This window comes from Salmo salar, chromosome ssa10, assembly GCF_905237065.1.
Source record: "Salmo salar chromosome ssa10, Ssal_v3.1, whole genome shotgun sequence".
NCBI classification, from domain to species: Eukaryota; Metazoa; Chordata; class Actinopteri; order Salmoniformes; family Salmonidae; genus Salmo; species Salmo salar.
This window is the reverse complement of record NC_059451.1, coordinates 49645609-49933966: the sequence shown is the minus strand read 5'-3', so window position 1 is coordinate 49933966 and position 288358 is coordinate 49645609. Positions and strand designations below refer to the sequence as shown.

The following is a 288358-nucleotide window of genomic DNA, read 5'->3' as shown; positions in this document are numbered from 1 at the left end:
CGAACGTTACACACCTCTGAGATGCATTTCAAAACATTGCATATGGTATGGATCTCTTGCAATGTGGATAGTGTACATGTTAATATTGCATATGGTATGGATCTCTTGCAATGTGGATAGTGTACATGTTAATATTGCATATGGTATGGATCTCTTGCAATGTGGATAGTGTACATGTTAATATTGCATATGGATCTCTTGCAATGTGGATAGTGTACATGTTAATATTGCAATATCAATGTGAATTTGATTTTACTGTGCAGCTCTAGGTTCCAGATTATAGGCCTAACTAGATGCTTGTAGAACATTCTAGATGAAGAGTCTGTGCTCGGTGAGCATTCCACCTCAGGTCTGGGTGAAAAAGATGCACTGGAACAGATATACTTCAGGTAATCACACATTTCTCCCCATATGGTGCAACCATCTGCCTCAGTTTAAAAACAGTGCCTGTGAAAAACTAAAATACACATAAAGACATGAGGATTAGCCTACCACAGATAACCTGCTTAGAGGGGGAGTAGGTACAAGCTGTACCTAACCACTGACCTAGGGTCAGATACAGGTCACTGCCTTAATGGTTAAGGTTAGGGCGTTTGGGGGGAGATGGGTAGATTAGGGGGAAAAGTCTACCTTGAGCCTTGAATTTTCTAGCCGTTTTGACAGCCCTCTATTCTCCCATCCATGGTGTGTAAAGGATGTATCTCCCTCCGTGACATGTAGGGTAATCACAGCCTAGAGTACTGTACATATGGCGCCCAGAGGCTGCTAGCTGCTGATGATGACAGAGTAAAGCTTTGCCTTTGGCGTCTACACGCTGGTGCCGTCATACTGTAGCAGGGATCTGACGTTCACACGAGAAGCATGTCAGACAGCTATCAATCTCTACTGGAAAGACACCACCACCGCTGCTGCCGCTGCTGCAAGGGTTGAATGCAGGCACTAGGCAACATGATACTGTTGCTATGGAGAGGAGATGGACAAACCTGCAGTGTTTCTCTTTCTAATACCTTCTCTCGTAGATAGATGGACTTCACTATTTAGCTTCAGTTGCACCACACCTCACTATTTTTTCAGTTCAAGTGAAAATGTTTCTCAGCTCTGGTTGTTAGTGTAGGCTACTTCATGGAAAACACTAAACCTGGATGTATTTTGCAGCTTTTTTTGTCATTAAAAGGTATCCGTTTTCACTGAGGCTAGTCAGGCTACACTGAGCAGCACACACTCATTCTTTAGTTATCCTGCCTCAGTCAGCATCAACAACATTGATTCATGTAAACAAAACTATGAGTAAGAGATGACTTGGTCCTACCATGACACAAGGACCTTAGGGAGAGATGACTTGGTATAACACGACACAAGGACCTTAGGGAGAGATGACTTGGTATAACACGACACAAGGACCTTAGGGAGAGATGACTTGGTATAACACGACACAAGGACCTTAGGGAGAGATGACTTGGCCTACCATGACACACGGACCTTAGGGAGAGATGAATTGGTCCTACCATGACACAAGGACCTTAGGGAAAGATGACTTGGTATAACACGACACAAGGACTTTAGAGAGAGATGACTTGGCCAAGGTTGAATGCAGCCAACCAGTGTATTCACTAGCCTATTGTCGTGTTGCGGTCATCACAGCAATCCTCTCTACTAGCCAGTGACTGAGAAAATACATAATAGTTTTCTTCCCTTACCTTGAAAACTAGACAGGAACTAGATCAATGTCTTGAGGGATTATGACAATGAAGGAAGAGGAAAATGGGGAGGTGGATCTGAACACACTAGCATACTTAAACAATGACAACACTGCATATATGCTAATTCCCTATGATACTCAGAGAAACAGAACACCCCTGAACCAATCAGTTGAGAGAATGACGCAGCATGTGTGATCACAAATTAGTCACATGATGAGTGATGACAAATAGCACGGCTCGTCCCTCATAATGACAACCATTGGCTGTGACCTACATTCTGTGGTGAAAAATGGGCTGCATCCCAAATAAGGGGCGATAGTCCCCATCTAAACGACAGCATATTCCCAGTAAGCATATGTACCCAGGACGTCAGTGTAAAAGGGAGGGTTGCTGGCTGGCAGAGGAACAGTACAGTCCCCAGAGGAGATACTGTATGGAGTGGTTAAAGAGATGCCAGACAGGAAAGGCTACAGGTTTATTTCTCATGGCATGGTTTTGATTCAAATATTTATGATGGGGGGGGGAACTGGTTCGGGAACAAACAGAACAGAAAACCAGATTTCTTTTTTAGAGGAACAGAATTAGAACCGAGAATGAAAGTGATCTATACTGTTCCGTAACAGAACCATTATTTTTAAAAGCCCTCACTGTCACTCAGAAACGTATTCCAGTGTCTGCCCGCCTGCATTCTGTCCGCCTGTCTGCCTGCGTGCCTGCTTGTCTGCCTGCCTGCCTGTCTGCCTGCCTGCTAAAAATATTTGCTACTGTGTGTGTAGGCTACCTGCCCCTCCTCCTCCCTCTGAAGCATAGTCCTCCTGACGTTGCTTCAGAAATTAGGGAGAGAGATTTCTTATTCGAGAAGAATGAATTAACTTTTTCAATGCTAGTTAAGGATACTATAATTATCACATTTCACATTGGATTTATTAACTACAAAAAAGGTATTTTTTATTCTGGTGCCGCTATGCACACACAAGCTTGTTAGCTAGCTAGCTATGGTCCAACGTTAAGCCAACTCTCTGAACTCCAAGGACATTCAAAGTTCATTCATAAAATCTGCTCCTCCATACGTATAATTCTGTGGGCCTAATTCAGAAAATGCCTAACAACAAGGTGCCAAGTGCTTCAAGCCAAGACTCTTCCTCCTCCACCCACTCTCGCTCTCTCCCCACCCACAAATTTCAGTCAAATCTCACGCCCTACACTTGCCTGTCCAATGCATGTAAACAGCTTGCCCACTCCATAACAAGTTGGCCCGGTTTCCCGAAAGCAACTTAAGGCTAAGTTCATTGTTAGAACCTTCGTAGGAGCATCGTTAAATCTCTGAGCTGTTCGCCAAAACCCTCGTTATTACCGTTGCAATTGAAAACTGCCTCAGACCACTCGTTAGATGCATTTTTGCCCTCCCGCATCACTTTCGACACAGGAGATCTCTGCTAAACAAAGAAAAACATGGTTTATCCTTCTGTGACCGCCGATAACTTCAGAACAAAGTTGCAAATGTCTGTGCAATTGATACAAACAAGCGACGTATAAAAAGATGCTTCAAATGAAAACCGACATGACTGCATTAAGATCAACAGTAGGCTATAGGCCCATTTCAATCATATTGAAATACATTTCATGTCAATAAATGTTGCTACTTGTAGGCTACTGTCTGTAATTTGTCTCAATATATTTCATGATGTGTAGCCTAACATGTGCGCAATGATGTGCCATATTGGTGGTTTTGTGCATTTTTATTGGGTAAGCATTAGAATAAGCATACCTTAATATTTGCAGCCGTAGGTGGTAATCTATCTCTAGGAGCTGATCTGTCATCAGTAAAGTGAAATAATTCTAAGGAAAGATTAGAATGGAGAAAACTGACCTGAGAGCAGCACCCCCTTTCTTTCCATCCTATCAACATCAACACATGCCTCAACGACATTTTGGGAAACGCATGTTAAAATAATTTTGGTTCCAACCCCTGAAAATAATAATGCCACTTAACAGACGCTCATTAAAAAGTTTTTTTTTTTTTTGGGGGGGGGACTGAAAAACAGCTTCTATCTTAAGGCCATCAGACTGTTAAATATCCATCACTAGCCGGCTTCCACCCGGTTACCCAACCCTGCACCTTAGAGGCTGCTGCCCTATATACATGGACATGGAATCACTGGTCACTTTAATAAGGGAACACTAGTCATTTTAATAATGTTTAAATAATGTTTACATACTGCTTTACTCATCTCATATGTATTTTAGTCAATGCCACTCCAACATTGCTCAATCTAATATTTATATATTTCTTAATTCCATACTTTTAGATGTGTGTGTATTGTAGTGAATCGTTGTTAGATACTACTGCAATGTTGGAGCTGCAGTAAGAACACAAGCATTTCGCTACACCAGCAATAACATCTGCTACATATGTGTATGTGAACAAAGAATTTGATTTGTCCCATGCGACTTACAGTCATGCGTGCCTATATTTTACGTATTGGTGACCCCGGGAATCGAACCCACTATCCTGCTGCTGCAATTGTCAAAGTGCTACCAACTGAACCATACAGAATCACAATACATGACCAGAATTTCTTAGACACTAATAATGCAAATGCACAAGAGGATAAAGATTCTTGGCTGTGTTTACACAGGTACCCCAATTCTGATTTTTTTCTTCCACTTATTGGTCTTTTGACCAATCAGATCCACTCTGAAAAATATCTGATGTGAAAAGATCTGATGTGATTGGTCAAAAGAGCAATTAGTGGAAAAAAGAGGGGAAGGATTCTAACATGCTAAGTAGTTGCAAAGCTGTTAAGGGGCAGTATTTGCACGGCTGGATAAAAAACGTACCCGATTTAATCTGGTTACTACTCCTGCCCAGTAACTAGAATATGCATATAATTATTGGCTTTGGATAGAAAACACCCTAAAGTTTCTAAAACTGTTTGAATGGTGTCTGTGAGTATAACAGAACTCCTATGGCAGGCCAAAACTTGAGAAGATTTCAAGCAGGAAGTGGCCTGTCTGAGAAGTAGTGTTTCATCTTGGCTCTTTTTATTGAAGACTCAGGATCTGTGCAATAACGTGACACTTCCTACGTCTTCCATAGGGTCTCAGAGCCCGGGAAAACGTTGAACGATATCGAGGCAGGCTCTGGCTGAAACACTTTATCGCTTTTGGCAAGTGGTCACTCAGAGTACTATGGGCTTAGGCGCGTGCCCGCTTCGACCAAATGGTTTCTTTTCCTTTGTCTGTTTATCTAAACGCAGATTCCCGGTCGGAATATTATCGCTTTTTTATGAGAAAAATGGCATAAAAATAGATTTTAAACAGCGGTTGACATGCTTTGAAGTACGGTAATGGAATATTTAGAATTCTTTTGTCACGAATTGCGCCATGCTCGTCACCCTTATTTAGCCTTTAAGATAGTGTCTAGAACGCACGAACAAAACGCCGCTGTTTGGATATAACGATGGATTATTTTGGACCAAACCAACATTTGTTATTGAAGTAGAAGTCCTGGGAGTGCATTCTGACGAAGACAACAAAGGTAAGAACATTTTTCTTATAGTAAATCTGACTTTGATGAGTGCTAAGCCTGCTGGGTGTCTAAATAGCTAGCCCTGTGATGCCGGGCTATCTACTGAGAATATTGCAAAATGTGCTTTCACCGAAAAGCTATTTTAAAATCGGACATAGCGAGTGCATAGAGGAGTTCTGTATCTATAATTCTTAAAATAATTGTTATGCTTTTTGTGAACGTTTATCGTGAGTAATTTAGTAAATTCACCGGCAGTGTTCGGTGGGAATGCTAGTCACATGCTAGTCACATGCTAATGTAAAAAGCTGGTTTTTGATATAAATATGAACTTGATTGAACAAAACATGCATGTATTGTATAACATATGTCCTAGGGTTGTCATCTGATGAAGATCATCAAAGGTTAGTGCTGCATTTAGCTGTGGTTTGGGTTTATGTGACATTATATGCTAGCTTGAAAAATGGGTGTCTGATTATTTCTGTCTGGGTACTCTGCTGACATAATCTAATGTTTTGCTTTCGTTGTAAAGCCTTTTTGAAATCGGACAGTGTGGTTAGATTAACGAGAGTCTTATCTTTAAAATGGTGTAAAATAGTCATATTTTTGAAAAATTGAAGTAATAGCATATCTAAGGATTTGAATAACGCGCCACAGGATTCAACTGGCTGTTGAGTAGGTGGGACGCAAGCGTCCCACCTAGCCCATAGAGGTTAATTAGCTAAAATGCTAAAGTTGTCCGTGATGAGATTTGAACGCACAACCTTTGAGTTGCAAGACGTTCGCGTTATACGCCCACCCAACTTTTGTTTTGCTTTAAGTAACCTTGTGTTTTATGTAACCATAGCAAACATAACACATCATACTAATTTGAGTGTCCCGGATATACATTTACTTTGTTACGTCTAGTCTATGAGACCAGGCTGGTACAGACATTGGCTTCGCCGAGCCGAGTTCTGCTAGGAGCAAACCCAACCTAGTGTGCAGCAGCCTTTAGGCTGTTTCAAGTTGCTGAAGATGTTCAAGTTTCAATATGACAAGTAGTAGTCATAGGTCTAGCCCCTAGCAGCAGACTCAACACAAAACCCTGTCAAAACCCTGTCAGTTAACTGAAAAAAATGTTTGATATGGAGAAAGAACAATATTCTCCAACACTACATTTACACATTACATTCTGTTCACTGGTAAAGTAGACCACATCAGTACTACCTTTATAACAGCCAACCAGTCATTGTTCTTTAGACAGGAAGGATTATAGGTGGCGGAAACCCTGGTTTAAAAACAGCCATCTGCTGCCGACCAGTTACACATACTTCCTGGTTATCGATTCTCCACCAACACAACATGTCAACAAAGAGCTTTTCAAATCATTGCATATTCAACTGGTCTTGTACCAGCAAACGGAATGAAATAAAGCAACGCAATGGAAATGCATTGGAGTTGTCGTAATTATTAGTCTAGGCCTAATAAAGAAACACCTTTTATTTCCATTTTCACTACAAGAAAACTTCCACTTCCCCTAACCCCCAAATTCATGTGTTAGTTGGTTTTAAGGTGAGAAATGATGTGCACATAATCACTGTGCTGATTGACAGGATAAAATGAGGATGAGAGAGAGAGGGATGAGGCAGTGTGAATCTCCATCCATCAAAATCATCATATTAATTATTGATCAGGTCCCTACGCAACCCTCTTTCAGAAAAGGGATGAAGAACCACTATTTCTAGCTGCCGACCAGACCAGACAAGACAAGACAAGACAAGACAAGACCAAGACCAGACGCAGACAAGACAGAGACAGACAAGACAGACAAGACAGACAAGACAGTTTCCAGTAATTCATCAGTGGAAGGAAAAACACAGCCATGACTACCACAGTATGCCACTTCTCAGAATGACATACCACTGCCATCAGCAAATCCCTGTTCCTCTCTTCTCCCTACCACTCTCTGTCACTAGCCCTACCACTGTGTCCCTCTCTTAGGGAAGGGCAGAGCAGGCTAGTCCACTGCTGTCCTGAGGCAGGTGGACGAGGGTCATACCACCTGAACGTCCCAGTGACCTCTCTATCTACCCCTGTAGGGGCTGTCTGTCCCCTTCACTACAATTAATCTTCAGAGAGAGAGAGAGAGAGAGAGAGAGAGCGCACGCAAGAGAGAGAGAGAGAGCGCAAGAGAGAGAGAGAGAGAGAGCGCGCAAGAGAGCGCGCAAGAGAGAGAGCAAGAGAGCGAGAGAGAGAGAGAGAGAGAGAGAGAGAGAGAGAGAGAGAGAGAGAGTAAGCAGAGGATAACCAGAGACTAGTTTCTCTTCAGTTGCCAGACAGACAGATTGGCAAGACAGACAGCTACAGGGCTGCCAAGCAGCCAGGGGCCTATCCCTCAGTGCCCAGTAATGTCCACCCTGCGGTCTGTCTCTCTACAGTCCAAAATAGCAGGACCCAGGACTCTACCAAGTCTCAAAGTCTGAGTGACAGATCGGAGGGAGCTACAAATTAGCTGAACAACGCAGACAAAGAGCAAGGCAAACAGAATGAGATGCAGACGACTGCTCAGAGTTGGACACTCAGTGATAACATAACGTGCAGTCATACAGGGTGTAGAAGGGGACTTCTCATGAGGTCATTACATTTCATAGCAGGGAAGTTATGAAGTTCTGATCAGACTTCCTCAGTTCAACATGAAAAAAAAACAAGCTAGATTATATTTTGCCCTCTACATGGAAGATAATTTAACAGAAAGGAGAGTGTGAGAGGAAAAGAGAGTCAGAAAGAGAAAGAACAAGAGAGAGAGAAAGAAACAGGTGTGAGATCCAGGGGTTCTCCAGGAGTGTGAGAGAGAGTGTGTGTGTGTGTGTGTGAGAGAGAGAAGTGTGGCCTCTTTAATAACCAATCAACACCCTCCTTGTTACCGTGGCATCTGCTGCTCCTCCAATGGCCTCCTGCCTGGGTGTGAGCCTGCTGCAACCTCACCACGCGGCCAACAGCCAATCAAAATGCAGAACCACCACGCGGGAGGTCAAGGACCAAAAGTGTCATTTTTGCAGAATGTCACCGTTCAACCTTTTCTAAAAGTTCTACCATGCGGGCGTTTTGCAGGGTGAATACGCCGGAAGAGCGGAGGAGGGCGGAGAAAAGAGAAAGATGCATATTATCTGTGGAGAGTAATAATATCACAGCAGTGTTTGAGGGTGTGATACAGTAGGAGGGAGGAGGAGAGCAGGGAGGAAGGAGGATGGGGAGAAGGGAGGCAGCAGGATGAGGGAGAAGGGTGGAGGGAGCAGAGGGAGGGGGGAGGGGAGCAGTGAGCAGGGAGGAGGGGGAAAAGGGAGGGAAGAGGAAAGAGGTGAAGAAGGGATGGAGGAAGGAGTAGGGCAGGAGGCAGGGAGGTGGGAGAAAGGGAGGCAGGGAAGAGGGAGGCAGGTAGGCAGGAAGCTACGTAGCCAGCTAACTAGCTGGCAGGAGGTGATCTTCTGAGACCTCGGGGTCGCGCTGAGAGAATGTTCTGTGGAATAAGAACAAAAGCTGTGACTCATAATTGGTGCATGGTACGAGTGAAGTTAGGAGGGCATCTGAAACAAACGCCACACTGTTATTACGGCTGTCTGGTTCCTCAGCTCAAGTCTACGGAGGATAGAAAGAGCGCATCAATATCAATCCAGCCACCAATCTAATCACCACAAGTAGCGCAATTCAGTGTTAACTTCAGTATTACCAGTGAAGGACCATCTGAGGTACATGAATTTTGGTCAATAATTCATTGGAACAAGACACATTACTTGATGGGACACGACTGTTTCAGTTCCACCGCCTCACACAGAAACCAACAATCCATAAATGGAATCCATGACTGATAAAGCCATTGACTGGTGTTGTGTTTTTGTCACAACAGCAAAGTGTTCAGCTAATTGCAGCATGAGTGCAGTTGCAAAATTGATATGCTGATCTACTAACTTTATAGCTTTGTTAGCGGGAGCGAGCGGCTGGAGCGAGCGGCAAGGACAGGTAGCATCTGTCCCCACCTACTGCCGTTAGTTGGCACCGCTCCGCTAGCAACATCTGCTAGCTTGGCTGGGCCCTGCAAAACGCATCAATATGGCTTTATGTAGCAGAGCGCTAGCTAGCATGCCAGTCACGCTCTCTGGGAGCCGACGGTAGCTAGCTCAGCTCACTGCCTGCCTGCTTGGCCATGGGCATCCACGGTGCTCTGAGCCAAGAGAACTGAGCAGGGCAGAGAGGGTAGCTCTCTGTAGGCCTGCTGGGGAAAGCAAAGGAATCATCAACAACGTCATAGAAAGAATTTGGCCAGGTTTGGCTAACTTCTATAGCTAAGGCTTGACCCAAAGTCTCTGCTTCAATCTGAGCATAAAGTTCTTCTGTCCATAATGACACATTTGAGTTGTAGGCTAATTCAAATTCTGTTGCATGCCCAAGTTGCCCACCTTTTAATTTACATGAATGTTGAGCCCTGATGATAACTCTACGGAATCACAAACAACATTTCTGTCTCCACAGTTGAAATCACTATAAAGAATGGGTTACTGAATCCTTGTAAATAATGGCCTGAGCTAATGACTCTAGGATAGTCCATGAGCAATCAACAGGATGTCACTATCCTAAAAGCTGTTGATGACATGCTCAGACGCGTTTCAGTGTCATGCTCATTGTTCAATTAAATCTCTACAGGACAAAACTTTTTCAGAGGATATCGCATTCATTCTTACAATGTTTACATTAATTTTACATAAATTCTTGCATCGTAAGAATGAAACCAGTCAACACTGTGCCATTGCTCCCCTAAATGTTATGTTACATTGTATAATGCTAAAATTATATAACATTACATTGTATAACCCTAAATGTTATAACTCCAAATCCATATTGAAGAAAGTACAGCATCCAGAGTTAAGAGCTGACTGTTAAGTTGATCGAGAAGGCTGTACTGCAGAAGACTGCTCTCAGGCCTCTAATGAAACCCTGATAGCTGTGCTGTGCTCTACCACTGGGAGGTGGATGGTGTGAGTTAGACTAATACAGTACAATACAGCACTTGTGAAAAGAGTTCGAATTCCAATCCTTTATTATTCTCACTTGTGTGTAAATAGGCTACTCTGTGTACATATTGTAGGCTACTCTGTGTACATATTGTAGGCTACTCTGTGTACATATTGTAGGTTGGCTGTGTGTTTTTGTGTCTCCATGTCATACAGAGCTGTGCACATGTTTAGGGCTGTGGCGGTCACGAAATTTCGTCAGCCGGTGATCGTCAAGCAAATAACTGTCGGTCTCACGGTAATTGACTGTTAATTAACATAAAAACATTTAGCATCTCCTGGCTTCCACGCACAGCCTACAAGCCACTGATGCAGACCTTTGGAACATCTACAGTCTAATAAACCCATGTAATATAGCCTACACCTTCACAATAAATCCATTATTTATTTTTAGACAAGTCTAAAGGAACATAATATGAAGAAAATGTAGTCTATTTCAGAGGAATAGCATTCTCTGAGTTGTCCTTATGTTAGGTCCTGATCTGGCTATGCCATTTGACTAAGGGCTCCACTAGTTCATTTAGCAGACAAGATCTGCGTAGAATTCTGTGGCATTATTTTAGAGTATGAAGAATACAATTGAACAAAGCTGAATTAAACAGAAATTATAATTTCGCCAAACGATTTGAGGGAGTGGCTATTCTGTGTTGAGCGGTTAACAAAGAAATAGGTACTCCTATATTCTTAATTTAGAGTAATTAATGTAACTTTAGTTGTTCTACAAACGTTGGGCTATATGTTTAGATTTGTATTACATTGTAAGGTTGCATGATGCGACTCTAATGATGATTTGAAAAAAGTAACTTGAAAGTCAGGAGCTCTGTTTTGTTTTTTGTGCAGGCTGTACACACTTCATCGGTCTCTCATTCACAATTTGACAAGCACTTGATAATGCCTCAAATTTCACGGTGGCATCCCCTTTGTGTGGCCATAATGCACCCTAAAAACATCCATGCCTTTTACGGCCCGTGGCCGTTGTACCCTTGGCCTGGAGTGCTGCGTTGTGCCTTTCTCCCGGAGTGCTGCACGCTCCTAAGCACCTCTCAATCACATGGCTCTTCAACACATGATTGTGTCTTTCTCACAGGCTACAAGTGAAGACCGACACATCGGGGACGCAAATGCGCGCGTCCTTATCCAATTCTGAGGTGCATACTGAGGTGAAGATATTGGAAGAACTGTCCACATTTACTTTCAGCCAACAAATCAAATCAAATTTGTCACATGCGCCAAATATAACAGGCGTAGCCCTTACAGTGAAATGCTTACTTACAAGCCCCTAACCAACAATGCTTTAAGAAGTTAAGAAAAATGTGTTAATAAGTTTTTAGTAAAAAATTGAAAATAAAAGTAACAAATAATTAAACAACAGCAGTAAAATAACAAGCGAGGCTATATACAGCGGGTACCGGTACAGAGTCAATGTGCGGGGGCACCGGTTTGTCGAGGTAATTGAGGTAATATGAACATGTAGGTAGAGTTAAAGTGACTGCACATAGATTACAAACAGAGAGTAGCAGCAGCATAAAAGAGGGGTCTGGGTAGCCCTTTGAATAGCTGATGAGTAGGCCTAACGAACAGCAAAAGCATTAGCCTATGTCAATCTACTATCCCCAATAGTACAAAAGTTGACCCCTTATATTCTGTGGGAAAAATAAATATTCCAACATATAGTCTTGGCCAAAAGTTTTGAGAATGACACAAATATTAATTTTCACCAAGTCTGCTGCTTCAGTGTCTTCAGATATTTTTGTCAGATGTTACTATGGAATACTGAAGTATAATTACAAGCATTTCATAAGTGTCAAAGGCTTATATTGACAATTACATGAAGTTGATGCAAGGAGTCAATATTTGCAGTGTTGACCCTTCTTTTTCAAGACCTTTGCAATCCGCCCTGGCATGCTGTCAATTAACTTCTGGGCCACATCCTGACTGATGGCAGCCCATTCTTGCATAATCAATGCTTGGAGTTTGTCAGAATTTGTGGGTTTTTGTTTGTCCACGCGCCTCTTGAGGATTGACCACAAGTTCTCAATGGGATTAAGGTCTGGGGAGTTTCCTGGCCATGGACCCAAAATATCGATGTTTTGTTCCCTGAGCCACTTAGTTATCACATTTGCCTTATGGCAAGGTGCTCCATCATGCTGGAAAAGGCATTGTTCGTCACCAAACTGTTCCTGGATGGTTGGGAGAAGTTGCTCTCGGAGGATGTGTTGGTACCATTCCTTATTCATGGCTGTGTTCTTTGGCAAAATTGTGAGGGAGCCCACTCCCTTGGCTGAGAAGCAACCCCACACATGAATGGTCTCAGGATGCTTTACTTTTGGCATGACACAGGACTGATGGTAGCGCTCACCTTGTCTTCTCTGGACAAGCTTTTTTTCCGGATGCCCCAAACAATCAGAAAGGGGAATCGTCAGAGAAAATGACTTTACCCCAGTCCTCAGCAGTCCAATCCCTGTACCTTCTGCAGAATATCAGTCTGTCCCTGATGTTTTCCTGGAGAGAAGTGGCTTCTTTGCTGCCCTTCTTGACACCAGGCCATCCTCCAAAAGTCTTCACCTCACTGTGCGTGCAGATGCACTCACACCTGCCTGCTTCCATTCCTGAGCAAGCTCTGTACTGGTGGTGCCCCGATCCCGCAGCTGAATCAACTTTAGGAGACGGTCCTGGCGCTTGCTGGACTTTCTTGGGTGCCCTGAAGCCTTCTTCACAACAATTGAACCACTCTCCTTGATGATGCGATAAATTGTTGATTTAGGTGCAATCTTACTGGCAGCAATATCCTTGCCTGTGAAGCCCTTTTTGTGCAAAGTGATGATGACGGCATGTGTTTCCTTGCAGGTAACCATGGTTGACAGAGGAAGAACAATGATTCCAAGCACCACCCTCCTTTTGAAGCTTCCAGTCTGTCATTCGAACTCAATCAGCATGATAGAGTGATCTCCAGCCTTGTCCTCATCAACACTCACACCTGTGTTAACGAGAGAATCATGATGTCAGGTGGTCCTTTTGTGGCAGGGCTGAAATGCAGTGGAAATGTTTTTTGGGGGATTCAGTTCATTTGCATGGTAAAGAGGGACTTTGCAATTAATTGCAATTCAACTGATCACTCTTCATAACATTGTGGAGTATTTGCAAATTGCCATCATACAAACTGAGGCAGCAGACTTTGTGAAAATTAATATTTGTGTCATTCTCAAAACTTTTGGCCACGACTGTAGTCTGGGACAGTTGTGGGATGCCAGAGATCCGAAATTAATACAACCACTAGCATACTTTTTTTTTTTTTAAATGTACGCAATGTGGCTGATGCAACAGATCAGAACGTTGAGCTTAAAATGTTGATGAACTATTAGGTTATTTCTTCACATTATACGCACAGAAGCGCGCAAACTGCAGCAGGCTATAAGCTGAATGTTCCATTAGCTGGAAAACACCATTATCAAAAGTGACCACAAATGCAATGATGTATGTAATGCTTTTATTATAAAGGTGCATTTTTATGGTGAAAATAATTTTCCCCAATCTTCCCTAAAACTCACGCGCTGCTTCTAAATGCCAGTTAGGCTCTACACCCCTTGTAAAGCGGATTAATGTGCTTAATTTGAAGAAGTTATTTGGCTACATGAGGTGTGATACTAACCTTATAGGCCTATCTGCTTTGATAGGCTAAGCTACATGAGGTGTGATACTAACCTTATCAAAACAGATAGGCCTATAGGCTAAGCTACATGAGGTGTGCAACCATGATTTGAAAAAGTGGTGAGAGAAAAAAAAGGCATTGTTTCTTATGCTGGGCATCATTCACAAGTGATAGGCTAATATTGTCAGCCATCAGACTATTCTTCATTTAATCTTGTCTTTACGTATACTAAATAACATGTGTGAAATTTGTTTGGATTTAAAATGGACCATTATCACGCACCTGTCTCAAAAAAAATACATGTCATCTATGCACTTAAATAGAAAATGGAAGACACTTTCCCCCGTGGTTAATTTTCATGCCAGCCAGGTAAGCAATACTCCTGTTGTAAATATAAGCTATGTGCTAAATATTCTGAAAGCTGGGAAATAAATATATACTGCTCAAAAAAATAAAGGGAACACTTAAAACAACACTTCCTAGATCTGAATGAAAGAAATAATCTTATTAAATACTTTTGTCTTTACATAGTTGAATATGCTGACAACAAAATCACACAAAAATAATCAATGGAAATCCAATTTATCAACCCATGGAGGTCTGGATTTAGAGTCACACTCAAAATTAAAGTGGAAAACCACACTACAGGCTGATCCAACTTTGATGTAATGTCCTTAAAACAAGTCAAAATGAGGCTCAGTAGTGTGTGTGGCCTCCATCCGCCAACTCCTGGACAGTCGGTGGTGCAACGTGGCGTTGGTGGATGGAGCGAGACATGATGTCCCAGATGTGCTCAATTGGATTCAGGTCTGGGGAACGGGCGGGCCAGTCCATAGCATCAATGCCTTCCTCTTGCAGGAACTGCTGACACACTCCAGCCACATGAGGTCTAGCATTGTTTTGCATTAGGAGGAACCCAGGGCCAACCGCACCAGCATATGGTCTCACAAGGGGTCTGAGGATCTCATCTCGGTACCTAATGGCAGTCAGGCTACCTCTGGCGAGCACATGGAGGGCTGTGCGGCCCCCCAAAGAAATGCCACCCCACACCATGACTGACCCACCGCCAAACCGGTCATGCTGGAGGATGTTGCAGGCAGCAGAACGTTCTCCACGGCGTCTCCAGACTCTGTCACGTCTGTCACATGTGCTCAGTGTGAACCTGCTTTCATCTGTGAAGAGCACAGGGCGCCAGTAGCGAATTTGCCAATCTTGGTGTTCTCTGGCAAATGCCAAACGTCCTGCACGGTGTTGGGCTGTAAGCACAACCCCCACCTGTGGACGTCGGGCCCTCATACCACCCTCATGGAGTCTGTTTCTGACCGTTTGAGCAGACACATGCACATTTGTGGCCTGTTGGAGGTCAATTTGCAGGGCTCTGGCAGTGCTTCTCCTGCTCCTCCTTGCACAAAGGCGGAGGTAGCGGTCCTGCTGCTGGGTTGTTGCCCTCCTACGGCCTCCTCCACGTCTCCTGATGTACTGGCCTGTCTCCTGGTAGCGCCTCCATGCTCTGGACACTACGCTGACAGACACAGCAAACCTTCTTGCCACAGCTCGCATTGATGTGCCATCCTGGATGAGCTGCACTACCTGAGCCACTTGTGTGGGTTGTAGACTCCGTCTCATGCTACCACTAGAGTGAAAGCACCGCCAGCATTCAAAAGTGACCAAAACATCAGCCAGGAAGCATAGGAACTGAGAAGTGGTCTGTGGTCCCCACCTGCAGAACCACTCCTTTATTGGGGGTGTCTTGCTAATTGCCTATAATTTCCACCTGTTGTCTATTCCATTTGCACAACAGCATGTGAAATGTATTGTCAATCAGTGTTGCTTCCTAAGTGGACAGTTTGATTTCACAGAAGTGTGATTGACTTGGAGTTACATTGTGTTGTTTAATGTTCCCTTTATTTTTTTGAGCAGTGTAGTTGGCCTAGCCTATAGAAAGCTGATGGAATCCTTCTCTTCTTAAGAGAGAGGCCAATTTTGTTTTCGCGCAACTGCACAGCCTATAGAAATGTTGCACAACATGAGCTCTCATGAAGTGTTTGATTTGATTTTCTATTGTATTTATGTCAGAGTGGTTAGAGGGACAATAGAGCCCTGACTACCAGACCAATAGGACCTGATGGAGGGACAATAGAGCCTTGAGTACCAGGCCTTTAGGACCTGATGGAGGGACAATAGAGCCCTGACTACCAGACCATTAGGACCTGATGGAGGGACAATAGAGCCTTGAGTACCAGGCCTTTAGGACCTGATGGAGGGACAATAGAGCCCTGACTACCACACCATTAGGATCTGATGGAGGGACAATAGAGGCCAGAGTACCAGGCCATTAGGACCTGATGGAGGGATAATAGAGTGCTGAGTACCAGGCAGTTATCAAGTTTGGTAGGCTACTAATGACCATCAGCAGCATCAGAGCTTGGAGAAGTCTAATTACCGTGACTAAACGATTACGTGGAATTTGACTGCCATCATGACTCATGACCGCCAGTGTGGCGGTAATAACCCTACTCGTGTTCAGACTAGACCAACAGCAACATACACTGTGTGTTTAGTGATGGTTAGGCTATAGCCTCATCAACACTTGAATTCCCCCCCCCCCACACACACACACACACACACACACACACACACCCTTTTGGCCAAAATGTCAGCTCAATCAATGTGAAACCTGCATCAGATCAAACCCACTGTCCTGAAGTTGGCCGCCTCCCACTCTGGCCTAGTGATGCTACTATAAATGGAAGGTGTTAAGGGATGGTGTTGACACATGAGCCTACAACAGAGAACAGACATAGTTGTAGGAAGGTGTGAAATATCTAGTCTGCTTAAACAGGCTGGTACCACTGTGATGATATACTGTATCTGACTTCAAAGACTACTTCAGAACAATCGTTCTCCTCTCCCTGCCATAGAAAGAGGCCAAGGCAGGGAACTCCCCTGTGTTAACAGACTTGCAGAGTAGGCAGTGGTAGGCAGCAGTGCGAGTAAGTAGCCTACTCTGTCAGGATGTGGTGAGGGTAACCGCTGTTGAGAGAAAATGGTACACACCTCGGCCTACCTATAGACAACCTCCTGTCAATCTTTAAGGGTAAGGCTATTATATAGGCCTGTGGCAAAGATGCACTCACTGGGCAAGTCTCTCAACTAGAGGTCGACCGATTATGATTTTTCAACGCCAATACAGATTATTGGAGGACCAAAAAAGTCGATACCGATTAATATTATGATTGATTGAGATATATATATATATATATATATATATATATACACAGCTCTGAAGTGACAACGATACTGAAGAGTCTGCTTAGGAGACAAATACTCTCAACTGTTTGAATAATAAAAATAGAGTTTAAGTTACCTGTGATGAATGCTGAAAACAAAAACTGTAATTTCTATATGCAGGAAATCCTATTTTAATAATGGGCATGGTAAGAATTGACTACCAAAGTGCGAGTCATAATTCCCATGACACCTTCTAGCAAAATCTGAAAAGCGGTTCCTTCATTTATTCCATAGGATATTTTTAGATTAACTTAAAATAAGGTCTGTGTTTGGTTTAGGCTTACACCACCTTGCCAATTGTATAACTGTGTAGATATCCATAGGATATAACTCTGATCAATATAAGCGAAGATAAAAAAAATTTGTAGAGTGGATTTATGAAAATATGTTGACAAACGTTACCTAGTGAGATTTACACGGGTCTCAAAACGCCGAGGCGGTTTAAGCACAAAACACAGACCTTTTTTGAAGTAGATCAAGACATTCTCTATGGAAGACATGAACGGTAAAATAACGAAGGAACCCCTTTCAAGTTCAGCCGCAAGTTATTACAGGAATTATGACGCGTCAACTATTTCTCTCTAAACCATATACTTTTGACTATTACGAGCCTGCTGCTGCCTAGCACCACTCAGTCAGACTGCTCTATCAAATATCAAATCATAGACTTAACTATAATATAATAAACCTTAGGTCATTAATATGGTCAAATCCGGAAACTATCATCTCGAAAACATTATTCTTTCAGTGACATACGGAACCGTTCCGTATTTTATCTAACGGGTGGCATCCATAAGTCTAAATATTCCTGTTACATCGCACAACCTACAATGTTATTTCATAGTTCCGTAAAATTCTGGCAAATTAGTTTGCAACGAGCCAGATTCTGTATACCCCGATTCTGCGCGCAACGAACGCAAGAGAACTGACACAATTTCACCTGGTTAATATTGCCTGCTAACCTGGATTTCTTTTAGCTAAATATGCAGGTTTAAAAATACATACTTCTGTGTATTGATTTTAAGAAAGGCATTGATGTTTATGGTTAGGTACAGTCGTGCAACGATTGTGCTTTTTTTTGCAAATGCGCTTTTGTTAAATCATCCCCCGTTTGGCGAAGTCAGCTGTCTTTGTTAGGAAGAAATAGTCTTCTCAGTTCGCAACGAGCCAGGCGGCCCAAACTGCTGCATATACCCTGTCTCTGTTTGCAAGAGAAGTGACACATTTTCCCTAGTTAAAAGAAATTCATGTTAACAGGCAATATTAACTAAATATGCAGGTTTAAAAATATATACTTGTGTATTGATTTTAAGAAAGACATTGATGTTTATGGTTAGGTACACGTCGGAGCAAAGACAGTCCTTTTTCGCGAATGCGCACCACATCAATTATATGCAAAGCAGGACAGGCTAGATAAACTAGTAATATCATCAACCATGTGTAGTTAACTAGTGTTTATGATTGATTGATTGTTTTTTTATAAGATAAGTTTAATGCTAGCTAGCAACTTACCTTGGCAACGTAAAGCAGGTGGTTAGAGCGTTGGGCTAGTTAACGTAAGGTTGCATCCCCAAGCTGACAAGGTAAAAATCTGTCGTTCTGCCCCTGAACAAGGCAGTTAACCCACCGTTCCTAGGCCGTCATTGAAAATAAGAATGTGTTTTTTAACTGACATGCCTAGTTAAATAGAGGTTTAAAAAAATAATAATAATAAATACAAAATAAATAAATAAAAATTATTTAACGGCAAATCGATTACCGATTGTTATGAAAACTTGAAATCGGCCCTAATTAATCGGCCATTCCGATTAATCGGTCGACCTCTACTCTCAACTAGGGCGCTTTCTAAACTCCAGCCATTTGACTGCTTTTTTTTTTAGCATTATAAATGTTTGTTCGTTTTTCATCAAGATATTGAAGATAAACTAGATTTCTGTTCAATCTATATTCCATATTCTAAATCGCTAGTGTCACACCACTTCATTCCCTTAATGTTTATTCTAACATTGTAGAGACATTTCAGTTTCATTTTTGTACGATACATTGTTGCATTTCATTTACCATTTCCTTCCCTCTGAGTGGGCGAGATGTTCATTTTACTCACAAGATCATTTTATTTCCCACAAAAGTGTTTGTTTGCTGTTTTGTCCTTGGAGCTCCTCGGTGTCAAATGGTGGTTACCTCTTCAAGTTATGAGCGCATGGGCGTTCCACTAGTTTATACACAGCCTTCCTGTCAGGACACCAATAACCTACTATAATAAATGAGTTGACTTTGAATTAATGAACGGGTCCTTTCTGAATGGGTTCTGATTATGACTACTATTATACAACGTAATTAAAGATTTAGTAATATGCCTTTTACATTGAATACCAGTTATGTGGTTTAATTATAATTTTGACAGTGGTATGTCCCAGGGGGGGCTAAAATAATATAAGCCTTAAAAAAAGGTCCAATGCAACCATTTTTATCTGAATATCAAATAATTTCTGGGTAACAATTAAGTACCTTACTGTGATTGTTTTCAGAGGGGAAAACTGAAAACTAGCTGTTATGGTCAGAGAGATTTTGAACTCTTTCTTGTCTATTAACCAATGTACCACCTGGTGATGTCAACAAGCAGGCCAAAACTTCATCACACCTTAAACAGGATGAAATGTCAGGCGGTCTTTTCAAACAGCTCCTTCACAAAAAGGGCATGATCATATTTTCCACAATTTCACAGTATTATTCCAACCTCATAGCGTGGAAATATGTATAAAAACACAGGAAAATCACATTTGACTGTACCAGGACTTTAAGCGCCCGTTTCATGTTTCATTGGTAGGTTGATCTTGGTAATTTTGAGGGGGGGCTGAAATGAGGCTGCAACAAGAGTCTTGATTGAATACAGAGGTTTGCTGCATCCTGAACCTTCCCTGAATCCTACATCCTGAAGCTCCCTATAACCTGAACCTGCCAGCTAACTGAACCAGCCTGCATCCTGAAACATTTCAGCCCTTATAACTGCTACAAGGTTCCTAATTTACCGGGCCCAAGAGAAACACCTCAACATATTTAAGGTAGGCGGTTGATGTGGACGATGAAGAGTACAAAAGTACCGACAGTTAGTCTGTTTAATGTAGGGTAAAGGTCTATCAATTGTAAGGGGAAAATGTTAGGCCCACAAATAACATTCTATTTTAATGTTCGTCATTTTCACAGCTCACACCAAGGCATGCATGACTGTAAATAATAATCCCCACTCAAACCTTCCATGATATAGTTAACACACTTAAGTGAATCTTCTATCATTCTGAACTATGGAAAGGTGAAACTAGAACGAAAATTGGAAAGGTGAAACTAGACCCACTTCTCTATTTAGTCTATTAGTTCAAACATTTCCCTTTATGATAAACTCATTGGAAATCAAATCTATATCCCTAAAAATGTACTTAGCCATGTGAAGGCTGTGTGCAAGGTGCTTTTGGCAGCGTACCGAATGTATGTTCCCGCTCAGCCCAGTCAAAACTGTTCGCCCCCACCCCAAAAATGTAATAAATAAATAAATAAAAAGATATAGGTGTACTATTGTAAAGTGATTGTTCTACTGGATATCATAAGTTGAATGCACCAATTTGTAAGTCGCTCTGGATAAGAGCGTCTGCTAAATGACGTAAATGTAAATATGTACTGTAGAGCTACAGGAATGGGAGCTACATGGCTAAAGGGTACATAATGCTACAGGGATGGGAGTATACCTAATGGGAGCGGGCTGGGAGCGTACCTAATGGGAGCGGGCTGGGAGCGTACCTAATGCCACAGGGCCGGGAGCGTACCTAATGCCACAGGGCCGGGAGCGTACCTAATGCCACAGGGCCGGGAGCGTACCTAATGCCACAGGGCCGGGAGCGTACCTAATGCCACAGGGCCGGGAGCGTACCTAATGCCACAGGGCCGGGAGCGTACCTAATGCCACAGGGCCGGGAGCGTACCTAATGCCACAGGGCCGGGAGCGTACCTAATGCCACACGGCCGGGAGCGTACCTAATGCCACAGGGCCGGGAGCGTACCTAATGGGAGCGGGCTGGGAGCGTACCTAATGCCACAGGGCCGGGAGCGTACCTAATGCCACAGGGCCGGGAGCGTACCTAATGCCACAGGGCCGGGAGCGTACCTAATGCCACAGGGCCGGGAGCGTACCTAATGCCACAGGGCCGGGAGCGTACCTAATGCCACAGGGCCGGGAGCGTACCTAATGCCACACGGCCGGGAGCGTACCTAATGCCACAGGGCCGGGAGCGTACCTAATGCCACAGGGGCGGGAGCATTCCTAATGCCACAGGGCCGGGAGCATACCTAATGCCACACGGCCGGGAGCATACCTAATGCCACAGGGTTGGGAGCATACCTAATGCCACAGAGCTGGGAGCATACCTAATGCTTGTACTGTAGAGCTTAAGGGCTGGGTTGTGGTGAGTGATAGAGGAGGTTTCACAGGGCTAGGCCAAAGCCTGTCCAATATGACTCAGAAAGAACACTATCTGATACCACACGCACCCCCCCCCCACATCCTCCCACCCACACACACACACAACAAGACAAACATCATCAGGAACCGAGTCAACAGCACACAGTGGAGTTTAGCATTACCATAGGAACGTAGTGAATCTATTCAGGCCAACTGTAAGTACACATCACAAGTTCCCACATGATCCATCAACCTGAATTATATCTTAACACAAGACAATCTACCTTACCAATTTCATTCTTAACCAGCAGGGTATAAGAAACATATCCCTCCACACACCCCATAGACTAGAACCTAGGCCAATTTTAAAGGAAAAGGGAAATGGATAAAAATTGCACAGAGTGGTTGATTCCCTGTTTCGATATCTGAAACCCATTTCTCTAAAACAACCTGTCAAAAACCACAAGATTCAATTTGCAACAAATAATGATCTCTCTGGGTCTCCTGTGAGCATAACAACCTCTCCCAATGGCCATCCATCTACGTCATAACCCACTTCCTGTACCCAACAACTATCCTATACAATAAGGAGACAGTATTCAGTTGTAGCAGTACACTTATCCAATGAGGTACCGGCATTTGGTTGTTCCATGGGAGCTGAGGGCACTGTAATGAAGCAGTGAGCTCCTGGGAACCTAGCTCCGGATATGAGTCTGACCCTGGATCAATGAGAGGGAAGCCAGTTATTACACTACAGGCCCAAGGTTTATGAGTTTGGTTTTAAATCTAATATCAGCGTTACGTCCAAGGATAATTTCCCCTCCTTATTCTGGTCAGTTCAGCAGCTGCACTATTGAATCATCCACATAACACCTATTTAATTCACGTCAGGACTGAGGGGGAAAACGACAAAGCTGGCGTAATATGTACAACAACACTTTTGACATGATATTCAACTTAAGGGTGGACATTGGATATCAATGTGAAATATAGGTTGTTGTGTTTCCCATAGGCTACTACACTGAAAATGTGGAACCTTTCTTCGGTGGCCGGAACCATTTCCTGGGTTATTCTAAGCACGTTGTGTTCTACTGGTGAAACGTTTCACCGTCACATATAGACGGACAGCTGATGCCGGCTGGTCATGTCCTGAACTCAGCGTTTCCCCACAAAACTCTCCCTGTTGGGATTTGCTGCTGGACCGTGGACTGTTGTAAAAAAATATATATGGTGGTTTGAGCTATTTGGTGAGTAACAAGAACATGAAAAAGGGTGCATCTGGATCCTAATGTCAAAACGTTTGATTTATTTAACATTCCAACCTTTAACCTAGCCTTAGATATTCATCAGTTCTCAGTCTGTTGACTGCTGTAAGTGATGTTATATCCTGTTATACTGGTGAAACAGCCCTGGAGTCCAGGGCTAAGCCTAATAACACCACAGACATACCATAATCACCACCTCCACTGTCGCCTACTTTACCAACGTGGACATGCTGACTCATGGCATGTCTGGTGAGCATGGAAATTATGTTTAAATCTCACTAATGTCTGCAGTCTCTAAGACTTTGCTAGTATACGACCTAAATTTACATGTTATGCACAGTGTTTATAAAGGCAACATTTTGTACTGTGTCTTGGTAGTAGTGTGGCACTGTGTAAGATACACTAACCAGGCCAAGTAACTGACAGGATATTCAGATCTGTCTATTGCTCTCTCCATCCAGGGAAACCTACTAAGGATGTGTTGTTTATCACATCAACATGCTCATGTTATGTTACCCACCTTCATTTTCAGATGTTGGGCATGCAACCTGTAGTACCAAATCAAACGTCCTCTCGGGAAACTCGCTGTAATAAAGGAGAGAGATGATGACTTTAGCAGGGAGCAAAATAAACATCTGTGTACAAACATAACTTATGGTATGCAACAATTGCAAACTACCTACATCAACAGCATATTATGCAACATAGTTTGACACAGTTATAAATAGTGATGAAGCAACTCATATATAGCGGAATCACCGGTCAAGCTCGGTCTATGTGCTGGCCATACGTCAAACAATTCAATTCTCGCGTGATTCATTTGATGGTCGAGAAATAAAATTGTTATAGTTGCTGTTACTGTTGACAAATCAGCAAACATTCGGGGGGAAATGTCTTGTACCTAAAAGTCTATATTGACACCAGATTATATTGTTTACTTTAGGACCGTTAAATACTAAAATATAGGAGGTTAGCAGGCTAATTCATTTAGCTTACTTGATGAAAATTAATTTAGCAACTTGACAGCATTACACTGACCCAAATGCTAACTCAGCATGCCAGACAGCCAGCGAAATAAATTACAATTCACACTTTTAATAACGGTCTATAAAACAATGTTATGTATAGTCTAGAAGTAAATAAACCCGTGTCTTACTTTATTCTGCTGTCCATGGTTTACAACATCGCGACAGCTCACGCCACCGGCTTTGCTGTTCTAGACCAAGCTTGCGTTCCGGAGCAACGAGAGGTCTGTAACTACTTCCACCTTTCAGCCTGTTACCTACCGCTGATACCGCATGCTTCAAACATTTATTCTAGCTAGTAGCGATGTGTCTTCCTTGTTCCTGATCTGTACAGTTGGCTGTTTCAGTTCCACGTATTTCCACAACAAACAGCACCAGGAAGTGGCTGTGAAAGATTTAGTGACGTCACCTCATTTGATAAACATTTTGGAGTGTCCCCTCCTCCCCCTAAATCCTCAGAACAGCGGTGATTTCATGTCCCTCTCCTTGATCTGAGCTGATGGTGTTATCATGTTGTTCCATAGTTAATGCTTAGTAATTGAGTTTATTTCATAAAAAAAAAATGTATTACACATGTGCAATAGGGACTGCTCCTTCACAAGTAAGAGTAGTGATGGCTATAGGAAGTGGCAAATGCACCATTGGTTGTTCTTTTTTAGATTATTCATCTTCACTTACCTGTCTGGATCTGACGTCATGAACAACAACAACAAACATGACCAGAGCTTTTTGATTGTTGTAAAGCAGAGGATATTCCTGTGGGCATATATTTCGGCCTTATGCATGCGTTCCACATTTGTTGCGTTAAATAGGCTATAATTCACACACAACTCTTAGCAGTCCAGCCTATGATGCTGAGTCATTGAGCCCGTGTTAGCCTATATGTGTCCCGGGGTAAATTGAAACCAGTGGCTGTGCCTGCCTGTGTGTGTGTGTGTGTGATGTGTGTCTCTCCTAGCCCTCCTGAGAGTAGACCTGGCTGGGAGCCAGTTTCCTGCAGGCAGACTGAAGGTAATTAAGTGGCAGCAGACTGGGACATGCTGTTGCAGGTTTCTCCTATGAAATGATAATGGCAGGGTCCTGCTGGTGCTGTCTCACCATTCACAAAAGCATTACCTACGCACAATACGCACCGGGCTGGAGTCAGGAGGGAATAGCCTACTGTGGATTAAATACACCACTTTATGTGGTTCAATGTTTATTTTATTTCAGTGTGTGTGTGTGTGTGTGTGTGTGTGTGTGTGTGTGTGTGTGTGTGTGTGTGTGTGTATAACAGAGATGGTTTGGTAAACCCTGTTCAAATGATGATGAGTGACCTTGCATGAGACCTGAAGATCAGACTTTTAGCTCATCGAGCGAACACCGTCCTGTGGCAAGCAGCAGACGACTTAAAGTCAGTCAATCACATAGGTTCAGTGTATTCTATTTCAATGCACAGTTAAAGCCTACACAGTGCAATGGCAGTTGCCCATTAAAAATGATTTGAGAGGCAAATAGCTCTCTATTAGGATAAAACCTCACATTAGCGAAGGTTCTAAATGTATACAGTAACAGTTCTGTCTAAAGGAAATGTACAAAATTACACATTAGCACTCGGGCTCCCGAGTGGCGCAGCGGTCTAAGGCACTGCGTCTTAGTGCAAGAGGCGTCACTGCAGTCCCTGGTTTGAATCCGGGCTATATCACATCAGGCCGTGATTGGGAGTCCCATAGGGCGGTGCACAAATGGCCCAGCGTCGTCCGGGTTTGGCCGGTGTAGGCCGTCATTGTAAATAAGAATTTGTTCTTAACTGACTTGCCTAGATAAATACAGGTTAAATTAAAACGCACACACACATACATATATATATATATAAAAGAAAATAGCATAAATGTTGGAATCAGGATCAAAATAAATAACACTAGAAAAATAATCTCATGTATCCATTTACAGACAGGTAATGTTGTGATTCAAGAAACAATAAAATACATCTTCCATACTGTACATTTCTAATTAAAACATCAAACATAGGCAATGGATAACTGTACAAAATGTAATAAATATGGTATGAAATACAAATCATCATCCCAATGTTGACATGAAACCATTTCAGTGAAGTACTCACATCCTCTGCACTTTCCGACCACATACAACCTTTATTTTTAATACACATGTGTTATTATTGCTTTGAGGATAGCACAGTGCCACCGACGCGGCCCGCTACCAAGGACTGTGGGCTCTCCTTCTCTGTGGCCGACGTGAGTAAGACATTTAAGCGTGTTAACCCTCGCGAGGCTGCCGGGCCAAGACAGCATCCCTGGACACGTCCTCAGTGCATGCGCAGACCAGCTGGCTGGAGTGTTTACAGATGCAATCGCCATCACCCTGCACACTGCCCTATCCCATCTGGACAAGAGGAATACCTATGTAAGAATGCTGTTCATTGACTATAGCTCACCATTCAACACCATAGTACCCTCCAAGCTCATCATTAAGCTCGGGGCTCTGGGTCTGAACCGCACCCTGTGCAACTGGGTCCTGGACTTCCTGAAGGGCCGCCCCCAGGTGGTGCAGGTAGGAAACAACACCTCCACTTTGCTGATCCTCAACACAGGTGCCCCACAAGGGTGCGTGCTCAGCCCCCTCCTGTACTCCCTGTTCACCCATGACTGTGTGGTCACGCATGCCTCCAACTCAATCATCAAGTTTGCAGACAACACAACATTAGTAGGCCTGATTACCAACAATGACGAGACGGCCTACAGGGAGGAGGTGAGGAGCCTGGGAGAGTGGTGCCAGGAAAATAACCTCTCACTCAATGTCAACAAAACAAAGGAGCTGATCGTGGACTTCAGGAAACAGCAGACGGAGCACGCCCCCTATCCACATCGACGGGCCCGCAGTGGAGAAGGTGGAAAGCTTCAAGTTCCTCGGCGTACACATCACTGACGATCTGAAATGGTCCACCCACACAGACAATGTGGTGAAGAAGGCGCAACAGCACCTCTTCAACCTTATGAGGCAGAAATAATTTGGCTTGGCCCCTAAAACCCTCACAAACTTTTACAGATGCACAATTGAAAGCATCCTGTCGGGCTGCATCACCGCCTGGTATGGCAACTGCTCCGCCCGCAACCGCAGGGTTCTCCAGAGGGTGGTGCGGTCTGCCCAACGCATCACCGGGGACAAACTACCCGCCCTCAAGGACACCTACACCATCCGATGTCACAGGAAGGACAAAAAGTTTGTCAAGGACATCAACCACCCGAGCCACTGCCTGTTCATCCCGCTAACATCCAGAAGGCGAGGTCAGTACAGATACATCAAAGCTGGGACAGAGAGACTGAAAAACAGCTTCTATCTTAAGGCCATCAGACTGTTAAATATCCATCACTAGCCGGCTTCCACCCGGTTACCCAACCCTGCACCTTAGAGGCTGCTGCCCTATATACATGGACATGGAATCACTGGTCACTTTAATAAGGGAACACTAGTCATTTTAATAATGTTTAAATAATGTTTACATACTGCTTTACTCATCTCATATGTATATACTGTATTCTATTCTACTATATTTTAGTCAATACCACTCTGACATTGCCCGATCTAATATTTATAATATTTCTTAATTCCATTCTTTTACTTTTAGATTTACTGATTTTGAGTAACAGTGGTGGGTTAATTTTGCCCCAGACTAAATCAAATTAAATCAAATTTGATTGGTCACATACACATATTTAGCAGATGTTATTGCAGGTGTAGCGAAATGCTTGTGTTCCAAGCTCCAACAGTGCAGTAGTATCTAACAGTGCAGTAGTATCTAACAGTGCAGTAGTGTCTAACAGTGCAGTAGTGTCTAACAGTGCAGTAGTGTCTAACAGTGCAGTAGTGTCTAACAGTGCAGTAGTGTCTAACAGTGCAGTAGTATCTAACAGTGCAGTAGTATCTAACAGTGCAGTAGTGTCTAACAGTGCAGTAGTGTATAACAGTGCAGTAGTGTCTAACAGTGCAGTAGTGTCTAACAGTGCAGTAGTATCTAACAGTGCAGTAGTATCTAACAGTGCAGTAGTATCTAACAGTGCAGTAGTGTATAACAGTGCAGTAGTGTATAACAGTGCAGTAGTATCTAACAGTGCAGTAGTATCTAACAGTGCAGTAGTATCTAACAGTGCAGTAGTGTCTAACAGTGCAGTAGTATCTAACAGTGCAGTAGTATCTAACAGTGCAGTAGTGTCTAACAGTGCAGTAGTATCTAACAGTGCAGTAGTGTCTAACAGTGCAGTAGTATCTAACAGTGCAGTAGTATCTAACAGTGCAGTAGTGTCTAACAGTGCAGTAGTGTATAACAGTGCAGTAGTGTCTAACAGTGCAGTAGTATCTAACAGTGCAGTTGTGTCTAACAGTGCAGTAGTGTCTAACAGTGCAGTAGTGTCTAACAGTGCAGTAGTATCTAACAGTGCAGTTGTATCTAACAGTGCAGTAGTGTCTAACAGTGCAGTAGTATCTAACAGTGCAGTAGTGTCTAACAGTGCAGTAGTTTATAACAGTGCAGTAGTGTCTAACAGTGCAGTAGTATCTAACAGTGCAGTACTGTATAACAGTGCAGTAGTGTCTAACAGTGCAGTAGTATCTAACAGTGCAGTAGTGTCTAACAGTGCAGTAGTGTCTAACAGTGCAGTAGTATCTAACAGTGCAGTAGTGTCTAACAGTGCAGTAGTATCTAACAGTGCAGTAGTGTCTAACAGTGCAGTAGTATCTAACAGTGCAGTAGTTTTTAACAGTGCAGTAGTGTCTAACAGTGCAGTAGTATCTAACAGTGCAGTAGTGTCTAACAGTGCAGTAGTGTATAACAGTGCAGTAGTGTATAACAGTGCAGTAGTATCTAACAGTGCAGTAGTTTATAACAGTGCAGTAGTGTCTAACAGTGCAGTAGTATCTAACAGTGCAGTAGTGTCTAACAGTGCAGTAGTGTCTAACAGTGCAGTGGTATCTAACAGTGCAGTAGTATCTAACAGTGCAGTAGTGTCTAACAGTGCAGTAGTATCTAACAGTGCAGTAGTGTCTAACAGTGCAGTAGTATCTAACAGTGCAGTAGTGTCTAACAGTGCAGTAGTGTCTAACAGTGCAGTAGTATCTAACAGTGCAGTTGTGTCTAACAGTGCAGTAGTGTCTAACAGTGCAGTAGTATCTAACAGTGCAGTAGTATCTAACAGTGCAGTAGTGTCTAACAGTGCAGTAGTGTCTAACAGTGCAGTAGTTTATAACAGTGCAGTAGTATCTAACAGTGCAGTAGTGTATAACAGTGCAGTAGTGTCTAACAGTGCAGTAGTGTATAACAGTGCAGTAGTGTCTAACAGTGCAGTAGTATCTAACAGTGCAGTTGTGTCTAACAGTGCAGTAGTGTCTAACAGTGCAGTAGTGTCTAACAGTGCAGTAGTATCTAACAGTGCAGTTGTATCTAACAGTGCAGTAGTGTCTAACAGTGCAGTAGTATCTAACAGTGCAGTAGTGTCTAACAGTGCAGTAGTTTATAACAGTGCAGTAGTGTCTAACAGTGCAGTAGTATCTAACAGTGCAGTACTGTATAACAGTGCAGTAGTGTCTAACAGTGCAGTAGTATCTAACAGTGCAGTAGTGTCTAACAGTGCAGTAGTGTCTAACAGTGCAGTAGTATCTAACAGTGCAGTAGTGTCTAACAGTGCAGTAGTATCTAACAGTGCAGTAGTGTCTAACAGTGCAGTAGTATCTAACAGTGCAGTAGTTTATAACAGTGCAGTAGTGTCTAACAGTGCAGTAGTATCTAACAGTGCAGTAGTGTCTAACAGTGCAGTAGTGTATAACAGTGCAGTAGTGTATAACAGTGCAGTAGTATCTAACAGTGCAGTAGTTTATAACAGTGCAGTAGTGTCTAACAGTGCAGTAGTATCTAACAGTGCAGTAGTGTCTAACAGTGCAGTAGTATCTAACAGTGCAGTAGTGTCTAACAGTGCAGTTGTGTCTAACAGTGCAGTAGTGTCTAACAGTGCAGTAGTATCTAACAGTGCAGTAGTATCTAACAGTGCAGTAGTGTCTAACAGTGCAGTAGTATCTAACAGTGCAGTAGTGTCTAACAGTGCAGTAGTGTCTAACAGTGCAGTAGTATCTAACAGTGCAGTAGTGTATAACAGTGCAGTAGTGTCTAACAGTGCAGTAGTGTCTAACAGTGCAGTAGTATCTAACAGTGCAGTAGTGTCTAACAGTGCAGTAGTATCTAACAGTGCAGTAGTGTCTAACAGTGCAGTAGTGTCTAACAGTGCAGTAGTATCTAACAGTGCAGTAGTGTCTAACAGTGCAGTAGTGTCTAACAGTGCAGTAGTATCTAACAGTGCAGTTGTGTCTAACAGTGCAGTAGTATCTAACAGTGCAGTAGTATCTAACAGTGCAGTAGTGTCTAACAGTGCAGTAGTGTCTAACAGTGCAGTAGTATCTAACAGTGCAGTAGTATCTAACAGTGCAGTAGTGTCTAACAGTGCAGTAGTATCTAACAGTGCAGTAGTGTCTAACAGTGCAGTAGTGTCTAACAGTGCAGTAGTATCTAACAGTGCAGTAGTGTCTAACAGTGCAGTTGTGTCTAACAGTGCAGTAGTGTCTAACAGTGCAGTAGTGTCTAACAGTGCAGTAGTATCTAACAGTGCAGTAGTGTCTAACAGTGCAGTAGTGTCTAACAGTGCAGTAGTGTCTAACAGTGCAGTAGTATCTAACAGTGCAGTTGTATCTAACAGTGCAGTAGTGTCTAACAGTGCAGTAGTATCTAACAGTGCAGTAGTGTCTAACAGTGCAGTAGTTTATAACAGTGCAGTAGTGTCTAACAGTGCAGTAGTATCTAACAGTGCAGTACTGTATAACAGTGCAGTAGTGTCTAACAGTGCAGTAGTATCTAACAGTGCAGTAGTGTCTAACAGTGCAGTAGTGTCTAACAGTGCAGTAGTATCTAACAGTGCAGTAGTGTCTAACAGTGCAGTAGTATCTAACAGTGCAGTAGTGTCTAACAGTGCAGTAGTATCTAACAGTGCAGTAGTTTATAACAGTGCAGTAGTGTCTAACAGTGCAGTAGTATCTAACAGTGCAGTAGTGTCTAACAGTGCAGTAGTGTATAACAGTGCAGTAGTGTATAACAGTGCAGTAGTATTTAACAGTGCAGTAGTTTATAACAGTGCAGTAGTGTCTAACAGTGCAGTAGTATCTAACAGTGCAGTAGTGTCTAACAGTGCAGTAGTGTCTAACAGTGCAGTAGTATCTAACAGTGCAGTAGTATCTAACAGTGCAGTAGTGTCTAACAGTGCAGTAGTATCTAACAGTGCAGTAGTGTCTAACAGTGCAGTAGTGTCTAACAGTGCAGTAGTGTCTAACAGTGCAGTAGTGTCTAACAGTGCAGTAGTATCTAACAGTGCAGTTGTGTCTAACAGTGCAGTAGTGTCTAACAGTGCAGTAGTGTCTAACAGTGCAGTAGTGTCTAACAGTGCAGTAGTATCTAACAGTGCAGTAGTGTCTAACAGTGCAGTTGTGTCTAACAGTGCAGTAGTGTCTAACAGTGCAGTAGTGTCTAACAGTGCAGTAGTATCTAACAGTGCAGTAGTGTCTAACAGTGCAGTAGTGTCTAACAGTGCAGTAGTATCTAACAGTGCAGTTGTATCTAACAGTGCAGTAGTGTCTAACAGTGCAGTAGTATCTAACAGTGCAGTAGTGTCTAACAGTGCAGTAGTTTATAACAGTGCAGTAGTGTCTAACAGTGCAGTAGTATCTAACAGTGCAGTACTGTATAACAGTGCAGTAGTGTCTAACAGTGCAGTAGTATCTAACAGTGCAGTAGTGTCTAACAGTGCAGTAGTGTCTAACAGTGCAGTAGTATCTAACAGTGCAGTAGTGTCTAACAGTGCAGTAGTATCTAACAGTGCAGTAGTGTCTAACAGTGCAGTAGTATCTAACAGTGCAGTAGTTTATAACAGTGCAGTAGTGTCTAACAGTGCAGTAGTATCTAACAGTGCAGTAGTGTCTAACAGTGCAGTAGTGTATAACAGTGCAGTAGTGTATAACAGTGCAGTAGTATCTAACAGTGCAGTAGTTTATAACAGTGCAGTAGTGTCTAACAGTGCAGTAGTATCTAACAGTGCAGTAGTGTCTAACAGTGCAGTAGTGTCTAACAGTGCAGTAGTATCTAACAGTGCAGTAGTATCTAACAGTGCAGTAGTGTCTAACAGTGCAGTAGTATCTAACAGTGCAGTAGTGTCTAACAGTGCAGTAGTGTCTAACAGTGCAGTAGTGTCTAACAGTGCAGTAGTATCTAACAGTGCAGTTGTGTCTAACAGTGCAGTAGTGTCTAACAGTGCAGTAGTATCTAACAGTGCAGTAGTATCTAACAGTGCAGTAGTGTCTAACAGTGCAGTAGTGTCTAACAGTGCAGTAGTATCTAACAGTGCAGTAGTATCTAACAGTGCAGTAGTGTCTAACAGTGCAGTAGTATCTAACAGTGCAGTAGTGTCTAACAGTGCAGTAGTGTCTAACAGTGCAGTAGTGTCTAACAGTGCAGTAGTATCTAACAGTGCAGTAGTGTCTAACAGTGCAGTTGTGTCTAACAGTGCAGTAGTGTCTAACAGTGCAGTAGTGTCTAACAGTGCAGTAGTATCTAACAGTGCAGTAGTGTCTAACAGTGCAGTAGTGTATAACAGTGCAGTAGTATCTAACAGTGCAGTAGTGTCTAACAGTGCAGTAGTGTCTAACAGTGCAGTAGTATCTAACAGTGCAGTAGTGTCTAACAGTGCAGTAGTATCTAACAGTGCAGTAGTGTCTAACAGTGCAGTAGTATCTAACAGTGCAGTAGTTTATAACAGTGCAGTAGTGTCTAACAGTGCAGTAGTATCTAACAGTGCAGTAGTGTCTAACAGTGCAGTAGTATCTAACAGTGCAGTAGTATCTAACAGTGCAGTAGTTTATAACAGTGCAGTAGTGTCTAACAGTGCAGTAGTATCTAACAGTGCAGTAGTGTATAACAGTGCAGTAGTGTATAACAGTGCAGTAGTATCTAACAGTGCAGTAGTGTCTAACAGTGCAGTAGTGTCTAACAGTGCAGTAGTGTCTAACAGTGCAGTAGTGTCTAACAGTGCAGTAGTATCTAACAGTGCAGTAGTATCTAACAGTGCAGTAGTATCTAACAGTGCAGTAGTGTCTAACAGTGCAGTAGTGTCTAACAGTGCAGTAGTGTCTAACAGTGCAGTAGTATCTAACAATGCAGTAGTATCTAACAGTGCAGTAGTGTCTAACAGTGCAGTAGTGTCTAACAGTGCAGTAGTATCTAACAGTGCAGTAGTATCTAACAGTGCAGTTGTATCTAACAGTGCAGTAGTGTCTAACAGTGCAGTAGTATCTAACAGTGCAGTAGTGTCTAACAGTGCAGTAGTGTCTAACAGTGCAGTAGTATCTAACAGTGCAGTAGTGTCTAACAGTGCAGTTGTGTCTAACAGTGCAGTAGTGTCTAACAGTGCAGTAGTGTCTAACAGTGCAGTAGTGTCTAACAGTGCAGTAGTGTCTAACAGTGCAGTAGTATCTAACAGTGCAGTAGTATCTAACAGTGCAGTAGTGTCTAACAGTGCAGTAGTATCTAAAAACAATTATACTACAGCACTGTTGGAGTTAGGAACACAAGCATTTTCCTACACCTGCAATAACATCTGCTAAGTATGTGTATGACCAATAAAAATGTGATTTGATTTGATTTGAATCAGTCTTGGGCAAAATTAACCCACCACTGTCACTCAAAAGCAGTTGTCACATTACATTAGCTGGATATACAGTAGACAGATAGCAAACAGCCATGGCTTAAAGCAGTACATAACCTTGAAAGGACCAATAATTGTCCACTCATCAACTTCATGTTTTAAATGTGTTAGTGCAGAATGCATGTACGCTACAGTAAGACTGGCTAGATTGTTGGTTTCTATATGCCGGTCTCAAGTTTTTTGAAATCCTTGATTTTGTGAGAAATAATATAGGTCCTAGAACAATCTTTATGGAGAATTCCAGTTTGCTACAATAGCTTTTATTCCCATGTTGAATTTCTATAAATCTCATAGCAATACAACTTCAATACGATAGGGGCGCAGTGAAGCTGGGACTGCTGCATGGTCACATGCCAAGAGGCGACAAGGAAAGAGGAAACTTATGATACAATGTATCGATAATAGATTTGTTTTGGTTACATTCTAGCCTACAAGTTTGCTGTAGGTTGTAACTGTTTCATACTTTTTTGGTGTAATAAGCGTGTGCTTGTATTTTGGATGGCAACATTGTCGTATGACGTTACCACTGCAACATAGCCTTGTAGTAGATAGGCTAGTCCTTATAAAATCGAAAGTCGAAGAAGTAAACATCATAAATGTTAGTAGCCTATTTTCTTTAGCAATATTATGTTGTTTTGCCAATGTTTTCCGCGTGCAACATTACTCTGCGGGTTGATCTTGCAACGTGCTAAACGAGCAGTTAAAATCATGTCAATACAGGACGCCTCACAACACGATTTTAACCAGAAGCGATTGATAGCCAACAATAGCGGATCATTACAGATTCATACAACTAAAGCAGACCATGAAGACTCGGATACCGGTGTCAAGACATGCAACGACATGCAAGAAACAAACAGAAAAACGGAAAAACAGTTCACAGAGGACGAACTTGCCATACATAAATTACACAGAGAAGCATGTGAGGTAAGCTTCAGACATCTTGCTGGTGTTACACTCTTATGAGCCCGTACTTTGTCACCACAGTGACTGACCGGCCTGGCCGCCTACCTCCTGTCCCCGAGTTGTATACAAGCTATGTCCCATGTCCCGCAAGGATAGGAATCAGAGGGTGTTGGCTCTACTGCTGTCATTGACACAAAACTGGGTCACTCCTTTTCCTACTGGGGCAAAAAACAGTTAAATATAGTACAATCATTTATGTAAGCAGTATCTCACTATATAACATGTTAGGTTACGTTTTTTGATTGAATATATTTTGTTTTTACTTATAAGATATTTATACAAAATATGACATTGTTATATGCTGTAATAATGTTAACACTGTGACAAGATGGGCAATAGCTAGACAGGACCAGAGAGGGGCCAACTTTTAGAATTTTGAAATGTGTTCTAATTCTGGACATTCGGTTACATTGCATTGTTTAAGTATTCCCCATGTAATGTTAATGGAGAGCTAACATGGCTGCCATAGACTGTTGTAGTGTAATGTAAATGCATCATAATGCATAAACCTTGTAGATCTACCTCTCTAAATAAATGGCTCTGGACAGGATATGTAAGTGTGTGCACTGTTCTACCATCCAAGGTGTCTTCACTTAACCAAACGCTTATACCATTCTTATAGACCTAGTTATCTAAACATTGCCTCATAATGTGTGAGTGTCAAGCCGGCCGGCGATGTTTACCACCAAACCATTGACAGACGCAGACCTCTCTCTATCCTTAACCCACTCCCAGCCTACTCCACGTCAGCAGCAGTAGGTGTCACTCCCCAATGTCAGCGGGCTTCCCAGTTGTAAAATATTTACCATGGCTCCTGAGTCTGGCCGGAGTAAAGCATGTTGGGCGAGAGAGACGTGAGCGTAGCAGGGCCAGGGCCTCGGTGGGAAAAGCACAATGCAGGGAGAGCAATGGCAGTGCCAGTTCCTCTCTGGGGTCGTGCGATGCCATGTGAAATGACAGGCGGTGTCACCAGAGAGCCCCAGGCCTTTCTCCCATCGTGGCCTGGCTGGCTGGCTGCATGGCTGGCTGGCTGCATGGCTGGCTGGCTGCATGGCTGGCTGGCTGCATGGCTGGCTGGCTGCATGGCTGGCTGGCTGCATGGCTGGCTGGCTGCATGGCTGGCTGGCTGCATGGCTGGCTGGCTGCATGGCTGGCTGGCTGCATGGCTGGCTGGCTGCATGGCTGGCTGGCTGCATGGCTACCTGTCAAAGCTGAAACTAGTGGGCTCTGCTTTTTGAAACAGACTGAGAGGTGATGTTTTGGAACTTCACATTAGAATGAAGGGGTTTGGTTAGTTTGTTTCTCATGTACAGTAAGGTGTGTATTGATATAACACAAACTACAGGGGTAGGGCACGTCACCGTTTATTAAACACAAACTACAGGGGTAGGGCACGTCACCGTTTATTAAACACAAACTACAGGGGTAGGGCACGTCACCGTTTATTAAACCCCTATCTAATCCCCTTGTCAAGCTCTTCATTGAAATGTGCTTAGTTGTGTGTGTCCACTGTAATATCTCAGGCAAGAGTTGTCCTAATCAGCTCAGCTGTGTGTGTAAGCGTTTGGTTTTGTTCCTGGCATGGTGTGCCCTCTGTGTGCCGTGCTACCTGGTAGCTACCAGCAGTGAAAAAACCTAACATCACAAGATCCAGACTGCTTTTTACATCTGTTTCCACGCTTAGGGTCGCGTCTTCACTCCTCTCTGACCTAACGCAATCTGTTTGTGTGTGTTTTGCAGGCTAAGAGGCAGATGTACACGGACCCAGGCAGCGGGTACAAGGTGTTCACAGAGTTTGCCCACCGCCAGAGAGGAAAGTGCTGCGGCACTGCCTGTAGACATGTGAGTTCTGGCTTCATGGTCTTAACACACACACACCACACACACACACACACAGCCCTGCTGTTATTGTCAAACTCAACCCTGACCCCTCACCCTTCAACCCAAACCTCTGTCTCCTCTTTGTGTAGTTCAAATAACTCATTTCATTTTTTTTCCACTCTTCCCACAGTGTCCGTTTGGCCAAGTCAACGTGAAAGACCCAGCCAACAAGAAACATTTTAATTCTATGTATTATGTATAATACACCAAGTACACTCTGGTTCAGTGTGCAAGGCATGATATAGTTTGTGTACTGTGTTGTTATTTTGGACTGTTTCAATGGTGTGTGTGTTTTTTTTCAGCACCACGTTAAATTATGACATTTAGACTGGTGTGTGTGTGTGTGTGTGTGTGTGTGTGTGTGTGTGTGTGTGTGTGTGTGTGTGTGTGTGTGTGTGTGTGTGTGTGTGTGTGTGTGTGTGTGTGTGTGTGTGTGTGTGTGTGTGTGTGTGTGTGTAATTTCCTGCTATGAATTCTCTGTGTGATTTTAGTCTCTACAGTAGGACACTGGAAAGGGGGTAGGTCTCTGGAGTCTAAATTCGGTTTTGGTTTTTGAATTTTACCCTGTCAATGATTTTTATGCATTTTTCCTCAATGATACAATGAAAATATATCTATATTTTTTAACCCTGATTGATGATGACTTGACATGTATTATTGTTATTTGATTGAATGTCTGAGATGGTGATGTTACTATACAGATTTTTGGAGGGAGTGTATGAGATGAACATCCATCTCTCCACTGTCCCTTCCAAATGTACACATATGCACATTTAAAACACAGAACACTGAGTTGTCTGCCTCCAACTGAAAGGGACGTGCATTTTAAATAGTCACCAGGTCAAGGTTCATCTCTCAGCCTGGCTCGCTGGTTGAACGTCAGCTGATGGAGTCAACCTGTTCACATACAAACGGTGGACATCAACAGGCTCGCTCCCTGCTGTATTTACCAAGGAGCCTTCTGGCAACGCAGGGCTTCTCCATGTCTCCCTGCAGCTGCTCCCCCGACACACAGCCCTAATGAACGCTGGGTCTCTCACTAGCCCTGCAACACTGGGTGGCAGACCACCCCACACCAACACACACACACACACACAGGCATGGGGACACACGGGCACGCATGCATGCATGCACACACAAATACACAGACATAGACAGACACACAAAATGGCAATGAAGGTTGCCTCTAAAAGCTGACTAGGTATTGTACAAGACACTGCACAGAGTCGTCCTAAAGCCAGAGTGAGCTGAGGATAACCTTACTGTGTGTGTTAAACCAGAGTAGTTTTAATCTGTGTGACTTCTCACTGGGCACAGAAGTCAATTCAATGTCTATTCAACGTTGGTTCAACGTCATTTCCTTAAAATGACTTGGAAACAATGTTGATTCAACCAGTGTGTGCCCAGTGGGTTGTGGGTAGGGGCACTGGCTCCAAACCTGCCACACACTCTCCTGTATCCATTTGATCGGGCAAACGGTGTCAGGATGAGTGAGTGTGTCTGCCGCGGAATCCTTTCGCAGCCGTCTACTGGCCCGGACAGGTGGGTCCCAAAGGCAAAGTGCTTAGTGATCAGGAGCAAACCCCAGCGAGCGGCTACAAGGAAATTCATGATCCCAACAGTGCTGAGCAGGACAGGTTCACCGCGACGCGTCGTCAGCCTGGATGAGAGGCAAATTTATTTGGGCGACGGTTGTGAAGCGAGGCAGCAGAGCGTAGTGGCAACAACACTTCTACCCGGAATGGCGAACGAAGGTGTCACAGTCATCAAGTACCTGGGCCCGCCTGCCTGCCTGCCGCAGGTCTGGGAGTTTTGCCTAGGGACTTGTCTGTCACATTACGCTAGATGCATTGCCATTCCAGGGCCTGCGCACTCCTGCAGCCTGACCATGAAATAGGCCAACTTTCATGTCTGCCTCATCTCTCTCCGTCGCCTCACTCCACTGATGACACAGTTGGAAAGGTATTTCTTCTTCTGTGCTACTGAGACACAGCAGTACAGCTCTCAGTCAGTCCCTCCGCAGCGCTAGCTAGACATATATCTGGGAAACTCATGGTAGCCAGAAGCAGGAAACTGGAAATGTCCCCCGCTCTCTCCAGGCTTGTCAGGTTGTCAGGCCCTTTTCATGACATACAGGGCTATATTCTATTCTGGATTTTCTATTTCTTTACCTTTGATATTGAATACTGCCTTGTTGAGGGAAAGCATTTCCCTCTACTGTTTATAACTGTTGTAGCCTGTGCATGTGACAAATAACCTTTGTTTTTGATATATTTGTTCATTCTGGAATTCTTGAGAATATCTCAGGGAATGTTTTAAATATTTTAACCTGTATTTAATGTTATTATCCTGTGCAGTAATTATTAGTATTGCATGTATGTGTAAACATAGAAAAGAGTGTGATTGAACTATTTTGTAATTGAATAAATGATTGCTATATTTAAGTAGTATCGATAGTTATGTGGTGTCGAGCGTGATCCAAATTGACTGGGGTTTAATTATGCTGAATTTATATCCATGAAATATATAAATAATTTAAATCCGCCTGTACATTGTTTCTGGTTAAATCAGCCTGTACATTGTTTCTGGTTAAATCAGCCTGTACAGTGTTTCTGGTTAAATCAGCCTGTACATTGTTTCCGGTTAAATCAGCCTGTACAGTGTTTCTGGTTAAATCAGCCTGTACAGTGTTTCTGGTTAAATCAGCCTGTACAGTGTTTCCGGTTAAATCAGCCTGTACAGTGTTTCTGGTTAAATCAGCCTGTACATTGTTTCCGGTTAAATCAGCCTGTACAGTGTTTCCGGTTAAATCAGCCTGTACAGTGTTTCCGGTTAAATCAGCCTGTACAGTGTTTCCGGTTAAATCAGCCTGTACAGTGTTTCCGGTTAAATCAGCCTGTACATTGTTTCCGGTTAAATCAGCCTGTACAGTGTTTCTGGTTAAATCAGCCTGTACAGTGTTTCCGGTTAAATCAGCCTGTACAGTGTTTCTGGTTAAATCAGCCTGTACATTGTTTCTGGTTAAATCAGCCTGTACAGTGTTTCCGGTTAAATCAGCCTGTACAGTGTTTCTGGTTAAATCAGCCTGTACAGTGTTTCCGGTTAAATCAGCCTGTACAGTGTTTCTGGTTAAATCAGCCTGTACAGTGTTTCCGGTTAAATCAGCCTGTACAGTGTTTCTGGTTAAATCCGCCTGTACAGTGTTTCTGGTTGAATCAGCCTGTACAGTGTTTCTGGTTAAATCAGCCTGTACAGTGTTTCTGATTAAATCCGCCTGTACAGTGTTTCTGGTTAAATCAGCCTGTACAGTGTTTCCGGTTAAATCAGCCTGTACATTGTTTCTGGTTAAATCAGCCTGTACAGTGTTTCCGGTTAAATCAGCCTGTACATTGTTTCTGGGCTTTTCTTTGTTGGGGTATTTAATCTCAGACAAAAGAAAATGCAGTGGAGCCCAATTGCACTGTCTGCTATTGTCTTGGCAGAGCAGTCCATTCCAGACTGTGAATTGAGTGGCGGTCTGCCTGGGTAGTTGCTAGTAGTGTATTTATGTCAAGCTCTTCGGACTGAGACACTCTGACTGACCTTCAGCGGAAGCATATGTTGTTCTGGAGCAGCTAGATCCTGCTGTTGTCATGCTGTATGCCTGATAGAGGATCCAGTATGGCAGACACACAGGCAGGGACCTGTCCAGTTTGGAGCCCTGGCTGGCCAGACACACAGGCAGGGACCTGTCCAGTTTGGAGCCCTGGCTGGCCAGACACGCAGGCAGGGACCTGTCCAGTTTGGAGCCCTGGCTGGCCAGACAGGCAGGCAGGGACAGTCCAGTTTGGAGCCCTGGCTGGCCAGATGCGCAGGCAGGGACGAGTCCAGTTTGGAGCCCTGGCTGGCCAGACACGCAGGCAGGGACAGTCCAGTTTGGAGCCCTGGCTGGCCAGACACGCAGGCAGGGACGAGTCCAGTTTGGAGCCCTGGCTGGCCAGACACGCAGGCAGGGACAGTCCAGTTTGGAGCCCTGGCTGGCCAGACACGCAGGCAGGGACAGTCCAGTTTGGAGCCCTGGCTGGCCAGACACGCAGGCAGGGACGAGTCCAGTTTGGAGCCCTGGCTGGCCAGACACGCAGGCAGGGACGAGTCCAGTTTGGAGCCCTGGCTCGCCAAACAGGCTTCTATCGTCCCCAGCTGACAGGCCAAGCTCTCTCTCTCTCTTTTGCTCACACACAAACACACACACACAGCCCCGCGGCCGTAGGCCCAGACACAGTCACTCTCCGCCTCCATCACTGCTGTCCAGCAAGGGTTTGACACGGAGTTGGCGGGAAAAACTGGAGTGTCAGCCACCTCGTGACGCCTGAAAGGTACATCAGTCTCAGCATCTGGCCGAGAAGTGTGTGTGTGTGTGTGTGTGTTTGTGTGTGACAAAGAGAAATCACAGTGGGAGGGTGGTTTCTTTGCACTTTGTGTGTACGTGTGTGTGTGTGTGTGTGTGTGTGTGTGTGTGTGTGTGTGTGTGTGTGTGTGTGTGTGTGTGTGTGTGTGTGTGTGTGTGTGTGTGTGTGTGTGTGTGTGTTGATCCAAGCAGCAGCTGAGCAGCCTCTCCAAACATCAACGTCTGGTTGTGCAACAGAGACAATGTCATCTGGCCTCGGGGCAGGAGCTTCACCACTGGTCAGATGGACAAGCAGCTCCCTGTGGTAGAATTACAGCCTGACAAAAACATCATGCACCTCTGAGTGACAGTCAGCACGCCAGATTCCTTTGGACAGACTGGCCTGCGAATAGCACTGAGCAGCAGTAGGCTTTTCAGCCATGTCTCAACTGGTGGTCAAGCCGGCTGTGCCAGGCCAGAGCCCTGCCACCGCCAGATGAGACCGGACAAGGGGAGGGAGGGAGGGAGGGAGGGAGGGGAGGGAGGGAGGGAGGGAGGGAGGGAGGGAGGGAGGGAGGGGGAGCTGTAGCCTTGAGATACGGCAGAGTTTGGGACTGCACTTTTGGGTGCATCTCAGTCTGTAGTGGTGGTGGAGGAGGAGAAGGGGGGAGGGGAGGCAGCCTGGATTTGTTGTGGAGAAACAGACAGGCAGGGAGGCAGCAGTTGGTGTTCATAGGCTCAAGCTGGCTAGTTAAGAGCTAGCTCTCCTATTCTCCATCTGGCAGGGAACTGTACAGGGGGCTGTGATATGGGCTCCAGCAGAGCAGGGAGAGGGGGAAGAGAGGGAGGGAGAGAGGAGGGGAGAGGGGGAAGAGAGGGAGGGAGAGAGGAGGGGAGGGGGGAAAGACAGGGAGGGAGGGGAGAGGGGGAAGAGTGGGAGGGAGAGAGGAGGGGAGAGGGGGAAAAGAGGGAGAGAAGGAAAGGAGAGAGAATAAAGGAGAGAAGGAAAGGAGAGAGAATAAAGGAGAGAAGGAAAGGTGAGAGAAGGAAAGGGAGAGAGAGAAATAGGGGGTAGAGATGGGGAGGAAGAACCCTTCAAATGATGCTACACTCTTAGAAAAAAAGGAGCTATCTAGAACCTTAAAGGGTTCTTCGGTCAGGCAGATCACTCAAGAGTGTGTTTGAAATTGGACATCTATCCATGTCCTGAGGATGTTGGAAAATGCCTTCGAAAACAGTGAGTGCTATTACCATCAAGAAGGCTTGGGTTTTGCTAGGGCATGGTGGACAGGGTGGTGGCGGTGGATGGGTATAATCCCATGACTCTGGATTGATCCCAGTGGTGGACACTCATAAAAATCTAAATAAATAATGACCCTTTCCTGAACCTTAACCCTAAATTAGACTTTTGGAGAAACGGAACAATACTGAGCAGGAGGAGTCAACCCAAGGCTCAAAAACACTTTGAAATTTGAGGTTTGGAGCAACTTCAACATTTGACTTCTGGAGAAATGTCTAAATCTGCATTGAGGCTGTGAGAGCTCGTTGTCTTTGACTGTCCCCATAGGAGAACCTTTTGAATTCTTTTTTTTGTTGGTTCCAGGTAGAACCAGGTAGAAACTTCTATTCAGTCTGAAGATGTATGAGATGTCCCACCCTTTTTTCAAATCATATGATGAAATACGTTTTCTAACATGCATTATAATAGGCTGTGGCAGTTCAATGCATTTGGTATTATGCCAATAGCCTATTCCAAATCACGCACAATATTTCTCAAAATTTAAAAAGACAAATTTTGCACACTTCCTCATCACATTGAAATAAACAAATCTAAAGTAAACCAACCAACCCACCATACACATTCATTCATAAGCAGTCACGATTGTGTTGCATTTCTAAACTAGAGAAAATATTGGCTCCATTGAAATAATTTCAATTTTTTTGCGAACTTGTGATCTCTGGTGGACAGATAACTAAACATAAGAGATGACCGATTAGGCTACGCAAGACTTTAGTTCTGGGTTAACCGAGATGACCGATTTTGTGAAGGCTATGTTTCGTTTAGATTTAATATTTACAAATATTCACTTTAACGGATTTCTGTGAAACGAAGCAGTAATAGTCTGCTATGTGGAATTGCGACAGCCGTGGAGCAGTTTGCCTCCGGGCAGCGCGACATACCTAATATGACACTCTATAATTGGGATTCTCGAGGTGACACGCGCTCCTGTTGACGTTCCCCGGTAACCTAAAGATTTACGCAGACCCAACCGTTTCACTATAGCATAGTTCTAACGACCATCTCCATTGTTCATTGTAAGGCCTACCAGTATGCCTATATCTTGTTGACTGGAAGGGAGACGGGGATTGATTCAAATGGGAGTGGAACCATTCAAAGACCTAGAGAGTTGTAATTTAAGATATTTTTTCATGTGATTAGAAAAAAAAACGTGGATGTCAAGCCCAGCCCATTTCAGAGGAGAAAGTGAATGTGACTATTTAATTTCTGTCTTCAACATCACAAGATTTCGTTCCAAGCGTTTTTAATATTCTCCCTGATTTGGGCAATAAAGCCTATTAGTATAAAATGTGCCTGCTAGGTTACGTAATGTGTCACGTGGATTAATGTTACATTTAATAATAATCTACTCAATTGAATAACTTTTCATTTCTATGCACTGTGATGTTTTTAGGCGTGGTGTATCTTAACGTTCATATTCTCCAGATAGCCTATTGTTAATACAGTTTGACTGCAACACCAAATGATTTATTAAAACGGACCCATCAGAAACCACTGTAATCTGGGGTGTAAAACACACTTGACTAGATTTTAATTCATATGGGCATTGACATGCTGATATTTTCGACAAACCCGTGATGTGTGTGTGTATGTGTGTTCGTGCACTTGCGTGCGTGCGCGTGTGTCTCAGCATTGTCTCGTGAGCTCTCATTATCAGTGCGTTTGAGAGGGTTTGGTGAAGGGAGAGGAATATGTATAATTGTCTTCTCGCCAAGCGATGGGTTTGTTTTAATTGACACTCGCTGGGACTACAAGAAACAAGGAACAACCCCCATCTACCGGCAGAATCTCCGCCACCCTCTCCTCCTTCTCCTCCTCCTGTTCTCTCTTCTGTACAGCCCCGCCACCCTCTTCTCCTTCTCCTCCTCCTCTTCTCTCTTCTGTACAGCCCCGCCACCCTCTCCACGCACGGTTGGCTTCTATAACAGGACAACGCTTTCTCAGCTGAAGGTAACCTCAACTTTCACATGAAATACAAATGTTCACGCAATTAATCAGTATATGTGCCATAGGCCTACATTATATCCACATGGCTGATATTTTTCGAGGTGCGAAAAAATGGCATTGAAATAGAATACAGCCTGATGCATGGAGTGGAAAAGATTGTGCGTGTGCAAGCTATAAGATTTTGCATTAATGACAGATATAGTGAGACGTGTTACTGCCTGGTTACTGAGCTTTGAGATGTGGAAGGATTGGCGATATACGGCTTATTTCTTTCATTCACAAGGAAACCAAAGTCAACATTGAGTCACCCGTGGTATAGTTGAAATATGGTTATCTTATCTGTCATTGTTTTTGAATAGATGTTCATGGTCAACATTTTATAAGAAAAAATAACAAGGTTGAAATTGAGAAGACACTGCACAGTACACTGAACTGCAGCGGTTAGAGGTGATTCTCAGCAAAGTCTCAGCAGAAAAGTGGAAAAAAGGGGGAAAACGGAGAAAAATAAGTAATAATAGCCTAAATGTGTTGCCAGTTCTAAAATGTTATGAGCCACCCAAATAATAGTAAAATAACGATGAATTCTGAATTCTAACCGGAATGGAAATACTTTAGTTGGACGCTATATTTCATTTTATTTATTTTATTATTCAGGAGACAAAAGCCTGGCATGGTTACGAACAATGCAGGTATGAATTCACCCCAAAAAACAAAAGCCAACGCGTTTAGAGACTAATAAGTTACTTTCCTTAGAAGATACTAATGTGTGTCCGCCATCCTTATTGGCGTTACTGTAAGATGCATCATCAGTAGTCATTTGTTTTATTTTCATTTTTTATCATATAGCAGATAATTACACATTTATAACCAGTAACCTGCTATGGGACCCTGGACCTCTAAAGTAGACCTAGCTATAAACTAAATCCGAGAAAGAGGGAATAAGGCTAGATTTCGATTTTGTTAAGTAAAAAAAAAAAGAAATAGGTTGATTTCCATTTCAGAGAGATGGACACTGGGAGAACTCATGCATACACTGACGCATTTTAATCCTTTTTCACTCGGATGAAATGTCATTGCTGGAGGCAAGGGAGACACGCATCAAGGGGATCTATAGCACATTTCATATTCCTTATGAAGATGCACAATGAAATAATAATAATACTAATAATAGTAAGGATGATTTTAGTTTATGAAATAAATAACAACAGCTATCTATACATTTAGCAGGATATACTTTTTTTTTTTTAAATAAGGTGGGCCACTTGCGTTTTCTATCCTCTCCTGGGAACGCGTAATAAACACTGCAATTAAATGTCACACTGAACTAACATAATTTTAAGATTTCTTTGTCCGAGTGAAATGAATCCTCAGTATTTTTCTATTAAATGTTTTACCTCAGCGGTATGAAACTGACAGAGCGCGAATTAACTCCGCTGCTGCTAGCACATTCACCTCCTCTAAAGCTTGGACATTTCTGCGCCGTGTTGTCTAGAGGGGCCCAATTAAACACCCGACTTCTGATCCCGGGGACAAAATGGAAATGTAACACTTCTTAAAATGATTGGTGTTGGCGAGAGGAAGCGCACCTGCAACTCCATCGAGCTTTGGGGAGTCTATTAATGGTCCGGACTGTAAGCAGAGTTATCTTTTGTCCTCTGACACAAAACCTTTAATTCTCCCAGACGTGTTTTATTGTCTGTCAGGCCTCGGCCAGGGCCTTGGGGACAGAATAATACAAACATTCGTTATATAGATAATATCAATTACCTCTTCGACAACATGGTATCCGTGCAATAAATATATTTAATGGAATTCAATATCTTGGATTAAAGTACAAAATGGCAAAAACAAGCAGATTTAGCCAATATCATGGGTGCGTGTTGTCACACATTTGAGAGAGAAATCTGTTTGTCAGTGTATCGCGATAGTTTGAGTGTACAGAGGGGTTAATTGGAGAGACGATGGGCATGCTAATGAAGAGTTAGTGGCGGATAATTAGTTTCCATTGAGTGTAGGTTACCGTTTAATTGAGAGAGCATTGATTGGGCTTTAAAATCTGTAATTCCGTTACTTACACAGAATGGAAGCTTGACACTGCCACTTCAGCGCATGCAGCCTTAGGATAACTAGAAAATGCATATAGGCTCATATATAGGCTTCTATATAGGCTTCTTAATTAGGCTAACTTATTATGTTGGTTAGAAAAGGGTCTGGCATTTGGCATCTGCTCGTTTTAGAATCGGCCTATCTGTTTTTGCCATGCTTCAGGCTATTTGTGGCATATTTATCGTAGTCCATATTGTATTATTTTGCAGGCCTACATCGTGTTTTGTAGGCTAAATTTGACATATGTTGGCTATGATAATCTTTTACCATTCTCTCTACGGAGTTACTGTAGCTGCCTTCTCCCTATAACATATCACTGCCCCGCCCCACACACACACACACACACACACACACACACACACACACACACACACACACACACACACACACACACACACACACACACACACACACACACACACACACACACACACACACAGCATGTCATCTTTAACATGAATTAATCAGGGTCCTGTTAAATTAGGCCTATTATAATCTCGGGCTAAAGTAAAAAATATCCAATCCAAAATATACCGGACAATAGTAAAAAATATCGCTTCACACGACTGTTTCACATAAGACGTGTCACATAAACGTATCGAATCAAATTCAACAAATGAGAATTCTGAAACTCCATAATACATTTCAAACATATTAAAATTAGTTCAAATTACAATTCAATATCCAATGCTTATCCTTCTAATTCAATCACACCAAGAGCTTATGTAAATATCACTAAACCGTATCGTGTTTTTAAGCTGCGATTTAGTCTGCACTAATGTGTCTGGTAACTAAAACCTATAGAAAAGAAAAGTAATGAAAATGTCAATACCCGAAGTGTCTCTCTCCACGCTCTCGCAGCCAGCATGCACGGCGGGTTTGAGAGGAGAGTGACAGCTCTTTGTTGGTGAATAGAAATCAGTGGCATAGAGAGAAGGGGCGACTCCTCCTACCAAATTATCCAAACTGGGCAGGCTTTTGCTCTCTTCACAAATAGAACACGGCTCTCCAACTCAGGCAGTCCCAATCTGACCTTCAAGCACACGGAACCCTGTAACGGGAGATCGGTGGGGGACTGTCGAGAGAAAAATACCCAATCTAAACTTCTGCCATTTTAACCTTTCATCACCATCATCATCAGTGCGTGTACTGGCACCCGCAGGATCAGCTGGACTATACTTTTTCTTTTTTGGTAACAAGACATTCAGGGGAGAGGAAAACAATTTATTCCTGCCTTGACTTCTCCCCGTTCCCCATCTCTACACCGAGTTGTATTCGTTTTCCCCCAGTTTGCTTTGCACACTTGCAGAGGAGGTAAGCTGAGCTGAGTGTGCCTCTTGTGTGTGTATGCCTGTCTCGCAGCAGAACCTGTCGGATGCTCTGAGCCTACCGGACGCAGAGCTGTATATGGAAGTTGTGGGCTATAAGGCAGAAGCGAGCTGTTGCACATTGCGTCGTTCAAGAGCGGGAGCCATGCTGTTCCACGGGATCTCCGGTGACCACATCCAGGGCATCATGGAGGAGATGGAGAGGAGATCCAAAACCGACTCGCGCCTGGCCAAGGGCGTGCGGCTCAACGGAAGGGAAGCGGTGAGGAAAATGAACACAATGCAATGTTGTTGTTTTTTCCTGTCATCTATGACACCTACATCCGAATGGGAATAACTGCTTATGCGCAAGAAGGTAGGCCTATAGTTGGGCTAATATAAAGAATCACTCGAAAGTCCTAATGTTGTGGTTAATATTGAGTTTACAGATTCCTCTGGCCAACACAACAAGCAATAACATGCAGCCTAAATTGTATGCTCGTCTGGGGAAGTTTTCGTATGTAATACAAATATATTCACTTATAAACCTGTTAAGTGAAAGTGCATAAAGTAAATGTGACAATTATTACGCACAATTTTCCAATTTGTTACACAATTTATATTTTGAGTAAATAGCAAATTGCTGTTGTTAATATTTATTTATATAATATAGGCTATAATTAAACAATAATTACAGATATAGCCTAATAGAGTTATCTGTGCTTGGTTATTATTATCATTTACATAATTTATTATAGGCCTACATAATTTGTGTTATTATTATAATTATTATTCCTGGGTCATTGTTGTAATTTATGGTTAAGTTATAGGCGTGTAAAAGTAGGAGGTTATAGGGCCTTCTTAGCTGTCGATACAGCTTATTTTAAATGTGCAAGGAAGCGTCATTAATTATTCTTTGTCATTGTAATATCATTATGTAGCTCCATTTGTTAGATAAGTTGAACGCAGTTACTCCCTAAACACAATGGGTCCTGCATGTTTATACACTTCCAGCTCCGCAGGAATTTCCTGGGATTCATTTAGCTTTTAAACCGAACTGTCATGAGCCTAAAATCTAACTAAAGTGCTACTTGCTATTTTATTTATTTTCAAGAAAATCGTGTAATGCTGATTTCAGTGTAATATGTCATTTTCATATATGTTACAGTTTTATCACACACAAGCCAAACCCTCACATGAGAAGTATAGGCCTAACTACAGGCGCAGAATGTGAGCCATGCATTTCCAACGTTAATATCGCCCTCCTTTCCTTCTCCTTCCAGACCATGCCTTCAATGGGCCCTGAGAAACCCGCGTTGTGTGCCGGCTGTGGAGGCAAAATATCGGATAGATATTATCTGCTCGCTGTGGACAAACAATGGCACCTACGGTGCCTCAAATGCTGTGAATGTAAACAGCATTTGGAGTCAGAGCTCACGTGTTTCGCCAAGGATGGCAGCATCTACTGCAAGGAGGATTACTACAGGTAAGAAACATCTAAGGTTATGAATTGTTTTTCTACAGGCTTAGTGAAATTATGTATTTTATTATTCGATAATTGAACACACACTCTCTCTCCCTCTCTCTCTCTGTTTGGTATTAGGCCTGTCATACAAACGATTGTCAGTGACTGAATCCATAGGCGTAAAACACAAACATAGGCCACGGAAAAAGGCAAATAGGCTATAAATCTAGGTTAAATGTATAATGTATGCAGAGAAGGCTTATTGGTTCGATCGGCTATAGCTTTATTCAACAGGGCATACAAGACCTCATATAATGAATCGACAACATGGAAATAGACACAGCTGTAGCCATGTAACCTATAGATATCAGAGGCAATCTGACATTTCCACCGCAAAGCCGAGATGTTACTATACAAAAACTGCGGATGGAGGTTATAACATTATAAGCAAACTGCTGGGGGGGAAAAAACAGTAACGACATGGAGGTGTCTTTTATGTAGCCCCCCCTCTCCTCGCAGTGTGTGAGTGTGTTCCATATTTTTCAACCCTGTTCGGAATGTTTTAGAAGTGTCATGTCTGCGCGTCCTTGTTCTAGAAGGTTCTCGGTGCAGAGGTGCGCTCGCTGCCACCTCGGGATCTCAGCATCTGAGATGGTGATGCGCGCGAGGGACTCCGTGTACCACCTGAGTTGCTTCACGTGCACCACGTGCAACAAGACCCTGACCACAGGCGACCACTTCGGCATGAAGGACAGCCTGGTGTACTGCCGGGTCCACTTCGAGACCATATCCCAGGGAGAGTACCCCCACCCTGGCCTCAACTATGCCGAGATGGCGGCTAAAGGTGGAGGTCTGGCGCTGCCATACTTCAATGGGACCGGAACGGCCCAGAAGGGAAGGCCTCGGAAGAGGAAGAGCCCCGCCATGGGCATAGACATCACCAGCTACAACTCAGGTGAGGAGACAGAGAAGATGAGAGGACTGGCTCTCGGGGAGTTGTGTCGGGGAATTGATGCTGTTGCACTCATAGAAAATAACGTTTCGATGGGGATGTAATGGTTAGGGCTAATATAATGTTATTACATTCTAACGAAGGTAGCCTAGTGGTTAGAGCATTGGGCCGGTAACCGAAAAGTTGCTAGGTCGAATCCCCGAGCTGACAAGGTACAAATCTGTTGTTCTGAACAAGGCAGTTAACACACTGTTCCTAGGCCGTCATTGTAAATAAGAGTTTGTTCTTAACTGACTTGTCTAGTTAAATAAAAAATGTAAAAAACCCACGACGTGCGCTGGTGAACTGACGAATATAGAGCTGGCTGCTGGGAGTTTTTGGCTTGCTCGGTGTTAAAGTCCGTAGGCCTACTCCGAAAGCAATTTTAACCAAAAAGGGAAGGGGGACACAAGAAAGAGAACAATTGGCTATTCAACAAAATTGAAGAGGCCTGCTATGAATGTGTGCTCTGTTCATGAAGTAGGCCAAGCCTATTTGCATTTACCATCATTATGCTACATTTCTTGTTGTCAAAATGATCAAAAATTGACCCCCAGTTAAACATTCTATTACATTTTCTAATTAAGAATCGTTTTAGGTTATCGAATGTCTAACATTGGCACACATGAACTTGAACCATATGCACGTGCAGGGGGGTAACGGGTGACCTATACGCACGTGCAGAGGGTACGGTAATTCAGTACGGTAATTCACTTGTTTAAAATGTGCCGCAGCTAATGCCCTTTTTTTTTCGCCTTTAGTCTTACTTCGGGGATCATTGCCTCCTCGGTTAGGCTATAGCCTACAGTAGGCATAAAGTTAGCCTCATTTTACTTTTAAAATCTGGAATTGAAAACGCTGAACGTTATAATGCAGCCAACCCCGCATATTCTCTTTTGTTGTTGCTTTTTAGAATTAGTATCCGGTTGATAAAGTTGTTAATTGTGTGCCAAGTTTCCTCTGTTCACCATGAATCAAAGGAATAAAGGTCATCTGCGTGTTAACTGTTCTGCGTTAATTGAATGTACTTTAGGAATCCCTGGTTTTCAACCACTTCTGAATCCTTCTCGGGAAGGTCAGCACAGTTCTCAGACACAGAAAAAGTCAAAGATGGAGCGGGAACACAATAGAATAGGCATACCAATAATAATAAATTAATAACGACAAGGATAATAATCGAGATTTTCTAAAGACTGTTTCATTTCCATAAATAATAGCAATATGCCTCCTTAATTTATTTGGTTTCATTTTTTTTTTTAAATGTATGTTTAGCTATAGATGTTGTGCATTTTTAAAGCACTTTTTGGTTGCACTGCAAAGACATACGTACGCTTGTAGTTAACTCAGAATGAAGTCCTGCTTTTGTATGTAGCGTTCCAAAATCAGAAATTGCATGTCTTTCACAGTCAGGTGCGGGAAAAACGTTTATATCGTCTAGATCCGGTTTATAATGTTTTGGATCTATCTCCTCTGTGTGCCTATACGTCTTTTAGAGGATTCTTCATTGCAGTCCCATTGTCGACTTTGCAGTTGGTAGGCTATACTTTGCTGCTCAGCCTGTTTTCATAGCGACCCCTGCTGGGTAGTTATAGAACGAAAGGCACTGGACGAAAATAGGATACCCAAGATTTAAAGATTTAGGTCTTATTTATTGCAGTGCTTTTAAGATACGTGTCTAACATGAATTAAGATGAACATCTGATATCTGAAAATAAGTGTTTTAAGTTACAAGTTAATGATGAACCATCTAGTAGTAGTCCTGGCCCGAGATTCATTTGAAAAATAAATGGAGTGTGTAGGTCAGAGATATTTAATCCTAGATTCATCTGCGTTCATGATTAGTTCTGGATTCACTAAAACTAGAATTAAGCCTACTGGAGCAATGCATTTTGAGTCTTTGAAACCCGCACTAAAGTCTGTCATTTAAACTAGTGATTTGCATTTCCGGGGGACATAAATAACAAGATAGGTGTGTTGAATAAAATGAATGGTCTGCTATATTGTTCCAGTTTATTAGACAGAGATTTAGAGACGACCACCTGATGTGATAGAGTAGAAAGCGTCTGTCATAGGGAGCTATGCTATAAAAATGTCTGCTGGATGTGTTGACTTTTAAAATAATTGTCTTTTGATCATGGAATGTCAATCAATTATTGTAAATATTTTCCCATAAACAGTTAAGGACCTAATATTATGGTGCATGTTGGAAGTAGGGATTACATTTTAATGACAAGACAGTATTACTTTCTTTAAACACAGAGGATTAGAAATGCTGGACCAAATCAACTAACTCTTACTGTTGATTTGTTTTATTTAAAAAAAATAAAAATAATGTATAATACTTTCTAAGGGTTTCGGGTCATTTCAATTTGGAATAATTATGAATCAATGAAAGATTTAAATCTTAACTGAAAATGATGGCCAGTTTCCGGACATTTTGTGTCTTGAATTTCAGTTCAATGGAATGCGTGGCCATGTTAAACTATTCCAACCCTGCTCCGGTTGTGTTTTATCTTTCTATACTCAACCATCTGGGGGACTGCTGTCCATCTCATCTTCTAGGGATTATATTTACAAGTATCCAGCAGCACCCCACTTAAAAATATTTATATATTATTCTACAATGCACGTAATGCATTCTCCAATGTGGTTGTATTTGTGTTCTAACCTGACGCCACTTCCTCTTGGTCAGGTTGTAATGAGAATGATGGGGAACACCTGGACCGTGACCAGGCCTACCCTCCAGCCCAGAAGAACAAGCGCATGCGAACCTCCTTCAAGCACCACCAGCTCCGCACCATGAAGTCCTACTTTGCTATCAACCACAACCCCGACGCCAAGGACCTCAAACAGCTGGCCCAGAAGACAGGCCTCACCAAAAGAGTTCTACAGGTAAGCAGAAGCCATCGACCTCCTCCTTGACCTCTGACCTAGTATGACATCATCACTATATCCTCCATTCCACCGTTTGTTCGTTTTTTTGACCATCAGTTCCATTCAAGTCCAATTAATTCATCTTTTTTTTGGTTTGTTTGGTTTTAATAAAATGTTTAATTTGTTTTCTACCAATGTTGAGTTGTATGGTATGTTGTTAGGCACTAGGTTCCTTGATGTACTGTATGAAGTAGATGTAGTGTATTTGTAGTGTTCAGGGTTTTATAGACATATCATTTATCCACTAATCACTCCCAGTCTCCCTGGGTCAGTGGTGGCAAGAGTAACTTAAACTAACGTTCACAGAGCGAGAAACTTAAACTAACGTACACAGAGAGAGAGAGAGTGCACAAGTCTTGTAAGGATCTTTTACAAAAGAAAAACTCTTTCAGCTGGTCATTTCTCATGTGGTTTCTACTCCCTGAGTCCAAAATAATGGCGTCAAAATCAGCAGTTTGTAGTTATTGCACTTTGTACTCTACCAGGAGAGTCAGCTAGTGGACAACACTGTGATGTCAAACAGAACAATTTTATGAGAAAGAAAGAAAAGAAAGTAAATAAGTTGCTAATATATATATTTTTAATATACATAAACATAAAGTAAAAGCCATTGGATTGGATTGGTTTACAGGTATGGTTCCAAAACGCAAGAGCCAAATTCAGAAGGAACGTTTTGCGACAGGAGAATGGTGTTGACAAGGCCGACGGCACGTCACTCCCTCCGCCCTCGTCCGACAGCGGCGCTCTGACGCCCCCCTCCAGCGCGGCCACACTAACAGACCTGACCAATCCCTCTATCACTGTAGTGACCTCCGTCACGTCTAGTTTGGACAGCCATGATTCGGGGAGCCCCTCACAGACTACCTTGACAAACCTTTTCTAGCAAGCTCTATGACTCCTAGCTCTTAACTCATTTTGTTTTTTTCCCCCCAATTTGCAATTCTATAATTTTAAACAACATCTTTAAAGAAAACAGAGCCAGTTCCATGGATACATAAAGTACGGTACTGTACTGTACACACAACAGGAAGCAGCAAGAACAACGACAACAGCAGCAACATTTAATCAGGAGCAGATTATTTTCATGTGTAGCATTTGCAACCGCTTGGCAGCTGAGTTTGTAGTCAACCTATTTAGTGATTGGTTTTGTGTCGAGGACGTTTTGAATCTGGAAGGCATTGACAAATTATTATAGAGGGTTCAACAATCTGGGTCAGAGCCCAAATGAAATTATTTAAATGGTAATAGTATATTATGTTTGACTTTATTTTCTTTTATTTGTTCATTTGATTTGATTTAGTCTAAATTGATCCCGCCTGATAATTCATTTTAAATCATTAATACTATGTTAGTACTATCCTATTTAAGGCATATTTTGATATTTCTTTTTTTACATTTTTTTTATCTTTGAAACATGAATTTTCAGAATGTTGTGTAAAAGATCATTCAGAGTTATCCTGGATGTTCCAAGATATTAGAGCATTATAGAGATGAGTCATTTCTCGTCTCTAAATTAACGTTGTATACATTACAACAAAGCAAACATTACAACTCAAATGCCAGGTTGCTGCAGTGACGTCAACATGCATTTTGTCTTAACATGATACACCTCAACTGTGATAGAAAATAATAAGACCAGAACAAATCTCTAGATCTGTACAGTGGGAACTGTCCAACATGTAATGCAGTCACGTTGATATTAGAAGGAGTTCAACAATATAAATCAGTGAGTGAAATTCTGATTGAGACAGAGTTCATGGGCACTGTTTGAAATGATTGTTTCCATGATACTTTTACAAATATTTTGGCCTCATTTTACATACCAACACAAACTGGAAAAACAATTCTGTTGGCTTCATTTTACATACCAACACACAAATGGAAAAACAGTAGTTTATCTGGATTCAGCGAGCCCGTAGAATTACTGTTAAATACAATTGCACAGTGACAATATACTGCCCAATGAAAAGTGCATTATTGTTATTATTATTATTATCATCATCATGTTTCTCAGGGTAAAGAAGGGTTGATTCTGAAAAAGGTAAGAAGGTCGGAGAGGAAGATAATAAAGTGAGGGATGACGATATGGCTGGTTAGAAGTGTAGAGCTGACAGAAACATTACAATGACCTCAGAAAAGCTGGAGATATTAGACAGCCAGTGGGACAAAGAAATCATCTTCCACGTTTTCTCCTTGGCCATATTTAAACTTTACCGACACTTGCTACTGGACAGACCAAATTATAAATTTTTCCCTCTGGCTGATTTCGGCGAAAGAGAGACAAAAGAAATAGAAGGATTCCTTTCTGCGGGGTTAAACATTTTTTCTGTTGTCTCCTGGGCCAGCTGTTTAAGGTCGTTGGCGTCGGGTTGTGGTTGATAGCAAAGCAGGACTACATGGTGCGAATTAGGAGAAAGAAAAAGAGAGTCCTGGCTGCGGGGTTCAAACATTTTATTGTAATTGTCACAATTTGTTCTATTGTAGAACATAGCGTTACTCTCAATCTACTTGATGAAGTAGATGCTTAACTCAATTCTACTATGTGCCTTATGCTATAACTTGGAAGAAAGTTTGTAAACTTCAGGATTATATGTGTTGTTTGTTGACTGATTCACATCCTTTTGACGCCTCACTAGTTTTGTACTGTTTTGCATCTTATTTCTGAAGATCTTTTTATGGTGTATCCTGTTAGAAAGGGGGCAGCGATGTCTTAGAAAGCATTTGTGCACTCTTTCAGATATAGTTGGTTAATCCAATAATCTTTGTGTTAATAGTTGAGTACAGTAAGTGTTCTATCAAGATTGTCCATGTTTCCCTGTTTCTTGACAAAGATGGTGTATAGAAACTATTTCTTCTTAAATATTTATGGACCAAACGGTTGTTATATATCTTATTAAATTTGTGTGAATAAAAAATACTTTGTTTTAAATGAGTTTTATTTTTCATTACACTTGCCATTTTTTTGTGTTATCCCTTAGATACTAGGTTTTATTATTTTACTCACATCAACAAATGAAAAAAGCATTCAATGATTGATTGACCAATTAAAAAACGTTCCACATTTTTTTCTTTCATTTCAATTTTTTATTTCCTATTTTATGGTGTTTACAGCTTCAAAGTAATGCCCCATGAATTTGCACCTAAACCCTGTAGTCAACAATTATGAAAATTGCTTTTTAATGCATGAATATGGCTATTTAACTTTTTTTTAATGGAAGAAGGAACGCTGCAAAGCATACATTGACTGATATACCTGTATATTATATAAGTAGTGCTAAGGTGGCGTAAGAGTAAATGCAGACCTATAAAGCCAGGTTGCTCTGTAGTTAATATATTGTTACTCTATGATTTCTTACAGGGAGAACAAATCTTGGGGCATTACAGCCAAACTTCCCGACGTTTGAAAATTCCCTAAAGTATTAAAAGAAGGGGAAAACTTTGGTCGGAATTCCTCACCATTGAAGACAAAGACAATATTAGGATAAGATGATAGAATATTGAGAGAGAAAAAAATAACAAGAACATGTTTCAGTCCCAAAAAAATGTACAACAACCAAAAAATATTGAAAACGTTTTTCCTGAATGTTTGAATCGAACTACGGAGAAGAATACAGTGTGTGATTACTGATATCATTGTGAAAAAATACTTGACTTTGCTCATATTGGAATGCCATTCACACACAGTGGAAAAAGTTGTATAGTAACATAGCTGTATATAGCAGAACAGCATGGCAGCACAGGGGGTTACAGTAGGATTAAGAGACTGCAGACATTCAACAACACTACAGGACACTCACTCACGCACACACACACACACACACACACCCTTCCCTTACCCCACACACTCTAACCTCTACCCTCTATAGAATCAGCTTGCTATATAAAAAAAAACTTTCTTTTGTCACAAATGTCATTTTGTAAACACATGGCCTCCTTGAAACTCGGCAGCAGGACGCCCATCAAACGGGCTGATGAAGAGGACTGCAGAGTTGGCGCTTTGCCATCTGGCTGCACTGAGGAAAAAGAGGATGTAACACAAAAACAAAGATGAAGAGGATTCCCATTTTGCATGCACCTCATCATGTTGTTAACATTTTGATTGAGCTGTCTATTATTACTTCGTTTGATGCATTGTATTGGTATCATTCGTTGTCAGCTGTAAAAATAAACCCTATGAAAATCTTTCCCTGATGATGCTCATATACCTTACGGTGGAAAATTAAATGTCATTGTGAGGACATAGATGGATTTTAATGCTTGAAGCTTATTTATACATGACATTCAGCTAACTAAGGACAATATTAACAATCCGATTATTACTGGCTGATTTCAATATTGTAGTTATTCTTATGTTCTTGTTTACTATGCAGCTTTTAAAATACACAACCAGCTCATGGAATTAACGGTGTGATTGCAAATAATAGATGGCATTAATTAGATGCGGAATTGAAGCTATTTACAATATGTTTTGTGTTCAGTTACAGTTTATAGGAACTGGATAGAGGCCATTCAGACTCCTGACAAATGTGGGCACCACGTTTCATTCCTGGGGTAAAACTACACCACATAATTCTTATTGACTAACCGCGTCTCCTAGTCTCACAAATCACAATGCCTGTAACCTAATCCCACTGGCTTGGTTCCTCAGTGCTGTGTGATTACTGCTCTACGATGAACACTGCATATCCATGTTGGGAAGAAGGGAGACGGAAGGGAGCAGAGGGCCAGGATGGGGGAGGAGGGAGGGAGGAGGGAACGGTGGTGCCGCATGGGGCCTAGTAAACAGCTTGCTGTTGAATTCCAACAACGTGGGAAACAGCAAACACTACAGACAAGTCCAAGCCTAAACCTCACTCACTGGGGTGCTGGTCGTGCTGTTTTTCCTGGCCCGGGCGGTGGGCGGTTTACACTAGCGAGCAGCAGGAAGTGGGATTGCAACATAACACAAACAAACAGTGTCGGCCATCTTGGATTCAGGAGATTCTGGACATCATCACAGCATCCTGCTGACTGACAAGAATGTGAAGGGATGGAGGTTTGTGACTGGAATGCTTGTTATCGGAATCATTAGTGTGTGTTACAGTAGTCTGCTGAGGGGAGGACAGCTCATAATAATCATCGGAACGGAGCAGATGGAACGGCATCAAGCATGTGTTTGATGTATTTGATACCGTTCCACTGATTCCGCTCCAGTCATTACCACGAGCCCGGTCTCCCCAGTTAAGGTGCCACCAATCAATCAATCAATCAATCAATCAAATGTATTTATAAAACCGTTTTTACATAAGCAGATGTCACCAAGTGCTATACAGAAACCAGCCTAAACCCCTAAACAGCAAGCAATGCAGATGTAGAAGCATGGTGGCTAGGAGAAACTCCCTAGAAAGGCAGGAACCTAGGAAGAAACCTAGAGAGGAACCAGGCTCTGAGGGGTGGCCAGTCCTCTTCTGGCTGTGCCAGGTGGAGATTATAAGAGCACATGGCCGTTAAGACCAGATTGTTCTTCAAGAGGTTCAGACGCTCATAGACGACCAGCAGGATCAAATAATAATCACAGTGGTTGTAGAGGGAGCAACAGGTCAGCACCTCAGGAGTCGATGTCAATTGGCTTTTCATAGCCGAGCATTCAGAGGTCGAGACAGCAGGTGCGGTAGAGAGAGAGAGAGTCGAAAACAGAAGGTCCGAGACATCTTTCATTAGTGCCAATTGCAGTTGCTTAATGGACTCAACAATTTTACAATATTTCACAATACCGTTCAGCTGCTATGTCACTTCCTTTCATAATGGTAATCACTATTAAAGGAAGTGATCATGACTTCCTTACTTTAGATATTTGATTGTGAGAGAGAGCAGCAGAGGGAGGTTTTGTTCATGTTATTGGAACACTGCCACGTGATGTAACTGAAGTTCACACCAGGAGCAGAGAGGATGTCAGGTGACCACATCTCTCAGGTAGTACAGTACAGGACATGGAGCAGAGAGGATGTCAGGTGACCACATCTCTCAGGTAGTACAGTACAGGACATGGAGCAGAGAGGATGTCAGGTGACCACATCTCTCAGGTAGTACAGTACAGGACATGGAGCAGAGAGGATGTCAGGTGACCACATCTCTCAGGTAGTACAGTACAGGACATGGAGCAGAGAGGATGTCAGGTGACCACATCTCTCAGGTAGTACAGTACAGGACATGGAGCAGAGAGGATGTCAGGTGACCACATCTCTCAGGTAGTACAGTACAGGACATGGAGCAGAGAGGATGTCAGGTGACCACATCTCTCAGGTAGTACAGTACAGGACATGGAGATGGGAATGGATCCCTGTGGGCAATCACACATGAACGCAAGCAATCACGCACACACACGTGACATGTTGCTCTAACAGGGTGCCAGTTCAATGTGACTAGATGTTGCTCTAACAGGGTGCCAGTTCAATGTGACTAGATGTTGCTCTAACAGGGTGCCAGTTCAATGTGACTAGATGTTGCTCTAACAGGGTGCCAGTTCAATGTGACTAGATGTTGCTCTAACAGGGTGCCAGTTCAATGTGTTTTCTAGTTCTGCCCCAGTGCTCGCCAGGTGTGCATTTCACCCACACACACACACACACACACACACACACACACACACACACACACACACACACACACACACACACACACACACACACACACACACACACACACACACACACACACACACACACGTGGATGTCAGGGGGATGACGATCTTGACAAGACATGACTGAACCCAATGCCCTGTAGGCTGCAGCAGTGACGGGGGAGAGGAGAGTGTGTTGGGGGAGGAACGCGGGAGAGGGGAGACGGGTCTGCCCTGTGTGGGGTGATGCAGAACAGGTGGACAGATACGGGTTGACACTAAAAGGAGTGACACAAACACCTACAAAACGTTCTGCTGTGGGTTACGAGGATAAGTCCATGCACACGTCTTGTCCTTCACATCGTTATGAGGCATCTCTCCTGTGCCTCAATTATACAGAGGTTTCCCTGCAGCTCAAATGAAACTTTATCTCTCTCTGTTTCTAACAGTGTATTATTCAGTATTTACATTCAGTTGGTCTGTGAAGCCTTACATCTAAACCTTGAACACACAATGATCAGGGATACCGACTGTGTTGCAATTATACTTTGAAGATGAGCACAGTGCAAACATCACACACATTGCCTGCCAGTTCATCTTGCTCTCAATAAACAACACAACGTACATACTTTCCTGTGGCTTTGAGCTGGTGTAGGGAAACAGATGCCCTGACTGGCTGCATGGATACAGCAGGCCTCACTCACACTCTCTCTTCTTCTCCCCTCCTCCCCTCTTCTTTCCTCCTCCCCTCCCCTCCTCCCCTCCCTTCATCTCTTCTCCCCTCCTCTCCTCTCCACTTCTCCCCTCTATTCATACCCCTTGACCTATTCCACATTTGGTTATGTTACAGCCTGAATTCAAAATGTATTAAATTGTTTTTTAGTTTTTTACCCATTTACACACAATACCCCATAATGACAAAGTGAGAACATGTTTTTAGAAATGTTTACAAATGTATTGAAAATGAAATATTATCTAATTTACATAAGTATTCACACCCCTGAGTCAATACATGTTAGAATCATCTCTAAGAGCTTTGCACACCTGGACTGTAGAATATTTGCACATTATTCTTTTTTTTATTATTCAAGCTCTGTTAAATTGGTTGTTGATCATTGCTAGACCGTCTTGACATTGTTTTTAAAGCCAATTTAAGTAAAAACTTACTAGGCCACTCAGGAACATTCAGTGCAGTCTTGGTAAGCAACTCCAGCATATATTTGGCCTTGTGTTTTAGGTTATTGTCCTGCTGAAAGGTAAATTTGTCTCCCAGTGTCTGTTGGAAAGCAGACAACCAGGTTTTCCTCTCGGATTGTGCCTGTGCATTTATTTTTATCCTAAAAAACTCCCTAGTCGTTGCCGATGACAAGCATACCCATAACATGATGCAGCCACCAACATGCTAGAAAATATGAAGAGTGGTACTCAGTGATGTGTTGTGTTGGATTTGCCTTAAACATAACACTTTTTATTCAGGACATAAAGTACATGTCTTTGCCAATTTTTTTGCAGTTTTACTTTAGTGCCTTATTGCAAACAGGATGCATGTTTTGGAATATTTGTATTCTGTACAGGCTTCCTTCTTTTCACTGTCATTTAGGTTAGTATTGTGGAGTAACTACAATGTTGTTGATCCATCCTCAGTTTTCCCATATTGCAGCCTTAAACTCTAACTGCTTTAATGTCACCATTGTCCTCATGGTGAAATCCCTGAGAGGTTTCCTTCCTCTCCGGCAACTGAGATAGGAATTTTGTATTGACTGGGTGTATCGATACACCATCCAAAGTGCAATTAATAACTTCACCATGCTCAAAGGGATATTCAATGTCTGCTTTTTTTTGGAAAACCTTCCTGTCTTCGTGGTTGAGTCTGTTTGAAATTCTCTGCTCAACTGATGGGTACAGAGATTAGGTATTCATTCAAAAATCATGTTCAACACTATTATTGCACATGCAACTTATGTGACTTGTTAAGCAAATATTTACTTCTGAACTTATTTAGGCTTGCCATAACAAAGGGGTCAAATACTTATTGACTCAAAGACATTTCAGCTTAATTTTTATTAATTAGTACAAATTTCTAAAACATAATTCCACTTTAACATTATGGGGTGTTGTGTTTATGCCAGTGACACCAAATCTCAATTTAATCAATATAAAATTCAGGCTGTAACACAAAATGTGGAAAACGTCAAGGGGTGTTAATACCTTCTGAAGGCACTGTAATGTAATAAACAGATGATTTATAGTGTTTTATTCTTAATACTCTGTAAAAACACTGTCACGTTCACTAGCTTCAAACTCCCGATCATAAATAAACCAAGGCGCAGCGTGCATGGAATCCCACATCTTTTAACAAAGATGAAACTCACCAAACAGGTGAAAACCAAAACATGCCGTTCTGCGCTGCTCACAGGTAACTACACAAAAACAAGATCCCACAATCACAGGTGGGAAAAGGCTGCCTAAGTATGATTCCCAATCAGAGACAACGATAGACAGCTGCCTCTGATTAGGAACCATACTGGCCAAAAAACAAAGAAACAGACAACATAGAATGCCCACCCCACATCACACCCTGACCTAACCAAATAGAGAAATAAAACAGCTCTCTAAGGTCAGGGCGTGACAAACACATTGTGAATAGATTTGAAAATGTGTTAAAAATAAACTGGTAATTTAACATAACAAAACAAATCAACACAAAATGTTGTCAAAAAAATGTATCATTTCAAAAGTACGTTTAAGTAGTGATAATGTTTAAGGATTTTATATCATATTAAACATTGTACAATTTTATGAAATATTTGTTTTAATGCAATATATTTGACATTTGTGTATGTGTTCAGATTTTATTGTGCATAGATGACAATGTAAATTATTTATTGTTTTAATTATGAATTTGACCACATCTAGAACCCTTCCGATGGCTAGTTACCTTTGTGTGATTTACAATTTAAAATGGCAAAGACTTAAAAATGATGACAATCTGTGGTAAATTCATATGGTACCACATACAACAACATGCGTGGATAATAATGTGAAATATTTATTTGTATTCATTGTTTTTATCAGACAATAATGTACTGTAATTAGACAAATAAATCACACCTACATCATCTGCCCAAAGATCAATGCAACTAATGTATTTTCCCAAACCCAAAGCCAATCAACAAACAGTATGATGTGTCAGATGATCATTACATTTAGTAGATTTTCCAACCAGAAATTGTTCCAATATTGCATATACAGTGTACTGTCTATACCAAATTGTTCTGCTTTTTTCTTTGAAAAAAAGGCGAGACTAGAATATATCTGAAAATTACTGATTATATCAAAAATCTTTAGTTAGAAACCAAATATAGCCACCAAATGTAAGAAATAAACAGCAATAAAAACATTTGACCATGTCTGTCACGCCCTGACCATAGAGAGCCATTGTTTCTCTATGGTGAAGTAGGTCAGGGCGTGACTGGGTGGTATTCTAGTTTATTATTTCTATGTAGGGTTCTAGGTTATTATTTCTATGTTGGTGATTTGTATGATTCCCAATTAGAGGCAGCTGGTAATCGTTGTCTCTAATTGGGGATCATATTTATGTAGCTGTTTTTCCCACCTGTGTTTGTGGGATATTGTTTTGTGCATGTGCATCACTTAGTCACGTTTCGTTTATTGTTTTGTGCTGTTCACTTAAATAAAATATGTGGAACCCAGCTCACGCTGCACGTTGGTCCGAGTATGCTTCCAGTTTGTACGACTAGCGTGACTATGTCACCTTTAAATCTGAGTAATTTTGTTTTCATGAATTAAGGAAATACTCCATTTCTTTATCAAATGTTTGTCAGTCAGCCTACCTCAGTTACCCCTCCAGCTACAGTATACCCTCCACCCCCCCTTAGACAGAGCCAAAAACATCATCCTCCTCAGCAGGAGAAGACAGAAAGTGAAAGTCTACCTATACATAAACAAATAAGAATAATCCTCAAATTAAAGATCTTGGCTGAATAAACAATACCAGTGAGTGAAAGATTACGTTTGCCATTGGTTTAATGCAGATCAATGGTGTGCACCACTTTTAGAACAATGGAAATTCAACACCATTATTAAACATATTTCGCCATAGAAACAGCCAGGCGTAGTGCGGTGTGTGTGCGGTGTGTGTGTTGAACCATGAGGATCTCTTGTTGCAACTCCCCTCGCTGCCTGATGCATTACGTTTCATCCAGCCATCTAATTATTCCCTCAGAAACCTGAAATTTGAAGATACAAAAGAGCGTCCCTATCTGTCACTGAGTGCCATTGATCTTATTGAAACAAAATGTGGGTGTAGAGGAAACCCAATATAACTCCATGCCATTGAATTCCACACAGCATTATTCACCAACAGAATTGACAGGTTTCCCTGAGACGTTCCTTTTAATCTTCAACTGTTGTTCAAGAAGAGAAAAAAACGACACTCCAGGCTTTTCTCCTTTTTCCATATTTGCAAGGAGGTTAACAACAAGGCTATTGAAGTAGGGAGAAAAAAATACCATTCCATATAACTTGATTATTAACATTGAGAAGGGGAAGACAGGTGTATGCTGTGTATTACAGGTGTATGTGTTGTATTACAGGTGTATGCTGTGTATTACAGGTGTATGTGTTGTATTACAGGTGTATGCTGTGTACTACAGGTGTATGTGGTGTATTACAGGTGTATGTGGTGTATTACAGGTGTTGTATTACAGGTGTATGTGTTGTATTACAGGTGTATGCTGTGTATTACAGGCGTATGTGGTGTATTACAGGCGTATGTGGTGTATTACAGGTGTATGCTGTGCATTACAGGTGTATGTGGTGTATTACAGGTGTATGCTGTGTATTACAGGTGTATGTGGTGTATTACAGGTGTATGTGGTGTATTACAGGTGTATGTGGTGTATTACAGGTGTATGCTGTGCATTACAGGTGTATGTGGTGTATTACAGGTGTATGCTGTGCATTACAGGTGTATGTGGTGTATTACAGGTGTATGCTCTGTATTACAGGTGTGTGAATTAATAACTGTCGGGCTGTCTTATTCAATGTAAAAAATAGACCTTAAGGTCATAATTGTAATACACATTTTCATGATATTGTGTGTGTGTGTGTGTGTGTGTGTGTGTGTGTGTGTATGTGTGTGTGTGAGAGAGAGAGAACGAGAGAGAGCAAGAAGAGAGATGGAGCGCAAGAGAGAGCATGTGTGTATGTCTCCGGTGATGGATGTGGGCAGCTCAACCAGTTATTTCTGTAATGATCAGAGTATAGTAAACATTAGGATAACATATAGGCTAGGTAGAGCTGTATTAAGAGCAAATGTATAATATGAGCTCTAAACAGTTTTAGTAGGCCTATGACCCACAGAGACTCTCGAATGACCTGGATCTAATCTAGGAATAGAAGCAGGGCATCTTTGTGATGAGGGAGTTATAGTTACACTGCCCAGGCTCAGATCAACTTTCAACTCTCTAAAGCCTAAATGACTGTTACATTTGATTTCGCTTTTTACTAGTCTACCTTTGAAAGATGCCCCTGAAGAGCCCTTCCAAAAAAAAAAAAAGATGTATATATTCCCGCAACCCGCGGTATTTGACAGTTCCCCTCTATTTTATGACATTTACCCCGCCCCTTCGCTCCGGGAATCCTGGGTTGTTTACATGACCGCCACGGGTCAGGAATGGTAAGGAGCTGACGGACTCTTTCTCAACACATAACTAGCTAGCTACCTATTCAACGATTAGAGATCTTCTGTTTTAGCGCACAGGGAAACGCGACTGCAGCACGACTTTGGATTGGAAAAGTAAGCCCCAAAGCAAAGACAACCGCCATCACCACCAGAAGAAGACCGAAGGGATAGTGAGGCTCCCACTTCCTGGTAAGAATGCAGAAGTAAAGATAGCAAACTTCTGCCAAAGACAGAACTAACTAGCCAGCTATTGTTAGCTACTTTCCAGCGTCCATACCTCTGCCACATGTGCAAGTTAGCTAGCTAGGAAGAGAAGCTAATTTATGACTAACTTGAAAATACGCTCCGGAAAGTTTTAGCAAACAAGACGAAAGCAGTGCTACTTGTTTCCATCGTGCTGTAGTTAGCTAACGTTAGCCCGCTAGCAATCCAGCTGTTTTCTAAAGTTTATCTTGCGAATTAGCGCGTTGCTATATTCTCCACTGTGAACAGTGTTATTTTAGCTAGTTAGGTATGTTGTTTAATAATGTGCACAGCCAGCTAATAGTTAACGTTTTGTCGTCAGTTTAGCAAAAGTCGTACAAATATTGTTGATTTTTCCAAACTTTTTGTCAGCCTGTCCTGGATCAGTTTCGTTTCTCCAGTCTGAAATGAGAATGGAAATGTGGGCTGATTTCAGAACAGTGAACGTCAATATGCTGCTATGAATGAGCTGATTTGTAGCTAGCTAATGTATTTTGAATGCTAGCTATGTCAAGTCTTGTTCTTGATACCTACAATTCCGTACTGAGAAGAGGTACTGGAATAGCTGCTCTCTGCTGCCTTGTTTCACAAATTGTTGAGTAGTTTATGGTGTGAGATCACAACTGTGAAGATTCTGTAAAGATTAACACATTATCTGTTTAACTCTGACACTCAAGATGACACGCATGCTTTGTCTACTCTAGACCCATATGGTAGAGGTTGAACTTGAGTTAATGTGGGCCTATTGCCACAGAACAAACACCATATTGTGTCTTGTACTAGATTGAGAACGATGCTCTCACCTCACAGCTCACGCTGCCATTGTTTTCACAGCCCAATATCTCTCAGCTCTGTACCATCAGTTGCCCAGAACAGAACACAGCCACAGATGATTCAGGAGTGACTGAGTTGACCTAATTATTACTCAACCTCCTGTTGCCACATCCCCTCTCCATCAAAAACAACAGAGAGAGTAGTTACTCTCACTCAGCTAGGTGATGGAGATGAGATCAGTGCCTGTCTCTCTGAAGTACAGTATCAAGGATCTAGTCAGGAACCTGATGGATGATCAGTCAATGGCAGCCAAAAGCTGGCTGCATCAAACAGGGCTGAGCGTCAACGGGTTGTAGCGTTTAGGCAGGGCCGCCTGCCAGTAACCTTGTTTTTGATTGCTGATGAGACGTGAATTGTTTTTGACAGCCTTTGGCGAAATGTCATGATTTGTTGCATTGTAAACTAGGTTATGCTTTTGTTGTTGTGGCATCTAGGCTATGAATCTGTCTGGCAGAGGCCTATCTCAGTATGTCTCATATTTGACATTGTAACAGTTTACTTCATTGGAGTTATGCTCTTACATTGTATCTGCTTTATCTAAATATGTGAAATTGAAATCTTATTTATATACATGTATAATATTTAACAAAATGAAATGGCTACACTACAGCCATCTTTGTGGCGAATTCTGTGAATCCATGCGCGTCGCCTCTAGTGTGGAAATGCCTTAGTTATTCGGCACATTGGAATTTACAAAATATCTCAGTCCTTTGACAGTTTCCTGTTTGTAGCCGAGCAGCCAGGCTCCCGTATCGTATTCAAGATGGGATGTGACATTTGTCATCTGACCACTTTTACAGTCATCATGCCCCTGGGGATTTTACAAAGAACAAAAAAAAAAAAAAGTGTTTTCTCTATCTTAAAGCACGTTTGATGAGGAAGTCTCCCCAGGCTATTTTTTGAGCTACATTAAATTCTTCCTTTTTGCATAATGTCAGAGTTTACCCCCCGGCTCAACAGAAAGGATACATACTATGCCTAGGCTACAAGTGAAATGTTTGCTTCCTTTCTTGAACAGAATGTTATTTTTTATTTTTTTTTAAATTGACCAATCTTATTTTGTGCCAAAATTGGCCCCTCCAAAATTGCTCTTCTATCTTATGAAGACCTTTTGGTGGGGTGCTGAGAGCAGGCTGTTTTTACCCCATCAAACAACTAGACTGTCAATATTTCACCTATCTGAGGAACAGGCTTGACTATCATTTCCATTCTATATCTTATGAAGGTCACTGATGTTCACAGATTCAAATATCCTTCGAGGATGCCTTACGGCTCCTGGTTTGATATGAAAGTTCTTCATTTTCTGAAACATTGATCTCTTTCTCATCAAGGTCTGCTGTGCTCTGAGGGAAACTGACTACAAAGACATACAAACAGTAAATTACTGACCTGCGACCCTGTGTAAAGTCTGAGCAGCAGTTGGTGGGCTCCTGGGTTAGCCCAGGCCATGACAACAAGGGCATGGCGATATCGCCTAAAAATCATACCTCTATTTTTTTCCCCAACTTATGGGAAATTTATATATTTATATATTTATTTATTAAAGGTCAAATACACTGCATTTCAAACAGTCAGGAATAATCTACTGAAATCATGGTTTGTGAAATTATACCTAGGCTAAATATAAGCCTCCCACCATTAGACCCACTAATCAGTTACTTATTTTATAAAAATAGCTTAACCTGCTTTTTTTGGCCGTAATCACTGATCTGGTGTTCAGGTCTGTCTATGAAAAATACCCTTTTTGTTTACATTTTAACCAGCACAATACACATCCACTAATAATGACTAACTTCTTTAGTGTCAGGCATTCTAGAACATTAACACAGGTCTCATTAACAATCTCTCAAGCACAAGCCCACGTGCTAGTGAGTAGCCAGCTAATCTTTATATTTAAAGTATAGCCAACTTGGATATATTTGCTTGCTATCAAGGTAGAACAGTTAAACTGTTATGAACACACCCTCCTGTCTGTCTCCAACAGTTTGAACAGCATAGCCCATTCACATTTTTTTTAGATGTTGAAATCAAGTGGCCTACGTGGATAAGATGATACTTATTTCTCAGAATGAGAACGAGTTCCCAATTCCTGATATAAATGTGTATTTTTATGCTCATTGCTCATTTTATAAAACACAGATTAAACAGCTAGCTCATAACTGTCTGTTGCTAAAATACTGCTAGTGGTATTTTGAGGATACATTTTACAATCATGTTCATTGATAAAACTACTGTTTTTAGTATTGACTGCTCTGTTCTACATTTTGGGAGTTTTGAGACATAAAAAGGACATTGTTAGAAACATTAAGTTATGAAAGTAAAAGGAATCTCTCAATGTGTTTCGGTGTCCATATGACCGATTTGTGTTGGACCAATCCTCAAATGCAAATTGCGAGTTGAAACTGCTTGTTGTCAGAGAGGAAGATGTGATCTTTCCTCTTTGTTGTTGTGAGTGGAAGGGGGAGGGGCTTGGCGTCTGCGAGTGGGAAGGTGCACAGAAGGAGACGAGACCAAAAAGACAGAACTCTCATAAAAAAAAATAAAAAATACAAACCTCAATTCTTGCAATACAGGCACTAAAACATAATTTCATCGAATTAATTCGATATATCGCCCAGCCCTAATGACAACACAATATCCGCTCTTTACATCACTCCGAAGGGACTCGCACATTGTCACACTGACTGTTATTTAGTATTTTTCAGATAATAGCCCATCTACTTCTGTGTGAAGATATTACAGTATTTTAAAAGATACGTTTATTTTAGCCTATTATATGATTACCAATATTGCCCCAAAGTAGGCCTAATGAGGCTTTGTTGAATGTTAATTAAGATACAGGATATTAGTACAACAGGGTTTTCCTAAATGATTAAGAACGTCTGGTTTTCTGACATTCTAAAATGTAACATAATCCTGGACAGCAGACTAAGCCGTACAGTTTAGACAGGGAAGAGCACCTCATAAATGTCTCTATGCTCAGGCTCATATGATTTCAGTATTTGAACTCTCTTTCTGTATTAGCTTTTATTGCTCACACACGAGCCAGTCCATAGACATATTGTGTATTTCTGTTCTGATCCAGGGCAGCCCTGTGAGCGTGGCCTAGCCCTGTCGTCTGAGTGGCAGCTAAAGCAGAGTTGGCAGATTGTGAACTGTGCTGGAACAGATCGCTCAAAAGCACAAAGTTCCTTTATTGGTTGTTGTGTAGTCCCCCTTCCCTCCACATCTCTTTAGATTATACCAAACACACAAACTACAACTCCCCCAGGATACAGATTCACTTTCATGGAATAATTACAAGATGCTATGTGCCACTGTAAACAGTAGAGCAATGACAGAAACAGTATGCATTTATCATGAGACGAGACAAAAGCAGAATGAATTTGCGCTCTGCATTGCAGAAAAAGAGTGCAGTACATCATTTCAAATGGAGGAGTGTTAACTGTGTCGCTATGGGCGTTTGTTCCAACATCACCGCAAATTAGTCTTGAAGCTCTCACACAGGATTTACAGCAGGAAAGAGCATGTTGACTACAGCGTGTACATTTGTGTGACTGTGTGTGTGTGTGTGACAGACTGTCTGTCTCTGTTTCACTTCCGGCATTTGTGACCAGCCTCGGAGCAGCCTTCGCTGGGTCTCAGGTCCTATGTCTCAGGTCCTGGGGTTCTGGAACCCTTGTCGAGGCATGGAGTTAAGGATTCATAGGAACCCGACTGTTCTGCCCTGCTGCCCTTAAACACCCCCTTTGGTCCTGGGGCTTTCCACTAGCTGGGGCCCCCCTCTGGTTTTGGGGCTCTCCGCTAGCTGGGGCCCCCTTCTGGTTTTGGGGCTCTCCGCTAGCTGGGGCCCCCTTCTGGTTTTGGGGCTCTCCGCTAGCCGGAGCCCCCCTCTGGTCTTGGGGCTCTCCGCTAGCCAGGGCCCCCCTCTGGTCCTGGGGCTCTACGCTAGCCAGGGCCCCCCTCTGGTCCTGGGGCTCTACGCTAGCCAGGGCCCCCCTCTGGTCCTGGGGCTCTACGCTAGCCAGGGCCCCCCTCTGGTCCTGGGGCTCTACGCTAGCCAGGGCCCCCCTCTGGTCTTGGGGCTCTCCGCTAGCCAGGGCCCCCTCTGGGTCTTTTTTTTAATGCACATCCAACTTGGCACAGGAGCTGGACCAAAATATATATTAAAAAATAAAATAAAAAGAGAGTAATATCCACTCTGTTGGCTGCTCCCAGAGGAAACATTATGCATCACATGTAGGCTAAGCTTTTATTAAAGATCCCTTGTGGGCTCTGACAGTAAACACTGAATGCCTGGACATGACTTTTATTCCCCCCCTGCAGTGGGAGAGGAGAAGCTCAGGCGGCCGTGTCCTGCCCTGCAGTGGGAGAGGAGAAGCTCAGGCGGCCGTGTCCTGCCCTGCAGTGGGAGAGGCGAAGCTCAGGCGGCCGTGTCCTGCCCTGCAGTGGGAGAGGAGAAGCTCAGGCGGCCGTGTCCTGCAGTGGGAGAGGAGCTGCTGGGAGCTACAGGCTGGGAGGGAGGGAGGGTGGGCTGTGGAAGCAGCCATGAGGCTGAGGAGCTGGCTCTGGCTCCTTCAGATGTCCTGCCAAGCTGCGGCTGGGAGACGGGAGGCCTCTGCCAGTGTGCTGCGGTCGTGGGGCAGCAAATCAAAATATTTGACAGATGTCTGAAGGCAGGCCCGGGAGCCAGCGGGGTATTTAGCTCTTCTTGAAGGTCTTGGGGTGTTTGTGTGTGTAAAAGCATTATGTGAATGGTGGGGCTACAGTGAACAGGAGCACACATTGGTCAGTACTCAGGACTGTTTGGAGAGCAATTGGTGGGTAAGTCTGGGGGAATGGTGTAGGGCCTAGTGGAGGTGAGTCTGGGGGGGATGGTGTAGGGCCTAGTGGAGGTGAGTCTGGGGGGGGATGGTGTCGGGCCTAGTGGAGGTGAGTCTGGGGGGATGGTGTAGGGCCTAGTGGAGGTGAGTCTGGGGGGGATGGTGTAGGGCCTAGTGGAGGTGAGTCTGGGGGGGATGGTGTAGGGCCTAGTGGAGGTGAGTCTGGGGGGGATGGTGTAGGGCCTAGTGGAGGTGAGTCTGGGGGGGATGGTGTAGGGCCTAGTGGAGGTGAGTCTGGGGGGGATGGTGTCGGGCCTAGTGGAGGTGAGTCTGGGGGGGATGGTGTAGGGCCTAGTGGAGGTGAGTCTGGGGGGGATGGTGTAGGGCCTAGTGGAGGTGAGTCTGGGGGGGTGGTGTAGGGCCTAGTGGAGGTGAGTCTGGGGGGGATGGTGTCGGGCCTAGTGGAGGTGAGTCTGGGGGGGATGGTGTAGGGCCTAGTGGAGGTGAGTCTGGGGGGGATGGTGTAGGGCCTAGTGGAGGTGAGTCTGGGGGGGATGGTGTCGGGCCTAGTGGAGGTGAGTCTGGGGGGGATGGTGTAGGGCCTAGTGGAGGTGAGTCTGGGGGGGATGGTGTCGGGCCTAGTGGAGGTGAGTCTGGGGGGGATGGTGTAGGGCCTAGTGGAGGTGAGTCTGGGGGGGATGGTGTCGGGCCTAGTGGAGGTGAGTCTGGGGGGGGATGGTGTAGGGCCTAGTGGAGGTAGTGTATACCTCTCAAGCCTAGTACAGGGGGTGGAGTTATTGGGTTGGGCTACTGTGGAGCCTCAGCCTGGCTTCTACCACCATACTTTCTCTAGGCTAGCGGACACGTCCTGGTGGACAGTTTAGTGAATATTATTTAACTGGAGTGGTAACAGGCTAGCAGCACACGGTCCGGGGCAGCAGTCTGGAAACGGGCGAGCCTCAGCCCAGTTACTAAAGCATGTTTATCACAATGTCTGGGACGATACCAGTATCTTGATACTCGTTAGTATGATGGCAAGGAAACAAAACATCATTATGTTGTCATCGAGTCACATGTATTTATTTTCCAAGCTATAGCACACAATATTTTACAGAACCAAAGAGTTAGGTCTGCTTCGTGTTTTTCACATTTTTGCCATGAAGAAAATATCTCAATACTGATATCATCCCAGCCCTATGACAGCCCTCTAAAGCCTCCTAAAACAAACAGCTTCGCTCTGCAGCACAGCCCAACGCAGCGCAGCCCAATGCAGCGCGCGTCTTGAAGTTAGCGTTTCGTCAAAAGAAGCCAGATGGCATGGGCTGGCAGTGTTGCGGCAGAGAAAGCATCCCCTGATGAAAGGAGTCCCTGTCTTTGAAAAGGAAGTCTGGCGCGGCTGCGCGGTCTGTGATTCCATCGGGGCTACGGGTCAAACTGTTGCCACTACTCCTGGAATTGATGCTTTTTAGGCTTTTTCATGTTCCTATCGGATAAAACAAGAAGGCAGGAAGTCTCATTAATATTAATGACCTAATGTGGGAAGAAGGGAGGGAAGGCCTTTGTAGTTGGTATCAGGACTGCATGCTCTGGAACCTTCCCTGTTGTGGAGAGAACCTGTCTTTCTTGTGCTCTCTCTCTCTCTCTCTCTCTCTGTGTGTGTCTCTCTCTCTCTCTCTCTCTCTCTCTCTCTCTCTCTCTCTCTCGTCTCTCTCTCTCTCTCTCTGCGTCTCTCTCTCTCTCTCTCTCTGCGTCTCTCAATTCAATTCACTTTATTGGCATGGCGTAACAATGTACTAGAGGTCGACCGATTATGATTTTTCAACGCCGATACCGAATATTGGAGGACCAAAAAAAGCCAATACCGATTAATCGGCCAATTTTTTTTATTTACTGAATGAACACTTTAACTTAATATAATACATCAATAAAATCAATTTAGCTTCAAATAAATAATGAAACATATTAAATTTGGTTTAAATAATGCAAAAACAAAGTGTTGGAGAAGAAAGTAAAAGTGCAATATGTGCCATGTAAAAAAGCTAACGTTTAAGTTCCTTGCTCAGAACATGAGAACATATGAAAGCTAGTGGTTCCTTTTAACATGAGTCTTCAATATTCCCAGGTAAGAAGTTTTAGGTTGTAGTTATTATAGGAATTATAGGACTATTTCTCTCTATACGATTTGTATTTCATATACCTTTTGACTATTGGATGTTCTTATAGGCACTTTAGTATTGCCAGTGTAACAGTATAGCTTCCGTCCCTCTCCTCGCTCCTACCTGGGCTCGAACCAGGAACACATCGACAAAAGCCACCCTCGAAGCAGCGTTACCCATGTAGAGGAAGGGAAAAAACTACTCCAAGTCTCAGAGCGAGTGACGTTTGAAACGCTATTAGCGCTCACCCGGCTAACTAGCTAGCCATTTCACATCGGTTACACCAGCCTAATCTTGGGAGCTGACAGGCTTGAAGTCATAAACAGCGCAATGCATTGCGAAGGGCTGCTGGCAAAACGCACGAAAGTGCTATTTTGAATGAATGCTTACGGGCCTGCTGCTGCCTACCATCGCTCAGTCAGACTGCTCTATCAAATCATAGACTTAATTATAACACACAGAAATACGAGCCTTAGGTCATTAATATGGTCGAATCCGGAAACTATCATCTCGAAAACAAAACGTTATTCCTGTTACATTGCACAACCTTCAGTGTTATGTCATAATTACGTACAATTCTGACAAATTACCCAAAGTGTTGCATATACCCTGACTGCGTGCAATGAATGCAAAATGACACAATTTCACCTGGTTAATATTGCCTGCTAACCTGGATTTCTTTTAGCTAAATATGCAGGTTTAAAAATTATATACTTCTGTGTATTGATTTTAAGAAAGGTATTGATGTTTATGGTTACGTACATTCATGCAACGATTGTGCTTTTTTCACAAATGCGCTTTTGTTAAATCATCCCCGTTTGGCGAAGTCGGCTGTCTTTGTAAGGAAGAAATAGTCTTCACAGTTTGCAACGAGCCAGGCGGCCCAAACTGCTGCATATACCCTGACTCTGTTTGCAAGACAAGTGACACATTTTCCCTAGTTAAAAGAAATTCATGTTAGCAGGCAATATTAACTAAATATGCAGGTTTAAAAATATATACTTGTGTATTGATTTTAAGAAAGGCATTGATGTTTATGGTTGGAGCAACGTGTACCTAAGCGATTATATGCAATGCAGGACAGGCTAGATAAACTAGTAATATCATCAACCATGTGTAGTTAACTAGTGATTATGATTGATTGATTTTTATAAGATAAGTTTAATGCTAGCTAGCAACTTACCTTGGCTTCTTACTGCATTTGCGTAACAGGCAGGCTCCTCGTGGAGTGCAATGTAAAGCAGGTGATTAGAGCGTTGGACTAGTTAACCGTAAGGTTGCAAGATTGAATCCCTGAGCTGACAAGGTAAAAATCTGTCGTTCTGCCCCTGAACAAGGCAATTAACCCACCGTTCCTAGGCCATCATTGAAAATAAGAATATGTTCTTAACTGACTTGCCTAGTTAAATAAAGGTAAAAAAAATAAATAAATTCGGCCAAATCGGCATCCAAAAATACCGATTTCCGATTGTTGTAAATACTTGAAATCGGCCCTAATTAATCGGCCATTCCGATTAAATCGGTCGTCCTCTACAATGTACATATTGCCAAAGCTTATTTTGGATATATCACCTCCTTACAACACCTGGGCATGCTCCTGATGAGGTGGCGGATGGTCTCCTGAGGGATCTCCACCCAGACCTGGACTAAAGCATCCGCCAACTCCTGGACAGTCTGTGGTGCAACGTGGCGTTGGTGGAGGGAGCGAGACATGATGTCCCAGATGTGCTCAATTGGATTCAGGTCTGGGGAACGGGCGGGCCAGTCCATAGCATCAATGCCTTCCTCTTGCAGGAACTGCTGACACACTCCAGCCACATAAGGTCTAGCATTGTCTTGCATTAGGAGGAACCCAGGGCCAACCGCACCAGCATATGGTCTCACAAGGGGTCTGAGGATCTCATCTCGTTACCTAATGGCAGTCAGGCTACCTCTGGCGAGCACATGGAGGGCTGTGCGGCCCCCCAAAGAAATGCCACCCCACACCATGACTGACCCACCGCCAAACCGGTCATGCTGGAGGATGTTGCAGGCAGCAGAACGTTCTCCACGGCGTCTCCAGACTCTGTCACGTCTGTCACATGTGCTCAGTGTGAACCTGCTTTCATCTGTGAAAAGCACAGGGCGCCAGTGGCGAATTTGCCAATCTTGGTGTTCTCTGGCAAATGCCAAACGTCCTGCACGGTGTTGGGCTGTAAGCACAACCCTCACCTGTGGACGTCGGGCCCTCATACCACACTCATGGAGTCTGTTTCTGACCGTTTGAGCAGACACATGCACATTTGTGGCCTGCTGGAGGTCATTTTGCAGGGCTCCTGCAGTGCTCCTCCTGCTCCTCCTTGCACAAAGGCGGAGGTAGCGGTCCTGCTGCTGGGTTGTTGCCCTCCTACGGCCTCCTCCACGTCTCCTGATGTACTGGCCTGTCTCCTGGTAGCGCCTCCATGCTCTGGACACTACGCTGACAGACACAGCAAACCTTCTTGCCACAGCTCGCATTGATGTGCCATCCTGGATGAGCTGCACTACCTGAGCCACTTGTGTGGGTTGTAGACTCCGTCTCATGCTACCACTAGAGTGAAAGCACCGCCAGCATTCAAAAGTGACCAAAACATCAGCCAGGAAGCATAGGAACTGAGAAGTGGTCTCTGCAGAACCACTCCTTTATTGGGGGTGTCTTGCTAATTGCCTATAATTTCCACCTGTTGTCTATTCCATTTGCACAACAGCATGTGACATTTATTGTCAATCAGTGTTGCTTCCTAAGTGGACAGTTTGATTTCACAGAAGTGTGATTGACTTGGAGTGACATTGTGTTGTTTAAGTGTTCCCTTTATTTTTTTGAGCTATATATATACTTTCAATAACTTTGTAGAACGGTCCTGTATGCCAAATAGAATCAAAAGCTTTTTGGAAGTCGATAAAGGAAGCGTATATTTTGGTATTATTTTGGTGGACATGTTTATCTATCAGGGTGTGTAGGGTGTAAATATGATCAGTCATGCAATGTTTTGGTATAAATCCAATTTGGCTTTTACTCAAGACATGGTGCTTATTAAGGAAGTTTAGAAATCTTACATTTATAATACTACAGAAAACCTTCCCCAGGTTACTGTTCACACAAATACCTCTGTAATTGTTAGGGTCAAATTTGTCTCTGTTATTAAAGATTGGGGTTATGAGTCCTTGATTCCAGATGTCAGGGAAATAACCTACACTCAGGATCAAATTAAACAGTTTTAATATAGCCAATTGAAATTTTGCACTAGTGAGTTTGAGCATCTCATTTAGGATGCCATCAGGTCCACATGCTTTTTTAAATCTGAGGGCCTGAAGTTTCTTATAGAGCGCCTGGTCAGTAATTGGGAAGTCCAATGGATTTTGATTGTCCTTTATAGCTTTTTCTAATCCATTCAACTTCTCATGAATTTGGCGTTCTGCGTTTGTGTCAATTTTAACTGTGCAGTAGAGTGTTTTAAAATGGGTTGTCCATATGTCACCATTTTGTATCGCTAATTCCTCTTGTTTAGATTTTTTTAGTTTTTTCCAATTTTGCCAGAAGTTGCTTGTGTTTATGGACTCCTCAATTAGTGTCAGCTGCTTGCTGTCGTACTGTGTTTTTTTTGGTTCTGAGTGTACGTTTATAGAGTTTTAAAGTCTCACAGTAATGAAGGAGTAATTCACCATTATTTGGGTCTCTGTGCTTTTGGTTGGATCATGTTCTAAGTTTTTCCTTATAATTTTACAATCTGTGATCTTTTTTGTTTTTGTCAATTTCAATTGTGCTTCTTTTGCCGTTGGCCTGAATATATAGTTGATGTTTTTTACTGCTAGATTGATGCCTTATTTACTGTGAGTGAATGTGGTATCCAGAAAGTTATCTAAGGGTGTTTGGATATTTTGGTTAAAGGTTGCTTTTTGGTATTCTTCTGTGCTGTTTTGGGCCCATCTGTATGAATTTCTGATGTTGTATAGCTTACTGGGCTGTGAATGTGTGGTTGTTTCCATGTCTGTTCTTTTGAGGAACAACGTAACTTGGCTGTGATCAGACAGAAGTGTTAGTGGCTTGACAGTGAATGAGCTGAGAGAGACTGTGTCCAAGAGGTGAGCAATAGGTGAATCTCCCCAAAGAGTCCCTCCATAACCTACCATTGACAAAGTACAGACCCAGGCTTCAACAGATCCCTTCTGTTTTTGTTGATGGTGCTGTCACTGTTGTTTCTATGGGGGAGATGAAGACAGTTAGAAAAGTAAGGCCTGTAATAAAGCTGTCCCCTCATGTGGTCGTTAGATCAGGTAGTGTTCCTGTGCACGCATTTGTATCCCCACAGATGAGCACATTTCCCTGGGCCTGGAAATGGCACGTCTCTTCCTCAAGGGTGGGGAAGATCTCCTCTGAGTAATATGGGGATTCTGAGGGGGGATATATATTGCGCAAAGGAACACGTCTTTACACATGGATTATTTTGAACCAAACCAACATTTGTTATTGAAGTAGAAGTCCTGGGAGTGCATTCTGACGAAGAACAGCAAAGGTAATCCAATTTTTCTTATAGTAAATCTGACTTTGGTCAGGGCTAAACTTGGTGGGTGTCTAAATAGCCCGGCATCACAGGGCTAGCTATCTACTCAGAATATTGCAAAATGTGCTTTCACCGAAAAGCTATTTTAAAATCGGACATAGCGAGTGCATAGAGGAGTTCTGTATCTATAATTCTTAAAATAATTGTTATGTTTTTTGTGAAGGTTTATCGTGAGTAATTTAGTAAATTCACCGGAAGTTTGCGGGGGTATGCTAGTTCTGAACATCACATGCTAATGTAAAAAGCTGGTTTTTGATATAAATATGAACTTGATTGAACAAAACATGCATGTATTGTATAACATAATGTCCTAGGTGTGTCATCTGATGAAGATCATCAAAGGTTAGTGCTGCATTTAGCTGTGGTTTGGGTTTATGTGACATTATATGCTAGCTTGAAAAATGGGTGTCTGATTATTTCTGGCTGGGTACTCTGCTGACATAATCTAATGTTTTGCTTTTGTTGTAAAGCCTTTTTGAAATCGGACAGTGTGGTTAGATTAACGAGAGTCTTGTCTTTAAAATGGTGTAAAATAGTCATATGTTTGAGAAATTGAAGTTATAGCATTTCTAAGGTATTTGAATAACGCGCCACGGGATTCAACTGGCTGTTGAGTAGGTGGGACGACTTCGTCCCGCCGACCCTAGAGGTTAAGGCGGGTTTCGGAGCTCTGCGAGATTTCTGTGATTTTTCTGAAACAACACACACTCGTTCAACCCTCTGTAAATAAGTCAGTTCTTAACCTGTTTAGGATAGGGGGCAGTATTTTCACGGCCGGATAAAAAACGTACCCGATTTAATCTGGTTACTACTCCTGCCCAGAAACTAGAATATGCATATAATTATTTGATTTGGATAGAAAACACCCTAAAGTTTCTAAAACTGTTTGAATGGTGTCTGTGAGTATAACAGAACTCATATGGCAGGCCAAAACCTGAGAAGATTCCATACAGGAAGTGCCCTCTCTGACCATTTCTTGGCCTTCTATAGCCTCTTTATCGAAAATAGAGGATCTCTGCTGTAACGTGACATTTTCTAAGGCTCCCATAGGCTCTCAGAAGGCGCCAGAACGGGGAATGATGGCTTTTGGAAAGTGATCATTCTGAGAACAATGACACGGGGCGCGCGCGCATGTGAAGAGTCCATTTTCTATTTTCAGTGTTTGAACGAAAACAAGGTCTCCCGGTCGGAATATTATCGCTATTTTACGAGAAAAATCGCATAAAATTGATTTTAAACAGCGTTTGACATGCTTCGAAGTATGGTAATGGAATATTTTGACATTTTTTGTCACGATACGCGCCGGCGCGTCACCCTTCGGGTAGTGTCTTGAACGCAAGAACAAAACGCAGCTATTTGGATATAACTATGGATTATTTGGAACCAAAACAACATTGGGTGTTGAAGTAGAAGTCCTGGGAGTGCATTCTGACGAAGAACAGCAAAGGTAATCCAATTTTTCTTATAGTAAATCTGAGTTTGGTGAGTGCCAAACTTGGTGGGTGTCAAAATAGCTAGCCATGATATCTACTCAGAATATTGCAAAATGTGCTTTCACCGAAAAGCTATTTTAAAATAGGACACCGCGATTGCATAAAGGAGTTCTGTATCTATAATTCTTAAAATAATTATGTTTTTTGTGAACGGTTATCGTGAGTAATTTAGTAAATTCACCGGAAGTTTTCGGTGGATATGCTAGTTCTGAACGTCACATGCTAATGTAAAAAGCTGTTTTTTTTTATATAAATATGAACTTGATTGAACAAAACATGCATGTATTGTATAACATAATGTCCAAGGAGTGTCATCTGATGAAGATCATCAAAGGTTAGTGCTGCATTTAGCTGTGATTTTGGTTTTTGTGACATTAAATGCTAGCTTGAAAAATGGGTGTGTGATTATTTCTGGTTGGGTACTCTCCTGACATAATCTAATGTTTTGCTTTCGTTGTAAAGCCTTTTTGAAATTGGACAATGTGGTTAGATAAAGGAGAGTCTTGTCTTTAAAATGGTGTAAAATAGTCATATGTTTGAAAAATGGAAGTTTGGGGATTTCTGAGGTGTTTGTAATTCGCGCCACGCTCTATCATTGGATATTGGCGAGGCGTTCCGCTAGCGGCACATCTAGATGTAAGAGGTTCATGTAAAGACTTAAAACTCAATATTCTATAAGAGCCTAACCCAAGGAGGATATGTGTTCACTTTCACCTTCCTGTGTCAACCAGAAGTGCCTTAAAATGGTGTCATAGGGGCTGTTTCGAAGGGTTAAAAAGGTCAGATCTTTCCACAACTTCATATGTGTGATTAGGCAACCCTCATGAACTGTAAATCAATCATTTCTCCAAACAGATGTCAAAGAAAAGCTCTCACACACTCACACACACACACACACACACACACACACACACACACACACACACACACACACAGCAAGCATGGAGTGACAGAGTGAGGTGCTTAAAGACACACAGGCTGTGCCGAGTTCAACGAGACGCCCCGCTTGACCGTAGCTCGCTCGGTCTGAGTGCAGCGACCTTGAAAAAAAGTAGGCCCAAAATGAAGCCTGGCCCTACATTTCAATTGCTTTTGGGTGACAGCGAGAGAACCGTTAGGGTTAGAAGCACAATTCGACCTCAGGAACATTCCTGAGGTCCTCCCGATCTGTGCAAGCCTAACCTTGACCGTGTGGCATTAACCCTTAACAGTGAAAAGGTGTTTACATCAAACAGTTTGCAATGACTTCTCTCCCCATAGGAATACATTGCCTATTCCCCTTAATTCAACCTGAAGCCTATGTGGGTTATGAATGCCTTATGAACCTGTCTTCGATAACAATCCATCAGGCTACTGTGAGGTCTACCTGTGTCGATTCTAAGCTTCCTGGAAGAGCCGGAAGTTGTTAAAAACACCCTAAAGGTGTTTTGATATAACCAACTGACAGATTGTGAAAATCACTCAATCCAACCCTGTGTAAATCAGTCAATTCTTAATGTAAAGACTTAAAACTCAGGATTCTGTGAAAGCCTACCCTAATGACAACATGTGTCGATTCGAGAGAGAGAGAGGTATTTTATTAGGATCCGATTAGCTGTTGTAAAAGCAGCAGCTACTCTTCCTGGGGTCCACATGAAACATGACATAATATAGAACATTAATTGACAAGGCCAGAACTATATCATTTTTTAAAAAGGCACACGTAGCCTACGTACCAGTGCATACACACAAACTATCTAGGTCAAATAGATAGTTTGTGGGGGAGAGGAGAGGGAGAGCGGGTGAGGAGAGAGTCATACAGATGGGAGGGGGGTGACCCCTTAGGGGCAGTGTGATTCTCTGATCGTTGACTTTACACACACACAGGCACACACACACACACACACTCTTCAGGAACGCTGGGTGATGTGTGTGTGAATCTCTCTTCATGATTCACATCCGTAAATGATCACAGAGGAGACTGGCACAGACAGCATGCTCTCTGTAGTCTGTTCATACCTCAGAGCACCTCCTCAGACATCGGGGTCAGAGCACCTCCTCAGACATCGGGGTCAGAGCACCTCCTCAGACATCGGGGTCAGAGCTCCTCCTCAGACATCGGGGTCAGAGCTCCTCCTCAGACATCGGGGTCAGAGCTCCACTTTGACTGGTTCACTCTGTAGCCTTGACACTAAGAATCAACTCAAACGTTGATCTTTACATATTGACATGGTTTTCATCCAAATACAGAGACACTGTACTTGACCCTTGATTGTGCTGCTCAGTGCTGGATCTGGTTAAGTGTGTGTGTGTGTTAGAGGCAGCCAGCGAGGCCCACCACAGAACCCACAGCAGGCTCAGCTAGAACCAGAGAACCCAACCACATACAGACACACAGACCCTGGACTGATTTCTGTCCAGCCCTCTCTTGTTCCCAGAGGTTGTGTGTGTGTCTCTTACTGTGTGTGTGTGTGTGTGTGTGTGTGTGTGTGTGTGTGTGTGTGTGTGTGACGTGTTTCTTGGTCCCAGAGGAGTTCTGTTGCGTCTGGGTCCATCAGTGTATTGTTCCACCAGCGGTCGTTATGGCAACACACATGTACATGGACACACAGGCCCGGTAATCCCCGACATGAGCCCAACATGAGCGGTCCGCCTCACGTTTGCACTCAGCTATGTAACTACACATGCCTGGGAACCGCTCTTCTCACGTTACTAATGGTTCCGACATCTTGCTCTTTTCTGTTATCCCTACTGGAGCACTGATGCAGGATAACTGCTGCTAACTATCAGGGGAAGAAAAAAAACCTGCATGGAGGGAATATGATAGAAACCATTGCATTTTGTCAGGGGAAAATGACCCCAAACGCCAGATGTTTTTGAGAGTGAGCGGGGGAGAGAGAGAGCGAGGGGGGGGGGTAGAGAGAGCGAGGGGGGAGAGAGGGAGAGCGAGCGAGGGGGGGAAGAGAGAGAGAGGGGGAGAGAGAGAGAGAGTTGGAGGGGGGAGAGAGCAAAGAGAGAGAGAGAGAGAGAGAGAGAGAGAGAGAGAGAGAGAGAGAGAGAGAGAGAGAGAGAGAGAGAGAGAGAGAGAGAGAGAGAGAGAGAGAGAGAGAGAGAGAGAGAGAGAGAGAGAGAGAGAGAGAGAGAGAGAGAGAGAGAGAGAGAGAGAGAGAGAGAGAGAGAGAGAGAGAGAGAGGAGAGGGGAGAGCGAGAGGGAGAGAGAGCGAGGGGAGAGCGGAGAGAGAGAGAGAGCGAGAGCGAGGGGGAGGGAGAGCGAGAGGAGAGAGAGAGAGAGAGAGAGAGAGAGAGAGAGAGAGAGAGGGGAGAGCGAGAGCGAGAGAGAGAGAGAGGGGAGAGCGAGAGAGAGAGAGAGCGCGAGGGGAGGGAGAGAGAGCGAGAGCGAGGGGGGAGGGAGAGCGAGGGAGAACGAGCGAGAGAGAGAGAGAGAGCAAGGGTGGGAGAGCGAGCGAGGGGGGGAGAGCGAGCGAGGGGGGAGAGCGAGAGAGGGGGGAGAGAGAGAGAGAGCGAGGGGGAGGGGAGAGAGTGAGGGGGAGAGAGAGCGAGCGAGGGGGGAGAGAGGGAGGGAGAGCGAGCGAGCGAGGGAGAGAGAGAGAGGGAGAGCGAGTTGGGGGGAGAGAGAGAGTTGGAGGGGGGAGGGAGGGAGGGGGAGAGAGCGAGGGGGAAGAGAGAGCGAGGGGGGAGAGGGAGAGCGAGCGAGGGGGAGAGAGAGAGGGAGAGCGAGTTGGGGGAGAGAGAGAGTTGGAGGGGGGAGAGAGCAAGGAGAGAGCGAGGGGGGAAGAGGGGGGAGAGCGAGGGAGAACGAACGAGCGAGAGAGAGAGAGGGAGTGCGAGCGAGGGGGAGAGAGAGAGAGAGAGAGAGGGGGGGAGAGAGAGAGAGGGGGAGAAAGAGCGAGGGGGGAGAGAGAGGGAGGGGGGGAGAGAGAGCGAGAGAGCGAGGGGGGAGAGAGAGCGAGGGGGGAGAGAGAGAGACAGAGACAGATAGATAGATAGATAGATAATTGAGGAGAGTGATGGCGAGAGAGAGGAGGGATAGAAAGGATGCTCTTTTCCAGCCTGTGGGCTTGTGTATGCATGATCACTCAGCGTACGTGGGCCTAGCCCTCCACCCCAGTCTAACACAGCGACCTAGCCTGCTAGCGTAGCCTAGCCCTCCAGCACAGTCTAACACAGCGACCTAGCCTGCTAGCGTAGCCTAGCCCTCCAGCACAGTCTAACACAGCGACCTAGCCTGCTAGCGTAGCCTAGCCCTCCAGCCCAGTCTAACACAGTGACCTAGCAGTGTGTGCGCAGCGTGTGCGTGAGCAGTGTGTTCTGGGGGGTGTTGTGTGAGTAGTGGTCCCGACCTTCCCTTCCAGGGTCCGATACTGTGACCAAAACAGTCGCATTTGTGACCTTTTGACTTAGCAGTGCGACACACTTTTTTTAATATGTCGCCAATGAAAATGTTTTACTTGGTCACGTTAGTATTTGGTTGACAATTAAATTTTTATTTTTTTTAATCATCATGATTTATTCAAACAGTAATGTGCATTTAACCAAAAACCCACCAACCTTCTAGACAGGAACAAGAGCATGGGAAAGCCTCGTCTGAGTGTGCCAGGGCTCCAAATACAGCCAATCATCCCTGTCAGTGGCCCGCTTGGGCCAGTGAACAAAAAATATTGTAATAATGCAATTTTTGTATATATTTTTGGGGGCTTTATAATTTATTTAAAAAAACAGGTGGATTCCCGAAGCTGTTTATTTATCACACGCACGCTGCACACATATAGCCTATAGATAGTCAGTTGGGCAGAGAGAGCGTGCAGCTCTCAAACAGCTGGTTGTTATGTGAAGCAGCTCACCGACAGCAGTAGGAAAACGGTAGGAAAGATGTTCCAAGGTTATGGTATCTAACAGTAAAATGCTCAGGCAAAAATGGGTATGCAAACTAGGTATTTCAAGTTCAATTTAGTCATCATGGAATAGTCTACCTTGAACATCATACATTTCCTCCAGGCTATTTGGTCCTTGAAAAGTCATTGAAGTTATGATAGCCGATTTTAGAAGTTCTACTGCTCAAACATAATTATTCTGTGATTTCATTTCTGATCAGTTTTTATGAGAGATGTAGCCGCTTTCGTTTGTTTCCTGCAATTTCTATTGAACGTTGTTGCGCCTTGTCTGTTGTGCTCGTTGCTGTTTAAATCATGAGTGGTTATTATGAGACATTGAATGGTTTTTCATACAAACCGTTCTATTACAAAGTGAACCCTGTTTTAAAACATGATACCATAATCCCTCAGTTACTCTTCAACATCTGAAATGGACAGACTGACTACTACCACATGGACAGACTGACTACTACCACATGGACAGACTGACTACTACCACATGGACAGACTGACTACTACCACATGGACAGACTGACTACTACCACATGGACAGACTGACTACTACCACATGGACAGACTGACTAGCTACCACACGGACAAACTGACTACTACCACACGGACAGACTCACTTCTACCACACGGACAGACTGACTACTATCACATGGACAGACTGACTACTATCACATGGACAGACTGACTACTATCACATGGACAGACTGACTACTACCACATGGACAGACTAACTAGCTACCACATGGACAGACTGACTAGCTACCACATGGACAGACTGACTACTACCACATGGACAGACTAACTAGCTACCACATGGACAGACTGACTATTACCACATGGACAGACTGACTACTACCACATGGACAGACTGACTACTACCACATGGACAGACTGACTACTACCACATGGACAGACTGACTACTACCACACGGACAGACTGACTACTATCACACGGACAGACTGACTACTATCACACGGACAGACTGACTACTACCACACGGACAGACTGACTACTACCACACGGACAGACTGACTACTACCACACGGACAGACTGACTACTACCACACGGACAGACTGACTACTACCACACGGACAGACTGACTACTACCACATGGACAGACTTCATTAGTGTGTTTGTGCCAGACTGACTACTACCACATGGACAGACTGACTACTACCACATGGACAGACTTCATTAGTGTGTTTGTGTGGGGAACGTGCTGTCTGATTAGTCAGACAATCCCCACATTATTCAGACATATTTTAGAATGTGAAAATAATGTGAATGTCAAGGCATAAATCCATTGGGGGTAGGCCTATAAATAAATCCTGATTCTTTAAGTTGTAATGCTTACTTCTGTACATACATTTTGGGGGGATTTTTTTTTTTTTAATACGCTATTTAAAAAATGTAGGACCTAGAAAATGACAATTAAGTGGTTGAACAAGTCTATGAACCCTGTATAGGCTACTTGCTCAACCCACAGATGAAAGATAAAATCAACTGCTATTGAAATCATGCACTCATCATTCGCTTTCCTGTCAGATCTATTTATTTTCTCATTCGGGCATGTAGTTTTCAGTTGCATGACACTGGCCCTGTGTACTACTGGCAAATGTACCTGAGTGTGGAGCCCTGCTGTGTGCGATGCGCCGTCCTATATGTCTGCCATGTTGTGCAGCCGTTAGCGATGCTAGTGATAGCTTAATTTCCTTTCCATCTACCTAACTACAAAGTAGCCTACCTGGCAGAATCAGGATTATTTGCATTAATCCAGTGACTATTTGTTTTGAGAACTCCATCAGAAGTGCGCAACAGAAACACTGGTACACTGAAACGCCAAACACAACTGTCTGGCTGGTGTTTACCTGAATTAAATGGTAACTGCACAAGAAAAATATAAATAATCGGATTTCCCCCCCCAGACCTAAGAAAATGGCAGCCTTGCTGACACAGACCCACGTGACTACACAGTGAGCTGTGACTCACTGGTCTGGTAACACAGGCTTGTAAAACGGGAGGTTAGCTAAAAAATACTTTTTGATTGGTTCTCAAATGTATGCTATTTTCTTGCTCAATGCCCCCCACGCTTCCTCATCAGTTTGCTAAGCCCCCACTAGAGAGAGAAACATCGACATTGAGGTGTTCGTTTTGTGTCATTTTCCCAGTGCCAACGAATGCTGCTGTTGGTAAAGGATGCCTTCTTAGTAGGTGTGTAATGGTACACATATTCATACCAAACCGTTTGGTATGGGGACCTTGGTTCGGTCCGTGCTGTGAACCCGAATGAGAACATAAAAAAAAGATTGACTAAATAAAACCGCCATGCCTCAGAGCTGTAGGACTATGCCTCTTGAATAAATCTGGGCTGAAAAATATGTCAGGCTATTCCGTTAAAACAACGAGATCCTATGCGCATGTTGTAATCAAAATTCACATCTTAATTGGTGCATTTCAAACTGTCCTTTTTGTGAGGCGCAGCTGGGAACTAGTTCTGTACCATGGTAAATGTTGGGGTCTATAAACCAGAATTGGAGGATCCTCCATCGTTGTTTAAATCTCCAGTTTGGAAGCATTTGGGCTTCCAAGTAGATTACCACAGCGATGGACAGAGAGTTGTGGATAAAACGTTAACTATATTGACACATTTACGCAAACATCACCCCAGAATACCAGAGCAAGACGGAAACGCAACAACAAAAAACCTGACACATCGTCTTCCATATGCATTCAAGCAGCTGATTGTAACTGGGCCAAATAAATTACAAGAGCGATAGGTAGGCTATGTTTATATTTTACTGTCTTTGGTTTAAGGCCACTCCTATGCCCCCATTCTCGGGGGTTGAGGGGTTCAGCACCTCGTGATATTGCTCGAGCCACGTTACAAACTTCCCTCTTGTACCCATTTCAGCAAACAGTTAGTACCCGCTCTACAGTGCATTCGGAAAGTATTCAGACCCCTTGACTTTTTCTACAATTTGTTACATTACAGAGTTATTCTAAAATTGATTCAATATTTTTTCCGCTCATCAATCTGCACACAATACCCCATAATGACAAAGCGAAAACAACAGGTTTTTAGTTATTTTTTAATAATCTATAAAAAATGATTTAGGCAATCCTAAATAATTGACATATGTTTTCAGACCCTTTGCTATGAGACTCGAAATTGATCTCAGGTGCATCCTGTTTCCATCGCTCATCCTTGAGATGTTTCTACAACTTGATTAGAGTCCACCTGTGGTAAATTCAATTGATTGGACATGATTTGGAAAGGCACACACCTTTCTATATAAGGTCCCACAGTTAATAGTACATGTCAGAGCAAAAACCTAGTCATGAGGTTGAAGGTGTTGTCCATAGAGCGCCGAGACAGGATTGTGTCGAGGCACAGATCTGGGGAAGGGTACCAAAACATTTCTGCAGCATTGAAAGTCCCCAAGAATGGCCTCCATCATTCTTAAATGGAAGAAGTTTGGAACCACCAAGACTCTTACTATACCTGGCCACCCGGCCAAACTGAGCAGTCGGAGGAGAAGGGCCTGGGTCAGGGTGGTGACCAAGAACCCAACGGTCACTCTGATAGAGCTCTAGAGGTCCTCTTTGGAGATGGGAGAACTTTCCAGAAGGACAACCTTCTGCTGCACCCCTCAATCAGGCCTTTATGATAGAGTGGCCAGATGGAAGCCACTCCTCAGTAAAAGGCACATGACAGCCCGCACATGACACCTCTAAAGGACTCTCAGACCATGAGAAACAAGATTCTCTGGTCTGATGAAACCAAGATTGAATTCTTTGGCCTGAATGACAAGAGTCACATCTGGAGGAAACCTGGCACCATCCCTACGGTGATGCATGGTGGTGGCAGCATCATGCTGTGGGGTTGTTTTTCAGCATCAAGGACTGGGAGATTAGTCAGGATTGAGGCAAAGATGAACGGACAAAAGTACAGAGAGATCAGTGATGAAAACCTGCTCCAGATCGGACTAGTCAGGACCTCAGACTGGAGGGAATGTTCACCTTCCAACAGGACAACGACCCTAAGCACACATCCAAGACAACGCAGGAATTGCTTTGGGACAAATCTGTGAATGTCTTTGAGTTGTCCAGCCAGAGCCCGGACTTGAACCTGATCGAACATCTCTGGAGAAACCTTAAAATAGCTGTGCGGAGATGCTCCTCATCCAACCTGACAGAGTTTTAGAGGATCTGCAGAGAAGAATACAGAATACCCAAATACAGGTGTGCCAAGCTTGTAGCGTTATACCCAAGAAGACGAGAGGCTGTAATCGCTGCCAAAGGTGCTTCAACAAATACCGAGTAAAGGGTCTGAATACTGAGAAAAGGGTACAGTACCAGTCAGAAGTTTTGACACAATGTGCAATGTGGAATATTGTGTGAATATTGAAGAGGGGAAAAAACGAACAATTGAATCCATTTTAGAAAAAGGCTAACGTAACAAATGTGGAAGAAGTCAAGGGGTTTGAATACTTTCCAAATGCTCTGTATATAAGCAAACCTCACTGTATATAGACTTTTTGTTTTCTTTTGTTGTACTGTATTATTGACTGTATGTTTGTTTTACTCCATGTGTAACTCTGTGTTGTTGTATGTGTCGAATTGCTATGCTTTATCTTGGCCAGGTCTCAGTTGTAAATGAGAACTTGTTCTGAACTAGCCTACCTGGTTAAATAAAGGTGAAATAAAATAAAAAGCCAAAGCAGAAGATTTAAATGGGCTGTCACTTAAGTAAGCACAACACAGGCTTGCATTAGCCAATTCATCACGTTTCCCCAGAGTGGGAGATGTTCCATGCTACAGACACGCACCTTTTATAAGAGTCACGCGTTTGCATCTGGCAATGAAGGAGGCACTGTCATGGTGCATTCGTAACCAAGTGGGAATTTACCACATACGACTGGGAATATTACACTTGAACGGCCCTCAAACTTTTTAATTACTAGTCAGAAACTCATCTATCATCCTGGGCACCCACTTTCCCACATGGTGACCTCTGATGTCACCTACAGTGCCTTCAGAATGTATTCACACCACTTGACTTTTCCCACGTTTTTTGGTGGAATTGTATTTTAGAAATCTTTACAAGTTAATTAAACGTTTATAGCTGAAATGTCTTGAGTCAATAAGTGTTCAACCCCTTTCTTTTGGCAAGCCTAAATAAGTTCAGGAGTAAAAATGTGCTCAACAAGTCATAATAAGTTGCATGGACTCACTCTGTGTGCAATAATAGTGTTTTAACATGCTTTGATTTTTTATGACTACCTCATCTCTGTACCCCACACATACAATTATCTGTCGAGCAGTGAATTTCAACCAAAAAAGACCAGGGAGGTTTTTCCATTGCCTTGCAAAGAAGATAATCTATTGGTAGATGGGTCTAAATGTAAAAGCAGACATTGAATATCCCTTTGAGCATGGTGAAGTTATCAATTACACTTTGGATGGTGTATCAATACACCAAGTCACTATAAATATACAGGCGTCCTTCCTAAAAACACTTAAACACAAAAAATGTCTAAACATAATTCCACTTTGGAATTATGGGATGCTGTGTGTAGGCCAGTGACAACAAATACCAATGTAATCCGTTTTAAATTCAGGCTGTAACGCAACAAAATGTGGAAAAAGTAAAGGGGTGTGAATACTTTATAAAATCAAACTTTTTTTGTCACATGCTCCGAATACAACAAGTGTAGACTTTACCGTGAAATGCTGACTTACAAGCCCTTAACCAACACTGCAGTTGAAGAAGAGTTAAGAAAATATTTACCAAATAAACTAAAGTAAAAAATAATAAAAAGTAACATCATACAATAACAAAGCTATATACAGGGGGTACCGGTACCGAGTCAATGTGTGGGGGTGCAGGTTAGTCCAGGTAAATTGTACATGTAGGTAGGGGCGAAGTGACCATGCATAGATAATAAACAGCGAGTAGCAGCACTGCCCTCCCAAGCAAAAAGGCAGTAACTGCTCATAGCATGGAAAAATGGCTTCAAAGTTTTTTAATTATCCAGTCAAATGAATTCTAGGTAGATCATTGGAACCGAATATTGATGTCACTCGGGAGGTAGAGGCGATGTGGGGCATGCGCTCGTCTGTAGTGGCTTATTTGGGGATGGAAGGCCTCAATGTGTTGCAGGATTGGATTCATGTTCAATTTGCTCACTGAAGATATCTTTCCCCTCTGATCCTTTGGTGGAATCAGTTTGGTCGGGATTGTCATGATGATGGGCAAGTCAATCAGCTTGTCATTTTTGGGGTGGTAGCCCAATGTTGTCAGAAAAAACACTTTGCCCACCTGTTGTGCATAACCGTTCTGGTTTGAAAGATGGTACAGAAACGACTTGCTGCGTCCACTGTCAGCGCCAACAGTGATATTTTTCTTAGATTGCTGTGCCACCATGTGGAAGATCCATGTCCTCTTCATCTCCCAATACTTTTCCCATATTTCCTTATGCCTACCCTCTGAAATATTCTGAGTACATTGCCTTTTGCATTTGGGACCACATGGCTTACCCATTGGTGGAATCTTGGATATGTTGTTTGGTAGTACGTCTGGTTGTGTCCACGGGCTCAGCTGCCACTTGTGATGGAACATCCAACTCTGAAGCTGGATGATAATTTTCATCATCATCGGCAATGGTTTTCTCATCTGATAGGCTGATGTCTAAGGAGTCAGAGACCACCCACTGGTTCTCTATTTATTCAAATAGTGTTGACACTGTGACTTCAGTTAAAGGGGGTAGATCAGGAATCTTTGTTGGAATGTGGCCCTCAAACTCAACTGTAATAAACAGAGCAAATAATCAGGGACATGCATCCTAATGACTCTATTCTGTCATGGATGATAATAATTAATACTGACATTTTGTGGTGTGCAAACATATGATCATAATCCTTTTCAGTTATTCTATAATGTAGGATATAATTCATGTTGATTTTATCTTGTGCAAACATCATAATAATTTTCACTGTCATACCTGCTCCCAAAAAGGCTCTGAAATGTTATTTTTTATTTACAAATACAGAACAATTGCATGGATGGACATTGGCAGGAATTAAACCTAGTATTGACGTGGTTGTACTGTCCTATTGCACCCTCACATGGCGACTTTGATCCGCATAGATACTGATCATCTAGACCACAGGGATTGGTGGAAGTCATTTTGGCAAAACTGTCTTTCCTGCGTTCATGTAATGATGGCCCCGACGCAGACACATTGAGCACACATTTGGAATGTAACGGCCAGGTTGAAACCAAGGTAAAACGCAGTAACTACAGCCAAGGGAAGGTTGAAACCAAGGTAAAACGCAGTAACTACAGCCAAGGGCAGGTTGAAACCAAGGTAAAACGCAGTAACTACAGCCAAGGGCAGGTTGAAACCAAGGTAAAACGCAGTAACTACAGCCAAGGGCAGGTTGAAACCAAGGTAAAACGCAGTAACTACAGCCAAGGGAAGGTTGAAACCAAGGTAAAACGCAGTAACTACAGCCAAGGGCAGGTTGAAACCAAGGTAAAACGCAGTAACTACAGCCAAGGGCAGGTTGAAACCAAGGTAAAACGCAGTAACTACAGCCAAGGGCAGGTTGAAACCAAGGTAAAACGCAGTAACTACAGCCAAGGGCAGGTTGAAACCAAGGTAAAACGCAGTAACTACAGCCAAGGGCAGGTTGAAACCAAGGTAAAACGCAGTAACTACAGCCAAGGGCAGGTTGAAACCAAGGTAAAACGCAGTAACTACAGCCAAGGGCAGGTTGAAACCAAGGTAAAACGCAGTAACTACAGCCAAGGGCAGGTTGAAACCAAGGTAAAACGCAGTAACTACAGCCAAGGGCAGGTTGAAACCAAGGTAAAACGCAGTAACTACAGCCAAGGGCAGGTTGAAACCAAGGTAAAACGCAGTAACTACAGCCAAGGGCAGGTTGAAACCAAGGTAAAACGCAGTAACTACAGCCAAGGGCAGGTTGAAACCAAGGTAAAACGCAGTAACTACAGCCAAGGGCAGGTTGAAACCAAGGTAAAACGCAGTAACTACAGCCAAGGGCAGGTTGAAACCAAGGTAAAACGCAGTAACTACAGCCAAGGGCAGGTTGAAACCAAGGTAAAACGCAGTAACTACAGCCAAGGGAAGGTTGAAACCAAGGTAAAACGCAGTAACTACAGCCAAGGGCAGGTTGAAACCAAGGTAAAAAGCAGTAAGTTCAGTTACTGCTATTTACCTTGGTTTCACAGTAACCTTTTGCAGTTACTGCTAATATGACCCCCATTTTCTCCAAAACAAAAATTACATTAACTAATTTTCAACCAAATGAACAGTTAATGCCGTTTTGCTTGGGAGGGCAGAGCAGTGTACAAAACAAATTGGGGGGGGGGGGTAAATGTAATAGTCCGGTGGCCATTTGATTAATTGTTCAGCCGTCTTATAGCTTGGGGGTAGAAGCTGTTAAGGAGCCTTTTGGTCCTAGACTTGGTGCTCCGGTACCACGTGACGTGAGGTAGCAGAGAAAACAGTCTATGACTTGGATGACTGGATTCTCTGACAATTTTTTGGGCCTTCCTCTGACACCGCCTATTATATCGGTCCTGGATGTCAGGAAGCTTGCCCCAGTGATGTACTGGGCCGTACGCACTACCCTCTGTTGCGTCTTATGGTCAGATGCTGAGCAGTTGCCATACCAGGCGGTGATGCAACCAGTCAGGATGCTCTCGATGGTGCAGCTGTAGAACTTTTGGAGGATCTGTGGATACATGTGTTCAACACCATAGTGTGTTGATTTATGCAGCCTATTCATGGTGTTAGTGGCAAACGATGTCCGAACTTCAAAGGTTTGTGCTAGCAAGCTAGCTACTGTGTGTGTTTTGCTTATTCCAGAAGGGCTGGGGTCATCCTATGTAAAACAATAGATCATGATTCGTTCAATTTGAAACGGGGATATCCAACCAGCGTAGGGTGCCGACTTGAAGTCTGAGGGCACCGCCCCGTCATTATCGATGCTTCGTGCTGATACATCAAAGCAGCCGTTCCAGAATCTCAAGTCAGGAAGACTTCGGGAGCTGGTATTAGCCAGACTAAAACAATTGTCCCTTATGTGGTTTAAGCATTGTTGTTGACATAAACATCAACATTGGATGTTCTATCTATTAAAAAGGGGGATTTTGAGGGCAAAAACCTGAAAAAATAGGGGATTGTTTTGGTATCAAGTATCTTTTTTTGTTCTTCAAATGTTTCTCTCCAGAGGATGTCGCATAAAAGAACATATGGCACTTTAAAATTTGCAAGAAATACATTTTGCACTATATTTTAGGTTTGTTACAGTAAATCTATCCAAATCAATGTTAGAACATGCTAATTTAGAAGATGACTAGTCATTATTAGCCTGGTTCTGTATGGAATGCAGACACATTATGGAACACAGGTCATTATCAATTATTATCAATTATTTAATGTGCTGGTGCCACAAACTAAAACATTTAGTGTAGAATCCTGCAGTCCTAAAGCTTGAGGTTGGTGGGTGCTCCTAGTGAGAAACAGTTTGGCAACCACAGTCTTTCAGGACTTGGCCATTTAGGATAGCTATAGAACTGTAGATTGACTCAGCCCTTCATACCAACGTCTGGTGGTGTCATTCAAAGATCTATGAAAGAGTGTAAGACATTGAGTGCACAGTCAGTTGAAAGTATAAGTGTCAGGCTAGCCAACGTAGCGACCTCCGATTATTATTGGCTGTGTCTTGTATCTCCTGGTCTTAACTACACAATCACAGGCAGCCATTTTACATGTGTCATTGGGGGAGATGGAAAAATATAGATTTTCTCAGTTTATGTACATGTCAAAATGAATTGTTAAGCTATATTGTTTGTTTCATGTCATTTAATTGAAACAAAACTGACAGTCTCCAGTCGGCTGGTATGAGCCAGGCCTAGCTAGCTGGGATCCTTTTATGATTGTGAGCGGAGATGTTCTTTACAAATACAAGTGGACTGTGTTTGTTTGTCAAGTGATCATTAGCATCCTCCTTGGCAGTCCATCTGCAGACATCAAACAGACACTGTCACTCTGTGGTAATGAAGAGCCTTGTACCTTCCGCTGTAAAGCCACCTGCAGGACTGACGGCAGCGGAAACAAAAGGCTTCCCACCAAATAAGTCCTTGTTGCTGGTCTGGAGAGGACAGGACAATAGGCTGAGAGGTGGCCTGGGCCTTTACACCCGTGCCAACTAGTCTGAACAACACGGAGAGGAGGAGGAGGAGGAGGAAGCCTGACACCTGCATGCACTCGAGGCCCGGCAGACATTTGTGCTGTATATGGATGGTGGGGGGCGAGGATCACACATGCACAGTTTTCACACACACACACACACACACACACACACACACACACACACACACACACACACACACACACACACACACACACAGACACAGACACAGACACAGACACAGACACACACAGACACAGACAGAGCGGCAGGTAGCCTAGCCATTAGAGCATTGAGCCAGGAACCGAAAGGTCGCTAGTTCGAATCCCGAGTCGACAGGGTGGAAAAAAAGATGTCTATGTCCTTGAGCAAGACACTTAACCCTAATTGTTCCAGGGGCTCTGTTGATAATGTCTGACCCTGGGCGTGACCCCCGTCTCTGTTGATAATGTCTGACCCTGGGCGTGACCCCCGTCTCTGTTGATAATGGCTGACCCTGGGCGTGACCCCCGTCTCTGTTGATAATGGCTGACCCTGGGCGTGACCCCCGTCTCTGTTGATAATGGCTGACCCTGGGCGTGACCCCCGTCTCTGTTGATAATGGCTGACCCTGGGCGTGACCCCCGTCTCTGTTGATAATGTCTGACCCTGGGCGTGACCCCCGTCTCTGTTGATAATGTCTGACCCTGGGCGTGACCCCCGTCTCTGTTGATAATGTCTGACCCTGGGCGTGACCCCCGTCTCTGTTGATAATGTCTGACCCTGGGCGTGACCCCCGTCTCTGTTGATAATGTCTGACCCTGGGCGTGACCCCCGTCTCTGTTGATAATGTCTGACCCTGGGCGTGACCCCCGTCTCTTTTGATAATGGCTGACCCTGGGCGTGACCCCCGTCTCTGTTGATAATGGCTGACCCTGGGCATGACCCCCGTCTCTGTTGATAATGGCTGACCCTGGGCGTGACCCCCGTCTCTGTTGATAATGGCTGACCCTGGGCGTGACCCCCGTCTCTGTTGATAATGGCTGACCCTGGGCGTGACCCCCGTCTCTGTTGATAATGGCTGACCCTTGGCGTGACCCCAGTCTCTGTTGATAATGGCTGACCCAATGGAAGAACGGGGTTGTGAGTTTTGATAGCTAGATCTTTTCAAGTAAACAAAAACATTTGGAAGATGGAGAATGGCGAAGCTTCTGCTGTGGTGTTCAAATGTAAGTAGTTTTTGTTCTCCTTTAAAATGAACACGACTATTTCATCTTACATCTTTGAAAACTGATTTTCAGCCTACAGCCTGCCGTGCCTTTAGCTAGCTACGTGCTTTAGTAGGACTAGTTAGAACTGTTCGAACAGTAAGGTTAGCTACATGCTCACTTGCGGTTGAGCGACAACTACATATTTAATGTTAGCCTAGTTAGATCGCTAGCTCGTTTCCTTGCACATAAGGGTGTAATCATTACTCCAAACATTTTGCAACGAAAACTAGTGTTTCTATTGGACAGATTCATGTAGGTTCACGCCCTGTTTGCTGAAACTGCCTAATACAAACGCTAGATTTTAATTTGCAAGTGTTTGGTGTAATGTTTACACTACTCTAATTGTGAAAGTACTGATAAGCTGCACTCATTACTGTTTCACCTTGTGCTCTGGTTTGATAAAGTACAGTGCTTTATGTATTCCTACCCCTTGACTTACTCCACATTGTGTTGTTAAAGCCTGAATTCAAAATGGTTAAAATGTTTTTTTCTTACTCATCTACACACAATACCCCACAATGATGAAGTTAATTTTTTTAGTTGAAATTATTGCTAATTTCTTAAATACAGAAATATCTCCTTTACATAAGTATTCACACCTCTGAGTCAATACTTTGTCAGTGATTTCAACTGTGAGTCTTTCTGGGTAAGTATGTAAGAGCTTTGCATATCTGGATTGTACAATATTTGCACATTATTCTTATTCTTCATGATCTGTCAAGTTGGTTGTTGATCATTGCTAGACAACCCTTTTTCAAACCTTACCACAGATTTTCAAGTAGATTTAAGTCAAAACTGTAACTCAGCCACTCAGGAACATTCACTGTCGTCTTGGTAAGCAACTCCAGTGTATAGGCTTTGTTTGTTTTAGGTTATTGTCCAGCTGAAAGGTGAATTCATCTCCCAGTGTCTGGTGCAAAGGAGACTGAACCAGGTTTTCCTCTAGGATTTTGTCTGTGCTTAGCTCCATTCCGTTTCTTCTTTATCCTGAAAAACTCCATAGATCTTTAACTATTACATTTTTACATTTACATTTTAGTCATTTTAGCAGACGCTCTTATCCAGAGCGACTTACAGTAGTGAATGCATACATTTCATTTCATGCATTTAAAAAAAATATATAATTATTATTTTTTTGTACTGGCCTCCCGTGAGAATCGAACCCACAACCCTGGCTTTGCACACACCATGCTGGCGTTGCAAACACCATGCTCTACCAACTGAGCCACAGGGAAGACGTGCTTGAAATATGGAGAGTGGTACTCAGTAATGTGTTGTGGTGGATTTGTTCCAAACATAACACAATAATAACACACCATTGTTTTTGCAGTTTTACTTTAGTGTCTTGTTGCAAACAGGATTCGTGTTTTGGAATATTTTATTCTGTATGTGCTTCCTTTTCACTGTCAATTAGGTTAGTATTGTGGAGTAACTACAATGTTGTTGATCGTTCCTCACAGCCATTAAACTCTGTAACTAGGGATGCACGATATATCGGCAGGTAGCCTAGTGATTAGAGCGTTGGGTCAGTAACCGAAGGTTGCTGGATCGAATCCCCGAGCTGACAAGGTAAAAATCAGTCATTCTGCCCCTGAACAAGGCAGTTAATCCACTGTTCCCTGGTAGTCCGTCATTGTAAATATTGGTCAACACATCGGAATCGGGCGATATTAGCTAAAAATGGCAACATCGGTATCGGCCCGATGTCTAGTTTAACGCCGATGTTAAAAACAGATGTCAAAGATGACGTGCATACCTATATAACGTAGGTACATGACATAATGACGCAAAAATCCAGCGCTACACGTAAAATTCAGCATTACATGCGCAACACAGCATTCCTAACCTAGTCCACAATGTCTGCTGTGTGGATCGAGCAGTCGAGCAGTCATTTGAAAGAGTAAGAACATTTCAGCGAGACTAAAAGGTGAAATCCATCAACGCTAAAATAAAGGAATTCATTACCCTTGACAATCGACCGTTCTCTGTCGTGGGTGATGTTGGCTTTCGCCGGCTGGTCGAGCACCGGTACACATGTTTCCCTACTGGAGTTACACAGTAATAGCTGCTATTAGCTTCATGACGTACTATGGAACGCCGTTTGGGTCTTTGCATGTCAAAAAAGATACGTGAAATAACACTATTAGACGAGTCAAATAACACTATTTGACGCGTTAAATAAGCTTTTAATTTGACATGTCAAATAAAACAGTTCTATTATAGAATGCATTGTGTTCGGAATTTGCACGTGCAAGCCAGGCGCCACCACTACTATCAGTAGCACTGTCAAAGCTGTACAAAAAAAGTCTGCAAACACCGGCCACGAACGATGTGTTTACAATACCGCGTTGGTAATAAAGCAACATTTGTTCGCTTTAGCTTGATACCTAGCTAGCACCAATACAACCAGCCTGAAAACAATGACCAGTAGAAACTGCAGTCATTTTCATTTTTCTTAGCAATGATTTAGGAATCCTTGTGAGTAAGTATTAGCTAGGTTGCCACTTGTTGTTTGCCTATTGAAATTGAACATCAGTTCATGAAAATAAATAGCTAGCCAGCTACTTAACCCTGTTGCCCAAAGCTAACGTTATAAGCAGCCAGCTAGCTTCAGCTGGCTAGTGAGGCTCGACCGCACCGGATTATGTGTTGCAGAAGGTTCCAATTAGTGGAATCATGCCATATGTAGACTAGATAATGTTAAACTAGGTTGGAATGTGAAGCAATGAAATGGGGTATCAGTCTACTTGGTTACACCCACAAAACACAACTGTGAAGAGTTTACCTAAATATATATACGTTGTATCTCTTATCGCGGGACTGTGATGGTGTGAAATCCCCTCCCCAGTCAGCCTATTGTGTGTATTGACATTCATATTGCACTGTACTGCTTTACCTAAAGATTGGGGATCAATGAAATGGGGTATCAGTCTACTCAATCCCCAAGATATCCTCCTCTGAGTTATCAGACTCCAAAACATCCACACTATTGTTTTCCCCAAGGATAGTCTTCAATACACAGGTTGACAATAAATGTGGCTCAATTCACAGTTGTTTCAGAGTCCCACAATAAGAGCTACGATGCTGATGTCCTCTGGGTGTCACTGAGTAGACTGATACCCCATGTCATTGATCCACAATAAGAGCTACGATGCTAAAGTTCTCTGGGTGTCACTGAGTAGACTGATACCCCATGTCATTGATCCACAATAAGAGCTACGATGCTAAAGTTCTCTGGGTGTCACTGAGTAGACTGATACCCCATGTCATTGATCCACAATAAGAGCTACGATGCTAAAGTTCTCTGGGTGTCACTGAGTAGACTGATACCCCATGTCATTGATCCACAATAAGAGCTACGATGCTAATGTTTTCTGTGTGTCACTGAGTAGTCTGATACTCCATGTCATTGATCCACAATCCATAGGTAAGGCTCTACAGTGAAATAAGGATGCCCCCAATGCAATACTAAAGTATAATACATCCAGTGTGATTTCAACAGATTTTTGTCAAATTAAGAAATGGTCTTTTGCTGATTTTATATAACATTCCAACCTCATTTAGCATGATCTTTTTAATTATGGCATAATTCTACTATTTGTATTCATTTGCATCACTGTCAATGACATACTTTTATTTTGAAGGCTAACCGCAAAGTCCACTATTGTGGCTAATCCTTATTGTGGCTAGCTTCACATAGATGGGTCTGACCACCATTAATCAAAAAAGAACTGTCTTATAAATGAGGGTTATTTTAGATGATAACACCTAGTTAGCTAGCTAACTATAGCTACTGAAACAGATTGTTGTTTTGCTATGTTTTTGGGAAGAACATTGTTTTCATCCATGAGCTAGCTAGCTTTTTTTAATGACCAGCACTGTAGGTGCGCGAGACAACTTTATCAGCATCATAGCATACGTATCGATGAATCGTTGTGACGTGAAATGAGTCATAGTGTAATCAATGTGTAATAACTACGTAAAAAATGTATGAACGCGTTAAATGATTAAGGTCCTGATTGGTCAACAATCTTATTTGACATGTCAAATAGTGTTATTTGACACACACAGACCCAAACGGCGTTCCATACAAATCCTGGTTGAGAATGAAACGACTGAACAAATGAACAACGAAACAGCAAGTAAGTGAAAGAAATAGGTTTTGATTGTGTTTTACTGGTAATGGGGACATACGTAAATGCCAGCAGAATAACTTTTTGTGTGTGTGTGTGTGTGCGTAACCTTTTATTTAACTAGGCATTAACTAACAGTATGGGGTATTATGGGTAGATCAGTGACACAGCTACATGTGGAAAAAGTCAAGCGGTGGGAATACTTTCTATTACTCTTTCCAAAGTCAAGTCAGAACTGAATTTATTGTTAAGACAGAGCAGAGTTAGATTCAGCCATTTATTTCCATGGTCACCGTCCGTGTTCTACTGGCCAGCAAGCTACTCAGCAGTGATCAATTAGCTGATATAGCAACTGTTGAGTCTGAAGCAGGGGAATTACTATCAGAAACCAAATGAATCACATCAAAGATTCTCCCACTTCTATAAAGAACTGTACATCGCTCATTGAAAATCCACACCAAGACAGAAAAAGTCCTTTGTGACATAATTAAGAAATCGTCTTCTCTCAACAAAGGAAGCCACCTCACTGAGAGCCCAAATCTCTCTGAATGAACTCAAACCTGCATTGGACAACATGAATAAAGGCAAATCACCTGGGATGGGTGGTTACTCCTCCTGAGGCCTATTTAACATTTTGGAATCAATTAGGTCCACTATTGCTCTAAATGATTAATACAGCCGTTCAGAGGTTCATTTGGAAGAGATGTGATTAATGTCTGATTAACATCCGTTGTTGAATTCTGATTGGAAACTTTTGAAAGTGGAAAGTGTTTGACTGTGTTGCTAACTGTTCTGTGAAGCCAGTTTCAAAGTCTCCTCGCCACCCAGAGAGACAATGAGGTTACTCCATTTCTATTACCATTAGATCCTAAAAGACCAACTCAAAGACCACTAGTGGTGACACACGCACGCACGCACGCACGCACACACACACACACACACACTTCCGTCCAGAGTAATGATTTTAATAGTGATTAAAATAAACGGGAGAATGTTAAATATGCTTCTCTTCTTTAATATCTTGAGACTGCTATCATTAGCCTCTGTGTCTTCAGTCAAAGCCGAGCAGAGCCATCATCAGATCAGATGAGGCCTGGGCCTATGGCTTTCATCAAGACAAATTCAAAGGTTTCCTTGCTTCTTGTAATCATGGACACCACTTCCACTGTCTTCTGCTGCTCAAAGGGGCCTTTGATTCACACAGATCCTGTACCCAGAGCACTGCTACAGTCACATCTCTCTCTCTGTACTCCTTCTCTTTATTTGTCTCTATCCCTCTATACCTTTCTCTCTCTCTCTTTCTGTACTCTCTTTCTTTCTCTCTCTCGAATTGCTCTGTATTTCTCTCACTCTTTCGCTCACTCTATCTCCCCCTCCTTCCTCTGTTTCTCTCTCTATCTCTCTTTCTCTGTTCCTCCCTATCTCTCTCTGTTCCTCTCTCTCGCTCTCTGTTCCTCTCTCGCTCTCTGTTCCTCTCTCGCTCTCTGTTCCTCTCTCGCTCTCTGTTCCTCTCTCTCGCTCTCTGTTCCTCTCTCTCGCTCTCTGTTTCTCGCTCTCTGTTTCTCGCTCTCTTTTGTTCCTCTCTCGCTCTTTTGTTCCTTTCTCTCGCTCTCTTTTGTTCCTTTCTCTCGCTCTCTTTTGTTCCTTTCTCTCGCTCTCTCTGTTCCTCTCTCTCTCTGCAGTCCCTGGTTCGAATCCAGGCTGCGTCACATCCGGCCGTGATCAGAAAACAAATTGTAGACCTCCACAAGTCTGGTTCGTCCTTGGGAGCAATTTCCAAATGCCTGAAGGTACCACGTTCATCTGTACAAACAATAGTATGCTAGTATAAACACCATTGGACCACGCAGCCGTCATACCGCTCTGGAGGGAGCCGCGTTCTGTCTCCTAGAGATGAACGTACTTTGGTGCGAAAAGTGCAAATCAATCCCAGAACAACAGCAAAGGACGATGCTGGAGGAAACAGGTACAAAAGTATCTATATCCCAGTAAAACGAGTCCTATATCGACATAACCTGGAAGGCCGCTCAGCAAGGAAGAAGCCACTGCTCCAAAACCGCCATAAAAAAGCCAGACTATGGTTTGCAACTGCACATTGGGACAAAGATTGTACTTTTTGGAGAAATGTCCTCTGGCCTGATGAAACAAAAATAGAACTGTTTGGCCATAATGACCATCGTTATGTTTGGAGGAAAAAGCGGGGAGGCTTGCAAGCCGAAGAACACCATCCCAACCGTGAAGCACGGGGGTGGCAGCATCATGTTGTGGGGGTGCTTTGCTGCAGGAGGGACTGGTGCACTTCACAAAATAGATGGCATCATGAGTAGAGAAATGATGTGGATATATTGAAGCAACATCTCAAGACATCAGTCAGGAAGTTAAAGCTTGGTCGCAAATGGGTCTTCCAAATGGACAATGACCCTAAGCATACTTCCAAAGTTGTGGCAAAATGGCTTAAGGAAAACAAAGTCAAGGTATTGGAATGGCCATCACAAAGCCCTCACCTCAATCCTATAGACTTGCCAAAACTATAGTTTGTTAACAAGAAATTTGTGGAGTGGTTGAAAAACAAGTTTTAATGTCTCCAACCTAAGTGTATGTAAGCTTCCGACTTCAACTCTATATACAGTGTTTAAACGATGTATATCGGGTTTGTTTTTTAATTCTTTGGGGGTTTGTGTAATCTGAAGGTAATATGTGTCTCTAATATGGTCATTTTGTGGGCAGTGTGCATTTAGCTGGTCTTCTCTTGAGAGCCAGGTCCGCCTACTGCGACCTTTCTCAATAGCAAGGCTATGCTCACTGAGTCTGTCCATAGTCATAGCTTTCCTTAAGTTTGGGTCAGTCACAGTGGTCAGGTATTCTGACACTGTGTACTCTCTGTTTAGTGCCAAATAGCATTCTAGTTTGCTCAGTTTTTTTGTAAATTTTTTCCAATGTGTCTAGTAATTATCTTTTACTTTTCTCATGATTTGGTTGGGTCTAATTGTGTTGCTGTCCTGGAGCTCTGTGGGGTCTGTTTGTGTTTGTGAACAGAGCCCCAGGGCCAGCTTGCTTAGGGGACTCTTCTCCAGGTTCATCTTTCTGTAGGTGATGGCTTTGTTATGGAAGATTTGGGAATCGCTTCCTTTTAGGATGGTTGTGGAATTTAACGTCTCTTTTCTGGATTTTGATAATTAGCGGGTATCGCCTTAATTCTGCTCTGCATGCATTATCATAACCATAAAGGGCAATGGGTTCTATAACTGATTCAAGTATCTTTCTCTGTGCTCTCTGTCTCTGTCTCTATCTCTGTCTCTCTCTCTCTCTCTCTCTCTCTCTCTCTCTCTGTCTCTCTGTCTCTGTCTTTGTTTTCCTTCTCTGTTACATGAATAATGGAGAGAGGTGGAAGTGGTGGTGAAAGTGGAGCTACAGCTTTTCCTCTCCTGCCGCTGCGCTCCGTCACACTCTGAACCAGCTCATCAGGCTAACGAGGAGAGAGGCTGGGGAATGAGGGAGAGTGGAGGGGGTAGTGGTGTAGGTGACAGGGTTTGGATGGGAGATTGGGGGGTGAAATGATTCATACTAGTCAGTGGTCCGTCTTTGTAGGCAGAATTCTGAAAACCAGGCTCAGAGATCATTTGCAATCAAAGATGGGATTAAACAGGTCGGATTGAAATACACTTATTGACCTTAAGAACAAGATGACAGTATCTAGACCTATCTTTTATCTTCTATCTTTTCTTTGTCAGAATCCTTTTTTTCTTTTCTTTTTTAAGACCGTTGCTTTATTTTGTTGCCCCAGAAACTGATTTTGACTGAATTGGACTGTGTGTTTATGTTTGAGTGATACATTGCGTACATCATTTGCGCCTCCAGAATGAGTGAGTGCTGGCCGTTAATTGTTCTTTCCTCGTTAGTGCATCTCCCCTGCTCTGATGTAAACTGGCAGTCTTAACTGATCCTGTTAACGAGAGTGTGGGATGGAGAGATGCAGAACCCAGATGCCTCGTGGGTATTTTGACACGGAGCCGGATCAGTGAGAAGAGAGGGGTGCTAGCGTCAGCCCCCATCTGAAACCTCCACAGGAGAGGAGACTGGACTGTTAATAACCACTAGTGAGGGTAACTCGTGGCCCAAACAACACTCCAGCTCAGCCAAATGTCAGGCTGGAGCACAGCAGGCACTCACTGCATCCTCACTGGCTTATGGACCACAGCAAGTGGTCCAGCTAGAGAAAAAACATCTACAAGACACAATCTTTGCAGTTACGTCCATAGATTGTTAAGTGAGATTTTTTTGTGTGCCAGGCTACGTCACTTAGCCAGCTGTTTGTTTTATGAATGTAGGCTATTTCGTGAAAGATTATGTAGGATTTCCATCAAGGATTTGACAAAGGATGAGCTGTCAGGGTGTGTGTCATTTATTCCTTGATGACTTTATTCATATATTTAAAAGCAGATCATGTTGTATGTGAGTCAGACGTTGAACTGAGCTGATGATATTTTAGTCTCCCTCGCCAGCTTTGGGTATTTTTAATTCTGCTAATGACATTTGTTTTTGCATTTGAATGCTGATTAATTATTTGAAAAAAGGATTTTAATGTACATTTCAGAAGAGGGGAAATAAAGGCTCCCAACACAATCCCAGGAGAGATCGTGTTGTGCAAACACTTTTTAAGTTCTTCAAAGCCCGGCACTTGAAGGCAAATGAACCCGGAATACCAGAAACTAAAGCCTAACTAAACCAACAACAATAGTGTTGATGGCGGACATCCCTGGCGTGTGCCACACTGCAACTCAACGACATGTCGGCAGATTTACAGCTAATTAACCTGATTAACCTTTACTAAATCACCCGGATTCTATCGCCACGGCGACGGTGTTTCACTCTGCAACTCCTGAACGCGGCATTTTAATTGGCTACATGGGGGAATGCTCTAGCTCCCTCTGTCTCCTGTCCTGACAACCAGACAGAGACAGACAGTCTCGCAGGGTGTGTGTGTGTGTGTGTGTGTGTGTGTGTGTGTGTGTGTGTGTGTGTGTGTGTGTGTGTGTGTGTGTGTGTGTGTGTGTGTGTGTGTGTGTGTGTGTGTGTGTGTGTGTGTGTGTGTGTGTGTGTGTGTGTGTGTGTGTGTGTCATGGTCGTGTGACGGAGCCGATGCTGACAGATAGTGAGAGTCATCCTAATTGTGAAGCCTGTATCTATCTACTGTGTAGAGTCAGACCAGGCAGGACTCACTCACTCACTCACTCACTCACTCACTCACTCACTCACTCACTCACTCACTCATCTGGCTGAGGGGAGAAAAGATGACCTGGATCCTCTATTTTCTTTTTGTCACACGTCAACTGATTTACTCTCACTGCATAGAGTCACTTTGTCTTCCCTCAAAGTAGCCACCCTTTGCCTTGATGACAGCTTTGCACACTCTTGGCATTCTCTCAACCAGCTTCATGAGGTAGTCACCTGGAATGCATTTCAATTAACAGGTGTGCTTTGTTAAGTTAATTTGTGGAATTTCTTTCCTTTGTAATTTGTTTGAGCCAGTCAGTTGTGTTGTGACAAGGTAGGGGTGGTATACAGAAGATAGCCCTATTTGGTGAATGACCAAGTCCATATTATGTCAAGAACAGCTCAAATAAGCAAAGAGAAATGACAGTTCATCATTACTTTAAGACATATTAAGGTCAGTCGGTCCTTAAAATGTCAAGAACTTTTAAAGTTTCTTCAGGTGCAGTCGCAAAAACCGTGAAGTACTATGATGAAACTGGCTCTCATGAGGACCGCAACAGGAAAGGAAGACCCAGAGTTCCCTCTGCTGCAGATGATAAGTTCATTAGAGTTACCAGCCTCAGAAATTGCAGCCCAAATAAAAGCTTCACAGAGTTGAAGTAACAGACACATCTCAACATCAACTGTTCAGAGGAGACTGCATGAATCAGGCCTTCATGGTTGAATTTCTGCAAGGAAACCACTGCTAAAGGACACCAATATGTAGAAGAGACTTGCTTGGACCAAGAAACACGAGCAATGGACATTAGACGGGTGGATCTCTGTCCTTTTGGTCTGATGAGTCCAAATTTTAACAACTTTTAACAAACTACTGACATTTTGACAAGTTTCGCAGCACTTTAGATGCAAACTTATAATGTATGACATCTTGGTGTACTTCTCTGCTATTCAAATCTGGACATGGAACATAATGATCTCCTACCAATCAAAAGTTACAGCTGTTAGTTGGAGTTTAGAGTGACGAAAGTAGCAAGCTAATATCAGCTAACAGCTCTCTCATGTCTCGTCATTGAGCAACCCAAACGGAGACCTTGCTAGGGATACCAATGCATTTCAATTGCAAAAAGGGCCATATATTAGAATGGTTAAAAATATTGCTAATTCTAGACCCATCCTCTCACCGATTTTTTTAAATTTTTTATTTTTTTATTTTTTTAGCTATCAACTCGATTTTAAGCTATCAACTCCAAACAAACTTTGAGATGTTCAGACTGACCCTATATATTGGCCTTAGCCAATTAAGCTACAAGACCAACTTTAAAACATTCAGGCTATCCTAACTTAAAATTCTTTAAAATCTTTATCAACTATACTGAACAAAAATATAAATGCAACAATTTCAAGTTACAGTTCATATAAGGAAATCAGTCAATTGAAATAAATGCTTCAGGCCCTAATCTATGGATTTCACATGACTGGGTGGGCCATGGGAGGGCATCAGCCCACCCACTTAGGAGCCAGGCAGGCCCAGCCAATCAGAATGAGTTTTTTTTTTCCCTGCAAAAGGGCTTTATTACAGCCAGAAATACTGTTTGATCAGCGGTCTGGGTGGCGGGTCTCGGACGATCTCGCAGGGAAAGAAGCCGGATGTTGAGGTTCAGGGTTGGCGTGATTACACGTGGTCTGCGCTTCGGATCTTTTATTTCAGCTCATGAAACAGTTTGCATGTTGCTTTTATATTTTTGTTCAATATATAACTATAAATGTGCATACATTTGCTTAAAATAACCCACCAACAGTAACTATTGAACTAGATACACCAAACCAACTTTATTTTTTAAATGTACCTTTATTTAACTAGGCACTTCAGTTAAGAACAAATTCTTATTTTCAATGACAGCCTAGGAACGGTGGGTTAACTGCCTTGTTCAGGGGCAGAAAGACAGATTTTTACCTTGTCAGCTCGGGGATTCGATCTAGCAACCTTTCGGTTACTGGCCCAACGCTCTAACCACTAGGCTACCTGCCACCCCAAGTACAGTAATACTTTCTCAAAATGCTTTCCACACTTGATCCAGGAGGGGATTGTTTGTCTCTGCTGTAACCAAGAAGCTTGCTTTTTCAAGCTAGCCACATATAGCTAGCAAGTTAGCAAACTAAATGCATAGCTGGAGCCCTGAGCTGGAGAAAATATATTTGGTAAATTTTTAGCTGGCAGTTAGTAGTGAATTTCAAGTGTAAGTTGATCACCTCTCTTGTGCTGTTTAACAGTGGCTCATGTCACGTTTGCTCCACGTGCTCTTTGTAAACAAGCATTCCATGTGACTGGCTACAACTGAATTATAATTCATTATTTTTCTCTTGTGGACAATATTGAAAGTCATACCGTGGCTATTTCAAAATACCCTGTATAAGGTATATACAGTATACCGCCCAGGACGACTAGCCAGCATACATTACTGAATAGGTAGATGTTTGGGTTAGATTCCAGAGTGTATGTTGACCCCTGGGAGTGTGCTCATCCTATGGGTACACATGGAGAGGTAGCCCTGGAATCATCAACAAGTTGCACGTCTGAAGAGGATTTTTGCATCATGTTTTTATTTATTTATTTATTTTTTAAACATGAATTTTAAAACATTCTTCTTGGCAACACTTTAAAGTGCGTTACACAGACCTGGGGCTTTTCAGTAGAAACTAACAGTGGAATGCGCTGTGGTAAGTAATTACACTGTAACAAGCTAGAACAAGCAATTAGTACACTGTACACACTACTTTAGATATCACCGTTTTGAATATCATTGGCAAACAGAGTTGACTACATTAAGGACCTGTACACTTTTGCTACAAACTGATTTATATGTCATTCCCATACAGTTATTGTGGAACTTAGTGGATGGCATGTGTGTGGTCTTCTGTTGTCAATCCCACATTGAATCTCTGCCAAAACCAGTGTAACCTGAGCTGTGCTGGAGATATATAAGAGCAGGTCAGACTGTGTGTGTGTGTATGCGTGCTCTCTCTCTAACACAAAGGCTTCCAGGTCCATAGAGACCCAGACAGTACCCAGGCAACCGTCACCTCAGCAACACACTATTGTCTCAGGCTCTGTAATGCTCAGGCGGTCTCCAAGAGTGTGGTGTTTCTAGTCTGTGAGTGTTTGGACTGTTAGATGGTGGAGTGAGGAGTTCTTCTCGAGAGGTAATGTTGAGGTAACAGGATGTTCTACTTCCTGGTATGTTTCTACCTGGCTGTGAGGGATAGGAGAGGTGTTTTTATTGGGCTAACCTTGATTGGAGCTTGTGACTATAATGTTAAAGGTGCAGTAGGTAGCTTTTTGGGCAACCTGATCAAATTAATGTTGTAACGTGAGTTATAGATCTGTCTTTCTCATTGATAGCAAGTCAAATAAGTGGTATATCTGTTCTATGTGTGCTGTTTCTATGCTTCCCGCTCTTATGTTTTGTTTTTTACAACAGCTTCAAACAGCTGAAAAAAATATATTTTTGGTTTGTGAAAATCTATTTCACAGTGTTTTAGATGGTAGAATTGTTCTCTACGCTATACATTGCTTGTTTTGTCACATAAACTGAAATTGTCTGAACCATTAGAATTTTAGCATCCAGGAAATGGTGGAGTGATTTCTGACTATTGGAGAGGACTGGCCACCCCTCAGAGCCTGGTTCCTCTCTAGGTTTCTTCCTAGGTTCTGGCCTTTCTAGGGAGTTTTTCCTAGCCACCGTACTTCTACACCTGCATTGCTCACTGTTTGGGGTTTTAGGCTGGGTTTCTGTACGACACTTTGAGATATGATGCGCTGATGTAAGAAGGGCTTTATAAATACATTTGATTGATTGATATTGTACTTTTAACTGTAGGTTATGTTTGTGTTTCTTCAGAGGTGTGAGAGACTGATCTTCTGACACCATGGACATGGACTCCCAATCACAAGGCCAGCAGGCAGCAGTACCCTCGTTCCAGCCACAGGTAGGATCCCTTAACTCTCACCCAACCACAAGGCCAGCAGGCAGCAGTACCCTCGTTCCAGCCACAGGTAGGATCCCTTAACTCTCACCCAACCACAAGGCCAGCAGGCAGCAGTACCCTCGTTCCAGCCACAGGTAGGATCCCTTAACTCTCACCCAACCACAAGGCCAGCAGGCAGCAGTACCCTCGTTCCAGCCACAGGTAGGATCCCTTAACTCTCACCCAACCACAAGGCCAGCAGGCAGCAGTACCCTCGTTCCAGCCACAGGTAGGATCCCTTAACTCTCACCCAACCACAAGGCCAGCAGACAGCAGTACCCTCGTTCCAGCCACAGGTAGGATCCCTTAACTCTCACCCAACCACAAGGCCAGCAGGCAGCAGTACCCTCGTTCCAGCCACAGGTAGGATCCCTTAACTCTCACCCAACCACAAGGCCAGCAGGCAGCAGTACCCTCGTTCCAGCCACAGGTAGGATCCCTTCACCCTAACCTTTCACCCTTAACTCTCACCCAATCACAAGGCCAGCAGGCAGCAGTACCCTCATTCCAGCTACAGGTAGGGTGCCTTTACATTTGTGTTAACTCTCTATCATTCAGATTTACGCAAGACCTATACTTTGAATTAAAAGTTTGTTCATTCATGTAAATAAAGTAGAGTACAAATTAGGCTATAGTCGATTCCAAGTAAAGTTCAGAACAAAATGCATGTAAAAAATTACTGTATTTGTAACAGTATTATAAATACTACAGATGTGTAAATTGGCTAAGGCCTGAATCATATAGTATAGGCATATATGAAAGGCTAGATGAATGGTGGAGAGAGAGTTAGTATTGACTGAAACTCTCGAGGCTGGTGGAGATTTGGGTTTCATAACATTCAGGTTGTTACGGTGCAAATAGCAGAATCGTACATCATCATCCTCATCGATCTCCTTCATGCACAAGGATGTTTCTGAGTCCACAATATATTGAATGGATTCACCCAGACAATCCATATCCATACACTGGGGACGAAACGGGAAAACAACCGCTTTTTCTAACGCAAAAAAATAGTCCTGTTGTTTTTCTGGTGTATGCAAAGCCAGTGCAATATTAACTGTGAAATAGCCAGGGGGAACATTTTTTAGAAGATGTTTGATATCTAATTTAAGGATAATTGGGTTGTGCACAGAAAAGGAAAGAACGAGAGAAGATTTCATAATTTATAAAAAAATTTCCCCTTTCTAATGAGATATCATATTCCATAACCGAGGTTGTGCTAATAATGATTTCCTCTGTCTGTTTTTCACTATTTAGCCTAATTTCAGTTCATTATCTTTTTTCATGATTGTCTTAAAATATAAGAAATATATTTAGAAGTAGGTCTAATAACATGCATATTATTAGTTTATGCAAGATCAGATTTTACAGTTGGGATGTAAAACACAGCAGGCCTATCAGATCCAAATCCAGGCATTCTACTTCCTGTTAGAGTCACAGTATGGAGCTAGATGCCTATCAGCCACAGGAGGCTGGTGAGGGGAGGACGGCTCATAATAATGACTGTAATGAAGTGAATGGAGTGGTATCGAACACAAGGAACCCATGTTTTTGATGTGTCAATACCATTCCATTCCAGCCATTACTGAGAGCCCTTCCTCCCCAAATGAAGGTTTCACCAGCTGCCTGTGCTATCAGCAGAAAGGTGCTTCTCTTTCAACAAGTCCTCTGTCTATTTCCCACTTTCTCTGTTTAATCTGCGGAAAGAGAAAAGAAGAACAAAAATCTCCCCTCCTGAAAATGTGAGATGTATAGTATGTGTGTGGTGAATGACTCTATCGCTGGAGATATCATGTCGCTTAGTCCCGGAGGTTTTATGCATATGCATTAGGTAAAGTGGATGAACTGGTACCATATGCGTTTTTAGTGGTGTGTTTGCTCTTTGAGTGAGTGGGAGGGAGAGATTCTCAAAACGGGTTTTGATCGTCACTGCAGGTTGTGACAGGCTCAGATCTGTGTGTGTGTGTGTGTGTGTGTGTGTGTGTGTGTGTGTGTGTGTGTGTGTGTGTGTGTGTGTGTGTGTGTGTTAAACTGTGAGACAAGGCAGAGGGTTTTAAGTGAGCAAACGTGGTGTGGTACAGGAACAGATTGAAGAGGAGCAGAGAGAGAAACACCGGCGGGGGGGAGAAGAAGGAAGGAAGGAAGGAAGGAAGGATTGATGAATATTGTATGGCGGTGCTGAGCTGGCTGAGGATGGGAGAGGAGACGGGGAGAGAGGGAGGCTGGTGATGAGTAGAGGGGGGTCAGGGAGGCTGGTGATGAGTAGAGGGGGGGTCAGGGAGGCTGGTGATGGGGAGAGGGGGGGGTCAGGGAGGCTAGTGATGGGGAGAGGGGGGGTCAGGGAGGCTAGTGATGGGGAGATGGGGGGTCAGGGAGGCTAGTGATGGGGAGAGGGGGGGGTCAGGGAGGCTAGTGATGGGGAGAGGGGGGGTCAGGGAGGCTAGTGATGGGGAGAGGGGGGGGTCAGGGAGGCTGGTGATGAGTAGAGGGTGGGTCAGGGAGGCTAGTGATGGGGAGAGGGGGAGGGTCAGGGAGGCTAGTGATGGGGAGAGGGGGGGGTCAGGGAGGCTGGTGATGAGTAGAGGGGGGGTCAGGGAGGCTAGTGATGAGTAGAGGGGGGGTCAGGGAGGCTAGTGATGGGGAGAGGGGGGGTCAGGGAGGCTGGTGATGAGTAGAGGGGGGGTCAGGGAGGCTAGTGATGAGTAGAGGGGGGGTCAGGGAGGCTAGTGATGGGGAGAGGGGGGGGTCAGGGAGGCTAGTGATGGGGAGAGGGGGGGGTCAGGGAGGCTAGTGATGGGGAGAGGGGGGGTCAGGGAGGCTGGTGATGAGTAGAGGGGGGTCAGGGAGGCTAGTGATGGGGAGAGGGGGGGGTCAGGGAGGCTAGTGATGGGGAGAGGGGGGGTCAGGGAGGCTGGTGATGAGTAGAGGGGGGTCAGGGAGGCTAGTGATGAGTAGAGGGGGGGTCAGGGAGGCTAGTGATGGGGAGAGGGGGGGGTCAGGGAGGCTAGTGATGGGGAGAGGGGGGGTCAGGGAGGCTGGTGATGAGTAGAGGGGGGTCAGGGAGGCTAGTGATGAGTAGAGGGGGGGGTCAGGGAGGCTAGTGATGGGGAGAGGGGGGGGTCAGGGAGGCTAGTGATGGGGAGAGGGGGGGTCAGGGAGGCTAGTGATGGGGAGAGGGGGGGTCAGGGAGGCTGGTGATGAGTAGAGGGGGGGATCAGGGAGGCTAGTGATGGGGAGAGGGGGGGTCAGGGAGGCTAGTGATGGGGAGAGGGGGGGTCAGGGAGGCTGGTGATGAGTAGAGGGGGGTCAGGGAGGCAAGTGATGGGGAGAGGGGGGTCAGGGAGGCTGGTGATGAGTAGAGGGGGGCAGGGAGGCTAGTGTTGAGTAGAGGGGGGTCAGGGAGGCTAGTGATGGGGAGAGGGGGGGTCAGGGAGGCTAGTGATGGGGAGAGGGGGGGGTCAGGGAGGCTAGTGATGGGGAGAGGGGGGGGTCAGGGAGGCTAGTGATGAGTAGAGGGGGGTCAGGGAGGCTAGTGATGGGGAGAGGGGGGGTCAGGGAGGCTAGTGATGGGGAGAGGGGGGGTCAGGGAGGCTAGTGATGGGGAGAGGGGGGGTTCAGGGAGGCTAGTGATGGGGAGAGGGGGGGTTCAGGGAGGCTAGTGATGGGGAGAGGGGGGGTCAGGGAGGCTGGTGATGAGTAGAGGGGGGTCAGGGAGGCTGGTGATGAGTAGAGGGGGGGTCAGGGAGGCTAGTGATGAGTAGAGGGGGGGGTCAGGGAGGCTAGTGATGGGGAGAGGGGGGGTCAGGGAGGCTAGTGATGGGGAGAGGGGGGATCAGGGAGGCTAGTGATGGGGAGAGGGGGGGTCAGGGAGGCTAGTGATGGGGAGAGGGGGGGTCAGGGAGGCTGGTGATGAGTAGAGGGGGGGTCAGGGAGGCTAGTGATGGGGAGAGGGGGGGTCAGGGAGGCTAGTGATGGGGAGAGGGGGGGGTCAGGGAGGCTAGTGAGGGGGGGGGTCAGGGAGGCTAGTGATGGGGAGAGGGGGGGTCAGGGAGGCTAGTGATGGGGAGAGGGGGGGGTCAGGGAGGCCAGTGATGGGGAGAGGGGGGGGTCAGGGAGGCTAGTGATGGGGAGAGGGGGGGGTCAGGGAGGCTAGTGATGGGGAGAGGGGGGGTCAGGGAGGCTAGTGATGGGGAGAGGGGGGGTCAGGGAGGCTAGTGATGGGGAGAGGGGGGGTCAGGGAGGCCAGTGATGGGGAGAGGGGGGTTCAGGGAGGCTAGTGATGGGGAGAGGGGGGTCAGGGAGGCTAGTGATGGGGAGAGGGGGGGGTCAGGGAGGCTAGTGATGGGGAGAGGGGGGGGGTCAGGGAGGCTAGTGATGGGGAGAGGGGGGGTCAGGGAGGCTAGTGATGGGGAGAGGGGGGGTCAGGGAGGCTAGTGATAGGGAGAGGGGGGGTCAGGGAGGCTGGTGATGGGGAGAGGGGGGGTTCAGGGAGGCTAGTGATGGGGAGAGGGGGGGTCAGGGAGGCTAGTGATGGGGAGAGGGGGGGGGGTCAGGGAGGCTAGTGATGGGGAGAGGGGGGGTCAGGGAGGCTAGTGATGGGGAGAGGGGGGGTCAGGGAGGCTGGTGATGGGGAGAGGGGGGGGTCAGGGAGGCTAGTGATGGGGAGAGGGGGGGTCAGGGAGGCCAGTGATGGGGAGAGGGGGGGTCAGGGAGGCTAGTGATGGGGAGAGGGGGTGGGGGGTTGGTGCTCTGTGGGAGATGGAACCTCTATCGCTGTTTAATGGTGTTTTACCGGAATTAAAGTAAGCTACTGGAGACACTACTCTCATCTGACTATACCTGCTGAACAGGGTTTACAATAGATTGTATTTTCATTGTTCAGGTTCATCCTCAGAAATAGTTTTGATCATTTTGCTTTAAACAATCAGTGTATATGGTCATTTTTATATATACAAGGTCAATTTGGTAATTTCATAATGGGGACAGCAATCGTTTTGCGAGGTGCACTGCATGGCCAAAGAGACGAGATCACTTGGTGAAAACTTCCCAACGGTCAAAATCATTCCATTTTGGGATGGGGTGAAATCCTAAGTTTTTTTGGCTATGTCATAGTTGATTTATAAACCATAAATGTTGATACATTACTAGCTAAAACACTTAATCTGCATAAATTACAAGTTAAATAGTTAGTGATGGTGATTTCAGAACCAAAGTGGGGGGGACAAAAAACATAGGCGAAAGATCCACTCCCTCCCGGGATGACTTGGAGTTGAGACAGCATTGGGCTCAGTTCCACTCCCACCCGGGATGACTTGGAGTTGAGACAGCATTGGGCTCAGTTCCACTCCCACCCGGGATGACTTGGAGTTGAGACAACATTGGGCTCAGTTCCACTCCCACCCGGGATGACTTGGAGTTGAGACAGCATTGGTCTCAGTTCCACTCCCTCCCGTGATGACTTGGAGTTGAGACAGCATTGGTCTCAGTTACTTGGATTTGTTGAGTTGAGAGACAGCAACACAATTAGACCCAACCAAATCATGAGAAAACAAAAAGATAATTACTTGACACATTGGAAAGAATTAACCAAAAACACAGAGCAAACTAGAATGCTATTTGGCCCTAAACAGAGAGGACACAGTGGCAGAATACCTGACCACTGTGACTGACCCAAACTTAAGGAAAGCTTTGACTATGTACAGACTCAGTGAGCATAGCCTTGCTATTGAGAAAGGCCGCCGTAGGCAGACCTGGCTCTCAAGAGAAGACAGGCTATGTGCACACTGCCCACAAAATGAGATGGAAACTGAGCTGCATTTTCTAACATCCTGCCAAATGTATGACCATATCAGAGACACATATTTCCCTCAGATTACACACAACCACAAAGAATTCGAAAACAAACCCAATTTTGATAATCTCCCATATCTACTGGGTGAAATACCACAGTGTGTCATCACAGCAGCAAGATTTGTGACCTGTTGCCACAAGAAAATGGCAACTAGTGAAGAACAAACACCATTGTAAATACAACCTATATTTATGTTTATTTATTTCCCCTTTTGTACTTTAACTATTTGCACATCATTACAACACTGTGTATATCTATCTATCTATCTATCTATCTATCTATCTATCTATCTATCTATCTATCTATCTATCTATCTATCTATCTATCTATCTATCTATCTATCTATCTATCTATCTATCTATCTATCTATCTATCTATCTATCTATCTATCTATCTATCTATCTATCTATCTATCATGACATTTGAAATGTCTTTATTCTTTTGGAACTTTTGTGAGTGTAATGTTTACTGTTAATTTTATTGTTTATTTCACTTTTGTTTATTATTTACTTCACTTGCTTTGGCAATGTAAACATATGTTTCACACATGCTGCAATCTGTACACACCTCTCCTCTCTGTGCCTCTCCTTCTCTCCTCTCTGTGCCTCTCCTTCTCTCCTCTCTGTGCCTCTCCTTCTCTCCTCTCTGTGCCTCTCCTTCTCTCCACTCTGTGCCTCTCCTTCTCTCCTCTCTGTGCCTCTCCTTCTGTCCACTCTGTGCCTCTCCTTCTGTCCACTCTGTGCCTCTCCTTCTCTATTCTCTGTGCCTCTCCTTCTCTCCTCTCTGTGCATCTCCTTCGCTCCTCTCTGTGCATCTCCTTCGCTCCTCTCTGTGCATCTCCTTCGCTCCTCTCTGTGCATCTCCTTCGCTCCTCTCTGTGCCTCTCCTTCGCTCCTCTCTGTGCCTCTCCTTCGCTCCTCTCTGTGCCTCCCCTTCGCTCCTCTCTGTGCCTCTCCTTCTCTCCTCTCTGTGCCTCTCCTTCTCTCCACTCTGTGCCTCTCCTTCTCTCCACTCTGTGCCTCTCCTTCTCTCCACTCTGTGCCTCTCCTTCTCTCCACTCTGTGCCTCTCATTCGCTCCTCTCTGTGCCTCTCCTTCGCTCCTCTCTGTGCATCTCCTTCGCTCCTCTCTGTGCATCTCCTTCGCTTTTCTCTGTGCCTCTCCTTCGCTCCTCTCTGTGCCTCTCCTTCGCTCCTCTCTGTGCCTCTCCTCTCCTCTGTGTGCCTCTCCTCTCCTCTGTGTGCCTCTCCTTCTCTCCTCTGTGTGCCTCTCCTCTCCTCTCTGTGCCTCTCCTTCGCTCCTCTCTGTGCCTCTCCTTCTCTCCTCTGTGTGCCTCTCCTCCTCTCCTCTGTGTGCCTCTCCTCCTCTCCTCTGTGTGCCTCTCCTTCTCTCCTCTGTGTGCCTCTCCTCCTCTCCTCTGTTGTTAGGGGTCGAGGTGCTGCGCCTCGCCCACATATGTGTCAGTGAGTGTGTGCCAGTGTGTGTGTGTGTGTGTGTGTGTGTGTGTGTGTGTGTGTGTGTGTGTGTGTGTGTGTCAGCTGGGAGCAGCTGTGTGTGTGACAGGCCAGTACGATGAGACGGCCTGTCATTCAGGACGGCCCGGCTGCCCTTTGAAGGCCAGGCCAGGGGGCGACGAGGTGCCGCAAATGGCCTGTGAAGTTTACATACACTGCCCACTGCTAAACAGATTAGCTCTAATGAAGTGTCTAATGCCGGGGCCCCCGCCTGACATAATCCTGCCTGGCAGCCCGGCCCCTCGGCAAACAAAAAAATGACCCCCTCCGGCCCTCTGCTCTCCCCCTCCCCTTTCCTAACCCTCCCCGTTTTTGGCTCACCCCTCGCCTGCCCTTCTCTTCCCTCTCCTAGCCTCTTACCCACCACCCAAGGCGACTCCACGCAGGGAGGTGCCCGTTGTTAATCACGCCGGACAGTGTGCGATCTGACATGCAAATATAGGTCATTGCATATGTAAATGTATGATTAGGGGGCCAGCCTGCCAGAACACATTAATGAGACTGAACTCTCAGCAGGAGGCTGTCACAGCGCTTTACGGCCTCATGCTAACATTTGTCAAGCTACCATGCAGCGAGTGAAAGCCTGCCCTCGCTAGGGACCTATAAAATCTATTGTATTTTTTGCCAAATTCCATGTAGTTTTTTCCCCCTCCCAAATTCTGTTGTCTCCGTTTTTAGTTTTTCAGAATCTTCGCTCTCAAAATCAAACTTCAAAATAAAAAACTGACTAAATTGGAAGTACACAACAATGCTTAAACCACATCAGGAGACTACTTTTGAGGTCTGTGAAAAATCTAAGAAATCAAACATTTGTGGTGTGGATACTCTGGACATAGGCTACAGTTAATTGAGAAGGTTTTTGGGAAAGCCTTTCCATTTGCTCCCAGGTTGCCATTAGCATCATCACTAACGGCTATACAAAATGGCAGACATATGACAGACAGTAGCATTCCCACACTGTTGGCTCTTCAGAAAGTTGAAGAAAAATACAAATCACTTATGCATTTAGTTCATGTCTTATCTGAATCTTGGGGAAATTATTTCATTTTCTAATCCTTCACCCAATTCCAGATAGCAGGTGTTCTGAAAGAGCTGCAAAACCTGGCCCCGTACAAATCAGCTGGGCTAGACAATCTTGACCCTCTCTTTCTAAAATTATCCGCTGCCATTGTTGTAACCCCTATTACCAGTTTGTTCAACCTCTTTCGTATCGTCCGAGATCCCTAAAGATTGGAAAGCTGCCGCGGTCATCCCGCCCTGCCTATCTAAAGTCTTCAAAAGCCAAGTTAACAAACAGAACACAGACCATTTCGAATCCCACCGCACCTTCTCCACTGTGCAATCCGGTTTCCGAGTTGGTCATGGGTGCACCTCAGCCACGCTCAAGGTACTAAACAATATTATAACCGCCATCGATAAAAGACAGTACTGTGCAGCCGTCTTCATCGACCTGGCCAAGGCTTTCGACTCTGTCAATCACCGCATTCTTATCGGCAGACTCAACAGCCTTGGTTTCTCAAATGACTGCCTCGCCTGGTTCACCAACTACTTCGCAGACAGAGTTCAGTGTGTCAAATCGGAGGGCCTGTTGTCCGGACCACTGGCAGTCTCTATGGGGGTACCACAGGGTTCAATTCTCGGGCCGACTTTTCTCTGTATATATCAACAATGTCGCTCTTGCTGCGGGTGATTCCCTGATCCACCTCTACGCAGACGACACCATACTGTATACATCTGGCCCTTCTTTGGACACTGTGTTAACAAATCTCCAAACGAGCTTCAATGCCATACAACACTCCTACCGTGGCCTCCAACGGCTCTTACACGCTAGTAAAACTAAATGCATGCTCTTCAACCGATCGCTGCCCGCACCCACCTGCCCGAATAGCATCTCTACTCTGGATGGTTCTGACCTAGAATATGTGGACAACTACAAATACCTAGGTGTCTGGCTAGACTGTAAACTCTCCTTCCAGACTCAAATTAAACATTGCCAATCCAAAATTAAATCTAGAATTGGCTTCCTATTTCACAACAAAGCCTCCTTCACTCACACTGCCAAACATGCCCTCGTAAAAAACTGACTATCCTACCGATCCTCGACTTTGGCGATGTCATTTACAAAATAGCCTCCAATACTCTACTCAGCAAACTGGATGTAGTCTATCACAGTGCCATCCGTTTTGTCACCAAAGCCCCATATACCACCCACCCGCTCTAGTCGGCTGGCCCTCGCTACTTATTCGTCACCAAACCCACTGGTTCCAGGTCATCTATAAGTCTATGCTAGATAAAGCTCCACCTTATCTCAGCTCACTGGTCACGATAACAACACCCACCCGTAGCACACGTTCCAGCAGGTATATCTCACTGGTCATCCCCAAAGCCAACACCTCCTTTGGCCGCCTTTCCTTCCAGTTCTCTGCTGCCAATGACTGGAATGAATTGCAAAAATCACTGAAGCTGGAGACTTATATTTCCCTCACTAACTTTAAACATCAGTTATCTGAGCACCTAACTGATCACTGCAGCTGTATGCAGCCCATCTGTAAATAGCCCATCCAATCTACCTACCTCATCCCCATACTGTTTTTATTTACTTTTCTGCTGTTTTGCACACCAGTATTTCTACTTGCACTTCATCATCTGCTCATCTATCACTCCAGTGTTAATTTGCTAAACAGTAATTACTTCGCTACTATGGCCTATTTATTGCCTTACCTCCATTTGCACACACTGTATATAAACTTGCTTTTTTCTATTGTGTTATTGACTGTACGCTTGTTTATTCCATGTGTAACTCTGTGTTGTTGTTTGTGTCGCACTGCTTTGGTTTATCTTGGCCAGGTCGCAGTTGTAAATGAGAACTTGTTCTCAACTGGCCTACCTGGTTAAATAAAGGTGAAATAAAAAATAAAAATAATAATATTAAGTTTAATACATTTAGGTCAGTGGTTCCCAAACTTTTTTTTGTCCCGTACCCCTTCAAATATTCAACCTCCAGCTGCGTACCCCCTCTAGCGCCAGGGTCAGCGCACTCTCAAATGTTGTTTTTTGCCTTCATTGTAAGCCTGCCACAAACACACTATACGATACATTTATTGAAAATACGATTGAGTGAGTTTTTGTCACAACCTGGCTCGTAGGAAGTAACAAAGAGCTCTTATAGGACCAGGGCACAAATAATGACATACTAATAATCAATAATTTTGCTTTTTAGTTTAACCATCTTACATATAAAACCTTATTTGTTCATCAAAAATGGTAATAACTCACCACAGGTTAACTCACCACAATGTTTTATTGGAGAGAGTCTGTCTTAAATCATTTTCCACACAGTCTGTGCCTGTATTTAGTTTTCGTGCTAGTGAGGGCCGAGAAACTACTCTCACATAGGTACGTGGTTGCAAAGGGCATCAGTGTCTTAACAGCGTGATGTGCCAAGGCAGGATACTCTGAGCGCAGCCCAATCCAGAAATCTGGCAGTGGCTTCTGATTTAAATGACATTTTCACAGAACTGCTTGTTGCCATTTCAATGAGGCTCTCCTGTTCAGATATCGTTAAGTGGACTGGAGGCAGGGCATGAACGGGATAACAAATCCAGTTGTTTGTGTCATCTGTTTTGGGAAAGTACCTGTGTAATTACGCACCCAGCTCACTCAGGTGCTTCGCTATATCACATATGACATATGTCTGTAAGATTGAGTTAATTTGCACACAAAAAATCATACAATGATGGAAAGACCTGTGTGTTGTCCTTGTTAATGCAGACAGAGAAGAGCTCCAACTTCTTAATCAAAGCCTCAATTTTGTCCCGCACATTGAATATAGTTGCGGAGAGTCCCTGTAATCCTAGATTCAGATCATTCAGGCGAGAAAAAACATCACCCAGATAGGCCAGTCATCTGAGAAACTCATCATCATGCAAGTGCTCATCTCTCAATTAAAAAGAACATGTCAATACTTTGCCCCTTGATAACCAGTGCACTTCTGTATGTTGTAAAAGCGTTACATAGCCCATATCATTGCATAGTGCAGAAAATACACGAGAGTTCAGGGGCCTTGCTTTAACAAAGTTAACCATTTTCACTGTAGTGTCCAAAACGTCTTTCAAGCTGTCAGGCATTCCCTTGGCAGTAAGAGCCTCGGTGGATGCTGCAGTGTACCCAAGGGGCGTCGGGAGAAACTGGTTACACACGCATTACCACTCCACTATGTCTCCCTGTCATGGCTTTTGCGCCATCAGTACAGATACCAACACATCTTGACCACCAAAGTCCATTTGCTATCACAAAGCTGTCCAGTACTTTAAAAATATCCTCTCCTGTTGTCCTGGTTTCCAGTGGTTCGCAGAAGAGGATGTCTTCCTTAATTGACCCCCCATAAACGTAACGGACATATACCAGGAGCTGTGACAGACCTGCCACATCTGTTGACTCATCCAGCTGTAATGCATATAATTCACTGGCTTGTAAGCGAAGCAGTTATTGTTTCATAACATCTCCTGCCATGTCACTGATGCGCCGTGAAACAGTGTTGTTTGATGAAGACATTGTCTGTATAGTTTTTTTTGCCTTTTCCCCCAGCATTGTCCCAGCCATATCCGCGGAAGCAGGAAGAATCCTCCACAATAGTATGGTGCTTGCCTGTCCTAGCCACTCGGTAGCTCACCATATAAGATGCTTCTAGCCCCTTCTTATTAATGGTATCTGTTGCTTTTAGTCATGTCTTACTACTCGAAAGTCATCTTTATTCTTTCTCAAAAAACTCCTGTGGCTTATTTTTCAAATTGTCATGTTTCGTTTCTAAATGTCTGCACAGGAGTGAAGGTTTCCTGCGAGAGAGTAAGGGTTCCTGTGATTGGATGTTAATTATTTGACTAAGCTACCTGTATTTGACATTGTATTGTTATTTCGCTGAACACTAGATGGTTACATTTAATTTTTGGCAGTGAAACGAGGCTACTCAGGCGAGAGAAAAACCTCACCCAAATGTATAGCCCCGTTGGAAAATATAAATGTCCTGTTTGAAAATGAAGGTACAGGCAATTTAGTTTGTTTAGGGTTACGTTACGGGTCTGTGCAGTCATGGCTGCACCAATCAAATCAATCATTTATTTTGTTCATTAAAGAGACAAGACACCTACAGAATCAGTAACACACCCTAAGTGTACAAAACATTAAGAACACCTGCTCTTTCCATGACATGACCAGGTGAATCCAAGTGAAAGCTATGATCCCTTATTGATGTCACTCGTTAAATCCACTTCAATCAGTGTATCTGAAGGGGAGGAGACATGTTAAATAAGGATGTTTAAGTCTTGAGACAATTGAGACATGGATTGTGTATGTGTGCCATTCAGAGGGTGAATGGGCAAGACAAACTATTAAAGTGCCTTTGAACGGGGTATGGTAGTAGGTGCCAGGTACACTGGTTTGTGTCAAGAACTGCAACGCGGCTGGGTTTTCCACACTCACACAGTTTCCCGTGTGTATCAAGAATGGTCCACCAGCCAAAGGACATCCAGCCAACTTGATACCACTGTGGGAAGCATTGGAGTCAACATGGCCCAGCATCCCTGTGGAACGCTTTCAACACCTTGTAGAGTCCATGACCTGACGAATTGAGGCTGTTCTGAGGGTGAAAGAGGGTGCAACTCAATATTAGGAATGTGTTCTTAATGTTTTGTACACTGTGTATCTTTTATAGTAAGAATATTATGGAATTTAACAGAATAAAACACATTTGTCCTACACAACTTTTGTCAAGGGAACGTGTGGGACAGCTGTCATATAAAAAAGTGATATTTTGAAACAGAGCCCAAGAACATGATTTTTAGATCCACGTCTCATCTCTTTCCTACCCTCACTCCACTTTGTTAGGGTCTGATCTTTAGCATGATACCCATAGAAAACAATAGCAATCCTATTTTCAGTCTCGTGTTCATATTTCACAAACTCTGCATGTTTTTGGATTTGCTTGTATGCGATCAAGCAAAAATAATCAAATAGATTTTATGCTACATTATAGCAAGCTAAATGTTTCGGATCAGTGATAGTTGAACTATACCACCTCCACTTATCTGCCCAGCCAGAGAATTAACCAAAAATACATATGGAGATTCAGTTAAACAAAGTCACATTGATTGATTGTTAGTGTTTCTCAAACTTGTCATTCAGTGATAATTATTCCCACTGTAGTTATTTATGGATCCAGCTGTGGTTAAGGAAACCGTGCATGCTTAGTGGTGGACTGTATAAAGAGATGGGTCGAAGTGACATGCCTTGCAAGGTTTAGAACTGCCGGGGGAATGGTAACCGGGCGTTGCCTAGCAACCACCTAAAGTACGTTACCGTTACATTTCATACTAAGCCATAGGCAGAACTTTACCGAAGTGATTACTAGGTCATTAGACTGAAATAATAGTTTGAGGTTTGATACCGGCAATACCTTTTCAGATATAAAGAAAAGTTGTGTTGCACGGTACACTGGTACCGTGGTAATATCATGGTACCAAAACGTCATGATACCAACGTTTTTGAATACCGTATTACCGTTTCATATCATACTACCATATTTTCCGTCCCTACCCATCTAAATAACCCGCTGGCGCCTGTTATAAAATGTTTAGAAATTCTGTTTTGTTTATAAATTCAGCTGAATTGAAGCAACAGCCACTAACTAGTCTCTTGTATGTTCAGGTCCAATATTATCCACGTCACTTTCGTCTCACGTTTGGCAGCTGTAATCAGCCAGCAGTATTCCCTACCAGCCCTCACCTGGTTCTCTCCGTCTGCTCTTCATACACCTCTATTACACCGGTACTTTAACATGCCATTTAGCTGTGATGGTGAGCAGACACTGGATTGGTGACTGGCCTGGCGGCTGGAGCTGGCTTGGTGGCTGTTGCTGGCTTGGTGCCTGGCGCTGGCTTGGTGGCTGTTGCTGGCTTGGTGGCTGTTGCTGACTTGGTGGCTGTTGCTGGCTTGGTGCCTGGCGCTGGCTTGGTGGCTGTTGCTGGCTTGGTGGCTGGCTCTGGCTTGGTGGCTGTTGCTGGCTTGGTGCCTGGCTCTGGCTTGGTGGCTGGCTCTGGCTTGGTGCCTGGCTCTGGCTTGGTGCCTGGCTCTGGCTTGGTGGCTGGCGCAGGCCTTGGTGCTGGCTTGGTGGCTGGCGCAGGCCTTGGCGCTGGCTTGGTGCCTGGCGCAGGCCTTGGCGCTGGCTTGGTGGCTGGCGCAGGCCTTGGCGCTGGCTTGGTGCCTGGCGCTGGCTTGGTGCCTGGAAATGCCCACCTCCCAAATGTCTTGTTAATTGGAAGGGGCATCTTGTTTTCTCAAGCCTCTTCTCCAGGCTGTCAACTTTTAAAAAAACAATGAAATGCTAAAATTGGCTGCCCCTTGATCTGCATTCCCGTCCTCCCCCATCACCTCAGTCCTGCTGCTATAGATCCTAGCTATAGGGTTAGTTACTGTATAGGGATACACCTTCTTGTCCGAGCAGTCATTCCTCATTGAAGACAAAGTGCCTTGAATTTACTGGTGCCTTGAATTTACTGGTGCCTTGAATTTACTGGTGCCTTGAATTTACCGGTGCCTTGAATTTACCGGTGCCTTGAATTTACCGGTGCCTTGAATTTACCGGTGCCTTGAATTTACCGGTGCCTTGAATTTACCAGTGCCTTGAATTTACCAGTGCCTTGAATTTACCGGTGCCTTGAATTTACCGGTGCCTTGAATTTACCAGTGCCTTGAATTTACCGGTGCCTTGAATTTACCAGTGCCTTGATTCATCATTTCAATTATGAATATCCTGAATTGTCTGGAATGGACCCCACCTTGCTGCAGTGTGTAGGTCTAAATAATGGACCCCACCTTGCTGCAGTGTGTAGGTCTAAATAATGGACCCCACCTTGCTGCAGTGTGTAGGTCTAAATAATGGACCCCACCTTGCTGCAGTGTGTAGGTCTAAATAATGGACCCCACCTTGCTGCAGTGTGTAGGTCTAAATAATGGACCCCACCTTGCTGCAGTGTGTAGGTCTAAATAATGGACCCCACCTTGCTGCAGTGTGTAGGCCTAAATAATGAACCCCACCTTGCTGCAGTGTGTAGGTCTAAATAATGGACCCCACCTTGCTGCAGTGTGTAGGTCTAAATAATGGACCCCACCTTGCTGCAGTGTGTAGGTCTAAATAATGGACCCCACCTTGCTGCAGTGTGTAGGTCTAAATAATGGACCCCACCTTGCTGCAGTGTGTAGGTCTAAATAATGGACCCCACCTTGCTGCAGTGTGTAGGTCTAAATAATGGACCCCACCTTGCTGCAGTGTGTAGGTCTAAATAATGGACCCCACCTTGCTGCAGTGTGTAGGTCTAAATAATGGACCCCACCTTGCTGCAGTGTGTAGGCCTAAATAATGAACCCCACCTTGCTGCAGTGTGTAGGTCTAAATAATGGACCCCACCTTGCTGCAGTGTGTAGGTCTAAATAATGGACCCCACCTTGCTGCAGTGTGTAGGTCTAAATAATGGACCCCACCTTGCTGCAGTGTGTAGGTCTAAATAATGGACCCCACCTTGCTGCAGTGTGTAGGCCTAAATAATGAACCCCACCTTGCTGCAGTGTGTAGGTCTAAATAATGGACCCCACCTTGCTGCAGTGTGTAGGCCTAAATAATGAACCCCACCTTGCTGCAGTGTGTAGGTCTAAATAATGGACCCCACCTTGCTGCAGTGTGTAGGTCTAAATAATGGACCCCACCTTGCTGCAGTGTGTAGGCCTAAATAATGGACCCCACCTTGCTGCAGTGTGTAGGCCTAAATAATGAACCCCACCTTGCTGCAGTGTGTAGGCCTAAATAAAAGATGACTGTTATTGTAGATAGATGGGTAAAGTTCTCCAGAGATGGTACCACTGGGCTCCATACTTGTGTGTGTGTGTGTGTGTGTGTGTGTGTGTGTGTGTGTGTGTGTGTGTGTGTGTGTGTGTGTGTGTGTGTGTGTGTGTGTGTGTTGTTGTAGGAACCTCTCCTGTCATTGCCCCAGGTCTGTGTTCTGTTCATGCTGACTCTGTTTAACGGTGAAACGGATCCGAAGTGAACACATCTAATGCTGCCCCTCCCCTCCGTCTTGATGACACCGTGCTCTCACCCTCCTCTTTCCCAGAGTCCTCTCTGCTTGCCTGCAAGGGCATCCCCCGGCCGTGGTCGGGGCCAGGCACCGGTGACATGTGGCAATGTGATATCTGTCGCCTCCTCTCTCCTTCCACCACACCGACAGACACGCTTATAAAATGGCTGCAAAGGTCACACTGTTCTCTGTGTGTTTTCACTCATCACAGCCCCAAGGCTCATTCCAGCCTGTTTTCTTAGTTTTTTAAATTTAGATGCTCGCTAGCGAGCCGAGTGTCAGGGCGCAACATACATCCCGTGGAAGAGGAGAGGAGAGCGCTGTTGGAGTTTTGTCACTAGCTGACTGGTCCAACATATGTCACTTCAGCTGCAGCAACGTCAGGCTAACCGTGATGTGCCTTGGCAGACTACAGCTAACCCTGATGTGCCATGGCAGGCTACAGCTAACCCTGATGTGCCATGGCAGGCTACAGCTAACCCTGATGTGCCATGGCAGGCTACAGCTAACCCTGATGTGCCATGGCAGGCTACAGCTAACCCTGATGTGCCATGGCAGGCTACAGCTAACTCTGATGTGCCATGGCAGGCTACAGCTAACCCTGATGTGCCATGGCAGGCTACAGCTAACTCTGATGTGCCATGGCAGGCTACAGCTAACCCTGATGTGCCTTGGCAGGCTACAGCTAACCCTGATGTGCCTTGGCAGGCTACAGCTAACCCTGATGTTCCTTGGCAGGCTACAGCTAACCCTGATGTTCCTTGGCAGGCTACAGCTAACCCTGATGTTCCTTGGCAGGCTACAGCTAACCCTGATGTGCCTTGGCAGGCTACAGCTAACCCTGATGTGCCTTGGCAGGCTACAGCTAACCCTGATGTTCCTTGGCAGACTACAGCTAACCCTGATGTGCCTTGGCAGGCTACAGCTAACCCTGATGTTCCTTGGCAGGCTACAGCTAACCCTGATGTTCCTTGGCAGACTACAGCTAACCCTGATGTTCCTTGGCAGACTACAGCTAACCCTGATGTTCCTTGGCAGACTACAGCTAACCCTGATGTTCCTTGGCAGGCTACAGCTAACCCTGATGTTCCTTGGCAGGCTACAGCTAACCCTGATGTTCCTTGGCAGGCTACAGCTAACCCTGATGTTCCTTGGCAGACTACAGCTAACCCTGATGTTCCTTGGCAGGCTACAGCTAACTGTGATCAGGGTGGGAAATTAACTTTTTGGTCCACCAGACACTGTGGCAGGTAGATTTTAATATATACCAGCCACTCAGAATTTTTACTCGCCAAAATGTTTTTCTCCAGAATTACTCAAAAAAATATATCTATACAATGGGGGAAAAATTATTTGATCCCCTGCTGATTTTGTACGTTTGCCCACTGACAAAGAAAGGATCAGTCTATAATTTTAATGGTAGGTTTATTTGAACAGTGAGAGACAGAATAACAACAAAAATATCCAGAAAAACGCATGTCAAAAATGTTATAAATTGATTTGCATTTTAATGAGGGAAATAAGTATTTGACCCCCTCTCAATCAGAAAGATTTCTGTCTCACAGGTGTCTTTTATACTTTTTTTTTAAGGTATCTGTGACCAACAGATGCATATTTGTATTCCCAGTAATGTGAAATCCATAGATTAGGGCCTAATGAAGTTATTTCAATTGACTGATTTCCTTATATGAACTGTAACTCAGTAATATCTTTGAAATTGTTGCATTTACATTTTTGTACATTTGTGCTTTGGGTTAAAAAAATAACTGTTCCCAAATGCTCTGTGTGACCACCCGCCAACGTGGCTGGAGAAAGAGACATTCTTACCCGCATTTGGCAGGTGTTCATTTCCAACCCTGACTGTGATACGCCATGGCAGACTACAGCTAACCCTGATGTGCCATGGCAGACTACAGCTAACCGCGATGTCCCATGGCAGACTACAGCTAACCGCGATGCGCCTTGGCAGACTACAGCTAACCGCGATGTGCCTTGGCAGACTACAGCTAACCGCGATGTGCCTTGGCAGACTACAGCTAACCGCGATGCGCCTTGGCAGACTACAGCTAACCGCGATGCCCCTTGGCAGACTACAGCTAACCGCGATGCCCCTTGGCAGACTACAGCTAACCGCGATGCCCCTTGGCAGACTACAGCTAACCGCGATGTGCCTTGGCAGACTACAGCTAACCGCGATGCCCCTTGGCAGACTACAGCTAACCGCGATGCACCTTGGCAGACTACAGCTAACCGTGATGCGCCATGGCAGACTAGTGGGGCACAGACGCACTCTAATTAATGTATGGGCCATGTTGGAGTTAATAATGACCTAATAATAACTTGTAGAGGAGGGATGAACCATCCAAGCAAAGTCTAATTTAATACCTGCTTTAGTGCAAGGCTTCCACTCTGTAAATCTGCATATATAATGACTAAGTTCAATGCTGTTTTTGTGGACAGGAAACGTTCTTGAGATGGATACTGCTTCATCACACAAACGAGTGTCACCATCTACCTGTTCCACATGCTGATGTCTACTGCTGCGTAAAAACTCAATCATTACTGAAAGGGTAATCTGTCATGGACAGACACACGTAACATAGGATGGTACCCCTCATAGCCTGGTTCCTCTCTAGGTTTCTTCCTAGGTTCTGACCTTTCTAGGGAGTTTTTCCTAGCCACCGTACTTCTACACCTGCATTGCTCACTGTTTGGGGTTTTAGGCTGGGTTTCTGTACGACACTTTGAGATATGATGCGCTGATGTAAGAAGGGCTTTATAAATACATTTGATTTGATTTGATATCATAGCGCCTGTCAATAGATTGTGGGATGCTACGACTAAAGCCCAAATCACACGGAGAGACGCCATCGACGGCGTCAAAATTTCCATGCGAGAGTTGAGCGCCTCAATTCACATACACTGTGTAGCGTATACCAACTTAATTGTCATGAGAATTCATAATAAACATTTGTATTTGTTAAGGTTGCTATGTAGCTCTTGGGAATTATTGTTGTGTGTTCCTTTTGACTCACCTTATGGGAGCCACTGTACCTGCCTGCCTGCACTAAACAGTTATGTTAGCTCACGAACATGAGGAGAGTTGTAGATACAGTGGCTTGCGAAAGTATTCACACCCTGGCATTTTTCCTATTTTGTTACTTTACAACCTAGAATTAAAATGGATTTTTGGGGAGTTTGTATCATTTGATTTACACAACATGGCTACCGCTTTGAAGATGCAAAATTCTTGTTTTGTGAAACAAACAGGTAATAAGACAAAAAACTGAAAACTTGAGCGTGCATAACTATTCACCCCCCCAAAGTCAATACTTTATAGAGCAACCTTTTACAGCAATTACAGCTGCAAGTCTCTTGGGGGTATGTCTCTATAAGCTTGGCACATCTAGCCACTGGGATTTTTGCCCATTCTTCAAGGCAAAACTGCTCCAGCTCCTTCAAGGTGGATGGGTTTTGCTGGTGTACAGCAATCTTTAAGTCATACCACATATTCTCAATTGGATTGAGGTCTGGGCTTTGACTAGGCCAGTCCTTGACATTTAAATGTTTCCCTTTAAACACTTGAGTGTTGCTTTAGCTGTATGCTTAGGGTCATTGTCCTGCTGGAAGGTAAAACTCTGTCCCAGTCTCAAATCTCTGGAAGGTTTCCCTCAAGAATTTCGCTGTATTTAGCACCATCCATCATTCCTTCAATTCTGGCCAGTTTTCCCAAGTCCCTGCCAATGGGAAAAACATCCCCACAGCATGATGCTGCCATCACCATGCTTCACTGTGGGGATGGTGTTCTCGGGGTGATGCGAGGTGTTGTGTTTGCGCCAGACATAGCGCTTTCCTTGATGGCCAAAAAGCAACATTTTAGTCTCATTTGACCAGAGTACCTTCTTCCATATGTTTGGAGAGTCTCCCACATGCCTTTTGGCGAACACCAAACATGTTTGCTTATTTTTTTCTTTAAGCAATGTCTTTTTTCTTCCCACTCTTCCGTAAAGCCCAGCTCTGTGGAGTGTATGGCTTAAAGTAGTTCTATGGACAGATACTCCAATCTCCGCTGTGGAGCTTTGCATCTCCTTCAGTGTTATCATTGGTCTCTTTGTTGCCTCTGATTAATACCCTCCTTTCCTGCTCTGTGAGTTTGGTGGGCGGCCCTCTCTTGGCAGATTTGTTGTGGTGCCATATTCTTTAAATGTTTTAGTAATGGATTTAATGGTGCTCTGTGGGATGTTCAAAGTTTTGGATATTACTACAAGAAACGTCTGACCTCTGATTGCCAACAAGGGTTTTGCCACCAAGTACTAAGTCATGTTTTGCAGAGGAGTCAAATACTTATTTCCCTCATTAAAATGCTAATCAATTTATTTATAACATTTTTGACATGGGTTTGTCTGGATTTTGTTGTTGTTCTGTCTCTGTCACGGTTGTTGTCGGTGAAGGAGGACCAGTACGCAGCAGGTACGTGTATGCTCATCTTGATAATTTATTAACTTCAAAAAATGAACGTACAAAATCACAAAACAAAAAGAACGAACGAACAACTACAAACAGTCTGGCTAACATAGGCTCAACACAGAACAATTAACTTTATATATACTGACCAGGACGTGACAGTCTCTCACTGTTCAAATAAACCTACCATTAAAATTATAGACTGATCATTTCTTTGTCAGTGGACAAACGTACAAAATCAGCAGGGGATCAAATACTTTTTTTCCCTCACTGTAATGAAAATCATCCAATTACCTGGGATCGGCTGTTTTCGGTCCTCCAATAATCGGTTTCAGTTTCGGCGTTGAAAAATCATAATCGGTCGACCTCTAGTCTTAACGAGGAACTTTGATCCCATACGCAGATTTTTTCGTCACTGATCATTTGGATAAATCATGGGATTGCAGGTGTTTTGCAACGTTGAATTTTGGAAGGGGAAGGGACATTTAGCCCATGCTTTGGCTAAAAGTTTCCGTTTAGGGGGGTGGAGACTTCACTAGTCTGGTTAGTATCTTATCTCATACATCTCTCCCCAGAAACTAATCCAGTGTTTGATGCAATTGTACACAATTTCTGTTCTGGGTTTCTGAGATTACTGCAAGGGAAAACATAATTGTGGCACTTGTGACTGTGTTCTCTGTGTTGGCTTTCAGAAGCCGCTCCAGCCGGACATGGGGCACAACTCTCTGGCTAACTTCCTGATTGAGAAGAAGATTGGGCGGGGCCAGTTCAGTGAGGTGTACCGGGCCAGGTACCTGATGGACAACACCTCCATGGCCCTTAAGAAGGTTCAGGTGAGATATGCATGCATGCACACACACACACACACACACACACACACACACACACACACACACACACACACACACACACACACACCAAATAGTGCTGATTAACTGCCATTAAACAACTAATTGACTAACCTTGGTCCAATTACTTGAATTCCCTTTAGTTCGTCTTTTTTTCTTTTTTTCTCTAGAGAGAAATCTAAACATTCACGAGAGAAATCAACTCAAAAACTATGTGGGACGCTGGGCTGAAGGGAATTGTTCAGTGCGGAAATGTGGTAATTAACGAAAATGGCTATAATCCATTGCGGCAGTTTTTTCCAGATCAGGCAGAGAGAGAATCTTTTACTCCTGTTATGTTAGGTCAGATACACACAGACCACATAGACCGCATGAGAGAGGAATGTACACAAAATAACGATGAGAGATAAACTATGCCTTATCTTCTTTGAAAAACTAGTAAAAGGTTTTTGTCAGACAGCTCCTACTGGTTAGAGCGTTGAGCCAGTAACCGAAAGGTTGCTGGATCGAATCTCCGAGCTGACCCCGAGCAAGGCAGTTAACCCACTGAGCCGAAGACGTGGATGTGGATTAAGGCAGCCCCCCACACCTCTCTGATTCAGAGGGGTTGGGTTAAATGTGGAAGAAACATTTCAGTTGAATGCGTTCAGTTGTACAACTGACTAGGTATCTCCCTTCCCAGACTTAGGCAGCCTAGCTCAATAGGAGGACTAAACACAGTACAGTATGAGGAGGACAGAGACAACGTTGTCTGGCTGCTAGTGCCTGAGCAGAAATGTGATGAGGACTTTCAGGAATATAAAATAAAAAAAGTCATCAAATCAAAAGTAATATAAACAACTAAAATATGATATTATTTCATAGTAATTTCTACTCAGTGTGGTCCTGAGACAATGGACTATTTTCAATGTTTTGGCACTATTTTTGGCTTTGGAATTTCCATTCAAAAGCTCAAATTATTTTAATGTCATTATTTCATAATGCATTTAATGTTTCTTTTTTTTAATTATCAAAAACCGTGATCATTTTTTAAATAATCGAACTGAAACCGAACCAACGTAGAAAAGCACTAGTCGCTCAGCACTACCAAACGCAAACCAAACACACATGTATTTGGGTTCTGGAGGTGACTGTCTGTGTTGTTACAGTCTTCCTTACAGATACCCTCTCTCTCTATATACACTGCAGAAAGTTGTCTCAGAAACTAACCTGGTGGTGCCTGCCACACTCATCATTTCCACCGTCATGGCAACTGTTAAACACACATTTCTATGTTAATTCCACCATATGCTGATTCTTATGTTGATTCACACCGTTTATGTGTTGTCTGGCAGACAGACAGACAGACAGACAGACAGACAGACAGAGCTCTTTCTTTAGCCAGTGAGTCAAGCCACCACACTTTGCCGCCCCGTCTCAGGAACACCACGAGATCGGAGGGTCATTGAGTTCAGTCTACTGACAACCAGTGGTGGAAAAAGTACCCAGTTGTCATACTTGAGTAAAAGTAAAGATACCTTAATAGAAAATTACTAAAGTAAAAGTGAAAGTTACCCAGTAAAATACTACTTGAGTAAAAGTCTAAAAGTTTTGGGATTTAAATATACTTAAATATCGAAAGTAAAAGTACAAGTATAAATAATTTCTAATTCCTTATATTAAGCAAAGCAGACCACATTTTTCTAGTTTTTATTTATTTACCGATAGCCAGGGGCATGCTCCAACTCTGAGACATAATTAAAAAACGAAGCATGTGTTTAGTGAGATCAGAGGCAGTAGGGATGACCAGGGATGTTCTCTTGATAAGTGTGTGGATTAGACCATTTTCCTGTCCTGTTAATCATTCGAAATGTAACGAGTACTTTTGGGTGTCAGGGAAAATGTATGGAGTAAAAAGTACATCATTTTCTTTAGGACTGTAGTGAAGTAAAAGTAGTCAAAAATATTAATAGTAAAGTACAGATACCCCAAAAAACAGCTTAAGTAGTACTTTCAAGTATTTTTACTTAAGTACTTTACACCACTGACGACAACCTAGTTCGCAATTCTCCAGATCGGAGGGTCATTGAGTTCAGTCTAGTGACAACCTAGTTTGTAATTCTCCCTACATCTAGCCCTCCCATTCCACACTATCACATGTCGTTGTCTCATCAACCACTGATGAAGTCACACGTTGTTATATTTGAAGGACATTGGAGGATATTATGTCTTGTAGACTTTAAGATGATACTGTAAACACCAGACACAGAGAGGGAGAAAGAATGATTTATTTACATCCAAGGATTATTTTCTTTCAACTTTTTTTACTCACTTATCTCTCTCGTGTGTGTGTGTGTGTGTGTGTGTGTGTGTGTGTGTGTGTGTGTGTGTGTGTGTGTGTGAGGACAGCAGGTAGCAGTATCAGGGGTAGTTCACAGCAGGTGCTCAGGCAGGTGTCTCTAGCTCAGCAGGCCAACTGGCTCTCCCACGCACTAGCGCCGGGGCGATGCCAGTATTGCAATACTCGTTTAGTATCGTGGCAAGGAAACAAAACACGAAGCTGATTTAACTTCTTCAGGAAAACAGCCCTAATGTTGGAAACAAACATTGTTGTAATCCAGAGTCATATTCATTTATTTTCAAAGCTATAGCACACAATATGTTACATACAGCAGGTTTATAACGAACCAAAGAGTTTAGGCTGCTTCCTTTTCATTTCAAAATATTCCAATACTGGTATCACCACAGCACACACACACACACACACACACACACACACACACACACACGCACGGAAGAGAGGGGGAAGACTGGAGGCAGGCGTCAAAGAGAGAGAGAGGTTCAAGGCAACCCCATGTTAGCCTGTGATACTAGAGAAGAGAGAGGTTCAACCCCATGTTAGCCTGTGATACTAGAGAAGAGAGAGGTTCAACCCCATGTTAGCCTGTGACACTAGAGAAGAGAGAGGTTCAACCCCATGTTAGCCTGTGACACTAGAGAAGAGAGAGGTTCAACCCCATGTTAGCCTGTGATACTAGAGAAGAGAGAGGTTCAACCCCATGTTAGCCTGTGATACTAGAGAAGAGAGAGGTTCAACCCCATGTTAGCCTGTGACACTAGAGAAGAGAGAGTTTCAACCCCATGTTAGCCTGTGACACTAGAGAAGAGAGAGGTTCAACCCCATGTTAGCCTGTGATACTAGAGAAGAGAGAGGTTCAACCCCATGTTAGCCTGTGACACTAGAGAAGAGAGAGTTTCAACCCCATGTTAGCCTGTGACACTAGAGAAGAGAGAGTTTCAACCCCATGTTAGCCTGTGATACTAGAGAAGAGAGAGGTTCAACCCCATGTTAGCCTGTGACACTAGAGAAGAGAGAGGTTCAACCCCATGTTAGCCTGTGACACTAGAGAAGAGAGAGGTTCAACCCCATGTTAGCCTGTGACACTAGAGAAGAGAGAGGTTCAACCCCATGTTAGCCTGCGACACTAGAGAAGAGAGAGTTTCAACCCCATGTTAGCCTGTGATACTAGAGAAGAGAGAGGTTCAACCCCATATTAGCCTGTGACACTAGAGAAGAGAGAGGTTCCACCCCATGTTAGCCTGTGACACTAGAGAAGAGAGAGGTTCAACCCCATGTTAGCCTGTGACACTAGAGAAGAGAGAGGTTCAACCCCATGTTAGCCTGTGACACTAGAGAAGAGAGAGGTTCAACCCCATGTTAGCCTGTGACACTAGAGAAGAGAGAGGTTCAACCCCATGTTAGCCTGTGACACTAGAGAAGAGAGAGTTTCAACCCCATGTTAGCCTGTGACACTAGAGAAGAGAGAGGTTCAACCCCATGTTAGCCTGTGACACTAGAGAAGAGAGAGGTTCAACCCCATGTTAGCCTGTGACACTAGAGAAGAGAGAGGTTCAACCCCATGTTAGCCTGTGATACTAGAGAAGAGAGAGTTTCAACCCCATGTTAGCCTGTGATACTAGAGAAGAGAGAGGTTCAACCCCATGTTAGCCTGTGACACTAGAGAAGAGAGAGGTTCAACCCCATGTTAGCCTGTGATACTAGAGAAGAGAGAGGTTCAACCCCATGTTAGCCTGTGACACTAGAGAAGAGAGAGGTTCAACCCCATGTTAGCCTGTGACACTAGAGAAGAGAGAGGTTCAACCCCATGTTAGCCTGTGATACTAGAGAAGAGAGAGGTTCAACCCCATGTTAGCCTGTGACACTAGAGAAGAGAGAGGTTCAACCCCATGTTAGCCTGTGACACTAGAGAAGAGAGAGGTTCAACCCCATGTTAGCCTGTGACACTAGAGAAGAGAGAGGTTCAACCCCATGTTAGCCTGTGACACTAGAGAAGAGAGAGGTTCAACCCCATGTTAGCCTGTGATACTAGAGAAGAGAGAGGTTCAACCCCATGTTAGCCTGTGATACTAGAGAAGAGAGAGGTTCAACCCCATGTTAGCCTGTGACACTAGAGAAGAGAGAGGTTCAACCCCATGTTAGCCTGTGACACTAGAGAAGAGAGAGGTTCAACCCCATGTTAGCCTGTGACACTAGAGAAGAGAGAGGTTCAACCCCATGTTAGCCTGTGACACTAGAGAAGAGAGAGGTTCAACCCCATGTTAGCCTGTGATACTAGAGAAGAGAGAGGTTCAACCCCATGTTAGCCTGTGACACTAGAGAAGAGAGAGTTTCAACCCCATGTTAGCCTGTGACACTAGAGAAGAGAGAGTTTCAACCCCATGTTAGCCTGTGATACTAGAGAAGAGAGAGGTTCAACCCCATGTTAGCCTGTGACACTAGAGAAGAGAGAGGTTCAACCCCATGTTAGCCTGTGACACTAGAGAAGAGAGAGGTTCAACCCCATGTTAGCCTGTGACACTAGAGAAGAGAGAGGTTCAACCCCATGTTAGCCTGTGACACTAGAGAAGAGAGAGGTTCAACCCCATGTTAGCCTGTGATACTAGAGAAGAGAGAGGTTCAACCCCATGTTAGCCTGTGATACTAGAGAAGAGAGAGGTTCAACCCCATGTTAGCCTGTGACACTAGTTAAGAGAGAGGTTCAACCCCATGTTAGCCTGTGATACTAGAGAAGAGAGAGGTTCAACCCCATGTTAGCCTGTGACACTAGAGAAGAGAGAGGTTCAACCCCATGTTAGCCTGTGATACTAGAGAAGAGAGCGTTTCAACCCCATGTTAGCCTGTGATACTAGAGAAGAGAGAGGTTCAACCCCATGTTAGCCTGTGACACTAGAGAAGAGAGAGGTTCAACCCCATGTTAGCCTGTGACACTAGAGAAGAGAGAGGTTCAACCCCATGTTAGCCTGTGACACTAGAGAAGAGAGAGGTTCAACCCCATGTTAGCCTGTGACACTAGAGAAGAGAGAGGTTCAACCCCATGTTAGCCTGTGACACTAGAGAAGAGAGAGGTTCAACCCCATGTTAGCCTGTGATACTAGAGAAGAGAGAGGTTCAACCCCATGTTAGCCTGTGACACTAGAGAAGAGAGAGGTTCAACCCCATGTTAGCCTGTGACACTAGAGAAGAGAGAGGTTCAACCCCATGTTAGCCTGTGACACTAGAGAAGAGAGAGTTTCAACCCCATGTTAGCCTGTGATACTAGAGAAGAGAGAGGTTCAACCCCATGTTAGCCTGTGATACTAGAGAACAGAGAGGTTCAACCCCATGTTAGCCTGTGACACTAGAGAAGAGAGAGTTTCAACCCCATGTTAGCCTGTGATACTAGAGAAGAGAGAGGTTCAACCCCATGTTAGCCTGTGACACTAGAGAAGAGAGAGGTTCAACCCCATGTTAGCCTGTGACACTAGAGAAGAGAGAGTTTCAACCCCATGTTAGCCTGTGATACTAGAGAAGAGAGAGTTTCAACCCCATGTTAGCCTGTGACACTAGAGAAGAGAGAGTTTCAACCCCATGTTAGCCTGTGACACTAGAGAAGAGAGAGGTTCAACCCCATGTTAGCCTGTGACACTAGAGAAGAGAGAGGTTCAACCCCATGTTAGCCTGTGACACTAGAGAAGAGAGAGGTTCAACCCCATGTTAGCCTGTGACACTAGAGAAGAGAGAGGTTCAACCCCATGTTAGCCTGTGACACTAGAGAAGAGAGAGTTTCAACCCCATGTTAGCCTGTGACACTAGAGAAGAGAGAGGTTCAACCCCATGTTAGCCTGTGACACTAGAGAAGAGAGAGGTTCAACCCCATGTTAGCCTGTGACACTAGAGAAGAGAGAGGTTCAACCCCATGTTAGCCTGTGACACTAGAGAAGAGAGAGGTTCAACCCCATGTTAGCCTGTGACACTAGAGAAGAGAGAGGTTCAACCCCATGTTAGCCTGTGATACTAGAGAAGAGAGAGGTTCAACCCCATGTTAGCCTGTGATACTAGAGAAGAGAGAGGTTCAACCCCATGTTAGCCTGTGACACTAGAGAAGAGAGAGGTTCAACCCCATGTTAGCCTGTGATACTAGAGAAGAGAGAGGTTCAACCCCATGTTAGCCTGTGATACTAGAGAAGAGAGAGGTTCAACCCCATGTTAGCCTGTGACACTAGAGAAGAGAGAGGTTCAACCCCATGTTAGCCTGTGACACTAGAGAAGAGAGAGGTTCAACCCCATGTTAGCCTGTGACACTAGAGAAGAGAGAGTTTCAACCCCATGTTAGCCTGTGATACTAGAGAAGAGAGAGGTTCAACCCCATGTTAGCCTGTGATACTAGAGAAGAGAGAGGTTCAACCCCATGTTAGCCTGTGACACTAGAGAAGAGAGAGGTTCAACCCCATGTTAGCCTGTGACACTAGAGAAGAGAGAGGTTCAACCCCATGTTAGCCTGTGACACTAGAGAAGAGAGAGGTTCAACCCCATGTTAGCCTGTGACACTAGAGAAGAGAGAGGTTCAACCCCATGTTAGCCTGTGACACTAGAGAAGAGAGAGGTTCAACCCCATGTTAGCCTGTGACACTAGAGAAGAGAGAGGTTCAACCCCATGTTAGCCTGTGACACTAGAGAAGAGAGAGGTTCAACCCCATGTTAGCCTGTGACACTAGAGAAGAGAGAGGTTCAACCCCATGTTAGCCTGTGATACTAGAGAAGAGAGAGGTTCAACCCCATGTTAGCCTGTGACACTAGAGAAGAGAGAGTTTCAACCCCATGTTAGCCTGTGATACTAGAGAAGAGAGAGTTTCAACCCCATGTTAGCCTGTGATACTAGAGAAGAGAGAGGTTCAACCCCATGTTAGCCTGTGACACTAGAGAAGAGAGAGGTTCAACCCCATGTTAGCCTGTGACACTAGAGAAGAGAGAGGTTCAACCCCATGTTAGCCTGTGACACTAGAGAAGAGAGAGGTTCAACCCCATGTTAGCCTGTGACACTAGAGAAGAGAGAGGTTCAACCCCATGTTAGCCTGTGATACTAGAGAAGAGAGAGGTTCAACCCCATGTTAGCCTGTGATACTAGAGAAGAGAGAGGTTCAACCCCATGTTAGCCTGTGACACTAGAGAAGAGAGAGGTTCAACCCCATGTTAGCCTGTGATACTAGAGAAGAGAGAGGTTCAACCCCATGTTAGCCTGTGATACTAGAGAACAGAGAGGTTCAACCCCATGTTAGCCTGTGATACTAGAGAAGAGAGAGTTTCAACCCCATGTTAGCCTGTGATACTAGAGAAGAGAGAGGTTCAACCCCATGTTAGCCTGTGACACTAGAGAAGAGAGAGGTTCAACCCCATGTTAGCCTGTGACACTAGAGAAGAGAGAGTTTCAACCCCATGTTAGCCTGTGACACTAGAGAAGAGAGAGTTTCAACCCCATGTTAGCCTGTGACACTAGAGAAGAGAGAGGTTCAACCCCATATTAGCCTGTGACACTAGAGAAGAGAGAGGTTCAACCCCATGTTAGCCTGTGACACTAGAGAAGAGAGAGGTTCAACCCCATGTTAGCCTGTGACACTAGAGAAGAGAGAGGTTCAACCCCATGTTAGCCTGTGACACTAGAGAAGAGAGAGTTTCAACCCCATGTTAGCCTGTGATACTAGAGAAGAGAGAGGTTCAACCCCATGTTAGCCTGTGACACTAGAGAAGAGAGAGGTTCAACCCCATGTTAGCCTGTGACACTAGAGAAGAGAGAGGTTCAACCCCATGTTAGCCTGTGACACTAGAGAAGAGAGAGGTTCAACCCCATGTTAGCCTGTGACACTAGAGAAGAGAGAGGTTCAACCCCATGTTAGCCTGTGATACTAGAGAAGAGAGAGGTTCAACCCCATGTTAGCCTGTGATACTAGAGAAGAGAGAGGTTCAACCCCATGTTAGCCTGTGACACTAGAGAAGAGAGAGGTTCAACCCCATGTTAGCCTGTGATACTAGAGAAGAGAGAGGTTCAACCCCATGTTAGCCTGTGATACTAGAGAAGAGAGAGGTTCAACCCCATGTTAGCCTGTGACACTAGAGAAGAGAGAGGTTCAACCCCATGTTAGCCTGTGACACTAGAGAAGAGAGAGGTTCAACCCCATGTTAGCCTGTGACACTAGAGAAGAGAGAGGTTCAACCCCATGTTAGCCTGTGATACTAGAGAAGAGAGAGGTTCAACCCCATGTTAGCCTGTGATACTAGAGAAGAGAGAGGTTCAACCCCATGTTAGCCTGTGACACTAGAGAAGAGAGAGGTTCAACCCCATGTTAGCCTGTGACACTAGAGAAGAGAGAGGTTCAACCCCATGTTAGCCTGTGACACTAGAGAAGAGAGAGGTTCAACCCCATGTTAGCCTGTGATACTAGAGAAGAGAGAGGTTCAACCCCATGTTAGCCTGTGACACTAGAGAAGAGAGAGGTTCAACCCCATGTTAGCCTGTGACACTAGAGAAGAGAGAGGTTCAACCCCATGTTAGCCTGTGACACTAGAGAAGAGAGAGGTTCAACCCCATGTTAGCCTGTGACACTAGAGAAGAGAGAGGTTCAACCCCATGTTAGCCTGTGACACTAGAGAAGAGAGAGTTTCAACCCCATGTTAGCCTGTGACACTAGAGAAGAGAGAGTTTCAACCCCATGTTAGCCTGTGATACTAGAGAAGAGAGAGGTTCAACCCCATGTTAGCCTGTGATACTAGAGAAGAGAGAGGTTCAACCCCATGTTAGCCTGTGACACTAGAGAAGAGAGAGGTTCAACCCCATGTTAGCCTGTGACACTAGAGAAGAGAGAGGTTCAACCCCATGTTAGCCTGTGACACTAGAGAAGAGAGAGGTTCAACCCCATGTTAGCCTGTGACACTAGAGAAGAGAGAGGTTCAACCCCATGTTAGCCTGTGACACTAGAGAAGAGAGAGGTTCAACCCCATGTTAGCCTGTGACACTAGAGAAGAGAGAGGTTCAACCCCATGTTAGCCTGTGACACTAGAGAAGAGAGAGGTTCAACCCCATGTTAGCCTGTGACACTAGAGAAGAGAGAGTTTCAACCCCATGTTAGCCTGTGACACTAGAGAAGAGAGAGGTTCAACCCCATGTTAGCCTGTGACACTAGAGAAGAGAGAGGTTCAACCCCATGTTAGCCTGTGACACTAGAGAAGAGAGAGGTTCAACCCCATGTTAGCCTGTGACACTAGAGAAGAGAGAGGTTCAACCCCATGTTAGCCTGTGACACTAGAGAAGAGAGAGGTTCAACCCCATGTTAGCCTGTGACACTAGAGAAGAGAGAGGTTCAACCCCATGTTAGCCTGTGACACTAGAGAAGAGAGAGGTTCAACCCCATGTTAGCCTGTGACACTAGAGAAGAGAGAGGTTCAACCCCATGTTAGCCTGTGACACTAGATGTGGTTGTGGAAGGTTGAGTGCTGTAGCTATTGGCCTCATTAGCATCACGGTAATGACAACTTTGACTCTAATAGGCTAGTTGAAATGAATGAGATGATTTATTATTAAATGCTCGTAGGAGGATCACTGACTGCTGCTGAGGTGTGTGTTGTTTTAGTGATTCACCATAATGAAGGCTCAGGTTTTCTGGGTCTCTGTGTTTTTGGTTTCTAAATGTCTTTCTTTGTTGAATTTTTTTATTTTATTTTATAGAGAAGCTGATAGGTCAAATATACTGTTTAGGTTTTCCACTGTCAAGTTTACACTTTCACTATTAAAGTGAAATGTTTTGTTTAGGAAGTTGTGTGAAAAGGATTGAATTTGTTTTTGCCTAATTGTATTTTTGGTAGGTTTCCACACTACTTTCCTTCCGTCTATAGTATTTTTAAATATTATTCAGTTCCTTTGGCTTCGATGCCTCATCATTGAGTATTGCTCTGTTCAGGTAGACTGTTCAGGTAGATTTTGCTGTGATCTGATAGAGACTCTGGGTTGAGGTCAGTGATAAAGTAGTCTACAGTTCTATTGCCAAGAGATGAGCTATAGGTGTACCTACCATAGGAGTCGCCTCGAAGCCTACCATTAACTATGTGCATACCCAGCGTGTAACAGAGCTATAGGTCTACCTACCATAGGAGTCGCCTCAAAGCCTACCATTAACTATGTGCATACCCAGCGTGTAACAGAGCTATAGGTGTACCTACCATAGGAGTCCCCTCAAAGCCTACCATTAACTATGTGCATACCCAACGTGTAACAGAGCTATAGGTGTACCTACCATAGGAGTCGCCTCGAAGCCTACCATTAACTATGTGCATACCCAGCGTGTAACAGAGCTATAGGTGTACCTACCATAGGAGTCGCCTCGAAGCCTACCATTAACTATGTGCATACCCAGCGTGTAACAGAGCTATAGGTGTACCTACCATAGGAGTCGCCTCGAAGCCTACCATTAACTATGTGCATACCCAGCGTGTAACAGAGCTATAGGTGTACCTACCATAGGAGTCCCCTCGAAGCCTACCATTAACTATGTGCATACCCAACGTGTAACAGAGCTATAGGTGTACCTACCATAGGAGTCCACTCGAAGCCTACCATTAACTATGTGCATACCCAGCGTGTAACAGAGCTATAGGTGTACCTACCATAGGAGTCCACTCGAAGCCTACCATTGACTATGTACATACCCAGCGTGTAATAGAGCTGCAGGAGTTGTGACCCGTTTTTGTTGGTTATGTTGTCATAGTTGTGCCTAGGGGGGCATATGAGGGAGGGAATGCTGTCACCTCCAGGCAGGTGTTTGTCCCCCTGTGTGCTGAGGGTGTCAGGTTCTTGTCCGGTTTTGGCATTTAGGTCGTAACAGACTAGTACATGTCCCTGGGCGTGGAAATGATTGAGTTCCTCCTCCAGGATGGAGAAGCTGTCTTCATTAAAGTATGGGGATTCTAGTGGGGCGATATAAATAGCACACAGGAGGACATTTTTCTCTGTTGAGATCGTTTCCTTTTTAATTTCTAACCAAATGTTAAATGTTCCTGTTTTGCTTAATTTAATGGTGTGAGTTGGGTCTGCTCTATACCAAGTTAGCATACCCCCTGAGTCCCTTCCCTGTTTCACTCCTGGTAGTTTGGTGGATGGGACTACCATCTCTCTGTAACCTAGAGGGCAACCAGTGAGTCCATCTCTTCTATACCATGTTTCTTGTAGGATGACAATGTATCTATTTCTGATTTCTCCTCTTTACCATGTTTCTTGTAGGATGACAATGTATCTATTTCTGATTTCTCCTCTTTACCATGTTTCTTGTAGGATGACAATGTCTGTATTTCTGATTTATTTGATGAAGTCCAGGTTCCTGCTCTTTAGGCCAAAGGCAGATGACCTCAGGCCTTGGATATTCTAGGATGAGATAGTGAAGGCTTTGTGTTCCATAAAGTGTCCAATGTTGTTGGCCGTGTAGTTTGGCCTCAGACCAGTGAGTGTGAGCAGAGAAGGTGAGCGTCTGGTACTTGCCATTAGCTTGGGCTAGTGTAAGAGTGGGGGTGGGGCTTGTTTGCCTGCTCACGGCTTGGGTGTATGTGTGACTTTCATGTTGAGGCCCTCTTAGCGGGAGGGGGTGCACGGGGTGGGCAGGAGGGGCATAGGTCTGATCTGAGGGGGCCTAAATAGGGTGTGGGCATGGTTGACCTGGGGGGTGTTGATTGGTTGGGGTGGGGGTTTGGGGATGTGGCTGGTGGTGCTGTGGTCCTCTTGGCGTGGGTCCTCTGTGTAGGACTGGGGGGAGATGTCCCGCAGGTCTGGGTGGGGTGTCTGTTGATGTGTTTCTCTCATTTTCTTTCCTTGAACATGCTGTAACATTACTGTCTTCTCTTTCCTTCTGATCTCTTGATAGATATTCGACTTGATGGATGCCAAAGCTCGGCAAGATTGCATCAAAGAAATAGATCTCCTAAAGGTAAAGAACCAGAGAGATGGAGGCCGTCCACACATAGGAAAACAATTGGTCTGTGTGTATGTAGGGCAGAGTGGGGTAAGTTCTACTGTCCCTTGTTTTCGAAGAATCCATACACAAAATGGAGCATGAGACCAAATATTTAGGAAGAGGTCATCGATTCATGAAATCTGTGGAGGAAGAAACCACATGGAAAAATGCTTGAAAGTGTGTAGAGTGGTACTCAGTAATGTGTTGTATTGGATTTGTCCCAAACATAACACTGTGATTATTATTATTTGACCCTGCTGGTCATCTATGAACGTTTGAACATCTTGGCCATGTTCTGTTATAATCTCCACCCCGCACAGCCAGAAGAGGACTGGCCACCCCTCACAGCCTGGTTCCTCTCTAGGTTTCTTCCTAGGTTTTTGCCTTTCTAGGGAGTTTTTCCTAGCCACCGTGCTTCTACATCTGCATTGCTTGCTGTTTGGGGTTTTAGGTTGGGTTTCTATACAGCACTTTGTGACATCGGCTGATGTAAAACGGGCTTTATAAATACATTTGATTGATTGATTGACTTTGTATTCAGGACCAAATGTTAATTGCTTTGCCACATTTTTTGCAGTATTACTTTAATGCTTTGTTGCAAACAGGATGCATGTTTTGGAATATTTGTGTTCTGTACAGACTTCTTTTCACTCTAATTTAGGTTGGTATTGTGGAGTAACTACAATGTTGTTGATCCATCCTTGGTTTTCTCCTATCACATCCATTCAACTCTGTAACTGTTTTAAAGTCCCCATTGGCCTCATGGTGAAATTCCTGAGCCGTTTCCTTCCTCTCCGTGAACTGAGTTAGGAAGGACTCCTGTGTCTCTATGTAGTGACCGGTGTAATTAATAACTTCACCATGCTCAAAGGGAGTTTCAATGTGCCCTTCTTCACGAGGCATTGTAAAACCTCCATGGTCTTTGGTTGATCACTCTGTCTGTAACTCTGTCAATCATTCAGGTTGACTCCCTCCCTCTGTCTGTGTAACTCTGTCAATCATTCAGGTTGACTCCCTCTCTCTGTCTGTAACTCTGTCAATCATTCAGGTTGACTCCCTCCCTCTGTCTGTGTAACTCTGTCAATCATTCAGGTTGACTCCCTCCCTCTGTCTGTGTAACTCTGTCAATCATTCAGGTTGACTCCCTCCCTCTGTCTGTAACTCTGTCAATCATTCAGGTTGACTCCCTCCCTCTGTCTGTGTAACTCTGTCAATCATTCAGGTTGACTCCCTCCCTCTGTCTGTGTAACTCTGTCAATCATTCAGGTTGACTCCCTCCCTCTGTCTGTAACTCTGTCAATCATTCAGGTTGACTCCCTCCCTCTGTCTGTGTAACTCTGTCAATCATTCAGGTTGACTCCTTCCCTCTGTCTGTGTAACTCTGTCAATCATTCAGGTTGACTCCCTCCCTCTGTCTGTGTAACTCTGTCAATCATTCAGGTTGACTCCCTCCCTCTGTCTGTGTAACTCTGTCAATCATTCAGGTTGACTCCCTCCCTCTCTCTGTCTGTAACTCTGTCAATCATTCAGGTTGACTCCCTCCCTCTGTCTGTAACTCTGTCAATCATTCAGGTTGACTCCCTCCCTCTGTCTGTGTAACTCTGTCAATCATTCAGGTTGACTCCCTCCCTCTGTCTGTGTAACTCTGTCAATCATTCAGGTTGACTCCCTCCCTCTGTCTGTGTAACTCTGTCAATCATTCAGGTTGACTCCCTCCCTCTGTCTGTGTAACTCTGTTTATAACACATTACTATCTCCCATACACACCTAGGTGAGGGCTGGATTAGCCTATCAGAGAGGATACTGCTATGTCATGCTTAGCCACATGACCCCTTGCTTTCCCTCCCTTCCTCTCCTCCATTCTAGGGGTCAGGAGGCCGATGCACAAGATATAATAATGAATAATTCATTGGATTTATATATAACGCTTTTCTACTAAAGCGCTTTACATTGTGTGGGAACTCACCTTATCCGCCACCAATGTGCAGCACCCACCTGGGTGATGCACCACAACCATTTTCTGTGTCACAACGCTCACCACACATCAGCTCTCAGGTGTGATACACTATATATACACAGTATGTGGACACCCCTTCAAAATTAGTGGATTCTGCTATTTCAGCCACACCCGTTGCTGACAGGTGTATAAAATCGAGCACACAGCCATGCAATCTCCATAGACAAACATTGGCAGTAGAATAGCCTTACTGAAGAGCTCAGTGACTTTCAACGTGGCACCGTCATATGATGCCACCTTTCCAACAAGTCAGTTTGTCAAATTTCTGCCCTGCTCGAGCTGCCCCAGTCAACTGTAAGTGTTGTTATTGTAGAAACGTCTTGGAGCAACAACGGTTCAGCTGGGAAGTGGTAAACCACACAAGCTCACAGAACGGTACTGCCTCTGGAAGCAACGTCAGCACAGTAACTGTTTGTCGGGAGCTTCATGAAATGGGTTTCCATGGCCGAGCAGCCGCACTCAAGCCTGAGATCACCATGCGCAATGCCACGCATCAGCTGGAGTGGTATAAAGCTTGCCGCCATTGGACTCTGGAGCAGTGGAAACACGAATCACACTTCACCATCTGGCAGTCCGATGGACAAATCTGGGTTTGGCAGATGCCAGGAGAACAATACCTGTCCGAATGCATAGTGCCAACTGTAAAGTTTGGTGGAGGAGGAATAATGGTCTGTGGCTGTTTTTCATGGTTTGGGCTAGGCCCCATTATTCCAGTGAAGGGAAATATTAACGCTACAGCATACAATTACATTCTAGACGATTCTGTACTTCCAACTTTATGGCAACAGTTTGGGGAAGGCCCTTTCCTGTTTCAGCATGACAATGCCCCCGTGCACAAAGCGAGGTCCATACAGAAATGGTTTGTCGAAATCGGAGTGGAAGAACTTGACTGGCCTGCGCTGAGCCCTGACTTCAACCCCATCGAACACCTTTGGGATGAATTGGAACGCCGACTGCGAGCCAGGCCTAATCGCTCCAACATCAGTCCCGACCTCACTAATGCTCTTGTGGCTGAATGCAAGCAAGTCCATGCAGCAATGTTTCAACATCTAGTGGAAAGACTTCCCAGAAGTGTGGAGGCTGTTAAAGCAGCAAAATGGGGACCAACTCCATATCAATGCCCATGATTTTGGAATGAGATGTTTGCCGAGCAGGTGTCCATATACTTTTGGTCATGTAGTGTATATGCCTCGCCCTCTCTGTCCATCGCTCCTCTCTGTCCATCGCTGCTCTCTGTCCATCCCTGCTCTCTGTCCATCCCTGCTCTCTGTCCATCCCTGCTCTCTGTCCATCCCTACTCTCTGTCCATCCCTGCTCTCTGTCCATCCCTGCTCTCTGTCCATCGCTGCTCTCTGTCCATCCCTGCTCTCTGTCCATCCCTCCTCTCTGTCCATCCCTCCTCTCTGTCCATCCATGCGCTCGGTCCATCCCTCCTCTCTGTCCATCCCTCCTCTCTGTCCATCCCTCCTCTCTGTCCATCCCTCCTCTCTGTCCATCCCTCCTCTCTGTCCATCTCTCCTCTCTGTCCATCCCTCCTCTCTGTCCATCCCTCCTCTCTGTCCATCCATGCGCTCGGTCCATCCCTCCTCTCTGTCCATCCCTCCTCTCTGTCCATCTCTCCTCTCTGTCCATCCCTCCTCTCTGTCCATCTCTCCTCTCTGTCCATCTCTCCTCTCTGTCCATCCCTCCTCTCTGTCCATCCCTCCTCTCTGTCCATCTCTCCTCTCTGTCCATCTCTCCTCTCTGTCCATCTCTCCTCTCTGTCCATCTCTCCTCTCTGTCCATCTCTCCTCTCTGTCCATCTCTCCTCTCTGTCCATCCCTCCTCTCTGTCCATCTCTCCTCTCTGTCCATCTCTCCTCTCTGTCCATCCCTCCTCTCTGTCCATCTCTCCTCTCTGTCCATCCCTCCTCTCTGTCCATCCCTCCTCTCTGTCCATCCCTCCTCTCTGTCCATCCATGCGCTCGGTCCATCCCTCCTCTCTGTCCATCCCTCCTCTCTGTCCATCCCTCCTCTCTGTCCATCTCTCCTCTCTGTCCATCCCTCCTCTCTGTCCATCTCTCCTCTCTGTCCATCCCTCCTCTCTGTCCATCCCTCCTCTCTGTCCATCCCTCCTCTCTGTCCATCTCTCCTCTCTGTCCATCCCTCCTCTCTGTCCATCTCTCCTCTCTGTCCATCTCTCCTCTCTGTCCATCTCTCCTCTCTGTCCATCCCTCCTCTCTGTCCATCTCTCCTCTCTGTCCATCCCTCCTCTCTGTCCATCCCTCCTCTCTGTCCATCTCTCCTCTCTGTCCATCTCTCCTCTCTGTCCATCTCTCCTCTCTGTCCATCCCTCCTCTCTGTCCATCTCTCCTCTCTGTCCATCTCTCCTCTCTGTCCATCCCTCCTCTCTGTCCATCCCTCCTCTCTGTCCATCTCTCCTCTCTGTCCATCCCTCCTCTCTGTCCATCCCTCCTCTCTGTCCATCTCTCCTCTCTGTCCATCTCTCCTCTCTGTCCATCTCTCCTCTCTGTCCATCTCTCCTCTCTGTCCATCTCTCCTCTCTGTCCATCCCTCCTCTCTGTCCATCTCTCCTCTCTGTCCATCCCTCCTCTCTGTCCATCCCTCCTCTCTGTCCATCCCTCCTCTCTGTCCATCCCTCCTCTCTGTCCATCCCTCCTCTCTGTCCATCCCTCCTCTCTGTCCATCCCTCCTCTCTGTCCATCTCTCCTCTCTGTCCATCTCTCCTCTCTGTCCATCCCTCCTCTCTGTCCATCTCTCCTCTCTGTCCATCTCTCCTCTCTGTCCATCTCTCCTCTCTGTCCATCTCTCCTCTCTGTCCATCCTTCCAGAGTGTGCATGTTTTCTCTGCTCTTTCTCTTCTGTGTGAGTTCTAATGGTTGTGGTGGTTAGTTCCACCAGTCTAGCTGTGTGTGTGTGTGTGTGTGTGTGTGTGTGTGTGTGTGTGTGTGTGTGTGTGTGTGTGTGTGTGTGTGTGTGTGTGTGTGTGTGTGTGTGTGTGTGTGTGTGTGTGTGTGTGTGTGTGTGTGTGTGTGTGTGTGTGTGTGTGTCTGGCTGGCTGGCTGGCTGGCTGGGCGGGCTAACAAGGACAGATTCGGAACGAGGGTTTTCAGCCTTCCTTCCCTCCATCTATCCATCGTTCTACCCCAGTAGACAGGACAACAAGACACACAGCCAAGTCATAGTAATGAGATGGCATGGACCTGACACACACACACACAGTCCTTTGTCTGTCTGTCTGTGTGTATATGCTGTGGAATGATTAATATTGTAAAGTGTATACAACAGGATATTGGCACTCTTATACTCTGTGTTCTAGTTGACATCTATCCAGTCCTCACATGAGCTCCAGGAGATGAGATGAAGTATATCCTCAGTCCACTCCCAGTGTCCAGCTCAGATTACATGACTCCGGTGTCCAGCTCAGATTACATGACTCCAGTGTCTAGCTCAGATTACATGACTCCGGTGTCCAGCTCAGATTACATGACTCCGGTGTCCAGCTCAGATTACATGACTCCGGTGTCCAGCTCAGATTACATGACTCCAGTGTCCAGCTCAGATTACATGACTCCAGTGTCTAGCTCAGATTACATGACTCCGGTGTCCAGCTCAGATTACATGACTCCAGTGTCCAGCTCAGATTACATGACTCCAGTGTCCAGCTCAGATTACATGACTCCGGTGTCCAGCTCAGATTACATGACTCCGGTGTCCAGCTCAGATTACATGACTCCGGTGTCCAGCTCAGATTACATGACTCCGGTGTCCAGCTCAGATTACATGACTCCGGTGTCCAGCTCAGATTACATGACTCCGGTGTCCAGCTCAGATTACATGACTCCGGTGTCCAGCTCAGATTACATGACTCCGGTGTCCAGCTCAGATTACATGACTCCGGTGTCCAGCTCAGATTACATGACTCCGGTGTCCAGCTCAGATTACATGACTCCGGTGTCCAGCTCAGATTACATGACTCCGGTGTCCAGCTCAGATTACATGACTCCGGTGTCCAGCTCAGATTACATGACTCCGGTGTCCAGCTCAGATTACATGACTCCGGTGTCCAGCTCAGATTACATGACTCCGGTGTCCAGCTCAGATTACATGACTCCGGTGTCCAGCTCAGATTACATGACTCCGGTGTCCAGCTCAGATTACATGACTCCGGTGTCCAGCTCAGATTACATGACTCCGGTGTCCAGCTCAGATTACATGACTCCGGTGTCCAGCTCAGATTACATGACTCCGGTGTCCAGCTCAGATTACATGACTCCGGTGTCCAGCTCAGATTACATGACTCCGGTGTCCAGCTCAGATTACATGACTCCGGTGTCCAGCTCAGATTACATGACTCCGGTGTCCAGCTCAGATTACATGACTCCGGTGTCCAGCTCAGATTACATGACTCCAGTATCCAGCTCAGATTACATGACTCCAGTATCCAGCTCAGATTAAATTACTCCAGTGTGTCGACAGAAGCCTGGACCTGCCTGCATACTCCCCATAGCTGACCAGGTCTGGACCTGCCTGCACACCCCCCATAGCTGACCAGGTCTGGACCTGCCTCTGTCACACAGCAGGACAAAGCCTTCTCACACAGCTCTGTCACACAGCTCTGTCACACAGCAGGACAAAGCCTCCTCACACAGCTCTGTCACACAGCAGGACAAAGCCTTCTCATACAGCTCTGTCACACAGCAGGACAAAGCCTTCTCATACAGCTCTGTCACACAGCAGGACAAAGCCTTTTCACACAGCTCTGTCACACAGCTCTGTCACACAGCTCTGTCACACAGCAGGACAAAGCCTCCTCACACAGCTCTGTCACACAGCAGGACAAAGCCTTCTCATACAGCTCTGTCACACAGCAGGACAAAGCCTTCTCACACAGCTCTGTCACACAGCAGGACAAAGCCTCCTCACACAGCTCTGTCACACAGCAGGACAAAGCCTTCTCATACAGCTCTGTCACACAGCAGGACAAAGCCTTCTCACACAGCTCTGTCACACAGCAGGACAAAGCCTTTTCACACAGCTCTGTCACACAGCAGGACAAAGCCTTCTCATACAGCTCTGTCACACAGCAGGACAAAGCCTTTTCACACAGCTCTGTCACACAGCTCTGTCACACAGCAGGACAAAGCCTCCTCACACAGCTCTGTCACACAGCAGGACAAAGCCTTATCACACAGCTCTGTCACACAGCTCTGTCACACAGCAGGACAAAGCCTCCTCACACAGCTCTGTCACACAGCAGGACAAAGCCTTCTCATACAGCTACAGCGTTTCTGCACCGGCTTTGCCAGCCAAAATGAACTACGTGATGTATTACAGAAGCAGCTGATAATGGTTACTGTAAAAGATTTTAGCACTTTAACATACTCCTTGTCTCCTTGTTTTGGTGTATTATATCTGTGTTAGAACGGGTCATTGATTGGGACAGAAGATTTCAGCTCTCCAGACCCTGGGAGTCACATTAATAGTTAAACAGTTATTGATACCTCATCAAATCAATTCAATTTAAGGGTTTTATTGTCATGGAAAACATGTTTACATTGCCAAAGCAAGTGAATTGGATAATAAACAAAAGGGAAATAAACAATCTCTCTCTCTCTCTCTCGCTCTCTCTCCCCCCTCTCTTTCACTCTCGCTTCCTTTCTCACCCCCTCCCTCCCTTTCTCTCTCTCTCGTACAGCAACTTAACCACCCCAACGTGATCAAGTACCATGCATCATTTATTGAGGAGAACGAGCTGAACATTGTGTTAGAGCTGGCTGATGCTGGCGACCTCTCCCGGATGATCAAGGTAAGAGATCTGGTGGTCCCACACAGGTCAGCCTTCCTCACTGTGATCTACTAGCCCATCCTGGTGATCTACTAGCCCAACCTGGTGTTCTACTAGCCCATCCTGGTGATCTACTAGCCCACCCTGGTGATCTACTAGCCCAACCTGGTGTTCTACTAGCCCATCCTGGTGATCTACTAGCCCATCCTGGTGATCTACTAGCCCAACCTGGTGTTCTACTAGCCCATCCTGGTGATCTACTAGCCCATCCTGGTGATCTGCTAGCCCGTAATTTGTAATATATGCCATTTAGCAGACACTTTTATCCAAAGCTACTTACAGTAATGCGTGCATACATTCTATGCACGGCTGGTCCCGGGAATCGAACCCACTATCGTAGTGTTGCAGCTGACATGCTCTACCAACTGAGCTCCAGAGAACCACACGATGTAGCGGTGTGACCTCTTGTGTTGAGCCACTGGTTGGTCATCGTCTCTGGCGATGATCATCAATGGTGATGCACTATGGGGATCCTCCCTGGTGATCTACTAGCCCATCCTGGTGATCCACTATGGGGATCCGCCCTGGTGATCTACTAGCCCATCCTGGTGATCCACTATGGGGATCCGCCCTGGTGATCTACTAGCCCATCCTGGTGATCCACTATGGGGATCCGCCCTGGTGATCTACTAGCCCATCCTGGTGATCCACTATGGGGATCCGCCCTGGTGATCTACTAGCCCATCCTGGTGATCCACTATGGGGATCCGCCCTGGTGATCTACTAGCCCATCCTGGTGATCCACTATGGGGATCCGCCCTGGTGATCTAATTATGTTTGTTGCATTAACTTGTCAAATATGTTTGAACTATCAGAGCTGAAATCTCCCATATATACTCTGCACCACAGTATTCACAGCATGCCAGTGTAAAATGAGTGGTATGTCTGTAAAACCCTGGGCAGAGCAGCTTCCTCCATGGTGTATCTGTCTGAGCAGCTCAACAAGCCTTCAGCACTCATCTACTGGCAGCACAATGTCCAACCAACGCTGTGCCCACTGCAAACGACCAACGCTGTCTCACACTGCAAACGACCAACGCTGTCTCACACTGCAAACGACCAACGCTGTCTCACACTGCAAACGACCAACGCTGTCGCCCACTGCAAACGACCAACGCTGTCTCACACTGCAAACGACCAACGCTGTCTCACACTGCAAACGACCAACGCTGTCTCACACTGCAAACGACCAACGCTGTCTCACACTGCAAACGACCAACGCTGTCGCCCACTGCAAACGACCAACGCTGTCGCCCACTGCAAACGACCAACGCTGTCGCCCACTGCAAACGACCAACGCTGTCGCCCACTGCAAACGACCAACGCTGTCTCCCACTGCAAACGACCAACGCTGTCTCCCACTGCAAACGACCAACGCTGTCGCCCACTGCAAACGACCAACGCTGTCGCCCACTGCAAACGACCAACGCTGTCGCCCACTGCAAACGACCAACGCTGTCGCCCACTGCAAACGACCAACGCTGTCGCCCACCGCAAACGACCAACGCTGTCGCCCACTGCAAACGACCAACGCTGTCGCCCACTGCAAACGACCAACGCTGTCGCCCACTGCAAACGACCAACGCTGTCGCCCACCGCAAACGACCAACGCTGTCTCACACTGCAAACGACCAACGCTGTCGCCCACTGCAAACGACCAACGCTGTCGCCCACTGCAAACGACCAACGCTGTCGCCCACCGCAAACGACCAACGCTGTCGCCCACTGCAAACGACCAACGCTGTCTCACACTGCAAACGACCAACGCTGTCGCCCACTGCAAACGACCAACGCTGTCGCCCACTGCAAACGACCAACGCTGTCGCCCACTGCAAACGACCAACGCTGTCGCCCACTGCAAACGACCAACGCTGTCTCACACTGCAAACGACCAACGCTGTCGCCCACTGCAAACGACCAACGCTGTCGCCCACTGCAAACGACCAACGCTGTCGCCCACTGCAAACGACCAACGCTGTCGCCCACTGCAAACGACCAACGCTGTCGCCCACTGCAAACGACCAACGCTGTCGCCCACTGCAAACGACCAACGCTGTCGCCCACTGCAAACGACCAACGCTGTCGCCCACTGCAAACGACCAACGCTGTCGCCCACTGCAAACGACCAACGCTGTCGCCCACTGCAAACGACCAACGCTGTCGCCCACTGCAAACGACCAACGCTGTCGCCCACTGCAAACGACCAACGCTGTCGCCCACTGCAAACGACCAACGCTGTCTCACACTGCAAACGACCTCCCTGACCATCTTAGCATTCAAATCAAATCAAATGGCCCTTGATTTGCATGTACTTCCATAATATTGCGTGAGCAGTGTTTGTTGTGTGAAGACATGGAGGTCTTTGTGCTGCTCTACCATTGACATCAAACACTCTTCTGATCTGATAGGATATGCTAATGACAGGGCAAGGAGAAAAATGGCTCACCATGCTGCCTCTGTTTGGCTGTGGGCCAAGGTCTCTCTATCTCTCTCTCACACACACACACACACACACACACACACACACACACACACACGGCTAGACAGACATACTGTACCTGGACGGACGTACACACACACACGGATACACACGCATACACACAGGGCTGACACAATGACTGTAATCGACAGTTATAGATGAAGATCATCATGGACCCGCTGGTTCTCGACGGTCCCCTCGTCATTCTGACTGCACCACTCTAACAGTGTAATTAATATGCTGGTCCTCGACGGACCCCTCGTCATTCTGACTGCACCACTCTAACAGTGTAATTAATATGCTGGTTCTCGACGGTCCCCTCGTCATTCTGACTGCACCACTCTAACAGTGTAATTAATATGCTGGTTCTCGACGGTCCCCTCGTCATTCTGACTGCACCACTCTAACAGTGTAATTAATATGCTGGTCCTCGACGGACCCCTCGTCATTCTGACTGCACCACTCTAACAGTGTAATTAATATGCTGGTTCTCGACGGTCCCCTCGTCATTCTGACTGCACCACTCTAACAGTGTAATTAATATGCTGGTCCTCGACGGTCCCCTCGTCATTCTGACTGCACCACTCTAACAGTGTAATTAATATGCTGGTCCTCGACGGACCCCTCGTCATTCTGACTGCACCACTCTAACAGTGTAATTAATATGCTGGTCCTCGACGGACCCCTCGTCATTCTGACTGCACCACTCTAACAGTGTAATTAATATGCTGGTCCTCGACGGACCCCTCGTCATTCTGACTGCACCACTCTAACAGTGTAATTAATATGCTGGTCCTCGACGGACCCCTCGTCATTCTGACTGCACCACTCTAACAGTGTAATTAATATGCTGGTCCTCGACGGACCCCTCGTCATTCTGACTGCACCACTCTAACAGTGTAATTAATATGCTGGTCCTCGACGGACCCCTCGTCATTCTGACTGCACCACTCTAACAGTGTAATTAATATGTTGGTCCTCGACGGACCCCTCGTCATTCTGACTGCACCACTCTAACAGTGTAATTAATATGCTGGTCCTCGACGGTCCCCTCGTCATTCTGACTGCACCACTCTAACAGTGTAATTAATATGCTGGTCCTCGACGGTCCCCTCGTCATTCTGACTGCACCACTCTAACAGTGTAATTAATATGCTGGTTCTCGACGGTCCCCCTCGTCATTCTGACTGCACCACTCTAACAGTGTAATTAATATGCTGGTCCTCGACGGTCCCCTCGTCATTCTGACTGCACCACTCTAACAGTGTAATTAATATGCTGGTTCTCGACGGTCCCCTCGTCGTTCTCGACGGTCCCCTCGTCATTCTGACTGCACCACTCTAACAGTGTAATTAATATGCTGGTTCTCGACGGTCCCCTCGTCATTCTGACTGCACCACTCTAACAGTGTAATTAATATGCTGGTTCTCGACGGTCCCCTCGTCATTCTGACTGCACCACTCTAACAGTGTAATTAATATGCTGGTCCTCGACGGTCCCCTCGTCATTCTGACTGCACCACTCTAACAGTGTAATTAATATGCTGGTCCTCGACGGTCCCCTCGTCATTCTGACTGCACCACTCTAACAGTGTAATTAATATGCTGGTTCTCGACGGTCCCCTCGTCATTCTGACTGCACCACTCTAACAGTGTAATTAATATGCTGGTCCTCGACGGTCCCCTCGTCATTCTGACTGCACCACTCTAACAGTGTAATTAATATGCTGGTCCTCGACGGTCCCCTCGTCATTCTGACTGCACCACTCTAAAAGTGTAATTAATATGCTGGTCCTCGACGGTCCCCTCGTCATTCTGACTGCACCACTCTAACAGTGTAATTAATACATTTCATATATGCTATCGCAAAAAAAAATAATTTGCAGCGTTCAATCCATTTTATTTATGGAGTGCCTTTGTTACGACCATGAAACAGAAAGCATATGTGTTGGAACACGGTAACAGCTTCTTTTAATAACAACAAAAAGAAATACCCCAACCATCAAAATGCCAGGTCAAATGATGAAAACATCAGTAGCCTAAACATCCTCATAAGTGCCAAGTAGCCTTGATAAATAGTGACACTCAGTACAAAAGCAATAATGAAGTTATTAGTCCATTATTGTCCGCTGCTGCTTGTCTGAGTCTTCACCAATGGCATCAGTTGGATTTCATTTAGCTGGTGACCCTTGTCCTAACAGTTGACACAATTTTCCTAACATTCACTTGTTTGACACATCTTTGACATACCTCTGTTTGGTTGTTATGCGTAATAGTCTCAGGTTTTCTCTTTGTGTCCTCGTTTTGTCATTTTTCATGGAGTTCAACGGCTGTGCAGATGCCTTATTTTTCACAGAGGGAGGGAGCTCCCATCTGAATTTGTTCATGGTGTAGGCCAGACTTGTTTTCTTTGCAAGCAACTTGTTCGCCAATGACAGTGAAGTGAAGAAATGGCCCACGGTGACATTTGTCCCCTGGCCAATGTGAGGTTCCACAAAGCTTCATCACCACATTCTCCCACACTCGCTCACCTGCTGCCCCGATGTGGATATTTTTAAATGTTGTATTTTTTTCCCAGATATTGAAAGACATTCAGCATGTTCAATTCCATACCCTCTCACTGTGTAGTCTACCTACTACTCCAAGTCGGCCAGAGTAGACTGATAAGACTGCTTTGATTGGCTGGACTGATAGAGGATACGTACCATTTAGAATTAGGATGGATTAACACAATAGAGTGGCCTGCTCTGTTCTTCATTCACAATGGCTGATTAAATAATGATATATTGTTTGCTTCCCCTCGCTCATCAACTCCCCCATTCTCTCCCTTTCTCCCCATCATGCTTCTTTTATTTCATCTGTTGTTATATGTGTGAAATGAGTTTCATTATATAGTTCGGTTCAGTTTCGAGGAAATGTTCAGGGCGATTATCAGCTGGGCACTGCACTTTCAACTGTCGGGAGAAGGAGTGGAGCAGGCCCTACTGTTAGGAGAAGGAGTGGAGCAGGCCCTACTGTTAGGAGAAGGAGTGGAGCAGGCCCTACTGTTGGGAGAAGGAGTGGAGCAGGCCCTACTGTTGGGAGAAGGAGTGGAGCAGGCCATACTGTTGGGAGAAGGAGTGGAGCAGGCCATACTGTTAGGAGAAGGAGTGGAGCAGGCCCTACTGTTGGGAGAAGGAGTGGAGCAGGCCCTACTGTTGGGAGAAGGAGTGGAGCAGGCCCTACTGTTGGGAGAAGGAGTGGAGCGGGCCCTACTGTCGGGAGAAGGAGTGGAGCGGGCCCTACTGTCGGGAGGAGGAGCGGAGCGGGCCCTACTGTCGGGAGGAGGAGCGGAGCGGGCCCTGCTGTCGGGAGGAGGAGCGGAGCGGGCTTGCTGTCGGGAGGAGGAGCGGAGCGGGCCCTGCTGTCGGGAGGAGGAGCGGAGCGGGCCCTGCTGTCGGGAGGAGCGGGCCCTGCTGTCGGGAGGAGGAGGGGAAATGAGGGGAAACAATTTTTCAAAAATGACATGCCCTCCTAAAACTGGTTCTAACACTGACAGTGTATATTAAAGACTTATTTAGGAAATGTTATGGACGGAGGGGGGCATGACTTAAAAAATTGCAGAGTAAAAAAATGTTAAATAAAATGAGCAGTCAAATGACTGCTTTAGCGGTTCTAGTCTTAATAAATATACTAAATAATTGTGGAACGAGCAGCTGACTGAAGACCCGACGGCCGGGCATTTGTGTGGTTGAGTTGGTTTCTGCGGAAACGTGGACTCTTAACAATGTGATCAAACTCACTCGCTCTCTACACTTATGTTTGCTATTGTTTGCCAATCAGTATCCCAACAAGCACAGCGACAAAGCTAGCTAGCCAGTTTTTCCCGATTTGGCTATTGTGACACCCCAGCTTATAATTCACATAAAGTTGAACTTTCATCAACTTTGTCCCATCACAGGTTCACATCACTAACCATCTCATCGTATCATCATTAGCACTTTGGGTTTTTGAAAAGCGCATTGCAAATAAAATGTAATATTATTATTTTCTTCTCACGTCGTCTCCTACAAACTGTTGAAAACGACTAGGACTGTTTGAAAACGACTAGGACTGTTGAAAACGACTAGGACTGTTTGAAAACGACTAGGACTGTTTGAAAACGACTAGGACTGTTGAAAACGACTAGGACTGTTTGAAAACGACTAGGACTGTTTGAAAACGACTAGGACTGTTTGAAAACGACTAGGACTGTTTGAAAACGACTAGGACTGTTTGAAAACGACTAGGACTGTTTGAAAACGACTAGGACTGTTTGAAAACGACTAGGACTGTTTGAAAACGACTAGGACTGTTTGAAAACGACTAGGACCGTTGATTTCCCGGTAGTCTTGTGGCACTGTGACTGTTTCTGTGACATCTGGGAGAGAATGAGGTCATGCTGAGAGGAGGAGGGGGGGGGGGGGGTTACGGTGGCAGGGGTAATGTGTGGTTGTAGTTTGTGTGTGACTGGGTTATGTATATATGGAGAAACTATGTACCAGATGTGAGCGTTTTGCTTCTCTCTGTTTCTGAGAACTCATGTGCTCCACCGCAGCGTAATGAAAATGACAAGGGCCTTGGTATGAGAGAAAGAGGGGGGTTAGAGGGAAAGAGGCAGATGAGGTAGAGAACCGTAGAGAGAGGATTGAAATTGAGAGAGAGGGGGAGAACGGTAGAGAGAGAGAGGGAGAACGGTAGAGAGAGAGAGAGGGAGAACGGTAGAGAGAGAGAGAGGGAGAATGGTAGGGAGAGAGAGGGAGGGAGAATGGTAGGGAGAGAGAGGGAGGGAGAATGGTAGGGAGAGAGAGGGAGGGAGAATGGTAGAGAGAGAGAGGGAGGGAGAATGGTAGGGAGAGAGAGGGAGGGAGAATGGTAGAGAGAGAGAGGGAGGGAGAATGGTAGAGAGAGAGAGGGAGGGAGAATGGTAGGGAGAGAGAGGGAGGGAGAATGGTAGAGAGAGAGAGGGAGGGAGAATGGTAGAGAGAGAGAGGGAGGGAGAATGGTAGGGAGAGAGAGGGAGGGAGAATGGTAGAGAGAGAGAGGGAGGGAGAATGGTAGAGAGAGAGAGGGAGGGAGAATGGTAGGGAGAGAGAGGGAGGGAGAATGGTAGGGAGAGAGAGGGAGGGAGAATGGTAGAGAGAGAGAGGGAGGGAGAATGGTAGAGAGAGAGAGGGAGGGAGAATGGTAGAGAGAGAGAGGGAGGGAGAATGGTAGGGAGAGAGAGGGAGGGAGAATGGTAGGGAGAGAGAGGGAGGGAGAATGGTAGAGAGAGAGAGGGAGGGAGAATGGTAGAGAGAGAGAGGGAGGGAGAATGGTAGGGAGAGAGAGGGAGGGAGAATGGTAGGGAGAGAGAGGGAGGGAGAATGGTAGAGAGAGAGAGGGAGGGAGAATGGTAGAGAGAGAGAGGGAGGGAGAATGGTAGGGAGAGAGAGGGAGGGAGAATGGTAGAGAGAGAGGGAGGGAGAATGGTAGAGAGAGAGAGGGAGGGAGAATGGTAGAGAGAGAGAGGGAGGGAGAACGGTAGAGAGAGAGAGGGAGGGAGAATGGTAGGGAGAGAGAGGGAGGGAGAACGGTAGAGAGAGAGAGGGAGGGAGAATGGTAGGGAGAGAGAGCGAGGGAGAATGGTAGGGAGAGAGAGGGAGGGAGAATGGTAGAGAGAGAGAGGGAGGGAGAATGGTAGAGAGAGAGAGGGAGGGAGAATGGTAGAGAGAGAGGGAGGGAGAATGGTAGAGAGAGAGGGAGGGAGAATGGTAGAGAGAGAGGGAGGGAGAATGGTAGAGAGAGAGAGCGAGGGAGAATGGTAGAGAGAGAGAGGGAGGGAGAATGGTAGAGAGAGAGAGGGAGGGAGAATGGTAGGGAGAGAGAGGGAGGGAGAATGGTAGGGAGAGAGAGGGAGGGAGAATGGTAGAGAGAGAGAGGGAGGGAGAATGGTAGAGAGAGAGAGGGAGGGAGAATGGTAGAGAGAGAGAGGGAGGGAGAACGGTAGAGAGAGAGAGGGAGGGAGAATGGTAGAGAGAGGGGGGAGGGAGAACGGTAGAGAGAGGGGGGAGGTAGAGAGAGGGGGGAGGGAGAACGGTAGAGAGAGAGGGAGGGAGAACGGTAGAGGGAGGGAGAACGGTAGAGAGAGGGAGAACGGTAGAGAGGGGGGGGAGGTAGAGAGAGGGGGGGAGGGAGAACGGTAGAGAGAGGGGGGGAGGGAGAACGGTAGAGAGGGAGGGAGAACGGTAGAGAGGGAGGGAGAACGGTAGAGAGAGGGGGGGAGGGAGAACGGTAGAGAGGGAGGGAGAACGGTAGAGAGAGGGGGGGAGGGAGAACGGTAGAGAGGGAGGGAGAACGGTAGAGTGGGAGGGAGAACGGTAGAGAGAGGAAGAGGCAGAGAGAGAGGGAGGGAAACAGGGAACGAGAGAGGAACGAGGGAAACAGCAGAGTGAGGGGAAGAGAGGGAAGAGAAAGAGAGGGAACAAGCGCGAGGTCTGCATCATATTAACTAGGTGTGTGTGTGTGTGTGTGTGTGTGTGTGTGTGTGTGTGTGTGTGTGTGTGTGCAGTGCTTTAAGAAGCAGCAGAGTTTGTGTACACTGACTGTACAAAATCCTGATATATTGAGTTGCACCCTCAGAACAGCCTCATTTCGTCAGGTCATGGACTCTACAAGGTGTTGAAAGCGTTCCACAGGGATGCTGGGCCATGTTGACTCCAATGCTTCCCACAGTTGTCAAGTTGGCTGGATGTCCTTTGGGTGATGGACCATTTATGATACACATGGGAAACTGCAGCATTGCAGTTCTTGACACAAACCGGTGTACCTGGCACCTACTACCATATCCATTTCAAAGGCACTTCATTATTTTGTCTTGCCCATTCACCCTCTGAATGGCACACATGTACAATCCATGTCTCAATTGTCTCAAGGCTTAAAAAACCCTCGTGAACCTGGGCACAGTTATTTGAATATTCGAATATCCGAAAGGACTTTAGTATTTGATTACTTGCTAGAATATTGATTTTTGAGCAAAACAAATATAGGCTTATTTTGATTAAAAAGCTTTGTCTAAAATTGAATAGAATTTTCTATGTGACAAGGTTAGACCATGACAGTTGAAATAAAACAACAGTTTTATAACAGTTTTTATTAGTCCACCTCACTGTTATTGTCAGTTGATCCAAGCAGCAGTACTGGCAGAGTGTGGAGCAAGTGAAGTGGGACATTTCTTTTTCTCCTCAATTTTCAACTTGTTTCATTGCTGCAACTCCCCAACGGGCTCGGGTCATGTGTCCTCTGAAACATGACCCGCTAAACCCGGAAGCCAGCCGCACCAATGTGTTGGAGGAAACACCGTTCACATAACGACCGAGGTCAGCCTGCAGGCGCCCGACCCGCCACAAGGAAAAGTTTCAGCACGATGAGCCAGGTAAAGCCCCCCCCAGCGAAACCCTCCTCTAACCCGGACGACGCTCGGCCAATTGTGCCTATGGGACTCCCAATCACAGCCGGTTGTGATACAGCCCGGGATCGAAGCCGGGTCTGTAGTGACACCTCTAACACTGCGATGCAGTGCCTTAGAGCGCTGTGCCACTCGGCATGCCACAGTGGGAAATTTCTAATCAATGAAAAATGGTATTAAAATGAAGTTGTCTAAATGAGAAGGAATGATCAACCATCAGTGATCAACCATCAGTATGAATGGAGTTGTTGTAGACAAGGACACACAAAACACAAAAATTGTCTCAATTAGCCTAACTTAAAAATAAAAATAAATTCTACTGTATTATTGACTGTATGTTTGTTTTACTCCATGTCGCCAGGTCGCAATTGTAAATGAGAACTTGTTCTCAACTAGCCTACCTGGTTAAATAAAGGTGAAAGAAAAGAAAAGAAAAATACACACATACTGGGGAGGGGAATTTGAAATGATTTTACTATTCGAAAAATATCATGATTTCTTTGGAGATATCAGGATAGTCGAAATACATGTGTTTTAAAGAGGAAAAAATTAACAAAAATCAATGGCAACTTGCTCGTGTGACTCAGATGAGGCGGTGCACTCTGCTTGTTGTTTCAGCACAGGCGGTGCACTCTGCTTGTTGTTTCAGCACAGGCGGTGCACTCTGCTTGTTGTTTCAGCACAGGCGGTGCACTCTGCTTGTTGTTTCAGCACAGGCGGTGCACTCTGCTTGTAATTTCAGCACAGGCGGTGCACCCTGCTTGTTGTTTCAGCACAGGCGGTGCACCCTGCTTGTTGTTTCAGCACAGGCGGTGCACCCTGCTTGTTGTTTCAGCACAGGCGGTGCACTCTGCTTGTTGTTTCAGCACAGGCGGTGCACTCTGCTTGTTGTTTCAGCACAGGCGGTGCACCCTGCTTGTTGTTTCAGCACAGGCGGTGCACCCTGCTTGTTGTTTCAGCACAGGCGGTGCACGCTGCTTGTTGTTTCAGCACAGGCGGTGGGGCAGGGGCGTGAGAGGAGCAGGGACCGGTGTGTCCGACACAGAGGATAAGAGAGAAAGTAGACAAACTTGTTGATGTGATAGTTTAACTATCATCTCATCTGGTAATGTCTGTCTTGACTGCATCACATCTATAAAAGAAGCTAGCTAGCTACACTAGCCAGCTAAGTTAGTTATCCAGCTAGCTAGCTACACTAGCCAGCTAAGTTAGTTAGCCAGCTAGCTAGCTACACTAGCCAGCTAAGTTAGTTAGCCAGCTAGCTAGCTACACTAGCTAGTTAAGTTCGTTTTTTAAATTTGATTTCACCTTTATTTAACTTGGTACGTCAATTAAGAACCAATTCTTATTTTACAATGATGGCCTACCCCAGCCAAACCCTTCCCTAACCCGGATGACGCTGTGCCAATTGTGCGTCGCCCTATGGGACTCCCAATCATGTGTGTTATCTGACGGTGTGTGTGTGTGTGTGTGTGCGTGTGTGTGTGCAGCACTTTAAGAAGCAGCGGAGGTTGATTCCAGAGAGGACCGTGTGGAAGTACTTTGTCCAGCTGTGCAGTGCGCTGGAACACATGCACTCCCGACGGGTCATGCACAGAGGTACTATACGCGCACACACACACACACACACACACACACACACACACACACACACACACACACACGCACACACGCACACACACACACAGGCTTTTGAACTGTGTGCCCTGTCCTCTACAGATATCAAGCCAGCTAATGTGTTCATAACTGCCACAGGAGTGGTGAAGCTGGGAGATCTGGGACTGGGAAGGTTCTTCAGCTCCAAAACCACCGCTGCCCATTCTCTAGGTAACACACACAAAGATTAGCTGGTGATGCCCTGAACCATGTGTGTTATAAATCTGGGGGTTGAGGCCTTCTAAAGGCAACTGTGGGGCCGTTGCCTCTTCATTGGCCAGTTAGTCTCTTCCTGTTGCCTTGACCCCTGACCTGTTGTCTGGGCGGAACATGTCTGGAACACGCCTTGCCACCGCTGCCTGACACACGGCTCTGACTGCTGTAAAAAACGGTGGCTGACACTATGGTTGTGTTGTGGTGGGAGTTGTGTCAAAAATGCTCAATTTACATGTTCTCCAAAACTTGCCCAAGACAGGATGTTTTCAAATAAACAGTAAAGAAAATGATGATTTTTACTTAATTGTAAACAACAGGATTGAGAGAGTGCGTCACTGAGACTAACTGTGTTAATCTTACATTTGAAAAACAGAAAGGCAGTATTACGCTATGTAAACAGTATGATGACTAGATATGGACAGGAGCCTTAAAGTTGGGACCACAGCGCCCCCTTAAGGTCTTCTGTGAGTAGGCTGCTCCTTCAGCCCCATGGCCAGGGTGAGTGAGGAGAGAGAGAGAGTGAATAAGAGAGAAGGGAGGGGAGAGGAGAATAGAGGGGAGGGAGGAAAGTTTCTCCATAAAGGGTTAATCTCCCTCACGGGCATGGAGACCCAGGATCATCAATTCCCAAAAGCCTCCTTGGCTTTCATTCTCCTCTTTCTCTCCTGCTGTGTCCTCCTCTCTGTACCCTCTCTCTCTCTCTCTCTCTCTCTCTCTCTCTCTCTCTCTCTCTCTCTCTCTCTCTCTCTCTCCTGCTGTGTCCTCCTCTCTGTACCCCTCTCTCTCTCTCCTGCTGTGTATTTCTTCATACCCCCCCCTCTCTCCTGCTGTCTTTCTCTTCATACCCCCCTCTCTCTCTCCTGCTGTGTCCTACTCTCCATACCCCTCTCTCTCTCCTGCTGTCTTTCTCTCCATACCCCCTCTCTTTTTCTCTTCCCATCTTCCTCTCTCTAGCTGCCTCACTGTCTATCCAACTGTCTTTCTCAAACTTTCTCTCCTTTGCTCTCTCTCTCCCTTCATTTTCAACTCCATCATGTATTTCTCACCCTCCCTCCTTTTCCTCTTTCTCTCCTCTATACCGACTTATTTTCCCGCCCTCTTTCTCCCTCCTCTTCCCTTTACCCCTTCATCTCTCATTCCCCCTCTCCTCTCCCTCCCTCCCTCTTTCTGTCCTTCTCTCCCCATGTCTCTCTCTGCATGAGGGGCGGTGAAATGTGTGTGTTTGTGTCTGAAAGTTTGGGGATTTAATGAGTCCAACCAGCCTAGTAGAGGAGAGAGAGGTGCTGGCTAGAGACCAGTAGAGGAGGGAGGTGCTGGCTAGAGACCAGTAGAGGAGGGAGGTGCTGGCTAGAGACCAGAAGAGGAGGGAGGTGCTGGCTAGAGACCAGTAGAGGAGAGAGGTGCTGGCTAGAGACCAGTAGAGGAGGGAGGTGCTGGCTAGAGACCAGTAGAGGAGAGAGGTGCTGGCTAGAGACCAGTAGAGGAGGGAGGTGCTGGCTAGAGACCAGTAGAGGAGAGAGAGGTGCTGGCTAGAGACCAGTAGAGGAGAGAGAGGTGCTGGCTAGAGACCAGTAGAGGAGAGAGAGGTGCTGGCTAGAGACCAGTAGAGGAGAGAGGTGCTGGCTAGAGACCAGTAGAGGAGAGAGAGGTGCTGGCTAGAGACCAGTAGAGGAGAGAGGTGCTGGCTAGAGACCAGTAGAGGAGGGAGGTGCTGGCTAGAGACCAGTAAAGGAGAGAGAGGTGCTGGCTAGAGACCAGGAGAGGAACCGGATGATTCCATTCATACATTTTTACCATGACTATATTATCTTCTCTTCCCCTAGAATGCAGCTCAGTTGTCTTAACCAACTGTAATAATGGAAATCAATCCCAACATGACTTCTAGTTGATCTGCATGAATACATCTGTGTGTTTTAATTGTAAATGAATGAATGCTGAGGCAGGCAGACAGGCGCTGTTACTTTATCCTCTATACATCTATTAGCATAAGAGAGGCTGATGCTCTTTAATCAGCTGGTAATGGATGTTAAAGGAACACCGTTCAAACTGCACCAGGAGACCTCCCTAGAAACACACACACACACACACACACACACACACACACACACACACACACACACACACACACACACACATCGCCGAGCCTGATAACCAATTAAAAACTCGCAAGCCAGCTCTCTCCCTCTCTCTCTGACCTCGCCTCTCCCTCTCTCTCTCTGACCTCGCCTCTCTCTCTGACCTCGCCTCTCTCTCTGACCTCGCCTCTCTCTCTGACCTCGCCTCTCACTCTGACCCCGCCTCAATCTGACCCCGCCTCTCTCTCCCGCCTCTCTCTCTGACCCCGCCTCTCTCTCCCTCTCTCTCTGACCCCGCCTCTCTCTCTGACCCCGCCTCTCTCTTCCTCTCTCTCTCTGACCCCGCCTCTCTCTTCCTCTCTCTTTCTGACCCCGCCCCTCTCTCTGACCCCGCCCCTCTCTCTGACCTCTCCCGCCTCTCTCTCCCGCCTTTCTCTGACCCCGCCTCTCTCTCTGACCCCGCCTCTCTCTCTGACCCCGCCTCTCTCTCTGACCCCGCCTCTCTCTCTGACCCCACCCCTCTCTCTGACCCGGCCCCTATCTCTGACCTCCCCGCCTCTCTCTCTGACTCCGCCTCTCTCTCTGACCCCGCCACTCTCTCTGACCCCGCCTCTCTCTCTCTGACCCCGCCTCTCTCTTCCTCTCTCTCTCTGACCCCGCCTCTCTCTTCCTCTCTCTCTCTGACCCCGCCCCGCTCTCTGACCCCGCCCAGCTCTCTGACCCCGCCCCTCACTCTGACCCCGCCCTCTCTCTGACTCCGCCTCTCTCCCTCTCTCTCTGACCCCGCCCCTCTCTCTCTGACCCCGCCTCTCTCTCCCTCTCTCTCTGACCTCGCCTCTCTCTCTGACCCCGCCTCTCTCTCCCTCTCTCTCTCTCTGACCCCGCCCCTCTCTCTCTGACCCCGCCTCTCTCTGATCCCGCCTCCCTCTCTCTCTGATCCCGCCTCCCTCTCTCTCTGACCCCGCCTCCCTCTCTCTCTGACCCCGCCGCTACCTCTCTGACCCCGCCTTTCTCTCTCTCTGACCCCGCCTCTCTCTCTAACCCTGCCTCTCTCCCTCTCTTTCTGACCCCGCCTCTTTCCCTCTCTCTGACCCCGCCTCCTTTCTGACCCCGCCCCTCACTCTGACCCCGCCCCTCTCTCTGACTCCGCCTCTATCCCTCTCTCTCTGACCCCGCCCCTCTCTCTCTGACCCCGCCTCTCTCTCCCTCTCTCTCTGACCTCGCCTCTCTCTCTGACCCCGCCTCTCTCTCCCTCTCTCTCTCTCTGACCCCGCCCCTCTCTCTCTGACCCCGCCTCTCTCTGATCCCGCCTCCCTCTCTCTCTGATCCCGCCTCCCTCTCTCTCTGATCCCGCCTCCCTCTCTCTCTGACCCCGCCGCTACCTCTCTGACCCCGCCTTTCTCTCTCTGACCCCGCCTCTCTCTCTAACCCTGCCTCTCTCCCTCTCTTTCTGACCCCGCCTCTTTCCCTCTCTCTAACCCCGCCCCTCTCTGACCCCGCCTCTCTTTCTGACCCCGCCCCTCTCTCTCTGACCTCTTCCTCTCTCTCTGACCCCGCCTCTCTCTCTGACCCCGCCTCTCTCTCCCTCTCTCTCTGACCCCGCCTCTCTCTCCCTCTCTCTGACCACGCCTCTCTCTCCCTCTCTGTCTGACCCCGCCTCTCTCTCCCTCTCTCTGACCACGCCTCTCTCTGACTCCGCCTCTCTCTCCCTCTCTCTGACCCCGCCCCTCTCTCTCTGACCCCGCCTCTCTCTTCCTCTCTCTCTGACCCCGCCTCTCTCTCTGACCCCGCCTCTCTCTCCCTCTCTCTCTGACCCTGCCTCTCTCTCCCTCTCTCTGACCCCGCCTCTCTCTCCCTCTCTCTCTGACCTCGCCTCTCTCTCTGACCCCGCCTCTCTCTCTGACCCCGCCTCTCTCTCCCTCTCTCTCTGACCCCGCCTCTCTCTCTGACCTCGCCTCTCTCTCTGACCCCGCCTCTCTCTCCCTCTCTCTCTCTCTGACCTCGCCTCTCTCTCTGACCCCGCCTCTCTCTCCCTCTCTCTCTCTCTGACCCCGCCCCTCTCTCTCTGACCCGCCTCTCTCTGACCCGCCTCCCCTCTCTCTGATCCCGCCTTCCTCTCTCTGACCCCGCCTCTCTCTCTGACCTCGCCTCCCTCTCTCTCTGACCCCGCCGCTCTCTCTCTGACCCCGCCTTTCTCTCTCTGACCCCGCCTCTTTCCCTCTCTCTCTGACCCCGCCCCTCTCTGACCCCGCCTCTCTTTCTGACCCCGCCCCTCTCTCTCTGACCCCGCCTCTCTCTCCCTCTTTCTCTGACCCCGCCTCTCGCTCCCTCTCTCTCTGACCACGCCTCTCTTTCCCTCTCTCTCTGACCCCGCCTCTCTCTCCCTCTCTCTGACCCCGCCTCTCTCTCCCTCTCTCTCTCTCTGACCCCGCCCCTCTCTCTCTGACCCCGCCTCTCTCTGATCCCGCCTCCCCTCTCTCTGATCCCGCCTTCCTCTCTCTGACCCCGCCTTTCTCTCTCTGACCCCGCCTCTTTCCCTCTCTCTCTGACCCCGCCCCTCTCTGACCTCGCCTCCCTCTCTCTCTGACCCCGCCGCTCTCTCTCTGACCCCGCCTTTCTCTCTCTGACCCCGCCTCTTTCCCTCTCTCTCTGACCCCGCCCCTCTCTGACCCCGCCTCTCTTTCTGACCCCGCCCCTCTCTCTCTGACCCCGCCTCTCTCTCCCTCTTTCTCTGACCCCGCCTCTCGCTCCCTCTCTCTCTGACCACGCCTCTCTTTCCCTCTCTCTCTGACCCCGCCTCTCTTTCCCTCTCTCTGACCACGCCTCTCTCTCCCTCTCTGTCTGACCCCGCCTCTCTCTCCCTCTCTCTGACCACGCCTCTCTCTGACCCCGCCTCTCTCTCCCTCTCTTTCTGACCCCGCCTCTCTCTCTGACTTCGCCTCTCTCTCTGACCCCGCCTCTCTCTCCCTCTCTCTCTCTCTCTGACCCCGCCCCTCTCTCTCTGACCCCGCCTCTCTCTGATCCCGCCTCCCTCTCTCTCTGACCCCGCCTCCCTCTCTCTCTGACCCCGTCGCTCTCTCTCTGACCCCGCCTTTCTCTCTCTGACCCCGCCTCTCTCTCTGACCCTGCCTCTCTCTCCCTCTCTCTCTGACCCCGCCTCTTTCCCTCTCTCTCTGACCCCGCCCCTCTCTGACCCCGCCTCTCTTTCTGACCCCGCCCCTCTCTCTCTGACCCCGCCTCTCTCTCCCTCTTTCTTTGACCCCGCCTCTCGCTTCCTCTCTCTCTGACCCCGCCTCTCTCTCCCTCTCTCTCTGACCCCGCCTCTCTCTCCCTCTCTCTGACCACGCCTCTCTCTCCCTCTCTGTCTGACCCCGCCTCTCTCTCCCTCTCTCTGACCACGCCTCTCTCTGACCCCGCCTCTCTCTCCCTCTCTCTGACCCCGCCCTTCGCTTCCTCTCTCTCTGACCCCGCCTCTCTCTCCCTCTCTTTCTGACCCCGCCTCTCTCTCTGACCTCGCCTCTCTCTCCCTCTCTCTCTCTGACCTCGCCTCTCTCTCCCTCTCTCTCTGACCCCGCCTCTCTCTCCCTCTCTCTCTGTCTCTGACCCCACCTTTCTCTCCCTCTCTCTCCATCTCTGACCCCGCCTCTCTCTCCCTCTCTCTCTCTCTCTCTCTCTCTCTCTCTCTCTGACCCCGCCTCTCTCTCCCTCTCTCTCTCTCTCTCTCTCTCTCTCTCTCTCTCTCTCTCTCTCTCTCTCTCTGACCCCGCCTCTCTCTCCCTCTCTCTCTCTGACCTCGCCTCTCTCTCCCTCTCTCTCTGACCCCGCCTCTCTCTCTGATCCCGCCTTCCTCTCTCTGACCCCGCCTCCCTCTCTCTCTGACCCCGCCGCTCTCTCTCTGACCCCGCCTTTCTCTCTCTGACCCCGCCTCTCTCTCTGACCCTGCCTCTCTCTCCCTCTCTCTCTGACCCCGCCTCTTTCCCTCTCTCTCTGACCCCGCCCCTCTCTGACCCCGCCTCTCTTTCTGACCCCGCCCCTCTCTCTCTGACCCCGCCTCTCTCTCCCTCTCTTTCTGATCCCGCCTCCCTCTCTCTCTGATCCCGCCTTCCTCTCTCTGACCCCGCCTCCCTCTCTCTCTGACCCCGCCGCTCTCTCTCTGACCCCGCCTTTCTCTCTCTGACCCCGCCTCTCTCTCTGACCCTGCCTCTCTCTCCCTCTCTCTCTGACCCCGCCTCTTTCCCTCTCTCTCTGACCCCGCCCCTCTCTGACCCCGCCTCTCTTTCTGACCCCGCCCCTCTCTCTCTGACCCCGCCTCTCTCTCCCTCTTTCTCTGACCCCGCCTCTCGCTTCCTCTCTCTCTGACCACGCCTCTCTCTCCCTCTCTCTCTGACCCCGCCTCTCTCTCCCTCTCTCTGACCACGCCTCTCTCTCCCTCTCTGTCTGACCCCGCCTCTCTCTCCCTCTCTCTGACCACGCCTCTCTCTGACCCCGCCTCTCTCTCCCTCTCTCTAACCCCGCCCTTCGCTTCCTCTCTCTCTGACCCTGCCTCTCTCTCCCTCTCTCTGACCCCGCCTCTCTCTCCCTCTCTCTCTGTCTCTGACCCCACCTCTCTCTCCCTGTCTCTCCACCTCTGACCCCGCCTCTCTCTCCTCTCTCTCTCTCTCTCTCTCTCTCTCTCTCTCTCTCTCTCTCTCTGACCGCGCCTCTCTCTCCCTCTCTCTTTCTCTCTCTCTCTGACCCCGCGTCTCTCTCCCTCTATCTCTCTCTCTGACCGCGCCTCTCTCTCCCTCTCTCTCTCTCTCTCTGACCCCGCCTCTCTCCCTCTCTCTCTCTCTCTCTCTCTGACCCCGCCTCTCTCGCTCTCTCTCTCTCTCTTTGACCCCGCCTCTCTCTCTCTCTTTGACCCCGCCTCTCTCTCCCTCTCTCTCTCTGACCTCGCCTCTCTCTCTCTCTCTCTCTCTCTCTCTCTCTCTCTCTCTCTCTCTCTCTGACCTCGCCTCTCTCTCTCTGACCTCGCCTCTCTCTCCCTCTCTTTCTGACCCCGCCTCTCTCTCCCTCTCTCTCTGACCTCGCCTCTCTCTCTGACCCCGCCGCTCTCTCCCTCTCTCTCTCTCTGACCCCGCCTTTCTCTCTCTGACCCCGCCTCTCTCTCTAACCCTGCCTCTCTCTCCCTCTCTTTCTGACCCCGCCTCTTTCCCTCTCTCTGACCCCGCCCCTCTCTGACCCCGCCTCTCTTTCTGACCCCGCCCCTCTCTCTCTGACCCCGCCTCTCTCTCCCTCTCTCTCTGACCCCGCCTCTCTCTCTGACCCCGCCTCTCTCTTCCTCTCTCTCTCTGACCCCGCCCCGCTCTCTCTTTCGCTCTCTGACCCCGCCTCTTTCTCTCTCTGACCCTGCCTCTTTCTCTCTCTGACCCCGCCGCTTTCTCTCTCTGACCCCGCCTCTTCCTCTCTCTCTGACCCCGCCTCTCTCTCCTTCTCTCTGACCCCGCCTCTCTCTCCTTCTCTCTGGCCCCGCCTCTCTCTCTCCTTCTCTCTGGCCCCGCCTCTCTCCCTCTCTCTCTGGCCCCGCCTCTCTCTCCCTCTCTTTTTGACTCTGCCTCTCTCTCTGACCCCGCCTCTCTCTCCCTCTCTTTTTGACTCTGCCTCTCTCTCTGACCCCGCCTCTCTCTCCCTCTCTCTCTGACCCCGCCTCTCTCTCCCTCTCTCTCTGACCTCGCCTCTCTCTCCCTCTCTTTCTGACTCTGCCTCTCTTTCTGACCCCGCTTCTCTCTCCCTCTCTCTCTGACCCCGCCTCTCTCTCCCTCTCTCGGAACCCCCCCTCTCTCTCTGACCTTGCCTCTCTCCCAATCACCCCCTCTCTTTCTCAGCTCACTTTCTCCATCTCATTCACTCCCAGTCTCTTTCTCTCTCTCTCTAGTTGATGGTGGAAGTGAAGGATTATTTTTTGAATTGGAGGGCACACTTTATTATGCAGACCTGACATTTAGAGATAAAGAAATGTTTTCACATCCCAATTAAAAAAACATCCCCCAATAAAAAGGGCACTTTTATTTCTGCACAGATACATTGTAAACTATAGTATTCCACGTCATGGGTTTATTCAAACTAATTCATATCTAGTTTGTATTATTAGTTAGACATGTTCACAGCTAAAAGCTGAGTCGTAGTTGATGAAAAAAATATAATATAAAAGTTCAAGAAGAAGACAAAAATATGAAGAGTGAAGTTTAGTCGCCAGCTTCGGATGGTGCCTGCTCTGGGCGAAGGTCTCACCTGCTCTGGGCGAAGGTCTCACCTGCTCTGGGCGAAGGTTTCACCTGCTCTGGGCGAAGGTCTCACCTGCTCTCGGCAAAGGTCTCACCTGCTCTCGGCAAAGGTCTCACCTGCTCTCGGCAAAGGTCTCACCTGCTCTCGGGCAAAGGTCTCACCTGCTCTCGGGCAAAGGTCTCACCTGCTCTCTGCTCTGGGCGAAGGTCTCACCTGCTCTCTGCTCTGGGCGAGGGTCTCACCTGCTCTCTGCTCTGGGCGAGGGTCTCACTTGCTCTCTGCTCTGGGCGAGGGTCTCACCTGCTCTCTGCTCTGGGCAAGGGTCTCACCTGCTCTCTGCTCTGGGCGAGGGTCTCACCTGCTCTCTGCTCTGGGCGAGGGTCTCACCTGCTCTCTGCTCTGGGCGAGGGTCTCACCTGCTCTCTGCTCTGGGCGAGGGTCTCACCTGCTCTCTGCTCTGGGCAAGGGTCTCACCTGCTCTCAGCGAAGGTCTCACCTGCTCTCTGCTCTGGGCAAGGGTCTCACCTGCTCTCTGCTCTGGGCAAGGGTCTCACCTGCTCTCTGCTCTGGGCGAAGGTCTCACATGCTCTCTGCTCTGGGCAAGGGTCTCACCTGCTCTCTGCTCTGGGCAAGGGTCTCACCTGCTCTCTGCTCTGGGCAAGGGTCTCACCTGCTCTCTGCTCTGGGCAAGGGTCTCACCTGCTCTCTGCTCTGGGCAAGGGTCTCACCTGCTCTCTGCTCTGGGCGAAGGTCTCACCTGCTCTCGGCGAAGGTCTCACCTGCTCTCGGCGAAGGTCTCACCTGCTCTCGGCGAAGGACTCACCTGCTCTCTGCGAGGGTCTCACCTGCTCTCTGCGAGGGTCTCACCTGCTCTCTGCGAGGGTCTCACCTGCTCTCTGCGAGGGTCTCACCTGCTCTCTGCGAGGGTCTCACCTGCTCTCTGCTCTGGGCAAGGGTCTCACCTGCTCTCTGCTCTGGGCAAGGGTCTCACCTGCTCTCTGCTCTGGGCAAGGGTCTCACCTGCTCTCTGCTCTGGGCGAAGGTCTCACCTGCTCTCTGCTCTGGGCGAAGGTCTCACCTGCTCTCTGCTCTTGGCAAGGGTCTCACCTTCTCTTGGCAAGGGTCTCACCTGCTCTGGGCGAAGGTCTCACCTGCTCTCTGCTCTGGGCGAAGGTCTCACCTGCTCTCTGCTCTGGGCAAGGGTCTCACCTGCTCTCTGCTCTGGGCAAGGGTCTCACCTGCTCTCTGTTCTGGGCAAGGGTCTCACCTGCTCTCTGCTCTGGTCAAGGGTCTCACCTGCTCTCTGCTCTGGGCGAAGGTCTCACCTGCTCTCGGCGAAGGTCTCACCTGCTCTCGGCGAAGGTCTCACCTGCTCTCGGCGAAGGTCTCACCTGCTCTCAGCGAAGGTCTCACCTGCTCTCGGCGAAGGTCTCACCTGCTCTCGGCGAAGGTCTCACCTGCTCTCAGCGAAGGTCTCACCTGCTCTCGGCGAAGGTCTCACCTGCTCTCAGCGAAGGTCTCACCTGCTCTCAGCGAAGGTCTCACCTGCTCTCAGCAAAGGTCTCACCTGCTCTCTGCTCTGGGCGAAGGTCTCACCTGCTCTGGGCGAAGGTCTCACCTGCTCTCTGCTCTGGGCAAGGGTCTCACCTGCTCTTTGCTCTGGGCAAGGGTCTCACCTGCTCTCTGCTCTGGGCAAGGGTCTCACCTGCTCTCTGCTCTGGGCGAAGGTCTCACCTGCTCTGGGCGAAGGTCTCACCTGCTCTGGGCGAAGGTCTCACCTGCTCTCTGCTCTGGGCGAAGGTCTATTGTACTGTCTGACTGCGGGGTCTGTACCGGGCCAGCCAGCACGGTATTGGGATTCTAGAATTCCACAGCCAGAGTGTAGAATATCTGTTGGACACCTGTTTCTAATCATGATGAGGGATGGTAATGACAGCTGAACTGGAGGTGTGATGTAGTGGATGAGGGATGGTAATGAGAGCTGAACTGGAGGTGTGATGTAGTGGATGAGGGATGGTAATGAGAGCTGAACTGGAGGTGTGATGTAGTGAATGAGGGATGATAATGAGAGCTGAACTGGAGGTGTGATGTAGTGGATGAGGGATGGTAATGAGAGCTGAACTGGAGGTGTGATGTAGTGGATGAGGGATGATAATGACAGCCGAACTGGAGGTGTGATGTAGTGGACTTGTAGTTTGTGTGTGATGTCTGTCTCTCTCAGGTTGTGTGTGTTGGGACATATGTGGTGTGCTGGAACGGCTAGGTTAGTGGTGGAACAGGCTAACGGCTGTCTCTCTCTCGCTATCTCTCTCTCTTACTTTCTCTCAATTCAATTCAATTTCAATTTAAGGGCTTTATATGCATGGGAAACATATGTTAACATTGACAAATCAAGTGAAGTAGATAATAAACAAAAGTGAAATAAACAATAAAAATGGTCACTAGGGGTCTCCCGGGTGGTGCAGTGGTCTAAGGCACTGCATAGCAGTGGTCCGGGTTAGGGAGGGTTTGGCCGGAGAAAAAGGGGGTAAAAAAATAAAATGGTCACTAAACATTACACTTACAAAAGTTCTGAAAGAATAAAGACCTTTCAAACGTCATATTGTGTGTGACCTCTGTCTCTCCCTGTGTCTCTCTCTCTCTCTCTCGCTCTCTCCCTGTGTCTCTCTCTCCCTGTGTCTCTCCCTGTCTCTCTCTCCCTGTGTGTCTCTCTCTCTCTGTGTGTCTCTCTCTCCGTCTGTTCCAGTGGGCACCCCCTACTACATGTCTCCAGAAAGAATACATGAAAACGGATACAACTTCAAATCTGACATCTGGTCGCTAGGCTGCCTGCTCTACGAGGTAACGTATATGATACACATATACTGTACACACACCGACAGATTTGTGAGGTAAAGGTGGATGGGAGAGCTGCAGTGTGTTTGAAGCTAACAGAGACCTCCCAGTGACATATCCATGTGGTTCAGATCAACTGGGTGGATATGATACTGACCAGTTAGATTACTCTGTAGACGAACCACTTCCACCTTACAGATCAGACTGGAGAGAGAGAGAGAGAGAGGGGGGTGAGAAGAGAGGCATCGAGAGAGGGGTGGAAAGAGGCAGAGCGAAAGAGATGGGGGATGGGTTGAGCCAGGCAGAGAGAGAGATACGGTGAGAGGTTGGAGAGTGAGAGATGGGGGGAGAGCGAGATGGGATGGAGAGAGAAGAGAGGGAGAGGGGGGGTGGGGAGAGAAAGGCAGTGATAGCGATACGGGGAGAGGGGGAGGAGGAGGATGGGAGAGAAGATGTGGAAAGAGGAGGTGGAGGAGAAGAGAGAGAGTGGGAGAGAGGTAGAGGGGGAGAGAGTGTGAGTATGTAGCTGGCCTGTGGTGTGTTTGTGTGATATTTTCTGGCCTTTCTAAGCAAACATCACACAGACCCACTCTGCTCCCATTGATCTGAAAACACTATTCAGTGTGTGTATATATGAAGGTCTGACAGGTGTGTGCATTGGAGGTTGGATGTTGACTGTATGGATGTTGACTGTATGGATGTTGGCTGTATGGATGTTGACTGTATGGATGTTGGCTGTATGGATGTTGACTGTATGGATGTTGACTGTATGGATGTTGGCTGTATGGATGTTGGCTGTATGGATGTTGGCTGTATGGATGTTGGCTGTATGGATGTTGACTGTATGGATGTTGGCTGTATGGATGTTGACTGTATGGATGTTGGCTGTATGGATGTTGACTGTATGGATGTTGGCTGTATGGATTAGAGGTCGACCGATTATGATTTTTCAACGCCGATACCGATTATTGGAGGACCAGCAGAAGCCGATACCGATTAATCGGCCTATTATTATTTTTTATTTTTTTGTAATAATGACAATTACAACAATACTGAATGAACACTTATTTTAACTTAACATAATACATAAATAAAATCAATTTAGCCTCAAATAAATAATGAAACATGTTCATTTTGGTTTAAATAATGCAAAACAAAGTGTTGGAGAAGAAAGTAAAAGTGCAATATGTGCCATGTAAGAAAGCTAATGTTTAAGTGCCTTGCTCGGAACATGAGAACATATGAAAGCTAGTGGTTCCTTTTAACATGAGTCTTCAATATTCCCAGGTAAGAAGTTTTAGGTTGTAGTTATTATAGGAATTATAGGACTATTTCTCTCTATACGATTTGTATTTCATATACCTTTGACTATTGGATGTTCTTATAAGCACTTTAGTATTGCCAGTGTAGCAGTATAGCTTCCGTCCCTCTCCTCGCTCCTACCTGGGCTTGAACCAGGAACACATCGACAACAGCCACCCTCGAAGCAGCGTTACCCATGCAGAGGAAGGGAAACAACTACTCCAAGTGTCAGAGCGAGTGACGTTTGAAACGCTATTAGCGTGCACCCGGCTAACTAGCTAGCCATTTCACATCGGTTACACCAGCCTAATCTTGGGAGTTGATAGGCTTGAAGGGGTGGAACGTTCCAACAGGAATCTGTTCCAAAAAAACGTAAAGTAAAAGGTTGCCAACCAACAACGCATACAAAGTAGCAACGCATACAAACCTAGCTAACTAGCTGCCGAATAGGCATCAACTCACCACGTAGCTTATTCTTAATGTTTGTCCATAGGCAAACAGACATGTGAGGACAGACATTTTTTGGAATAAACGTGATGAGTGAAAAACGCAATGAAATAGACCACTCCCTACCCGGTATCTTATTCTGCCGCTATTCAACTTTGTATGCGTTGTTTTTTGGAAACCTTGTTATTTACGAAGTTTTTGGAATAGATTCCTGTTGGAACGTTCCACAAATTATACCACCCAGGCTGAAGTCATAAACAGCGCAATGCTTGAAGCACAGCGAAGGGCTGTTTGAATGAATGAGCCTGCTGGTGCCTACCACCACTCAGTCAGACTGCTCTAACAAATCATAGACTTAATTATAATATAATAAACACACAGAAATACGAGCCTTAGGTCATTAATATGGTCGAATCCGGAAACTATCATCTCGAAAACAAAACGTTTTTTCTTTCAGTGACATACGGAACCGTTCCGTATTTTATCTAACGGGTGACTAAGTCTAAATATTCCTGTTAGGCATTGATGTTTATGGTTAGGTACATTGGTGCAAGGACAGTACTTTTTTCGCAAATGCGCTTGTTAAATCATCACCCGTTTGTCGAAGTAGGCTGTGATTCAATGAGAATTAACGGGCACCGCATCGATTATATGCAACGCAGGACACGTTAGATAAACTAGTAATATCATCAACCATGTGTAGTTAACTAGTGATTATGTTAAGATTGATAGTTTTTTATAAGTCTAATGCTAGCTAGCAACTTACCTTTGCTTCTTGCTGCCCTCGCGTAACAGGTAGTCAGCCTGTTAATCCTTGTGGAGTGCAATGTAAGGCAGGTAGTTAGAGCGTTGGACTGGTAACCGAAGGTTGCAAAAACAAATCCCCCCTGAACAAGGCAGTTAACCCCCGTTTCTAGGCCGTCATTGTAAATAAGAATGTGTTCTTAATCTGACTTGCCTAGTTAAATAAAGGTGTACAAAAAGTAAATAAATCGGCAAATCGGCGGCCAAAAATACCGATTACCGATTGTTATAAAAACTTGAAATCGGCCCTAATTAATCGGCCATTCCGATTAATCAGTCGACCTCTAGTATGGATGTTGGCTGTATGGATGTTGGCTGTATGGATGTTGGCTGTATGGATGTTGTTTCCTCCAGCATCTTCACAACGTCCTTTGCTTTTGTTCTGTGATTGATTTGCACTTTTCGCATCAAAGTACGTTCATCTCTAGGAGACAGACCACGTCTCCTTTCTGAACGGTATGACGGCTGCGTGGTCCCATGGTGTTTATACTTGCATACTATTGTTTGTTCAGATGAACGTGGTACCTTCAAGCATTTGGAAATTGCTCCCAAGGATGAACCAGACTTGTGGAGGTCTACAATTATTTTTCTGAGGTCTTGGCTGATTTCTTTTGATTTTCCCATGATGTCAAGCAAAGAGGCACTGAGTTTGAAGGTGGGCCTTGAAATGCATCCACAGGTACACCTCCAATGACATCATTTTCTGAAATTTTCCAAGCTTTTTAAATGCACAGTCAATTTAGTGTATGTAAACTACTGACCCACTGGAATTGTGATACAGTGAATGAGTGAAATAATCTGAAATTAACAATTGTTGGAAATATGCACAAAGTAGATGTCCTAACCGAATTGCCAAAACTATAGTTTGTAAGCAATACATTTGTGGAGTGGTTGAAAAACGAGTTTTATTGACTCCAACCTAAGTGAATGTAAACTTCTGACTTCAACTTTATATACAGTGCCCTCCATAATTATTGGGACTGTGAAGCATTTCTTTCTTGTTTTGGCTCGATACTTCAAAAGTTTGGATTTTATCAGAAATTTTTCTGAAATGTAATTTTTTCTCTCAAATTTTGTGCACAAATTTGTTTACATCCCTGTTGGTGAGCATTTCTCCTTTGCCACTCCTAACTGCAGTCAGGTCAAGATCCTGGTGAGGACGACGAGCACCCAGATTATGTTCCCGGAGATGGTTTCTGACAGTTTGTGCAGATATTGTTTGGTTGTACAAACCTTCAGTTTCATCAGCTGTCCGGGTGGCTGGTCTCAAACGAACACGCAGGTGAAGAAGACGGATGTGGAGGTCCTGGGCTGGCGTGGTTACACGTGGTCTGCGGTTGTGAGGCCGGTTGGACGTACTGCCAAATTCTCTAAAATAACATTGGAGGCGGCTTATGGTAGAGAAATTCACATTTAATTATCTGGCAACAGCTCTGGTGGATATTCCTGCTTGATATGCATATCAAGAAGCTGATTAACCTGTCTGGGCAAGAAACGTCCCACCCTAGTCAACAGCCAGTGGAATCGTGTCGCGCGAAATACAAAACCTCATAAATGCTATAACTTCAATTTCTCAAACATATGACTATTTTACACCATTTTATAGATACACCTCTCCTGAATCGAACCACGTTGTCCGATTTCAAAAAGGCTTTACAGCAAAAACAAAACATTAGATTTTGTCAGGAGAGTACCCTGCCAAAAAACATCACACTGCCATTTTCAAAGCAACTAGATGCATCACAAAAACCCAAAACACAGCTAAATGCAGCACTAACCTTTGACAATCTTCATCAGATGACACTCCTAGGACATCATGTTACACAATACATGCATTTTTTGTTAGATAAAGTTCATATTTATATATAAAAACAGCATTTTACATCGGCGCGTGACGTTCAGAAAATATTTACCCTCAAATGCTTTCGGTGGATCAGCGCTACAATTTACAAAATTACTATTCGAAAACATTGTTAAAATGTAATATTGTCATTCAAAGAATTATAGATTAACATCTCGTGAATGCAACCGCATTGCCAGATTTAAAAATAACTTTACTGGGAAATCACACTTTGCAATAAACGGCGTGGTATGCTCAGAAAAATAGGCTAGGCGATACATGTTAGCGCCATCTTGGAACCATCTAAAATCAAAAATACTATCGTAAATATTCCCTTACCTTTGATTATCTTCATCAGAAGGCACTTCCAGGAATCCCAGGTCCACAACAAATGTAGTTTTGTTCGAAAAAGTTAATAATTTATGTCCCAATAGTAACTTCTTGTTAGCGCGTTCCGAAGGCTACTCATAATGTACTGAAGCGCGCGGGACTTGTCGTCACAAATGTGCAAAAAATATATATTTACGTTCGTTCAAACATGTCAAACGTTGTATAACATAAATCTTTAGGGCCTTTTTCAACCAGAGCTTCAATAATATTCAAGGCGGACGATTGCATTGTCTTACTAAACATTTCGAAAGGGGAGGGTAGCCATGGGCGCTCGCGTCATAGTAGTAAATGGCCCTCCCCCTGTGACCAACTTCCCAAGCCTCTCTTTGGGTCAGTTTCTACCATAGAAGACTCAAACCACTTTGTAAAGACTGTCGACATCTAATGGAAGCCTTAGGAAGTGCTAAATGATTAATAAGTCCCTGTGTGTTTCAATGGCAAAGGTTTGAAGTGATTCCACACATCAGATTTCCATTTCCTGTTAGGATTTGTCTCAGGGTTTTGACTGCCATATGAGTTCTGTTATACTCACAGACGCCATTCAAACAGTTTTAGAAACTTTCGAGTGTTTTCTATCCAAATCTACTAATTATATGCATATTCTAGTTACTGGGCAGGAGTAGTAACCAGATTAAATCGGGTACGTTTTTTATCCGGCCGTGCAAATACTGCCCCCTATCCCCAACAGGTTAAACAGCATGATCATTACACAGGTGCACTTTGCGCTGGGAACAATAAAAGGCCACTCTAAAATGTGCAGTTTAGTCACACAACACAATGCCACAAATGTCTCAAGTTTTGAGGGAGTGTGCAATTGGCATGCTGACTGCAGGAATGTCCACCAGAGCTGTTGCCAGAGAATTAAATGTGAATTTCTCTACCATAAATGTTATTTTAGAGAATTTGGCAGTACGTCCAACTGGCATCACAACCGCAGACCACATGTATCCACTCTCCCAATAATTACAGAGGGGACTGTAGCTTTCTACCCCTACATAGCTTTCTACCCCTACATAGCTTTCTACCCTTACATAGCTTTCTATCCCTGTGTAGCGTCAAACCCCTGTGTAGCGTCAAACCCCTGTGTAGTGTCAAACCCCTGTGTAGCGTTGTACCCCATATGTTACGTTAAACCCCGTGTGTAGCGTTATACCCGTGTGTAGCGTTCTACCCCATATGTAGCGTTCTACCCCATATGTAGCGTAATACCCCTGTGTAGCGTAATACCCCTGTGTAGCGTAATACCCCTGTGTAGCGTTCTACCCGTATGTCGCTTTATTCCCCTAAATAGCTTAATAACCCTAAATAGCTTAATAACCCTCAATAGCTTTATAACATAGCTTTATAACCATGTATAGCTTTATACCCCTAAATAGCTTTATACCCCTACAGTATATAGCTTTATGCCCCTGGATGTTTGATCTTATAACAAAACATGAGAACATGCTAAATATTGTTAAGAGATCTATCTGTGTCCCTGTTGTAGCTATGCATCATGTATGGACTATGCGTCCTTAAAGGCATGTGTATACTGGATCTCGGCTGTGAAAACGCTTACATTTTTAGTTCATTTCACACTTTTAACATCTAATTAAAAATGTGTCACATAGTATGCCAGTGTTATCCACTCAGCATTACCTTGGTGTCTTCTCTCCCTACTGCTGGCCCTACTGTCATAGTTTAATGTGATAGCTTAGTGAATTAATTTGTGTGTGCCTACACACTCATTCTCTCTCTTTGGTCGGCATGAATTAATACAGCACATTATATCACATTAACAGACATAAAACAGGGTCTAACTTTGTTTTCCCTCATAATTTGGCATGCTCTAAGACTGAAGAAAGAAAGGGGGATGGCTGATTCCATCTGAAAGGCTGTTCTATACAACAAGGGAGGGCTGATTCCATCTGAAAGGCTGTTCTATACAACAAGGGAGGGCTGATTCCATCTGAAAGGCTGTTCTATACAACAGGGGAGGGCTGATTCCATCTGAAAGGCTGTTCTATACAACAGTGGAGGGCTGATTCCATCTGAAAGGCTGTTCTATACAACAGTTGGGAGAGGGAGAGCAATACTCATTAGGCATCAAAGTCAAAGGAACTGCACAATATTAAAAGACGTGTTATAGATGGAAGGAAAGTAGTGTGTAAACCTACCAAAAAACTATTAGGAAACAACTAATTCAATCCCTTATAGACAACTTCCTGGACAAAATATTTCACTGTAATAGTGAAGGTGTAAACTTGGCAGTAGAAAATCTTAACAGTGTATTTGACCTTTCAGCTCCCTACCAAATCTAAAAATTTCAAGCAGACAACCTAAGAAAATTAACAGCAATGACAAATAGTTTGATGAAGAATGCAAAAACGTAAGAAATTGAGAAACCTATCCAACCAAAAACATAGAGACCCAGAACCTGAGCCTAAGCCTTCACTGGTGAATCACAAAAACAATACAGAAATACACAACGGAAACGGCACGTCAGAAATCAGCTCAATGTCATTGAAGTATCGATAGAATCTAACCACTTCTGGGGAAATTGGAATTCTCTATACAAACAACAACACGAAGAGTTATCTATCCAAAACGGAGATGTGTGGATAAACCACTTCTCCAGTCTTCTTGGTTCTATAACAAAGAACAAACTGCAAAAACATTTTTAGAATCAGCTATTAAAGACTACCAGAACCCACTGGTATCTCCAATTACATTAAATTAACTACAGGACAAAATATAAACCCTCTAACCCAAAAAGGCATGTGGTGTTGATGGTATCCTACATGAAATTATAAAATATACATACCACAAATTCCAGTTGGCTATACTTAAACTCTTTAACATCATCCTCAGCTCTGACATCTTCCCCAATATTTGGAACCAAGGACTGATGACCCCAATCCACAAAAGTGGAGACAAATTTGACCCCAATAACTAACGTGGGATATGCGTCAACAGCAACCTTGGGATAATCCTCTGCATTATCATCAAATCAAATTTTATTAGTGATATGCGCCGAATACAACAGGTGTAGAGCTTACAGTGAAATGCTTACTTATGAGCCCCTAACCAATAATGCAGTTTAAAACCTGTTATGGCTTGATCCCGTTAACGGGATCCAGTGAAAGTGCAGGGCGGCAAATTCAAAACAACAAAAATCTCAAAATTAAAATTCCTCAAACATACAAGTATTATACACCATTTTAAAGCTTTACTTCTTGTTTATCCAGCCACAGTGTCTGATTTCAAAAAGGTTTTATGGCGAAAGCAAAACATATGATTGTTAGGTCAGTGCCAACACACACAAAAAAACAGCCATTTTCCAGCCAAAGAGAGGAGTCACAAAAAGCAGAAATAGAGGGAAAATTAATCACTAACCTTTGATGATCTTCATCAGATGACACTCATAGGACTTCATGTTACACAATACATGTATGTTTTGTTCGATAAAGTTCATATTTATATCCAAAATCTCAGTTTACATTGGCGCGTTATGTTCAGTAATCTTTTGCCTCCAAAAACATCTGGTGATTTTGCAGAGAGCCACATCAATTTACAGAAATACTCATAATAAATGTTCATGAAAATACAAGTGTTATACATGTAACTTTAGATAAACTTCTCCTTAATGCAACCGCGGTGTCAGATTTCAAAAAAGCTTTACCGAAAAAGCAATAATCTGAGTACGGCGCTCAGACACAAAAACATGCCATACTATCACGTCCTGACCAGTAAAAGGGGCTGTTTGTTATTGTAGTTTGGTCAGGGCGTGGCAGGGGGTGTTTGTTTAGTGTGTTTCGGGGGTTTTGGTTGATGTTTTCTATTTCTATGTGTTTATCTCGTTTTTCTATTTCTTTGTTGGGGTTTTGGAACGATCTCCAATTAGAGTCAGCTGGTTGTCGTTGCCTCTATTTGGAGGCCATATTTAAGTGGGTTAGTTTTCTCTTGTGTTTGTGGGTGGTTGTTCCTTGTATAGTCTGAGCACCTTACGGGACTGTTTTTGTCGTTTGTTTTGTGTAAGTGTTTTGTTGTTTTTCCTTCAAATAAAAGACGATGATAAATATACCCGCTGCAGTTTGGTTCACTCCATACGACGAACGTTACACATACAATATATCCGCCATGTTGGAGTCAACAATAGTCAGAAATAGCATTATAAATATTCACTTACCTTTGATGCTCTTCATCAGAATGCACTCCCAGGAATCCCAGGTCCACAATAAATGTTTGTTTTGTTCGATGAAGTCCATCCTTTATGTCCAAATACCTCATTTTTGTTCGCGCCTTCAGTTCACAAATCCAAATTCAGGACGCGCATGTCAGACGAAAACTCAAAAATGTCCATTTCAGTTCGTAGAAACATGTCAAACGATGTATAGAATCAATCTTTAGGATGTTTTTATCATAAATCCGCAATAAAGTTTCAACCGGAGAAATCCTTTGTCTTCAAAAAATGCTATGGAACTGAGGTACCTCTCATGTGAGTGCGCATGCCTGAGGCTCATGCCCTGCTGGCAGTGTTCTGGCTCCAGTAGCTCTTATTCATCATCACTTTACAGTAGAAGCCTCAAACAAGGTTCTAAAGACTGTTGACATCTAGTGGAAGCCTTAGGAAGTGCAACATGACCCCACAGACACTGTAGTTTGAATAGGGAATTAATTGAAGTCCAAAAGACCACTTCCTGTTTGGATTTTTTCTCAGGTTTTTGCCTGCCATATGAGTTATGTTATACTCACAGACATCATTCAAACAGTTTTAGAAACTTCAGAGGGTTTTCTATCCAAATCTACTAATTATATGCATATCTTAGTTTCTGGGAGTGAGTAGCAGGCCGTTTACTCTGGGCACGTCGGTCATCCAAGCTACTCAATACTGCCACCATCCATAAGAAGTTACTAACAAATTATATGTGTATGTATGAATAAGAAATAAAAGTTACAAGTAGTTGAGGTAATATGTACATGTAGGTAGAGTTATTAAGTGACTATGTATCGATGATAACAACAGAGAGTAGCAGCGGTGTAAAGGGGGGGGGGGGCAATGCAAATAGTCTGGGTAGCCATTTGATTGGATGTTCAGGGGGGTAGAAGCTGTTTAGAAGCCTCTTGTACCTCTACTTGGTGCTCCGGTACCGCTTGCCGTGTGGTAGCAGAGAGAACAGTCTATGACTAGGGTGGCTGGAGTCTGACAATTTTTAGGTCCTTCCTCTGACACTGCCTGGTATAGAGGTCCTGGATGGCAGGAAGCTTTGCCCCATTTATGTACTGGGCTGTACGCAGTACCCTCTGTAGTGCCTTGCGGTCGGAGGCCGAGCAGTTGCCAACCAGTCAGGATGCTCTCGATGGTGCAGCTGTAGAACCTTTTGAGGATCTGAGGACCCATGCCAAATATTTTCAGTCTCCTGAGGGGGAAAAGGTTTTGTCATGCCCTCTTCACGACTGTCCTGGTGTGCTTGGACCACGTTAGTTTGTTTGTGATGTGGACACCAAGGAACTTGAAGCTCTCAACCTGCTCCACTACAGTCGTGTCGATGAGAATGGGGGCGTGCTCGGTCCTCTTTTTCCTGTAGCCCACTATCATCTCCTTTGTCTTGATCACGTTGAGGGAGAGGTTGTTGTCCTGGCACCAGGTCTCTGACCTCCTCCCTATTGGCTGTCTCGTCGTTATCGGTGATCAGGCCTACCACTGTTGTGTCATCGGAAAACTTAATGATGGTGTTGGAGTCGTGCCTGGCCGTCCAGTCATGAGTGAACAGTGAGTACAGGGGGGGGACTGAGCACGCACCCCTGAGGGGCCCCCGTGTTGAGGATCAGCGTGGCGGATATGTTGTTACCTTCCCTTACCACCTGGGGCGGTCCGTCAGGAAGTCCAGGATCCAGTTGCAGAGGGAGGTGTTTAGTCCCAGTGTCCTTTGCTTTTTGATGAGCTTTGAAGGCACAATGGTGTTGAACGCTGAACTGTAGTCAATGAACAGCATTCTCACATAGGTGTTCCTTTTGTCCAGGTGGGAGAGGGCAGTGTTGATGGCATTAGAGATTGCATCATCTGTGGATCTGTTAGGGCGGTATGCAAATTGGAGTGGGTCTAGGGTTTCTGGGATAATGGTGTTGATTAGAGTCATGACCAGCCTTTCAAAGCACTTCATGGCTACAGACGTGAGTGCTATGGGTTGGTAGTCGTTTAGGCAGGTTACCTTAGTGTTCTCGGGCACAGGGACTTATGGTGGTCTGCTTAACACATGTTGGTATTATAGAAAATGTAAGTAAAGACACTTGGCAGTTGGTCAGCGCATGCTCGTGGTACACACCCTGGTAATCCGTCTGGCCCTGCGGCCTTGTGAATGTTGACCTGTTTAAAGGTCTTACTCACATTGGTTGCGGAGAGCGTGATCACACAGTCTTCCGGAACAGCTGGTGCTCTCATGCATGTTTCAGCGTTATTTTCCTCGAAGCGAGCATAGAAGTAGTTTAGCTCGTCTGGTAGGCTTGTGTCACTGGGCATCTCTCGGGTGTGCTTCCCTTTGTAGTCTGTAATGGTTTGCAAGCCCTGCCACATCCGACGAGTGTCAGAGCAGGTGTAGTACGATTCGATCTTAGTCCTGTGTTGATGCTTTGCCTTTTTAATGGTTCGTCGGAGGGCATAGGGGGATTTCTTATAAGCTTCCGGGTTAGAGTCTTGCTCCTTGAAAGTGGCAGCCCTAGCCTTTAGCTCAGTGTTGATGTTGATTGTAATCCATGGCTTCTGGTTGGGGTATGTACGTACGGTCACTGTTGGGGCGATGTCATCGATGCACTTATTGATGAAGCCAATGACGGAGGAATCCTGGAACATATTCCAGTCTGTACTAGCAAAGCAGTCCTGTAGTTTAGCATCTGCTTCATCTTACAACTTTTTTATTGATCGAGTCACTGGTGCTTGCTGTTTTTTTGCTTGTATTTTTGCTTTTTGCTTGTAAGCAGGAATCAGGAGGATAGAATTATGGTCAGATTTGCCAAATGGAGGGCTAGGGAGAGCTTGTATGTGTATCTGTGTGTGGAGTAAAGGTGGTCCAGAGTTTTTTTCCCTCTGCTTACACATTTAACATGCTGATAGAAATATTGTAAAACAGATTTAAGTTTGCCTGCATTGAAGTCCCCGACCACTAGGAGTGCCACCTCTGGGTGAGCATTTTCATGTTTGCTTATGGCGGAATACAGCTCTTTCAGTGTGGTCTTAGTACCATCGTCAGTCTGTGGTGGTATGTAGACAGCTGCAAAAAATACAGATGAGAACTCTCTAGGTAGATAGTGTGGTCTACAGCTTATCATGAGATACTCTACCTCAGGTGAGCAAAACCTCGAGACTTCCTTAGATATCGTGCACCAGCTGTTATTTGCAAGAATACATAGTCCGCTGCCCCTTGTCTTACCAGACGCCGCTGTTCTGTCCTGCTGATACAGCGTATAACCAGCCAGCTGTATGTTGATAATGTCGTCGTTCAGCCACGACTCCGTGAAGCATAAGATCTTACAGTTTTGAATGTCCTGTTGGTAGTTTAATCTTCTGCGTTGGTCATCGATTTTATTTTCAAAAGATTGCACGTTTGCTTGCAGAATGGAAGGAAGTGGAGGTTTATTCGATCGCCTACGAATTCTCAGAAGGCAGCCTCTGGCCCCTTTTTCTCTGCCATCTCTTCACGCAAATCACAGGGATCTGGGCCTGTTCCCAGGACAGCAGTACATCATTCACATCGGGCTCATTAACCTGTTAGGGCTAGGGGGTAGTATTGACACGGCCGGATAAAAAACGTACCCGATTTAATCTGGTTACTACTCCTGCCAAGTAACTAGAATATGCATATAATTATTGGCTTTGGATAGAAAACACCCTAAAGTTTCTAAAACTGTTTGAATGGTGTCTGTGAGTATAACAGAACTCATATGGCAGGCCAAAACCTGAGAAGATTCCATGCAGGAAGTGGCCTGTCTGACAAGTTGTGTTTCATCTTGGCTCTTTTTATTGAAGACTGAGGATCTTTGCTATAACGTGACACTTCCTACGGCTCCCATAGGCTCTCAGAGCCCGGGAAAAAGCTGAACGATATCGAGGAAGCCTCTGGCTGAAACATTTTATCGCGTTTGGCAAGTGGCCGATCAGAGTACTATGGGCTTAGGCGTGTGCCCGAGTCGACGCTTTATTTTCTTTCGTCTGTTTACCTAAACGCAGATTCCCGGTCGGAATATTATCGCTTTTTATGAGAAAAATGGCATAAAAATTGATTTTAAACAGCGGTTGACATGCTTCGAAGTACGGTAATGGAATATTTAGAATTGTTTTGTCACGAATTGCGCCATGCTCGTCACCCTTATTTACCCTTTTGGATAGTGTCTTGAACGCACGAACAACACGCCGCTATTTGGATATAACTATGGATTATTTTGAACCAAACCAACATTTGTTATTGAAGTAGAAGTCCTGGGAGTGCATTCTGATGAAGACAGCAAAGGTAATAACATTTTTCTTATAGTAAATCTGACTTTGGTGAGTGCTAAACTTGCTGGGTGTCTAAATAGCTAGCCCTGTGATGCCGGGCTATCTACTCAGAATATTGCAAAATGTGCTTTCACCGAAAAGCTATTTTAATATCGGACATATCGAGTGCATAGAGGAGTTCTGTATCTATAATTCTTAAAATAATTGTTATGCTTTTTGTGAACATTTATCGTGAGTAATTTAGTAAATTCACCGGCAGTGTTCGGTGGGAATGCTAGTCACATGCTAGTCACATGCCAATGTAAAAAGCTGGTTTTTGATATAAATATGAACTCTATTGAACAAAACATGCATGTATTGTATAACATAATGTCCTAGGGTTGTCATCTGATGAAGATCATCAAAGGTTAGTGCTACATTTAGCTGTGGTTTGGGTTTAGGTGACATTATATGCTAGCTTGAAAAATGGGTGTCTGATTATTTCTGGCTGGGTACTCTGCTGACATAATCTAATGTTTTGCTTTCGTTGTAAAGCCTTTTTGAAATCGGACAGTGTGGTTAGATTAACGAGAGTCTTGTCTTTAAAATGGTGTAAAATAGTCATATGTTTGAAAAATTGAAGTTTTAGCATTTTTGAGGAATTTGAATAACGCGCCACGGGATTACACTGGCTGTTGAGTAGGTGGGACGCAAGCGTCCCACCTAGCCCATAGAGGTTAAAGGAAAAAAATAATTCTGCCAGTCCGTGGTGAGTAATCGCAGTTCAGATGTCCAGAAGTTATTTTCGGTCATAAGTTTTGAATGTCCCGTTGGTAGTTTAGCAGAAACATTGTGTACAATATAAGTTACAAACAACGCAAAGAAACAAACAAAAAAAACACAATTGGTTAGGAATACATAAAACGTCAGCTTTGCTCTCTGGCGCCATCTTATAACAGCAGACTTGTACATTTCCTCAGTGAAAACAATGTACTGAGCAAATGTCAAATTGGCTTTATACCAAATTACCATAAGACAGACCACATATTCACCCTGCACACCCTAATTGACAATCAGAAAAACCAAAACAAAGGCAAAGTCTTCTCATGCGTTGTTGATTTCAAAAAAGCCTTCGACTCAATTTGGCATGAGGGTGGTGTTGGGTGGAAAAACATTCGATATGATAAAATCCATGTACATAAACAACAAGTGTGCGGTTAAAATTGGCAAAAAACACACATTTCTTTCCACAAGGCTGTGGGGTGAGACAGGGATGCAGCTTAAGCCCCACCCTCTTCAATATACATATCAACTAATTCATCAGCTGATGATCTGGTGCTTCTGTCCCCAACCAAGGAGAACCTATAGCAGCACCTAGATCTTCTGCACAGACTCTGTCAGAGCTGGGCCCTGACAGTAAAAAATAATGGTGTTCCAAGAAAGTTCCAGTTGCCAGGACCACAAATACAAATTCCATCTAGACACCGTTGTCCTAGAGCACACAAAAAACTATACATAGCTCTGCCTATACGGCAGCGCCACAGGTAACTTCCACAACGCTGTCAACGATCTTAGAGACAAGGCAAGAAGGGCCTTCTATGCCATCAAAAGGAACATACAATTTGACATTCCAATTAGGATCTGGCTAAAAAATACTTCAATCAGCTATAAAACCTATTGTCCTTGATGGAACTTGTGAGTGTAATATTTATTGTTCACTCTTTTTTTTGTTTATTTCACTTTTGTTTATCCATTTCACTTGCTTTGGCAATGTAAACAAATGTTTCCCATGTCAATAAAGCCCCTTGGGGGGGGGGGGTGTTGTGTGAGAGAGAGATATTCATTAAGAGTGAGAAGAACCTAGACCTAACATACGTCCTCCTTAACATGGCCAGGGCCTCATGCTAACTCAGACTGAACTGTAGAGAAGAACACACACACTGCACAGCGACCGTGCTAGATGGGCGAGGAGGAGGCAGACAACCAGCAAGAGAAAAAAGTGAGGTGTGTGCATGCCACCAGCAGTCCCTCAGACAGCAGGCGTGCTTGTGCGGCAACAAACCCTGGAATACCAATGAGCCCACACACAGGTCCTAGAGGTCATAGAGTGAGTCAGTCATCTCGCGCATCGCCATGACGCCCAGCCTGCAGTGAGTCTGAGAGAGTGGGGGGGCCCTGTGTGTGTGCAGGGCCGGCAGCTGTCAGGGGCCAGTAGTAACAGACCCTAATGAACCAGATGAATAGTGCAGAAACTCCCCAATACAAACAGGACAGTTGACATTTTTCTTCTGTCAAAAGCAGAAGATGCATGAAAATACAATGCTACAACCCTTTACTGGCCACAGCTGCTGTCTGCCTACCCCTACCATCTCTTTCTCCCCCCGCTCTCTCTCTGACTCCCTCCCGGTCTCTCTCTCTCCCTCCATGTCTTCCTCTCTCTCCCTCCCTGTCCCCCTCTCTTTCTTTTCTCCCTCTCCCTCCCTCCCTCCCTCCCTCCCTCCCTCCCTCCCTCCCTCCCTCCCTCCCTCCCTCCCTCCCTCCCTCCCTCCCTCCCTCCCTCCCTCCCTCCCTCCCTCCAAGGAATACATGCCAGAACCCTACCTCTCCCCCTGCCACACACACAGTGTGCTACAATAGTGTGTGTAAGTGATGATGCAGTGGGGGGGATGTCGAGGGGAGATATTCTAGCACCATCATCCTTACTTCTTATTGGCTGATGTGACAGAGCCTGTCTTAACCATGTCCAACACCCCCTGTTAGATGGATGGATGGAGAGAGGGGTTGAATAACTGCTTCGATGGAAGCAATGTGTCTCCTTTCCTATCCTCCCCTCGTTGCTAGGCAACCCCTTGGTTGCTTGATTAAGCGCTGGTAAATGATAAAGATGGTGTGAGGAAGAGAGAGAAGAGAGAGAGAAAAGGGGAGAGATAATGGAACATCTGGAAGAAAAGTGACACCAGTCACGATGGCTGCTTCAGCTAATGTCTGCCTCTCACTCCTCTACCTACTCTCCCCTTCCTCCCGCCTTTCTCCACTCTCCCTATATCCTCCTTTACCCACTCCCCCTCCTTCCCTTCTCCTCCACTCTTCCTCTTCTCTGTTGCTACGCTCGCCTGCCTTCCTTTTTCAGAGAAGGGGCTTCTCTGTTCCACCTAACTGAGATATCCCCCCTTTTCTCTCTCTCTCCTCCCTCCTTTCTCCTCTTAGTTTTAATAGAGAAACAGAGCAGGAGAAAACCAGTCAACTGGAGGGAAACAAACAAGCAAAAATAAACTTTCTGGGATTACATTTTTTGGTTCAGTTGATTTGAAATCCAACCATTCTCTATCTCACACGTACACAGACTTCAGTCCAATGGTCACACATACACTGAGTGTACAAAACATTAGGAACACCTTCCTAATATTGAGTTGCACCCCCTTTTCCCCACAGAACAGCCTCAATTCGTCAGGTCATGGACTCTACAAGGTGTTGAAAGCATTCCACAGGGATGCTGGCCCATGTTTACTCCAATGCTTCCCACAGTTGTGTCAAGTTGGCTGGATGTCCTTTGGGTGGTGAATCATTCTTGAGACACACGGGAAGCTGTTGAGTGTGAAAAACCCACCAGCTTTTCAGTTCTTGACACACTTAAACCGGTGCGCCTGTTATCTACTACCATACCCCGTTCAAAGGCACTTAAATATTTTGTCTTGCCCATTCACCCTCTGAATGGCACTCATACACAATCCATGTCTCAATTGTCTCAAGGCTTAAATATCCTTCTTTAACCTGCCTCCTCCCCTTCATCTACACTGATTGAAGTGTAGATCCCTTATTGACATCAATAAGGAATCATACTTTTCACCTGGATTCACAAGGTCAGTATGCCATGGAAAGTGCAGGTGTTCCTAATTTTTTTGTACACTGTACATCGAGGAGGCCAAATTCAGATGAAGTGTTTTCTTTGTCTTCCAGAGAAATTGGGTACATCATTGTGTGTAATTTTTTTAATTTAACCTTTATTTAACTAGGCAAGCCAGTTAAGAACAAATTAATATTTACAATGACGGCCTACCCCAGCCAAACCCGGACGACACTGGTCCAATTGTGCGCTGCCCTATAGGACTCCCAATCACGGCTGGATGTGATACAGCCTGGATCCGTAACTAAATGTCTCTCTTCTTCCCTCCCTCAGATGGCAGCTCTCCAGAGCCCGTTCTACGGTGATAAGATGAACCTGTACTCTCTGTGTAAGAAGATTGAGCAGTGTGACTACCCTCCACTTCCATCCGACCACTACTCTGAAGAGGTACTTCTCCAACTCTCACTTTATACTCTTTCACCTTCTCTCCCATCTCTCACCCCCAAATGTCACTCGTTGACCCTGGAATCAGTAGTATAGATCCCTCTATATACATTAAAAGAAAGCTGCAGGCCTCGTTCCCAACCCAATGGGACTGTAACTTGTAAGTGATTAGATTCTGTTAAAAGCCTCTAGGTAAGAACTGACATTGGGGCTGAACCTAAATGACATATTTGGTGTCATATTTCCTTCAGTTGTAGTTGTGCATGCGTTTTCAAATCAAATTGTATTTGTCACATGCGCCAAATACAACAGATGTTTGTGAAATGCTTACATACCTTAACCAAAAATTAAGTTCAAGAAAGAGTTAAGAAAATATTTACTAAATAAACTAAAGTAAAAAATTAAATAAATAGTAACACAAAAGAACAAAACAGGGGGTACCAGTAGCAAGTCAATGTGCGGTGGTACAGGTTAGTCCAGGTCATTTGTACATGTAGGTAGGGGTAAAGTGACTGCATAGATAATAAACAGTGAGTTGAATCAGTGTAAAAACAATGGGGGGGTCAATGTAAATAGTCCGGGTGGCCATTTGATTAATTGTTCACCAGTCTTATGGCTTGGGGGTAGAAGATGTTAAGGAGGCTTTTGGTCCTAGACTTGGCGCTCAGGTACCGCTTGTCGTGCGGTAGCAGAGAAACAGTCTATGACTGAGTCTTTGACAATTTTTTGGGACTTCCTCTGACATCACCTAGTATATAGGTCCTGGATGGCAGGAAGCTTGGCCCCAGTGATGTACTGGGCAGTACCCACTACCCTCTGTAAAGCCTTATGTTCGGATGCCGAGCAGTTGCCATACCAGGCGGTGATGCAACCAGTCAGGATGCTCTCGATGGTGCAGCTGTAGAACATTTTGAGCATCTGGGGACCAATGCCAAATGATTTCAGTCTCCTGAGGGGGAAAAGGTTTTGTCATGCCCTCTTCACGACTGTCTTGGTGTGTTTAGACTATGATAGATTGTTGGGGATTTGGACACCAAGGAACTTGAAGCTCTCAACCTGCTCCACTACAGCCCCGTCGATGTGAATGGGGGCGTGCTCGGTCCTCCTTTTCCTGTAGTCCACTATCATCTTCTTTGTCTTGCTCACATTGAGGGAGAGGTTGTTGTCCTGGCACCACACTGCCACGTCTCTGACCTCCTGCCTAGTGTCCCTCTCCTGTGTCCCTCTCCTTAAAAGCGTCAGCTCTAGCCTTTAGCTCGGTGCGGATGTTGTAATCCATGGCTTCTGGTTGGGATATGTACTCACTGTGGGAACGATGTCATCGATGCACTTATTGATGAAGCCGGTGACTGATGTGGTGTACTCCTCAATGCCAATGGATGAATCCCGGAACATATTCCGTTCTGTGCTAGCAAAACAGTCCTGTAGCATTTGCAACATCTGACCACTTCCGTATTGAGTGAGTCACTGGTACATCCTGCTTTAGTTTTTGCTTGTAAGCAGGAATCAGGAGGATATAATTATGGTCAGATTTTCCAAATGGAGGGCGGGGGAGAGCTTTGTACGCGTCTCTGTGTGTGGAGTAAAGGTGGTCTAGAGTTTTTTTCCCTCTTGTTGCACATTAACATGCTGGTAGAAATGAGGTAAAACGGATTTAAGTTTGCCTGCGTTAAAGGCCTTGGCCACTTCTGGATGTGCATTTTCTTGTTTGCTTTAGGCCTTATACAGCTCGTTGAGTGCAGTCTTATTACCAGCATCGGTTTGTGGTGGTAAATAGACAGCTACAAAAAAATATAAATGGAAACTCTCTTGATAGATAGTGGGGTCTACAGTTTATCATGAGGTACTCTACCTCAGGCGAGAAATACCTTGAGACTACTTTAATATTAGACATCGCGTACCAGCAGTTATTGACCAATAGACACACACCACCACCCCTCATCTTACTGGACGTAGCTGTACTGTCCTGCCGATGCATGGAAAACACAGCCAACTGTATATTATCTGTGTTGTCGTTCAGCCACGACTCGGTGAAACATACGATATTACAGTTTTAATGTCCCATTGGTAGGATAGTCTCGAACGGAGCTCATCCAGTTTATTCTCCAGTGATTGCCAGTTTATTCTCAAGTTGGCCAATACAACAGATGGTAGAGGCAGTTACCCACTCGCCGACGTATTCTCACAAAGCACCCTGATCTCCGCACCCTGTCTTTTCTTCCCTCGAATGACAGGGATTTGGGCCTGGTCTCAGAGAAACAGTATATCCTTCGCGTCGGACTCATTAACCTGTTAGGGCTAGGGGGCAGTATTGACACGGCTGGATAAAAAACGTACCCGATTTAATCTGGTTACTACTCCTGCCCAGTAACTAGAATATGCATATAATTATTGGCTTTGGATAGAAAACACCCTAAAGTTTCTAAAACTGTTTGAATGGTGTCTGTGAGTATAACAGAACTCATATGGCAGGCCAAAATCAGAGAAAATTCCATGCAGGAAGTGGCCTGTCTGACAAGGTGTGTTTTATCTTGGCTCTTTTTATTAAAGACTGAGGATCTTTGCAATAACGTGACACTTCCTACGGGTCCCATAGGCTCTCAGAGCCCGGGAAAAAGCTGAAGGATATCGAGGCAGGCTCTGGCTGAAACACTTTATCGCGTTTGGATAGTGGCTGGTCAGAGTACTGTGGGCTTAGGCGCGTGCCCGAGTCGACCGAATGCTTTATTTTCTTTCCTCTGTTTACCTAAATGCAGATTCCCGGTCGGAATATTATTGCTTTTTTACGAGAAAAATGGCATAAAAATGGATTTTAAACAGCGGTTGACATGCTTCGAAGTACGGTAATGGAATATTTAGAATTTTTTTGTCACGAATTGCGCCATGCTCGTGACCCTTATTTACACTTCAGATAGTGTCTTGAACGCATGAACAAAACGCCGCTGTTTGGATATAACGATGGATTATTTTGGACCAAACCAACATTTGTTATTGAAGTAGCAGTCCTGGGAGTGCATTCTGACGAAGAACATCAAAGGTAATCAAACTTTTGTAATAGTAAATCGGAGTTTGGTCAGGGCTAAACTTGGTGGGTGTCTAAATAGCTAGCCCTGTGATGCCGGGCTATGTACTCAGAATATTGCAAAATGTGCTTTCACCGAAAAGCTATTTTAAAATCGGACATATCGAGTGCATAGAGGAGTTCTGTATCTATAATTCTTAAAATAATTGTTATGCTTTTTGTGAACGTTTATCGTGAGTAATTTAGTAAATTCACCGGAGGTTTGCGGGGGGTATGCTAGTTCTGAAGTCACATGCTAATGTAAAAAGCTGGTTTTTGATATAAATATGAACTTGATTGAACAAAACATGCATGTATTGTATAACATAATGTCCTAGGTGTGTCATCTGATGAAGATCATCAAAGGTTAGTGCTGCATTTAGCTGTGGTTTGGGTTTATGTGACATTATATGCTAGCTTGAAAAATGGGTGTCTGATTATTTCTGGCTGGGTACTCTGCTGACATAATCTAATGTTTTGCTTTCGTTGTAAAGCCTTTTTGAAATCGGACAGTGTGGTTAGATTAACGAGAGTCTTGTCTTTAAAATGGTGTAAAATAGTCATATGTTTGAAAAATTGAAGTTTTAGCATTTTTGAGGAATTTGAATAACGCGCCACGGGTTTACACTGGCTGTTACGTAGGTGGGACGATTTGGTGCCACCTAGCCCAGAGAGGTTAACCTCTCTAGGGGAGGTGGGACGAAATCGTCCCACACTATTCAACAGTCAGTGACAAATCAGAGCGCCAAATTTAAAACCACAAAATGTCATAATTCAAAGTTCTCAAACATAGGACTATTTTACACCATTTTATAGATACACTTCTCCTGAATCGAACCACGTTGTCTGATTTCCAAAAGGCTTTACAGCGAAAGCAAAACGTTAGATTATGTTAGGAGAGTACATAGACACAAATAATCACACAGCCATTTTCCAAGCAAGCATATATGTCACATAAACCCAAACCACAGCTAAATGCAGCACTAGGCTTTGATGATCTTCATCAGATGACACTCCTAGGACATTATGTTATACAATACATGCATGTTTTGTTCAATCAAGTTCATATTTATATCAAAAACCAGCTTTTTACACTGGCATGTTATGTTCAGAACTAGCATACCCACCGAAAACTTCCGGTGAATTTACTACATTAGTCACGATAAACATTCACAAAATACATAACAATTATTTTAAGAATTAGAGATACAGAACTCCTTTATGCAATCGCTATGTCCGATTTGAAAATAGCTTTTCGGCGAAAGCACATTTTGCAATATTCTGAGTACATAGCTTGGCCATCACGGCTAGCTAATTTGACACCCACCAAGTTTGGGACAACCTAAACTCAGAATTACTATTAGAAAAATTGGATTACCTTTGCTGTTCTTCGTCAGAATGCACTCCCAGGACTACTTCAACAACAAATGTTGTTTTGGTTCCAAATAATCCATAGTTATATCCAAACACCGCCGTTTTGTTCATGCGTTTAGGTAACTATCCAAACGGTGACGCGCGAGCGCATTTCGTGACAAAAAAATTCAAAATATTCCATTACCGTACTTAGAAGCGTGTCAAACGCTGTTTAAAATCAATTCTTATGCTACTTTTCTCGTAAAATAGCGATAATATTCCAACCGGGCAACATTGTATTCATTCAAAGGCTGAAAGAAAAAAATGGAGAATTCTCATGAACGCGCATCTCAGTGTCACTGTCCCCAGGCTGACCACTCACAAACAGAGCTGCTGTACTTTGCCCAGAGACAGCAGACACCCCATTCCACTTTTTGGCGGCTTTAGAGAAAATGGAGAATGGAGAATTTCGATAGAGATGCAACAGAAGGACAACAAATTGTCAGACAGGGCACTTCCTGTATGGAATCTTCTCAGGTTTTGGCCTGCCATATGAGTTCTGTTATACTCACAGACACCATTCAAACAGTTTTAGAAACTTTAGAGTGTTTTCTATCCAAATCTACTAATTATATGCATATTCTAGTTTCTGGGCAGGAGTAGTAACCAGATTAAATCGGGTACGTTTTTTATCCGGCTGTGAAAATACTGCCCCCTATACCACAACAGGTTAAATAAAAACTCTTCGTCCATTTCGAGGTGAGTAACTGTTCTGGTGAGTAACTGTTCGCTGTTCTGATACAGGAAAGCTCTTTTCGGTCATAGGAGATGGTAGCAGCAACAGTATGTACAAAATAATGTGAAAAAACACGCAAAATACCACAATTGTTTAGGGGCCCGTAAAATGGCAGCCATCCATTCCGGCGCCATCTCTGGGCTGTGCACAGACATTGCATACAATGTAATGTAGAACTATGTATCTGTGGTTATAGATGGCCAACCTACAGACTGCTGCTTGATTGCCTGTTGTGTGAGTGTGTGCGCTACCCATGATTCTCCACCACCCAGCCCCCATATCAACCTCTATCACCCCATTCAGGAAAGAGGGAGATGGGAAGGGAGAAAGAGGGAGATGGGAGAGAGAGGGAGATGGGAAGGGAGAGAGAGGGAGATGGGAAGGGAGAGAGAGGGAGATGGGAAGGGAGAAAGAGGGAGATGGGAAGGGAGAGAGAGGGAGATGGGAAGGGAGAGAGGGAGATGGGAAGGGAGAGAGAGGGAGGGAGATGGGAAGGGAGAGAGGGTGATGGAGGGATGAGGGAGATGGGAAGGGAGGGAGAGATGGAGGGATGAGGGAAGGGAGAGAGAGGGAGATGGGGGGGATGAGGGAGATGGGGGGATGAGGGTGCCTGGAGCGCCTGTCTGGATGTAAACAAAGCTCCTGAAGCATCGGCAGAAAACTGTCAGCTGCTCATCTTTGTTCTGTCATTTACTGTCTCCTCCGTTCGCTCCCCCCTTTCTCCCCCTCCACCTTATGCCATCCCTCTACCCCCCCATCTCGCCGCTGCGAAGAGGAACATCAATATTTTACATATCTCTTCATCACTCATTCTCCTCTCTCCATTCTATGGGACTAATTCTCAGACTGTCTGCATTTGTATCACACACACACACACACACCCTGACAAACACACACAAACACACACACACACACACCGTACGCCGCATGTCGAGGACTTGCCCAGCCCAGCACCACATAACATCGGTCAGGAAGTCGGCAGGCGGTTACCATAGCGACCTCGCACATGCGCTTTCTTTTCTTTCTTTAGTTTCTATTCCTTTTTTTAATGATGGTGGTCACTGTTCCACCTCTCAGCCCCTCTATCCGCTCCAGTCAGCCGCTCCCCTTGGCTTCAAGTGTAAAGGCTCCGGGATGATATTGTGTGTGTGTGTGTAATGCGTGTCTGTGCCTGATTGTAGCGTAGCGATGTGCGAGCAAGTGTGTGTGTGTGTGTGTGTGTGTGTGTGTGTGTGTGTGTGTGTGTGTGTGTGTGTGTGTGTGTGTGTGTGTGTGTGTGTGTGTGTGTGTGTGTGTGTGTCTCAGGTTGACTGAAAGTAGATTCACAAGGCCGTGGGGTAATTAACACACTTACCCCCAACCCCTGCTGTATTTAGTTACAGCACCTGTAGCCTGCTAGCTGCTATTGGAAAGGGAGGAGGGTGACAATGAGAGATTTAAGAATGTGTTTCTGTCATTAGATTTGTTCATTTGTCTGGAATGTTCTTTTAACACAACAGACAGACAGCTCTCTTTATGCTTTGTCTCAGGATACTGTCTAATAGCTGATATCTCTGTCTCTCTCTCTCTCTCTCTGTCTCGCTTTCTCTCTGTCTCTCTCTCTCTATCTGTTTCTCTCTCTCTGTTTCTCTTCTCTCTCTCTGTCTCTGTCACTCTCTGTTTCTCTCCCTCTCCATCCAGCTGAGAAAGGTGGTAGATATGTGTATTAACCCCGACCCAGAGAAGAGGGCTGACATCATATACGTGTATGATATTGCCAAACACATGCAACGCCAGACGCAGCTGGGCAGCTAAGTCTTCACCGGAGACACTACGACCTGCACTCCTCTCCAATCTTCCTCTCCTCTCCTCCTCCTCTCTTCCCTCACCTCCACAGAAGTACAGGCAGACATCGATGTTGTCTTTCACCCAATCATGTATTCAGAAGTTCAGTTGTTCATAGGTCTTTGTAATGTTAAGGTTGTTTTTGTTTAGGAGAAGGGAGTGCTGTCTGTATGTCCCAGATATGTCCTCTATCTATTCCCATTGAGCTTAAAGATGGCTGCAGCTAAGAATCTTTACATGTTCTGTTGGTGCCCCCTGCCCTGCCCGGCCCGGCCCTACCTGGCCCTGCCCTGCCTGGCCCTGCCCTGCCCTGTCTGGCCCTGCCCTGCTTGGCCCTGCCCTGCCCTGTCTGGCCCTGCCCTGTCTGGCCCTGCCCTGCTTGGCCCTGCTTAGCCCTGCCCTGCCTGGCCCTGCTTGGCCCTGCCCTGCCTGGCCCTGCTTGGCCCTGCCCTGTCTGGACCTGCTTGGCCCTGCCTGGCTCTGCCCTGCCCTGCTTGGCCCTGCTTGGCCCTGCTTGGCCCTGCCTGGCCCTGCTTGGCCCTGCCTGGCCCTGCTTGGCCCTGCCTGGCCCTGCCCGGCCCGGCCCTGCCCTGCCTGGCCCTGCCCTGCCCTGCCCTGCCCTGCCCTGCCCTGCCCTGCCTGGCCCTGCCCTGCCTTAGACCACTGCGTTACTCGGGAGGCCCGGTCCTGATGTCGTTAAGAAGACATAGCAGCATATGTACTGTCTACATATGTACACAGCCTGTATCACAGAGGAATCTGCAATATGAATGTTGAGTGTTGTACTGTTAGTTCTTTTAGTAACAGAACATCCTGTTAGATGTAGTTTATCTGGAGATCTATAGTATCGAGATCCAATCAAAAATCCAGACGGAAAGAAGAAGAAGAAATCTAGTGTTTAGATGGTTAAATGTTGCTGTGTTGCACTTTGTACCCCGGTACTGACAGGGTGGTGAGGTAATATGGTGATGAATGTGTCTAGGAGGGGTATGTCTTTTACCCCAAAGAGCAAAGAGAGAACTAGGGAAGAGGTAGGTAGAGGTAGAGAGATGTTGCAAGTCAACACTGAGGTTATACATGTATGTACTTGGTTGAATGTAATAATGATGTTCTAATTTCAAATATAAAAGCTTTATTTACATTTTTTTTTTTTTATACATATATATTTTATTTTGTTCATTTAGCAGACACTCTTATCCAGAGCAACTTTCAGGAGCAATTAGGGTTAAAGTGCTTTACTCAAGGGCACATAGACAGATTTTTCAAGCATGTCGGCTCGGGGATTTGAACCAGTAGCTTTTCAGTTACTGACTCAACGCTCTTAACTGCTAGGCTACTTGGCGCCCCTTTATCTGGTTCGGGCCGTCCATGACGGGAAACAAAATGCTAACTGAAGTGCCTGTTATTAGTTCTAACTAACACTTTGAACAACCAACCCAAAGACCAGTCCTCTATTTTATATTTTAGTTGTAACTTGGGATAGCTAGCTAGTAGTCACCTATTTTGTTTTGATAGTTTTTTTGGTGTGTTTTAGTTTTTTCAGTTGGTAGTAGGATGGAGGAGAGATGTCTATGTTTAACAGTGATTGTGTTTACACATCAAATCACCTTAGTGTTGGTGATGGTGTGATTGGGGAAATGAACAACAGTGATAGAATGCAGGAGATACAGGATATTACACGACTTGCTGATCATCTCATTTGTTTGACTCACTATGTCCCACCAATTGATTAGCTGGTATATTCCAGTTCTATGTCCCACCAACTGATTGGCTGGTATTCCATATCAATATTCAATTTCTGTCTTTTACACACCAAATCCTCTACAGTAGAACATTCTGTACACACCATTTTAACACCTCCAATGCCTTCCTTTCTCAGCTCTTCTCCCTGTGTCTGTAACTGAAGGAAAACCAGTTGAAAAGTAAGGTAGCATTGTCAGTTTGATTACATGCCTTATCAATAATGACCTGCTATCAGAACAACACATGCCTTATCAATAATGACCTGCTATCAGAACAGCACATGCCTTATCAATAATGACCTGCTATCAGAACAACACATGCCTTATCAATAATGACCTGCTATCAGAACATCATATGCCTTATCAATAATGGACCTGCTATCAGAACAACACATGCCTTATCAATAATGACCCGCTATCAGAACATCATATGCCTTATCAATAATGGACCTGCTATCAGAACAACACATACCTTATCAATAATGACCCGCTATCAGAACAACACATGCCTTATCAATAATGACCTGCTATCAGAACATCATATGCCTTATCAATAATGGACCTGCTATCAGAACAACACATGCCTTATCAATAATGACCTGCTATCAGAACAACACATGCCTTATCAATAATGACCTGCTATCAGAACAACACATGCCTTATCAATAATGACCTATCAGAACAGCACATGCCTTATCAATAATGACCTGCTATCAGAACAACACATGCCTTTGGTCATTATTAATAAGGCATGTGTTGTTCTGATAGGTCATTATTAATATCAGAACAACACATGCCTTATTAATAATGACCTGCTATCAGAATGTATTTTACTCCCCATCTTATGGTCAGGGTTGGCTAGTTTACTTTCTAAATGTATTCCATTTCTCCCAAACCCTGCTTATGGTAAACATTGCTAAGATGATAGCAGATAACTATTATCTGATCAAATAAATACAAGTTTAAGAGGATTGTCAGTGTTTTTCAAGTATTGTTTTCTATTTATTTTTGAAAATAAGAACCATCCTGCATAATTTTCATTGCTTCTTTCTGCGCTTGTTTTGGTGATGCAGGACAGAATTGATTCATATTATAGAAGATGCAATAATGTATTTTCCTTAAAGAAGATAATGTATGTTGTCTTATGGAGGAAAAGCACCAAGGCTATTTTGTGCTTGTTAATCGCACACACACATACACACACAGGGTTAGATGGCTCCCAGGGGTGATGACTAGGTTTGGGTGATTTCCAGATTTGAACATTGTCATACCGTCCTTCTCTCATCCTGGGATTTACAGTATTACCGGCTTAGTACACAAAGAGGCGTCAAAAAAACAAGCAAAAAATGCCATTTGGCATCTGTTACCAGAATGCTAACAAAAGTAGCACAAGTAATATCGAATTTCCATGAAGGCTACTAGCTAAATATGCTAATGAGCGCAAAAACAGGCAATCCAGCTCATAAAGTTACACATATAGGTAGGAGCTACCGAATGTAATTTTTGGTGAGTTTGGAAATGTACAAGGGAGTGTGAACGAAAGACGTTGTGCAAATGAACAAAGTTTTGATGCATGCTTGTCTAGAGGAAGAACAGTACTGGCTCTGAAGCAGCATGTCTACACGCTGTGTCTGTGTGGAGTTTGGAGTCGCTAGGGCAACAGGCCTGCCTGCTCTGCTTGGAGAACATAGGGGAGGAGCAGACGGGCTGAGAACGAAGAGGAGAAAAAAAATGCAAGGAAATCAAAAGATAGCGGTGGCAGCTGTACAATTAATTCATCCAATGGCTATGACTTCTCAAAGACGGCAGAAAGCTTACACAATGAGAACATTTACATGCACAGTAATAATTCAATATTAAACTCATTATGGCAGTAGGCCGAGTATGGCATTAGTCACGTAAACACTTTACTCTGCTTATCTTAATCGGCGTAAGGTCATGATCGAAGTCAGCATACGCCGATTAAAACACCTGGTTTTCTGATCAATCTTTCAAACGATTAGGACACGTACATGGTTTAATCGGCGTTCAAGTGGTTGATCTGTGTATGTGCCAGCGCTGGTAGCTCAAGCTGTGTGAAAGAGTGAAGTGAGTTCTGAAAAACTGAAAGTGTAAATAGTTTTCACATACAAACTTTACAGTATCAAAATCTTTTCAAAAATATAATTGGTAAAAAGTTAGTTTTGATTGGCGATTTTCTGCATTTATCAAAGCATGTAAACGTTTTTAATAAACTATTATAATAACCTGACTATCCACAATCACATTATTGTGTGCATGTAACCGTGTTCAATATGATGCCTCGTTACCGTATGAATTCAGTAACTTAGACTAGCAAGTTAAATGTAGGGGGTGCATTAACGCAGGATTCAAAAAAATGTACGAAGGAAAAAAAGAACGCATAAGAAATCTCTTGCTGTGTTTCGTAAATGCAGATCTAAAATGATTCTTATTGTAATTTCTGCTCGGTATCAGACTCATTTTGTGATTCAGTTGCACTTCTCCACTGGGATGAGAATTCACAAACGGGCATTGTACATTCAAACAGCGCTCTGACGTGTAGCTACTTTTCTTCTGCACTCTTTCTCTGTGTAGCCAGCCTACTTTTAGCCAGCCTAAATTCAAGATTAACTTTAAGCTTAACTTAGAAAACGTAGTTGGCTACATTCTTTCTATGAAAAACAGAAATATGATGGCCATGCATAATTTTAGCTTTTTCATTGTAGACTCCTTTACTTGTGGCTGCCAGCCAAGTAGCGTTGCACGTCTGTTATCATCTGATGAAAATGAAGCTGTTTGTGAATGTGAAGCTGAATGTGTTGGACTAATGTATTTACTGTGAAGGAAAACTATAGTTGCACATCCCTGATCACGCTATTGAAGCAAAAAAACACTGTTGACTTTCAATATCAAAAGCGATCCCTGTCAATACACAGCAGGACTCACCTGCTCCTGCTTTCTCCTGTTGTGCTATTTACAAACAAACACGACTGGCTCTACCGTTCTGGGGAACTATGCTAAGCTTCATAATGTCAAATAATGTTACAGGTGAAATGAAGAACGGAATCTGCTTTATCTACTAAAGTTTTGCACAAGTTAACTGCAGGTATTTACTTAAAAAGTAGCTACAAATATTATTTTTGTTATTGATAAACTTCAAGTTAATAGTTTCAATGGTATTGACAGTGTTGAAAAACCTCCCCGTCGCTATTTCCAAATACCCCGGTATACAACCCAAGCCCAGCGATGACCTCTGCTCCATTGTTAGTGTGATGATGATGATACTGTGTTATTCCTACCGACCCTCTGTAGTGAAGAGTTGTGGAGAAAAGGAAACCGGTATGTAATATGTTTTGTTTTTGAACATTTCATGGCTGACTTTCAAGATGCGCATCGTCAGTGCTTTGTGTGCTAACTGAATGCAATGCAGGTATTTTTTACATTTCTTTTGGAACATTGTCTGGATGATAACTTGATGTTTCTCCACACTTCCTTCAGAAATAGGATATATCTCAGAAAATCTCACACCTTGTTCAGACATCATTCATTCAGTGTATGCCTGTGAATGTACATATCACTCATCAAATCCTGTCACATTCTTTATATGCTCGTCAGTCACTTCAACCATGTGTTCACATTACATTAGACAGATCTATTTCTGTACAAGGCAGCTAGCTATTCTCTGAATTATATGAGTAAATGATGAGTGTTGTCTGTAAGCATCATTAGCATGTACACTACGTGACCAAAAGTATGTGGACACCTGCTCGTCGAACATCTCATTCCAAAATCATGGGCATTAATATGGAGTTGGTCCCCCCTTTGGTGCTGTAACAGCTTTCCACTAGATGTTGGAACATTGATGCGGGACTTGCTTTCATTCAGCCACAAGAGCTTTAGTGAGGTTGGGCACGGATATTTGGCGATGGGGCCTGGCTCGCAGTCGGCGTTCAAATTCATCACGAAGGTGTTCGATGGGGTTGAGGTCAGGGCTCTGTGCAGGCCAGTCAAGTTCTTCCACACCGATCTCGACAAACCATTTCTGTATGGACCTCGCTTTGTGCACAGGGGCATTGTCATGCTGAAACAGGAACAGTCCTTCCCCAAACTGTTGCCACAATGTTGGAAGGACAGAATCGTCTAGAATGTAATTTTATGCTGTAGCGTTAAGATTTCCCTTCACTGGAACTAAGGGGTCTAGCCCAAACAATGAAAAACAGCCCCAGACCATTATTCCTCCTCCACCAAAATTGACAGTTGGCACTATGCATTGGGGCAGGTAGCGTTCTCCTGGCATCCGCCATACCCAGATTCTTCGCCGTCAGTCTGCCAGATTGTGAAGCGTGATTCATCACGCCAGAGACTGCGTTTCCACTGCTCCAGAGTCCAATGGCGGCAAGCTTTACACCACTCCAGCCGACACTTGGCATTGCGCATGTTGATCTTAGGCTTGTGTGCAGATGCTCGGCCATTGAAACCCATTTCATGAAGCTCCAAACGAACAATTATTCTGCTGACGTTGCTTCCAGAGGCAGTTTGGAACTCTGTAGTGAGTGTTGCAACCGAGGACAGATGATTTTTACGCGATTCAGCACTCGGTGGTCGTGTTCTGTGAGATTGTGTGGCCTACCACTTCGCGGGTGCGCTGTTGTTCCTCCTAGACGTTTCCACTTCACATTAACAGCACTTACAGTTAACCAGGGCAGCTCCAACAGGGCAGAAATTTGACAAACTGACATGTTGAAAAGGTGGCATCCTATGACAGTGCCACGTTGAAAGTCCCTCAGCTCTTCAATAAGGCCATTCTACTACCAGTGTTTGTCTATGGAGAGTGCATGGCTGTGTGCTTGATTTGATACACGGGTGTGGCTGAAATAGCCGAATCCGCTAATAACTTTTATTTATTTATATATATATAGTGTGAGGTTATTAACGAGATGTTTCTGTGTCTACTACCGTTGCCCTTCGAGACCTCCCCCATCCTCAAGTTCTCCCCCGCCTCAAGATCTCCATCTTACCCACTGAGTCCTCCCCTGTCCTCCTCCACCCTTGTCCTCCTCCCCCCACCCCCCTCAAGATCTCCATCTTACCCACTGAGTCCTCCCCTGTCCTCCTCCACCCTTGTCCTCCTCCCCCCACCCCCCTCAAGATCTCCATCTTACCCATTGAGTCCTCCCCTGTCCTTCTTCTCCCCCCATCTCCCCTGTCTTCTCCCGTGTCATGTCTTTCCCCTGTGGCCAGACAGCAGCAGCAGGGAGGCATGACACCCCCCCCCTCTCTCTCTTTCTGTAATCAACTCCCCAGGGACCACAGATCAACCTCATCATGGCAAAATGGCTCCCAGGGAACCACTTACTAACACAGTCAAAACAAACATGAGTAAACAGGTGGAATTGATACTGGGGTTGTTTCTGTGTTTCACAGCTCTAATCAGAGCCATAGTTATATGGGGAAATTTGGCATTCACCATAAAACAAACTTATTTTTTGGAGGGTCCTCTGTAGCTGAGTTGGTAGAGCATTGCACATGCAATGCCAGGATAGTGGGTTTGATTCCCGGGACCACCCATACGTAAAACAGTTATGTACGTATGACTAAGTCAGCTTGGATAGAGTGTCTGCTAAATGGCATGTATTATTATACATTTTGTTTATATAGATGAAACATTAGATTGTGTGAATGTTGACTATTGTTCATTGGTAATGTTTAGTTGAACCATAGAGAATGATAGAGGACTCTTCTGTTTATCTGTCCCATTATGGTGCCTGTGAAGTGGTCAGTGTTCTTCTTCTACTATTTCTATGAGTTGGGAAACAAACTGAAAGGGTGCATACTGCCACCTAGAGTTAGTTGTTTGAACAGGTATAAAGCCTACTGTATGTTGTCTGGATGATATCCTGACGTCTCTCAGAAAATCTCACTCCTTCATTCAGTGTATGCCTGTGACTGTCCAAATCACTCATTTAAATCCTTTCACATTCTTTATATGCTCCTCAGTTCATTTGTACCTTCAACCATGTGTTCACTAAACATTACAAAAGCTGAAGAACATCCGCGCATCCAGGTACTTTCCGCAGGTGCTGGAGTTGTAGGCAAACTCATGGAAAACTCACTCATCGCAGCTTCATGTACAAATGCAACTCATATACCCACCCCCGCCCAGGACAAAGATTTAAGATCAAAGGCCTGATTCTGCATGTCCACCAAGGTTGTTTACATGTTGAAAAGAGAAAACCCGTAGAAGCCTTAAGACACGGATCAGTAAACACCGCAGCAATATATGGACAGGTGAGACAAAAAATCTGGTTGCTGCTCATTTTGTAAAAGCTGAACATCCTATTAGTTCTCTGAGATACATTGGAATAGAAATGGTCAAGACGTCACGCAGGGGAGGAGACATTGAGAGGAATCTTCTTCAAAGGGAATCATTCTAGATCCACAGGCTCAACACACTGTCTCCTCTTGGCCTTAACGAGGAGTTTGACTTAAAACCGTTTTTATAGTTTCAATATGTCCAAATTGTGTTGTTGTTTTTTTATCCTAATTGCATATTGTATGTGTATATATATTACTGTAAATGTTGATCACATTTCCTGTGTATGATCATATATTTTGATACATTGAATGTTAATATTGTGAAACTGTTAAACATTTTTTTTACCTCCTGTTTCAGGAAGTGATGTCACTGAGTACTGTCCCTATATATAGGACCTTCCACTCCCACCTGGGATATGGAAGCCTGATGAAGACCTACGGGTGGAAACGTTAGAAATAAAGATTACCTGGGAGCATGAGCAGCAGTGTACGGCGCTTTCCTTTCTGTTTTTCACCCAACATTAGACATATCTATTTCTGTAAAAGACAGCTAGCTATTCTTTGAGTAAAGGACGAGTGTTGTCTGTAAGCATCGTTAGCGTGTATGAGACTATTAACGAGATGTTTCTGTGTCTACTACCGTTTCCCTTCGAGACCTCCCCCACCTACCCCCACGAGTCTTCCCCCATCCTCCCTCAAGTCCTCCCCCCCACCCTCCCTCCCTCAAGTCCTCCCCATCCCTCCCTCCATCAAGTCCTCCCCTCACCCTCCCTCAAGTCCTCCCCCCCACCCTCCCTCCCTCAAGTCCTCCCCTAGCGAGATCTCCATTTCTCCTGCATCCATCCCTGTCCTCCCCACCCCATCAAGATCTCCATCTCACCCATTGAGTCCCGTTCTGTCCATTTTGCTATGATGAGGTTGAACTGTGGTCCCTGAGGAGTTCATTACAGAGAGAGAGAGAGAGAGAGGTAGCGTCTTCCTCCCACCTCCCCAATCCTCCTCTGTCATGTCTGACCAGACAGCATCAGGGAGACAATACATCTCTCTCTCTCGCTCTCTGTGTGTGTGTGTGTGTGTGTGTGTGTGTGTGTGTGTGTGTGTGTGTGTGTGTGTGTGTAATCAACTCCCCAGGGACCACAGATCAACCTCATCATGGCAAAATGGCTCCCAGGGAACCACTTACTAACACAGTCAAAACAAACATGAGTAAACAGGTGGAATTGATACTGGGGTTGTTTCTGGGCTTCACAGCTCTAATCAGAGCCTGATTATAAAAGTAAAGAAAACTTAATAGAAAATAACTCTAGTGAAAGTCACCCAGTTAAAATACACTTGAGTAAAATATACTTAAGTAACAAAAGTAAATGTAATTGGTAAAATATACTTAAGTAACAAAAATAAAAGTATACATTTCAAATTCCTTATATTAATCAAACCCGACGGCACCACTTTCTTGTTTTTTTATTTAAGGACAGAGGCACAATTTACAAACGACGCATGTATGTTTAGTGAGTCCACCAGATCAGAGACAGTAGGGATGACCAGGGATGTTCTCTCGATAAGTGTGTGAATTAGACCATTTTCCTGTCCTGCTAAGCATTAAAAATGTAACGAGTACTTTTGGGTGTCGGGAAATACAGTTGAAGTCGGAAGTTTACATACACTTAGGTTGGAGTCATTAAAACTAGTTTTTCAACCACTCCACAAATTTCTTGTTAACAAGCTATAATTTTGGCAAGTTGGTTAGGACATCTACTTTGTGCATGACACAAGTAATTTTTCCAACAATTGTTTACAGACATTTCACTTATAATTCACTGTATCACAATTCCAGTGGGTCAGAAGTTTACATACACTAAATTGACTGTGCCTTTAAACAGCTTGGACAATTCCAGAAGATGATGTTATGGCTTTAGAAGCTTCTGATAGGCTAATTGACATCATATGAGTCAATTGGAGGTGTACCTGTGGATGTATTTCAAGGCCTACCTTCAAACTCAGTGCCTCTTTGCTTGACATCATGGGAAATTCAAAATAAACCAGACAAGACCTAAGAAAAGAAATTGTAGACCTCTACAAGTCTGGTTCATCCTTGTAAGCAATTTCTAAACGCCTGAAGGTGCCACGTTCAACTGTACAAACAATAGTACTCAAGTATAAACACCATGGGACCACGCAGCCGTCATACCGTTCAGGAAGGAGACGCGTTCTATCTCCTAGTGATGAACGTACTTTGCTGCGAAAAGTGCTAATCAATCCCAGAACAACAGCAAAGGACCTTGGACCTCCTGTCATATCCGGTGTCCTGTGTGAATTTAAGTATGCTCTCTCTAATTCTCTCTTTCTTTCTTTCTTTCTTTCTCTCGGAGGACCTGAGCCCTAGGACCATGCCTCAGGACTACCTGGCATGATGACTCCTTGCTGTCCCCAGTCCACCGGGCCGTGCTGCTGCTCCAGTTTCAACTGTTCTGCCTGCGGTTATGGAACGCTGACCTGTTCACCGGACATGCTACCTGTCCCAGACCTGCTGTTTTCAACTCTCTAGACACAGCAGGAGTGGTAGAGATACTCTCAATGATCAGCTATGAAAAGCCAACTGACATTTACTCCTGAGGTGCTGACCTGTTGCACCCTCGACAACTACTGTGATTGTTATTATTTGACCATGCTGGTCATTTATGAACATTTGAACATCTTGGCCATGTTCTGTTTTCATCTCCACCTGGCACAGCCAGAAGAGGACTGGCCACCCTCATAGCCTGGTTCCTCTCTAGGTTTCTTCCTAGGTTTTGGCCTTTCTAGGGAGTTTTTCCTAGCCACTGTGCTTCTACACCTGCATTGCTTGCTGTTTGGGGTTTTAGGCTGGGTTTCTGTACAACACTTTGAGATATCAGCTGATGTAAGAAGGGCTAAATAAATACATTTGATTTGATTTGAAGATGCTGGAGGAAACCGGTACAAACGTATCTTTATCCACAGTAAAACAAGTCCTATATCAACATAACCTACAAGGAAGAAGCCACTGCTCCAAAACCGCCATAAAAAAGCCAGACTATGGTTTGCAACTGCACATGGGGACAAAGATCGTACTCTTTGGAGAAATGTCCTCATCTGATGAAACAAAAATAGAACTGTTTGGCCATAATGATCATCGTTATGTTTGGAGGAAAAAGGGGGAGACTTGCAAACCGAAGAACACCATCCTAACTGTGAAGCACAGGGGTGGCAGCATTATGTTGTGGGGGTACTTTGCTGGAGGAGTGACTGGTGCACTTCACAAAATAGATGGCATCATGAGGGAGGAAAATTATGTGGATATATTGAAGCAACATCTCAAGACATCAGTCAGGAAGTTAAAGCTTGGTCGCATATGGGTCTTACAAATGGACAATGACCCCAAACGTACTTCCAAAGTTGTGGCAAAATGGCTTAAGGAAAACAAAGTCAAGGTATTGGAATGGCCATCACAAAGCCCTCACCTCAATCCTATAGACTTGCCAAAACTATAGTTTGTTAACAAGAAATTTGTGGAGTGGTTGAAAAACAAGTTTTAATGTCTCCAACCTAAGTGTATGTAAGCTTCAATATATTGGAGTGGCCGTCACAAAGCCCTGACCTCAATCCCATAGAAAATGTGTGGGCAGAACTGAAAAGGCGTGTGCGAGCAAGGAGGCCTACAAACCTGACTCAGTTACATCAGCTCTGTCAGGAGGAAAGGTGCCATAATTCACCCAACTTATTGTGGGAAGCTTGTGGAAGGCTACCCGAAACGTTTGACCCAAGTTAAACAATTTAAAGGCAATGCTACCAAATACTAATTGAGTGTATGGAAACTTCTGACCCACTGGGAATGTGATGAAAGAAATAAAAGCTGAAATAAATCATTCTCTCTACTATTATTCTGACATTTCACATTCTTAAAATAAAGTGGTGATCATAACTGACCTAAGACAGGGAATTTTTACTAGGATTAATTGTCAGTAATTGTAAAAAACTGTGTTTAAATGTATTTGGCTAAGGTGTATGTAAACTTCCGACTTCAACTGTATATGGAGTAAAACGTACATTACTTTCTTTAGGAATGTAGTGAAGTATAAGTTGTCAAAAATATAAATAGTAAAGTACAGATACCCCCCAAAAAACTACTTAAGGAGTACTTTAAAGTATTTTTACTTATGTACTTTACACCAGTGGAAATTGGGCATTCATAAAAACAGTATTTTTTTTTGTCCTCTGTAGTTCAGTTGGTAGAGCATTGCACTTGCAAAGCTCCTGGGACCAGTCTGCTTTATACATGTCTGATTGCTGAATGAAACAGTTGGCTTTTTTAATTACATTTTCAAATTCAATCAATCAACATGAATGTTCATAGCACACAGCGTTGACAGTAGAATTAAGTATTAAGAATGTGATCCCCACTCACTGATTGTGTCATATCCTAACTAGCCTCTCTTTGTTTTCCTCAGACAGACTGATTGTGCCATATCCTAACTAGCCTCTCTTTGTTTTCCTCAGACAGACTGATTGTGCCATATCCTAACTAGCCTCTCTTTGTTTTCCTCAGACAGACTGATTGTGTCATATCCTAACTAGCCTCTCTTTGTTTTCCTCAGACAGACTGATTGTGCCATATCCTAAATAGCCTCTCTTTGTTTTCCTCAGACAGACTGATTGTGCCATATCCTAACTAGCCTCTCTTTGTTTTCCTCAGACAGACTGATTGTGCCATATCCTAAATAGCCTCTCTTTGTTTTCCTCAGACAGACTGATTGTGCCATATCCTAACTAGCCTCTCTTTGTTTTCCTCAGACAGACTGATTGTGCCATATCCTAACTAGCCTCTCTTTGTTTTCCTCAGACAGACTGATTGTGCCATATCCTAACTAGCCTCTCTTTGTTTTCCTCAGACAGACTGATTGTGCCATATCCTAACTAGCCTCTCTTTGTTTTCCTCAGACAGACTGATTGTGCCATATCCTAACTAGCCTCTCTTTGTTTTCCTCAGACAGACTGATTGTGCCATATCCTAACTAGCCTCTCTTTGTTTTCCTCAGACAGACTGATTGTGCCATATCCTAACTAGCCTCTCTTTGTTTTCCTCACAGACTGATTGTGCCATATCCTAACTAGCCTCTCTTTGTTTTCCTCAGACAGACTGATTGTGTCATATCCTAACTAGCCTCTCTTTGTTTTCCTCAGACAGACTGATTGTGTCATATCCTAACTAGCCTCTCTTTGTTTTCCTCAGACAGAGGTTAAGGGGTAGACCAAATGCAGGAATGGAGAGATAAGGTTATAGATGAATAGACAGACAGAAAGACAGAGTTTAGGTGTTTTTAAACTTGCAAATTCACTGGACGGCTTCCTCATGTCCCTCTCTGAATCTACCTCCATTCATCAGCCGGAAGCATCGTTTTTTGACTCCCCCCATCTCAATCTCTCTCTCAGCTCCCATCTCTCTCTCAGCTCCCATCTCTCTCTCAGCTCCCACCTCTCTCTCAGCCCCCATCTCTCTCTCTCTCAGCCCCATCTCTCTCTCTCAGCCCCCATCTCTCTCTCAGCCCCCATCTCTCTCTCAGCCCCCATCTCTTTCTCAGCTCCCATCTCTTAATCAGCTCCCACCTCTCTCTCTCAGCCCCCATCTCTCTCTCAGCCCCCATCTCAGTCCCTACATCTCCCTCAGCTCCCATCTCTCTCTCAGCCCCATCTCTCTCTCAGCCCCCACCTCTCTCTCAGCCCCCATCTCTCTCTCAGCCCCCGTCTCTCTCTCAGCCCCCGTCTCTCTCTCAGCCCCCGTCTCTCTCTCAGCCCCCGTCTCTCTCTCAGCCCCCGTCTCTCTTTCAGCTCCCATCTCAGTCCCCACATCTCTCTGTCCCCACATCTCTCTCTGTCCCCACATCTCTCTCAGTCCCCACATCTCTCTCTCTGCTCCCATCTCTCTCTCAATTCCCATCTCAGTCCCCACATCTCTCTGTCCCCCCATCTCTCTCTGTCCCCATCTCTCTTTCAGCCCCATCTCTCTCTCAGCTCCCATCTCTCTATCAGCCCCATCTCAGTCCCCACATCTCTCTGTCCCCACATCTCTCTCTGCCCCATTTCTCTCTCTGCCCCATTTCTCTCTCTGCCCCATCTCTCTCTCAGCTCCCATCTCTCTCTCAGCTGCCATCTCTCTCTCAGCTCCCATCTCTCTATCAGCCCCATCTCAGTCCCCACATCTCTCTGTCCCCACATCTCTCTCTGCCCCATTTCTCTCTCTGCCCCATTTCTCTCTCTGCCCCATCTCTCTCTCAGTCCCCATCTCTCTCTCAGCTCCCATCTCAGTCCCCATCTCTCTCTCAGCCCCATCTCAGTCCCCATCTCTCTCTCAGCCCCCATCTCAGTCCCCATCTCTCTATCAGCCCCATCTCAGTCCCCATCTCTCTCTCAGCCCCCATCTCAGTCCCCATCTCTCTATCAGCCCCATCTCAGTCCCCATCTCTCTCTCAGCTCCCATCTCTTTCTCAGCTCCCATCTCTCTCTCAGCTCCCATCTCTCTCTCTCAGCTCCCATCTCTCTCTCAGCTCCCATCTCTCTCTCAGCCCCCGTCTCTCTCTCAGCTTCCATCTCTCTCTCAGCCCCCACCTCTCTCTCAGCCCCCCACCTCTCTCTCAGCCCCCGTCTCTCTCTCAGCCCCGTCTCTCTCTCAGCTCCCATCTCTCGCTCAGCTCCCATCTCTCTCTCTCAGCTCCCATCTCTCTCTCAGCTCCCATCTCTCTCTCAGCCCCGTCTCTCTCTCAGCTCCCATCTCTCTCTCAGCCCCCGTCTCTCTCTCAGCTCCCATCTCTCTCTCAGCTCCCATCTCTCTCTCAGCCCCCGTCTCTCTCTCAGCTCCCATCTCTCTCTCAGCTCCCATCTCTCACAGCTCCCATCTCTCTCACAGCTCCCATCTCTCAGCTTCCATCTCTCTCTCAGCCCCCACCTCTCTCTCAGCCCCCATCTCTCTCTCAGCCCCCATCTCTCTCTCAGCTCCCATCTCTCTCTCAGCCCCCATCTCTCTCTCAGCCCCCATCTCTCTCTCAGCCCCCATCTCTCTCTCAGCTCCCATCTCTCTCTCAGCTCCCATCTCTCTCTCAGCTCCCATCTCTCTATCAGCCCCCATCTCTCAGTACTGTTGCCAGAACCTGACTTGTGTATGGAGACAATCAGCTTCCTGTCCTTGAATATTAATAGTATCATTTCAGTGTTTACAACTCTGTATTGGCAAGGTTTGATTTAAAGTTTAAGCAGTTTATTCTCTCTCCACTTTATTAAATGTTACTGACTCTTCATATATATATATAGTGTGTGTGTGTGTGTGTGTGTGTGTGTGTGTGTGTGTGTGTGTGTGTGTGTGTGTGTGTGTGTGTGTGTGTGTGTGTGTGTGTGTGTGTGTGTGTGTGTGTGTGTGTGTGTGTCTTGAGAAATAGAGAGCTTTTTTCTCATCATTTTGTCCCAGGTGGACGAGGAAAGGTTCTGGAGGATGTCGAAGTGAGGCCTTTTTTCTGTTTTCTGAAGTCTGAAATATCAATAGTTTGTTTGCACATTTGAAATAGCTTGTGGCGCATGCTTGGCAAACAAAACTTCAAACATATTAGTTTACTAGAAGAACAGATTCACCAGGGACTTTTTCCAACCTCCAGAACCCTTGTTTAGGATTTAAAAGCTGTTATTGTTAAAGGGTGTTTCTTGATATGTCTGAAGGAACTTGTATACACTATAAACAGGTTCAACTTAAAATTAGAATGAAAAAGGTTTCTGTAGGTCTCAGTGCTCTGAAGGGCAGAGAGAGAGAGAAAGAGAGAGAGAGAGAGAGACAGACAGTGTTTTGAGCTTCTGTAACATCCCTCCTTTAACTGATACACTGCATAGCCAAGATTACAGCTGGTGTCACTCCTGAACACTAACACACACACACACACACACACACACACACACACACACACACACACACACACACACACACACACACACACACACACACACACAGTGACTGCCTGTCCTTAATCTATTACGGTCAGTCCAGCGCAGAGGGAGCACAGTAAAGTACAAGCAGCCCGCAGCGAGCGGAGCCAAAATAAAAAGCCAAATACCTCTCTAAAACGGTGAGGGGTTTTAACAGGCACAAAGGCACGCACGGCCGGGTGCAGCAGCAATGCCAGGATTTATAGAACGCTGGGCCAGTAAACGGGACTCGGAAGCATCAGCGGAGCCTTCCGGAACGGGTGTTTTTACAAACTGTAACTATTGGAAACAAATGCTGTGTTAAAGAGGTTGAAAAGAAACATGATCCACAGAATCTCCACCCCCCAACACAGCTGGTTTCACTTCCTGGGGGAGACTTTACTCACGCCACCCCCACTTCCTGTTGATCAGTCAGGAGAGAGGCTGTAAATCTTCGATGAGGACATCATTGATGTTTGGGATGTGGTTTTCTGTTTGGCTTTCAATGGAGGTAACTTCAGCAATACGGATTGAGTCAAGCCCATTACTGTAATATGCTTTTTGACAAATCAGGGTAAAATTAAAGTTTTTGATTTAATTTCTGGCCATATGTTAATTCAGTTTCAGGATGTCTTGTGACTAATGTCATGTGTCCATTATACAGGGTCTGGTGGGTCCTGTGGTGATGGTTATTACCATCAGGCAGTTTTACAGCCTCCTAAGCCTCCCATATTTCAGCCTGTACGCCAGACTTCCTAATGGATCTCCTTCACTGTCACATGTGTCTGGGTCTAGTAAAATAAGCACTCAGCTCGTAAACCGGCCAATGAGCAGACCCCAAATAGCCACTTCTACCAGCCTGACTGACAGAACCTCTAAAGAGAGTGTTCAAAGATGGAGGAAGGCTAGTCAGTTGGAGATTGAGGAGGCAGTCAATCAAAGAGAATGGCTACATCTACCAGAAACATTGACTGCAATGTGCTTCTGTTGCCTTCTTCTTCTCCTCTGAGGAAACAACAGCTTTTTTTTGTCAGCCTCATGTTGAAGTTGCTTTCTCTGACTATATTTCTAAAAGGCACAACAAACCTGCTGCGTTCTCTGTCAACCTACTTTCCTGCTTTAGTACCCCATCTCCCAGTGTGTGTGTGTGTGTGTGTGTGTGTGTGTGTGTGTGTGTGTGTGCACACCCTGTCTCCTGCGGTCTGCGTGCTGTAACGCTGTTCTGGTCTCCAGTAAAATCAAACCACTACCAGGTGTACACACAGAGCCTAGGCTGAGCATACGGTCACAGCTGCTCTGTCTGTGTGTAGTTCTGTGTTTGTGTACGTGTGTATGCATGTGTGAGTAGAATGAAGTTGTCATTAGCCGCTGATCTAAAGTCAGATTTTTACGTTTTTCACCCTGATGCTAAAAAAACGTAAGCTGATCCTAGATCTGTACTTAAGGGCAACCCGTAGTGATTTATAGAGCTGCCACCGCATCATAGACATTCTTGTGTAGAGCCGTGCCCTGGTACAGGGGACCAGAGCTCTTTGTGCCAAACGACGCTACGTTCCCAGCTTCCTCTATTCCCACGCTTTCCTCTGTACTGCCAACTGGGAACATACATACCTCCCCGTTCACATCATTATGAGAATAATAGTCCAACTCTCTTTCTCTCATGATTTCTTGATGTGCAGTAGGCCGACTTAATGTAAAACGTGTGGTGTACTGTTACTATATGTTAGTTAAAGAAAGTATACTCATGTATAGTCGTTACATTGTCCGTCCATCATTTGGGTTAGCCATTCGGGTAAACAACTGTTACGAGAATATAAGATGGTGAATACAGTAGGTAAGAGGTACGAGGTAGGGAGTTCTACTCTCCTGTCCTTGACTGTTATCAGAGCTGAAGGGATATCAAAGCACACATTCTTCAGCAGAGAGACTGAAAACACTTTGAGACTCCTGTCCAAAAGGCTCAGAGCTAGAGATACCTCCAGGTGTTTGTGTCTGACAGGAGGGGAGAGCGCAGGGCAGCAGGACCCTCTGTTTTCCAGCTAACACCTTGTTTACCAGAGTAAACGGCAGTCAGAGAGGGGTAGAGACTAGAGAGCCTGTTTGGGACACACGACACAGCTGACAGAGACAGATCTGTACCTGGTCACGTTATAATGCCCTAACAGGTGATAAACAACTGCCAGTGTTGATTTGGAGGTGTGTGTGTGTGTGTGTGTGTGTGTGTGTGTGTGTGTGTGTGTGTGTGTGTGTGTGTGTGTGTGTGTGAGACAGAGAGATCGAGAGTACAACGCAGTAAATGTTTGCTGCTGAAAGCTTTCACTTATCAGTATCGTCAAACTATGCTTAATGGAAAACCTTCTAGTTTGAATTTAAGACAAGGGCAAAGTGAAAGACAGGGCCTGGGGCACTATGGCTGCGTTTACACAGGCAGCCCAATTCTGATCTTTTTTTCAATCAGATTTTTTTGACCAATCAGGTCAGCTCTGAAAACGATCTGATGTGAAAAGATCTGATTGGCCAAAAAACCAATAAGTGAAAAAAATATCAGAATTGGGCGGCCTGTGTAAACAGCCAATGTCTATTCAATGATGTGTATGATGCAGTCGGAAGTAGTTTACATGAAGACAGTTGTGAGAAGTTGTTTTGACACAACATAATTAATATGCAACTTTTTAATTTTACTGCACATTTAACGTTTTGTTCTATGCTGAGGAAAATATGCGGTGTGAAATTAGTATAATATGCATTTATGCAAATTAATGAAGATGGAAAAGTGTTGGTTGAAGTTCTAAAGGCCAATATTAGCATACAGAGTCCTAATGATCCCTAGGAACAGCCTCAGTCCCTCAGAGTTCAACACACACACACACACACACACACACACACACACACACACACACACACACACACACACACTCTGTGACAGACCATCACTCCTCACCTCTCACATTAACCCTCCGTCTCAACCACAGCACAACCAGAGGAAAGCTTGGCACTAAGAAGCAAACACCCTCTCCTCTCCTCACTCGTGCTCTCTCTCTCTCTCTCTCTCTCTCTTGTCTCCCCCTCCTTTCCTCTCTTCTCTCTCCTCTCCCCTCCTTTCCTCTCCTCTCTCCTCTCCTCTCCTCTCCTCTCCACCCCTCCCTCTCCTCCTAACCTTCCAGCCTGGTTTCCCTTCATCAGGAGTTGTGATTAGTTTTGGGCTTCACTAACAAATCAACATAACGTTGTGATGAAGGTGATGAGATCTAACAGGTTCACTTTGTTGTTTACCCGCATCACAACGCAACGCAACATGCCTCTGCAGAGACCCCCCCTCTCTCTCTCTCTCTCTGTGACCCTGAGGCACAGGAGTTGATGCTCATTGTCTCTCTCTCTGACACACACACACACACACACAGCAACAGCAGCCCCCCCACCGGTAGAAACCCTATAGCTGTGCGTTGCATCCCAGCGGAGGCCAGGAATCTGCTTGCTCCTCTAGGCTAGTCCTGGGGTGCGTTTTCCTTGCCGTACAAACACACACATACATCTGGTAGTGAGGGTTGTAGGTATAAAGGCGACAGCCTACTCACCAAGGACTGACCCGCAGCACAGGGGCGGGAGCGAGCGCGGCGGGGGAGCGCGCTGATCAGAGGGAAGCGCAGCGGATGCAACTCACTCACGGGCTGAAGGCACGGCTTTCTTTTTTCGCTTTTTTTCTGTTTGTTTTTCTCTCTTTTGTTTTCTTTGTCCTCGCTGAGACAGCGGTGGACGGGAGTTGTGTGTGTGTGTGTGTGTGTGTGTGAGGGGTTCTGTGCCTAATTAACTGAAATGCTCTCCTAGTCAAGACCAAAAACAATTGCTATTTGAACTTGTGAAAATATATTCTGCATGCAAAAAAAGATTCTCATAGACACTGCCTTCCTTCAAAGATCAAAACCTATTCACCCAATGAAAAACAAAGTGAAACTTTGTTTTGTATTGTAGTTTCCAGACTTTTTAACAGTGGACAGCATGATGGTTAGCAGACTGTGTGTTTACAGTATAACAAAACATCGTTAACAAGTTTAGCAAACTGCAAACTTTGAGAAATGAAAGCAGAAGCAATGCCAAGCGCATCACACCTACACTGTACCATGTGGTAATTGGTGCCAGTTAGAGAGTGGTTATCAAACCTACACTGTACCCGTGTGGTAATTGGTGACAGAGAGTTGCTTCGACTCTTTGCCTAATGCAGAGACAGGTGGATGACTTGACGTCCATTTGTGACATCTTGACAGAGAACCGATCAGCCAACATGCGGAATTGGGGAGGGTAGCCTAGCCTAGAGAGCAGCTATCAGCCTAGCCTAGAGAGCAGGGCTATCAGCCTAGCCTAGAGAGCAGGGCTATCAGCCTAGCCTAGAGAGCAGGGCTATCAGCCTAGCCTAGAGAGCAGGGCTATCAGCCTAGCCTAGAGAGCAGGGCTATCAGCCTAGCCTAGAGAGCAGCTATCAGCCTAGCCTAGAGAGCAGCTATCAGCCTAGCCTAGAGAGCAGGGCTATCAGCCTAGCCTAGAGAGCAGGGCTATCAGCCTAGCCTAGAGAGCAGGGCTATCAGCCTAGCCTAGAGAGCAGGGCTATGAGTCTAGCCTAGAGAGCAGGGCTATCAGCCTAGCCTAGAGAGCAGGGCTATCAGCCTAGCCTAGAGAGCAGGGCTATCAGCCTAGCCTAGAGAGCAGGGCTATCAGCCTAGCCTAGAGAGCAGGGCTATCAGCCTAGCCTAGAGAGCAGGGCTATCAGCCTAGCCTAGAGAGCAGGGCTATCAGCCTAGCCTAGAGAGCAGGGCTATCAGCCTAGCCTAGAGAGCAGGGCTATCAGCCTAGCCTAGAGAGCAGGGCTATCAGCCTAGCCTAGAGAGCAGGGCTATCAGCCTAGCCTAGAGAGCAGGGCTATCAGCCTAGCCTAGAGAGCAGGGCTATCAGCCTAGCCTAGAGAGCAGGGCTATCAGCCTAGCCTAGAGAGCAGGGCTATCAGCCTAGCCTAGAGAGCAGCTATCAGCCTAGCCTAGAGAGCAGGGCTATCAGCCTAGCCTAGAGAGCAGGGCTATCAGCTTTCTTTGCAAATTGTCAAATTATTTACCAACTAAGTCAATTGTCTAATAATTTACCAACTAAATATTATTTTATTATGTACAGTATGTTATGTTTGTTTATGGAAATCTCTGTCTCAATAATGTATTCTGAAAAACGGGAATTTGTGAACTTCATTTCTCCTTCAACAGATTTCAAAAGATCATTTTTGTATGATTCTCATGCACCAGTATTGTGGAGATGTGTTAGTGTTGGTACCAATCTCTTCCTACTTCAGTCGACCTGTTGTTGTCCTTCCAAATAAGACAACGGTGTGCCATTGTTGAGAGCCGAAACCAGACTGGCACCCAGTCTTCAGCAGGCTGTGCCCTCTGGCCTGGTTGACAGAGGGCCAGGCCTACCTCTCTGCCATGCAGGATTTAACTGGCAGCCTTTCCTGCAACAGGCAACCCCCAGCTAACCTGGAACAGGCAACACATGCCTCCATGGATGGTGTCTCTGGCCAGGATGGACAGATCATGGAGCGGTTGGAAGAAAGACAGGAGAGTAACATACTGCAACGTCCTTGAATGAGAGAGGGAGTTCTGTAAAACTTCAAGGCCTCACTCATTTCAGTGACCTCTGACCTCACTGTGAGAACCCTGAGGATAGGGAGAGGAGTACGTCTACCTACTCTGGGTGGAAGAGAGGGCATTAGGGGTGAGAGAGAGGAAGTAAGAGGAGATGGATATAAAAGAAGGAGACAAGACATTGTGTGGGATAGAGGAGGAGACAGGGATATAGGTGAGACAGGTAAAGGGCAAGAGACAGGGATAGAGGTAACTACGTGTGACTCAGTGTCCAGCAAAACTGGCAGAGAAAGAGGGGGAAGAAAGAAGCGAAAGAATAGGAGACATAGAGCAGTATGACTGTCAGAGCAGTATGACTGTCAGAGCAGTATGTCTCTCAGAGCAGTATGTCTCTCAGAGCAGTATTACTGTCAGAGCAGTATGACTGTCAGAGCAGTATGACTGTCAGAGCAGTATGACTGTCAGAGCAGTATGACTGTCAGAGCAGTATGACTGTCAGAGCAGTATGACTGTCAGAGCAGTATGTCTCTCAGAGCAGTATTACTGTCAGAGCAGTATGACTGTCAGAGCAGTATGACGGTCAGAGCAGTATGACAGTCAGAGCAGTATGACGGTCAGAGCAGTATGTCTGTCAGAGCAGTATGACTGTCAGCAGTATGACTGTCAGAGCAGTATGACTGTCAGAGCGGTATGACTGTCAGAGCAGTATGACTGTCAGAGCGGTATGACGGTCAGAGCGGTATGACGGTCAGAGCGGTATGACGGTCAGAGCAGTATGACGGTCAGAGCAGTATGACTGTCAGAGCAGTATGACTGTCAGAGCAGTATGACTGTCAGAGCTGTATGACTGTCAGAGCAGTATGACTGTCAGAGCAGTATAACGGTCAGAGCGGTATGACGGTCAGAGCTGTATATCTGTCAGAGCAGTATGACGGTCAGAGCAGTATGACTGTCAGAGCAGTATGACTGTCAGAGCAGTATATCTGTCAGAGCAGTATGACGGTCAGAGCAGTATGTCTGTCAGAGCAGTATGTCTGTCAGAGCAGTATGACTGTCAGAGCGGTATGACTGTCAGAGCGGTATGACTGTCAGAGCGGTATGACTGTCAGAGCGGTATGACTGTCAGAGCGGTATAACGGTCAGAGCGGTATGACTGTCAGAGCGGTATAACGGTCAGAGCGGTATGGCAGTCAGAGCAGTATGACAGTCAGAGCAGTATGACAGTCAGAGCAGTATGACAGTCAGCTGTATGACAGTCAGAGCAGTATGACAGTCAGAGCAGTATGACAGTCAGAGCTGTATGACTGTCAGAGCAGTATGACAGTCAGAGCAGTATGACAGTCAGAGCAGTATGGCAGTCAGAGCAGTATGACAGTCAGAGCAGTATGACAGTCAGAGCAGTATGACAGTCAGAGCAGTATGACTGTCAGAGCAGTATGACAGTCAGAGCAGTATGACAGTCAGAGCAGTATGGCAGTCAGAGCGGTATGACGGTCAGAGCAGTATGACAGTCAGAGCGGTATGGCAGTCAGAGCGGTATGACGGTCAGAGCGGTATAACGGTCAGAGCGGTATGGCAGTCAGAGCGGTATGACAGTCAGAGCAGTATGACAGTCAGAGCAGTATGACAGTCAGAGCTGTATGACAGTCAGAGCAGTATGACAGTCAGAGCAGTATGACAGTCAGAGCAGTATGACAGTCAGAGCAGTATGGCAGTCAGAGCAGTATGGCAGTCAGAGCAGTATGACAGTCAGAGCAGTATGACAGTCAGAGCAGTATGGCAGTCAGAGCAGTATGACAGTCAGAGCAGTATGACAGTCAGAGCAGTATGAGAGCAGCTCAGCTTCATCCATTATTCATTAGGTAACCAGGACGGCAGAGAAGATGTGTGTGTGACTGAGGCAGTGGGGCCGGAGGTAGATAAAGCAGGTTAGTAGTGGTCTGAGTGACAGAGCCGGGCTTTTCACTGTGCTCTGTCGGCAGCGGTCCGTGGTGCTTGGTGGTGCCGCAGCCAAAGGTCCAGGCTGATCCTCTACTAACGACCTGCATGATGTATGAGTGGCACTGACACACACACACTCTCTCTAGCTCAGGCCGTTATCCCCACCTGCTTCATGACGCCCACTGTCATCCCCGTGCCCAAGAAAGGGAAAGTAACTGAACTGAATGACCACCGACCAGTAGCACTCACTTCCCTCATCATGAAGGGCTTCGAGGGGCTCGTCAAAGACCTTATCACCTCCTCTGTCCCCAACACACTCGACCTTGTCCAATTTGCCTTACCGCCCCGACAGATCCACTGACGACGCAATCACCATTGCACTGCACACTGCCCTCACCCACCTGGACAAGAGAAATGCATGTGAGGATGCTGTTCATCGACTACAGCTCGGCCTTCAATAACATAGTGCCCTCTAAGTTCACCACAAAGCTCACAGCCCTGGGACTGAACTCCTCCCTATGCAACTGGGTCCTGGACTTCCTGACGGGCCGAGGTAGGCAACATTAGCTCCTCCATACTGATCCTTAACAGGGGACCTCACCACGGTGCATCCGCTGTCCCCTCCTGTACTCCCTCTATACCAACGATTGCGTGGCCTCACACAATTCCAACTCCATCATCAAGTTCTCTGCCACACGACAGTATTAGGCCTGATTACCAACAACTGCGAGACGGCCTACAGGGAGGAGGTAGGTACTCTGACGGCATGGTGCAAGGAAAACAACATGACAAATGTAAATTATACTCAAAGTGGCAAAGATAAATGGTTCACAAACTTAAAGCTTGCCCCACTAACATGTGATAACTGTGATTATGATCCAAGCAGCACTATCAAATGCCAGCTGGACAGTGGCTGAACTGTTAATATACTCAGCGACAGAGACTTTATACAAGTAATGTAGGATGGAGATACAAAGCTACAACCAAGCAAGGCAAGGCTAAGGCTGTACGATGGCTCGGTTAATACACCAGTAGGGGAGTGTGAACCACGAGCAAATCATGAAGGGGAAACGTATGTGCTAAAATTCCAAATGGTGAAAACCTTGCAAAAGCCTCTCCTTTCAGCAGAAACGTGTGAAAAGCTCAACCTGCTGCAGCTCAACCACCAGCATGTCGTTCATCATGTCAGCACCAAAGAAACACTTAAGGTCCTCAGAGGCAATACTGAAACAGTTTGAGGATGTTTTTGAAGGGATGGGGACCAGGTGAGGTCCACATGGTGATGGATGAGTCTATCAGACCAGTTCAACAGTTTACCTGTCAAATCCCCATTCCACTGAAAGAAAAGATACTAAAGGCTGTTGATTCGAACAGGGTGTCATTATGAAGGTCACCAAACCTACTAAGTGGATAAGCAACATGGTTGTGGTGGCAAAACATTGCAAAATAAGAGTCTGCCTCAATCAAAGTGCCCTGAACAAAGTCATATGAAGGGCACATTACCAAATACCTACCATTGAAGAGATACTGCCAAGCCTTGAAAAAGTGATAGACAAAATGGTTACTGGCAGGTACGTTTAGATGAAAAAAGCAGTTACCTCACCACATTTTGGATCCCCAAGGGGAGATACCGGTGGAAAAGGCTACCTTTTGGAGTGTAACCAGCTGCAGAAGAATATCAGCCAAGGCAACATGATGCACCTCAGGGACTGACAGGAATAAGCACCATAGCTGATGACATCCTGGTATACGGCTGTGGTGCAGTACAGGACCATGACCACAGAAGCAGTACAGGACCATGACCACAGAAACAGTACAGGACCATGACCACAGAAACAGTACAGGACCATGACCACAGAAACAGTACAGGACCATGACCACAGAAGCAGTACAGGACCATGACCACAGAAGCAGTACAGGACCATGACCACAGAAGCAGTACAGGACCATGACCACAGAAACAGTACAGGGCCATGACCACAGAAACAGTACAGGACCATGACCACAGAAACAGTACAGGACCATGACCACAGAAGCAGTACATGACCATGACCACAGAAGCAGTACAGGACCATGACCACAGAAGCAGTACAGGACCATGACCACAGAAGCAGTACAGGACCATGACCACAGAAGCAGTACAGGACCATGACCACAGAAGCAGTACAGGACCATGACCACAACCTGACTCAGCTCTTACAAAGAGCAAAGGGAGTTGAATCTAAAGCTGAATAAAGACAAAGTTAAGCTCAGGCTCACAAGTATTACATTCATCCGACATCTTTTGACAGCTGAAGGCCTGAAGCCAGACCCCAAGAAGGTGGAGGCAGTACAGTAAATGCTGCCACCTACAGATGCAAAAAGCAGTGCAGCGACTGCTTGGTTTTGTAAATGACTTTCCCAAATTCCCACCTCATCTGTCTGATGTATGTGAGCCGTTGCGTCGGCTGACCGATAAAGATGCTCTTTGGGCGTGGCTTCCTCAACGTGATGCTGCACAGGAGCAAATCAAGAAATTGGTAAGCAACCAACCAATGCTGAAATACTATGACATCTCTGAGGAAGTGACCCTACAATGTGATGCAAGTGACAAAGGCCTAGGGGCAGCACTCCTGCTGAAGGGGCAGCCCATTGCATTTGCTTCGAGGACATTGACACCTACAGAGCAAGGATATCCCAAACTGAGTAGCTAGCCATAGTGTTAGGATGCGACCGTTTTGATCAATACCTTCATGGTAGGGACTTTAACACGGTGCACACTGACCACAAACCACTTGAGGTTATCTTTAAAAAAAACTCTTCTGTCTTCCCAGAAGCCACTTCAATGGATGATGCTAAAGCTTCAGCGTTATCAACTACAGGTAGTATACAAGAAAGGAACAGAGTTTCACATTGCAGATTTCTTGTCTAGAGCATCACTACCGACAACTAGTCACCCGCAATATCGGACAAATGAGACAGTATATGCTCTACAGGCTGAGGTTGAAGATGTGAACCATGCCACTGATACAAACATCTCCACGCAGACACGGGATGCTAGCAAAGCTCATTCAGCAGAGTACAATGCTTCAGTCTTTTATCCTAAGAGTCTGGCCGGACACAAGAAAGAGTTTGCCCAACCTGGTTAGGGACTGCTGGACATACAGAGACACGGATCTGGAAACGGATCTGTTCACTGTCAAGAACGTTCCTTTTCTGATTATAGTGGACTAGTATTCCGATTTTTGGGAGGTGGAGAAAGTGATTAACACAACAGCGGCTTGCATCTTCGACTGTTGTAAGCAGCAGTTTAGCAGATATGGCATACCTGACAGTGGTGTAGTTACGGATCATGGTCCACAGTTCATGAGTCAAGACTTTGCTTTTTTTCAAAAGCCTGGGAAATCCCTCGTGACCTCCTCATTCTACCACAGTCAGAGTAATGGCAAGGTTGAGTCAGCAGTGAAAATACATTATATATATACTGCTCAAAAAAATAAAGGGAACACTTAAACAACACATCCTAGATCTGAATGAAAGAAATAATCTTATTAAATACTTTTGTCTTTACATAGTTGAATATGCTGACAACAAAATCACACAAAAATAATCAATGGAAATCCAATTTATCAACCCATGGAGGTCTGGATTTGGAGTCACACTCAAAATTAAAGTGGAAAACCACAATACAGGCTGATCCAACTTTGATGTAATGTCCTTAAAACAAGTCAAAATGAGGCTCAGTAGTGTGTGTGGCCTCCACGTGCCTGTATGACCTCCCTACAATGCCTGGGCATGCTCCTGATGAGGTGGCGGATGAACTCCTGAGGGATCTCCTCCCAGACCTGGACTAAAGCATCCGCCAACTCCTGGACAGTCTGTGGTGCAACGTGGTGTTGGTGGATGGAGCGAGACATGATGTCCCAGATGTGCTCAATTGGATTCAGGTCTGGGGAACGGGCGGGCCAGTCCATAGCATCAATGCCTTCCTCTTGCAGGAACTGCTGACACACTCCAGCCACATGAGGTCTAGCATTGTCTTGCATTAGGAGGAACCCAGGGCCAACCGCACCAGCATATGGTCTCACAAGGGGTCTGAGGATCTCATCTCGGTACCTAATGGCAGTCAGGCTACCTCTGGCGAGCACATGGAGGGCTGTGCGGCCCCCCAAAGAAATGCCACCCCACACCATGACTGACCCACCGCCAAACCAGTCATGCAGGAGGATGTTGCAGGCAGCAGAACGTTCTCCACGGCGTCTCCAGACTCTGTCACGTCTGTCACATGTGCTCAGTGTGAACCTGCTTTCATCTGTAAAAAGCACAGGGCGCCAGTGGCGAATTTGCCAATCTTTGTGTTCTCTGGCAAATGCCAAACGTCCTGCACGGTGTTGGGCTGTAAGCACAACCCTCACCTGTGGACGTCGGGCCCTCATACCACCCTCATGGAGTCTGTTTCTGACCGTTTGAGCAGACACATGCACATTTGTGGCCTGTTGGAGGTCATTTTGCAGGGCTCTGGCAGTGCTCCTCCTTGCGCAAAGGCGGAGGTAGCGGTCCTGCTGCTGGGTTGTTGCCCTCCTACGACCTCCTCCACGTCTCCTGATGTACTGGCCTGTCTCCTGGTAGCGCCTCCATGCTCTGGACACTACGCTGACAGACACAGCAAACCTTCTTGCCACAGCTCGCATTGATGTGCCATCCTGGATGAGCTGCACTACCTGAGCCACTTGTGTGGGTTGTAGACTCCGTCTCATGCTACCACTAGAGTGAAAGCACCACCAGCATTCAAAAGTGACCAAAACATCAGCCAGGAAGCATAGGAACTGAGAAGTGGTCTGTGGTCCCCACCTGCAGAACCACTCCTTTATTGGGGGTGTCTTGCTAATTGCCTATAATTTCCACCTGTTGTCTATTCCATTTGCACAACAACATGTGAAATGTATTGTCAATCAGTGTTGCTTCCTAAGTGGACAGTTTGATTTCACAGAAGTGTGATTGACTTGGAGTTACATTGTGTTGTTTAAATGTTCCCTTTATTTTTTTGAGCAGTGTATATTCAAAAGTATGTGGATACTACTTCAAATTAGTGGATTTGGCTATTTCAGCTAATTTTATACAGGTGTATAAAATCGAGCACACAGCCATGCAATCACCATAGACAAACATTGGCAGTAGAATGGCCTTACTGAAGAGCTCAGTGACTTTCAACGTGGCACTGTCATAGGACACCACCTTTCCAAGAAGTCAGTTCATCAAATGTCTGCCCTGCTAGAACTGCCGGGTCAACTGTAAGTGCTGTTATTGTGAAGTGGAAACATCTAAGAGCATCAACGGCTCAGCCGCTAAGTGGTAGGCAACACAAGCACACCGAATGGGACCGTCAAGTGCTGAAGCGCGTAGCACGTAAAAATTGTCTGTCGTCTTTTGCAACACTCACTACCAAGTTCTAAACTGCCTCTGGAAGCAATGTCAGCACAATAACTTTTTGTCGGAAGCTTCATGAAATGGGTTTCCATGGCCGAGTAGCCGCACACAAGCCTAAGATCACCATGCGCAATGCCAAGCGTCGGCTGGAGTGGTGTAAAGATCGCTGCCATTGGACTCTGGAGCAGTGGAAACGCGTTCTCTGGAGTGATGAATCACGCTTCACCATTTGGCAGTTTGACGGACATATCTGGGTTTGGCGGATACCAGGAGAACGCTACCTGCCCCAATGCATAGTGCCAACTGTAAAGTTTGGTGGACGAGGAATAATTGTCTGGGGCTGTTTTTCATGGTTCGGGCTAAGCCCCTTAGTTCCAGTGAGGGGAAATCTTAAAGCTACAGCATACAATTACATTCTAGACGATTCTGTGTTTCCAACTTTGTGGCAACAGTTTGGGGAAGGCCCTTTCCTGTTTCAGCATGACAATGCCCCCATGCACAAAGCGAGGTCCATACAGAAATGGTTTGCTGAGATCGGTGTGGAAGAACTTGACTGGCCTGCACAAAGCCCTGACCTCAACCCCATCCCACCTTTAGGATGAATTGGAACGCCGACTGCGAGCCAGGCCAAATCGCCCAACATCAGTCCCGACCTCACTAATGCTCTTGTGGCTGAATGGAAGTAAGTCCCCGCAGCAATGTTCCAACATCTTGTGGAAAGCCTTCCCAGAAGAGGGGAGGCTGTTATAGCAGCAAAAGGAGGGACCAACTCCATATTAATGCCCATGATTTTGGAATGAGATGTTCGACGAGCTGTTGTCCATATACTTGCCGATATAGTGTAGCTAAGACTCTCATCACAAAGGCTATGCAGGAAGGCACAGATGTGTGGCAAGCCATTTTGGCATGGAGAAATACTCCCACAGAGGGCTTCAGCAGTAGTCCTGTACAGCGCTTAATGCACCCGCTCTCTGTTGCCAACAGCTCCCAAGCTCCTCACACCAAAGGTCATTGGGGATGTTCAGGCACACAAGCGTGCACGTCAGGACAAGTGAAAACATTACTATGACATGCAAGAAATCTGCCTGTAATAAAACAAGGCCAAGCTGTCAGAGTGCTCCTGTCACCTCACGCCAGGGATGCCACATGGAGACACATACATAGGGCACATCAGCGCAAGGTCATATGAAGTGGAAGTAAAGGGCTGAAAGTATGGATGGAACCGGAAAGACATATGCCCAGTTCAGGAGAGCACAGAGCACAGGAAGGACACATGGGAAGACTGGGAATATCCTCTGGATGGTGTGGTCAAGACACATAATGAGGAGACGGGGAAGACCACACCAGGGCAGTTATCTCTGCTGACCGTGCCTCCTCCATTTCAGGAGGATGTGGAAGATGAAGGAGAGGCCCTGGGGCTCCCAGAGGTGCCCGACATCCCAGAGGTGCCCAATATGCTACCAGTGCGCCACAGTAGGACAAGGGCTAACATAAGACCGCCCCTGCGGTACGGGGAGTATGCCCCTTAATAAGAAATGGATAATGAACTTGTTGTTTTTATATATAAACATTTTTAAAATGAAAGAAAGAAAAGGTGTTAAGGTTGTAAATAGATATTTTCACAGTGGTGTTAAAATTGTATGAAGCACTCGAGCTAATTCTATATGAAATGGAAGATGCCGAGATAATGGGCATACTGCCAACCCAGAGATGGTGCTAGTGGGTCACCTGTCTAGGATAGATAAACAGGTGCATAATGAGTGTCTGAAGAGGATATTGTGCCCTGTAACATGTTATACCTGAGTAAAGGATTATGCATGCATCTTATCTAACTCTCTGACGTGAGTTATTCACATATTAACTCCCTCAACGTCAGCAAAACAAAGGAGCTGATTGTGGACTTCAGGAAGAACCAGGCTGGGCACGCCACCATCCTCATCAATAGGGCCACGCCGAGACACTGGCGTACACATCTTCAAGGAGCTGAAATGGTCAAACTACACGGACATCGTGGTGAAGAAGGCACAACAGCGACTCTTCAAACTCAGGAGGCTGAAGACATTCACCCTGTCCTTGAGGGCTCTGTGTTCTACAGGAACACCTTTGAGAGCATACTGTCAGGCTGCATCACAGCCTGGTACGGCAGCTCCACCGCCGCTGACCGCAAGCCGGTGGTATGCTCAGCCGAGCGCAACATTTGGGTGCCTACTGCCTGCCCTGCAGGACACCCTACAACACCTGGTGTCACAGGAAGGCCATGCAGATCATCAGGGACCTCAGCCTCCTGAGCCACGGCCTGCTCTCCTCGCTTCCATCACTCAGACACGGGGCAGTACATTGTTTTCTGTTTTCAACGGTCAATTACCCTGCCCACACACCAATGGACATTTATATTTATCATTGTCACAGTTGTAAACACGTATATATTATTTTTGATTGTATTATTATTTTGTAGTGTTTCATTCGCCCCTGCACTGCTAGAGCTCGGAGCTTAAGAATGTCACTTTCCCTGCAATTACATCTACGTCTCTGTGCATGTGACTAAATAAACATCTAATCTAATCGGCTGTCCCCATAGGAAAACCCTTTTTGGTTCCAGATAGAATCCTTTATATTTCCAGGTAGAATGCTTAATGGTTCCAGGTAGAATCCTTATTGGTTCCAGGTGGAAGCCTTTATGCTTCCAGGTAGAAACCTTTTGGTTCCAGGTAGAATCCTTTATGGTTCCAGGTAGAATCCTTTATGGTTCCAGGTAGAAACCTTTATGGTTCCAGGTAGGATCCTTAATGTTTCCATGTAGAATCCTTTATGGTTCCAGGTAGAAACCTTTATGGTTCCAGGTAGAAACCTTTATGGTTCCAGGTAGAAACCTTTTGGTTCCAGGTAGAAACCTTTATGGTTCCAGGTAGAATCATTTATGGTTCCAGGTAGAATCCTTTATGGTTCCAGGTAGAATCCTTTATGGTTCAAGGTAGAAACCTTTATGGTTCCAGGTAGAAACCTTTTGGTTCCAGGTAGAATCCTTTATGGTTCCAGGTAGAATCCTTTATTGTTCAAGGTAGAAACCTTTATGGTTCCAGGTAGAATCCTTTATGGTTCCAGGTAGAATCCTTTATGGTTCAAGGTAGAAACCTTTATGGTTCCAGGTAGAAACCTTTTGGTTCCAGGTAGAATCCTTTATGGTTCCAGGTAGAATCCTTTATGGTTCCAGGTAGAATCCTTTATGGTTCCAGGTAGAATCCTTATTGGTTCCAGGTAGAATCGTTATTGGTTCCAGGTAGAATCCTTTAAGCTTCCAGGTAGAAATCTTTATGGTTCTAGTTAGAATCCTTATTGGTTCCAGGTAGAATCCTTTATGGTTCCAGATAGAATCCTTTATGGTTCAAGGTAGAAACCTTTATGGTTCCAGGTAGAATCCTTTATGGTTCCAGGTAGAATCCTTTATGAGGGCTGGACGACACACTGACACTGGGGCTGGACGACACACTGACACTGGGGCTGGACGACACACTGACACTGGGGCTGGACGACACACACTGGGGCTGGACGACACACTGACACTGGGGCTGGACGACACACTGACACTGGGGCTGGACGACACACTGACACTGGGGCTGGACGACACACACTGACACTGGAGCTGCACGACACACTGACACTGGGGCTGGACGACACACACTGACACTGGGGCTGGACGACACACACTGACACTGGGGCTGGACGACACACACTGACACTGGGGCTGGACGACACACACTGACACTGGGGCTGGACGACACACTGACACTGGGGCTGGACGACACACTGACACTGGGGCTGGACGACACACTGACACTGGGACTGGACGACACACTCGGGCTGGACGACACACTGACACTGGGTCTGGACGACACACACTGACACTGGGGCTGGACGACACACACTGACACTGGGGCTGGACGACACACTGACACTGGGCTGGACGACACACTGACACTGGGGCTGGACGACACACTGACACTGGGGCTGGACGACACATGGGTCTGGACGACACACACTGACACTGGGGCTGGACGACACACACTGACGCTGGGGCTGGACGACACACTGACACTGGGGCTGGACTACACACTGACACTGGGGCTGGACGACACACACTGACACTGGGGCTGGACGACACACACTGACACTGGGGCTGGACGACACACTGACACTGGGGCTGGACGACACATGGGGCTGGACGACACACACTGACACTGGGGCTGGACGACACACACTGACACTGGGGCTGGACGACACACTGACGCTGGGGCTGGACGACACTGATGCTGGGGCTGGACGACACTGACGCCGGGGCTGGACGACACACTGACGCCGGGGCTGGACGACACACTGACGCCGGGGCTGGACGACACACTGACGCCGGGGCTGGACGACACACTGACGTCGGGGCTGGACGACACACTGACGCCGGGGCTGGACGACACACTGACGCCGGGCTGGACGACACACTGACGCCGGGGCTGGACGACACATTGACGACGGGGCTGGACGACACACTGACGCCGGGGCTGGACGACACACTGACGCCGGGGCTGGACGACACACACTGACGCTGGGGCTGGACGACACACACTGACACTGGGGTTGGACGACACACACTGACACTGGGGCTGGACGACACACTGACACTGGGACTGGACGACACACTGGGGCTGGACGACACACTGACACTGGGGCTGGACGACACACTGACACTGGGGCTGGACGACACACACTGACACTGGGGCTGGACGACACACACTGACACTGGGGCTGGACGACACACACTGACACTGGGGCGGACGACACACTGACACTGGGGCTGGACGACACACTGACACTGGGGCTGGACGACACATGGGGCTGGACGAAACACACTGACACTGGGGCTGGACGACACTGACACTGGGGCTGGACGACACACTGACGCTGGGGCTGGACAACACACTGATGCCGGGGCTGGACGACACACTGACGCCGGGGCTGGACGACACACTGACGCCGGGGCTGGACGACACACTGACGCCGGGGCTGGACGACACACTGACGCCGGGGCTGGACGACACACTGGGGCTGGACGACACACTGACACTGGGGCTGGACAACACACACTGACACTGGGGCTGGACTACACACACTGACACTGGGGCTGAACGACACACACTGACACTGGGGCTGAACGACACACACTGACACTGGGGCTGGACGACACACTGACGCTGGGGCTGGACGACACTGACGCTGGGGCTGGACGACACACTGACACTGGGGCTGGACGACACACTGACACTGGGGCTGGACGACACATTGACACCGGGGCTGGACGACACACACTGACACTGGGGCTTGACGACACACACTGACACTGGGGCTGGACGACACACTGACACTGGGACTGGACGACACACTGGGGCTGGACGACACACTGACACTGGGGCTGGACAACACACTGACACTGGGGCTGGACGACACACACTGACACTGGGGCTGGACGACACACACACTGACACTGGGGCTGAACGACACACACTGACACTGGGGCTGAACGACACACACTGACACTGGGGCTGGACGACACACTGACGCTGGGGTTGGACGACACTGACGCTGGGGCTGGACGACACACTGACACTGGTGCTGGACGACACACTGACACTGGGGCTGGATGACACACTGACACTGGGGCTGGACGACACACACTGACACTGGGGCTGGACGACACACTGACACTGGGGCTGGACGACACACACTGACACTGGGGCTGGACGACACACTGACACTGGGGCTGGACGACACTGACACTGGGGCTGGACGACACTGACACTGGGGCTGGACGACACACTGACACTGGGGCTGGACGACACGCTGACGCTGGACGACACACACTGACACTGGGGCTGGACAACACACTGACACTGGAGCTGCACGACACACACTGACACTGGGGCTGCACGACACACACACTGACACTGGGGCTGCACGACACACACTGACACTGGTACTGGACGCACACACTGGGGCTGGACGACACACTGACACTGGTGCTGGACGACACACTGACACTGGTGCTGGACGACACACTGACACTGGGGCTGGACGACACACACTGACACTGGGGCTGGACGACACACACTGACACTGGGGCTGGACGACACACACTGACACTGGGGCTGGACGACACACTGACGCTGGGGCTGGACGACACTGACGCTGGGGCTGGACGACACACTGACACTGGGGCTGGACGACACACTGACACTGGGGCTGGACGACACACTGACACCGGGGCTGGACGACACACACTGACACCGGGGCTGGACGACACACACTGACACTGGGGCTGGACGACACACACTGACACTGGGGCTTGACGACACACACTGACACTGGGGCTTGACGACACACTGACACTGGGACTGGACGACACACTGGGGCTGGACGACACACTGACACTGGGGCTGGACAACACACTGACACTGGGGCTTGACGACACACACTGACACTGGGGCTGGACGACACACACTGAAACTGGGGCTGAACGACACACACTGACACTGGGGCTGAACGACACACTGACACTGGGGCTGGACGACACACTGACGCTGGGGTTGGACGACACTGACGCTGGGGCTGGACGACACACTGACACTGGTGCTGGACGACACACTGACACTGGGGCTGGACGACACACACTGACACTGGGGCTGAACGACACACACTGACACTGGGGCTGAACGACACACACTGACACTGGGGCTGGACGACACACTGACGCTGGGGCTGGACGACACTGACGCTGGGGCTGGACGACACACTGACACTGGGGCTGGACGACACACTGACACTGGGGCTGGACGACACACTGACACTGGGGCTGGACGACACACTGACACTGGGGCTGGACGACACATGGGGCTGGACGACACACACTGACACTGGGGCTGGACGACACACACTGACACTGGGGCTGGACGACACACACTGACACTGGGGCTGAACGACACACACTGACACTGGGGCTGAACGACACACACTGACACTGGGGCTGGACGACACACTGACGCTGGGGCTGGACGACACTGACGCTGGGGCTGGACGACACACTGACACTGGTGCTGGACGACACACTGACACTGGGGCTGGATGACACACTGACACTGGGGCTGGACGACACAAACTGACACTGGGGCTGGACGACACACACTGACACTGGGGCTGGACGACACACTGACACTGGGGCTGGACGACACACACTGACACTGGGGCTGGACGACACACTGACACTGGGGCTGGACGACACTGACACTGGGGCTGGACGACACTGACACTGGGGCTGGACGACACACTGACACTGGGGCTGGACGACACACTGACGCTGGACGACACACACTGACACTGGGGCTGGACAACACACTGACACTGGAGCTGCACGACACACACTGACACTGGGGCTGCACGACACACACTGACACTGGGGCTGCACGACACACACTGACACTGGTACTGGACGACACACTGGGGCTGGACGACACACTGACACTGGTGCTGGACGACATACTGACACTGGGGCTGGACGACACACACTGACACTGGGGCTGGACGACACACACTGACACTGGGGCTGGACGACACACACTGACACTGGGGCTGAACGACACACACTGACACTGGGGCTGAACGACACACACTGACACTGGGGCTGGACGACACACTGACGCTGGGGCTGGACGACACTGACGCTGGGGCTGGACGACACACTGACACTGGGGCTGGACGACACACTGAAACTGGGGCTGGATGACACACTGACACTGGGGCTGGACGACACACACTGACACTGGGGCTGGACGACACACTGACACTGGGGCTGGACTACACTGACACTGGGGCTGGACGACACACTGACACTGGGGCTGGACGACACACACTGACACTGGGGCTGGACGACACACTGACACTGGGGCTGGACGACACTGACACTGGGGCTGGACGACACTGACACTGGGGCTGGACGACACTGACACTGGGGCTGGACGACACACTGACACTGGGGCTGGACGACACACTGGGGCTGGACGACACACACTGACGCTGGACGACACACACTGACACTGGGGCTGGACAACACACTGACACTGGAGCTGCACGACACACACTGACACTGGGGCTGCACGACACACTGACACTGGTGCTGGACGACACACTGACACTGGTGCTGGACGACACACTGACACTGGTGCTGGACGACACACTGACACTGGGGCTGGATGACACACACTGACACTGGGGCTGGACGACACACTGACACTGGGGCTGGATGACACACTGACACTGGGACTGGATGACACACTGACACAGGGGCTGGACAACACACACTGACACTGGGGCTGGACGACACACACTGACACTGGGGCTGGACGACACACACTGACACTGGGGCTGGACGACACACTGACACTGGGACTGGACGACACACTGGGGCTGGACGACACACTGACACTGGGGCTGGACGACACAAACTGACACTGGGGCTGGACGACACACACTGACACTGGGGCTGAATGACACACACTGACACTGGGGCTGAACGACACACACTGACACTGGGGCTGGACGACACACACTGACACTGGGGCTGGACGACACACTGACACTGGGGCTGGACGACACACACTGACACTGGGGCTGGACGACACACACTGACACTGGGACTGGACGACACACACTGACACTGGGGCTGGACGACACACTGACACTGGGACTGGACGACACACTGGGGCTGGACGACACACTGACACTGGGGCTGGACGACACACACTGACACTGGGGCTGGACGACACACACTGACACTGGGGCTGAACGACACACACTGACACTGGGGCTGAACGACACACACTAACACTGGGGCTGGACGACACTGACGCTGGGGCTGGACGACACACTGACACTGGGGCTGGACGACACACTGACACTGGGGCTGGACGACACACTGACACTGGGGCTGGACGACACACTGACACTGGGGCTGGACGACACACTGACACTGGGACTGGACGACACACTGGGGCTGGACGACACACTGACACTGGGGCTGGACGACACACACTGACACTGGGGCTGGACGACACACACTGACACTGGGGCTGGACGACACACACTGACACTGGGGCTGAACGACACACACTAACACTGGGGCTGGACGACACACTGACGCTGGGGCTGGACGACACTGACGCTGGGGCTGGACGACACACTGACACTGGGGCTGGACGACACACTGACACTGGGGCTGGACGACACACTGACACTGGGGCTGGACGACACATGGGGCTGGACGACACACACTGACACTCGGGCTGGACGACACACACTGACACTGGGGCTGGACGACACACACTGACACTGGGGCTGGACGACACTGACACTGGGGCTGGACAACACACTGGTGCTGGGGCTGGACGACACACTGACGCTGGGGCTGGACGACACACACTGACACTGGGGCTGGACGACACACACTGACACTGGGGCTGGACGACACACACTGACAATGGGGCTGGACGACACACTGACACTGGGGCTGGACAACACTGACACTGGGGCTGGACGACACACTGACACTGGGGCTGCACGACACACACTGACACTGGGGCTGGACGACACACTGACACTGGGGCTGGACGACACACTGACACTGGGGCTGGACGACACACTGACACTGGGGCTGGACGACACACACTGACACTGGGGCTGGACAACACACTGACACTGGGACTGGACGACACACTGGGGCTGGACGACACACTGACACTGGGGCTGGACAACACACTGACACTGGGGCTGGACGACACACACTGACACTGGGGCTGGACGACACACACTGACACTGGGGCTGAACGACACACACTGACACTGGGGCTGAACGACACACACTGACACTGGGGCTGGACGACACACTGACGCTGGAGCTGGACGACACTGACGCTGGGGCTGGACGACACACTGACACTGGTGCTGGACGACACACTGACACTGGGGCTGGATGACACACTGACACTGGGGCTGGACGACACACACTGACACTGGGGCTGGACGACACACACTGACACTGGGGCTGGACGACACACTGACACTGGGGCTGGACGACACACACTGACACTGGGGCTGGACGACACACTGACACTGGGGCTGGACGACACTGACACTGGGGCTGGACGACACTGACACGGGCGTACGACACACTAACACTGGGGCTGGACGACACACTGACGCTGGACGACACACACTGACACTGGGGCTGGACACCACACTGACACTGGAGCTGCACGACACACACTGACACTGGGGCTGCACGACACACGCTGACACTGGGGCTGCAAGACACACACTGACACTGGTACTGGACGACACACTGGGGCTGGACGACACACTGACACGGGTGCTGGACGACACACTGACACTGGTGCTGGACGACACACTGACACTGGTGCTGGACGACACACACTGACACTGGGGCTGGACGACACACACTGACACTGGGGCTGAACGACACACACTGACACTGGGGCTGAACGACACACACTGACACTGGGGCTGGACGACACTGACACTGGGGCTGGACGACACACTGATGCTGGGGCTGGACGACACACTGACGCCGGGGCTGGACGACACACTGACGCCGGGGCTGGACGACACACTGACGCCGGGGCTGGACGACACACTGACGCCGGGACTGGACGACACACACTGACACCGGGGCTGGACGACACACTGACACCGGGGCTGGACGACACACTGACACCGGGGCTGGACGACACACTGACACCGGGGCTGGACGACACACACTGACACTGGGGCTTGACGACACACACTGACACTGGGGCTGGACGACACACACTGACACTGGGGCTGGACGACACACACTGACACTGGGGCTGGACGACACACTGACACTGGGGCTGGACGACACTGACACTGGGGCTGGACGACACACTGACACTGGGACTGGACGACACACTGGGGCTGGACGACACACTGACACTGGGGCTGGACGACACACACTGACACTGGGGCTGGACGACACACACTGACACTGGGGCTGAACGACACACACTGACACTGGGGCTGAACGACACACACTAACACTGGGGCTGGACGACACACTGACGCTGGGGCTGGACGACAACTGACGCTGGGGCTGGACGACACACTGACACTGGGGCTGGACGACACACTGACACTGGGGCTGGACGACACACTGACACTGGGGCTGGACGACACATGGGGCTGGACGACACACACTGACACTCGGGCTGGACGACACACACTGACACTGGGGCTGGACGACACACACTGACACTGGGGCTGGACGACACTGACACTGGGGCTGGACGACACACTGATGCCGGGGCTGGACGACACACTGACGCCGGGGCTGGACGACACACTGACGCCGGGGCTGGACAACACACTGACGCCGGGGCTGGACGACACACTGACGCCGGGACTGGACGACACACACTGACGCCGGGACTGGACGACACACACTGACACCGGGGCTGGACGACACACTGACACCGGGGCTGGACGACACACTGACACCGGGGCTGGACGACACACACTGACACTGGGGCTGGACGACACACACTGACACTGGGGCTGGACGACACACACTGACACTGGGGCTGGACGACACACACTGACACTGGGGCTGGACGACACACACTGACACTGGGGCTGGACGACACACACTGACACTGGGGCTGGACGACACACACTGACACTGGGGCTGGACGACACACACTGACACTGGGGCTCGACGACACACTGACACTGGGGCTGGACAACACTGACACTGGGGCTGGACGACACACTGACACTGGGGCTGCACGACACACACTGACACTGGGGCTGGACGACACACTGACACTGGGGCTGGACGACACACTGACACTGGGGCTGGACGACACACTGACACTGGGGCTGGACGACACACACTGACACTGGGGCTGGACAACACACTGACACTGGGACTGGACGACACACTGGGGCTGGACGACACACTGACACTGGGGCTGGACGACACACACTGACACTGGGGCTGGACGACACACTGGGGCTGGACGACACACTGACACTGGGGCTGGACAACACACTGACACTGGGGCTGGACGACACACACTGACACTGGGGCTGGACGACACACACTGACACTGGGGCTGAACGACACACACTGACACTGGGGCTGAACGACACACACTGACACTGGGGCTGGACGACACACTGACGCTGGGGCTGGACGACACTGACGCTGGGGCTGGACGACACACTGACACTGGTGCTGGACGACACACTGACACTGGGGCTGGATGACACACTGACACTGGGGCTGGACGACACACACTGACACTGGGGCTGGACGACACACACTGACACTGGGGCTGGACGACACACTGACACTGGGGCTGGACGACACACACTGACACTGGGGCTGGATGACACACTGACACTGGGGCTGGACGACACTGACACTGGGGCTGGACGACACACTGACACTGGGGCTGGACGACACACTGACGCTGGACGACACACACTGACACTGGGGCTGGACAACACACTGACACTGGAGCTGCACGACACACACTGACACTGGGGCTGCCCGACACACACTGACACTGGGGCTGCACGACACACACTGACACTGGTACTGGACGACACACTGGGGCTGGACGACACACTGACACTGGTGCTGGACGACACACTGACACTGGTGCTGGACGACACACACTGACACTGGGGCTGGACGACACACACTGACACGGGCTGAACGACACACACTGACACTGGGGCTGAACGACACACACTGACACTGGGGCTGGACGACACACTGACGCTGGGGCTGGACGACACTGACGCTGGGGCTGGACGACACACTGACACTGGGGCTGGACGACACACTGAAACTGGGGCTGGATGACACACTGACACTGGGGCTGGACGACACACACTGACACTGGGGCTGGACGACACACACTGACACTGGGGCTGGACGACACACACTGACACTGGGGCTGGACGACACACTGACACTGGGGCTGGACGACACACACTGACACTGGGGCTGGACGACACACACTGACACTGGGGCTGGACGACACACTGACACTGGGGCTGGACGACACTGACACTGGGGCTGGACGACACACTGACACTGGGGCTGGACGACACACTGACGCTGGACGACACACACTGACGCTGGACGACACACACTGACACTGGGGCTGGACAACACACTGACACTGGAGCTGCACGACACACACTGACACTGGGGCTGCACGACACACTGACACTGGTGCTGGACGACACACTGACACTGGTGCTGGACGACACACTGACACTGGTGCTGGACGACACACTGACACTGGGGCTGGATGACACACTGACACTGGGGCTGGACGACACACTGACACTGGGGCTGGATGACACACTGACACTGGGGCTGGACGACACACTGACACTGGGACTGTATGACACACTGACACAGGGGCTGGACGACACACACTGACACTGGGGCTGGACGACACACACTGACACGGGCTGGACGACACACACTGACACTGGGGCTGGACGACACTGACACTGGGACTGGACGACACACTGGGGCTGGACGACACACTGACACTGGGGCTGGACGACACACTGACACTGGGGCTGGACGACACACACTGACACTGGGGCTGAACGACACACACTGACACTGGGGCTGGACGACACACACTGACACTGGGGCTGGACGACACACTGACACTGTGGCTGGACGACACACACTGACACTGGGGCTGGACGACACACACTGACACTGGGACTGGATGACACACACTGACACTGGGGCTGGACGACACACTGACACTGGGACTGGACGACACACTGGGGCTGGACGACACACTGACACTGGGGCTGGACGACACACACTGACACTGGGGCTGAACGACACACACTGACACTGGGGCTGAACGACACACACTAACACTGGGGCTGGACAACACACTGACGCTGGGGCTGGACGACACTGACGCTGGGGCTGGACGACACACTGACACTGGGGCTGGACGACACACTGACACTGGGGCTGGACGACACACTGACACTGGGGCTGGACGACACACTGACACTGGGGCTGGACGACACATGGGGCTGGACGACACACACTGACACTCGGGCTGGACGACACACACTGACACTGGGGCTGGACGACACACACTGACACTGGGGCTGAACGACACACACTGACACTGTGGCTGGACGACACTGACGCTGGGGCTGGACGACACACTGACACTGGGGCTGGACGACACACTGACACTGGGGCTGGACGACACACACTGACAATGGGGCTGGACGACACTGACACTGGGGCTGGACAACACACTGACACTGGGGCTGGACGACACACACTGACACTGGGGCTGGACGACACACTGACACTTGGGCAGGACGACACTGACACTGGTGGCTGGACGACACTGACACTGGGGCTGGACGACACACTGACACTGGGGCTGGACGACACACTGACGCTGGACCACACACACTGACGCTGGACGACACACACTGACACTGGGGCTGGACGACACACACTGACACTGGAGCTGCACGACACACACTGACACTGGGGCTGCACGACACACACTGACACTGGGGCTGGACGACACACTGACACTGGGACTGGATGACACACTGACACAGGGGCTGGACGACACACACTAACACTGGGGCTGGACTACACACACTGACACTGGGGCTGGACGACACACACTGACACTGGGGCTGGACGACACACTGACACTGGGACTGGACGACACACTGTGGCTGGACGACACACTGACACTGGGGCTGGACGACACACTGACACTGGGGCTGGACGACACACACTGACACTGGGGCTGGACGACACACACTGACACTGGGGCTGAATGACACACACTGACACTGGGGCTGAACGACACACACTGACACTGGGGCTGGACGACACACACTGACACTGGGGCTGGACGACACACTGACACTGGGGCTGGACGACACACACTGACACTGGGGCTGGACGACACACACTGACACTGGGACTGGACGACACACACACTGACACTGGGGCTGGACGACACACTGACACTGGGACTGGACGACACACTGGGGCTGGACGACACACTGACACTGGGGCTGGACGACACACACTGACACTGGGGCTGGACGACACACACTGACACTGGGGCTGAACGACACACACTGACACTGGGGCTGAACGACACACACTAACACTGGGGCTGGACGACACACTGACGCTGGGGCTGGACGACACATTGACACTGGGGCTGGACGACACACTGACACTGGGGCTGGACGACACACTGACACTGGGGCTGGACGACACACTGACACTGGGGCTGGACGACACATGGGGCTGGACGACACACACTGACACTCGGGCTGGACGACACACACTGACACTGGGGCTGGACGACACACACTGACACTGGGGCTGGACGACACTGACACTGGGGCTGGACGACACACTGATGCTGGGGCTGGACGACACACTGACGCCGGGGCTGAACGACACACTGACGCCCGGGCTGGACGACACACTGACGCCGGGGCTGGACGACACACTGACGCCGGGGCTGGACGACACACTGACGCCGGGACTGGACGACACACACTGACACCGGAGCTGGACGACACACTGACACCTTGGCTGGACGACACACTGACACCGGGGCTGGACGACACACACTGACACTGGGGCTGGACGACACACACTGACGCTGGGGCTGGACGACACTGACGCTGGGGCTGGACGACACACTGACACTGGGGCTGGACGACACACTGACACTGGGGCTGGACGACACACTGACACTGGGGCTGGACGACACGGGGCTGGACGACACACACTGACCCTGGGGCTGGACGACACTGACACTGGGGCTGGACGACACTGACACTGGGGCTGGACGACACACTGACACTGGGGCTGGACGACACACTGACGCCGGGGCTGGACGTCACACTGACGCCGGGGCTGGACGACACACTGACGCCGGGGCTGGACGACACACTGACACTGGGGCTGGACGACACTGACACTGGGGCTGGACGACACTGACACTGGGGCTGGACGACACTGACACTGGGGCTGGACGACACACTGACACTGGGGCTGGACGAGACACACTGACACTGGGGCTGGACGACACACACTGACACTGGAGCTGCACGACACACACTGACACTGGGGCTGCACGACACACACTGACACTGGGGCTGCACGACACACACTGACACTGGGGCTGGACGACACACTGACACTGGGGCTGGACGACACACACTGACACTGGGGCTGGACGACACACACTGACACTGGGACTGGACGACACACACTGACACTGGGACTGGACGACACACTGACACTGGGACTGGACGACACACTGGGGCTGGACGACACACTGACACTGGGACTGGACGACACACTGGGGCTGGACGACACACACTGACACTGGGGCTGGACGACACACACTGACACTGGGGCTGAACGACACACACTGACACTGGGGCTGAATGACACACACTGACGCTGGGGCTGGACGACACACACTGACGCTGGGGCTGGACGACACTGACGCTGGGGCTGGACGACACACTGACACTGGGGCTGGACGACACACTGACACTGGGGCTGGACGACACACTGACACTGGGGCTGGACGACACATGGGGCTGGACGACACACACTGACACTGGGGCTGGACGACACACACTGACACTGGGGCTGGACGACACTGACACTGGGGCTGGACGACACACTGACACTGGGGCTGGACAACACACTGACGCCGGGGCTGGACGACACACTGACGCCGGGGCTGGACGACACACTGACGCCGGGGCTGGACGACACACTGACGCCTGGGCTGGACGACACACACTGACGCCGGGGCTGGACGACACACACTGACGCCGGGGCTGGACGACACACACTGACGCAGGGGCTGGACAACACACTGACACTGGGGCTGGACGACACACACTGATACTGGGGCTGGACGACACACACTGACACTGGGGCTGGACGACACACACTGACACTGGGCCTGGACGACACACTGACACTGGGGCTGGACGACCCACTGACACTGGGGCTGGACGACACACTGACACTGGGGCTGGACGACACACTGACGCTGGGGCTGGACGACACACTGACGCTGGGGCTGGACGACACACTGACGCTGGGGCTGGACGACACACTGACGCTGGGGCTGGACGACACACTGACGCTGGGGCTGGACGACACACTGACGCCGGGGCTGGACGACACACAGTGACACTGGGGCTTGACAACACACACTAATGCTGGGGCTGGACGCACACTGGGCTGGGCAGGATGACACTCACTGACACACACACAGGGTATCACAATGACGATGGTGCATTCCCTAACACCACCCCAGGCCATCTCACTCGTCTCAACACTTTAACCTCACCTGGCTCCAAATAGTATTTGTTTTCTTTCAGATACTAGTTAAATTAAGTGCACCGTAAGTGCTTGAAAGAAAGCAAATGCCATTTGGACCCAGCTCTACCGAACACCTCCCCACCCAATGCTTTATATGGTATAGTTTGTTTGATCATTTCTAGGGGCATTTGGCATAGTCCTATTGATAGTACCCTGCCTAACCCCAGTGTGTATTGCCTTATAGATGATAGTACCCTGCCTAACCCCAGTGTGTATTGCCTTATAGATGATAGTACCCTGCCTAACCCCAGTGTGTATTGCCTTATAGATGATAGTACCCTGCCTAACCCCAGTGTGTATTAATGGCATGCATGAGGTCTCAACGATACAGTGAGTATTGACTTAGTGAACATTCATTGACCACTGAGGATTCAGACTATTCAATTATATTTTAACTCACGGCTACAGACAGACAGACGGACAGTGAGACAGATGGGGAGGGAGAGGCGGTCCCTATAGGCTCTGTATTGCAGGCCCTACTCTCCAGTGATATCGAACCAATTATCGCTTGGTAGTGTAACTGCAAGGCACCTGAACGCAAGGCACTACAGAGGGTGGTGAGTACAGCCTAGAACATCACTGGGGCCGAGCTCCCTGCCATCCAGGAACTCTATGCCAGGCGGTGTCAGAGGAAGACACAAAAAATAGACAAAGACTCCGGCCACCAAGCCATAGAATGCTAACTCTGCAACCGCATGGCAAGCGGTACCGATGCAACTCTGGAACCAACAGGACCCTGAACAGCTTCTACCACAAAGCCTTAAGACTACTTACTAAACAAAACTGCTAAATAGCTAATCAAAGGGCTACCCAGACTACCTGCATTGACCCTTTTTTGCACTAACTCTCTTTCACTGACTCTATATACACACACTGGACTCTACCCACACACTGACACATACTGGACTCTACCCACACACTGACACACACTGGACTCTACCCACACACTGGACTCTACCCACACACTGACAACATAGTTAGACTGACACCTCAAAACACACACTGGACTCTACCCACACACTGACACACACTGGACTCTACCCACACACTGACACACACTGGACTCTACCCACACACTGACAACATAGTTAGACTGACACCTCAAAACACACACTGGAGTCTACCCACACACTGACACCATAGTTACACTGACACCTCAAAACACACACTGGACTCTACCCACACACTGGACTCTACCCACACACTGGACTCTACCCACACACTGACACTCACTGGACTCTACCCACACACTGACACTCACTGGACTCTACCCACACACTGACATATACTGGACTCTACCCACACACTGACACTCACTGGACTCTACCCACACACTGAAACAAATAGGACTCTACCCACAAACTGACACACACTTGACTTTACCCACACACTGACAGATACTTACACTGACAACACACACACACACACACACTTTTTCCTGTATATAGCCATGTTATTTTCTACTTCCTGTATATAGCCATGTTATTTTCTACTCCCTGTATATAGCAATGTTATTTTCTACTCCCTGTATACTGTGGGGGGGAAAAGTATTTAGTCAGCCACCAATTGTGCAAGTTCTCCCACTTAAAAAGAGAGAGGCCTGTAATTTTCATCATAGGTACACGTCAACAATGACAGACAAAATGAGAAAAAAAATCCTGAAAATCACATTGTAGGATTTTTTATGAATTTATTTGCAAATTATGGTGGAAAATAAGTATTTGGTCAATAACAAAAGTTTATCTCAATACTTTGTTATATACCCTTTGTTGGCACTGACACAGGTCAAAGGTTTTCTGTAAGTCTTCACAAGGTTTTCACACACTGTTGCTGGTATTTTGGCCCATTCCTCCATGCAGATCTCCTCTAGAGCAGTGATGTTTTGGGGCTGTCGCTGGGCAATACGGACTTTCAACTCCCTCCAAAGATTTTCTATGTGGTTGAGATCTGGAGACTGGCTAGGCCACTCCAGGACCTTGAAATGCTTCTTACGAAGCCACTCCTTCGTTGCCCGGGCGGTGTGTTTGGGATCATTGTCATGCTGAAAGACCCAGCCACGTTTCATCTTCAATGCCCTTGCTGATGGAAGGAGGTTTTCACTCAAAATCTCACGATACATGGCCCCATTCATTCTTTCCTTTACACGGATCAGTCGTCCTGGTCCCTTTGCAGAAAAACAGCCCCAAAGAATGATGTTTCCACCCCCATGCTTCACAGTAGGTATGGTGTTCTTTGGATGCAACTCAGCATGCTTTGTCCTCCAAACACGACGAGTTGAGTTTTTACCAAAAAGTTATATTTTGGTTTCATCTGACCATATGACATTCTCCCAATCCTCTTCTGGATCATCCAAATGCTCTCTAGCAAACTTCAGACGGGCCTGGACATGTACTGGCTTAAGCAGGGGGACACGTCTGGCACTGCAGGATTTGAGTCCCTGGCGGCGTAGTGTGTTACTGATGGTAGGCTTTGTTACTTTGGTCCCAGCTCTCTGCAGGTCATTCACTAGGTGGTTCTGGGATTTTTGCTCACCGTTCTTGTGATCATTTTGACCCCACGGGGTGAGATCTTGCGTGGAGCCCCAGATCGAGGGAGATTATCAGTGGTCTTGTATGTCTTCCATTTCCTAATAATTGCTCCCACAGTTGATTTCTTCAAACCAAGCTGCTTACCTATTGCAGATTCAGTCTTCCCAGCCTGGTGCAGGTCTACAATTTAGTTTCTGGTGTCCTTTGACAGCTCTTTGGTCTTGGCCATAGTGGAGTTTGGAGTGTGACTGTTTGAGGTTGTGGACAGGTGTCTTTTATACTGATAACAAGTTCAAACAGGTGCCATTAATACAGGTAACGAGTGGAGGACAGAGGAGCCTCTTAAAGAAGAAGTTACAGGTCTGTGAGAGCCAGAAATCTTGCTTGTTTGTAGGTGACCAAATACTTATTTTCCACCATAATTTGCAAATAAATTCATTAAAAATCCTACAATGTGATTTTCTGGAATTTTTTTTCTCATTTTGTCTGTCATTGTTGACGTGTACCTATGATGAAAATTACAGGCCTCTCTCATCTTTTTAAGTGGGAGATCTTGCACAATTGGTGGCTGACTAAATACTTTTCCCCCCCACTGTATAGCCATGTTATTTTCTACTCCCTGTATATAGCCATGTTATTTTCTACTTCCTGTATATAGCCATGTTATTTTCTACTCCTTCTATATAGCCATGTTATTTTCTTCTCCCTGTATATAGCCATGTTATTTTCTACTCCCTGTATATAACCATGTTATTTTCTACCTCCTGTATATAGCCATGTTATTTTTACTTGTTATTGTTATTCACTGTGTATTTTATTCCCCGTGTCACTATTTCTATTTATTATTTGTTTTATCTTTATCTTTAACTCTGCATTGTTGGAAGAGTTAAAAATTAAGCATTTCACTGTTAGTCTACACCTGTTGTTTATGAAGCATGTGACAAATACAATTTGATTGATTTGATCAGATTTGAACCCCTCCCAGCTGGAACCGCATGCAGACAAACGCTCTGAAGTTAACAAAGGCAGCGTGCCGTGTGTGTTGCTACCTGTGAGTGTAGCACTGTGAATAGAGCTCACTCAGGGGAAAACTAACATGCTGTTCAGGGTCTCCTTTATTAATCAAAATAAAACTGTTTAACATTTTACCCTTCACTCTTTTATATCTTTAAATCAACTGACATCGTAGTTTGAGTTCAGAATGCTATCAAAATAAACAGTTACCCAAGTGGGTATTCAATCAAAAAAAAAGGTTACATCTGACTCTTTTCCGGTACCCCCCTGTACATAGCCTCGCTATTGTTATTTTACTGCTGCTCTTTAATTATTTCTTACTTTTATTTCATTTTTTTCTTTAGGTATTTTTCTTAAAATTGCATTGTTGGTTAAGGGCTTGTAAGTAAGCATTTCACTGTAAGGTCTACTACACCTATTGTATTCAGCATTTCACTGTAAGGTCTACACCTGTTGTATTCGGTGCATGTGACAAATGAGATTTGATTTGATTTGATCTGTTAGAATGAAACCATTTCTATCCTGGTTCAGATACACGTTGACACAATGAAATAATCTTAACTTCCGTTGTATATCTATTTTCCTCATCAAAGAGTAGGACATTTAACATATATTTTGATATAAGATATATCTTCAGTTTAGAGTTGTAATAATAGAGATGTAAGAAAGTAATAACAATTCCTTATTATTATCGTGTGTGATAAATCATGTTATCCATCACCTTCTGGTGTCAAGTGACAGGTGGAACTACTTTCTGAAAGAAAACTACTACACTACCACACACTGGTCACAACTCAATTGTATTACAATTGAGTACAAAAAAAGAGTACAAAACAGTATAGGCTAATTGAATTCCAGCCTCAGGGAGAAGTTGAGAACAACCGTAAACATCCGAGCCTGCCAGAGGAAAATAGGAAGAGCATTTTCAAATGACATCATTTCCACAAATTTAGAGTTCTCGCTTCGTGATTCTTGGTTTGTTCTTTTTCTTCTTAGAACCTCCTTCTTTCTTGAAGAAGACTTTTCCATCTGGCTTCCTACTTCATGTCAGTCTGAGGTTTCCTCCAGTCTTTCCTTCATCCTCCAGATTCATCTTTATTCAAACAACAGAAAGAATCTCTAATTACATGATTCAGTGACATAAAATCTCTTTATACTGTAGGTCTACTCTGTCTCTGTCGATATGTTGGTCACCACTTTATTTAAAGTGACTGTATAAGTTCTTAGTGAGCTGGTTGTTGATGACGAGGTTGAGACTTGCCTGCTGTAAGATGGCCTCTATCACAGCAGGATCATTCAGGTCCAGATCAGTGTCCAGGATCAGCTCCACTCTCATGATCTGCGTCTTCCCTTTGGAGGTTAAAGAATAAACAGGAATGTTGGGTTTCAAATGGAATGGAATTAACCACAACTATGATTTGTGTAACATCATGGGGTGACAGGTAGCCTAGTGGTTTGAGTGTTGGGCCAGTAAATGAAAAGTTGCTGGATCGAATCCCTGGAGCTGACAAGGTAAAAATCTGTATTTCTGCCCTGAACAAGGCAGTTAACCCACTGTTCCCTGGTAGGCTGTCATTGAAAATAAGAATTTGATCTTAACTGACTTGCCAGTAACCGAAAGCTTGCTGGATCGAATCCCTGAGCTGATATGGTAAAAAGCTCTTGTTCAAGGCCGTCATTGAAAATAAGAATTTGTTCTTAACTGACTTTAAATAAAACAAATCTGTTGTTCAAGGCTAATAACCCACTTTTTCCTGGTAGGCCGTCATTGTAAATTGTAAATAAGAATTTGTTCTTAACTGACTTTAAATTTAAAAAAAATTAAAATAAGATTTTTCTTTTAGCACATCATATGAGTCCGATAAAGGTCATGTTTGACTTGAATCTATGGTGCCAAGCCATTTAGTGGTACAGGGAGTGATCCTCATTGCTTACTTTGTGTAAAGGAGAATATCTATCATGTGTTTTGCAGGTAAACCCTGTCCTCACTGTAGAGGAGATCATCACTCACCACCATAGCAAAAGAAGGCATTTTTGATGCCACACAACCAATCTGCCAAATGTGACACAGTTCTCTGCCCAGTGGCCAGAACGGACGTTATTCGGTTGTCCCTTGATCCAATTTGTGAATGAGTCACTCTGGTCTGACGATGTCCAGGGCTTCCTGTACACGCCGATCCACACCACCACCTGGTCACCAGCTACACCTGGTACACTAGCCATCTCTTTGTTCTCATTGTGGTTCCTCACACTGTCTGTAGTTCTCCCTGCAGAAGCTCTAAGCCTCTCTCTCCACTTCTCCCTGCAGTAGCTCTGAGCCTATCTCTCCACTTCTCCCTGCAGTAGCTCTGAGCCTCTCTCTCCACTTCTCCCTGCAGTAGCTCTGAGCCTCTCTCTCCACTTCTCCCTGCAGTAGCTCTAAGCCTCTCTCCACTTCTCCCTGCAGTAGCTCTGAGCCTCTCTTTCCACTTCTCCCTGCAGTAGCTCTGAGCCTCTCTCCACTTCTCCCTGCAGTAGCTCTGAGCCTCTCTCTCCACTTCTCCCTGCAGTAGCTCTGAGCCTCTCTCCCCACTTCTCCCTGCAGTAGCTCTGAGCCTCTCTCCACTACTCCCTGCAGTAGCTCTGAGCCTCTCTCCAGTCCATTGCCTCTCCTATGTTAACATCATTCTCCTGAAGCTGAGTTGTAAGACAGAATGTACAATCTAACATAGACTTAAGTTTTACATATTGCACTCATAATAAATGCTTTAGAAATTGGTTGTAAAGGCTGGATAAGTAGTATATAGATAGTTCATTGTGTATTTGATAAATCAGTATAAAAAAGTGCTCAATTGTAGACGTAGTCAATTGTATAGTTTCTCTGTGTGTGTGTGATTGTAGCTTTTGAGTGCAGAAAATATGAATCAACTCACACCATTGTAGCAGATGAATGAATATTCACTGGAACACGTGCGATCAGACCATTCAGACAACTCAGCCATGACTACACAGGACCACTATTGGTGTCACCTTGTTCCCCATCACTCCAGTCTGCCTGTCCCGGCCCGTAGTGGTGATGGTCTACCAGAGGCCACTGCCAGCTGTTCATAACATTATCATGTAGCTCTAGTCATACAGAACCATTACAAACCCTGTCCAGGTCACCTCCATGTTGTCTACAGAGACCAGGTCACCTCCATGTTGTCTACAGAGACCAGGTCACCTCCATGTTGTCTACAGAGACCAGGTCACCTCCATGTTGTCTACAGAGGCCAGGTCACCTCCATGTTGTCTACAGAGGCCAGGTCACCTCCATGTTGTCTACAGAGGCCAGGTCACCTCCATGTTGTCTACAGTGGCCAGGTCCCCTCCATGTTGTCTACAGAGGCCAGGTCACCTCCATGTTGTCTACAGTGGCCAGGTCACCTCCATGTTGTCTACAGAGGCCAGGTCACCTCCATGTTGTCTACAGAGACCAGGTCACCTCCATGTTGTCTACAGAGGCCAGGCCACCTCCATGTTGTCTACAGAGGCCAGGTCCCCTCCATGTTGTCTACAGAGACCAGGTCACCTCCATGTTGTCTACAGAGGCCAGGTCACCTCCATGTTGTCTACAGTGGCCAGGTCACCTCCATGTTGTCTACAGAGGCCAGGTCACCTCCATGTTGTCTACAGAGGCCAGGTCACCGCCAGGTCAAAGTCATACTCAAAGGGGAGACTAGAAGAGTGAGTGAGATATCCTGTGAACAGAATTATGACTTATTTATGTACTTGTTTATTCACTAAAATACCTTACTTGGTTTACTGGTGGCAGTTCCTTCCTACAACCTAATATTGGTGGCAGTTCCTTCCTACAACCTAATATTGGTGGCAGTTCCTTCCTACAACCTAATATTGGTTTACTGGTGGCAGTTCCTTCCTACAACCTAATATTGGTTTACTGGTGGCAGTTCCTTCCTACAACCTAATATTGGTTTACTGGTGGCAGTTCCTTCCTACAACTGTCACGTTCTGACCAGTATAAGGGTTATTTGTTATTGTAGTTTGGTCAGGACGTGGCAGAGGGTATTTTGTTTATGTGGTTCGGGGTGGTGTTTTATGTAGTAGGGTGTTTGATTTATTATTTCCGGGTTTTTGGGGTTATGTTCTAGGTTTGTATTTCTATGTGGTCTCTAGTCTTTTGTATTTCTTTGTCTAGTTTATTGGGGTTGGACTCTCAATTGGAGGCAGGTGTTTTCTAGTTGCCTCTGATTGAGAGTCCTATATATGGGTATGTGTTTGGTTAAGTGTTTGTGGGAGATTGTTTCTTGTTTTGCCTGTGTGAGTCTGACAAGACTGTTTGTTGTTTGTGAGTTCTTTGTTTTTTTTGTTATTTTGGTGTTCTCTTTATTTTAAAATAAATACAAGATGAGCATCCACATTCCTGCTGCGTTTTGGTCCTCCATTTCCGACGACAACCGTTACAACAACCTAATATTGGTTTCTTGGTGGCAGTTCCTTCCTACAACCTAATATTGGTGGCAGTTCCTTCCTACAACCTAATATTGGTGGCAGTTCCTTCCTACAACCTAATATTGGTTTACTGGTGGCAGTTCCTTCCTACAACCTAATATTGGTTTACTGGTGGCAGTTCCTTCCTACAACCTAATATTGGTTTACTGGTGGCAGTTCCTTCCTACAACCTAATATTGGTTTACTGATGGCAGTTCCTTCCTACAACCTAATATTGGTTTACTGGTGGCAGTTCCTTCCTACAACCTAATAAAGGGTTTACTGGTGGCAGTTCCTTCCTACAACCTAATATTGGTGGCAGTTCCTTCCTACAACCTAATATTGGTTTATTGATGGCAGTTCCTTCCTACAACCTAATATTGGTTTACTGGTGGCAGTTCCTTCCTACAACCTAATATTGGTTTACTGGTGGCAGTTCCTTCCTACAACCTAATATTGGTTTACTGGTGGCAGTTCCTTCCTACAACCTAATATTGGTTTACTGGTGGCAGTTCCTTCCTACAACCTAATAAAGGGTTTACTGGTGGCAGTTCCTTCCTACAACCTAATATTGGTGGCAGTTCCTTCCTACAACCTAATATTGGTTTATTGATGGCAGTTCCTTCCTACAACCTAATATTGGTTTATTGATGGCAGTTCCTTCCTACAACCTAATATTGGTTTACTGGTGGCAGTTCCTTCCTACAACCTAATATTGGTTTACTGGTGGCAGTTCCTTCCTACAACCTAATATTGGTTTACTGGTGGCAGTTCCTTCCTACAACCTAATATTGGTTTACTGGTGGCAGTTCCTTCCTACAACCTAATATTGGTTTATTGGTGGCAGTTCCTTCCTACAACCTAATATTGGTTTACTGGTGGCAGTTCCTTCCTACAACCTAATATTGGTTTACTGGTGGCAGTTCCTTCCTACAACCTAATATTGGTTTATTGGTGGCAGTTCCTTCCTACAACCTAATATTGGTTTACTGGTGGCAGTTCCTTCCTACAACCTAATATTGGTTTACTGATGGCAGTTCCTTCCTACAACCTAATATTGGTTTACTGGTGGCAGTTCCTTCCTACAACCTAATATTGGTGGCAGTTCCTTCCTACAACCTAATATTGGTTTATTGATGGCAGTTCCTTCCTACAACCTAATATTGGTTTACTGGTGGCAGTTCCTTCCTACAACCTAATATTGGTTTACTGGTGGCAGTTCCTTCCTACAACCTAATATTGGTTTACTGGTGGCAGTTCCTTCCTACAACCTAATATTGGTTTACTGGTGGCAGTTCCTTCCTACAACCTAATATTGGTTTACTGATGGCAGTTCCTTCCTACAACCTAATATTGGTTTACTGGTGGCAGTTCCTTCCTACAACCTAATATTGGTTTACTGGTGGCATTTCCTTCCTACAACCTAATATTGGTTTACTGGTGGCAGTTCCTTCCTACAACCTAATATTGGTTTATTGGTGGCAGTTCCTTCCTACAACCTAATAAAGGGTTAATTGGTGGCAGTTCCTTCCTACAACCTAATATTGGTTTACTGGTGGCAGTTCCTTCCTACAACCTAATATTGGTTTACTGATGGCAGTTCCTTCCTACAACCTAATATTGGTTTACTGGTGGCAGTTCCTTCCTACAACCTAATATTGGTTTACTGGTGGCAGTTCCTTCCTACAACCTAATATTGGTTTACTGGTGGCAGTTCCTTCCTACAACCTAATATTGGTTTACTGGTGGCAGTTCCTTCCTACAACCTAATATTGGTTTACTGGTGGCAGTTCCTTCCTACAACCTAATATTGGTTTACTGATGGCAGTTCCTTCCTACAACCTAATATTGGTTTACTGGTGGCAGTTCCTTCCTACAACCTAATATTGGTTTACTGGTGGCAGTTCCTTCCTACAACATAATATTGGTTTATTGGTGGCAGTTCCTTCCTACAACCTAATATTGGTTTATTGGTGGCAGTTCCTTCCTACAACCTAATATTGGTTTACTGGTGGCAGTTCCTTCCTACAACCTAATATTGGTTTATTGGTGGCAGTTCCTTCCTACAACCTAATATTGGTTTACTGGTGGCAGTTCCTTCCTACAACCTAATTTTGGTTTACTGGTGGCAGTTCCTTCCTACAACCTAATATTGGTTTACTGGTGGCAGTTCCTTCCTACAACCTAATATTGGTTTACTGATGGCAGTTCCTTCCTACAACCTAATATTGGTTTACTGGTGGCAGTTCCTTCCTACAACCTAATAAAGGGTTAATTGGTGGCAGTTCCTTCCTACAACCTAATATTGGTTTACTGGTGGCAGTTCCTTCCTACAACCTAATATTGGTTTAATGATGGCAGTTCCTTCCTACAACCTAATATTGTTTTATTGGTGGCAGTTCCTTCCTACAACCTAATATTGCCAGTGCAGTAATGGCAAGATATTTTGAGGAAGTGAAGTCTGTTTTAGTGTGACGTACCTGAGACCAACAGGAGAGGATGAATGTTTCTGCATTGTTGCAGTAGTCATATGTAATACCGTATTTATCAATGCGACTACTAGCTTTTTAAAACGTTGTAAGAAATAAGAAGGCATGTTAAATAAAACAACATATTTCCCAAACCCGAATGTCATATTATATTTTGAACTGTCTCCTACCTATATTGAGTGGCAATGTGGTAGAGAAGTCTACAATGTTTGTCTGTCAGTCTCCTCTCTACAGTATCTCTCTCTTTGTCTCACTCTCTGTCTCACTCTCTGTCTCTGTCTCTCTCTTTCTCTTTCTCTCGGTCTCTCTCTCTGTCTGTCACTCTCTCTCGCGGTCTCTTTCTCAAATCAAATCAAATTGTATTAGTCACATGCGCCGAATACAACAGGTTACATTACAGAGAAATGCTTACTTACAATCCCCTAACCAACAATAGCGAGACTATATACAGGGGGTACCGGTACAGACTCAATGTGCGGGGGCACCGGTTAGTCGAGGTAATTGAGGTAATATGTACATGTAGGTAGAGTTATTAAAGTGACTATGCATAGATGATAATAACAGATAGTAGCAGCGGCGTAAAAGAGGCTGTGAGCAATGCAAATAGTCTGGGTAGCCATTTGATTAGATGTTCAGGAGTCGTATGGCTTGGGGGTAGAAGCTGTTTAGAAGCCTCTTGGACCTAGACTTGGCGCTCCGGTACCGCTTGCCGTGCGGTAGCAGAGAGAACTATTTATGACTAGGGTGGCTGGAGTCTTTGACAATTTTTAGGGCCTTCCTCTGACACCGCCTGGTATAGAGGTCCTGGATGGCCCCAGTGATGTACTGGGCCGTACGCACTACCCTCTGTAGTGCCTTGCGGTCGGAGGCTGAGCAGTTGCCATGTTAGTTTGTTGGTGATGTGGACACCAAGGAACGTGAAGCTCTCAACCTGCTCCACTACAGCCCCATCGATGTGAATGGGGGCGTGCTCGGTCCTCCTTTTCCTGTAGTCCACTATCATCTCCTTTGTCTTGATCACGTTGAGGGAGAGGTTGTTGTCCTGGCACCACACGGCCAGGTCTCTGACCTCCTCCCTATAGGCTGTCTCATCGTTGTCGGAGATCAGGCCTACCACTGTTGTGTCATCGGCAAACTTAATGATGGTGTTGGAGTCGTGCTTGGCCGTGCAGTCATGAGTGAACAGGGAGTACAGGAGGGGACTGAGCATGCACCCCTGAGGGGCCCCTGTGTTGAGGATCAGCGTGGCGGATGTGTTGTCACCTACCCTCACCACCTGGGGGCGGCCCATCAGGAAGTCTAGGATCCAGTTGCAGAGGGAGGTGTTTAGTCCCAGGGTCCTTAGCTTATTGATGAGCTTTGAGGGCACTATGGTATTGAACGCTGAGCTGTTGTCAACGAATAGCATTCTCACATAGGTGTTCCTTTTGTCCAGGTGGGAAAGGGCAGTGTGGAGTGCAATAGAGATTGCATCATCTGTGGATCTGTTTGGGCGTTATTGAAATTGGAGTGGGTCTAGGGTTTCTGGGACACTGGTGTTGATGTGAGCCATGACCAGCCTTTCAAAGCATTTCATGGCTACAGATGTGAGTGCTATGGGGCGATAGTTATTTAGACAGGTTACCTTGGTGTTCTTGGGCACAGGGACTATGGTGGTCTGCTTAAAACATGTTAGTATTACAGACTCAGCCAGGGAGATGTTGAAAATGTCAGTGAAGACACTTGCCAGTTGGTCAGCGCATGCTCACATGTCCTGGTAATCCGTCTGACACTGCGGCCTTGTGAATGTTGACCTGTTTAAAGGTCTTGCTCACATTGGCTGCAGAGAGCGGGATCACACAGTTGTCCGGAACAGCTGATTCTCTCATGCATGTTTCACTGTTATTTGCCTCGAAGCGAGCATAGTAGTTTAGCTTGTCTGGTAGGCTCGTGTCACTGGACAGCTCTCAGCTTTGCTTCCCTTTGTAGTCTGTAATAGTTTGCAAGCCCTGCCACATCCGACGAGCATTGGAGCCGGTGTAGTACGATTCGATCTTAGTCCTGTATTGACGCTTTGCCTGTTTGGTGGTTTGTCAGAGGGCATAGGGGGATTTCTTATTAGCTTTTGGGTTAGAGTCCCGCTCCTTGAAAGCGGCAGCTCTATCCTTTAGCTCAGTGCGGATGTTGCTTGTAATCCATGGCTTCTGGTTGGGATATGTACTCATGGTCACCGTGGGGACGATGTCATCGATGCACTTATTGATTAAGCCAATGACTGATGTGGTGTACTCCTCAATGCCATCGGAGGAATCCCGGAACATATTCCATTCTGCGCTAGCAAATCAGTCCTGTAGGTTTGCATTTGCTTCATCTGACCACTTTTTTGGACGTGCAGCCACGACTCCGTGAAGCATAAGATATTACAATTTTTAATGTCCCGTTGGTAGTTTAATCTTCCTTGTAGGTCGTCGATTTTATTTTCCAATGATTGCACGTTAGCTAGTAGAACGGAAGGCAGTGGGGGTTTATTAGATCGCTTACAAATTCTCAGAAGGCAGCCTGACCTCCGTCCTCTTTTTCTCTGTCTTCTCTTCATGCAAATGACGGGGATTTGGGCCTGTTCCCGGGAAAGCAGTATGTCCTTCACATCGGGCTCGTCGGACTCGTTAAAGGAAAAAAAAGCATCAGGCAGTTTGTGGTGAGTAATCGCTGTTCTGATGTCCAGAAGTTATTTTCGGTCATAACATTATGTACAAAATAAGTTTTAAAAAAACACATTAGAGTAGGAGCACATAAAACTCTCTCTCTCAGTCTCTCTGTCTCTCTCTCTCTCTCGGTCCCTCTCTCAATTTCAATTTATGGGATTTATTGGCACGGGAAACATGTTAACATTCTCTCGGTCTCTTTCTCTCTATCTGTCTCTCTCTGTCTTTTTCTCTCTATCTGTCTCTCTATCTGTCTCTGTCTTTTTCTCTGTCTCTGTCTATCTCTCTGTCTCTCTGTCTCTGTCTCTCTCTCTCTGTCTTTCTCTCGCTCCTACAGAGTTGGCCTGCCTGTACATAGTGTATATTCTGTGGATTTGATTATCGCTGGGCCATTGTAAACCCCATGTAGTGGACCTGTTGGAAGCATAGTGTATTTAGATTATGTCCATTCTCTCTGGAGAGGTCATTTAGTTAAGTGAGCTGAAACGTTCCACTCTCCCTCCAGCTCGTACAGAGGGTAGAGGAAGTGTAAAAAGTCCTCCATTTTTAAGATAATTAATATACATCATAGCATGAAATGATGCTTACTGAAGGTATAGTGGACTGTAGGAAGTGAGCCTGAATGTTAGTGAACCGTGGTGTAATCAGGCTCTGCGGCTGTCGAGCGGTCGTCAGGAGATAAGTGGTCAGATGGATGGCAGGGCTTAGCGCCTCGTTAGTCTGTGTGTGTCTGTCTTGTTAGTGAAGGGTCAGTGAACTGCCGTCCAAATTTCTAAATGGCCACTCAGACCAGACCTGTGTGTGTGTGTGTGTCTGTGTGTGTGTGTGTGTGTGTGTGTGTGTGTGTGTGTGTGTGTGTGTGTGTGTGTGTGTGTGTGTGTGTGTGTGTGTGTGTGTGTGTGTGTGTGTGTGTGTGTGTGTGTGTCACTATCAGACCACTGGGTTTGTTGTCTGCAGCTTGTCACTCAGGCTTGCAGTTTAGTCTGCAGAAAATAGATAACCTTGCATTTCATTGTGATTTCAGGGGAAAAAGACAGTACTCAGCATGTCTATATTCAGCAGTTTATTATTTACCATCAGTTGTAAAATGGATCCCTTGAATTGATAACAACCCACTGGCCACACTATGTAATTTAAACATGGAAATGTGGGTAATATTTGGTTGAGAGGTTGATCAAGGAGATTTCAAACTTTATTCATCCATTAAACAGACGGCCAGAAGTTGGTGTAAATCCCAATGTGTTATCACGACGCTTTTAACCATCTGAAAGCACAACCGAATTCCAAAAATCAGTGTTTTTGGTTTAGTTGTCACCAACATGTCTATAGCTGCGCATTCAGCCATAAAAGCACAACACAGTTCAAACGTGAATACATTGTCAGATACGTTGTATTTATACAATTTCGGCTGGCGTTATAGCCGCGTTAGTGTCAAACGCACATTAGTTTGCAATTTCGTAATGTAAAAACTGGCGCACTGGCATTTTCCAGCCCCAACGGCAGGTTTCAGCAATTGACTTGTCTTTCGCTTGCACTCAGATGGGAGGGGTGGAGATATTTTAGGCATGTCCTTAAAGACATGATCCGAAGTGCTAATTTCAGGTAGCGCTGGTACGGATATTTAAGACCAACCTAAAGCTGGTTTTAGTGGTAACACAGTTGGTTATGGCATGAATATTGACAGTGGAAACGCAGCCTATTCAGCCGTGACGCACACTGCCCATAATACGCATGGGACAAGAGTAGTCTATTGTGCTTTCCATGCCTGTATACTAAGTATTTAGAAACATGAAGAAAAGAAAAAAATCCCATTTTGTTTAATTTGGTTAAAAACCAAGCATAGCCTCCCCTCCTCTCAATGACGGCTTTTTTGTCCTGTCCAATGCAATCGCGAAGTAGTCAAGACTGTCGATAAAGGGTTCACCAAAGCTTTATTAAAATATAAAGTTTGAGAGGAGCAAAACAGTGAGCTGACATAACCTTTTTATCTATGCATTGTAGGCAGGCCCACATTATTTTTGCCATGCAAGTCCCGTTTTGGACGTGCGTGATGTACAGTAGGTTATGTGTCATGCCCATCATGAAACGAGAGATGAGAACCTCAGTGAATACCGATGAACCTCTTATTTAGAAGTTATCTGTAACCTGTAACACTTCCTTGTTTTGCGTTTCATAAGTTCAAAACCCAAGCCCTCCCTTACGCCTCAATCACTGTCATTGCGTTATGGTACACCAGAAGTACAATAATTTACAATGGAATGCTGCGTTTGCCTTGCAGCGTTGTTTGCAAGTTAGGCATACATTGGATTTATCGAGCGTATGCATCAAACTATGTGTCGACAGCTTGACAGAAATGGTAGCGGAAGGTGAATGTTGAACTTTTGACCTGTCGGTGTGATCAAGACGTTAGGCCTAGTGTAACGAAGGCTGGTTCAACAGCAATGCATTACATTTTACATTTATTTATTGTTGTTGTTGTTTTCGTTTCATTTTATTACAACCAATCTTACTAGAATGATTCACCTTCCTGGTTTTATGGTGATAACGTCCGTGGAGCAAATGCAATGCAACTTCTGGAGATGTGTGAATGCGATGTGATCTGTACAATTGTTCCGATTATGTTCATAAAACATAGACCTATTTAGGAGCAGCATATTGGTGAGTGGACATTCTCCCTTCTCTTTATACTGGATCTTTGTCCAGCTACTGTGAAAAGTTTGGATATGAGTAAAACCCTCCATAGTCTGCGTTGTTTTAATATTATATGTTCACGGGGAGAAATGTATGCTACCTTTAAGAGTGACATAGCCTATTTCAGACAAGTTGTTTCGGTTTGTTTAGATTTTGATTAGAATTAATAGTTCTCTTTGTAGGCCTTATCAATGATGATTTTAATATTGTTTATTGATCATGTTTGGCATGTCCATGCTCAGTCATAATGCAATTTACAGTAGACCTAGTCCCTACATCAGTGTAAGTGCTTTTGAAGCCATGCAAATATTTAGAACAATGTGGACTGCAAATGGGTTCAGGTTCATGTATTTAGCAAAGAAAGGTCTAAAAAAACATATTTCGTCTCTGTAAGCCATTTAACAATCTATAACGGACTAACATTGGAATTGGAGTTGATTTCAAAGCATACATAAAATACCGTAAATACACAATTTGAAGCAACCACATATTTCGCCATGGAGCAGGTTCTGATTGGCCAGTGAAGTTCCAAGCCTCGACACACCCACAATTTGTTAATTCAATAAAAACCCAGCCCTTTCGCGCCAACACCAGCAAGTGCCGATAATTGTAATAGTGAAAATAGCTAAACTATTTCTGAAACACTTCTGAAACACACCTGAACCTATAGTGCTACCGACAACTCTTAGATTTACCATTGCGCTAGGTTTGTTAAAATAGAGCCTTTAAAGTGTTATCACTGTGCTTCATCAATTAGCACAACCAGATGACCTGGATTGCAGTTGGGATTACATTAAAAGTACATAGTGCGAAATCATCAATACTGTTTATGATTCTGCACAGATTATTAGAGCAATTGTGAAACTCTCCTATCTTGAACATGCATGCCTTCTATGATTACATAAAAATACATTTATAGTTACAGTAGGCTAACTTCAAAATGTGTCCATGGATGTGTTACTCATTTTTAGGTTGAATAATTTAGTTGGTAAAATAGCCTTAAGTTTAGACTATTTAGTGTATTACAAAAGTAACATTGAATTGTGATTGGTTGACAACGCAGGATAGTTTCATCTGAGCTACTGGCTTAATCCATTTTTTATTTTATTGTTGGGTTAGTTAGAGATGTAGATACAATTAACCTGTCGACAATTTAACAAATGATATTTACTGTATTGCAAAAGTGATTGAATTGTGTTTGGTTGTCAACAAATTCCAGTTTGTCTACAAGTTTACAATTGATACATGCTGGATTCACGTCTCTATCTCAACCAAATATCTAAGTTAAAGAAATCTAATCTAATCTAACTTTAAATGCACTTTATTACGTTTGATTAGATTTAGTCCTATTCTTTAACTTAGATTTTTTTGGGTTGAGATGGAGACATGAATCCAACAAATGAATAATTCATTTGTAGACAAACAGGATATTTGAATTGATTTTGGTTGTCATCGCAACCAAATATCAACATTTAAAGGAGATGTATCTTCTGCTTGGATAGTTCCATCTGTACCACTGACTTAGTCTGGCTTTAATTCCACTTTCTCTACAAATGAATAACTGATGAGTTGGATTCAGTCTCCATCTCAACCAAAAATATGAGTTAAAGAATAGGAATAAATCAAATCACAATGTAAATACGTCTCTGAGATGGAGACGTGAATCCAATGTATTAATGAATAACTTGAAGATTACATTTGAAATAGACCAAAGCTTGAAATCCTCGACCTGAATCCTGGGTTGAATTGAAACAATAGCTGCTGATGACTTCACAAATGCTATATAGTCCTAAATAGTATAATTGATGATATACGACTTATAAAGTTTTGTTACATTTCATTTGCTCTGTTAAACCTTCCCTTTGGAATGACTTTGATAGTGACAGTGAATATATTTAGTTATTAAGAGATCTCTCAATAATCATTCTCACAACAGGACATTGGTAGTAGTCAGTGACAAGTATGAAAGCTAAACTGGGCAGGGTAAAAACCCTGGATGGGAGACTAAAGTAATCGGTGAAGATAGATCAATTCTCCAGTAGGTGCTGCCCAGCCTAAATTTTTTTTTTCTTATCGTGGATATAATGTTGAAGATATGATGTTGTTTCAAAGGTACAAATTCAATATATTGTATACAAGGTTTGTCTATGTTGAACATTGGTTACAATGATATCATAATCCTGTGGTTGAAATTTCACCCTCAAAACAACAGTTTAGTTTTTGATTACTTTTTTCAAATACAATCTATTTTCCACATAGATTCCACGTCATAGAATGTTGACAAATTGCATTGAAGCAACGTTAATTCAACCATTTTATGTTAATTGAAATTTAAAGGTAAATTCCAATTTAGTGTTTACCGTTAATGCAGTCTGCAAACACGAGAACATTGCCTTTAAATTTCAATCGCACTATAATCACACTTCCGCAATAAGGATGGAATAAAGGCCTAACTAATATAATGTAAATTCATATAAGTCATCCAATGCCTTTTTCCATCCTCAGTATGGTCAGTTGTGTAGCAGTGTATTGTTGTTGTGGTCCATGTAGCAGTAAATGAGAGGTACAGAGTGTATCACCACAGGAGAGAATAATTGCTGCCTGCTGGAATGACTGGCAGTTCCCTGTGTCCACAGGGAGGGAGGGAGAATGCGCGTGTGTGCGCGTCCGTGGGTATCCGTCCATGTGTGTGTGTGTGTGTGTGTGTGTGTGTGTGTGTGTGTGTGTGTGTGTGTGCGTCCATCCCTGTGTGTGCATGTGTGTGTTTGTGTTTGTGTTGGACCAGGCCTGCCAGTGGAAGGCAGTATCTCCAGGGAGGTCTCTCTCTACCAGACCTGCTGTTGGGTCAGAAAGAGAGGAGGACAAGCGTAGAATGATAGAACTGCGGAGGAAGACAGACGCATGGCTGAGCGTCTCTGTATGTACACATTCAAAAATGTATGTATTTCTCACACTGCGTCAGGAATATTTTTGGAGTCCCTTGTGGGAATCCCTCAAACACACGCACACACACATACACACACACACACACACACACACACACACACACACACACACACACACACACACACACACACACACACACACACACACACAAAACGTGGGCACTAAAATTACAAAAGGTTAGCTTGAGTTAACTGATTAACTGTGACAGCCCTAGTATCCATCTATACTTGTTATATATTTTTGATACTGTACCAGATCTGTCAATATGGGGAGAAAGAGTGTTATGGACCAGTTCTATCACTGTGGGGAGAGAGAGTGTCAAAGACCAGTGCTATCACTGTGGGGAGAGAGAGTGTCGTAGACCAGTTCTGTCACTGCTGGGGGAGAGAGAGTGTCATGGACCAGTTCTGTCACTGCCGGGGGAGAGAGAGTGTCATGGACCAGTTCTGTCACTGCCGGGGGAGAGAGAGAGTGTCATGGACCAGTTCTGTCACTGGGGAGAGAGAGTGTCATGGACCAGTTCTGTCACTGCCAGGGGAGAGAGAGAGTGTCATGGACCAGTTCTGTCACTGTGGGGAGAGAGAGTGTCATGGACCAGTTCTGTCACTGCCGGGGGAGAGAGAGTGTCGTAGACCAGTTCTGTCACTGTGGGGAGAGAGAGTGTCATGGACCAGTTCTGTCACTGCGGGGAGAGAGAGTGTCATGGACCAGTTCTGTCACTGCGGGGAGAGAGAGGTGTCATGGACCAGTTCTGTCACTGTGGGGAGAGAGAGTGTCATGGACCAGTTCTGTCACTGCGGGGAGAGAGAGTGTCATGGACCAGTTCTGTCACTGTGGGGAGAGAGAGAGTGTCGTGGACCAGTTCTGTCACTGTGGGGAGAGAGAGATGTCATGGACCAGTTCTGTCACTGTGGGGAGAGAGAGTGTCATGGACCAGTTCTGTCACTGTGGGGAGAGAGAGTGTCATGGACCAGTTCTGTCACTGCCGGGGGAGAGAGAGTGTCATGGACCAGTTCTGTCACTGTGGGGAGAGAGAGAGTGTCGTGGACCAGTTCTGTCACTGTGGGGAGAGAGAGAGTGTCATGGACCAGTTCTGTCACTGTGGGGAGAGAGAGTGTCATGGACCAGTTCTGTCACTGCCGGGGAGAGAGAGAGTGTCATGGACCAGTTCTGTCACTGTGGGGAGAGAGAGTGTCATGGACCAGTTCTGTCACTGTGGGGAGAGAGAGAGTGTCGTAGACCAGTTCTGTCACTGTGGGGAGAGAGAGTGTCATGGACCAGTTCTGTCACTGTGGGGAGAGAGAGTGTCATGGACCAGTTCTGTCACTGCCGGGGGAGAGAGAGTGTCATGGACCAGTTCTGTCACTGTGGGGAGAGAGAGTGTCATGGACCAGTTCTGTCACTGTGGGGAGAGAGAGTGTCATGGACCAGTTCTGTCACTGTGGGGGAGAGAGAGTGTCATGGACCAGTTCTGTCACTGTGGGGAGAGAGAGTGTCATGGACCAGTTCTGTCACTGTGGGGAGAGAGTGTGTCATGGACCAGTTCTGTCACTGTGGGGAGAGAGAGTATCATGGACCAGTTCTGTCACTGTGGGGAGAGAGAGTGTCATGGACCAGTTCTGTCACTGTGGGGAGAGAGAGTGTCATGGACCAGTTCTGTCACTGTGGGGAGAGAGAGTGTCATGGACCAGTTCTGTCACTGTGGGGAGAGAGAGTGTCATGGACCAGTTCTGTCACTGTGGGGAGAGAGAGTGTCATGGACCAGTTCTGTCACTGTGGGGAGAGAGAGTGTCATGGACCAGTTCTGTCACTGCGGGGGAGAGAGAGTGTCATGGACCAGTTCTGTCACTGCTGGGGAGAGAGAGTGTCATGGACCAGTTCTGTCACTGTGGGGAGAGAGAGTGTCATGGACCAGTTCTGTCACTGTGGGGAGAGAGAGTGTCATGGACCAGTTCTGTCACTGTGGGGAGAGAGAGAGTGTCATGGACCAGTTCTGTCACTGTGGGGAGAGAGAGAGTGTCATGGACCAGTTCTGTCACTGTGGGGAGAGAGAGAGTGTCATGGACCAGTTCTGTCACTGTGGGGAGAGAGAGAGTGTCGTAGACCAGTTCTGTCACTGTGGGGAGAGAGAGTGTCATGGACCAGTTCTGTCACTGTGGGGAGAGAGAGTGTCATGGACCAGTTCTGTCACTGCCGGGGGAGAGAGAGAGTGTCATGGACCAGTTCTGTCACTGCTGGGGGAGAGAGAGTGTCATGGACCAGTTCTGTCACTGTGGGGAGAGAGAGTGTCATGGACCAGTTCTGTCACTGTGGGGAGAGAGAGTGTCATGGACCAGTTCTGTCACTGTGGGGAGAGAGAGTGTCATGGACCAGTTCTGTCACTGTGGGGAGAGAGAGTGTCATGGACCAGTTCTGTCACTGTGGGGAGAGAGAGTGTCATGGACCAGTTCTGTCACTGCCGGGGGAGAGAGAGTGTCATGGACCAGTTCTGTCACTGTGGGGAGAGAGAGAGTGTCATGGACCAGTTCTGTCACTGTGGGGAGAGAGAGTGTCATGGACCAGTTCTGTCACTGCCGGGGAGAGAGAGTGTCATGGACCAGTTCTGTCACTGTGGGGAGAGAGAGTGTCATGGACCAGTTCTGTCACTGTGGGGAGAGAGAGTGTCATGGACCAGTTCTGTCACTGTGGGGAGAGAGAGAGTCATGGACCAGTTCTGTCACTGCCGGGGGAGAGAGAGTGTCATGGACCAGTTCTGTCACTGTGGGGAGAGAGAGTGTCGTAGACCAGTTCTGTCACTGTGGGGAGAGAGAGTGTCATGGACCAGTTCTGTCACTGTGGGGAGAGAGAGTGTCATGGACCAGTTCTGTCACTGTGGGGAGAGAGAGTGTCATGGACCAGTTCTGTCACTGTGGGGAGAGAGAGTGTCATGGACCAGTTCTGTCACTGTGGGGAGAGAGAGTGTCATGGACCAGTTCTGTCACTGCTGGGGGAGAGAGAGTGTCATGGACCAGTTCTGTCACTGTGGGGAGAGAGAGTGTCATGGACCAGTTCTGTCACTGTGGGGAGAGAGAGTGTCATGGACCAGTTCTGTCACTGTGGGAGAGAGAGTGTCATGGACCAGTTCTGTCACTGTGGGGAGAGAGAGTGTCATGGACCAGTTCTGTCACTGTGGGGAGAGAGAGTGTCATGGACCAGTTCTGTCACTGCCAGGGAAAGAGAGAGTGTCATGGACCAGTTCTGTCACTGTGGGGAGAGAGAGTGTCATGGACCAGTTCTGTCACTGTGGGGAGAGAGAGTGTCATGGACCAGTTCTGTCACTGTGGGGAGAGAGAGTGTCATGGACCAGTTCTGTCACTGTGGGGAGAGAGAGTGTCATGGACCAGTTCTGTCACTGTGGGGAGAGAGAGTGTCATGGACCAGTTCTGTCACTGTGGGGAGAGAGAGAGTGTCATGGACCAGTTCTGTCACTGTGGGGAGAGAGAGTGTCATGGACCAGTTCTGTCACTGTGGGGAGAGAGAGAGTGTCATGGACCAGTTCTGTCACTGTGGGGAGAGAGAGTGTCATGGACCAGTTCTGTCACTGTGGGGAGAGAGAGTGTCATGGACCAGTTCTGTCACTGTGGGGAGAGAGAGTGTCATGGACCAGTTCTGTCACTGTGGGGAGAGAGAGTGTCATGGACCAGTTCTGTCACTGTGGGGAGAGAGAGTGTCATGGACCAGTTCTGTCACTGTGGGGAGAGAGAGTGTCATGGACCAGTTCTGTCACTGTGGGGAGAGAGAGTGTCATGGACCAGTTCTGTCACTGTGGGGAGAGAGAGTGTCATGGACCAGTTCTGTCACTGTGGGGAGAGAGAGTGTCATGGACCAGTTCTGTCACTGCGGGGAGAGAGAGAGTGTCATGGACCAGTTCTGTCACTGTGGGGAGAGAGAGTGTCGTAGACCAGTTCTGTCACTGTGGGGAGAGAGAGTGTCATGGACCAGTTCTGTCACTGTGGGGAGAGAGAGTGTCATGGACCAGTTCTGTCACTGTGGGGAGAGAGAGTGTCATGGACCAGTTCTGTCACTGTGGGGAGAGAGAGTGTCATGGACCAGTTCTGTCACTGTGGGGAGAGAGAGTGTCATGGACCAGTTCTGTCACTGTGGGGAGAGAGAGTGTCATGGACCAGTTCTGTCACTGTGGGGAGAGAGAGTGTCATGGACCAGTTCTGTCACTGTGGGGAGAGAGAGTGTCATGGACCAGTTCTGTCACTGTGGGGAGAGAGAGTGTCATGGACCAGTTCTGTCACTGCTGGGGAGAGAGAGTGTCATGGACCAGTTCTGTCACTGTGGGGAGAGAGAGTGTCATGGACCAGTTCTGTCACTGTGGGGAGAGAGAGTGTCATGGACCAGTTCTGTCACTGTGGGGAGAGAGAGTGTCATGGACCAGTTCTGTCACTGTGGGGAGAGAGAGTGTCATGGACCAGTTCTGTCACTGTGGGGAGAGAGAGTGTCATGGACCAGTTCTGTCACTGTGGGGAGAGAGAGTGTCATGGACCAGTTCTGTCACTGTGGGGAGAGAGAGTGTCATGGACCAGTTCTGTCACTGTGGGGAGAGAGAGTGTCATGGACCAGTTCTGTCACTGTGGGGAGAGAGAGTGTCATGGACCAGTTCTGTCACTGCTGGGGAGAGAGAGTGTCATGGACCAGTTCTGTCACTGCTGGGGAGAGAGAGTGTCATGGACCAGTTCTGTCACTGTGGGGAGAGAGAGTGTCATGGACCAGTTCTGTCACTGTGGGGAGAGAGAGTGTCATGGACCAGTTCTGTCACTGTGGGGAGAGAGAGTGTCATGGACCAGTTCTGTCACTGTGGGGAGAGAGAGTGTCATGGACCAGTTCTGTCACTGTGGGGAGAGAGAGTGTCATGGACCAGTTCTGTCACTGTGGGGAGAGAGAGTGTCATGGACCAGTTCTGTCACTGTGGGGAGAGAGAGTGTCATGGACCAGTTCTGTCACTGTGGGGAGAGAGAGTGTCATGGACCAGTTCTGTCACTGTGGGGAGAGAGAGTGTCATGGACCAGTTCTGTCACTGTGGGGAGAGAGAGAGTGTCATGGACCAGTTCTGTCACTGTGGGGAGAGAGAGTGTCATGGACCAGTTCTGTCACTGTGGGGAGAGAGAGTGTCATGGACCAGTTCTGTCACTGCCGGGGGAGAGAGAGTGTCATGGACCAGTTCTGTCACTGTGGGGAGAGAGAGTGTCATGGACCAGTTCTGTCACTGTGGGGAGAGAGAGTGTCATGGACCAGTTCTGTCACTGTGGGGAGAGAGAGTGTCATGGACCAGTTCTGTCACTGTGGGGAGAGAGAGGTGTCATGGACCAGTTCTGTCACTGTGGGGAGAGAGAGTGTCATGGACCAGTTCTGTCACTGTGGGGAGAGAGAGTGTCATGGACCAGTTCTGTCACTGCCGGGGAGAGAGAGAGTGTCATGGACCAGTTCTGTCACTGTGGGGAGAGAGAGTGTCATGGACCAGTTCTGTCACTGTGGGGAGAGAGAGAGTGTCATGGACCAGTTCTGTCACTGTGGGGAGAGAGAGTGTCATGGACCAGTTCTGTCACTGTGGGGAGAGAGAGTGTCATGGACCAGTTCTGTCACTGTGGGGAGAGAGAGTGTCATGGACCAGTTCTGTCACTGTGGGGAGAGAGAGTGTCATGGACCAGTTCTGTCACTGTGGGGAGAGAGAGAGTGTCATGGACCAGTTCTGTCACTGTGGGGAGAGAGAGTGTCATGGACCAGTTCTGTCACTGTGGGGAGAGAGAGTGTCATGGACCAGTTCTGTCACTGTGGGGAGAGAGAGTGTCATGGACCAGTTCTGTCACTGTGGGGAGAGAGAGTGTCATGGACCAGTTCTGTCACTGTGGGGAGAGAGAGTGTCATGGACCAGTTCTGTCACTGTGGGGAGAGAGAGTGTCATGGACCAGTTCTGTCACTGTGGGGAGAGAGAGTGTCATGGACCAGTTCTGTCACTGCTGGGGAGAGAGAGTGTCATGGACCAGTTCTGTCACTGTGGGGAGAGAGAGTGTCATGGACCAGTTCTGTCACTGTGGGGAGAGAGAGTGTCATGGACCAGTTCTGTCACTGTGGGGAGAGAGAGTGTCATGGACCAGTTCTGTCACTGTGGGGAGAGAGAGTGTCATGGACCAGTTCTGTCACTGTGGGGAGAGAGAGTGTCATGGACCAGTTCTGTCACTGCGGGGGAGAGAGAGTGTCATGGACCAGTTCTGTCACTGTAGGGAGAGAGAGTGTCATGGACCAGTTCTGTCACTGCCAGAGGAGAGAGAGAGTGTCATGGACCAGTTCTGTCACTGTGGGGAGAGAGAGTGTCATGGACCAGTTCTGTCACTGTGGGGAGAGAGAGAGTCATGGACCAGTTCTGTCACTGTGGGGAGAGAGAGTGTCATGGACCAGTTCTGTCACTGTGGGGAGAGAGAGTGTCATGGACCAGTTCTGTCACTGCCGGGGGAGAGAGAGAGAGTCATGGACCAGTTCTGTCACTGCCGGGGAGAGAGAGTGTCATGGACCAGTTCTGTCACTGCCGGGGGAGAGAGAGTGTCGTAGACCAGTTCTGTCACTGTGGGGAGAGAGAGTGTCATGGACCAGTTCTGTCACTGCTGGGGAGAGAGAGTGTCGTGGACCAGTTCTGTCACTGCTGGGGAGAGAGAGTGTCATGGACCAGTTCTGTCACTGTGGGGAGAGAGAGTGTCATGGACCAGTTCTGTCACTGCCGGGGAGAGAGAGTGTCATGGACCAGTTCTGTCACTGTGGGGAGAGAGAGTGTCATGGACCAGTTCTGTCACTGCTGGGGGAGAGAGAGTGTCATGGACCAGTTCTGTCACTGTGGGGAGAGAGAGTGTCATGGACCAGTTCTGTCACTGTGGGGAGAGAGAGTGTCATGGACCAGTTCTGTCACTGTGGGGAGAGAGAGTGTCATGGACCAGTTCTGTCACTGTGGGGAGAGAGAGTGTCATGGACCAGTTCTGTCACTGCCGGGAGAGAGAGAGTGTCATGGACCAGTTCTGTCACTGTGGGGAGAGAGAGTGTCATGGACCAGTTCTGTCACTGTGGGGAGAGAGAGAGTCATGGACCAGTTCTGTCGCTGTGGGGAGAGAGAGTGTCATGGACCAGTTCTGTCACTGTGGGGAGAGAGAGTGTCATGGACCAGTTCTGTCACTGTGGGGAGAGAGAGTGTCATGGACCAGTTCTGTCACTGTGGGGAGAGAGAGTGTCATGGACCAGTTCTGTCACTGTGGGGAGAGAGAGTGTCATGGACCAGTTCTGTCACTGCCGGGGGAGAGAGAGTGTCATGGACCAGTTCTGTCACTGTGGGGAGAGAGAGTGTCATGGACCAGTTCTGTCACTGCCGGGGAGAGAGAGTGTCATGGACCAGTTCTGTCACTGTGGGGAGAGAGAGAGTGTCATGGACCAGTTCTGTCACTGTGGGGAGAGAGAGAGTGTCATGGACCAGTTCTGTCACTGCCGGGGGAGAGAGAGTGTCATGGACCAGTTCTGTCACTGTGGGGAGAGAGAGTGTCATGGACCAGTTCTGTCACTGTGGGGAGAGAGAGTGTCGTAGACCAGTTCTGTCACTGTGGGGAGAGAGAGTGTCATGGACCAGTTCTGTCACTGTGGGGAGAGAGAGTGTCATGGACCAGTTCTGTCACTGTGGGGAGAGAGAGTGTCATGGACCAGTTCTGTCACTGTGGGGAGAGAGAGTGTCATGGACCAGTTCTGTCACTGTGGGGAGAGAGAGTGTCATGGACCAGTTCTGTCACTGTGGGGAGAGAGAGTGTCATGGACCAGTTCTGTCACTGTGGGGAGAGAGAGAGTCATGGACCAGTTCTGTCGCTGTGGGGAGAGAGAGTGTCATGGACCAGTTCTGTCACTGCCGGGGGAGAGAGAGTTTCATGGACCAGTTCTGTCACTGTGGGGAGAGAGAGTGTCATGGACCAGTTCTGTCACTGTGGGGAGAGAGAGTGTCATGGACCAGTTCTGTCACTGTGGGGAGAGAGAGAGTGTCATGGACCAGTTCTGTCACTGCCGGGGAGAGAGAGTGTCATGGACCAGTTCTGTCACTGTGGGGAGAGAGAGTGTCATGGACCAGTTCTGTCACTGCTGGGGAGAGAGAGTGTCATGGACCAGTTCTGTCACTGTGGGGAGAGAGAGAGTGTCATGGACCAGTTCTGTCACTGTGGGGAGAGAGAGTGTCATGGACCAGTTCTGTCACTGTGGGGAGAGAGAGTGTCATGGACCAGTTCTGTCACTGTGGGGAGAGAGAGTGTCATGGACCAGTTCTGTCACTGCCGGGGGAGAGAGAGTGTCATGGACCAGTTCTGTCACTGTGGGGAGAGAGAGTGTCATGGACCAGTTCTGTCACTGCTGGGGGAGAGAGAGTGTCATGGACCAGTTCTGTCACTGTGGGGAGAGAGAGTGTTATGGACCAGTTCTGTCACTGTGGGGAGAGAGAGTGTCATGGACCAGTTCTGTCACTGTGGGGAGAGAGAGTGTCATGGACCAGTTCTGTCACTGTGGGGAGAGAGAGTGTCATGGACCAGTTCTGTCTCTGTGGGGAGAGAGAGTGTCATGGACCAGTTCTGTCACTGCCAGAGGAGAGAGAGTGTCATGGACCAGTTCTGTCACTGTGGGGAGAGAGAGTGTCATGGACCAGTTCTGTCACTGTGGGGGAGAGAGAGTGTCATGGACCAGTTCTGTCACTGCTGTGGGAGAGAGAGTGTCATGGACCAGTTCTGTCACTGCCGGGGGAGAGAGAGAGAGTCATGGACCAGTTCTGTCACTGTGGGGAGAGAGAGTGTCATGGACCAGTTCTGTCACTGTGGGGAGAGAGAGTGTCATGGACCAGTTCTGTCACTGCCGGGGGAGAGAGAGTGTCATGGACCAGTTCTGTCACTGTGGGGAGAGAGAGTGTCATGGACCAGTTCTGTCACTGCTGGGGGAGAGAGAGTGTTATGGACCAGTTCTGTCACTGTGGGGAGAGAGAGTGTCATGGACCAGTTCTGTCACTGTGGGGAGAGAGAGTGTCATGGACCAGTTCTGTCACTGTGGGGAGAGAGAGTGTCATGGACCAGTTCTGTCACTGCCAGAGGAGAGAGAGAGTGTCATGGACCAGTTCTGTCACTGTGGGGAGAGAGAGTGTCATGGACCAGTTCTGTCACTGTGGGGAGAGAGAGTGTCATGGACCAGTTCTGTCACTGTGGGGAGAGAGAGTGTCATGGACCAGTTCTGTCACTGCCGGGGGAGAGAGAGAGAGTCATGGACCAGTTCTGTCACTGCCAGGGAGAGAGAGTGTCATGGACCAGTTCTGTCACTGCCGGGGGAGAGAGAGTGTCATGGACCAGTTCTGTCACTGTGGGGAGAGAGAGTGTCATGGACCAGTTCTGTCACTGCCGGGGAGAGAGAGTGTCATGGACCAGTTCTGTCACTGTGGGGAGAGAGAGTGTCATGGACCAGTTCTGTCACTGTGGGGAGAGAGAGTGTCATGGACCAGTTCTGTCACTGTGGGGAGAGAGAGTGTCATGGACCAGTTCTGTCACTGTGGGGAGAGAGAGAGTGTCATGGACCAGTTCTGTCACTGTGGGGAGAGAGAGTGTCATGGACCAGTTCTGTCACTGTGGGGAGAGAGAGTGTCATGGACCAGTTCTGTCACTGTGGGGAGAGAGAGTGTCATGGACCAGTTCTGTCACTGTGGGGAGAGAGAGTGTCATGGACCAGTTCTGTCACTGCCGGGGGAGAGAGAGTGTCATGGACCAGTTCTGTCACTGTGGGGAGAGAGAGTGTCGTAGACCAGTTCTGTCACTGTGGGGAGAGAGAGTGTCATGGACCAGTTCTGTCACTGTGGGGAGAGAGAGTGTCATGGACCAGTTCTGTCACTGTGGGGAGAGAGAGTGTCGTAGACCAGTTCTGTCACTGTGGGGAGAGAGAGTGTCATGGACCAGTTCTGTCACTGCTGGGGGAGAGAGAGAGTCATGGACCAGTTCTGTCACTGTTGGGAGAGAGAGTGTCATGGACCAGTTCTGTCACTGTGGGGAGAGAGAGTGTCATGGACCAGTTCTGTCACTGCCGGGGGAGAGAGAGTGTCATGGACCAGTTCTGTCACTGTGGGGAGAGAGAGTGTCATGGACCAGTTCTGTCACTGTGGGGAGAGAGAGTGTTATGGACCAGTTCTGTCACTGTGGGGAGAGAGAGTGTCATGGACCAGTTCTGTCTCTGTGGGGAGAGAGAGCGTCATGGACCAGTTCTGTCACTGTAGGGAGAGAGAGTGTCATGGACCAGTTCTGTCACTGCCAGAGGAGAGAGAGAGTGTCATGGACCAGTTCTGTCACTGTGGGGAGAGAGAGTGTCATGGACCAGTTCTGTCACTGCTGTGGGAGAGAGAGTGTCATGGACCAGTTCTGTCACTGTGGGGAGAGAGAGTGTCATGGACCAGTTCTGTCACTGTGGGGGAGAGAGAGTGTCATGGACCAGTTCTGTCACTGCTGGGGAGAGAGAGTGTCATGGACCAGTTCTGTCACTGCCGGGGGAGAGAGAGTGTCATGGACCAGTTCTGTCACTGCTGTGGGAGAGAGAGTGTCATGGACCAGTTCTGTCACTGCCGGGGAGAGAGAGTGTCATGGACCAGTTCTGTCACTGCCGGGGAGAGAGAGTGTCATGGACCAGTTCTGTCACTGCTGGGGAGAGAGAGTGTCATGGACCAGTTCTGTCACTGCGGGGAGAGAGAGTGTCATGGACCAGTTCTGTCACTGCGGGGAGAGAGAGTGTCATGGACCAGTTCTGTCACTGCTGGGGAGAGAGAGTGTCATGGACCAGTTCTGTCACTGTGGGGAGAGAGAGTGTCATGGACCAGTTCTGTCACTGCCGGGGAGAGAGAGTGTCATGGACCAGTTCTGTCACTGCTGGGGGAGAGAGAGAGTCATGGACCAGTTCTGTCACTGTGGGGAGAGAGAGTGTCATGGACCAGTTCTGTCACTGTGGGGAGAGAGAGTGTCATGGACCAGTTCTGTCACTGCCGGGGGAGAGAGAGTGTCATGGACCAGTTCTGTCACTGTGGGGAGAGAGAGTGTCATGGACCAGTTCTGTCACTGCTGGGGGAGAGAGAGAGTGTCATGGACCAGTTCTGTCACTGTGGGGAGAGAGAGGTGTCATGGACCAGTTCTGTCACTGTGGGGAGAGAGAGTGTCATGGACCAGTTCTGTCACTGTGGGGAGAGAGAGTGTCATGGACCAGTTCTGTCACTGTGGGGAGAGAGAGTGTCATGGACCAGTTCTGTCACTGCCAGGGAGAGAGAGTGTCATGGACCAGTTCTGTCACTGTGGGGAGAGAGAGTGTCATGGACCAGTTCTGTCACTGCCGGGGAGAGAGAGAGTCATGGACCAGTTCTGTCACTGCCAGGGAGAGAGAGTGTCATGGACCAGTTCTGTCACTGCCGGGGGAGAGAGAGAGTGTCATGGACCAGTTCTGTCACTGTGGGGAGAGAGAGTGTCATGGACCAGTTCTGTCACTGCCGGGGAGAGAGAGTGTCATGGACCAGTTCTGTCACTGTGGGGAGAGAGAGTGTCATGGACCAGTTCTGTCACTGTGGGGAGAGAGAGTGTCATGGACCAGTTCTGTCACTGTGGGGAGAGAGAGTGTCATGGACCAGTTCTGTCACTGTGGGGAGAGAGAGTGTCATGGACCAGTTCTGTCACTGTGGGGAGAGAGAGTGTCATGGACCAGTTCTGTCACTGCTGGGGAGAGAGAGTGTCATGGACCAGTTCTGTCACTGTGGGGAGAGAGAGTGTCATGGACCAGTTCTGTCACTGTCGGGGGAGAGAGAGTGTCATGGACCAGTTCTGTCACTGTGGGGAGAGAGAGTGTCATGGACCAGTTCTGTCACTGTGGGGAGAGAGAGTGTCATGGACCAGTTCTGTCACTGTGGGGAGAGAGAGTGTCATGGACCAGTTCTGTCACTGTGGGGAGAGAGAGTGTCATGGACCAGTTCTGTCACTGTGGGGAGAGAGAGTGTCATGGACCAGTTCTGTCACTGCTGGGGAGAGAGAGTGTCATGGACCAGTTCTGTCACTGTGGGGAGAGAGAGTGTCATTGACCAGTTCTGTCACTGTGGGGAGAGAGAGTGTCATGGACCAGTTCTGTCACTGTGGGGAGAGAGAGTGTCATGGACCAGTTCTGTCACTGCCGGGGAGAGAGAGTGTCATGGACCAGTTCTGTCACTGTGGGGAGAGAGAGTGTCATGGACCAGTTCTGTCACTGTGGGGAGAGAGAGTGTCATGGACCAGTTCTGTCACTGTGGGGAGAGAGAGTGTCATGGACCAGTTCTGTCACTGTGGGGAGAGAGAGTGTCATGGACCAGTTCTGTCACTGCCGGGGAGAGAGAGTGTCATGGACCAGTTCTGTCACTGTGGGGAGAGAGAGTGTCATGGACCAGTTCTGTCACTGTGGGGAGAGAGAGTGTCATGGACCAGTTCTGTCACTGTGGGGAGAGAGAGTGTCATGGACCAGGTCTGTCACTGTGGGGAGAGAGAGTGTCATGGACCAGTTCTGTCACTGCCGGGGGAGAGAGAGTGTCATGGACCAGTTCTGTCACTGTGGGGAGAGAGAGTGTCATGGACCAGTTCTGTCACTGTGGGGAGAGAGAGTGTCATGGACCAGTTCTGTCACTGTGGGGGGAGAGAGAGTGTCATGGACCAGTTCTGTCACTGTGGGGAGAGAGAGTGTCATGGACCAGTTCTGTCACTGCTGGGGAGAGAGAGTGTCATGGACCAGTTCTGTCACTGTGGGGAGAGAGAGTGTCATGGACCAGTTCTGTCACTGCTGGGGAGAGAGAGTGTCATGGACCAGTTCTGTCACTGTGGGGAGAGAGAGTGTCATGGACCAGTTCTGTCACTGTGGGGAGAGAGAGTGTCATGGACCAGTTCTGTCACTGTGGGGAGAGAGAGTGTCATGGACCAGTTCTGTCACTGTGGGGAGAGAGAGTGTCATGGACCAGTTCTGTCACTGCCGGGGGAGAGAGAGAGTGTCATGGACCAGTTCTGTCACTGTGGGGAGAGAGAGTGTCATGGACCAGTTCTGTCACTGTGGGGAGAGAGAGTGTCATGGACCAGTTCTGTCACTGTGGGGAGAGAGAGTGTCATGGACCAGTTCTGTCACTGTGGGGAGAGAGAGTGTCATGGACCAGTTCTGTCACTGTGGGGAGAGAGAGTGTCATGGACCAGTTCTGTCACTGCCGGGGGAGAGAGAGTGTCATGGACCAGTTCTGTCACTGCCGGGGAGAGAGAGTGTCATGGACCAGTTCTGTCACTGCCGGGGGAGAGAGAGTGTCATGGACCAGTTCTGTCACTGTGGGGGAGAGAGAGTGTCATGGACCAGTTCTGTCACTGTGGGGAGAGAGAGTGTCATGGACCAGTTCTGTCACTGCCGGGGGAGAGAGAGTGTCATGGACCAGTTCTGTCACTGTCGGGGAGAGAGAGTGTCATGGACCAGTTCTGTCACTGCCGGGGAGAGAGAGTGTCATGGACCAGTTCTGTCACTGTGGGGAGAGAGAGTGTCATGGACCAGTTCTGTCACTGTGGGGAGAGAGAGTGTCATGGACCAGTTCTGTCACTGCTGGGGAGAGAGAGTGTCATGGACCAGTTCTGTCACTGTGGGGAGAGAGAGTGTCATGGACCAGTTCTGTCACTGTGGGGAGAGAGAGTGTCATGGACCAGTTCTGTCACTGTGGGGAGAGAGAGTGTCATGGACCAGTTCTGTCACTGTGGGGAGAGAGAGTGTCGTAGACCAGTTCTGTAACTGTGGGGAGAGAGAGTGTCGTGGACCAGTTCTGTCACTGCTGGGGGAGAGAGAGTGTCATGGACCAGTTCTGTCACTGTGGGGAGAGAGAGTGTCATGGACCAGTTCTGTCACTGTGGGGAGAGAGAGTGTCATGGACCAGTTCTGTCACTGCCGGGGGAGAGAGAGTGTCATGGACCAGTTCTGTCACTGTGGGGAGAGAGAGTGTCATGGACCAGTTCTGTCACTGCTGGGGAGAGAGAGTGTCATGGACCAGTTCTGTCACTGTGGGGAGAGAGAGTGTCATGGACCAGTTCTGTCACTGTGGGGAGAGAGAGTGTCATGGACCAGTTCTGTCACTGTGGGGAGAGAGAGTGTCATGGACCAGTTCTGTCACTGTGGGGAGAGAGAGTGTCATGGACCAGTTCTGTCACTGCCAGAGGGGAGAGAGAGTGTCATGGACCAGTTCTGTCACTGTGGGGAGAGAGAGTGTCATGGACCAGTTCTGTCACTGTGGGGGAGAGAGAGAGTCATGGACCAGTTCTGTCGCTGTTGGGAGAGAGAGTGTCATGGACCAGTTCTGTCACTGCCGGGGAGAGAGAGTGTCATGGACCAGTTCTGTCACTGCCGGGGAGAGAGAGTGTCATGGACCAGTTCTGTCACTGTGGGGAGAGAGAGTGTCATGGACCAGTTCTGTCACTGCCGGGGGAGAGAGAGTGTCATGGACCAGTTCTGTCACTGTGGGGAGAGAGAGAGTGTCATGGACCAGTTCTGTCACTGCCGGGGGAGAGAGAGTGTCATGGACCAGTTCTGTCACTGTGGGGAGAGAGAGTGTCATGGACCAGTTCTGTCACTGTTGGGGAGAGAGAGTGTCATGGACCAGTTCTGTCACTGCCGGGAGAGAGAGAGTGTCATGGACCAGTTCTGTCACTGTGGGGAGAGAGAGAGTGTCATGGACCAGTTCTGTCACTGTGGGGAGAGAGAGTGTCATGGACCAGTTCTGTCACTGTGGGGAGAGAGAGTGTCATGGACCAGTTCTGTCACTGTGGGGAGAGAGAGTGTCATGGACCAGTTCTGTCACTGTGGGGAGAGAGAGTGTCATGGACCAGTTCTGTCACTGTCGGGGGAGAGAGAGAGTGTCATGGACCAGTTCTGTCACTGCCGGGGAGAGAGAGTGTCATGGACCAGTTCTGTCACTGTGGGGAGAGAGAGTGTCATGGACCAGTTCTGTCACTGTGGGGAGAGAGAGTGTCATGGACCAGTTCTGTCACTGCCAGGGAGAGAGAGTGTCATGGACCAGTTCTGTCACTGTGGGGAGAGAGAGTGTCATGGACCAGTTCTGTCACTGTGGGGAGAGAGAGTGTCATGGACCAGTTCTGTCACTGTGGGGAGAGAGAGTGTCATGGACCAGTTCTGTCACTGTGGGGAGAGAGAGTGTCATGGACCAGTTCTGTCACTGCCGGGGAGGGAGAGTGTCATGGACCAGTTCTGTCACTGTGGGGAGAGAGAGTGTCGTGGACCAGTTCTGTCACTGTGGGGAGAGAGAGTGTCATGGACCAGTTCTGTCACTGTGGGGAGAGAGAGTGTCATGGACCAGTTCTGTCACTGTGGGGAGAGAGAGTGTCGTAGACCAGTTCTGTCACTGTGGGGAGAGAGAGTGTCATGGACCAGTTCTGTCACTGCTGGGGAGAGAGAGAGTCATGGACCAGTTCTGTCACTGTGGGGAGAGAGAGTGTCATGGACCAGTTCTGTCACTGTGGGGAGAGAGAGTGTCATGGACCAGTTCTGTCACTGCTGGGGGAGAGAGAGTGTCATGGACCAGTTCTGTCACTGTGGGGAGAGAGAGTGTCATGGACCAGTTCTGTCACTGTGGGGAGAGAGAGAGTGTCATGGACCAGTTCTGTCACTGTGGGGAGAGAGAGTGTCATGGACCAGTTCTGTCACTGTGGGGAGAGAGAGTGTCATGGACCAGTTCTGTCACTGTGGGGAGAGAGAGTGTCATGGACCAGTTCTGTCACTGCCGGGGAGAGAGAGAGTGTCATGGACCAGTTCTGTCACTGTGGGGAGAGAGAGTGTCATGGACCAGTTCTGTCACTGTGGGGAGAGAGAGTGTCATGGACCAGTTCTGTCACTGCCGGGGAGAGAGAGTGTCATGGACCAGTTCTGTCACTGCCGGGGAGAGAGAGTGTCATGGACCAGTTCTGTCACTGCCGGGGAGAGAGAGTGTCATGGACCAGTTCTGTCACTGTCGGGGAGAGAGAGTGTCATGGACCAGTTCTGTCACTGTGGGGAGAGAGAGTGTCATGGACCAGTTCTGTCACTGCCGGGGAGAGAGAGTGTCATGGACCAGTTCTGTCACTGTGGGGAGAGAGAGTGTCATGGACCAGTTCTGTCACTGTGGGGAGAGAGAGTGTCATGGACCAGTTCTGTCACTGTGGGGAGAGAGAGTGTCATGGACCAGTTCTGTCACTGTGGGGAGAGAGAGAGTCATGGACCAGTTCTGTCACTGGCGGGGGAGAGAGAGTGTCATGGACCAGTTCTGTCACTGTGGGGAGAGAGAGTGTCATGGACCAGTTCTGTCACTGTGGGGAGAGAGAGTGTCATGGACCAGTTCTGTCACTGTGGGGAGAGAGAGTGTCATGGACCAGTTCTGTCACTGTGGGGAGAGAGAGTGTCGTAGACCAGTTCTGTCACTGTGGGGAGAGAGAGTGTCATGGACCAGTTCTGTCACTGCTGGGGGAGAGAGAGTGTCATGGACCAGTTCTGTCACTGTGGGGAGAGAGAGTGTCATGGACCAGTTCTGTCACTGTGGGGGAGAGAGAGTGTCATGGACCAGTTCTGTCACTGTGGGGAGAGAGAGTGTCGTAGACCAGTTCTGTCACTGTGGGGAGAGAGAGTGTCATGGACCAGTTCTGTCACTGTGGGGAGAGAGAGTGTCATGGACCAGTTCTGTCACTGTGGGGAGAGAGAGTGTCATGGACCAGTTCTGTCACTGCCGGGGAGAGAGAGTGTCATGGACCAGTTCTGTCACTGTGGGGAGAGAGAGTGTCATGGACCAGTTCTGTCACTGTGGGGAGAGAGAGAGTGTCATGGACCAGTTCTGTCACTGTGGGGAGAGAGAGTGTCATGGACCAGTTCTGTCACTGTGGGGAGAGAGAGTGTCATGGACCAGTTCTGTCACTGTGGGGAGAGAGAGTGTCATGGACCAGTTCTGTCACTGCCGGGGAGAGAGAGTGTCATGGACCAGTTCTGTCACTGTGGGGAGAGAGAGTGTCATGGACCAGTTCTGTCACTGTGGGGAGAGAGAGTGTCATGGACCAGTTCTGTCACTGTGGGGGAGAGAGAGTGTCATGGACCAGTTCTGTCACTGCCGGGGGAGAGAGAGAGTGTCATGGACCAGTTCTGTCACTGTCGGGGGAGAGAGAGAGTGTCATGGACCAGTTCTGTCACTGTGGGGAGAGAGAGTGTCATGGACCAGTTCTGTCACTGTGGGGAGAGAGAGAGTGTCATGGACCAGTTCTGTCACTGTGGGGAGAGAGAGTGTCATGGACCAGTTCTGTCTCTGTGGGGAGAGAGAGTGTCATGGACCAGTTCTGTCACTGTGGGGAGAGAGAGAGTGTCATGGACCAGTTCTGTCACTGCCAGGGAGAGAGAGTGTCATGGACCAGTTCTGTCACTGTGGGGAGAGAGAGTGTCATGGACCAGTTCTGTCACTGTGGGGAGAGAGAGTGTCATGGACCAGTTCTGTCACTGCCGGGGGAGAGAGAGTGTCATGGACCAGTTCTGTCACTGTGGGGAGAGAGAGTGTCATGGACCAGTTCTGTCACTGTGGGGAGAGAGAGTGTCATGGACCAGTTCTGTCACTGCTGGGGAGAGAGAGTGTCATGGACCAGTTCTGTCACTGCGGGGAGAGAGAGTGTCATGGACCAGTTCTGTCACTGTGGGGAGAGAGAGTGTCATGGACCAGTTCTGTCACTGTGGGGAGAGAGAGTGTCATGGACCAGTTCTGTCACTGTGGGGGAGAGAGAGTGTCATGGACCAGTTCTGTCACTGTGGGGAGAGAGAGTGTCATGGACCAGTTCTGTCACTGTGGGGAGAGAGAGTGTCATGGACCAGTTCTGTCACTGTGGGGAGAGAGAGTGTCATGGACCAGTTCTGTCACTGTGGGGAGAGAGAGTGTCATGGACCAGTTCTGTCACTGTGGGGAGAGAGAGTGTCATGGACCAGTTCTGTCACTGTGGGGAGAGAGAGAGTGTCATGGACCAGTTCTGTCACTGTGGGGAGAGAGAGTGTCATGGACCAGTTCTGTCACTGTGGGGAGAGAGAGTGTCATGGACCAGTTCTGTCACTGCCGGGGGAGAGAGAGTGTCATGGACCAGTTCTGTCACTGTGGGGAGAGAGAGTGTCATGGACCAGTTCTGTCACTGTGGGGAGAGAGAGTGTCATGGACCAGTTCTGTCACTGTGGGGAGAGAGAGTGTCATGGACCAGTTCTGTCACTGTGGGGAGAGAGAGTGTCATGGACCAGTTCTGTCACTGTGGGGAGAGAGAGTGTCATGGACCAGTTCTGTCACTGCCGGGGGAGAGAGAGTGTCATGGACCAGTTCTGTCACTGTGGGGAGAGAGAGTGTCATGGACCAGTTCTGTCACTGCCGGGGAGAGAGAGTGTCATGGACCAGTTCTGTCACTGTGGGGAGAGAGAGTGTCATGGACCAGTTCTGTCACTGTGGGGAGAGAGAGTGTCATGGACCAGTTCTGTCACTGTGGGGAGAGAGAGTGTCATGGACCAGTTCTGTCACTGTGGGGAGAGAGAGTGTCATGGACCAGTTCTGTCACTGTGGGGAGAGAGAGTGTCATGGACCAGTTCTGTCACTGTGGGGAGAGAGAGTGTCATGGACCAGTTCTGTCACTGTGGGGAGAGAGAGTGTCATGGACCAGTTCTGTCACTGTGGGGAGAGAGAGTGTCATGGACCAGTTCTGTCACTGTGGGGAGAGAGAGTGTCATGGACCAGTTCTGTCACTGTGGGGAGAGAGAGTGTCATGGACCAGTTCTGTCACTGCCGGGGAGAGAGAGTGTCATGGACCAGTTCTGTCACTGTGGGGAGAGAGAGTGTCATGGACCAGTTCTGTCACTGCCGGGGGAGAGAGAGTGTCATGGACCAGTTCTGTCACTGTGGGGAGAGAGAGTGTCATGGACCAGTTCTGTCACTGCCAGGGAGAGAGAGTGTCATGGACCAGTTCTGTCACTGTGGGGAGAGAGAGTGTCATGGACCAGTTCTGTCACTGTGGGGAGAGAGAGTGTCATGGACCAGTTCTGTCACTGTGGGGAGAGAGAGTGTCATGGACCAGTTCTGTCACTGTGGGGAGAGAGAGTGTCATGGACCAGTTCTGTCACTGTGGGGAGAGAGAGTGTCATGGACCAGTTCTGTCACTGTGGGGAGAGAGAGTGTCATGGACCAGTTCTGTCACTGTGGGGAGAGAGAGAGTGTCGTAGACCAGTTCTGTCACTGTGGGGAGAGAGAGTGTCATGGACCAGTTCTGTCACTGTGGGGAGAGAGAGTGTCATGGACCAGTTCTGTCACTGTGGGGAGAGAGAGTGTCATGGACCAGTTCTGTCACTGTGGGGAGAGAGAGTGTCATGGACCAGTTCTGTCACTGTGGGGAGAGAGAGTGTCATGGACCAGTTCTGTCACTGTGGGGAGAGAGAGTGTCATGGACCAGTTCTGTCACTGCCGGGGAGAGAGAGTGTCATGGACCAGTTCTGTCACTGTGGGGAGAGAGAGTGTCATGGACCAGTTCTGTCACTGTGGGGAGAGAGAGTGTCATGGACCAGTTCTGTCACTGTGGGGAGAGAGAGTGTCATGGACCAGTTCTGTCACTGTGGGGAGAGAGAGTGTCATGGACCAGTTCTGTCACTGTGGGGAGAGAGAGTGTCATGGACCAGTTCTGTCACTGCCGGGGAGAGAGAGTGTCATGGACCAGTTCTGTCACTGTGGGGAGAGAGAGTGTCATGGACCAGTTCTGTCACTGCCGGGGAGAGAGAGTGTCATGGACCAGTTCTGTCACTGTGGGGAGAGAGAGTGTCATGGACCAGTTCTGTCACTGTGGGGAGAGAGAGTGTCATGGACCAGTTCTGTCACTGTGGGGAGAGAGAGTGTCATGGACCAGTTCTGTCACTGTGGGGAGAGAGAGTGTCATGGACCAGTTCTGTCACTGTGGGGAGAGAGAGTGTCATGGACCAGTTCTGTCACTGTGGGGAGAGAGAGTGTCATGGACCAGTTCTGTCACTGTGGGGAGAGAGAGTGTCATGGACCAGTTCTGTCACTGTGGGGAGAGAGAGTGTCATGGACCAGTTCTGTCACTGTGGGGAGAGAGAGTGTCATGGACCAGTTCTGTCACTGTGGGGAGAGAGAGTGTCATGGACCAGTTCTGTCACTGTGGGGAGAGAGAGTGTCATGGACCAGTTCTGTCACTGCTGGGGAGAGAGAGTGTCATGGACCAGTTCTGTCACTGTGGGGAGAGAGAGTGTCATGGACCAGTTCTGTCACTGCTGGGGAGAGAGAGTGTCATGGACCAGTTCTGTCACTGTGGGGAGAGAGAGTGTCATGGACCAGTTCTGTCACTGTGGGGAGAGAGAGTGTCATGGACCAGTTCTGTCACTGTGGGGAGAGAGAGTGTCATGGACCAGTTCTGTCACTGTGGGGAGAGAGAGTGTCATGGACCAGTTCTGTCACTGTGGGGAGAGAGAGTGTCATGGACCAGTTCTGTCACTGCAGGGGAGAGAGAGTGTCATGGACCAGTTCTGTCACTGTGGGGAGAGAGAGTGTCATGGACCAGTTCTGTCACTGTGGGGAGAGAGAGTGTCATGGACCAGTTCTGTCACTGTGGGGAGAGAGAGTGTCATGGACCAGTTCTGTCACTGTGGGGAGAGAGAGTGTCATGGACCAGTTCTGTCACTGCTGGGGAGAGAGAGTGTCATGGACCAGTTCTGTCACTGCCGGGGAGAGAGAGTGTCATGGACCAGTTCTGTCACTGTGGGGAGAGAGAGTGTCATGGACCAGTTCTGTCACTGTGGGGAGAGAGAGTGTCATGGACCAGTTCTGTCACTGCTGGGGAGAGAGAGTGTCATGGACCAGTTCTGTCACTGTGGGGAGAGAGAGTGTCATGGACCAGTTCTGTCACTGTGGGGAGAGAGAGTGTCATGGACCAGTTCTGTCACTGTGGGGAGAGAGAGTGTCATGGACCAGTTCTGTCACTGTGGGGAGAGAGAGTGTCATGGACCAGTTCTGTCACTGTGGGGAGAGAGAGTGTCATGGACCAGTTCTGTCACTGTGGGGAGAGAGAGTGTCATGGACCAGTTCTGTCACTGCTGGGGAGAGAGAGTGTCATGGACCAGTTCTGTCACTGTGGGGAGAGAGAGTGTCATGGACCAGTTCTGTCACTGTGGGGAGAGAGAGTGTCATGGACCAGTTCTGTCACTGTGGGGAGAGAGAGTGTCATGGACCAGTTCTGTCACTGTGGGGAGAGAGAGTGTCATGGACCAGTTCTGTCACTGTGGGGAGAGAGAGTGTCATGGACCAGTTCTGTCACTGTGGGGGAGAGAGAGTGTCATGGACCAGTTCTGTCACTGTGGGGAGAGAGAGTGTCATGGACCAGTTCTGTCACTGTGGGGAGAGAGAGTGTCATGGACCAGTTCTGTCACTGCCGGGGGAGAGAGAGAGTGTCATGGACCAGTTCTGTCACTGTGGGGAGAGAGAGTGTCATGGACCAGTTCTGTCACTGTGGGGAGAGAGAGTGTCATGGACCAGTTCTGTCACTGTGGGGAGAGAGAGTGTCATGGACCAGTTCTGTCACTGCGGGGGAGAGAGAGTGTCATGGACCAGTTCTGTCACTGTGGGGAGAGAGAGTGTCATGGACCAGTTCTGTCACTGTGGGGAGAGAGAGTGTCATGGACCAGTTCTGTCACTGTGGGGAGAGAGAGTGTCATGGACCAGTTCTGTCACTGTCGGGGAGAGAGAGTGTCATGGACCAGTTCTGTCACTGTGGGGAGAGAGAGTGTCATGGACCAGTTCTGTCACTGTGGGGAGAGAGAGTGTCATGGACCAGTTCTGTCACTGCCGGGGAGAGAGAGTGTCATGGACCAGTTCTGTCACTGTGGGGAGAGAGAGTGTCATGGACCAGTTCTGTCACTGTGGGGAGAGAGAGTGTCATGGACCAGTTCTGTCACTGCTGGGGGAGAGAGAGTGTCATGGACCAGTTCTGTCACTGCCGGGGGAGAGAGAGAGTGTCATGGACCAGTTCTGTCACTGTGGGGAGAGAGAGTGTCATGGACCAGTTCTGTCACTGTGGGGAGAGAGAGTGTCATGGACCAGTTCTGTCACTGTGGGGAGAGAGAGTGTCATGGACCAGTTCTGTCACTGTGGGGAGAGAGAGTGTCATGGACCAGTTCTGTCACTGCGGGGAGAGAGAGTGTCATGGACCAGTTCTGTCACTGCCGGGGAGAGAGAGTGTCATGGACCAGTTCTGTCACTGTGGGGAGAGAGAGTGTCATGGACCAGTTCTGTCACTGTGGGGAGAGAGAGTGTCATGGACCAGTTCTGTCACTGCTGGGGAGAGAGAGTGTCATGGACCAGTTCTGTCACTGTGGGGAGAGAGAGTGTCATGGACCAGTTCTGTCACTGTGGGGAGAGAGAGTGTCATGGACCAGTTCTGTCACTGCTGGGGAGAGAGAGTGTCATGGACCAGTTCTGTCACTGTGGGGAGAGAGAGTGTCATGGACCAGTTCTGTCACTGTGGGGAGAGAGAGTGTCATGGACCAGTTCTGTCACTGCCGGGGAGAGAGAGTGTCATGGACCAGTTCTGTCACTGTGGGGAGAGAGAGTGTCATGGACCAGTTCTGTCACTGCTGGGGAGAGAGAGTGTCATGGACCAGTTCTGTCACTGTGGGGAGAGAGAGTGTCATGGACCAGTTCTGTCACTGTGGGGAGAGAGAGTGTCATGGACCAGTTCTGTCACTGCTGGGGAGAGAGAGTGTCATGGACCAGTTCTGTCACTGTGGGGAGAGAGAGTGTCATGGACCAGTTCTGTCACTGTGGGGAGAGAGAGTGTCATGGACCAGTTCTGTCACTGCCGGGGAGAGAGAGTGTCATGGACCAGTTCTGTCACTGTGGGGAGAGAGAGTGTCATGGACCAGTTCTGTCACTGTGGGGAGAGAGAGTGTCATGGACCAGTTCTGTCACTGTGGGGAGAGAGAGTGTCATGGACCAGTTCTGTCACTGTGGGGAGAGAGAGTGTCATGGACCAGTTCTGTCACTGTGGGGAGAGAGAGTGTCATGGACCAGTTCTGTCACTGTGGGGGAGAGAGAGTGTCATGGACCAGTTCTGTCACTGTGGGGAGAGAGAGTGTCATGGACCAGTTCTGTCACTGTGGGGAGAGAGAGTGTCATGGACCAGTTCTGTCACTGTGGGGAGAGAGAGTGTCATGGACCAGTTCTGTCACTGTGGGGAGAGAGAGTGTCATGGACCAGTTCTGTCACTGCTGGGGAGAGAGAGTGTCATGGACCAGTTCTGTCACTGTGGGGAGAGAGAGTGTCATGGACCAGTTCTGTCACTGTGGGGAGAGAGAGTGTCATGGACCAGTTCTGTCACTGTGGGGAGAGAGAGTGTCATGGACCAGTTCTGTCACTGTGGGGAGAGAGAGTGTCATGGACCAGTTCTGTCACTGTGGGGAGAGAGAGTGTCATGGACCAGTTCTGTCACTGTGGGGAGAGAGAGTGTCATGGACCAGTTCTGTCACTGCCAGGGAGAGAGAGTGTCATGGACCAGTTCTGTCACTGTGGGGAGAGAGAGTGTCATGGACCAGTTCTGTCACTGTGGGGAGAGAGAGTGTCATGGACCAGTTCTGTCACTGCTGGGGAGAGAGAGTGTCATGGACCAGTTCTGTCACTGTGGGGAGAGAGAGTGTCATGGACCAGTTCTGTCACTGCCGGGGGAGAGAGAGAGTGTCATGGACCAGTTCTGTCACTGCTGGGGGAGAGAGAGTGTCATGGACCAGTTCTGTCACTGTGGGGAGAGAGAGTGTCATGGACCAGTTCTGTCACTGTGGGGGAGAGAGAGAGTGTCATGGACCAGTTCTGTCACTGTCGGGGAGAGAGAGAGTGTCATGGACCAGTTCTGTCACTGTGGGGAGAGAGAGTGTCATGGACCAGTTCTGTCACTGTGGGGAGAGAGAGTGTCATGGACCAGTTCTGTCACTGCCAGGGAGAGAGAGTGTCATGGACCAGTTCTGTCACTGTGGGGAGAGAGAGTGTCATGGACCAGTTCTGTCACTGTGGGGAGAGAGAGTGTCATGGACCAGTTCTGTCACTGTGGGGAGAGAGAGTGTCATGGACCAGTTCTGTCACTGTGGGGAGAGAGAGTGTCATGGACCAGTTCTGTCACTGTGGGGAGAG

General features: G+C 46.6%; 4 protein-coding genes and 1 long non-coding RNA gene across 14 annotated transcripts in view; 3 read left to right on the top strand and 2 right to left on the bottom strand.

Annotated features, from left to right (window-relative positions):
* LOC106560563 (DENN domain-containing protein 1B) overlaps positions 1-24355 on the bottom strand; it is a 259880-nt gene extending 235525 nt beyond the window's left edge. For all 3 annotated transcript variants that reach the window (XM_014123560.2, XM_045687897.1, XM_045687898.1), the window contains exons 1-2: positions 24089-24355; positions 23453-23517 (exon numbers count right to left, since the gene is read on the bottom strand). In XM_014123560.2, coding sequence (XP_013979035.2) covers positions 23453-23517; positions 24089-24105 — 82 coding nt within the window. In that variant the 5' untranslated portion in view covers positions 24106-24355. The remainder of the gene's footprint in view (positions 1-23452; positions 23518-24088) is intronic.
* A 19571-nt stretch (positions 24356-43926) lies between these two features.
* On the top strand, positions 43927-57195 carry LOC106560546 (LIM/homeobox protein Lhx9). 6 transcript variants are annotated; one of them, XM_014123536.2, is made up of 6 exons: positions 43927-44211; positions 47677-47904; positions 48905-49107; positions 49683-50041; positions 52770-52969; positions 53643-55940. In XM_014123536.2, exons 2-6 carry the CDS (start codon positions 47722-47724, stop codon positions 53892-53894), a joined length of 1197 nt encoding a protein of 398 aa, XP_013979011.1. In that variant the 5' UTR covers positions 43927-44211; positions 47677-47721; the 3' UTR covers positions 53895-55940. The 6 variants fall into 6 exon arrangements, with proteins under 6 accessions (XP_013979011.1, XP_013979010.1, XP_013979009.1 ...); XM_014123537.2 differs by lacking the exon at positions 43927-44211 and adding an exon at positions 47304-47506; XM_014123535.2 differs by lacking the exon at positions 43927-44211 and having other exon boundaries at positions 47301-47904; positions 49686-50041.
* An 8044-nt stretch (positions 57196-65239) lies between these two features.
* Positions 65240-199093, top strand: LOC106560547 (serine/threonine-protein kinase Nek7). Of its 3 annotated transcripts, none has more exons than XM_045687893.1 (10): positions 65240-65505; positions 109051-109138; positions 130826-130963; positions 143198-143260; positions 151002-151112; positions 162585-162693; positions 162814-162921; positions 174052-174146; positions 191550-191663; positions 198551-199093. In XM_045687893.1, exons 2-10 carry the CDS (start codon positions 109079-109081, stop codon positions 198662-198664), a joined length of 912 nt encoding a protein of 303 aa, XP_045543849.1. In that variant the 5' UTR covers positions 65240-65505; positions 109051-109078; the 3' UTR covers positions 198665-199093. The 3 variants fall into 3 exon arrangements, with proteins under 3 accessions (XP_045543849.1, XP_045543848.1, XP_045543850.1); XM_045687892.1 differs by having other exon boundaries at positions 130823-130963; XM_045687894.1 differs by lacking the exons at positions 65240-65505; positions 109051-109138 and adding an exon at positions 109187-109607 and having other exon boundaries at positions 130823-130963.
* A 6026-nt stretch (positions 199094-205119) lies between these two features.
* Positions 205120-207230, top strand: LOC123724421 (uncharacterized). The gene is made up of 2 exons (XR_006756961.1): positions 205120-206724; positions 207110-207230. It is a non-coding gene; the product is annotated as an uncharacterized lncRNA (long non-coding RNA).
* Positions 207231-229767: 22537 nt separating this feature from the next.
* Positions 229768-251039, bottom strand: LOC123724540 (streptococcal hemagglutinin-like). The gene is given in 34 exon segments (XM_045688703.1): positions 229768-229916; positions 232170-232266; positions 232324-232434; positions 232488-232562; positions 232622-232708; positions 233713-233805; positions 233909-234001; positions 234085-234195; positions 234253-234371; positions 234445-234505; positions 234507-234614; positions 234714-234784; positions 234834-234864; positions 235988-236218; positions 236328-236372; positions 236430-236516; positions 236622-236804; positions 236934-237029; positions 237141-237191; positions 237249-237425; positions 241062-241262; positions 241334-241426; positions 241586-241672; positions 241776-241895; positions 242015-242071; positions 242852-242932; positions 243016-243417; positions 243545-243652; positions 243702-243932; positions 244042-244086; positions 244144-244248; positions 244302-244460; positions 250078-250166; positions 250955-251039. Coding segments are annotated over 34 exon segments (3939 nt in total).
* Positions 251040-288358: the final 37319 nt, after the last annotated feature.

Bases quoted from the DNA above. Each gene is read 5' to 3' on its own strand.
- LOC106560546 (XM_014123534.2), top strand. From the start codon at position 47,662: ATGCCTGTCTCGCAGCAGAACCTGTCGGATGCTCTGAGCCTACCGGAC. The intron at 47,905-48,904 runs GTGAGGAAAATG...TTCTCCTTCCAG, and splicing joins GGCTCAACGGAAGGGAAGCG to ACCATGCCTTCAATGGGCCC. The intron at 49,108-49,682 runs GTAAGAAACATC...TCCTTGTTCTAG, and splicing joins TGCAAGGAGGATTACTACAG to AAGGTTCTCGGTGCAGAGGT.
- LOC106560547 (XM_045687892.1), top strand. From the start codon at position 109,079: ATGGACATGGACTCCCAATCACAAGGCCAGCAGGCAGCAGTACCCTCG. The intron at 143,261-151,001 runs GTAAAGAACCAG...TCTCTCGTACAG, and splicing joins AAGAAATAGATCTCCTAAAG to CAACTTAACCACCCCAACGT. The intron at 191,664-198,550 runs GTACTTCTCCAA...CTCTCCATCCAG, and splicing joins CCGACCACTACTCTGAAGAG to CTGAGAAAGGTGGTAGATAT.